The 233,460-nt window shown below is 45.9% G+C and overlaps 1 protein-coding gene across 14 annotated transcripts; it reads left to right on the plus strand.

Annotated features, from left to right (window-relative positions):
* The first annotated feature begins 18,694 nt into the window (after positions 1–18,694).
* On the plus strand, positions 18,695–189,141 carry EHMT1 (euchromatic histone lysine methyltransferase 1). 14 transcript variants are annotated; one of them, XM_073313920.2, is made up of 29 exons: positions 18,695–18,779; positions 26,307–26,468; positions 90,080–90,167; positions 111,996–112,552; positions 130,045–130,222; positions 133,198–133,334; positions 134,306–134,494; positions 135,295–135,375; positions 137,336–137,456; positions 139,863–139,994; positions 142,032–142,177; positions 145,262–145,405; positions 147,061–147,287; positions 148,197–148,361; positions 149,218–149,300; positions 150,820–150,926; positions 152,645–152,767; positions 153,939–154,094; positions 155,916–156,017; positions 156,972–157,076; positions 159,292–159,446; positions 160,502–160,669; positions 161,040–161,184; positions 162,784–162,861; positions 164,012–164,127; positions 166,563–166,649; positions 171,892–171,970; positions 180,359–180,534; positions 187,353–189,141. In XM_073313920.2, the coding sequence occupies exons 3-29, from the start codon at positions 90,122–90,124 to the stop codon at positions 187,534–187,536; spliced, it is 3,987 nt and encodes a 1,328-aa protein (XP_073170021.1). In that variant the 5' UTR covers positions 18,695–18,779; positions 26,307–26,468; positions 90,080–90,121; the 3' UTR covers positions 187,537–189,141. The 14 variants fall into 14 exon arrangements, 13 of the variants coding, with proteins under 13 accessions (XP_073170021.1, XP_073170020.1, XP_073170022.1 ...); XM_073313919.1 differs by lacking the exon at positions 18,695–18,779 and adding an exon at positions 19,452–19,552; XM_073313921.1 differs by lacking the exons at positions 18,695–18,779; positions 26,307–26,468 and adding an exon at positions 43,932–44,040.
* Positions 189,142–233,460: the final 44,319 nt, after the last annotated feature.

The following is a 233,460-nucleotide window of genomic DNA, read 5'->3' on the forward strand; positions in this document are numbered from 1 at the left end:
CGCCTAATCAGTTTGTACCCACTTCTTGGCACAACGCTCCTAGAAAGTACATTTTAAAAACAAACAAATCCACGAACCATTGGTTGTAGACATGCTGCAGCTCTCCACCTGCATCATCTCCGAGAAAAGCAGAACTAAAGAAAAGCTAGAGCCAGGAAATTCTTTATTATCCACACACACAAGGCAGTGATGCCTGGGCTGTGGACGTGAGCATGTAAGTGGCATGGCCCTTTTAAGAAGGTTTTGATGACACTAGTAATATCACCAAGGCACGGGAGGGAAATTAAAAGCCACTTACTGCTGCTTTCCCAGTTTTGAAGGATGGCTCAGACTCATGAACCAGATACAACCTCTCCAGTCATGCCTGTCTGTTTCCATGCTGAAGGGGCTGGTGCTGCTCCCTGTAACTATTCATGGGATGCCCCAGGACCAAGCTCACTTATAAAGAGAGGAAAGTTCATCTCTCTCCCACCCCACTTTCTTGTCAGTCTTGTATGTTCTCACCTGAATCTGACTGCTGGCCAGGGCCTGGCCCCACCTGCTCCCTGCAATGAGATGCTACCTCCTCCCTAAAAGCAGTTTTCTCCTGAAACATGCCACAGTTCTAGCTCTGTTTATTCAGTGAATATTGGCAGCTGCCAGGAGCCTCACATTTCATCCACCTAAGCCGCTATTGCTTTCCCGCACCCACTTTGCTGTTGCTCATGTTCCTCCTTTAAAGCCTAATCCAAATCCCATTGGAGTCAATTATCTAGATCATGGTAGCATCTTGGAGTCCCTGCTGTGGAGCAGGTTTTGTGCTAGGTGCTGTACAAACCACAAAAGGACCTGGAAAGAAATCTATAGGCTTGAATGGGTTTTGGATTAACCTGTGTTTTGGGCATGACCCAGGTCTCTACCTAGCTGTGGGTTTGGAAGAAGGTGGTATGAGCTGCCTCCACCCAGGGATTTGCTTCTGAGCCCAAATCCCTGTGCAGCAGGACTGTGTTTTCTGAACAGAAGAACCCAGTGTGAGTCCCAGGGGACTGTCCTTATTCAGAGGAGGGGGGAATATGCCAAGCTAAAGGGCTGCTGTGACCCAAGATAGTAGGAAACAGCGTGCTGCATAGACATGGGGGCGCTGCTTCGCTCACCAGGCTCGCGTCTACGTTGGCAGAGCTGTTTGCGGCGGGTGAGCCACGTGCCATGCTGTGGAACTCCCATGCAGCCCCTTTGCGCTCAGTGGTGTTGAAATCTCATGGGGCTGACCGAGCAGAGTCTGACGGGGTGCCTTGGGAGAGGAAAAGTGGGCTGGGGCTGAGGGAGGATAGCCATTGCCCTACACAGAGGGGTGGAGTCACTGTGCCTTCTTCTGGCCACAGAGGGAAAGGGAGGTGTTCTCTGCTTATGAAGCTCCTTTGCTGGTGCTCAGGGGGCTCTTCCAGCCTCCTGCTTCTAGCTGAGCCATGAGATTGAACTGTGGTGCCAGGTGGGCCCTCCTGCTTACTCAGCCAGCACTTGTCCTCCTAGTTTTCCCTTTTAAATAATGCACGCGCCTCCTGCCTGTGAGCATCTGGCATAGGCTTCCAGCCCGTGCAGGTGCCAGAGGCCTGCTTGGCCCTAGACAGCATGTCTTGCTTGGGCCTTCGTCTCACCTGGCTTCTCCCATGCTCCAGCGTGCTGGAGCTTGCTCGCCACAACTAGTTCCCCTAGAACGTTATGTTGGTTTAAAAGCCCCATTGCCTGAAATGTGTCTCCACTTTCCCAGTCAGGAGCAGACTGGTGTGCTGCAGGCCATGGGCCCTGGCTGAGCCGTGTCTCCATCCGCAAGCTGGGCTGTGGGGGTGCTGCGGAATCTGATCTGCTGCCAAGAAAATCCGACACCTCTCGATGCGTCATGATGGAAGCCTTTGCTCGGCAGGGTGCCCCGGTTGAGCAGCAGCAAGCTGACTGTCAAAGAATTGGCAGGTAGCCTGGGTGATACTCCCCATGAGTGCTTGCTCCAGTTTATAACTGCTTAGGGCTTAGTCCTGGTCCACTGGAGCTAGGGTTGCCAACTTTGGTTGGCTGAATTCCTGGAGGTTTCATCACATGACATTCTCTTTAATTAAAGGTTAATCTTTAATTCCTGGAGACTGCAGGATAATCCTGGAGGGTTGGCAACCCTAACTGGAGCCCGCTAGCAAAGCTGCCATTGAAGTCACTGGGAGCCCGTTCGGATCATAAGTTTCCACTGGATGACACCCTAACCTAGCTTAGCATTTTCTAAAGTAGCATCAAGGTTCATAGGAATTGCCAGACTGGATCATGGTCCATCCAGTCCAATATTTTGTCTCCAAGAGATGCTCGAGAAGAAGGTGAAAGATATCCCACACATGTGGACTGCAGGGTAACCCTGACCCTAGGGAAAGCATTCTCCTGACTCACAATAGGGTTGGCTCATGCCAAGAAGCAGGATGACTTGTATCCCTTTCAAGATTCTTGTTTGTTTAATCTTTACCGTTAGAACTCTGGGCATTTATGTGGATAACGAGAATATCCAATCTCCAATCCCTTTTTGAATCCTACCAAAGTCATAGCCACAATATCCCTTGGCAGTGAGTTCCACAGGGTAAATGAGCATTTGTGTGGAAAACGTATATTTCCTTTTATCCATTTTGAATTCATTCTTCAATTTGTTCTATTGTGGAAAGAGTGAACGGAAGATCTACCACCTCTATCCCATTCCTTAGTTACTTTTATCTTGTACCCTTTTATTTGTCTCCTTTCTAATTAGTCCCAATCCTTTCAATCGCTTTCCATTCTGACAGCTTTATCCAGGCCCTTGGTCATCTTCCGCTCTGGTCTCTGAACTCCATAACTGAGCCAGGGAAGGATTGTTCCTTGCCCATTGCTGTTTCTAGGCAGAGAATGGCACCCTCGTGCATTGTGATTCATTTAAATTCCTAGAGCAAACTTCTTAAGTAACTCTTCTATTTTAAATAGAGAGGGTAGGGGTGTTAGTGGGGGTTTTTGTTTTTTTGCAAGCTAATCGTTTCTATATTATGCATTTATTGGAGAATACCAAAAATAGCTCCTCTCTGTCCTTTTTATTTGCTGCCTCCTTTGTCTTTTTTTGTTTGTTCTCGTCCTGCCGTCCCATTGTGGAGCCTTCATCTTTCTGGCTCTTTCAATGTTGTGTGTGTTCTGCTAAACACTGTTTTGGCACCTGTCACTTTACTCTGTGTGTGAGGGAAAAATTTCGGGGGTGGGGGGGAGGGTGTCCTTGTCTCGCAGATCAGTTTTCTCCTCCTTGATTGAGCAATTGATTCACCATGTGCGTGCTTCCAAATGCATTTAGAACTGCCCTGCTTTCCGCCTCTCCCCTTTGTCTGTTCAAACTGTAATCTTGCTTGCTTGACGGCTGGCTGTCGCCAGTTGGATTTTTAACTTTATCTCTTGGTCTTAAACTATTAGGGAAATCGTGCACGCAAATAATCTGATCTTTTCCCCTTTAATTTGGGGGTGTGTGGATTTTGCTTCTCCTGCTCCCCCTGCCCTGTACCCTTTATTCCTTGGCACTGCATTTTAAAAAAGCTTTTTATTGTGCTGAACTTTCAGTAGTTTTGTACATTTAAATATATTCTGTTAGTGACTGGGGAGGGGGGAAGCTCCCTGAACCTCCAGAATAACCTAGAATATATGGGGTGTTTTTAAGGGGCTGTATTTTAAAATACCTCTCTCTGTTAGGATGGAGAAAATGTTGGAATCACCCTCTCCATATCCCCCCAAAAATCTAGTAGAAACACTCCTGTGTCCTTTGTTACAGCAATTCTCATGGTTTTAATGCTTCATTGAACTTTTTATCCTTTTTAGGATTCTATAAGACAGAATTTCTGATGGTTGTGTACTGCTTTGCACTTTGGCACATTTATTATGTAGTTTAAAAAAAATTAAAATAAATGAATGACGTTTCACACGCCCACCACAGCGTTTTTGTCCCGGGGTTTTTTTTCATAGATACTTTGAAACATAGATAGTTTTTAAACTAGCAAATGTAACGATCATTCCAATTCTAGGTGTAAATATAATTCTTGGGTTTTGTAAGACTGTGTGTTGGCTCAAGGTCAATGTGCCCATTGAGTTTCCCACCTGCCTTCTGCCAGTGTGGGTTGTGCACCATATGTAAAATGCTATAGAACAGTGGTGCAAATTCCAATACGCTCCATTAGAATCCCTCAACTGGGGTCTGCTGCTTCCTACAGAAGACCCACTAGCATCAATAACGGATTGACCTGCTCGACCTTCTATCTTACAACTCGAGCTAGTTGGAATGGGAAAATCTGGAGTGGTGGGGAGATGGGAGATTGAGCTGCCCTGAAACACCATGGGTTGATTTTTATTATTATTATTTATTTATTTTATTTTATTTTTCCATTTTTTTTTATTTGACAGAAAATTGGTGGGGGGGGAATTTGGTTTCAGTTTCTCTCAAAGCAGATTTTGCCCAAAGGTACAACCAATGGACTGGATATTAAATGCCCAGCACCAGTGTTGTTCTAGTTACTGATCTTACTTTGCCTGTCACTCGAAATATTCGAGAGTTACCAGCCTAGCCTTGGGCCTGATTGCCAGGGCCTGGCACAGCTGCTTCACCTTCAGCTTCCTCAACAGTCAAAAATGCGTTCTTCTATGTGAGCGGTACACAGGGCTCCAGTGCACAGGGCTCCAAACTAGGGCTTGGATCATGACTGGGGCATGGGCTGTCATGCCTAGTGGTCAGAACAGCGGGCAGTTAGAGACCAGGATCAGTGCTGAAGGTCAGAGCCAGAATCAGGAGTCTGAGCCAAAGGATGGAGCTGAAGACAAAGGTCAGAGCCAGGAACTGAGCAGGGCTGGGAATAAGGCAGGCACAGGACCAATCACAGTTGTGAGCATAAGCATTGAGCGGCCGATGACCTACTGGTGCTGCTGGGCTTAAGAGTATGACCAATCAAGTGGGTCAGCCCATCAAGGCGGTTCTACTGTGGTCTCTCTGGGCTCATTCGTCTGCCTAGAGATCGAAGGAGCTAGTCTGAGGCTCACCTGCAGGCCCTCGGCCCTGATAGCAGGAGACCAATGATCCTTATTTGCGGCCCTGCCAGAGACTCACTGGGTGACTTGCATGGGCCACTGCAGCCCATGCTTCCAGTCCTGACGTCTGTTTCTGGGTGGCCAGCTTCGAAGAACCAGGCCCATGCTCACAGCTCCTACTGCCTTGGGAGTAACAGGTATGTCTTCATCCAAACAAGGCAAAGATATCAGTCTGCAAAACCAGTGACTGGGATTGTTCAAAGAAACCTATGTTTAAATTTAAAAACAAGCCAGTGGGAACTGAACTAACTCTCTCAGGCTCCTAGGCAATTCCCAGCCATAAATGTTTTACTTCATGGCTTGTGCATTTAGCAGGGGAGGGGGAAAGAAGCAGCTATAAATTGTAATATGTGGAAAACATCTGCAACACTGTACAGTGCAACTTTTAAGGGTACAGCATCTTTCATGAACATCATCCTTCACAAGCATAATCATACTTTGCCCTTCCATAACCTTTTCAGCCAAGGATTATTAAACTTCCCAAAGCCACGGTATGATAGGCAGGTATCTGTGACGGAGGTGGACCTGTAATAATGTTCTGAACATTGAGATGTATCATTTTTATGAACACAGTATGTGACTGGAAAATTATTGGTCTATTTTAATTTTGTGTATGACTATATTGAGCTAATGCGTATTGGATAGTAGTGGAAGGTTCATTGTATGCCTATAATGCTCAAATTTAATGGGGGTCTGTGCCTGAAGGCAACAGCCAGGCATACACAACAGGGCAAGCTGTTAGCTTCATATAGGGTTGTCACCCATCCGGTTTTCACCCAGATGGTTTGGTTTTCGGCTATTGTGTCCAGGTGCCATTTGACAATCCTGGATGTCTGTGTCTTCTCTTTTTTTAATTGGGGGGAGGGGGGTGAAGAGGTGGAGCAGAAACAGGGCCTTGGGAGAAGAGGTGGGTCCTGGAGGGAAGAGGTGGGGAAGGGGCGGGGCCTGGAGGGAAGAAGTGGGGAAGGGGGCAGGACCTAGGGGTCTGGTTACCAGCCATTAGAAAGGTGGCAACCCAAGCTTGATGGGTCCTGTCGCCTGTCTCCAATAAGTTGCAAACCTTGTTTTACCAGAGCTGGGAGTTGCAAGATCAAAGGGCAGTTGTAGAGAAGCTTGATTCATGACCAGGGGAGTGAGCTGCGGTAGGGTGCCCAGGGGACTGTGCATGACCTCTAGCAGGGAGACAAGCTGACAGAGAGAGAGAGGCTCTGCAGAAGTGTCCTCAGGGATTTAGGCCCACATCCTCAAAGTTATTTAGGTGCCATTGATTTCAAGGGGAGTTAGGTGCCCACATACTTTTTGAGGGTCTGGGCCTTAGTCCTACCAGCATCACACTGTGGAAGATGGTTAGCAACCAGCGATGCTACACATGCCTATAGTGTCCTTTATTGTTTTTAAAGTGTCTTTTCGTGAATTGCTTTTGTTCTAAATAAATGAGTCATTGCTTTAAAGAGGCTGTTTGCTCACTGATTAGCACTATCTGTGCCCCGGAGGGAACAGAGGTGCAGGTCTGGACATAAGTCAGACCTGCTGAGGTAAATCATGGTTGATACACATGCAACTGAAACCCAGGGCCTGGGTCAAAAGTGGGAGAATCTCAAGTCCAACCTGAGAGACAGGCAGTGGCCTGAGATCTAGAGGGTGTGCGCTTGGCTATACCAGGAGGAGTTGGAGGGGCAGTTAAGATGGTGGTTATTCCTACATTACAGACAGAGAAACGGGTACGGAGCAGTTACAGGCCTGATCCTGCAACACTGCAGTTGATGGAAGTTTTACTGTTTTATTCCAATAGAAGCAGGATCAGCCCTTTAAGAGCCAGATTTTCCAAAAGGCAAAGCACCCACAATCGGGGCATGTTGGGTGCTGATCTCTCTTGGAAATCTGGCCTTTATTTCAGTGCCTGAGCAGGAGCCAAGCTCCTCTGAAAATCAGACCCCAGTTGTGGACGCCGAGCACTTGCAAATCTGGCCCAGACCTCTCTGGAAAACCTGACCCTTAGTGACTTGGCCATGCCTACCCAGTAGGTCAGTGGCAGATCAGGGAATAGAACCCACAGGTTCTCACATTAAGTCCCCTATCCTAACCTCTAGCTCTCCCTCCTTCCCTCTGTAACAATTATAAAAAGCAGCAGCAGGAAAGAAAAACTCAAGGAAGAAAATGTATTTCAGAAGAGATTTGAAAAGACAGGGCAAGGTGTGGGGTTACCTTGGAAATAAGTATTAAGGGGGCTGTCGGAAGCATAAAGGAACACCCCAGATGTTTATGAAGTGTGAAGGGGACACAGTAGGAAAAAGAAGCCTCTGTCTTCTAATGTTTGAAAATGAAGAGAAATGTGGGTTAATAGATTCCAAGACCAGAAGGGACCATTGTGATCATCTAGTGTGACCTCCTCTCTCTCACAGGCCAGAGAACTGGCCCCAAAATAATTCATAGAGCAGATCTCTTGGAAAAACAGCCTGTCTTGATTTAAAAATTGTCAGTGATGGAGAATCCACCAGAACCCTTGGTAAATTGTTCCAATGGTTAATTACTCTCGCCTTTAAAAATGTGCACCTTAGATCCAGTCTGAATTTGTGTAGCTTCAACTTCCAGCCATTAGATTGTTATACCTTTCTCTGCTGGACTGAAGAGCCCGTTATTAAATATTTGTTCCCCCTATAGGTACTTAGAGGCTGTAATCAAGTCGCCCCTTATTCTTCTCTTTGTTAAGCTAAATAGATTGAGCTCCTGGAGTTTATCACTAAGGCTTGTTTTGTAATTCTTTTAATCATTCTCGTGACTCTTCTCTGAACCCTCTCCAATTTATTAATTGTGGACATCAGAACTGGACACAGTATTCCAGCAGCAGTCGCAGCAGTGCCAAATACAGAGGTAAAGTAACCTCTCTCCTTCTATTTGAGATTTACCCATTTATGCATCCCAGGATCACATTAGCGCTGTTGGCCACAGAGTCGCCCTGGGAGTTCATGTTCAGCTGATTATCCACCACAACCTCCAGATCTTTTTCAGAGTCACTGCTTCCCAGGATAGAGTCCCCCATCCTGCAAGTTTGGTCTACATTCTTTGTTCCTAGATGGATACATTTACATTTAGCCATATTAAAACACCCATTGTTTTCTTGCGCCCAGTTTACCAAGTGATTCCAATTGCTCTGAAACTGTGACCCGTCCTCTTCATTATTTACTACTCCCTCAATTTTTGTCATCTGCACACTTTATCAGTGATCTTTTGTGTTTCCTTCCAGGTCATTGATAAAAATGTTAAATAGCAGTGGGCCAAGAACTGATCCCTGTTGGACCCTACTGGAAACATACCTGCTCGATGATAATTCCCCATTTACAATTACATTTTGAACCTAAAAGTTAGCCAGTTTTTAATCTGTGTAATGTGTGCTGTGTTAATGTTATAGCATTCTAGTTTTTAATCAAAATGTCACATGGTACCAAGTCAAACACCTTCCAGAAGTTTATTACATCAACACTATTACCTTTATCAACCAAACTTGTAATCTCATAAAAAAAAAAAATCAAGTTAGTTTGACAGGATCTATTTTCCATAAACCCATGTTGGTTTGCATTAATTACATTACTCTAATTTAATTCTTTATTAATCAAGTCCTGTACCAGCTGCCCCATTATTTTGCCCGGGATTGATGTCAGGCTGTCAGACCTATAATTACTCAGGTCATCCTGTGAGGGGATCCCCTGGGGTGCAGCCTGGGACTGTGGGGCTGCTGTACCCCCTGAACTCTCTCCAGCCTGGGCTGTCTCTCACAATGTCTTGCTAGTGACTAGCAGCAAACCCCTCCAGGCAGTGTGATCACTCAGCACAACAGCATGTGGAGTCCCACACGCAGCTAGATAGCAGGAATGCTCTCAGAGCTACTCATGAATCACACAGAGAAAGGCACCAGCCAAATACCCCCAGCTCCCAGTCTTGTACCTCAGGAATATACTGTCTAGCACTGCTCAAGACGAGCAATGCAGATTTATTAATTGGTTAACCACTTCATCAACGGAAAGTGGAGATACACCAGCCTTTGTCACACCTGAGCAGATTTGCCCCACACTTCATACAAACTCATAAATTTCTCAACAAAAAAGGTAGGTTTTATGTGATATTAAGTGATAGGCAAAAAGTCAGAGTTAGTTACCAAAATAAATAAAATATAACCACAGAGTCTAAACTCTCAACCCGATTAGACTGGGCAACAACTAGATTAAGCAGTTTTTCTCACCCCACTGGATATTGCAGTCCTTAGTACATAGATTTCACCCTTGAAATCTGTGCCAATCTCCTCTGTTGGAGTCTTATATAAAAATGAGGAATATGGGGTTGCAGGACACTCCCCCAAGGTATAGAATGTCACACATCCCATTTACCCTTTTTAAAGCGGACGCAAAATTAGCATTCTTCTTGTCTTTTAGAATTTCCCCAGTGCTCCAAGACTTATTGAAAATCAACTTTAAGGGTCCAGAAATCTCCCCAGTCAGCTCTTTTAAAACTCTTGGATACAAGTTCTCTGGATCTGTTGATTTAAAAATTTCTAGCTTTAGGAGTTTCTGTTTCACATCCTGCTGAGAATACTAATGAAATGAAAATACTATCTCATCTGTTTTGATTCTGAAATACAGACCAGAAATATTTATTGAACTCTTCTGCCTTTCCTGAATTATTATTGATAATTCTACCATTTCCATCTAGTAATGGACCAATACCATTGTCAGGATTAATTATGTTCCTAATATATTTAAAAAACTCTTTATTGTCCTTAACTCTGGCCATAGATTTCTCCTTGTCCCTTTGCTTTCCTACAATTCCTAACTTCTGATTTATATTCATTACTATCAACTTCTCTCTTCTTCCATTTATTATATAGTTCCTTTCACTGTCCCTCTAAACCAGGTCAGTTCTCTTAACCACTATGGTCTTCTTTTTGATTGTATTTTGTGGGCACCATATGTAGGGGGGTAGTCAATTATTTTTTGTCCAGGTCCAAATTTCTTAGTCAAGGTATAGTCAAGAGTCAGACTCCAGAGGAACATTTTTCACACTGCAATAACAATAATAAGTGACTAAAAAATGTCCATATTTGGCCCACAGTTTGCCTATTGACTACCATATAGTAACATATTCTTAAATGATTCCCAATTATCATTCACATTTTTCTGATTAAATTCTTTCTCCCAGCAGATTTGGTTCATAATTGTTTTCAGCTTCGTGAAACTGTCCCTATTAAAACATCAAATAAATATTACTGGTCTGGGCTTTATTTTGCTTGCATATTATAAATGTGATCTTCATGATCACTTGTAACTAAGCTACCATTAATTTTTAGCTCAGTGATCAGTTCCTCTTAATCTGTGAGGACAAGAATTCCTTGTATTGGCTGCAACACTTCTGGAGTTAAGATAGTGTTTAGAAATTCTGAGGATGTCTTCATACTGGCAGCATGAGATCTCCAGCATATGTCACTCAAATAGAAGTGATCACACAGCTTTTTTCCCCTACACATGTTAGATAGGTCATCCTGTTCCCTAGCATGATTTGGTCTGTAGCAAACACCAACTGAGACCCCCCCACCTCACCCCGCTTGTGCTTTATCTGTTAGGACACTGATTCATAAGCCTTCAAGATCACTATCTTTTGAGTTATCAGTGACTAAGAAACAGGGAATGCCTTTTTTTGATGTAGAGTGCCATTCCCCCTTTTCCCACTCTATCCTTCCTAAATAGGTTACAAACATTGATTTTTAACACTTCAATAGTGCGATTCATTACACCAGGTTTCAATAATACCAACTAGATCGAATTTAGACTCATAAATGAGCAAGTCCATTTCCTCTTGTTTGACTCCCAGGCTTGTAACATTGGTGTAGAGGCCATTCAAGAATGTCTTTGCTGTGTATCCTTTGGTTCCTTGATTAATTTTGACATAAACATGTCCCTCTGGACGAGGCTGGACAGACCCCTGTTGCATGCTTCTTTCACAGAGAATTGTCTTTGGAAGATGCTCTGCTTTGGGGAGTGGCAGAAGAGTCTGGTACCTGCAAGATCCTATTGGGCCTACATAATGAGATGAGAACCAAAGGTGACCAGGTGCCTTGCAAGCCACAGGGCACCCGAATAAGACAAGTCCCTGTGTTAAATACCTACAAGCTCTGAGAGTTGTGGGGGCGGGGGAGGAGAGAGAGTTCTATAGAGCCAATAACATGATGAAGGAGCTCTATCTGGTAATAAGACCGGAAGCAGACAAATGGTTATTGGATCCCAGACCGGCTAGGGATGACATCTGGCCCTGGCTCACAATGATATTTCTGCAGGTCAATTATATTGCTTTTAGAATGCACTGGATCATACCAAACAGGCAGGTATGGGGAAAACAGCCCAGGGCCCTTTCCACAGGTTTGGTCGCTTACCCCCGCCACAAATCAGCAGCTCTGAGCACCATCGCTCTGGCCATGAGCTGATCATATGAGTCACATCCAGCCTCTGATGGCAGGTTTGGGGTTCTGCTGCCCCTCCTTGACAGCGTTCATGTCCTTTTCCCCCAGGATCCGCCATTTCAAAGATCTGAATGGTGCAGAATATATGCAGAAATACATGTTTCTGTTGAAGTTAATGGAAAAACTCCTATGGACTTTGAAGGGAGTAGGATTGGGCTCATTCTGAGTACTCAGGTCTTTGGAAGAAGAAATAGCAAAGATCAATGTCTGTAATCTGGAGAGACTGTCTCCCCTGCTCCCGGGCCCCAGCAGCTCAATCGATTTTACTGTAGCCTCCCTTGAAGCTTTCATACAGGTCCATAAACACTGTTCAGAAGGAGGAAGCATAAACAATCCCACCATGATTGTAACCAGATGACCCCTGTGCTCTTGGAAATCAGACACATACAGTATCCGGCAGGTTCCACTTTTAGCCTCAATTTGCATTGATTCTCAGCTGGCTTCCCTTCTCCTCCCTCTCCCCTTGCACAGCAAAGGCGGAACTGACAGCTGTCAGGTAATTAAGGCTCCATGTCCCTCTCTTAGAGAACAAAAGACAATGGGTGTGCTGAAGCGTGTTAGGAAGCTCATGGTTCTCTAGGGGCTGAGCAAAGAGTGAGCCCTCCGGATCCATGCGCCCAGTCCACTTGCACTGCAAGGAGGTATTAAAATCCCTGTAAACCAAGCATCCTTTGCAAGAGAGTATTTCTACACATGCACAAAGCCCCACTTCCTGGTGCACTACAGCTCCTGGTCTACACTGGGTTCTTAGGCCAGGGAAGAAGCAGAGCCCTGGGGATTGCCTTCCCTTTAAAGACAGCAGCAACTGCCCTCCAGCCGCTCCTTTCTCTTAGGCTCCCACCCTTTTTTGCGCCACTCCTTGGGTCCCTGCTCTGGAGGGATTGCTGGCAACGCTCAGGCCTGTTCTCCAGCCAGTTGCAATAAGGTGTGGGGAGGGAAGGACTTTTATTTTGACTGCAGCCTTCCCTGCTCGTTCTGCTGTGCTGCCATGGGGTGGCAGCAGCCTGCCTCTCATCTCTGCTTCCCCTCCTGCATGGGGCTGCGTGGCCTAGTTAGGCTGGGGCGCTCCGGCCTGTGGCCTTCTGCTTTTGTGCATCTTGTGTTCCGCAAAGGATCCGTGGCTTGCTTTTTCCTCTCTCCTTCAGCCCGTTTGCTTCGGATTCTTCAGTGTGCCAGCAAGGCGGTGGAGGGGAAAGCAGAAGCCAAGGGATGATGCACCGCTGTGTGGTATATGACAGGCCTACTTACACGTCCGTTCAATGCAAAAACCCAGAGTCTACCCAGTGGGAGTTGCAAAGCCTTCTGAGTTTGCCTTTTATGTCTCTTTGAAATGGCGGATCCTGGGGGAAAAGGACATGAGCGCTGTCAAGGAGGGGCAGCAGAACCCCAAACCTGCCATCAGAGGCTGGATGTGACTCATATGATCAGCTCATGGCCAGAGCGATGGTGCTCAGAGCTGCTGATTTGTGGCGGGGATAAGCAAGTAAACTTGTGGAAAGGGCCCTGGGCTGTTTTCCCCATACCTGCCTTTTTGATATGATCCAGTGCATTCTAAAAGCAATATAACTGACCTACAGAAATATCACTGTGAGCCAGGGCCCGATGTCATCCCTAGTCCTCTGGCACAGCGGTATTCAGACAAAGAGAAACTCCTCCAGAGGCTGGGAAATAGCCCCGCATTGGGCTTCAAGCTAGACCCTGTATGGAGACCTACCCTGGGAAGACTGATGCCTGGAGTGTGGCCCCCCTGCCAGTCTTGGATTAGGGAGGGGATTTTGGAGGGCTTGTGTTTCCCAAACACATAGGACCCTCCCACCCACATGGAATAGAGAGAACATTCGGATCTGCCTCGAGCTATAAATAGTAGAAGGCAGACTGGTCTAGTGATTAGAGCAGGGAGCCTTGGAGTTAAGACTCCTGGCTCTATCCTTGTCTCTATTTCTGACTCATTGTGTGACCTTGGGCAAATCACTTAACCTGTCTGTGCCTCAATTGCTCCATCTAAAAAATAGGATACGATATCTCCTTGTCTAGGGGGCTGTGACTCTTTACCCCTTAATGTGGTGAAGCAGTTCAGCACATTTTATCAAAGGATCCCAGAGAAGCACAGGATATGGTTCTATTGAACACTCCCATCTGATTTTTGTTTTCAGCTGTTCCCTTTGGGTGGCACATTTGAAACACATGAAACAAGCAGCCTGATAAGTTTCCTTCCTGGCTGAGCCATTTCTACTTTGGACTCAGTGGAAGCAGACCCAGCTGTAGACTATTGAGGGGTGATCACTTAGTATTCCATACCAGTTCTGCTTTTGCTGAGCCCGCCCCCCCATGGAAATGACAAGGTGAGAAGGAGAATATATCCCTTTTCTCCCCTTTTCCTGGCTTTGTTTGAGCTGCTCCTGGAAGGCACGGGGGTTGCTCTGGGGGTTTTAGAAAGACTGTTAGGGGATTTACCACCACACACCAAAATCAGAGGGGGAAATCCTGCAGCAGTATTCAGGCAGGTGCAGAGCTAGGAGTCATCTTCATTTCCAGCCTGCTCCTTTCTTTACCTCCTGTTTCTGGAAGCACAGATGCCCTTCTCTCTGATGATCTATGTCATGGTGTCTATCCCTGCCTATGGGCACCGTCTGCATCTCCCAGACCCAAAGAATAAAGAGCCTCTTGCTACCAGAAAAGGCAAGGGCCCCATCAAAACACACCCAGTGCTTTGGCAATTCAGGAACCTCTGCTTCCTGCAATACCAAGTTCACATTAAAAAGGTGGAAGAAGCAACTGAGTAAACTGCTGCAGTTTTGGGACAGGAATTGCACGAACCTGCCCCTGAAAACGCAGTTATTCATTTCAGGACAAAATGTTTACAGATTTCAGGTGTCTCCAGTTTTGAGTGCTCTACTTAAGACACCTTAGGCCATGCTTACACTGGGAGCACTTCACTGGTATAGTTACATCCACAAAGTGCTCCCAGTATTTAGCTTATACGTACAAAGCTGTGCTTTGTACAAGTTTAGTAAAACCACCCCCAGGAGTAAAACTGGCTCTACCGGTAAAAGTGCAGCTCTGCCAAGACAACTGCACCTACACTAGGGACTTCTGCCAGCAAAGCTGTGTCAGTCAGGATCAGACCTCTTCTCACCCTTGACTATTCTCGCTATGCCAGCAGAAGTCTGTAAGGTACAACTGGCCTAGGGACCAATTTTCAGAGGTGCATTTTAGGGAATTAAGGAGTCCTCTGCACCACAGAAAATCAAGCAGAAGACATCTCAGTGTGGAAACCCCAAAATTGCAGCACCCCAAATTGGGAAAAACTGAAAATCTGCCTGTATCTTTCAACACTTGAGTTCAACCTGGGATTTCACTCAAACAAGCAACGGGCCAGAGGACTCAGGTTTGAACAATTCTTTCTTGAATCAAAAGCTTTGGAACTCTGTGCACCCAACACAGACAAGAAGAGCATATTGTTGGCTGTTGAGTTAAATTCCAACAGGTGCATCATTTTTCTGGTCTTCTTAAGTTTCATCAGACAAATTCACAAACAAACGTATCCCTTACTTTGTTACCAAGACATATCTAAATTCTACAGAAATGTTTTCATTATCATGGTGGAAAACGTGGACCCAATCATGCTCTTAGCAACCCTGGGATAAATCTGGAGTGTGCCCTTTTAACACAATTGTAGACACACACATAGGAAAGAATTTGTCCCTATAATGCCAAGTCCTGGTCTACACACCCAGTTGCATCAGTTTCACTCAATCACTTGACCTTTAATGAAACTGGTGCAATTTCTGTGCAAGCCCTACCCAACCAATGCTCTACAGCAGTGGTTTTCAACCTTTTTTCACTTGTGGATCCCTAAAAAATTTCAAATGGAGGCGAAGACGCCTTTGGAAATCTTAGACATAGTCTGTGGACCTCTGGTTGAAAACCACTCCTCTAGAGCTACTTATTTTGGATAGGGCAACCCTGTTGTGTAAACACCTACTACATTAAGAAGATGCCAGTTTCTCTTGTGCAGGGTAAAAAGGGAACTGTGAAATTTGTTAGTCTCTAAGGTGCCACAAGTACTTCTGTTCTTTCTGCTACTCTGAAACCTGTCAAGATTCATGGGGAGTTTCTTAAGGGAAAGGGAGAAAGCCAGACACACAAAGAGCTGCTTGCCTTTAATGCCCTCTCCTCTCCCAGTGAATTCTTGGTGAGATCAGATGGCCAGATAAGTTCAAACTGAGATGTTTAGGAGAGGATACAAGAAAAAGAAAATGGGATTCTCCTGAGTCTGTTGTTGGCTTATATGTTTGTTTCACATCATAACTCAGTGACAGAATGGCAGCAGTCACAGGGACAGGTACCTGCTCATTCTTCATCCCTGAAAGAGCATAGAGGTAGTGTGAAGAGATGGAACAGGGGGACAAAGATGACTAATAGAGAGGGGCCCATTCCGCATTCTAACACTCCTGAACTTTGCGGTGGGGAAGCGAGAGGAGGTTTCAAGTGGGAGTCAGAGTTCAGAATGTTGCAAAGGGCCCTTACCTTGGACCATAAGCCCTGACTCTGCATCACCCCACAAGTGAGTCACAATTTGCATGTTATTGGTTACACCCCGCTCTAGTGAGCAACCTGTACTGGAGATCAACAGCTCCCGGAAAAGTGGAGGTGGTAGGTCTGGGTTTTTGTGTTTTTAAATTAATTTAGTTCTATACTGTACAAATCAAACCATTCACTCAGCACTGCCGGTTACAGTTCAGAGGCCCATGATAAGCTTCTAATTTGATGCATAACCTGATAAGTGGCCAAAGCACAAGCTATGCAAAGGTGTAAAGAGAATAAACACACAGGGCAGTGACTATCTTTTTGTTCTGGGTTTGTACAGCACCTAAGCACAATGAGGTCCTGGTTGGTAACTAGGGCTCAGATGCTACCATGAAACAAATATATAATAATAGCAATACACAGAGAACCTCACCATCTGCCAAAGACAAACAGAAGCATCAACGCAATATTGCCACTCCTTCGCTTTGGCTGCACAATGGAGCAAACCTCCCAGCCCCCAATGGGTTGCAGGCTCTAAGAAATCAATTAATTTTTGGGGCAAGGGAGGGGAATATTGTTTCCTGAGGCAGCTGATGTATGTGTAAATTCAAATCAATGCGCTTTGATATTTCTGACTTCATAAAATTGGAGTGCCCTCAGAAAAAGAGACTTCTTCATACAACAGGGGAACTCAAGGGGCTGAATCTGCTATCCCCTCTCATAGTTTGTCACTGGTGTTACTTTGTTGATTTCTATTGTTAGGAAGATCAGAATCAGGCCCAATGAGCTAATTCAGCTGTTAAATTTATAGTATTTATTCCCCTATTTACAGAGCCTGAAGTGTCCTTGTCCAATACTTGTAAAAGAATTAATTGTTTCACATTAGTGGATTTACAATTCTGTGGATTAGGGGATTCCTTTCAGGTATTCCCAGCAGGAGGGCTGCTAACTCTGGGACTTTCACACCACCATTGTGGAGAATGTGACAAATGCAGGTGAAAATCTTATTCAACACCCCTCTGGTCCTGAAATGGTGTGTGGATTTTTTTGAGCAATTCTATATCTTTCTTCAGAAAAAGCTATTAATATATTTCACCCACTCTTTAAAAAGAAAAAAAAAATTGTGGGGGAGGGAGAAGGCTGGAGGGGATTTTGCAAAGGTTCAATCTTCTCAGGCTTTGACAAAAGGATAGGGGAACCGTCCTGAAGGGCAGAAAAGAATTTTCTGATTTTAATAGGTGGTAGCTTTTGTTTAGCTCTTAGCACCCCGCTGCTGGACACCATCAGCTAAAAGAACAGCTAATACTAGCAAAAACAACGAGGAGTCCTTGTGGCACCTTAGAGACGAACAAATTTATTTGGGCATAAGCTTTCGTGGGCTAGAACCCACTTCATCAAATGCATGCCACGAAAGCTTATGCCCAAATAAATTTGTTAGTCTCTAAAGGTGCCACAAAAACCCCTCCTTGTTTTTGCTGATACAGACTAACACGGCTACCACTCTGTAATCTGTCACCGTGCAAAGCTAATGAAGTGAGCTGTAGCTCACGAAAGCTCATGCTCAAATAAATTGGTTAGTCTCTAAGGTGCCACAAGTACTCCTTTTCTTTTTGCGAATACAGACTAACACGGCTGTTACTCTGAAAGATAATTCTAAAATATTTTTGAATTGGAGAGACTTTTATTAGCCAGAGACATTAACACATCTGTACTGGGTTAAAAATTAATGGATTTTCCCACTCTCACCCACACAGAAACACACCACCAGACTTTGCTTTTACAGGGAATGTTGGTAATTTTCCATCCTAAGACACTTTATTATATGCAGCAGGCATGAGATAGGATTGATTTTTCTTCTAGAAAAATCAAAACCCAGCTCCGTACAGAAAAGAATTCTGAGCGTCTAGTGTCCTAGGAAAGCCCTGCTGTGAAATCATAAACATTAACATTTATGATTTGAAAAAATAATGATCCTGAAGGCACCAAGATTCTCCAGTTACTGTTTGTTTCTTTTAGCTGCTTTATACCAGACGTCTTTCCCTTATTGACTTCAACGGAAACTGCTCCTTACTTTTGAAAATCTGTCCACTTATTTGAGCACCTAAATACAGATTTAGGAGCCCAAAGGGAAAATCTTGGCCTGGGCCATTTTGTGGTGCTCACAGGGAAAGCAACAGCACCCAGTATTGCTCAGCACTTGGATCTGGGCCCTACTCGCTTTATGATTAAATAACAGAGCACCTTTGTCTGAAAAGCGAAGCGAATGCCATGTACCTGGAGACTTGTCAGAAAGCATCACAAGAGACATGATGGCGGAAGGCACTTGACTGGGGTGGTCGCCCGTTCCTCATAAATGCCCTCAGCAGCCAATGAAATATACATTCCTGTGCTCTTTTGATTATGCTCAGCGTGGCCCATTAACAGTCCCTTGGCCGGAGTGGAGGACCTGGCTGTCAGGCGGCATGCTGGGTGGTTTCCTCCCTTCCCCCCGAGAAGTGGCTGGTTGTCCGGGGGCCCGGCTGCCCAGTCCGCTACCTCGTTTAACGCCCTTCAGCCTGGCGGGGGCAATGCAGCCCCCGAGCGCGCGCGCGGGCATTTGCAGCGCCGTGGAGGGTTCGATACGAGCCTAGGGCAAGGCGGAGGGAAATCCGGGGTAAGGTTTTGAATGTCTCGTGGAAACACATGCAGCAAATTCCCTTCACCTGAGGAAGTTTTTTTTTTTTTTTTTTAAACTGCCCCAAATTGTCTTTCCCGGTGCAGAGTTCCTTCTGCTGGAGTCGCAGCCGCAGCCGCAGCCCCCCCTCCCCCCCAGACTTCCTCGCCACTTGCACCCCCCGGTTTCTCGGGGACAGAGGGCGGCCGGGCCCCCCCGGCACCCGGGCGAGGCTTGGGCGGGAAGCGGAGGCGGGCGGGGGCACGTCCAGCCCCGGGGGCACGGGCGGGGGAGGCCGCGGCTGCGGGCCCCGCTGGAGAGCGGAGCCGGGGCGGGCGGGCAGGCGGGCGGGGCTCCGGGAACGGCAGCCCGGCCGCGGTAAGACGGGCGGGGCAAAAGGGGCACAGACACGGGCTGAATCGCCGGGTCAGGTGAAAGGGGCTGGATTCCGCTCCCCCCGGCCGCTGCTCGGACCCGCCTCTGGGTCCCGGCGCCCGAGCGCGCCGCGGCCGCCCGTGTGCCCGGAGCTGTACGGAACCAGCACGCCTGGGAGCCGCCATGACGCTACGCGGTACCGGGGGGGGAGGGGAGGGGAGGATAGGGTATGGGTGCCGCCATGATGTTCGGCGCATGCGTGGTGGCTCACGGAGGTGCTCCATTGAGAAGAATCTGGGGAGGGGGAGGAGCCGAGGCGTGAGGCGCCGCCGAAGGGGCGGGGCTAGGCTCCGGGGCGCCGCTCCCTCCCTCCGGCCATGGCCACTGTGGATACCGAGGTGAGTGAGAGCGGCAGCGTCCATCTACCCCGGGCGGGGGAGAAGGCGGGGAGGGGGGTTAAGTGGTATCACCCAGGGCCAAACAGGCTCTGTGGGAGGAGAGGAGGGGCCCTGTCCCCCGCCCGCCCCATGGTTCAGTCCAACTTCGCGCTGAGGGGAAGAATGTGGGAGCTGCTGCCATTGTGGGGGGGGGGGGGGGCACGGGACTCCGTATAACTCACACCCCTCCCCGGCGAGCGAGTGGTATGGGCCATGCAGGTGCCGGGGCCCCTGATGGGCAGCCGCCAGGCAGGTTCCGGGGCCCACGTGGCCGTGAGCCGGGCAGAGGTGGCACTGAGCCCGGCAGCGTCCGGGGCCCGCGCTGGCCGTGGGGGGGGGGGGGTGAGCGCCGCGGGGGCCGTGTGGCTCCCTCAGGGTCCCGGGCCCGAGGCTCCTCTGGGCCGCTCAGGGGGCAGGGCCCCGTGCGGGGTGTTATGAGCCATTCAGTGCCCCGGGCCCCCGGGGCGGGGATGAGCCGGGCAGGGGGCGGGGCGCGCGAGGGGCCGGTCCCCCTCCGAGCCGGCCTGGGGGTCCGCGGGGCTCGGCGGCCCCATGGGGATCAGGGGCCCCATGAGCATCATTGGCCCCATGGGGATCAGGGGCCCCATGGGGCCGTTACTGGCCCCATGGGGGTCTCTGGGTGCCGGGGTCACTGGCCCCGGAGACCCGTTTGCCAGGTGGTCCCCCCCCCCCGAAAGCCGAGGTGCAAAGCCTTCCACGGGGGACAAGCCATGCGCGGCTCCTGGGGGTGGGGCGTGAACCATGGAAGCTGGGGAGGGCTGTAACTGGAGGGATGGGGGGAGCCTCCGCCTTTTAGGGTGACTGTGTGTCCCTGACCCCTGTGCTGAGCCCTGTCCCACCCTGGCCAGCTTTGTAAGAAGCGGCTCCTCGCCCTGGTTTTCGTAAAACCCGCGGGCGCCGCGCTGAAGGGTGCTGAACCGGTGACTTTGACAGCGGGCTGCTTAATCACATGTGGGCCTCAAGCACCATCCCCCCCACACCCATCACCTACTGACACGGGGGGGGCAGCTTCTGAGGGCCCTGTCCTGGCAAGAGGAATGAGTCCTGGGGATGCATTAACCCCAGAGATCACTAGGGAGCTGCATGGTGTGGGCCCCAGTGGGTAGTTATGAAAGGAAGATTGATTGTCTGTTTCTTATTCACTGTTGGGATTTTAAGCACTCGCTAGAGGGGGAGATGATTCCCCCACTCCAGTGGTGACAGCTGATAGGCACTTACCCTCCTCATATGCACACATTCAGGGCTTCTCTCAAGACCAGCTCCCTCTCCCCCCAAAATAACCTTGTGACTAATGTATCAGTTTCACCGCAGTCCCAAGTAACTGGGAGGGTACTGTGTCAATACTCTTTTGCTCTGCCCTCCCCTGCACATTGAAATCAATATAAAATTTTCTTCTTCTTCCAACTTAACCAATGAGTACAACATAACCCCCCGCACATGCACAACCAATTAATCAAGGGGGTGGTGTTTCATTACCATCCACTCACCTCAGTTATAGGATGTGTGGAGATTTTGGAGGGATGCATTTAGAATCAATACAACCTCTTAAACAAGTGAAGTTGGAGGTGGTGAAAAGGAAATACATTTTTATTAAACAGGCTCATTCCAGATTACAGTGAGGAAAATGAGCCTTCAAAAAGAGCAGAAGTTGGCATCTTGAGCTGGAGTGGGGGTGATGGGACTGTGGGGAGTTGGGTCGGCAAATTTTCCATTGGGGAAAACTACTTTTTGGGCCTAGGAACTTTTAAGGGTTCCATGAAAATGAAGGAGATTCCAGGCTGCTCTTTGGTTGCTGAGTGTGTATCATCTGGCATCCTTTTCCTTTTCCTTTGCCTGCTTGGCAGTAGTTTAGATGAGGAGGGCTCCTGGTTACTACAGAGAATTCTTTCCCCGGTGTCTGGCTGTAGGGTCTTGCCCAGATGCTCAGGGCCTAACGGATCACCATATTTGGGGTCGGGAAGGAATTTTCCCCTGGGTTAAGATTGGCAGAGATCCTGTTTTTTAAATTTTTTCCTTCCTCTGCAGGGTGGGGCATGGGTCACTTGCCGGTTTAAACTAGTGTAAATGGTGGATTCTCTGTAACTTGAAGTCTTTAAATCATGATTTGAGGACTGTCAGTAACTCAGCTAGAGGGTATGGATCTATTACAGGAGTGGGTGGGTGAGGTTCTGTGACCTGCAATGTGCAGGAGGTGGGACTAGATGTTCACGATGGTCCCTTCTGGCCTTAAAGTCTGAGTTGGTGCAGCAGCCTCGACAGTCAAGGTTATGTTGATCAGAAAAAGGTGATGCTGAAGGACCGGAGAGCCCCCTAGGTCATAAATGGGGTTGGAGGTTGTGACACACTTTGGAAGATGAAATGTACTGGGACTTTGTCAGAGATAGTGAATTCAGAACATAAAGGTTCCATCCATGAAGATTTTGTTTTGACTCAACACTCACGTTCAGTAGTTTGAAATGCACCGAGTCTGAAATGCTAGGGAATTTATCAAATTCGGATCCAAAATCCCTGAAGGAAGTGGTGTTTGCCAGCTACCCTCACCACATGATGGCAATTAGTCATCAGATTCATAGCTCTAAATATCCCCAAAGATTACACAGATTCATAACTCTAAATGTCCCAGTAAAGAAATACAGGCATCACATTGAGCGAAGATGCCTTTTGCTTGCTTTGCTACCAAATGCAAGACTAAGACTTTCTCCCAAGCTTTCTTTTTGAACATAGTTTCAGAATATACAAGTTGCACTGAAGTAAGGAATAAACAGTTGCAGCAGTGAACAAGAGGACATGCACAGGAGAACAGACAGGATAATAATACTATTGTATATTTTATATATCAACTGGATACAAATAGCTGCTGCACAGTTAATGATCAGTATCCTCCCACAGCCTGGCTGCACCTGACGTTACAGGTATGCAGTAGTATATGCTATAACATTTCACAGCTTTCTGGTTTAATCCTATATTCAAAATACTGCAGTGTGGCAGAAGGAATTTCAGCCCCATGTGGGATGACGTTTGTGGCAGCGTTACGCAGATGGTAACATTAGCAGTTCTTTGTAAAATAGTTCGAAGGTGGAACGCTCAATCTAAACGCTTGTCAGGTGAGATCTTGAATTTCTTACTCAGGGAAAGCCTTCTTAACTTCAATAGGCATTTTGCTCAAGTAAGGACCATATACATCATATTCAGTCACAATTGCAGTCTAGAGGCCTGATCCTGCTGCTCTTATTCATGTGAGTAATAACCGTAGGGCTTTTAAAGGGGATCAGGTATTAATCTTGCTGTGTGATTTAAGAGTTAGTATCCAGGCAATTCCATATTTTAATACACCAAATTCTGCCTTCAGCTACAGTGGTTGATTGATGTGGCACTGCATGGTTGTAACCAAGGGCTCTTTCCCCATGAACTCTTTATATATAGTTTAGTCTTGCAAATAAAAATGTACACATACTGTGGGAAAAATCTCCAAGGATCTTGGCTGAGGGGTTATTTCATATACAATTATCTGGAGAAACTATTGAGTATTATTCCTCTGAAGGCATTGGCTTAATATCTACAGACACATCAGTGGGACATGGAGGGTGGAGGGGAAATGATGAGTTATTTAGATCACTCTCATAGTTTAGTCTTTCCTCCCCCTTTGTCCCTCCCAGCTCCAAGAAGTTTAGGGACCAGATTCTCCCCTGATTTATACCATATGTAACCCCACTGACATCAATGGGGATGGAGTGCATATAAATCAGGGCAGAATATTGGAAACTGATGTAGATTTTTAGACTAGAGGCTAGCAGTTTGGTTTGTAAAGGCTAGCCCGTAGGAGGAGTAGCCCTTACATCCTGCAACTGGAATGGTAAAGCCAGGACTGTCAGATCCTTCTCCGTCATCCCATGATCAGTTTGTATTGCCAGATAATAACAATAACACTTAGCTCTTATATAGCGCTTGTCCTTAGTAGATCTCCCAGCACTTTACACGGGAGGTAAGCACCTTAGCGAAGAAACTGAGTGGGATTGGGGAATTGTGTTGTGGCCAAGAGACGTGGTTTGTTCTTTCCTGTGTGAGCTTTGTGCTCAGAAAACAGGACATGTCTGATCTACCCTACGTAAAGAATAAGCATTTGTAATCTACACCAAACACGTGAGCAGTGTCCACACCAGACTTTACAAACATGTTAAGTACCTCAAGTTAAATGGCAATCCATTAACTCTAGGGAAAAATGTCTAGAGTAATGAAGCCTGTGCTGAGGCTGGGGGCAGAAATCAGTATTTAGCACCAACCTAAGCACTGAAAGGCAGGCTTGTTCTGCAGTGACTTATACCTTGTGGCAAGCCATACAGGTTGGGATTCATAGATTCTGAGGCTGGACGGGACCATTGTGATCATCTAGTGTGACCTACTGTATAACACAGGCCAGAGAATGTCTCCAAAATAATTCAGAGAACAGATCTTCTAGAAAAACAACCAATCTTGATTTAAAAATTGTCGGTGATGGAGAATCCACCACAACCCTTGGGAAATTGTTCCAATGGTTAATTACCCTCACTGTTAAAAATTTACACCTTACTTCCAGTCTGAATTTGTCTAGCTTCATCTTCCAGCCATTGGATTGTATTATACCTTTCTCGACTAGACTGAAGAGCTCATTATTAAATATTTGTTCCCTGTGTAGGTACTTATCGACTGTAATCAAGTCACCCCTTAATCTTCTGTTTGTTAAGCTAAATAGATTGAGCTCCTTAAGTCTGTCACCTCAAGGCAGGGTTTCCAATCCTTTAATCATTCTTGTGGCTCTTCTCTGAACCCTCTTTAATTTATCAACATTCTTCTTGAATTGTGGGCACTAGAACTGGATGCGGAATTTTAGCAGGGGTCGCCCCAGTGCCATGTACAAAGGTAAAATAACCTCTCCACTCCTACCTGAGATTTCCCTGTTTACGCATTCCAGGATCACATTAGCTTTTTGGCCACAACAGCACAGTGGGAGGTCATGTGCAGCTGATTATCCACCACACCACAACCCCCAAATCTTTTTCAGAGTCACCACTCCCTAGGATAGAATCCCCCATCCTGTAAGTATGGCCTACCTTCTTTGTTCCTTGATGGATACATTTACATTTAGCCATATTTAAACGCATATTGTTTTCTTGCACCCAGTTTACCAAGCACTCTAGATCACTCGGAATCAATGACCTGTCCTCTCCATTATTTACCACTCATCCAATTTTTGTACCATCTGCAAAGTTGATCAGTGATGATTTTATGTTTTCTTCCAGATCATTAATAAAAATGATAAATAGTGTAGGGCCAAGAACTGATCCCTGCAGGAACCCATTGGAAACACACACACTCAATAATGACTCCCTGTTTACAGCTGCATTTTGAGACCTATCTGTAGAACCGTATCTGTGCCCCTGTAGTGTCTGGAGTGTAGACATACCCTCAGTTTTTATACGTAGAGTAGTTCATCTATATGGTAGCTAATGGTTGAGAGTCTAGTTAATTAACTGTGCTGCAAGTATGATACAGACAGGACCCACACAGGAGATACCTGCCTTCTTTACTGCTCCTGCAGATGATTTTTGTTCATTACAGGTTTTAATATAAGGTTAGTTTGATTCTTTAGGTCTTAGACCTTAGAGTCAACAGCATGCTGAAGATTAAAGCTTGGGGACCTGACTCACTTCTTGCTCTCACCAATTTTACCCCAGCGCAGCTGCAGGTTCATTGAGTTTGGTGGAGATACTCTGGATTTGTGCCAGCATGAGTGAGAAGAACCTCAAGCCCTGGGTCTTTTGGAAATGTCCCTTTCTAAACTGATAACTTGGGATAAAGCTCCCCCACAGTACATGGGGCCCAGGCAAAGCCCCAAAGGGGTGCATTTTATCTGTGATGAATAAGAAGTGGGGTATGTCCGTCCCCCCCCCGACATCTGTGTCAGGGTTGTGTCAGTTTGCTAATCAAGGCATGTCTTCCCAAGGTCTGTTGATGAACAAAGTTGCTGGCCCATCTGTTGTGTGATACAGTCACCAACAGGTTCTGCAGTTTTCACCTTGGAGGAGTAGCCCTTAAGTAAGCTTGAAATCAAGTAGATTCCAAACAATGATGCAGTTTCTCCTGGGTCTAGAGAAATTTCTGTGAAAATTGGTGTCTGGTTTCTGTGCTTTCAATAAACCAGCTCTAGTTAGAAATGATTTTTTCTTCTTTTATCTGTTCATCAGTAAGATCTTTTTTCTGGAGATGCTTTTATCTTTACAGATGATGGATGACAAGCCAACCCCATAGGGCCAGATTCTCAAGTGCTCAGCATCCACCATTGGGACCAGACTGTCCGAGGAACTCGATACCCATGGCTCCTGTTGTGACATCCTGGCTAGCTTTTCAACAGAGCACCAACATGCTGAGCACATTTGAAAACGTGGCTCAGTGATAAGACTCTGCTGGGCTTTGAGCCTTGCTCTTAACCCCTGAGCCAGCAAGAGTTGGGTGTGCTCTCTCATCAGCCCCTGGAAATACTTTGTGTTGTGGATTAAGGGACAGCATTTACTGGCTCCAGTAGGGTTTCTGTTCCCTGGCTCCTGGCTGGAAGGACAATACTGTAATAGGCTATTGAGTGTAGGGATGCAGGAAGAGCTCTGGGCAGAATGAGAAACCACTCCACGTAAGTGACTTCCTCAGAGTTTCCCACTTTCAGTTTTGCAGGTGACGTCGTTCTTTAAGTCCTGCCCTGCTCTGCCTCCTCTTCTCAGTTACTCCTGATGGCTGATTTCCTCTCAGGATCCCTGGCTCATAAGTGAGGAGAGTTCTCTGCTGTGCTTGCCTGGGCCCATTACTTTTAACACATAAGCTGCTTCAGGTAAGTTAAAATAAGAAAACCTCTTGCATTTTAAATTCCTCTCTCTCTTTTTCACATGAGTGATCCAGAAGGCCATGACTTGATGGGCAAAAAAAAAAAATGTTTTCTTCAATTGTGTTAACTCAGTAGAGTTAGCTTAACAGTAAGCCAGTGTGAGCTCCTCTACACAGGAAAAAATGGGTGTGTTTGCAGCCACGTTAGCCCCGCTCCAGGCTAAAATGTGGCCAGTTAATCCAGCTTCAGAGGTTTTAGTCTTCACTAGGGGAAAAAAAGGTGTTCTGTCTTTTTGTGTGTTTGTTTACCACATGTTAGCTAACGTGGTAAACAAACCTAATGTGGACAAAGCAGTTGGTAGTTTTCGCACATGTTAGCATGTCACGGTAAACTCTGTGGGGATGCCTTGGGTTTGCTTATCCGCTAACACGCATGAAAACTACCAACTGCCTTGTCTATGTTAGGTGCTACACCTTTTTTCCTAGTGTGGATGCTCCCAATGAGCCTTTAATCATGTTAAGCTAGCACCCTTTTCTGCCCATGTAGACAACCCCAAAGCTACAATAAATTCAGCTAATATGAGTTCAGATGTGTTAGCTTGTGTATTAAGGAGCATTAAAAGAGGGCTTTTTAATTACTTTAAGCTAATTCAATTGAGCAAACAAGATTGAAGAAAGCCCCCTTTATGCCCATCAAGACAGAGCCTAGGAGGTCTGATAAACCCTCCAACAAGTGAGAAATATTCTTCTGGGAGGACTGCTTGCATTCTTAAGGCTATATTTTGGGCCCCTCCTTACCATCCTGCAGTTTGCTTCTATATTACATGATTTTGTCTGAGTCTAAATTTGAATATAGTTTGGTTCCATGGGATGAGACATTGCAGAGGATTCCTTGCTGCTCTGATATAACGCACAGATAACTACTGAACAAGATGAGCATGTATGATACTGGGAGTGGATAAGAATCTACTTGTGTGGATAAGGAACTGGATGGAGGGTAAAGACAGGCCATTCAATACTAAATTCACCCCTTTCAGTGTCTTTGCCAGGGGGATTTCTCAAGGGCAGTGATGAGCGGTAAGCGGGACGGCAAGTGGATTGGAATGGTAAATCAGTGCATTCAGGCCTAGTTCTGTTTGCATATCAATAGTCTGGAAGAAGCAGCACGCAATAAAGGGAGGAAAGTTGCAGACGGACAGCTAGGGAGGAAATCAGTGCAGAGGCAGTAGGCAACCAGATTCAGATTGACTTGGATAGACTAGGATTATAGGCAGGTAAATGGCTATTGCTACGCCATGTTGAGAAATGTCAAGTAACCTGAGCAAGGGCAAAAATTCAAAAAAGGGTTATTGCTTCTCAGGGCAGACAGCACAACACACACAGATCAGGAAAAGGATTTGGGGCTTATAGTGGATAGAGCACCCAAAACCATCAACACAAAATTTGGGGCTGAATTAATAGATAGAGGTAACATTGATGCCCAAAGGCTATAATGACAGGCACTTTAGAGACAGACAGCTGGGTTTTGAAATAAGGCATTTTAGCACAGTGCAGGAAATCAGTGATTCTGCATGTGGTGTGATGTGCTCATTGGTGGTCGTGCTTTGATTAAAAAAGGAAGGGGACACAGGGATTCTTCCACGTGTGGAGAATGAATAGTACAGAGCAGCCAGAATTAATCTGTTGACCATGGCTATACAGAGAGCCATGGGAACTCAAGACTGAAATGAGGGGATCTCAGTGAGGAGCTAATGATGACCTTTGTATGACTTGAAGGGAACAGAAATGCTGTGTGCTTCAGCCCTGTTTAGATTACGATGAAAGGTGTATTTGTAAAACCTGTTAGCTTAGATGTTTTAACTAACACATTTTAAACCTCTAGTATAGAGAGGGCAAGTTGTATTTTAATGCATATTAGTTGGTCTAGATTAATCCTAAATTTCCCTTTACGGTTCACCTTGAACTGCTAATTTGTTAAAATACAAATTGCAGTGTCGCCAACTCTTACGATATTTGGTGTTTTTCTTCAAGCCCCAGCTCCTGGAGTCATGTGATTATGTGAGAATTTTCTTTCTTTCGTTCTTTCTTTCAGAGGTTTTTCTGCATGGATGGTAGGGGAGTTGAGTTAGAATCCAGGTTAATTGTGCAGCGTAGACATATCCTATCTGGGTGCTTAACTCTCTTGGATTTTCAAAGGGGCGTGAAGAAGTACTGGGTCTGGGAATTTTGAGGGGTCTGTTAGGTGCAAGGGGTAGTTACAAACTGCGTACCATCAAAAATGGTTAGTGTAAACCAGTGGTGTGCACTGCACCGCAGGCTGCACGTGGCCTGTCAGGGTAATTCGCTGGCGGGCTGGGGGCCGCCCACCACTGGTGTAAATGGTCTGTAAAAGGTGTTAAAGAAGTATATAGAGTGTAAAATATTGACGGGCATTCGCACTGACTAGTTTATCTAGTTCCATCTGGTGTCCTATTGCTCTATAACTTTTTATGTAAAGATGTCAAGATTGCTAGAGCATAGAGCCTGAGTCTAAATAATGTATTCATTGAGGGGCATTATTAATATTTGATAAACTAAATCAACATCTCAAATGCTTTGCACCCACAGACAGGCTGCTGAACTGGTGACCAAGATACTAGGAGTTTTTAATCGAATGCATGTAAATAATAGTCAGTGTCAATTAGTCTGAGTTCTAAATGCTAACGGAGTGTGATTTTCTTGCACGTGGAATTCACCTTGTGGTCCTTGGAATGGGAGAGGTGACAGCAAGCCAGGTTGAAGTGTTACAATTTGGTGCTTATACAATTCTTTAAAAAGAAAATCTTTTTAATTAAAGTCCAAACCTTTGTTGTTCATAAGCAAATGTCTTATAGGATTTAGAAGCTTCACCTAGAATATTTCAACTTCCCTCCAAAACATTGAGGATAAACAACTAACACATCTTTAAAAAGTAGACCTCACCTATACAAAGCTAGGTACAATATTTACTTTTCTTGCTGTCCCTTCATGTGCAGATGGCAATTAATACTGAGATGTGCTACCAGTATTCTAACAAGAAGCTCTCAGAAAGCCTTTCACTCTTGGTGACAAGCACTGTGTCCTAGGGGTGCACGTGCTAGGACAGAGGAGAGGTCATGCTGTCTATTTGTTTGTTTTACTCTTTGAACTAAAACTCAAGGAAGCAGCACCCCTAGCCCAGCAAATCTATATTCAGTGCATTTGCTGGAAATGTTTATGCTTTGGTCCATGAAGAATGTACAGCGTATAGAGAGAGTCCAGCTTACATCATTTGAAATGGTGGAGAAAGTGTAAGTTTGTTCCCTCACTGTTTTGATTTTTCCAGCCACTGTCTTTAGTTCTGTGTCCGTCTTATGAGCTGGAGAATGTCACATTCGTAGCCCCAGCAGGTCTGCTTTCTCTCAACACAAATATGGGGCACTCTGCTTCATTCTGAACTTTTGAAATCAGCCTGTTGTGTATTCGATAGCATCCTCTCCCAAACAGATCCTGGTGATATGGCTGCCCTGCTGGTTTCCTAACAGTCCCAGCCTCCTCCCTGATGCAGTGTGATGTTTGTAGCAAAGTGTTTTTAATCATTCATGACTCATTGATTTTATTTCTTTCCAAAGTCTTTGCTACTAGACTGAGAATGCTGGAAAGATGTCTAAAGACACGTTTGTCCTGCTCCGACCCCCATGTGGTATTAGACCAGACTTCCAATCAATGCTTTAGGATGAAAATACCCCTTGGTTTTGCATCTGTATTCACATAGAATCATAGAATCATAGAATCATAGAATCATAGAATATCAGGGTTGGAAGGGACCCCAGAAGGTCATCTAGTCCAACCCCCTGCTCAAAGCAGGACCAATTCCCAGTTAAATCATCCCAGCCAGGGCTTTGTCAAGCCTGACCTTAAAAACCTCTAAGGAAGGAGATTCTACCACCTCCCTAGGTAACGCATTCCAGTGTTTCACCACCCTCTTAGTGAAAAAGTTTTTCCTAATATCCAATCTAAACCTCCCCCACTGCAACTTGAGACCATTACTCCTCGTTCTGTCATCTGCTACCATTGAGAACAGTCTAGAGCCATCCTCTTTGGAACCCCCTTTCAGGTAGTTGAAAGCAGCTATCAAATCCCCCCTCATTCTTCTCTTCTGCAGGCTAAACAATCCCAGCTCCCTCAGCCTCTCCTCATAACTCATGTGTTCCAGTCCCCTAATCATTTTTGTTGCCCTTCGCTGGACTCTCTCCAATTTATCCACATCCTTCTTGAACTGTGGGGCCCAAAACTGGACACAGTACTCCAGATGAGGCCTCACCAATGTCGAATAGAGGGGGACGATCACGTCCCTCGATCTGCTCGCTATGCCCCTACTTATACATCCCAAAATGCCATTGGCCTTCTTGGCAACAAGGGCACACTGCTGACTCATATCCAGCTTCTCGTCCACTGTCACCCCTAGGTCCTTTTCCGCAGAACTGCTGCCTAGCCATTCGGTCCCTAGTCTGTAGCTGTGCATTGGGTTCTTCCGTCCTAAGTGCAGGACCCTGCACTTATCCTTATTGAACCTCATCAGATTCCTTTTGGCCCAATCTTCCAATTGGTCTAGGTCCTTCTGTATCCTATCCCTCCCCTCCAGCGTATCTACCACTCCTCCCAGTTTAGTATCATCCGCAAATTTGCTGAGAGTGCAATCCACACCATCCTCCAGATCATTTATGAAGATATTGAATAAAACCGGCCCCAGGACCGACCCTTGGGGCACTCCACTTGATACCGGCTGCCAACTAGACATGGAGCCATTGATCACTACCCGTTGAGCCCGACAATCTAGCCAGCTTTCTACCCACCTTATAGTGCATTCATCCAGCCCATACTTCCTTAACTTGGTGACAAGAATACTATGGGAGACCGTGTCAAAAGCTTTGCTAAAGTCAAGAAACAATACATCCACTGCTTTCCCTTCATCCACAGAACCAGTAATCTCATCATAAAAGGTGATTAGATTAGTCAGGCATGACCTTCCCTTGGTGAATCCATGCTGGCTGTTCCTGATCACTTTCCTCTCATGCAAGTGCTTCAGGATTGATTCTTTGAGGACCTGCTCCATGATTTTTCCAGGAACTGAGGTGAGGCTGACTGGCCTGTAGTTCCCAGGATCTTCCTTCTTCCCTTTTTTAAAGATTGGCACTACATTAGCCTTTTTCCAGTCATCCGGGACTTCCCCGGTTCGCCACGAGTTTTCAAAGATAATGGCCAGTGGCTCTGCAATCACAGCCGCCAATTCCTTTAGCACTCTCGGATGCAACTCGTCCGGCCCCATGGACTTGTGCATGTCCAGCTTTTCTAAATAGTCCCTAACCGCCTCTATCTCCACAGAGGGCTGGCCATCTCTTCCGCATTTTGTGATGCCCAGCGCAGCAGTCTGAGAGCTGACCTTGTTAGTGAAAACAGAGGCAAAAAAAGCATTGAGTAGGGTATACTTCCTGTTATTCTGGTTTATTATTTGTATTGTGGTAGTGGCTAGAGGCCCCGGTTAGGAATCAGGGACCCCTTGTGGTAGGTGCTGTACACAAATATAACACAAAGTTGCCCCTGCCCCAAAGAGCATGCAGTTTAAGGGTCTGTATCTATACTGCAGAAAAAGGTGTGTTCTTAACCCAGGTTCACTAGCCCACATTAGGTAACTCAGCTTAAAATAGCAGCGAAGCTGCGCAACTCAGCTTTTAACTCCGGTTAGCAATTCAAGTTAAAGCCTGTGGGTTGAACTTGAGCTGGTAACTCGAGTTAAAATCCGAGTTGTGTGTCCTCACTGCTATTTTACCCTGAGTTTGCTAACCTGAGTAAAGGATACAGCTTTTTTTGCCATGTAGATACACCCAATGTTTATGACCCTGTCTCACTGTAGTATTGTCACAGATTCTGTGCAGTCTGGTTAGAAAGGAAAAGATCGCCAGGAGGTGGTGGGCAAGTTTGCTTCACCTAACCTACAAGCCATAGAATCATAGAATATCAGGGTTGGAAGGGACCTCAGGAGGTCATCTAGTCCAACCCCCTGCTTAAAGCAGGACCAATCCCCAATTTTTGCCCCAGATCCCAAATGGCCCCCTCAAGGATTGAACTCACAACCCTGGGTTTAGCAGGCCAGTGCTCAAACCACTGAGCTAACAAACCTCCCCCCCCCCCCCCCCCGGTACAAGCGGCCCCATTGTGTGCACCTATTTAGATATTAAGCACCCACAGAGACCTGAACAGTTTTTCCAAGTGACAGAAGCTCCCTCATCACCAGTGAGAATGGAGCAATCCATAATTACTGCTTAATGCAGCCATATATATTTTTTTAAAGGGTGGCAGTCAGTGACAGGGCAGCCTGTGGTTCCCCTCTCATTTCTGTGGGGAGGTAGGTGTCTGAGCTTGCACTGAGACCCCCCCCCCCCCCCCCGTGCTACTGCTGCCACTGATCATTGCCAAAGCAGGGAGTCCGTGTCGGGGCACTGGAGAACATTCCTCCACTCCCTTTCCTGGGAATTCATTAACATTTTCTTGCTACTATGTTATTAATGCAGCTAATTTCTATAGCCCTGTAATTGGTGCTTTGCAAACGCAGAGTAGGAACTGTTTGCTTCCTCAAGAACTTCTGGTCTGTGTTTTGTACAGGAAGTAAAATATTGAGAAGCTGACTATGCTTCTGAGTACTGAAAGAAAAACCACATTTGTCTTCTCTGTAGAGGAAGGTGCCCAGCTTCCAGGCTGGTCAGTAGAGGTGAATGTAGAGATGCATGAGTAGAGAGCTAAGGGCCAAATCCTGCAAACTTGCTCTGTGCGGAGCTGTCAGGGTGAGTCAGTGGGAGTTCTGTGCAGGCAGAGTCCCTAAGACAGAGGGCTGCACTTCCTGGGTTTTCAACAAAGGCAGAACAGGGAACTAAAAATGTTCCTGGGATCTGATCCTGCACCCTAGACGCTTTGCGAATGACTTCATTGGGATTCGGATTGGCCCCTAGTACGTTTAAGCATTCAGCAGTTTCTAACAAAATTTCATCTTTTTCTCTTTTCAAGTTTTAATACGGAGGCCTTGGAAACTTCCAAGGAAGATCTGTTTGGCTGAGCCTGATTGTGAGCTTTAGAATGTCTCTCAACTGAAAAGCAGCTGTGTCCGAAATGTATTAGTTGACTTGTTAAATCCAACATATCCACAATTCTGCTAATTGCCCTTGTATCATCAGTTTATTGCTTTAGTCTATTGCGAACACACACTGCCCTTGCAATCCATAGTGCAGTGTCTCAACGTCCAGCAATGCACAAAAGCAGCCGGCACATCTATAGGAGAGGTGGTGATGCACTGCTCTCTGTGAATTTTTTATTTTATGTCAATAAGTTGGATTTATTTATTACTGCATAAAGTCCAAATCTGTGTATTTTGCACTTGGCATAGTCAGCTGAGGACAAGCATGCTTCTATACCAGTTGTTTTCTAGTTCGGTGAGCACGAGCAGGCTTTTTCTCTTTCTTTGACCGTAAGCAAGTCACTTAAACCCTTCTTTATAGACGTGGACAGGTGGCATGGGCAGAGAACTGGGAGTCAGATGTCTAAAGTTCTAATCTAATGGAGAGAAAGTATGGTCATGTGGCTATGGCCTGGGACTGGCCACTGGCCGAGCTGTGTTCTGTTCTCTGATCTGCCACAGCCTTCCTCTGTGATCAGGGGCAAGTGATTTAATCTCTGTCTCTGCCTCCATTCTGTATCTGTAAAATGGAGACAATGCTACTAACTGCCCACAGAGGGGCTTAATTCATTTATATATCTAAATTGCTTTGAGATCCGTAGATGGAATGTGCTATAGAAGTGCAAATTATTTTTCTTGTTAGGTATTAGTCTGCCTTTCTCTGCAACTGACTGCAAGTCACTTAGCTGAAATTTTCACAAAGGATCACAGGTTTTTTGTGCTTCAGTTTTTGGCTGAGACACCTTGGGCCTGATTTCCAGAAGCGCTCAACATCCACAGCTCTGACCAGGGTTAGCAGGAGCTGCAATTGCTCAACACCTCTGCATGCAGGCTCTCAGTGTCTGAATTGGGTTACTCAAAATCTGAACTGTCCAATTTAGAGCCCCCTTTTGAAAATGCTGGCCTTAATCTCTCTGTGTTTCTGTAAAATGAGGGTAATAATATATCCCTGCCTGAGAGGGGTGCTGAGAGTATTAGGTAGTTTATGTTTTCAAAGCACTTTGAAGGAGAAAAGAGCTGCATAAGTGATAAGAATTCTCATTGGCTTCTTAAGTTACATATTTTAAAAAAAAACAACTTACAGATATGGTAGCTTTACCATTCCAGTTTCAAATGCTTCTTTCAAAGAGTATGAGACAATTGCACCCAAAGACCATAACCATTGTAAAAAGCTGTGTACCATTGGTCAATGTAACCTCTTTCTGCATAGAATAGGGGCCCTAATATTTTTAGCATGAGTTCACAGTACTTCCTTTTATTCTAAGGATGGCAAAATTGTGCATTACTCAACTTCACGTTCAGTTTGGTTGCAATTCAGAGCAGAGCACCATTGTAAGACCAATGCACAACTTAAATTATAATGGACCACCACATCTACTGTAGTTAAGGTCTGAACCAGCTTTCTCTTTAAAGCTGGTCTCTTCTAAGTGTTCTAACATCTGCACAGTTACCTGAATTGCCTTGAGATCGGTTGTGATTCCTGGGGGTGCAGGATAGGGTTAGTGATCCAAATCTTACTTGTGTCTTATTCTCAGTTAGAAAGGTTTTGCCGTGGCCCGCTCTGCAGGGGGTCTTTTTCACCTTTTGTGAAGTAATACTGTGTAATGCAAGTACAAGTTAAATTGCATGTAAGGAACACTAACCAGGATTGGGTTTTTTGCAAGATAGCATTTGAGTTTTTGAAGAAATTGGACATATTTGACCCAAGTAAAGGAACTCTTGGATCTGAAAAGCAACGTTAGGTTACCCATTACTTAGTTCCTTGGGTTGGGAGACACACACAGGTAAACGGGTCTGTTCATAGCATAGTAATCCAAGGAATGTCAGAAGCAGGCCACCTTTGGGAGTCTGTGTTCATTCTGTAAACAGATTTCGAGGAGACGCAGTCATTTCCCCAGCTTTCTACAACTGTGTTTGAATCATTGTTTATATTTTTTGCCCCAGGAACCTCAGGATGATGATGTCCACAGTCTGATCTCAGAGCTAACTGTTTATTCACCCACATGCTGTCATTTTCTAAGTTACATTTCCCCTCCCCATACAGTCACAGCTGCATTGTGGAACGAACTTTGCAAGCTGTGATGACTGTCTTCCTTGAAACTAGATGCTATCTCTTGACTGGGTACCTGGGGTGGATAGGGGGTTGGAGAAGCAATTATAATCTCTCCAATGAATACTCTGGGTCACCTCTGTGACAATTGTAGCCTCTTCTAGGACAAGGGACCCAATGTCACTTGTAAACTATCTCCGATGCTATCAGCACAGCATGGTACTTGTAACTGAGCCATGTGACCTACACATGGCCAAAGATTTCCCATGGAAACACAGCTCAAAGTGTGAATAAAAAACAGGGTATCTCTTATAATGCTACAGTGTAGGTCTAAACTTGGTGGGGGTGGGGACTGCACACGACTGAGTTTTGCACTCTATAAATACATGACAGTGACAGGCAGGTAGGGTCTGATCTCGCAGGCACTTAGGCACTTGAGCAGCAGTTATGATTGTGCCTTGAGGCTTGTCTACGCTGCAGCCGATATAGCGGCACAGGTATGGCACAGGTTTGCCACTGTAGTGTAGATGCTTCCTATGTCGACAGAAGGGATTTTTCTGTCAGTGTAGGTAATCCACCTCTCGGAGAGTCCTTCCGTCGACCTAGCCACGTCGGCACTGGGAATCAAGTCAATCTAGCCGCAGTGCTCAGGATGTGAAATTTTTCACAGTGATGTTACTAGGTTGCTCTAAGTTTTAGATGGAGACCAGGCCTTAATGTTCACTGGATCAGGCCTATAGAGAACCCTAAAACCCAGTGGCCTAATGGCTAAAATACCAGCTTCCTAAATTAGGGATTGAGAGTTTGAATGCCAGCTGGCCTAATAAGGGAGTATTTTCAGCTACAAGTTGTTGGCTTTCAATCACATGCTATTGGGTTTAATGCAGGGACCACTGGATGAAATGTGAGACTAGGATCACAATGGTTCTTCTGGACCTTAAAATCCATGAGCATAAGGTACATGGCAAGGGTAAGAGTGAACAATACAGAGTGAAGGCTTGTGTATGCATAGCTTTTGTACTGCCCTAAATACGTCCGTTTCAAAACTGCTGGAGTTATACTGATACAACCCCTGGTGTGGATGCAGTTTTACCAGTTAAAGATGATTGTTCTAGTATAACTTATTTCTGTAAATGTACAGGAATAGGCCATATTGATACAAGCACCTTTATGCCAATATACCTGCATTCCCACTAAGGGTTGTCCCAGTATAAATATCTCATTGTAAAATCCCCCGCTAACCAAAATAGTATCGATACAAAAACTGTGTGTAGACCAGCATGAAATCTGATCAGACCCTTGGGTTAATTTTCTTTCTCACACCCTTTCAGGACAGTCCTTGTCTTTGCCTGCGTTTTCACTCATTCCAATGAAAAGGTGAGAAATGTTTGTATAATCTGTAGAAGAGCTAGTGCTTAGCTCCCAGAGCTGGAGACCAATCCTGAGCCTGCTTGTTTTGTATACTAGATAAAAGGTGCATTGTTAAACAAAAGAGAGATGTTCCCAGAACATGGTGTAAGAGAGGCCCCGCAGGAGGTGCCTTTAGGTTGTGAGCCTTTTGGAGCATTGGACCTGCTCTGTGTTTGGCCCTGATCTCCTACTATATGACACCTTGCACATTTACAGCATTGTACATTGGAATACTAAAAGATACTAGGGAGGGCCTAGGCATTGTTAGTAAATTGTTTAAAGGGGCTCGATTCAAAGCCCACTGAAGTCAATGGCAGGTGTTCCACTGATTTCTATGGGCTTTGGATCAACCCAAGGTCAGGAGATGTTAAAAGCTTAGGGCCAAATCCTGCAGTCCTTACTCAGGTCTGAATTCCCATTGGCTGCATTGGGAGATATGGTTGTTAAAGACTGTAGAGTTTGACCCTTTTTGTCTTATTTCCAGTGCTAAGCAATTGGTCAGTTTCTAATTCCATGACTGTGAGCCACTTACTTAACCTTTCTGCCTCTGTTTCTTCCGCTGTAAGATTGGGATAATAACGCTTGTCTATGTCACTGGCAGGGCTGTTAGTGTTAGCTTGGTAACATGCATATAGTGCTTTGAAATGTAAAGGGCTGTTTAATGGCTAAATAGTATTATTAACTTGAGCAATGGATAGCTCTGTATGCAGTAAGACTGCAGATTCATTTTTACAATCCTGTGCAAGAGTATTTGCCTTTCCTACACTCTGCTAAACCACTTGTGACCTTGGGGTTTTTTGCCTTCCTCTGCAGCGTGTGTGTGCGGGTCGCTTGTCAGAATTATCTGGGTCTATCTCACTCAGTCATTTCCCTGCCATGGCAGGGGCCTCATGCATTGGTGCATCTTGGTCCCTCCTGTTCTCTGCCTGTGGCACATCACAGTCTAGTCTCCTGTGGGCTGTGATATGGTCTCATTTGGGTGGTTGGGTTTAGTGGGCAGACGCTGAGTGTGGTTGGTGGCTGTGATATACAGGAGGTTGGACGAGATGATCTGGTCACCCCTTCGGGCCTCAAACTCTATCACTTGTCTAGAATGAGAGGGTGCTATTCTCTGTTCACAGTTGCACCATGGTAACCCCGTGGACTTCACTGGACCTCCTCCTGCTTTACATTCAGGTAAATGTGGGGAGAATCAGGTCCTGAGATTTACTTTTCAGTCCTCAGAAGCACCATTACCTTGAGCAACAATTGTTTCTCTTCAGAGACAGAAAGCAAAGCGAGACTTGGAACAATAAGTCCCAAATGAGTGTATGACATCCATGGATTCTGAGGATCATCCCCCTATTCCAAATTTTTCCAGAATCAAAACTTTTGTCACAGATAACATGCCACAATGAACCACAACTACAATGGGCTGATTTTGGCAATAGGCTGTAGCCTGATCATGTAATTGCATAGAACACCCCAATAGGTAGTAGTCCTTGCAGTTAGAACCATCTAAATCTATCTTGGGTCCAGCCTTTCTGGAGATGATGGTGGCAGCAGTACACAGGCCCGGAGCCAGCCTGCATGATTAATGTTCTACAAAATGCCTATATTCATGCAAGCAATTGGGACACCCTGATAATGGAAGAGCCCTGGTAGATAGTTGGGATCTAGTCATATCCTGCTGGGTGGTTAGTATTAACTCGCCTGCCTAATGCACTTCCTGGATTTAGGCCTAACCACAAGTGTCCTATCAGGGATACTTCCATGAAGCCTCCCTCTGCAAGGATTACTCACTACAAAACCCAAGTAGCAGTTTGCTTAGCTGCAGCTCCAACTCCCTCACCCAATGCACCGATGCACACACTGCCAGCTATAAACATCTCAACCCAAAATGGTATGTCCAGGCTGAGCATATCGGAGTGGATCACGGAGCGCTGCAACACATCAGGACAGAACAGCCTGGAGCAATGGTAAGGAATGCCCACCTGATGCTGAGCATTGTTGCCATGATGTCACATCTCACAGGTGGTGTGTTTCTCAACTTGATCGGCTGCATCAGGATTGACGTCACCCCCACCAAATCCATTGTGGTTGGCGGTTGGACCCCTGCTAACATCACATTGAGAAGATAAACAGGGCCTGGCCTTGTACCTGGGCAGAGTGGATGCAAATTTGGGGGTTGGACTAGATGACCTTCTGGGGTCCCTTCCAACCCTGATATTCTATGATTCAAATCACTGCCAAGTCAGAGTTGTCTGCTCACTTATGCCAGTGTGGGTGTTTCACACCCACTACACAGTATTCAAGGCTGTGGGAATCAGGTCCACTAAAGCCTACCCAGCGCCTTCCACCAAGTAATGTTCCCTGCAGTGCACAGTGACTGTATCTTGCTCTAAGGGAAGGAACTTTTTCCCATTTTTTGTCCCTGATCTCCTCCCCAGAGAGCATCCATTGTGGTACCCAGCCAGGAGCCTTGTTTCATTTTGCTTCCGTTGCTAGAATTCATTGCTGTGACCACACATCCAAACTCAAAGAGGAACGGTTCCCAGTGGCAATGGAGCTGATCGGAAATAAAGGAAGCACACCACAGGGGGCCAAGAACCCACTCTCATGAAAGTGCCACAAACACATCAGATGTATGACTGGAGGGTCTTTATAGCCTGCAATTCTTCAGCCCAAAAGCTCCCAGAAAAACCAATGTTGCTGCCCCAGCTGTGAATGGGTGGGGTCCAAATTTCCCTTGGGGTAAACCCTGGAAAACTGAGGCCTTGCGGCTGACAGACTCATGCCATCAGGAAGAGAACTCCTGAAATTGCCAGCATTATTAATCATTTTGCAAGCTGTACATCCAGCTAATGCACTTACCCAAAGAGGCTGGATATACCTGTCATGCTCTTGGTTGTCATTCCCTTATCTTCCATAGGAAAAAGGCAGCAAGTTTTACCTCGCAAAAGCAGCAGCGATTCTATGGAAAATTATTTTGATTGATCATGTAACCGAGGAAGCTGCGACTGTTCTGCAGTGTGGTTTGTGGGATTTTATCAGCGGGGTTGGCATTTTGTGGGTTTGCTATGAAACAATGATAGATAGCAGCATTGTAAGCTAACACTTTTCTTTTCTTTTTTTTGCATGTCCCTCTATGCTTTGCCATGGTACAGAGTAGTAAACTAAAAAGGCAAGGCTAGATGCGGTAGCTGTCGTCTGCAACAATTCTGTGGGTAAGAGGAGGAAGAGAGATCCTTGCAGACTTTGGCATGCCTTCCCACAGCTTCCTGTTGTCCCAGGCAATGATGAAACAAAGAACCAAAAGCATTTCACGTAGTAAATAGATGAAGGCTCAATAGGCCCAGCTCTGCAGTGATTGGTTACAGCAGCTCACAGTGTAATACCCACCCCATCAAGGGTCTTCACTAAGAATGATACAATTAAAGCAATTCATCTTCTGTTCTTCTGCACCTGTTTGCAGTGTTGTGGTAGCCCAATTGGTCCCTGGACATTAGAGAGGCCAGGTGGGTGAGGTAATAGCTTGTATTGGGCCAGCTTCTGTTGGTGAAAGACACAAGCTTTCGAGCTTATGCAGAGCTCTGTGTAAGCTCAAAAGCTTGTCTTTTTCACCAACAGAAGTTGGCCCAATAAAAGATACTACCTCACCCACCTTGTCTCTCCGTCTTCACCTGCACGTTCTTCCCAAAGTTATGAAAGTCACTTAAAATTGAGGCCACAAGGTATAACCATCAATGCCTGCATTTTATTGGGTGAGTGATTTTGGTGTCCCATTCAGTGAAGATGCTGCAGTAAATCGTCTTATAGTTAGGACGAACGGGTTGATCCTGCTTCCATTGGATTTAGTGGTAACCTTCCTATTAATTCTAATGGGAGTAGTATTAAATCCCAAATCCCTGCTCGTCTTTATCACCCAAGCAGTCCACTGAAGTCAGTGGGGCTACTCATGTGGTTCAGATTTGGTCCTAATCATTATAAAAATGATGAAGCTCACGTGAAGCAAGGTGGGGGCAGTGGGGGCCCCAGATTCCATGCCTGCTCTGCAACTTGCAGGCTTCCCCACTTCCTCTCCTGCAGTAAGACTTGGCACAGAGGAAACTGTCTAACCGCCTCCAGTAACAGGAGCAGAAGGAAAGTAACTATTATGATTTGTATTGTGGGAGCATCCATGGGCCTTAATAATGGAGTGTGCTAGGTGCTGTACAAATGCATGCTTTTTATACCTCTGCAGCATCAAGAGATCCTGATCAGGGATTGTGCTAGGCTCTCTTTGTAGTGGCTTAGTGCCCAGCAAATCATACAAACTATCCCTGTTCATTGTCCTGTGAGGAGACCTTTTAAAAGTCATCTGCACCTGATAGCATCACAAGCTGTCTTGAATCTTCAGAGTGGGGCTGGTGCTCCTCTCACTGGCACTTTGTTGGCACCAGTGTTAAACTCTGCGTTGACTTGGAAGAACAGAGAAGTGAGTTTTCATAAGATGAACAGAAATATTGATTTTATTGGATTTAAATCCACTGCTGAATTTAAAGAGGAGAAAAGTACCTGAGTTTTGCTGGCATGGTGCTATTAAACACACCCTTATTAGTAAGCTCTGGGGTTCCGCTAAAGAGTTAAATGGGTCATAGTGATTAAGGCTTGAATGGTAAACATTTCACAAGGGCCACTCCATTCTGCTCTTGCCCTGCAACTAATTAGACTTAGCAGATTCCTCCCCCGTGTGGCCCATTCCACACCCAACTAATGATGCCAGTGAAAAATGAGGAGTTTCCTGGGCTGGTTTCACAGTATTACCCATAACCAGCCCATTTGGTCGCTTCGTAAGGCTCAATTTGCTCCTTTGCCAGAACCCCGCTGGATTGGTTGCTCTTTTCATTCAGGTTGCAGGTCAGGCAGTTTTGTAAACTCTGATTTTTTAAAATGGAGAAGGGCTTTGATTTATTGACCCATTGCCTCTGCAAATCGAGTTGTCTGGGCTGACATCTGCAGATAAGAGGCTGTCAAGTAATGGCTTATTATTGATGGATTGCCAGCGTGGGCAGTTTGCTTGAAGAAGAATCAATGGCAATCAATCTTCAAAGTATAAACTTTCAAGGAGGAGACTCGTTTCCAAATTGGGTGCAGCGGGTCAGGACGACACCATATCTGACATCCTGACTGTGTTCGGCTTTAATCCTGCAACGATGTATGAAGCACAGAACAAAATCGTTTTCACATCTGCCTGCTTTCAAGTCTTGGATTTTCCTTCTCTGCATTTTAGGGCCATTATTCTAAACTCTTCCTGCAGCGTACAGAGCACTCTCAACTCCCGTGGATATTGATGGGAGTTGAGAGAGCTCAGCACCTTTCAGGATGGATGTGGCCTTAAATTCACTGAAGCCCAAAATCATGGAACAGGGAGGGGTGGTTGAACAGTCTGTGCTATGACACATCAAAACCTACCAGTTTGAACACTATATAAATAAAACAAAACATCTATTTTAATGCCTGGTAACAGAGGTTTCCTTCCTGTGGGTGACTGAATTTAGGTGATAGCAGAGCAAAATATCCACTGTCACCAAATGTTTATTGTTCCTTATGGATGCTGTCACTCTGGTTTGAGTTCATTTTGAAAAGTAGACCTAACCTTTATTTAACACTCCCATGACATTTTGGATTTTTAGTGCAGTTTCAAACGAATAGTTTAAAAAACAAAATGGGATTTGTGATATTTTAAGGATGTAACACTCTTTAAAATGTTTAGAGCTTTAGCATCAAGTGGGGAAGATTGAGGGCTGGATTCTGATCTCATGCTACTGGCTTCAACTGAGATAATCCAGATTTACACTGATATTCATGTGATCAGACCTGTCCCCTAAATCTTCTAGATTGAAGCAGCAATCATAGCCCTAAAATATGAGTATTTATGGGGGTAGGGTGGGAGGGGGAGCTTGGATTCCTACTGGCTATGAAGAGTAATTAAGTAACAGGACATAAAATAGATGAGACAGCAAAGGAGGAAATGTTGCTGTGATGATAATACAAGAAGGTAAAAATGGAAGCGTATAAGAGAATCTATTTCTAAGGGATAAGTCTTTGTCTTTCAGTTGCAATGTTGTCATTTTAACCAAGAAAGCTCGGATTGAGAAGCACAGTTATGGGGTGAGGGAGAGGGAATTAAATTGCTCCAATTAAGATATAATGTAGGGTGGCCGGAGGATGAGTGGACAAGATTACTTCCAACTGTCTTGTTTAGCTTTTGGATCTGTTGCCAGTAAGCAAATCCTCATTTGCATAGGCCTTTAATCTGTAGAGTAAAAGGTGTTTGTCGGGAGCTATAACTGTGCTGCACTATTGAAAACGATATTTTTAAAACTGTTCCTTTTGACTAAAAACACTTCCCCCCTCAAATCTTTTCTGCCATTTTTAAAGCAGAGATGAGCCAAGACATGGTAAGAAGGAAAAAACTGTCAGGGAGAAGGAGCTGTTTTGACTAAAGCTTCATTAGAGGGACCCTCCACCAGTTTGTTGGGAGAAAGTCAAGAGCAGACATTTAAACTATGTGTCTTATAGAGAAACCACTGTAAAAAAATGTGGGAAAGTGCATGTTAGTCTCAGGGTTTTTAAAATCATTGGAGGTAGGGAGTTTGACATAGACTCTTGCTAGAACTTCAGAAAGGGATTAGCACTTGTTTATGGAGCTATTCAACTTTGCATGTAGTCCTGAAATGGCATTTCCTCATGTCTGCAGCAGCCCTCATTTCATGAAATGGATGCAACTGCTGAAAAAAGATCTCGCGTGAGCATGCTCACTGGAAGATTAATCCTTTAGAGGGAGTTGGAGAGTTAAGCTACTGTAATTTCTCTGCAGTTGGCTGCAGTAAACAACTGCTCTAAAGACACGAGGAAAAAAAATTGACAGAGGTACATGGGACTAATGTACATATCTTTTTGTGTTTCTATATAACATAGAGGGGTTGATAAAGGTTTTCTCTATAGAGAATTGGGAAAGAAGGATCTTTGTTATGATTTTATGGGTAACCTTCATGTTGTGGGTTTATTTTATTTTCCAGGCCACTGTAATCCTATTTCAGTGCAAGGCCATACTGAGAAGCTGGTTTACTTTCTAGAAGTGGGTAGAGCCCTGTTTCTGCCTTCATGTTGGGCTAAATGAATATACCAGTTGAGGCCTGCTGCACACTCGTGCTGTGTTGGCAGGAAGGAGCTGATAACACTCAATACTTTTCGCTTGTGAGCATAGCCCAATGTTATTTTTTTTTTTAAATATGCTTCTGTTGAAAGTAAATTTGTAAAGGGATTAGCTTTGATTGCTTGCAGAAGAATAGTCTTTTTATTACATTTTTAAAAGAAAATGCATAAAGAACTGCCAACTTGTTATATTGGTGAGATATCTTAGCTTTGGTCTAAAGGGCGATCACTTTTGAAGGCTGAGAGAAGCCTGCCTTGGTGGCAAGGGAATTGTTGTGTGCACAAGGACTGTGTCAAGGTGAAACTGGGCCATTTTGTTTTTCAGTCGCTCTTTTGTGAGTGCAGCCTGAAAGAGTGAAATCATCTGCCAGTTATTAGTGAAAGGACAGCATGGTATCAGCTCTTGCCCTGAAAGCATGGACGGAGGAAAACATTGTTTACCATCCTTAATACTTTAATTAACAACAACATCAGCAACAAGAAGATTAAGACACTTCAGATCAAGGGCCAGCCTGGTCCCTGCTGTAACTCCATTGAAGTCCAGCCCAGTTTAGTTTCTTTCTTGGGCTGAGTCAGCACTGTGTGAGAGCTGGGAAGGGCAGAGCTCAGTAACCCACAGCTTGGGTGTTTGCCACTGAAAACTTCTAACTAATCCTTTGGAGGGGATGATGGAATCAAGGTGAACTGAATGTCAGTAAAGCACGCTGGGGATTTTTTTGGAGTGGGGTGGCATTGATTATTACATCACTAGCTTTAGTAATTCACCCCTCTTCAGTAGCAAGAGTGCTTATGGACTGCTTCCTACCTTGTTCGTTCCAGGACTGCATTACTGGAGCAAAAGGGGGAAAGGGTGCACTTCTCCTAGTTCTGAGGAAGCTAAAGTATCTTGCAATATGATGAGAAAGAGTGAACAATAGGCAGCCGTTCTTTCTGTACAGTCTATGCCATTGAGAAACTGTGCTGGATGGCTGTGATGCTAGTCCTGGCCTTGGCCGCTGTTAATGAATTTCCAGCAGCAGCAGGAGTATGTCTTTGCAGTGCTGCATGTTGGAAAATGGCTACTTATGTCCTTGGTGGTGGTGTGAAGAAGGGGATTGTGTTTTAACAGGTAGGCAAATGCTGATGGCTCCCACTGGATTCTTCCTGCAATAGCCGTGGGCTTAAACACAATACGCAGGTGAAAGTTAATGCAGTCAAATGAGTTCAAAAGGGCATTTCTGTGACAGAATTTGCTGAGCTAGATACACTGTGTTTTTCAGGAAGATTTTGCCAGACCGTCGTTGAGTTTCTTAGGTTTATTTTTCACTCGGAACCATCTTCTTTCACTCCTTTCCGAAAGCTTTGGCTAGCACAGATTGTCAATGTTCTGTGGACATTTTTAGGGAATACTGATGGGTGTGTACGTAGGGGAAATAATTAGCTACTAAATGCAAATGGATTGCATTTTACTGTTTTAAATACCATTGTAGTCTCTCTGAGGGAGGGTTAATTATGTCTTCCTTTTGTTGGGTGCGAGGAAAGGGTTTTTTATATATATGGGGAGGAGCATTGTTTTCAGAGTATGTTTTCAAATGTGATGGAACAAAGCTGTGTTTGTCATCTCGGAAAAGCTACAGTTCTGCTGGGATCCAGCAATGCTGCCTGGTTTCTCAATGTGTGTGTGTTTCCTAACAAGGGTTTTTTATCTATTGTCTGATGCCAGTGAAGGATTTTCATGATGAGAAAAACCACTCAAACGGGCAAATTACAACTGGCTGAAGCAAAGGGGGCTGTTTTCAATTTTTAAAGATAAAATACAAGGAAAAATTGAAGAAAAAAGACTAAAACAGGACTTCAAATCTGATTATTTTGTTTGTGGTGGGCATAGCAATCATCTCTCATTAACCCACCAAGCGTAAGTGCTGGCGTATCTTGCAAGTATAGAATCCAGAGGTCTCATAACACCAGGGCTGTGGGCATACAGTGAGGGAACCTCCTGTTGAGTAGGATCCATATATCATGGTGTCTCTCCCAAAGTGCAAACAGTTCTTGTTTCCTTCCTCTTTTTGTAGAAAAGTGACTATAGCGCCTGAATCAGAGCTTTTCGCCCTCCTCATTCATCTCAACCTCATCCAGGGGATGGACAAGAATTAACCTAGTCACTAACACAATGCCAAATGCTCATCTCAAAAATCTCTTCCAGCCTCTGGCCTTGCCTCCTCTCACTTGTCCTGTTGGAAGGTGGTCTAGGGCTGTAGTGTCTGGCACCAGAAATTAAAGGGAAGACTCAACAAGGAGAAATACGACACTTCAGTGCACATGCCTTTTGGCTCAGAACCTCTCTGCTCTGGTCAGCTTACCCTGGGGTAGGACTGAGGCTTTGCTTAGCTTGGTTCAGACTAAAAAGAGGAAACAGTTTCAGCATATTTAGCCAGAAGTCCAGTCCTTTGGTGTCACCAAACCTGCAGCTTCTCAGGGTGTTCATGTGTCCCGGTCAAAGCTTGGTCTCGCTTGGTAGGACACTAGGACTTCCTTCTGACAGATCCCCCAAGCTACCTCTCTTTCCTGTTGATGTAGAACACCTTTCTCTTTCCAGTTAGGATGCTGGGCAGCTTCTCCATGACAGGCAAGGCCTTCCCACTGGTTCATTTGAAGGGAATTAGCCACATCCCTGTCTGACCTACGTTTAATCTGGACTGAGTTTCAACGGTGAGCTCTTAAAGGTGTTAGGTAATGTCCTAACTAACACATTCTGACAGTCAAGTGTAGATAAGGCCGTGTAGATTTTAACAGGTGCTAATCTGGTTGAGCCAGAGGCCGGGCTTCCACCAGTGTAGCTCTTGCTGCTAGGAGTGCTGGGATAGACTGACTGCTAGAGGCAGGTTAGCCACCTGGTTGTCTGGACCCCATATGAGCAAGGTAGGAGAACATAGTGATGTAATCGCCAGCAGCTTGTCGATATTAGTGCTCCCATTATTGCTCTTGTAGCTGGGGCCGCACCATTGCTGGTGTGGTGTTGGGAACTTGGAAGAAAAATGCCAGTGCAGAGCAGGCCTTGATGTCTTTTACTAGACTCCTAGACTTCATTGTAAACCCCACCTAAGGAAGTTAGGTGCCCAAATCCCATTGGATTTTCAGTGGGATTGGGTACCTAACTTCCTTAGACTTCTTTGCAACTCCCAGCTTTAGGGCCAGTTTCTGCTTTTTGTTCCTCTAGTGCAACTCTGCTTAATTCAGTGGAGGAACTGAAAGCCAAATAGAGTCTTGTTGACTAGTAGATGCCTAGCTCTTTGGCAGACGACAGTCCCTGAGTTTGTTAAAAGCAGTTCATAAGAAATAAAAGCAAGTGGAACTGACCAGCCTTTCAGACACCTGAGACCAGTTCTCAGAAATGTTACAGGGCTGCAGCAGTGATCCGAAGGCAAAAGCAACTCACCAGATAGGCTATATGATACATATTCCTCAGTCATTACTAGCCAAATAATGACCATTAGAGCTCATTGCCTTTGCTTCAGTATCTTTACTCCTTCAGCCGGTCGTTATCAGGTGGGTAATGACCTGAAAGCCAGACATATGGCTTAAGCATTGTAATTGTCCACTATGCTGAATCCTCTTTTTGCTGGAAAACTGTGCAAGGGTTTCCTTTAAAGCACGGTGTTTGTCTCCGCTTGTGCCTTGTTGTGTCTTGCACTAGAAGTGGAATCATATCACCCCTCTCCTCAAACACTTGTCCTGGCCTCCTGGCCCTTTTGGAATCCAATTCAAAGATTGCATTTCAGCTTTTCAGAACCCTCAGAGGGCTCCTAACTGCTGCACTCTCTCTGCTCTGGCAACATTGTTCACTGCCAGTCCCTCCAGCACTGGGGGGGGAAGGGATCAGAGTCCTACCTACACATTCAGTATGGCTGTCCATCTGCCTGAGTCAGGTCTCCACCTTCCCTCAGCATATACGAGCTCTGTGGAGTGTTCTGCAATGCCTTGTGGTGGATGGGCAAGAAGAATTGGACTGTATCATAATCAGCCATGGGAGTTCTGCCCTAGGAAGATCGCTCAGCCTCCTGGTGTGATGCCACTAGGAGGAGACAGAGCAGGGTGTAGGTTACACTGGCTGGAAAGAGGATTCTCACCTGGGCCTATCAAGGCAGGTATATAAAGAGAAAGTGGGAAGTAGTTTGGAGGCTCTCTCTCAGGGAAAGAGAGTCTTTTACACATCTGCAAAACAAGGTTAATAACTATGCTACCAGCAGGAGGACAAGGCTTAATTAATTAATGAGCATAGGTAAAGTACCTTGGGATTCTTGGATGAAAGGTGCTACAGGGGAACAAAATGTTGTTATTGTACATAAAGTTTCTTTGAAAAACGATATACAGTGAAAGGAGAGAGTGATGGTGTGCAACTTGCAGGGGAAGAACAATAAATGAAACAGCGAAGGGAAAGATCTGAAATGTAAATTATACATATGCAACGATGCTAGTTACAAGGAGGGGAGAATGGAAAGACCCGGGAAAGGACAGGTGGGTGGGGAACAGGCAGGTTTTTAAGGTAGTCTTTGAAGAGAGGAAGTGACATAGTTGCTTGCGAAGAGAAGGAAGTGCACAACAGATCATTCTTAGAGCGTCCTCTACTCCCTGACCTACTTGCTGTCAGTAATTCGCTGTTAGAAAGGAAAACAAAAGAAACTGAAGTTCTCCTTAGAAAAGATATAGATCCATTTTTCCACTCTGCCTTTTCCAGGAACTCTGCATCAGCTTTACGGAAAAGGGGAGAGGCAGATGTCTGGAGTTTACAGTGAACCCTCTGGAGAAAGCAGAAGGGTAAACCCAGGGCCACATATTTCACTCTGGTGTTATGAATCATGATACTGAAGGGGGACAGTATTGGAATCCTGAAACCAGACTCAGATGTATCTACCAACTTTAATGTGCAAGCCCCTTAATGCAAGAGCAGCTATTTCTTCAAGAACGATACAGGTGTGACTTAATTGGCTTGCCTGGGGATACATCTCACCATAACACATTGTGAGCGTTAGAAATTATCTGTCCCTAACCTCCTTCCTAATCCATTGCAAACTAAAAGTCTGCTTTCCCTGCCTCTGCGCCTGGAGGAGCCCCCACTAGCTTGGTATATCTTAATCTCATTTTATTTTCCAGATCATTTGATTTCTCAGTGCTTCTGCAATCCTTAGTGTTCTTGGGAATCTTTGGGTCCATCAATCTTTATCTCAGAGTCTTTGGTTTCCTTGTCAGGCCCGTAGCAACCTTGAAACAAAGTTCCCAAACTGTCTCTCATATGTAACCCAAACTGCTTATGATCTGGAATCTTTCAGTAGTGTGTGTACAACTCTTGGTAAATCAAATTCTGCTCTCTTTGTAGTATGACACTGGTGCTCTCCTTTCCCCTCTCCCTCCTCTACTGTTGGAGATTGGGAATTAAATGCCAAATATTTAGTAGATCCACCTGTGTGTTTAAATGTCGTGGGGTATTTCAGACATCCCAGTAACTGGATTAATCACAAAACAGAGAACCAAATATCTCAAATAGTTAAAAAAAAAAAAAAAAAGTGAATAAGCAAATAAAACTGAAAGCAGCACACTTCTACTCTGCATTCAGCACCAAACCTTGTCCAAGTAACCTTCCTCCTGCACATAATTTAGGTACAGATTCTAGCCTTCTCTAAACTGATGGAAATCCATTTGAACTGCAGTGACTTCAGTGGAGTTACTCTAGATTTACACCAGAGTGAGGAGGTCAGTCTAGCCCTTCATTTCTGTATTGTTTTTTACTTTCTAAATAGCAGTTAAAATTAGTAATAATAGTGTCTGAAATGACAATAATCTCTTAAGTATTCCTTACATCCTTTACATCCAGGGAGTTAGCTCTCCCACGCGATTTACCTCCAGAAGTTCTGCAGGTGCCTTGAGGGTTTGTCCAAGAACACCTTGAATGGGTAGGAAAAATGAGAAAGTCCCCTGGTTTTCGAAGTTGTCATTTGTGCTCTTGGCTAAGCTGATTATTTTATTTATTCCAATAATCCTCTCTTCCAGAATAAAAGAAAATTAATTGTCTGCCTATTTCTGGAGTGATTTGCCCTTCAGACAGAGTTGCTTGGCAAAGTGCTTAAAATCTGGGCTGAAAAGATGGCTGAGTGTTTAAAATCGGAGTTGCTATAAGAGAGGGTTTGGATTTTAATAGGCTAGTATTCAAGTTGCCACAAAGAGTACCATTTGCTCAGTGTTCTGTAGGATTATGAAGTCCTTTCTCTACATATTAAAAATGGGGTCAAACCTGTTGTGATAGATAGTGTGTCTTAGCTAGGATTTTGTTGGCAATATGAACTGGCTGGAATTGAAGCCCTAAAAATGATACAGCATTAAACACAAACTTTTTTTTTTTTTAAATGTGGAGCATTGTCATTGTTTTTCACTGTGTTTACTTGTTTGCCTGCTAGTCAGTTTCAGCTGCATTAAACTGCTTGAAAACAGTTAAAGATCTATTTCAGTGAGCTGTGATGGAACAATGAGACTTTTAGTGCGTATCATACCTGGCTCTTCGGACTGTTAAATATCACGTGATTTCTTGTCTGCACAGGGTCAAGCTAAATTTACTACAGCAAAAAGCTGTATGGCTTCTTGGCAAAGATCAAAAGCAATGTCATAATATTTAGTGATGAGAGTAGCTACTGCAGAGAGATATAGGTCAGAGTCTGTGTGTGGTGAAGAGGAGAATTTCATCTGTATCTCGGGTCTTATTGTCTTTGATCCTGCTGCTAAATTTTGTTCTCCTTGTTTAAGAATGCTTTTACCCTGGAATTTACACCAGTGTATCTCCATTAACATCTATGAAGTGACTTGAGATTCAGGCACATGCAACTGAGAGGAGATTCAGCCCCTCCATTTTGCCATTTAGATTAATTCCCAGTCCAAATGGCCACATCCAGATTTCCTCCTGCCTCCGCCACGAGATTAGGTTCAACACATGGCGGAATGATACATGGGCTGAACAAACAGCTTGGCTACTAAATGGCAAACTAGGCTTCTTGTGGCTGATACAATCAGCTTCCTGCTCACCATGAATGCTAAGTGCTCGGACCTGTGTCATCCATTGCATTTGCCAGGTGTGCGTCAGTTTGTGTTCCAGTGAATGTTAATCCTAATACACACTGGTGGTTCTGGCACAGTTTGGACTGTGCCGAGCTGTGGGAAATACAGAAAAGTTTAAAACTGTGAATACTGTCAGACCGAAGACATGCCTGGTATCAGGGCAGGAGAGACGAAGGGAATGAACAGGGGGTTGTTTGTCCAAACCATTCACTTTCCCCACCAGCATTATACACAAAGGGCCAAATTCAGACTGGTATATGTGGGTGCATCACCCTCGAATTCAGTGGGGATACTCACTTATACCAGCACTGAGTTTGGTCTGAAACCTCCCTCCTCACCTCACTGCATGATCAGAAGGCAGCAAGGACAGACCCTTGGCAGCTCCAATGCTGTTTCAACACAGAAGGGTACCAAGAAGGCGCATGGCAGTAAATGCCTCGTATCTGTCATGTGTTTCCACCTCCTGTTGTCGTGAGGCTGTCCGAAAAGAGCTGGAAGGTAATCCATCATTGTAAGGATCAGGGTAGGAGTTAATTAATTTCCACAATCTTTCTGTAGCATTTAGTCCAGCTAGTAGTAACTGTTTTACTAGGCTGCTGCAATAATCCCATAAGGGACCCACTGGGAGCAGGCTCAGCATGAAGGATCAAGAGCTCAGGGATATTTCCATCAGTCCAACCGCACAGGTGAGAATCCCTTGTATTTACATCCACAGTTTGGCTGTGCCACCATGTACGGGAGAACAAATCTCTACCCTCCTCATTCAGCATAGATCTTGGGATGGTCTTTTTATTTTTATTTAAATACCATCAAACTAGCGCGACAGTTAATTAGTGAGACTCCTAATAGCTTTCTGTTTTGCCAAAGAGTGATTTAGAATTGATCTGTATAGCATGTTACAATAGAACTCTCTCTCCTTCCCATTCTGAAGTCCTCAAGGGATATGCTGCAGCATAAAGCTGTCCAATTCTGTTCCTCTTTTTGCTGCTTAATATGATGATGACGACATGTTGAGCACGGTTGATGTGCTTGGCAGTTAACAAACATTGAGGAAGATGTTGTCCCAGCCCTGAGGAGCTTACAATTGCATAGTCTGCTCCCCTTGAATTCAACAGGAAAGCTCTCGTTGACTTCAGTGTTTCAGGATCAGTCCCTTTGTTAAACACAGGGCCAGTAAACCAACATCATTCCACTGAAGTAAACGGAGCTATGCTGGTTTATATCAGCTGAGGATCTGACCCACAGACAGTGTATTTCAGATGTTACTGATACATAAGTTGAAAGCTGAATCTATAAGCCATGCAGAGTTTTGTTGTAAAGGTATGATTCGTACTTGGTGGGTTATTGTCAAAAATGCTTTTGTGTAACTGTAGAACCCTAATAGCCAAGATGGAGTCCGCTCTGCAGGGCAGGTTGGCCAAGGAAATGCATGCACAGGAATGCAGCAGGGAAACTCCCTACACCCCAGGGACACCTGTTCCATACCCTGTGGAGTAAACATCCCCCTCTCCCCCGGAATGGCACAATGAATATAGGAAAGGGAAATATTTGTTTACAGAAGGATGAATGGAAAAAAATAACAAAGATAGTTAGAGCAGTAAAACAGGGTAACATCCAACACAAGGACCCAAGGGTCCAGGGGTACCACAATATAAAAGTATAGACGCTGAGCAATGCATCTAGACTCAGAGGTTAGGAATCCTAGGCAGAGTTCCAGTCCAGCAGCAAGTCTTGGGTGCTCCTGGTCATCTTCAGCGCCAGTAAATTTTCCCCAACAAAACCCTCTGGTGCCTTCTTCTGCCCCTCTCTGCAAATCCACACAGAGTAACAACCTCCCTCATTCCCAGTGTACAGTCACAAGCCCAACTACTCCTGGCCCCATACAATTCTGGGTGATGATGGCGATGCTGGGTCCAGCTCCGGTTTGTCCTTCTCAGGTGATTCCTTCCTGGCACGGTGCTCCCCATGGATCCCATCCTGGTTGGCTGCTCTGTCCCTCCTGGGCTCCAGGCTGGTTCTCGACTGCTTTGGTACGTGAGGGCCTGCTCGATGTAGGCACTCTTGTCTGGAGCTACAGACACCACACGGTCCTGTTGCTTCTCCCCTTGGAACAACCAGCATTTCCTCTCCCTCAGGATGAGGTTTTAAAGGTGCCATGCCCTCTCAACCCCAAGGGGTTACAGTTGGAAGGTAGGTGTATTACAGGAGGATCATGTCATGGTGAAATATCAAAGTTTATGAAGTTCACAGCAAAGCTCCTGAAAGACCAGAGACTTGTTTTAACCAAAATGAATCGGTACAGTTTGACATCTGCAAAACAAAGAGTAGAGAGGATGGATGGTAGAGGTCAACATTTGCAGGGCATTGTAGACCTTCTCAGGACCCTAGCTTGTGTCCCCTTCAACTTTCAATAGTCTTTTCAAAAGACCAGTTTTTTACAGGTACCTCTCTCTTTCCTCCAAGTTCTTTGTGGTGCTTCACTGCTGCACCGGCTTTGGCTAACTGGGTCAGTGTCTGTGTGTGGTCCACCCCAGTGTGACACTCCTGTCTTGTTCTGTTGACTTAATGTTGCTGCCACTCTCCTACTCTGTTTTCCACACAGCCCTGTGTGATGACACCAGCACTCTCTGAGCCTGACTCTGATCTCTGTTCCACCAGTGTCAATCTGGAGTAACCCACTCAAGTCAAGGGGCTGATTGTCCGTTGCACTGCCTCGTGTGTGATTGTTTACACCTGGGCAAAGCAGATGTAAAACTGTACCAGATTAGAATGGCAGTGTGTTATACACACAGTGCAGGGCAAAAGAGAATCAGGCCCAGAGTGCTTACTGTAGATTTACACTTGTTTAACAGAGGTCAGAATCTGGCCCTCAGAGTTTAACTCTTCATCCATATTTTAAGATGTTGAGATTGCTTAAGAGACCATGCTGGCCAGGATCTGTAGGATTTGGCCTGTTAGTTGCAGCTTTGGTGCAACTGATGAAGCAGGTTACTTGTGAGGTATATAACAGGAATGTAGCTGCATTACACCCCTTGATATCTTAACATCATGCTGAAAGCTGGACCATGACCCAAAGCCTGTGTATCTGGGTGTTACACTGGGCTCTACTTTGACTTGCAAGGAACACCTTACCAAAACCTTGCTGAAAATATAGACAAGAAACAACCTGACCAGCAAACTAGCTGCTCTTACCTTGGGAGTGAGTGCGGGGACACTAAGGCATTCTGGGCTTGCTTTCTACTATGCTGTAGCAGAATATTGCTCCACGGTGTGGCTCAGCTCTTTTCACACAGGACTAGAAGACAGTCAGTTGAACGCAACCATTCATATAATAACAGGTACCAGGAGACTGACCAACCTAGCTTGGCTACCAGTTCTGTCCAATATTGCCTCTCTTGACATTAGGCAGCAAGTCACCTTGCAGAATTTGCTCCATAGGGTGCAAGACTTGCCACAGCTATCTCTGTGTAAAAATGAGTTTCATTTACTGAGCCACTGTCTCAGCTCAAGGCAGGCCACTTGGAGAGTCCCCCCAAGGCAGGGGATCTCAACCTTTTTCTTTCTGAGGCCCCTCAGCATGGCCCACCTGTGTTACAACGACTGATTTTCTTCATATAAAACGTAGCGTCGGTTTTAGGGGGTAGCAAACAGGGCAGTTGCTTGGGGCCCAATGCCACAGAGCCCGCCGTGAAGCTAAGTTGCTCAGGCTTTGGCTTCAGCCCCAGTTGACGAGGCTTAGGGCCCTGGACTTCAGCCCCATCTTTGGGTACTCCATCTTTGGGTAGAAATCAATCCCTTCGGAGATGGAATGATCATGACTCCCCCTTTTGCCACCATGGCCTATTAGAAGATGTAGGTCGCATATTTGCAGGTTGCACCTATCAAAAAGGTTCCACCCTAGACGTGTACAATGCTCTTCCCTCATCTGTTGACTGGTTAAGACACTCAGACTAACACACTTGACTTGACTATCTGTGCAGATGTATATATCTCCACACGTTCACTTTCTCCTTTGCCCACTCACAAATTCATCCCCGAAGCTGTGTGGCTTTGCAGGTGTTATGTTTAAACCCAAATACTGCAGGATCAGTAACACAGATGCACACTCTTCATCCTGAGGGAGACCAGGCTGAGCTCTTAATCTGGGGCATTGCTCATTTTTCTGGGGTGACAGGTGCGTACCCCTAAAAGAAATAAACTTGTATTTCAAGCAGGTTTCTTGCATCAGCATAGGAAGGAACAAAAAACCGTGGGGCTGGCACACAATGAAGTGGTAGTGATAAAAATTAGCAGACTGCATAGGCATACAGCTCTACAAAGCCAATAGGGTCCTACACATATGTGATACTCAAATACTATAGTTTATCCCATAGTCAGCCAACGCTCTCTCATTGTTTCTAGCTCCCCTGCCATCCAAATTTCGAGGGGCCTGTCCTGAATGCTTTGTGCACCCAAAACTCCAGTTGAAGTCAGTGGGAGGAGTTCACCCAGGAGTACTTCCTCTTGGTCTCATGGCTCGGATTGATCATAGCAGCAGTTTACAGTCTGACACCTCCTGTGTTAGGGGACTATACTCTGCTGATGCAGAGGGGATGGATTTGAGGATCCAATAGATCTTTTCCATCCCTAACTACTGTGATCCCTGAAATGGATCACCAAACACTGCCTTCTGCTCTTTCTCCCCCCAGACCTGAAAGATGAGAAAATGGTCAGGCATCCCTGTAGACAGAAAAACCTGCCAGTGCTGTCCATGCAGCTTCTCTTCTTAGTGACAGGTTTCAGAGTGGTAGCCGTGTTAGTCTGTATCAGCAAAAACAACAAGGAGTCCTTGTGGCACCTTAGAGACTAACAAATTTATTTGGGCATAAGCTTCACACCTTCTTGTCAACTGTCTGTAATGGGCCACTCTCTTACCACTTCAAAAGTTATTTTTCCTCCCTTGGTATCCTGCTGTTAATTGATTTATCTCGTTAGACTGACCTCACACTTGGTAAAGCAACACCCCATCTTTTCATGTATTTATACCTGCTCCTGTATTTTCACTCCCTGCAACTGATGAAGTGGGTTCTAGCCCACGAAGGCTTATGCCCAAATAAATTTGTTAGTCTCTAAGGTGCCACAAGGACTCCTCATTGTTTTTTCTCTTCTTAGTGAGCAACAAGAGATTCCTTGTTAAGAAACAGCCATGTCAATTCTGCATATCCATGGGAAAGGCCCATTTCAACTCTCCTTCAGGCTTAGCCATCTAGCCTGTGTATTTTCCAGTGGGTAACTTCTTAATGAGCTCTTGGCATCTCGGTGTTATAAGAATAGATTCAAAGGCATTGCCACATACTATGCATGAACTTTAGGTGAAACAGAAAACCACAGTGATAGTGCATTCAGAAAGGTCCCCCCCCCCAAGTGTGGTGATACATATCCCTATGATTTTCTTAAGCTGTTTTTTCTCCTGGTTGCGGCTTTCTTTGACTCCATGGCAGCTGCACCTTTAACTTTACAGTTCTGCATAGTTCTGAGCACGAGTGCAGGCTATAAAATTAGAAGAGTTTGCAGGGTGTGGCGGGGTTGTTGCTTATGGCTGGTTAAAAAAAACAAACTACTGTGTTTCCCAGTAATATTTCAACAGCTGTGGTTTGCCTCTCAGTACTTTTACTTTGAGTTTGAGAACATGCATAGGCCCCAATTCTGCAGTCTGATCCCGGCAGAGGGACCTTTGTAGGCAAACAGAGTTCCAGTGAAATCAGTGCGATGGTACTGAGGTGTACCCATGTGCTTCAAATTGCAGGATTGTGGCCACGGTCATTCCTAACCCAGAACTATCTCATCAGGATTCACTGGTGTACAGTTTTTTGCTGTTCCAAAATCCTGGATGGAGAGCTGGAATAATAATTTTTTGAAAAACCCAGACTGACTGAATAAACTTTCGTGTCCTCTTTCTGAGTTGCCACTGCACATTAAAGCAGGTGGAAATGTTCAAATGGCTAAGATCATGGCTTCATGGCCTTTTTTAGGCTACCGTGGCTCAGAGAAAATGGGAATGGATGCCTTGGACAGGAAAAAAACAACCCTTTAACATGTTTCAGGCTCTTTTTTCCCCTCCCAAATGCTCTTTTTAAAGAATTACAAATGCATGTTGGCATAGAAACTACAGAATCTGATTGAAGCATGCAAATGTAAAAGAAGCTTTTTCTGTGTGAACAACATAGACTGAGTCTCAGAAAAAGCTGGCTAAAATCTTTTACAAGGCAGAGAAAATTGTCCAGATGTTGCTGGAATTATCATGGCACTAAATATTTAGGGTTTTTAATTTGCATTTAAAATTCAAAAAGGCTCTGATGTAGGGAATGCAGATATGTTACCATTGGGTTTTCTTCCCCTTCTTCCTTCTTTTGAAAGAATTTATGGCCTACAAATATTGCTAAAATCTGTTTGGCTTTGAATAGTGCCAAATCCTCATTAAAACATGTGGATATTTCTGTGGTTTAATCTGTTGGAAATGTATCCGCAATCCAGTTATGTTAAATTAAGGAATAATATTGGCGTGGATGTTTGAAATATTAAATGTGGCAGTCGGAACACCAAGCAAAATGTTTGCACATTTTAATCGCTTAATGATTAATCTCTTAGTTTAGTCCGAGACCTGATCTGGAGTGCTTAGAACTGTCCCAGTTTCTCCGTTTTGCAAGGGAAATATTTGCTTCCTTTCCCCCTGAAACATCCAAAGAGCAACACAGTATCTCCTGCACCTTGCTTCCACTCACTTCCTCTTCAGCTGGCTAGCACAACTGCAGTGCCATGAGCTGAAGGAAGCTGTGGAGCATTGTAAGAAAGCTCTCACTGAGCATGCTCCTCAGCACCTACCGTGGGGTTGGAACTCATGGACAGACCAGTGTAGGCCTCTGAAATCCTTGATGAAAATCCTAAAAGCCAGCACAGCCAAACAGAGGTATGGATCACGTCGAGCTTTATTTAAGAGGTTTTTACTGCTGATTCTTCAATCCTTTGGGGTTTTCTAAAGACTGTCTTAGAGGAAATGCTTCTCTAAACTTAAATGGCTTAGCAGCACATATCAGTAGTTTGTGTCTCTGATATTTTATCTGCTCTGCTGAAGGCCAGGCTAGTTCTGGTAGCATGGAACCTTTGCACTTTTCATTTGTGCTGTGTGAGGTGCCATTTCTAAGGTGCTGCCTTTTGCTTGCATGCTGCTGCTGTTGGAAATACTCCCTTTTCATGAGTTACTTCAGAAGCAGGTAAGGCCACGAATTGCAAAGTCAATTGATTTTTATTTTTTTTTAAATTGCCTGTGGTGAGTCCCACCAAGTCTTTCTCTCTTTAATGAAGCAGAATTAAGGCAACACTTCGCCGTTTTGAGTGTCGAAGTAGGTAGGTAAAGAGAGCCATGAAATGCAGCTTACAAACCACAGTGCCTTGGGGTACATTCATAAGATTAAAAGAACAGGAGGACTTGTGGCACTTTAGAGACTAACAAATTTATTTGAGCATAAGCTTTCATGAGCTACAGCTTCATCCGATGAAGTGAGCTGTAGCTCACGAAAGCCTATGCTCAAATAAATGTGTTAGTCTCTAAGGTGCCACAAGTCCTCTTTTTCTTTTTGCGGATACAGACTAACATGGCTGCTACTCTGAAACCATTCATAAGATTAGAGCTGGGTGGATTTGTTGCATAGCATTTTGGGGACAGTTTACTTTGGATGTACGTTTTCCAGAGTTCAATAATAGTTTTTATTATTTTCTTTTTTAAAGGTAGAAATGAGGGGAACCGTGGTAAATAGGCTCATTTTTAAAAAAAGTTGTGTCCTTATTTTGGATTTTTGCCTTGGTTTTCAGATGACCTTGTATTAAAATGGGCATCTAGATGAAAAGTCGGTGCAGTTTCTTAAATAGCATAATTCCAGAAGAATGTTACTAAACAGCATTGTGTTGTCGCTGCCCCATCGGTGAGTGGGTAGCATTCGCACCCCGTCAGTTGAATATGTGATCACTCCGACTTAAAAGGGGCACTGTTTAAGGTCAAGAGGCCCATAACTCGATCAATTTTTTTTTTTGTCCTGTCTTAAAACTCCATGTAATTCTTTCTATTTGAGGGTTTGGATTAAAATAAATAAATAACTAGTCAGTGCAATTTCCTTTTTTTTTTTAAAAAAATTTAAAAATTGGCCTAGCTCTCATGAGCAACCCTACAATAACAAATCAGGTTGCTAAGGCATAATGCTGAAAAATCAATTAGTGGAATTTTCTTTTTTTGATGAATATAAGGCACCTGGCGATGGCATCACTCTAAATTTTTCAATAAAAGATACAGTAATAAACCAGCATGCGATGGAGGGTGGGGAGGAAAGCCAGCCAGCTGCAGGAGGGAAATAGGTTTCAAAGGATTCTTCTTGGTGGCTGTGAAATGCACCAGAACTGTGGGCTTTGGAGCACTGATGCTTTCCTATGATTGATATATAGGTTCTTCAGGGGTGCTGGCTGAAATTCATCCCTCCCATCTCCCCTCTTTCTCCTGCATACCACACGAACCACAATTAATTGGGTTTTGTGCTGGGAATGCCGCTGCGGATGGGGGAGGGACAAAATCTACCCCAGAGACATGAGTACAGGCATAATTGGTTTTCCATTCTGCGGACTGGTAAGTGGTCACAGCCTATCTGTGTCCCTATGTGGGAGTTCTGGTTACTGTATCCAAGTGCCAGTCCAGTAGTCCCTCTGTGCCAGCCTAATCAGGTTTGATGGAGAGTACCCAGACATGGAGCTGGCTCCTGCAAACTGCTGGCTTACTTTGCTCCAGCCCAGCAAACCGCTGTAAGCATGTGAACAATCCTCCTTAAAGTGCTTTGTTTGACTGGGGCCAGAGGGCTCTGCACCTGGGCTCAATTTTGCCATGGTGCACGGAGGATAAGGATGCAGACACATGGCCATTCTGCCTCCTCCTCCCACAGTAACAATGTGAGGATTAGATGCTGTCTTGCACAGACCTTTTGCACCTGGGTGCTCTTCACCTTTTCAGATTTCAGAGTAACAGCCGTGTTAGTCTGTATTCGCAAAAAGAAAAGGAGTACTTGTGGCACCTTAGAGACTAACCAATTTATTTGAGCATGAGCTTTCGAAAGCTCATGCTCAAATAAATTGGTTAGTCTCTAAGGTGCCACAAGTACTCCTCACCTTTTCAGAGTAAATCTGGATGCTGGAGTGTTTAATTCGATGGTTTAGGCACTGTCTTCTGGAATCTTTAGTCTGTAGTGGGATACTTACAGTGCCTGTGCCCAAGAGTAAAAACATCTGATGTAAGAGGTAGGGACTGTGACCTAGCAGAGAATCCAGACAAATAGAAATGAACAGGAACCCTGTATTTCCAAGGGTCCTAGTTTACAAAGGCTTTTTTGAGGGGAGATTTTAATTCCAAAATTCATTTCCTCCACCAATTTTTAGGGAAATTTCCCAGCATAGTTACAGCAAGATAATTATTCTGCTACAGTTATATTGGGTTAAATCCAGGCTTTTTAAGTGGAGTAATTATACTGGAATAAAGTCACTTTAATTCCAGAATAGTGTGTCCACATGGGGACATACACCGATATATATATAATGGGATAATTATTCTGGTATAACTAGCCCTTTCTAGTGGCTGTTCCGTCACTCCAAGGGTAAGAGGTTGGAAGAGCTTCCAAAAAGCCAGGAGCCCTTCCCCCTATTCCCTGGCCAGACACACACATTCTGCTGGTTGGGCGCTTAACAAGGAAGAAGATCTGTGTCTATCCTTAGGTTAAATTAAAGAAAGAAATGTTCATTGGAATCCTGTACATACAGTCAGAGTGGGAAAATGGGTCCTAGTAAGCTGGGCTTCCTCTTCACTGGTTGGCTCAGAGGAGTGTGTATATGTGTTTTGTGGTTTGAATTTTACAGTTTCTGAGACCAGGACAGGGGATTTGGCAGAGTTTTCAAGCAAGCTCACCTGTTTTTGGAGGACAGCAGCTGCCAGTTAACTCTGCTGCCTAGACACCATCATCCCCTGCATTCTGAGGACCAGCAGGATCTGTGCTCCAACTACCATCTGAAGGGGTCTATAGGAAGAGGATTAGAAATGGAGGGTGGGGGGGGAGGAGAAAGAAAACACTGAAGGTAAAAATAAGGGAAGAGAGACCAGATCAGAAGAAGAAAAACTTGGCATAGAGCGATGAGGAAGAAGAGAAATGCACCCAAACATTTAAGGGGATGAACAATTATAGACAAACTAGTGGAAGAGAAAGCACAGATGTTAAAAAAAGACTGAAGAAAAGACACCTAAAGATACAGACTGAAAGGTGGAGAATGGATGAAAAGGGAAAAGGATGTAGGAGGGGAAGAAGCAAGACCTAGTAACTTACCCCTGTATTATGTAACAAGATGTTTGCTTTATCCATCATTCGAACCCATGATTAAATGGTGATTTGGCTGTTGAAAAAATAAATCTGAAAATTGTGCTGGCATTGGCCTGGGAGGGATGACCCTGCCCTTCCCCCAACCTACCCCCCTGTGGAGGCAGAAGATTCCCCTCATTTAAGACACTACAGCTGGCTGAGTAATGTCTTGATGCTTAGAGGCCCTGATAAAGCATGTGAATGGCCATGTGGAAAGAGAGTTTAGGAGGATTATACTCTGTGCTAGTGAATACATATTCTGTGTAACTCATGCTTCCTAAGGCATGGCAATAGCCTGTCTACCTTGTTGTTCTTTAACACTATAAAATGACTATCACAATCTTAGGCTCCATCTTGACTTCTAAAAGAGATGTGTTTTTACATCAAGATAGCTGTGGTGAAATAGCTATCTTAATATGAGACCCCAGTGGAGACAAGATATAGGTAGGTTTGACCTCAGTGTAGCTAGTGTAGGTCAACACTATACATCCGACCTGGGGTTCACCTCGACTAGCAACATCAAGATAAAAACTACAGTGTCTTCTCTCTATTAGGATTTTCTGTCAAGCTGGCTATCATAAGTGAGCCATCTCAGTGTCAAAGATGCACCTCTTTTTTTGCAGTGAAGACACAGACACAATTTAAAAACTTTTCCCCTCTCCGGAGGTGCCCGTTTTCAATGAATGTAACATTTACAGGGGAGTTTGGGAACCAGGCAGTGTGAGAGTTGGATTTGGAAATAAGCGTGCCATTGATAAGCACTACGAGGTAGGTTGCAATGTAATGGCACACTGAAAATGGCTGTCTGGGTAGGGTACCTCATGGAACAGACTCCTTAGCCAGAGCTTTAGCTATCACTCTTCTCAGTGCATTCTGTAAATCCGACAAAGAACCTGGTTCAATATTTTGCATGGCAAGATGAGGACTATCAGTGCATGGGCTGACATCGAATCAGAAATGTGGGACTGGAGACTCAAGAGGCCATCAAGTCCAGCTCCCTGGGCTGAGGCAGGACCAAGTAAACCTAGACCATCCCAGACAGCTGTTTGTCTAACCTGCTCTTAAAAACCACCAATGACCAGGATTCAGCAACTTTAAATCCATTATGATCCTGATGGAGTACTGTTTGGATGTAGTTTTTATAAGCGAAGTGACAGTAGCTATTTCCCCTTCCTTTTCCTCAAATAGAGTGAGAGATGCCTAGATTTAAGCATAACTGCACAGTAGCATTACGAGGGACAAAAGAAATGACTGCAACAGAAATAAAAATGTGCTAGAAATGACGGAGTGAAAAATCCACTCGACTCTCTCATTTGTTTAGCATGCTTGCGAGTGTCCACTTTCCACAATTTAGATCTGAACAGAATGTCTGATTTAGTAGCATCCCTCACTGCAGAGAGAGTTCTGCTTTATGAAGATGTGGGATTAGCATTTCGCTACTGACTGGGGCATTGGAATTGTACTGAAGCAGGAATAAATAAAGGTTTTTATATACTTTTATTATTTATGACTGTGAACCATGTTTCTTTTGTTTGTGTGTTGGGATGGATGAAGGCTGCTTGTTTGATTCATGACATCCATTCCAGTCCTCTGGAATGAGGCATATTTAGATTTAGATATGTAATGTACAGCACTGAATCGGAATTCCAGCAAAGCTTTATTCACTCCAGAATGGATGAAGAGCATTGAATGTTTTCTGAAATGACAGGCGTTTTAGATTGCCTTAAAACTGATCTTTCAGACTATTCCTTCTAAAGGAAGTTTTAAAATAAGGTCTGGAGCTCCAGGCATGTCAGTTTACTGACCTGTAAATATTCACCCTTGTAGGTTTCACACCAACATCTGAGGCACGTCAGGAAGGGGGAATATCAAAAATCCTAGCACAGTACTGGCAATGCCAAAGGGATTTTGCCATTATAACCATCTGAGTTTATATAGTTGTTATCATGAAGTGCCCGAATGGGCCTCTCCCCACCCCCTTTAAGTGGAGAGAAAGGGAAAATGCTACTCAGCAATCCTTCCCACAACCACACGATGATTCCCTACAAGCAGTCAAGGTTTAAGATACATTTGCATTTAGATCATACGTTTGCTTATTGCTTAAACCCCAACCCTGCAGAGAGATGGATGTAGGCAGACATCTCTGAGGAGCCCTGTTGACTTTAATTAAGGCTCCAGGTGGGCCCTGGGATCTGCTGCCATGATTTTCTTTTGCAGGGTCAGGGCCTTATTTAAGGTCTGTAATGTTTGGGCTTTTCACTCATGAAGTGGAATGGTACAAAGTATACACAAAGAATGAAAAAGATTATTTTACTTCCTAGAAAGGTGTTTCACTATGTACCACATTTTGCCAACCCTATACTGAGTGGTGTCTTACTTTGCAAGTTGTCCCATAGGTTTCAGTGGGACCGTTGTGGAGGAAAGTACTACGTAATGTGAGTAAGTGAGGGTGGCAGGATCGACCCTTGTTTTCTTGTGTAGTTGAGGCTGTGAGGTGCTTTGCCAGCCCAGTTCCCTTGTTGCTGTTGCTGTTGCTCTCTAGTGACAGCTAAAGACACCAGGGGCTCAATAAAGGAGCTAAATAATATTTGCAAGGTGATCTACCAGTATTTAGCTTGACATTAACCTGTTTGGGGAAAGATCACCACACAGACTGTGCTGAAGCCTAATGAATGTGCCGTGGTAACGCTGTATAAAACACACACCTCACTGCAGTGAAAAGGTTTCTGGTTTGCATGTTTTCTACTGCTGACTGTAGGAATAGGATGGCTGGTCCTGGGAATCTTTCTGATTGGCTAAATCCTACCCTCATGGGGTAAGTGAAAACAAGATTTAACTCCCGAAGTACAACAGGAGTGATTAGATCAAAGGCCTACAGGGATAAATTGAGCAAAGCCATTCAGTCAACTGAGTCTGAAGTATCCTCACTAAGGCTAATTCTGGTTTTCTGGATGAGATCAAGTGAGCACGTACTAGGAATGATCCAGCTACTAATAAGCCTCACGTGAAACTGCAGAGCTTTCACTTACCAAGTGGGAAATGTTACCCAGCTGCTGGAGGAAAGCAAGCTGACTTGAGTTTATTTAATTGAGGCCTGAGTGATCAGATTGTTGATGACACCTGTGAGTAGGTTTCCTGCCTTAAAAGATCTTGAGCCTGATTCTCCATTACCCATGCACACTGTGCGGTCACACTTATGCAAAGTGGGGTGTAAAATGCTACCAAGTTAGAATAGTACTGCACTGGTGTCAATGACCGCACAAGGTACAGGAAAACAGAGGATCCGGCCCCTTGTTCCAAAGATCAGCCGTACCCTCGATGCAGGATTGTACTTCAGGGCCAGAACCCAATACACAGTTGTAAAGCTCAGCACCTGGAGAGCTAGTCTGAGCCTAGTACAAAACATCAACATGTTGAGCCCTGGGCCTTTGCATTTTTCTTGCCCAATGAGAGTTGGGGAAAGAGTAGTTTTTGTCGGTAGACAAAGTTCACCCCAGTGTAACTCCTTTGACTTCGCTGGATTTACACCAAGGACAGATATGAGCTACTGTGTCTGCGAGAAAGCAAAGAATAGCAGAGAGGCTGGATTGCTGAATTGAAAACATTTCAAAAGCAAGTGGCCACTTTGCCTAGCACAGCACTCTGAAAACTCAGAATAATACCACTAATGTTTTGCATTTATCTGGCACCTTCTCTCTGAAGGTCTCAAAGCCACTCCAGATGTTAACAAATAAAGCCTCGCATCTTCCTGGCCAAGATCAGTCAGCTAGCCTATGGCAGACTGAGGCCGTGTCTACACTACAGGGGGAGATCGATCTAAGTTATGCAACTTCAGCTTCATGAATAACATATCAGAGGGTAGCCGTGTAGTTGAATGTAGCTGAAGTCGACGTACTTGAATCTACTTACTGCAGGGTCCACACTATGCGATGTCAGCTGGAGACGCTCTCCCGTTGACTGCGCTTCTCGTTCAGGTGGAGTACAGGAGTCGACGGGAGAGTGATCTAGACCCACTAAATGGACTGTCGATGCATTGATCGCCGCATGTCGAACCCCCTGGTAAGTGTAGACAAGCCCTCAGGAACAGCAACTACTTCCTATACTCCCCATTTTCTGCCATGACAAAGGCTTATTCTTATAGAAGATGAATGTTGGGCCTTTGTCATGGCAAATTATGAAACATATTTAAATAGGATGGTTAAATAGGCCAGTACACCAAATTCCATGGCTACCTTTCCTCTTTTAAATTAGTGTTCACACATCTCCAGGAACACGAGTGGCCCCAAGCATTCATTCTTTGTTACTTGGGTATTTGCAAGCAGCATGTGCTGGGGCACTAACAAGGGTGCAGAAGAAAGGGAGAACGGGAGGCAATATTTAAACTTGTTAACAAGCAAGTGGTCTGACCCGATATTTTTACATATCCTGTTGTTGCCATATTACATTGTTACCTAAAAAACTGGCAAATGTTTATTGGTACAAACCATGTGATGTAGCAATTCCTGCTGTCAGCTGCCTGACCCTATTAGGCTGTCCCTGCCACTCCAGCAAAGAAATAATTTTCACAACAAGTGGTTTTTCTGAGCTTGCTGCTGGCAGTGACTAACTTCTTGAAGGGTGACCTCTTGTGACACTGACCGGTTAGTGTCCAAGTGTCACAAACTCTAAAACAGCAGGATGCAGTCAGGTTTAAATACTGGTTGAGCAGTTATCATAAAAAGAAGTGCCTTGATTAAAAGTGTAACTTTTTGTTTAAATACATTTTGTGTACAAATTTTCCCCATCAACTAAAAGTTATTTTTGGAGAGGGGAATATATAAAGAAAAATAACATCACTGCTCCTTCTGTTTGGTAATATTTACTCTTGTTTTAAAATAATTAATGCTGGGATTTTTAAAGGAGTTAGATGCCCGAATCCCATTGAATTTTGAAGTCAGACCCAAAGTATCTCAAATTGGGAAACCAAAAGCAGAGGCCTAAATGTTGGCTAAAGTGGCATGCCCGAGGTGACACAGTGAATCAGTGGCAGGGCCTGGAGTAGAATCTAGGTCCCTGAAGACCCATCCTCATGCTCAGTACACTAAACGAAGAGCTTGTCTATGCCACCCTTCAGTCTGGACCCTGCAGTGGTGTGAATAGCAGAGTGTCCCCAGAGTGCTGAACTGTAACACCCCCATGTGGATGCTGGGGGAGCATGAACTAAAAGGTTCCTAGGTCACATTAACATAATCCTGTTCTGAAGAGGTTTTTGTTCGTGTGACGAGGAACCTTTTAGTTTGTGCTCCCAGCATCCACATGGGGGTGTTACAGATCAGCACTCTGGGGCGCTCTGCTATTCACACCCCCGCAGTCCAAACTGCAGGGTAGTATAGACATAGCCTAAGGCCACTTTTCAAACTTTTGGCCTTTGCCTCCCTGTGCCTCAGTTTTTCTATCTATAAAATGGGCAAGTTTCATTATCGCCACCTTTTATACAGCACTTTGGGATTTAGAGATGAAAAGTGCTAAGTATTTTTATTATTTGTAGTAATAAAATTAAGAAGATTATAATCTTTCCTTATATCCACTTTTAGGTGATTTTAAATGCTCTTTTGGGTATTTAATGTGTCTTTGTATTTGAGACACATAGATAATTAGGGCTTGGAAATTGTCAAAGCCTCCAAGAACATCTACATTGGTTTGGACAAATCTAGTATTATAAGAATAAGCTGCAGGAGGTGAAGAGGTACATTTGTGGGGGGATGGCTAGAGAATTTGCCTTTGGTATTACAGTATTTCAGACTGGGCTATGATTGGAAAATTGCGTTAAACCAGTTAAATGCCATTCCCTGTCAACTGAAAAGTCAATGTACTGACAATGGATTTGCTTTTAAGATAGAGCTTCATGCTCTAAGGCAATGGCTCTCAACCAAGGGTACGCGTACCCCTGGGGGTATGCAGAGAATTTCCAGGGGTACATCAGCTCATCTAGATATTTTCCTAATTTTATAACAGGCTACATAAAGAGCACTAGCAAGGTCAGTACAAACTAAAATTTCATACAGACAATGACTTGTTTATACTGCTCTATCTATAATCCTATGATTTTGGCATGGGTTTTTTTTTACTAAAAGTCATGGACAGGACATGGGCAATGCACAATAACATCATGGAAACGTACACAGGGCTGGCATTAGGGGGTAGCAAGCAGGGCAGTTGTCCAGGGCCCCACGCCACAGGGGCCCTCCCGAAGCTAAGTTACAGGTGGTGGTACTTGGGTTTCGGCTTCACAAGTGAAAAATAAGCTCAAGTATCATTTTGAAAGGTAAGTACAATATTTATATTCCAATCACTTTGTTTTATAATGATATGGTAAAAATGAGAAAGTCAGCAATTTTTCAGCAATAGTGAGCTGTGACACTTCGGTGCTTTTTATGTCTGATTTTGTAAGCAAGTAGTTTTTAAGTGAGGTGAACCTTGGGGTATGCAAGTCAAGTCAGACTCCTGAAAGGGGCACGGTAGTCTGGAAAGGTTGAGAACCACTGATCTAGGGCAGTTTCCCTTGACACATGCATGTTTTTAATGTCAAATTTTACCCTTCAGGCTACTGCCTGGGTTCTACTGTAAGCATGTTCCAGTGGGTCACAAGGTCGTTCCATCAGTAAATTGGCATTTTCAAGCAGAAAGCCTCTTCTAAAACCCTCTGATGGATAAGAGCTGAAGGCCTGATTTTTAAACATTTCCAAGCATACTCGTTGCAGATTAACCTTGCTGAAGCTTTGGACAGAGTACTGTTGAAAATTAGGTGATTGATGGCACGGAGGTCTCAATGCCTTGCTCTCCATTTGCAAGAAAGAAATGCAGTTTTACTAGATATTGGTGATGTGGCTGTATTCTGGGGATCTATAATCTACTATAACAATAAGTCATCAATTACGAGGACTTGAAGGTGGTTTGCTTTGTTTTTGTAGATCAAGTAAAGGTAAACACTTAGCTTTTACCATTAAAAGACAATTTAAATAGGACAGAGGTTTGTAGGTTGCATCCCTTTCCCCTTCTCTGTAGCTTGCCTGATTTCCTGGGCATCAACCACACTGCGGGTTGCATTCAGAATAACAATATGAGGTATGCTGGGGCCAGTTCTCCTCTCACATCAGCTTCTCACATCAGTTTCTCCATTGATTTCATTGCTGTTACTTGTGATTTAAACACATATAAGGGAGAGCAGAATCAGGCCCACATCAACTCAAGCAGAGATTGCAAGCTGGCCTTGAGTTCCAGCTTGTTTTAAGATGAACTCTGTGCTGAGTCAGTCTTCAGAAGAATATGCATTAGGAGCCATCACTTTATTTGCTCTTTTATATGTATTCATTCGACTTTCTGAGTCCTGATTTTCAGAGGTGCCAAGTCCCAGCATCTCCAGATGAAGTCAATGGGAGTTGCAGGTGCTCAGCACCTTGGCAGATCAGGCTCTAGCTCAGTGATTCTCAAAGCCGGTCCGCTGCTTGTTCAGGGAAAGCCCCTGGCGGGCCGGACCAGCACGTCCCTTGGCCTGTGCCACTTCCTGCAGCCCCCATTGGCCTTCAGCTCGAGGACCTTTCCGTATGAACAGCCCTACGAGAAGAGTTATGACTGTGTAGTAAGGCTGCCTTTGCCCATAAACCCTAATGCATGCCCTTGGCCTGAAGTTTTGGAGATAAAACTAACAAAACAAATCTGGGAAAGGTTACTGTTTCTGCTGGAGCTGCGTTGATGGCAGGTGTATTTTGAACTGTGCTAACATACCTTGTGGAACTGTGTTAAGGGTTTCCCACTTAGTCTGCTCATCCACTGGAAACAGAATACCTAGTCTAGGGTATGGGATTGAATCTTGATTTCCTTTCTTTCTTTCTCTACCACTTCCCAGGGAAACAAAGCAAATGCCTTGGGCAGATAGCTACTGAAAAGGGGGTTTTATATAGTTGCAAGCCAGTCTGTCCCCTTAATGAACAATTGGCTTGCTGCACTGTCTGACTATTGATAGTTCTGTAAGAACCTTGATGGTATGTGAAGCAGCTTTAATTCCTTTTTATCAACAAGAGTTGCAGGTGCATCTTCCTTATATTTTTTTTTAAAAAGGCAATGCTTACAAATTGGTCTTTGTTTCCAAGGAAACAAACCTGACATGCTTGAGCTGCACGAGTTGCAAATGCTTACATTTAGCAGACATGCCGCAGGATTATATGGTCTGCATATTATTTTTAAATTACCTTCAATTTAAAGGTAAAGAGAGGAGGAGGGGATGGAATTCGTCAGCAGGCTATGCCAATTTGTGTGTAATTAAAACCTAAATAATATCTTAGATTTGCCTATTATGATGTAAGGAGAACACTGACCTGCACTGAAAATGACGGACCTACAACACATCCCCATAAAGAAAGTGTCATGGGGCCAAATTGCTACTTCAGTTTGTGAGTATGGGTGATATGATGAAATGTTTTGGGAGAACTAAAGGCTTGCGTGGATATAAACACACACTTTTTACATAGTAAATTTATCATGGTCACTTTACTAACTGTCTTGCATAATGACAGGTTTCAGAGTAGCAGTCGTGTTAGTCTGTATCCGTAAAAAGACAAGGAGTACTTGTGGCACCTTAGAGACTAACAAATTTATTAGAGCATAATCGGATATGAAGTGAGCTGTAGCTCACGAAAGCTTATGCTCTAATAAATTTGTTAGTCTCTAAGGTGCCACAAGTACTCCGTTTCTTTTTACCAACTGCGTTGTACTCCAAAATATACTATGGTGAAATGCATCTCACTGATGCTCTGCTCGAAAGGATGTGTGAATAGTGAATGTCAATACTTTGAAAGTGAACGGGAAGCCATCATCAACACTTTACTACCCCCAAAATAATTTGGTTAAAGCTAAAAACTACTAATTGGCTGTGGAGTGCTATATTGAATTTGTGTGCGTGTGTGTATATATAAATTGTCAATTCATTGCATACCAAATGTAAGCTACATGCGAGAAATGTCCACCTGGCATGTGAGTATGCTGTAGATAGATGAAAACGGTACCTTTAACTTGGTTTATTTCATTAAATATATTTGAATCCCCTTTTTGTCATTCGGGTGGCTCTAATTTGCCTCCTTGGAAATTTAGCTTAGAAAAAGAGGCACTCTCCTGACCCAGTTACCCGCTAAGCTAGTCCAGGGATTCTGTGAAATGCTGTGTTGTGAATATCAGGTTGTTCTTCGAAGGCCCAAAACAGTTGCATTGAAGTAGACACTGTACATGAACTAAAGAAGTGTTAGTTATGGGATGCATAGAAAACCCCAGTGTCAAGTAGTGGTGCGCATGGACGGTTAACTGATTTCAGTGTCCAGAGGTTTTTTGGCTAAGACCCAAGATAAGGAGTAGGGTGTAAAATAAAACTTTGTCAGGGCCAATGGCTAGTTTTGTGCCCATTCCTGCAAACCGTTACTCATACAACTAGTTTTTCCTTATGTAAGTAGCCCTGTTGAACTAATGGGACTACTCACGTCAGTAAGGAGTAAAGGTTTACAGAAGAAAGTTCATCGTTTTCACAAGAAGAGTAGTTCACAAGATTTGCACTGTGCCAGTGAAAAATGCCCGATGGACTTCAATATTCAGTGACTTTGTGTATTTTGTAATTTGTAAAGAAGTTTGGAGGGAAAAAATGTATTTTGCTGAACTAGTGTTGAAAAATGAATTGAGGGTTGACTGGACAACAACAAATATCCTTGTTTGTTTGGTTTCTTAAAAAGTAATTTGATGTATGTTGCAATTTTCTTTTCCCATCATGCGTTGTAACTTTCCTTTGGAATAGTTTTCCAGGTAATATAGACTAAATTAATGTAGATTTAGTTTTAAGATGAAAAGCACTATTTGCATAGTGCACTCAAAGCATCAGTTTAAGTCTGCTGTAAATGCATTTTTTAATGACTTCTTATGAAAATGTTCTCATCTGTGAAAGGCCTAAGGTGAAAATATGCTAGTTTCAGTGTCACTGTTAAATGCTACTTTTTGCATAAAGCTTGCCAGAGACAAGATGTTCTCCTTGCTTTTGTTCTAAAATAATGCTTGACAACTGAAAATGCAGCCTGCATTCCACATATTGAAAGATTAACCTTGATGACACAGTGGATGGAAACAGTGAGGTTGACTGGATCATGATGAATCCTGCACCTTTTTTGCTAATGACACTTCCTTATGCTTACATTTCATTAAAGCTCTGAAATGGCTGAAGATGCCTTTACTGAGCATGCTCCAGGGTGGAAGCTGCACCCATAGAGTGAGATGGATTTGTGGCTGAAGGAGTTATAGGCCTGAAGTCAGGATCTGGAAGGAAACAGCAGCTCTCTTCAGACAGAACCACAGAGGTAGGGGAATTCTGGAAATTTAATTCACGTGCCATGGGGCTTCCGTAGGGATTCTGATTTGGGAGTAAATAGACCAGATGGAATGGTTCTTGAGGAAAGTGTTGGAATTGATTCAAAAACAGCATAGTTAACCACTCACATAAGATGGCTTCAAACTGCTTCCTGCTGATCAGCGTGGAGGATTTTAAAATAATGACCTTTACTGACTTGCAAACCTATATAAAGAAAGAACCTGTCTAATGTTAGGGTTATGACATAAAGCAACAACAGGCAGGCCACTCGGAGACAGGGCTGGCAGCGAAGGCTTTGGATTTGTCTGATTGTGCCTTCATGTTGGAGAACATGTGATCACGCTCAGTGTAGGATTGTGGTAACCTCAGTTGTTAATTATTATTATTTGTAACACTGAAAAGGAGCAGATCTACATTTCAGTTTGAATCCAAAGCTGTTTGGGGTTATGGGAGTGCAAAGGAATGTAAAACTAACTCCCTTTTTTATTTTGCATTCAAATGATTATAAACAAATTAAACTCCATGAAATCAATTGTCTTTCTAATTTTGCAAGAAGTGGGGAAATATATATATTCTGCTCCTTGGCCGACATGGTGATTTATGCTAGTTGTCAGGCTGGAGTCAACAGGGTTTAGTGTTGGCAAGTAAGTTTGAGGAGAAGAACAGCAATCTGTTATCTGTGTTGGGTTGGGTTTTTGCATTGGGTGTGCAGTTGCTAGCTTTTTCCATGGGATTTTTAATCACCCAGCTGACTGGTGCAGTAGAAGGAGGTGATTGACTTCAGTTGGTGTACTAGCAAGCCACATGGTATAGTGTTAATAAAACATTTAAATTGGCTGTCAGTGTTTGTTGTAGGGAGGTGTAGTGACAGTCTTACTTAGTGTAGAGAAAGGGGGAAGTTTGGTGATTATAGAAACATCTAGTCAGTGCTGAGATACTGTATATACTCTATGGGGAACATGGTATTGGCTGTCCAAATTCATATCAGCCTGGTTCTAAAAAAAGATACAAATGAGGGTATTGGATTTAGAACAGTATGAAGAATGGAGTTTTGGAATTATAAAGTTAGTGCATTTTGCATTTTTCATTAACAGAAATCTCTGTGATTATGGTCCATCTTTAGACTACATCCGGTAAAGGAGTTTGACTCGTTAGGACAACTCTGGTTATTCCTTATAATGTACTTTAATGTGTGACTGTTTAAGAGTGAAACCTGCAGGTTTTGATTTTATTGCTCAGTTCCAGATGACTGCCTTACATGGTTAGATCAATCTGTTGAGTGATGAGTCAGTTTATTACCTAAATTAACGTGCATATTTATTGCCCAAACCTGCATTTCTTGCACATCCAATTCTCCCATTGCCTTTGCTGAGAATTGTTAGAGCACAAGGAAAGCATGACGCAATCATTAAATAGCTTGTTTGATTTATCAACTTTGTAGTAAGTTTGGTGTCAGTTTTAAAGTGCCTTTCAGAAGGTCTGTCCTGCGCCTCAGACCTCTATGGTACATGTCTGGATATATAGCATTTCTCATTAGTAATAGGTGATGGTGGGCTAATAGTGGAGAAGTGTATGAGGAAAAAATAAGTGTGTGTATATGAAATACATGGATTGTGACAATGCAGTTTATAAGCAAAGCTTTCATTTTCATTGGCTCATATGTGGAATATATTTATAGCTTTTCATGATTGATCTCATTGGCTTCTTCTCCCTCCCCCACTGAGTCTCTGATGTTGAGAAAATTGGGGCTGAAATGATCATGTATGGTCAAGTCTCCTGGAAGAGGAAGTTTGACTTAATAGTTTCAGAGGCTAAGGCTCATGTGACACTTTCCTACTGTGTTTGTGTGAAAGGTAAGATAGCCTTAAAGGTCCACTGCCATCTCATGGCAATTGCTGAAAAGCAGTCCCTTTTAGAGACAATTGAGTGTATACATCATGCTTTGTGTGTTTCTCTCCCTTTATTGCTAGTGATATTTGCATGAAGACAGGATCTTTGCTTTTAAGAGTTCATTTCCTCCTGCTCTCCCTCACACAAATTCATTATGTCAACCGAATCACTTACAGAGCCATCACCTGTGATATTGCAACCAGAGGTTGATGATTTGGGGGAATTAATAAAAGCAACATGAACAGATGAATCCCAAAGATAATATTTTCATGTGGCTGTCTGTCCGTAATGCCACAAAATTAGGTGGGAGGTCAGTAGAGGGAAATACAAGAACATATGAAATTTAGAAGCAGAATTGTCTCTAAAATGATCTTCAGCATTTCAATGGAGCTGCAGCAAAAGTGAGAGTGAATGGAAGCAGCCATCTTTACTGCCTGCTTCACTGACATAAGGCTATGATCATGACTAGTATGACTTTGCTCTGTGGATCCACTGAAATGTCTTTGATCCCTGCCACGTCTCCCCTCCCAAAGAAAAATAACAATACTTCTCTTTGCTGAGCAAATGGTTACTGTGGTTAAAGCAATAAGCTGGATCTCTGTTCTTGAAGGTGAAATATGCATGATGCATTTGGTACCCTGGCAAAGCTTTATTTGTACAGTACAAGCTTCCTGTGTGCAGAAGCTAAATGAAGGGGAAAAGTGGAAGTTTTGCATTTCCAAAATAGAAATGTTGATTGCCAAGTAACTGCATGTTAAAGCTGAAGGAATTTGTAAATTAGGATTGTTAGGAATACAGTATGTTCTGAATTACATACACCCTGTCTGCCCATTATAAATTTAACCTTTTCGTTCTAGGGCTGCTATATTAATGAGATATTCTGCACAGTCTTATAAAAACGCAGGAGCATCTTCCAAAGAGCTCATATCTCACCAGCATCACCACAGCGTAGGGTTTCACAGCATTCTCAATAGACAGTCACGGGGCATTTTTACACTTCAGAATGGCTAACAACAGCATCAGACTTGTTGAGTTTTTGGCTTTAAAACCTTTAAAGACACCCAGCTTTCAGAATGTGGGGTGGAATGTGATTGCAGCAGCATAATTCACAAGCTGACCTCTCAGAATATTATCGAATTATGATTCCTGTGAGGTGCTGAGCGAGCATTCAGCACCTTCCACGCCCATTCGAATCAATGGGAGCTCAGGGATCCAGCCTTCTGTTTAAGTAGGGTGACCAGACAGCAAGTGTGAAAAATCGGGACAGGGTAGGGGGTAATAGAAGTCTATATAAGAAAAAGACCCAAAAACCGGGACTGTCCCTATAAAATCAGGACATCTGGTCATCCTATGTTTAGGACATAATTCCCCTAAATAGTCATTGAGGGAGCAAGGAGGTGTTCTAAGAGATTGTGGTGGCACCGATGAGCAGTTTTTTTAACAATGGAAAAGTAAACAAGGGTTCCAAGAGAAGCACCCTCATTTTTAGGGAAAGTTACTCTCTCTCTTAAGATCACCTCTTTGCCGTACTTTTAAGGTAGCTTCAGAGAAGACAGAAAAGCAACTTCATTTCTGGGTAGATGTGAAGTATGAATTGGAGAGGGAGGCAAAATATTGCTCTTCTCACAGAAGGAAAAACCTCCCTTTTCCTCCCACTTTTATTTCTGTTGTGAAAAGGACATATATAATGGTGTGAATTAAGCAAAAGCTTCTTAGGAACCATGAGTCCTTTGTGAAGGAAGATGGTTGTTCTGCTGTCTTTCTCTTTAAATGTGAGGTCCTAAAAGGATATTCAAACTCTGAATCACAGAAATTAGGCCAGAGAACCAGGAGTTTAAAAATAAGATTCCTGTTGTTTTATGGTCCCCTGTAGAACACATTTAAAAAAAACAAAACAAGTGATAAGCTGTCCCTGGGAAAGGCAGTCCACACTAGAGAGAGTTTGAGGGTGAAATTTCTCGGGTATACTTAGGTTAATTCAAGGGGAGGGGGAAGGAAAACCTTACTTGGAAACAAATGACTGTTTTGTTTAATTTGTGTGTGAATTCATTCAACTAACATCCATTTTAGAGAAAGATTTGATTTTCCTGAGGGGTGGATGGAAAGGAAAGATCAATTCAACTTGATTTTACATGTGTAAAGTCACTGAATAGTTAAATTGTTCAACCATCTTCTCATCTGAAATGTCAGTAGTTTTCTGCTTCAATCTGTGTGTGTGAGAGAGCATGCGAGGGGGAGAGAGAGAGGCAAAAGATGGCTCCTCTTAATGTCTTGCAAGATCTGTCTAGAAAGAGGTTGTGTCTGTGCACTGCCTGGCTTCCATGAAATGGCTGCAGTTTCCACAACACTGAGAGAGGCTGAAAGGAAATGGTCTCCTATCTGAGCATGCTTACTGTGGCATAGGAACCTGTAGAGGGAGCTAGGTCATGTGGCCTAAGCAGGAGTGTTGTTCATGTGGACCAAGAAAGAAACAGCAAGAAGCACTGTCTATAGCTTCCATCAAATACCAAGCACCTTAAAACAACAGTGCAGCTTTGCCCTGGGCATCAAACAATAACATGATAGCGTTTGGGTCTGACGGGACACAGTTAAACTCCAGAGCTGCGAACAAGACTGTTGTTTAACTTCACTCGTAGGTATTGTAACTGATTATCTCAATGTGACTTGCAGCATTCCATTGAACGTTAGTTCCAATTTCTCTCCTGAGACATGATGCACACAACAGAGTTACTTTAGGATATTGGCTTTTCGATGCCAGTGTGATGCAGCTTATGGTATGTGCAGTATTTTAAGGGCCGTTTAGAAGCTATTGTTTTCTCTTTTGCCTTCATAAATGTAAAGAACTTGACCATTACCTCACCAACCAACACACAAATAATCTTGATCCTTTTATATAGTGTCATTGTGACTTTGTGAAATGTTCCTGGTAAGATGCTAATTGATTGCTTTGCTTGAGTTTTTAGTATAATTGCTGAAACCGTCCCACTATGTTGTCTGAGGATCATCAGTGCTTAGTGCTTTGGAGGAGGTGCTTTCAAAATGGAGGGGAGATTTGAAAAGCAAATTGGAGTTTGCATTAACTTCTGTTTTCAGTGTCTCTTTAACCTTAGCAGCGAAAACATTTCTCGCACTGAGATGCAATAAGACGTACTGTATTAGTGAGCCGACTGAAAGAACGAATACTGTAGCATGCTTTTGTATCATTTTTTTTAGCTTTCTCTGAAAATGTGTTTTGACTAAGTTAGCTCATTGACTTTGCATTTGTAATGAGTTTCTCTGTATCCATTCCCACATTTTTAATGTTAGTTTTGTAAGATCATGCCATAAAGAAGTATAGAGGAAACATTAGACCTCTTTTAAAGCCATCTTTGGTTAGAACTACAGTAAACTTTTGTAACATTTCTGTCTGAATTGTCAGGGTTTTTTTGTTTTGTTTTGTCTTAAATAGGTTACCGTTACAACTTCCAGTGATTGATAGAAAGGCCAGAAAAAAATCCTATTATAGATGTATTATAACTGAATCAGACAAAAACCCAGTGGGGGAAAGTGATATCCTTGCTTTATTCTGTCATCTCAAGTTTTCTTTCTTTATCAATTTCATCCCCTCAGCTTAGACTGGTGTACTTTAACCATTTGGTAGTGAAACTTGTCTGAAGTGCTTGGACAGAGGAAAAGAATGTCGTTTTAGTTGATGCAGCATTAGGGAAGATCCCTGCTGTTGTTTAACCATTACAACTTAACATGTACTGTATATGGGGAATGGTGCAATAAATACTTGGTTTAGAGCAAATTGAGACTGTTTACGTTTTCAGCTTGCTACAATAAAAGATCATTAAAGTCCCATGCATTGCTATGGACACTAAGAGAGGAAAGAAGGGGAATCTTGTCAGATATGGGTTCGTAGCTCAATGTTAAAACTAGAAATGTAGTATACTTGATTCTTATGCAGTGTCTGAGGAAAATAAAATCATTGGACATTTCAGTATCGCGCTATGGATTTTTAAGGTCTGACACAGGCTAGGTTTTCCTCTTCATCTCAGTCCATTGTGATGCAATAAGTTGAATGAGTGTTTGTTTTAATCTTGAGAGAAACGTCTTCAGTCCTAGTTGATGGGAAAGTTGTATTTTCCATATTCAAGAACTAACAGGAGACATTATATTCTATATGAGCATTTCCATTCCTTCTCTTGTCTCCTCTGTTCTTCCCTATCCCTCCCTTCTCTGTGGGAGGTTTTCCTGAGAAGTATTAAGCACAGAAAACCCCTCATTTTGTATTATGATAAATATGTCACTTCTTGCATTTGAATCCAGTCCAGTTGATCTTTGCTTACAGATGTTCCTGTAAGTTGCTCAGGCAGTTTGACTGGGAGCTTTAGCAGATATGGGGGTTGCCAAGAGTTTGTGCTTAATTGTTAAATGGAATGGAGACAAACTGCTTGTGATTTTGAAGCTAAAACTTCTTATTTGACCTTGCTAGCTGAGCTAGTCGTATCATATGGTTTGACATGATCTCAGCTCAGAACTGCAGCACCTAATACTGTGCTATCCATTCATTGACTTTTCTTTTCAGTGACTCTGTTTTGTGATATGTTTTTAAGGCTGGTTATGTAAGGTCATATTGTACTATGAATCCCTGAAGTGAAAAACTGCAGTCCTTCAACTTAGCATATCAGATCTCAAGTTCACTTTCAATTGGATACTGTAAATTTACCGATTAACCCATGTGCATTTAGCTCAGCATTCAGAGGGTGCACAGTTTATTACACAGAATATAATTAGCATGAGTGTCTTCAGTTTTAAATGCTAATATGCAGCATCTCCTTTTGTAGGCAAGAGCTACTCTTGAAGGCCACTGAAACAGAACACATTATTGCATGGCTTTAAAAGGTTTTTTCAGGCTAGTGATCAGTCATAGGTGTGGCATTATGTCAGAATGCTGACAGATTATCTTTATTAACTGTGTATTGTACCAGGACAGAGGCAGTATCCCTGTGATGCCTGAGATAATAGTTGTTCCAATGGAAGCCCTGAAGTGTGCAGGTTCTCTGTGAAATGGCTGCAGCTTGAACAGTGAAATGGTCTCCACTGGGCATGCTCACTCTGTAGAGGGAGCTTTTATCACATGAGCAGAAACTGAATCACTGTTCATGAGGATCTGGAATATGCAACTCTTTGAGTCTTCATCAAAAGAAGACAACAGATGTCTGCAGGTACAGTAATGTCTAGTGTCCATCCTCCATGTGTCATAAATAGCAGATTCCCTCAGGTTGTGTCCGCAGACAGACTGTTGTCAGGTAGTAAAGGACAAAACCTTTGAGAGGAGGAAGACAGTTAAGATAATAATGGCTGGATTTTTTTATTTATTTTTTGCCCTACGAAAGGAAGAACAGCACGGCAGAAATATATTACATATGGATGCAGCATGCAGGGTGATGTGTAGGGCTTCATTCAAAGGAGGAGATTTAGAGAGTAACCTGCTCAGGAGCTTGCTTTGCCTACTTTCTGCCTGTTTTCTGATGAATGTTTTGTTCAATAGACTGTTGTACACAATTCTGGGTCTTAAGTTATGTGCAGTGAAGGACGCTTGCACTCAGATTCTACAAATTCAGTGAGTCTTTCACTTATCTAATTTGTTGGGGAGTTCTTTGGGTTGTTTTTTTTAGCATGGAGTCTCTCTTTCAAATGTGTGGTTCTGTATTGAACTCTCCCCCCATTTCATATAAGTGAGAGGAGAAAATTCTGGAATCTTTAAACCATTTGAAGGCTGATCTTTCAAAGACAAAGGAGAGGCCTGCAGCCACATTTCATTTGCTTGCTAGAAACATTTTGACAGTCTTGCCTTATGTCAAGGAAGCCTACAGTTTTGCTTTTGGGGTGGTAGGAGGATGAAGATTGTATTTTATTGTGGGGGAAAGAATCCTTTTCCAATAACCTGCAGTCCAGATTCGGGAATGATTGAACCATTGATATTTCATTTTATTTTATGGCAAAATAATCATGCTGGCAGATTATTGAAAGTGTTGACTAAAATCCTCACACCTAGTTCTGCCATGTACCTTTTTTGTTTACATTATGTGTAAAGAGCCTTGTGGTCTAGTTTACCATGGACAAAAATGACGACTTTCAGTATAAGGGGATATATATTCCATCCTTGACCTTCAGTGTTGTCCCTTGATTGTTGCAGAGCTTCCAGAATTGATGATATTACCAACCCCTGCTGGTATGTAAAATCTAGGCCTGTAAAATCTGCTTAATGTTACTGCCCACACACACACGCACGTGTGTACATACACACACACTCTTACTAAGAAGAAAGGTGAAAATACCATCCTAAAGAAACCTGTCCTACAAATGTAGGGGAAATGATGGACAGTCTGTAACACCCTGCTCCAAATGCCTGTTGTTTATGCGATAGTCTGAAAATGTTCTTAAGAATGTCATTTTTCCTCTTTTGAATGCATATTAAGAGCCTGTGTATTAAAGCTGTTGGGGAAGAGACAAGCAAGGTTTCTTTTCCAAAGATAGTACTAAGAAAAAACAAATTCCCTGCCTGAAAGCGAGTGATCATTTGCAGTCCAGAAAGAATGTGTTTTGGGTTGCAAGTAGGCTTGTGATAGAAATGCTGAGATAACGTGGACTGACTGTGGTACTAAGAGTGCTCCTATGTTATCATGGCCATGATGATATCGGTGTGATGGAATATTCCTAAGCATTTTAGGCAGTCTGGCATTGCAGACTGAAACCTTGCAAATGCTTTCAAAAGGTGATGCTGAAATGCCCACCCTGTAACCTTCTGTTCTGTTTTAAAATTTGGGTCAGTTTTCAGCGGTGTTAGGGTTAATAGCCATACACCTGTTTGTTTTTAGGTCTTCTTTTTTTCCCCTGTCATATGAAACTGAGCATTATGCTCGTTTTTATAGTTACAGTACACCTGGCTTAACCAGCCTTCCAAAAACTTCATGAAAATTTACTAGCCCGGGCACACTATTTTTTTGCCTGCCTTTACCATAGTTATTCTGGAGAGAAAAATGATATTGGACTTGTCCTCAAAATTATTTTTCATTCGTCCCAAGCAAATGGGCGAGTCCAATTTTTGCTAGTCCAATCTATATAAATCTATGTAGCTTCCTGTGGATGAGACAGAAATGTAGCTGATGTTTAGTTACATATGGAAAGTCAGGACTTGCTGTAGGATTCAGGCGCTCTTACTCACTTCCACTGGAGTTGGGAACGCTCAGCACCTCTGCAGATCAGGCCCTTGGTGGTCAAAATGAGACTTCCAGCTTACCATGGGCCTGATACCTAAGGGCACTCGGCACCCTTCAGTTGTTTTGAATTGAGGGTGCTCAGTATCTTGAAGGATTGGGCTTGTGGTGCGGAGGTGCTGTTTGGATCTGGGCATTGCATGGAACATGAACATCCGGGCTGGTTGTATGGCAGGTTTTGTCTTTTTCCTCTTCTCCTAGCATTTGAAAACCTATCTAGTTATACTGGTATGCTGCAAGAGTCCCAATGCCAGTGTGACCTCTCTTGTACGGTACCATCTCCTAATGAAAAAGGATTGCATGCTTCTTTGAACCATGGAAGGGAAATATTTCATTCAGATAAACAAGGTGTTTAAGACCCTCTGCCATTGTGACTAGCAGGTTTGTAAGAGGAGGAGGGAGATATGGTTTGACATCAGGTGCCTTTTATTGTTTGTTTTATCTTAAACAATTCTTCCCTTCCATCTCTTTTCCTGATACTTGCAAGGGTCAAGGAACTAGTGTGGAGACTTCTGTTCAACCAGGAATCAGAGAATAATGTTGCCTTTCCGTTGAAGACTTGAAGCACTTAAAAACATGTAGTAACTGCTGTAGGGCCTTGAAGGAGCTTGTGTTCTTCCTATGCAATCTACTGTCAATACCCTTAGCGTCAAATCTCGAACTTACGGCTCAATATCATTTTCAGAGGTCCTTTCTATTACTGCACATTTTAAAGAGGCTTGAAATCAATTCCCTTCACAAAGGAGAACCTGGAAGTTGTAATGTGATCTTCCCTAAGTCCCATTTCCTTCTTCCCTCTGTAATGAACCTCCTCCCCCCTTTTTACTTGAAGTTCACTTCTTGTTCTAGCACTTTGGATCTTCTTGTGGTGTGCAAGACAGCCTGATTTGTCTCTGGCTATGCTGAGGTGGTGTTGGGGTGGGAGGCAGAGGGGAGTGAGGCGGAATGGGAAGGTACACTCAGTATGTAATAATGCATGCCAGAACATACAGTAGTCAGTAAAGCAGCAGGAGTGAGACACATACACAGTATAAGCTAACAGGAATGTGTAAAAAAACAAACAAACAAAAAAAACCCACGTTGATAGCAGGATAGCTTTTGAATGCTCTAGGAGCCAGAATAAGAGCTGTTTAGACAGTTCCTTCCCTCTCCTCTCATCCAAGGCAATTCATTTTCCCTTTAAATTCCATCATAGAGGTGGAAGATGGTGGGGGGAAGGTGTAAGGGAAGTCTCACATGCACCGTTCCCTGAGTCACTGCCATTCTGAGCAGTAGAATGCCTCGTGCAAAGGAAGCATTTAACAAATTGTCCTTCTTCCAAGGATGAGGAAACTTAGGGCTCTTCTGGCATTTGCTCTTCTTCCCAACTCGAAGCTGCTTTCACTTGTAAAGTATGGGGTTAGGCATAAAAGGAGAGAGAGAGAACTGGAACACAGAGTAGCTTTAATAGCCTTGCAAGGCTTTTCATGGAGCTCTTGGTGTTAAATGAGGAACTTTTCCCCCTCCTCCTTCGTTTTCCTGTGTGCCTGTGAAAATATTCTGCTTTGCATTTAAAGGGAAAAACTGTATTTGCTGGGATGAAGCCAACTTATTTATTCAAGGGAAATACCGTTTTCCCAACTCTTTCTTTTTCAGGGGAAGGTTTGTCAGAGGATGGCACAGTGGGTAGAATATTAGATTTCTAGGTGACATCGAGGTATGGTTGTGATTTGAAGAAGCTAAAATCATGGCTGGCATTTTCCCTTGAAGCCCTCGATGTCTATCTCCCCCTCCACCCCCCCCCCCCGGCCCCCCAAAGGGTTAACTCTTGCCTGCTAGATTGAATTCTTACAGCAGGTGGATTTTGACCTACAACAAACAAACACCCCCCCCCCCCAAGCATTAGAATTTGTAGTTTCCAGTGTTTATAATTCTCTTCCCCAGATTGGATTTTTATTGCATGACATGAACTTGACTGCATCCGGGTTGTAACAAGAGACTTGGATCTGAACAGGGCTGTGAATTAGCTGTTGCTAGTAGAAGCAAATAGTAGCTTCTATTTTACTGTAAAAAAAAAAAAAAATGGCAGGTCACTGTGTGTCTGTAAACAATGCAGTTATGAAATGGCAGTGCAAGGCCGAGCTGAGCATGCTCAGGAACAGCCTGTAGGGGGAGGTGATCAGAGAAAGATGATCTAATTCAGTGCAATTCTGGGGATTGAAGGAAAAGACCAGGCTCCATCCTAATGACAGAGCAGAAAAAATACTTCTGGGACGAAGCCTTTAGGCCATAGCTGATAGATTCTGAGGATCTCGTACCTTTAGGACTTCGAGTACTGACCTGTGCTGTTTCGCTTTGTCATTTTCAAGAAGAGTAAAGTCTTGGTGAGGTTTTTCTGTAGTTATTAGAAGAACTGGCCCTAGATTGCTCTCTTTTTTTTGTTTTTGTTTCTCTCTCCCTCCCCCTTTCTCCCTGTCTGTTTCTCAGCTTGCAGGAGTCAATGTAGTGCTACTTGGTCAAGACAACTAACAGATGACACAAAGTGTTGTTTGAAGAGGCTGTGATCCTGAGCAAGGGCCTCTCCGCTCCAAGAAATCACACTCATTTGGGCTGGGGGAGTGAACTTTATTTTGTGTGTCTTTTTCTCGCCTTCCACCCCAGGATGGCTTCTGAAGTTGGAAATGCAAAGTGAACCCTTTCTGCGACTTCCTCCTGGAGGGAAAGGGAGAGCGAACTGTTCTGCTGGATATGACAGTTTGGTAGCGGGTGGGCCTTATGGCTCAAACTGGTGGTTGAGTAATTTCAATGAGAGAAGCACGCCAATCTTGGTGTTCTAAAAGATCTGTGTTTGCACCCATTGGGCTTTCATGTTGGGCTTTGCTTCGGGTACCCATTCATATTACATTTTATTCTTCTTAGACTTCTGGGGTCCTGAAGTTTCTAAAATGGATGTTTGCAGCCAGTGGGAGAGTTTTTAGCTTTTGCTACAGATAATGATGGGTTGCCAGGTAGGATCTGACTCTCCATTCTTAAGTTTTTTTTTCCAGCGGTAGGGCAAGGAAAACCGCAGCTGTGAATAATGCTCCGGAACTTCTGTCAACTGCAGCCTGTGGAAGGAGGAGATGCCTTTGTCTGCACTGATTTGAGGGCTTGTCTATACGCATATATTGTACTGGCGTAACTATCCTGGTATATGGTCAAAAAACTATCCTGGTATATAGAACCCTCCTCGTGTGGATGCTGCTATAATGGTACTTACACCAGCTTATTCCTGTACAGGAAGGGAAGTAAGTTGTACCAGTATAAGGTACCTTTTGCACTGGTGTAACTGTAGCTACACTAGGGATTTTACTCAGATAACTATTCTGGTTAAAAAAAATGCCTCCACCCCCCCAACTGCCATAGTTATATCGGTACAAAACCTGCAGGTTGAGCAGGCCTGAGTGGGAGGCCCTGCAAAACCCCTGTTTGCACAAAAGCCCAAAGACCATTATGAAGTTTGTGTTGTAAAAAGTCAATTTGACATAAATCCTGTTACGTTTCATGCATGTGTTTGGCTGTTTCTGGCTTTTGCAGACAGAGACTTTTACCTTGTTCCAACCCCTCCTCTCCCACCCATGCTGCTTTGGAAGATGTTTTTTTTTATAGCAAGAATAAGAGAATCTCATTGATAGAAGAAAATATTCATCTTTAGGGAGGAAAGGAAAAGTCTGTGTGATGAATCTGTCCTCTGAATTGCTTGGTAAAACAAAAGAATCATAAGACTAATTTGACTTGAAGGCCAACTTCAGAACGAGAGCAGTGCTTGTTTTGAATATGGTTTGTTAGACACAGTTCACATGATTGCTAGCAGCTTGTAAGGAAGTGGCCTCAACTTAAAAGGGGCTTTGAGAATGGTGACTGCTCTGTAGGCCAGGTACATTGTTGGTTGCTTTTCTTCCCCTTACTGAATGAAGTTATTCTGCTTGTTCTGTTAAGAAATGGTCAGTGTGACACCAGCAAGCCTTATCCTAGCCTTAGCAACTGGACAGCAGGACATGATCAGTACAGACTCCTGAAATTAACACTCTTCACATGCCAACCAAGAACCCCCCCCCTTTTTTTCCCCTGCAGTTGTTTTCTTAATAATTATTTCCTAAATAATTAGCTGCTAAATGTTTATCTTCTTAAGCCAGAGGATATTATTAGAAAGTTGATTTTAGAGAGAAAATTGGGGGGAGGGGGGAAAAGAGAATGGTGAATGGGAATCTGCTGCTGCTGGAGTTGCATCATTTATTAAGGGCTTTGCCTCTCTTTCTTGCTACAGTACATATTGCATACCTCGCTGCCGCCTTGCACAGTAGGTGAAATTCTGCGTTGTTGAAGTGCTTGCTGGAGATTTGCCTAGGAGTAGAATTTGATCTGTTGGGAGACCGGGTGTTGTAACAGGGGGGTGGGTGGATTGTGGGGAGTGGAATAGCAGCAGTGTCCTGGAAAGACGGGCTACATATCCATTGAGGCTTTGAACCTTCTGGTTGTAGGCTTTATAGGCCATTCAAGATCATTCCTATGTCATTCTTTCCTGGTCTGCAAACAGATGTGTTGATGCAGATAGTGCCCTGAATGCTAAAGAACATAATTTTCAGTATGCTCTGCCTAGTTTGAGAGGAGAAGGGTTAGTCTTCCTTGAATTATTTCCCACCCCTGCTCTTCTTCGCATTGACCTCTTCTAGCTGAGTATCTAAATGAGGATAATGTTTCTTCTAAGTCTCAGTTTACTGGACAGTTAATTTTAAGACAAAAAGAGAAAGCTGGTGAAGGTTTACACCTGAGCATATTAAACTCTGATCCCTTTTCTTATCCGCCTTTAGAGAACTCTGGTTCATGATGTAACTCGCTGGTCTCTTGGGGGCTACTGGGGGGAGGAAAGCTACAAGTTGTGATATGCATGTGTTGTCTTTTATATGTAAACCTTATTGGAACCAACTGGCTATGGAGCGAACCTGGATGGCTAAGGACATTTCCAAAGAGAAGGCTGAGAAGGTTTCTTTCTGGTTTTCAGCTTTTTTTTTTTTTTTTTTTTAAAGGCACCAGTTTAGTTTCTAGCTCTGTGTTTGGAAATGCTGCAAAGCCTTTTCTTGGATTCTCTAAACCGTCTTCCATTTAAAGCAACAAAGAGAGCCTGATTTCTTGTACGCAGAAGTGGAAGGGGGAAAAAAATAATCAACCCTATTATGACTCCTTGGATTCTCATGGCTTTTAAAGACCTAATCAGTGTGCCTTTTAAGATGCAATATATTTTATTCCCTTGAAAGCAAAAAAATTTAAAAAATGCTTCATTGGTTGTGGTGCATAGTCTTTGTGGAGGCTCTCCAGTGATTGAAGATTAATAATCACTCTGTTGTAGGCAGGGGAATGGAGACAGACGGCTGCAGGAAAGGAGGGGTGGGGAAAAGAGAGCGTGAGACTTTTATTCTGAAGCAGACTGTGCTTGGCAGTTGGCTTTTGTTGGGACTGCTGTTAAAGCAGACATTTCTCTGCTAGGAGGGTGGGTATAAGATTTCTCTGCCAATCAGGAGCCGACAGATTGGGGCATGGTGGAGTGTGAGCAAAAAGGGAAGTTTGCTTTGAATTTAAGGGGAAAAAATGGAGGTATTGACACTTACAACAAAGTTGTTGCTAACAAGTTTGGGTGAAATTGTGTGCTGGATGGAAATGGATGGGCAACTGGAATCCTGCTGATTTTGGAGGAGTGTGTGTGTGTGTGTGGTGTTGGTTGTGTGGATTCTGCAGGGCTCTGTTTGTGTGAATACTGTCTTCAGGCTGAAAATGTTTGTCATAAAGTTGATGCAACTGTCTTTTGATAGAGCTAGAAGGAGGAAAGCTGCCTCCTCCCCAGGCTTTATGGGAGGCAGGCTTCGAATGCTTTGCAGCAATTGTCTGGTGTAGCCTCCTTTTGATAAGTATGCTTCACGACTTCCAGTAGTCTTTCCCTCCCACTGGGCAAAGATGCATTGTGCTGCTTCAGACATTGATGTTGGGGTTTTGTCTTGGGTTTTTAACGAAAAATGGAAGTGGTGGAACTGATGTTGTTAATGAGGACTGTTTGGATGTGGTTCTGGAATATGGACCATGCGAGCCTGTCAAAAGCAACCTAGAGTAACTCTGTCTGGCGGGGCACAGGTGTATTGGCTGTGAACTGGGAAAATGGAGAGTGCTGCTAAGTTTCTTTTATGATGATGGGAATTCTCTTAGAAAGCTGGTTTTGTTTGCAAGAATTCTGGGCAGCAGGGCACTCTTGTTAATTACAGTAGCTGAGACATGTTGCTATGATCAGTTCATTCTTCAGAGTTCTAGCAGTGACTTTCCTTTAGGCCTCTTCTCTTGCGTGGCAATAACATATCCCTTGAAAAGGATATGGGGGGGGGTATGTGAGATTTTTTTTTGTGGGGGTGGGTAAGGTGTCAAATTTTGAAGTAAAGAGATTGTAAATCAGTTGAGCAAAAATGGCTTATCTTAAATCCTGAGGCTTTTAGTTGGAATCATTTTAAAGATGGGAACATAAAAGGGCTTTATTTGAATGACATAAACCTCTGAAAACAAACTGGTCCCTGTTAAAGATACTGAGACTCTTTATTTTATTCCAGTTGCTGTAGCAAGGACGAGTATTCATTCTTCATGAGCAAAAACCCCTGGTCTGTGTCGTTGTGTAGATACCATGGGACTGATTCTGCTCATGCTTGCGCTAGTCTTATACCTGTATAATACCATTGGCTTGCTCCTGGTTTACACCAGAGCAAGGGGGAGATGAGAATTGGGACCTAAGTATACATGTGTGCATCAAGAATAATGTTTTAACTCTTGGCTTACCAAAAATGAAGTTGGCCTCCATTCAAACTTCAGGCTGCATTGGTGCTCATTTCACTGTGGAAAATGCACGTGTCCCTTTGGCAAAAGCTTGTCTTGTTCAGGCAGGTTGATCATATGGCTAAACTAGAGTTTACATCACTCTTTAAAAAAAAAAAACAAAAACCCCCCCCCACCTTTGCATTTTTAAAAAAAATCTGAAAATAGTGTGTCCAATGTTTGTGTTTCCTCTCAAATGGGATCTCCTGGAAATGTGCCTGTGTGGAGTGAGGCCTGCACACGACACGTATTACTCATGTGGGGAACGATCCTGCAAGATGCAGAGCGCCCTCAACTCCCCAGGCAGGACTTGGGCCCTTGACGCGTAGCTGCTACATTTTTCTAGATAAAAAGGGAGGTTTTCCTGGAAACGTTTACAAGTGGCGATTTCCTTGCCATTAAAGACTTTCTCTTCTGATTAGCTTAGTTATCCATTGCTTTTCAGATGATGCCAGCATTTTTGTTTAACCCTCTGTGCTGTGGCATTGGTGTCCTTCCCTGCTCTTTCCTGAACAGCCTCTAGCCAGTGACATTAGCATGGGCCCTACGGGATGGTTACTAAATGGACCAGGTGGGCTTTTGCAATACACAATGGGAGAGCCTCTCTGCTGTAACACCTAGAGGAACTTGGCAGTGCCCCTGAGCTCATACGGAAACAAAAGTTGCCTGGTGGCTGATTATAGTAACACCAAGATCAGCTGTGTTGCTAGCCTTGGAAGGTTCAGACTTAAATGACAATGGAAAGGGCAATACTGTATGTGTTCATATCTTATCTCCTTTGTTTGCTTTATGGGAGATGGGCAGGGTTTTTTTTTTCCTTATCGCCCAATGTGCTTTAAACCTTTTGATTTGCATGGCTGCAGGCACCATCTGTGCTCTGTGGAGGCCTACAACAGTTGGCTTGACCTAGGCTTATTCTTCTTCTGTGATGCACACAGCATGAAATGGACCCTTCACCCTTGCCATTCCCCAACCCTTAAGACAGACAGTTCTGTTTGTGTTAACCAGATGCAGCTTTGCCAGGCAGTTGCCATGTGTACTCTTTAAGCTAGCTTGTCACTTTAGCCAGAGAATTGTGTCAAAAGACTCCTCTCCTATGTTTTTTTTTAAATATACCCTTTTCCTTTCTGTTGCTGCTGCGCTTTTCTTTATGGCCAGGCATTTATAAGATAAGCAGTGTAGCTACCAAGCCCATATAGCAGCGGGATGCCAAGTGCCTCAGTGGCTGAATAATATAGCAGGTGTTCATTAAAAAAAGCAAAAACTGTAGAAGTTAGATTAGGGTGAGAAATGGATACCATTAAACTCAATAAACTTAAATTATGTATTAACTGTTGCTTTCCTAGATTGAAGGCTTAACTCTTGCAAATTGTGTCTCTTCAACCTGGGAAAAACACCTATGTTTATCATCTTTGCTTGGCTAAGTTCTTGGCACAGTGGCCAATAGTTTCAAAAGTGACAAGTGAGTCTGATTGTCTTGTTTTTGTGAGATACCCATCTTGACACCTTCATTCAGGTTCCTTTAGGGTGTGTCAAGGTGGGCACCCAAAACCACTAGTGAAAAATCTTGGTCCACATTTTTTCCCCATGTGATCTTAGATCTCAGCTATACAAGAAAATCTACACGAATTAGATGTGCTGCCAGCTCTAGCAAGCCTTTGAATTTTTGATCTTTGACCTGAACCTTGCAGACAGTTTCCTGGAGTTGTTAATTTTCACTCTGCGGTTTGCCCATGACTTTTTTGCCCTGGCATGGGAATGTAAACAGGATATTTTCACCATTATTTCTTGTTAAAATGTATAGTGCATGGATACTGGGCTAAACAGTAATTGTTTCTGTCCTTCCTCCCGCACCCCAGCGAACAGTGCAGAGTAAGGCAGAGACTAGGAAAGACGTCTGCATGAAGACTGAGCTGCTGAAAGATATTACCAACAGTAAAGAGGAAGGTAAGTGCATGCTTTGATCTGGGACCAAACCTCATCAGTGGGGACACTGCATATGGCATGGTTAAAATGAACCAATAGATTAGTGACAGTTGAGCTGTGTGTATTAACGACCCTCGTCCTGCTCCCGTTAAAGGTAATGGCAGAACTCTGCATGGGCTTCTGCAGCAGCAGGATTGCACCCCAAAGGATGCAGATGTGGATCTCAGTCTTTGTTCCCACCCATCACGAGAATTGCGCTTCTCACTTCTGCTTCTGATGTGCCTCTGAAACTGAAAGGAGACTAGGTTACTTTGATCTCCTGATCCATAACTAGTTTGAACTGAAGTCTGTCTTTTACTTCTCTAATGTTAATACTGGTAACGAATAGTTCCTTAGATACTAGAGAATCCAGCAAGTTGCTTTAAGGAATTGTTTTCACTCAGGGGACAATGAGTGGCTCTTGCCCTATGGAGTTGGTTGCTAATTGCTTCATGATCAAATTTGATTTTTTTTTTTAATGTCTTGAAGCTTGTTTTGTGCTTTCCTGTGAGCTTGCTGTTTGCTTCAGGAAGCAATGGTGGCACTGGGGAATGACTGGGACATGGCCTGTCATTATGGGGATCTCCTTTACCTTGAACGATGCAGTGCACATCCTGCTTTTCATCACATAAGGTATTTCCAGCCAGAGTCTGTGTGTGTGTGTGTGTGTGTTGCACGCATGCACATGCGATCTGAGGATTTAATATTGATCTCCATATTTAAATCTATATCTCTTATTGTTTGTTTTTTGCCTTCATGGGGTCATTACTGAAGTCATTGCTTCTGCATGGATGGGCATAATTTTGTTCTAATCCCTAGTCCAGGACTGGGGTTTAGAAAAGAACTGAACTGGCCCCTCCAAAATATTTCTAGTCCTGGTTGAACATGAGATATCAGACCTTAAAATTCATATCAATATGAGCACCATTTTACTTTCCCTTTCTCTTCAATCCAGCATGGAATCGCAGAATGATAGAAATGTAGGAGGGACCTCAGGAGGTCATCAGATCCAGCCCCCGGCACTATCAAGTAAACCTAGACCAGCCCTGACAGGTGTTTGTCCAACCTCTTCTTAAAAACCTCCAGTGATGGAGATTCCACAATCTCCCTTCAAAGTCTGTTACAGAATTTTAACTACTCATATCATCAGAAAGTTTTTCCTAATATCTAACCTAAATTTCCTTTGCTGCAGAATAAACCTATTGCTACTTGTCCTACCTTCAGTGGACATGGAGAACAATTGTTCACCACCCTCATTATAACAAACAGGCTTTAACGTATTGGAAGCCTTATCTGGTCTCCCCTCAGTTTTCTCTTCTTTTCTGAAGACTGAACATGCCCAATATCTTTAACCTTTCCTCATGGATCAGGTTTTCTAAAACTTTTATCATTTTTGTTGCTCTCCTCTGGGCTGTTTCCAGTTTGTCCACATCTTTCTTAAAATGTGGCGCCTGGAGTTGGACACAGTACTCCGGCTGAGATCTCACCAGCACTGAGCAGAGCAGGACAGTTACCTCCCATGTCTTACATACGACGCCCCTCTTAATATATCCCAGAATGACATTAGCCCCTTTTTTTTTTTTTTTTTTTGCAACTGCATCACATTGTTGACTTGTATTCAATTTGTGTGTGATCCACTATAATCCCCAGATCCTTTTCCACAGTATGACCACTTCGCCAGTTACTCCTCATTTAGTAATTGTGCATTTGATTTTTCCTTCCTAAATGTACATGTCTCTATTGAATTTCATCTTGTTGATTTCAGATCAATTCTCTAATTTGTCAAGGACATCTTGAATTCTAATTCTGTCCTTCAAAGTGCTTGCAGCCCACCCAGCTTGGTGTTATCCACAAATTTTAGAGGCATACTTTTCACTCCATTATTCAAGTCATTTATGAAAATATTATATAGTACTGGACCCAGGACTGACCCCTGTAGGACCCCACTAGATACACCCTCCCAATTTGACAGTGAACCATTGAGAACTACTCTTTGAGTCCTGTCTTTCAGCCAGTTGTGTACCCACAGTATAGTAATTTCATCTAAACCACATTTCCCTAGTTTGCTTATGAGCATGTCATGTGGGACTGCATCAGAAACCTTACTTAAATCAAGATATATCACATCTGCTGTTTTCCCCCCTTTTCCACTTGGCCGGTTACCCTGTTAAAATAAATTAGGTTGGTTTGGCATGATTTGTTCTTGACAAATCCATGCTGGTTATTCCTTATAACCCTCTTATCCTCTCTAGGTGCTTACAAATTGATGGTTTAAATATTTGTTCCAGTATCTCTCCGGGTATCAAAGTTATGGTGACTGTCTATAATTCCTCGGGTTGTCTTTGTTCCCCTTTTTAAAGATAGGTACTATGTTTGGCTGTCACCAGTCCTCTACGACTTCACCCATCCTCCGTGAGTTCTTGAAGATAATTGCTAGCAGTTCTGAGATTGCTTCAATTAGTTCCTTAAGTCCCATGGGCCTAGGATGACTTTTGTGAGGCCCTATTGACTTGAATGTATGTAACTTACCTAAATATTCTTTAACCTGTTCTTTCCCTGTTTTCTCTTGCATTCCTTCCCCCTTGTTAATATTAATTGGGTTGAGTATCTGATCACTGTTAACCTTTTCAGAGAAGATTGAAGCAAAACAGCCATTAGACACCTTAGCCTTCCTGATATCATCAGTTATTAGTTCTCTTTCCCCACTAAGTAGAGAACCTACACTTTCCTACATCATTTTCTTGCTGGCAATATATTTGAAGAACCTCTTCTTACTAAGTTTTATGGCCTATGCTTGGTGTAACTCATTTTGTGCCTTAGTCTTTCTGATTTTGTCCCTCCATGCTTGTGCTGTTCCTTGGTACCCTCCGTAGCACGTTGTCCATGTCTCCACCTTTTGTAGGATTCCTCGTTGATTTTCAGGCATTCAAGAGCTCCTGATGCAGCATTTTGGCCTCTTACTATTGTTCCTAAATTTTCTTCACGGCTGGATAGTTGGCACTTGTGCCTTTAATCTTGTCTCCTTCCAGAGAGCTGGCAGTTCCTGAGCTCCTTTATCTCCTAGATTTTCTTCCCATGGAATCTTACCTATCAGGTCTCTGATTATGTTAAAAGTCTACTTTTTGGAAGTTCATTGTCCTTATTCTGCTGAACTTTTTCCTTAGTATCCTCAAATCTGTCACTTCATGATCACTGTTGCCCAAATTGCCTTCAACTTTCTGATTCACTACCAATTCCTCCCTGTTGGTCAGAATCAAGTCTAAAATCACTGCCCCTTTGGTTACTCCTTCCACCTTCTAAAACACAGTTGTCCCCAACACATTCCAAGAACTTCCTGATGTTCTACTGACAGATTTGATGTTTGACATATTGCTGTTCCAACAGATATAGGGGTAATACAAGTCCCTCTCTATTACCAGGCCTTGTGTTTTGGATATTTCTGTTCTAGAAATGCCTCATCCACCTCCTTTTCCTGATTTGGTGGTCTAATATCACCCTTCCCCCCCGCCCCCTTTTATCTTTATCCTGAGACTTTCAACTGGTCTGCCTCCCACCTCCTTCTGGCCCTTGGCATAAATGTATATATTCTGGATGCATAATTCAATGCCACGCCACCTCCCTCTTTTCCCTGTCTGTCCTTTCTGAAAAAGCCGTACCCCTCTATACCAGTATTTTAGTCATGAGATTTATCCTACCAATTCTCAATGATGCCAATTTAATCCTAGTTTAGCTTATGTACTAATACTGCCAGGCTTTCCTGTGTATTCCCCATTTTTCTTGGATTTTGTATATAGACATCTAAGATGTTGAGCAGATTGCCTCATTGATTGCCCTCTTGTTGCTCCTGTGTAGAGTTCTGTGACCCTAGTGTACATTTCCATGTCTGCCCTCACCTGTGTTAAGGTCACCTTTTTATGCTTACCTGTGGGCTTTTGTCTCCTGCCCACTTTGAACCTACTTTAAAGCCTCCTTCACTGGGTTGGTGAGCCAGTGCTTGCAGATGCTCTTCCCCTTGTTGGTCAGGTGGACCCCTCTCTTCCCAGCAGTCTTCCTTCCCAGAACAGAGTTCCGTGGCTGATGTTTGTTTTTTAGAAACCGCTCAAGTTAGAGACTGATGACCATATCCTGAAAGCACTTGCACCCATGCTTGTCTTTACGCATGTGAGTAATCTCATGGAAGTCAAAGTTATATGTGTGCGTAAATCTTTGCACCAGTGTAACTGAGAGGAGAATCTGGCTGTGGTGCCTTCTATCACTTGGATGTGGGATATGAAGCTGCTTTTGCAAGATACAAACCATTGCTTTCTAGCTCTAGCTGGTCTCAGATAGCAACCTCTAGATTCTGATGGGTTAAAAAACCAAGATGATAATCAGAATGGAGTGATACTTGAAAGCCTTGATACCTCTTGACTGGTTTTTGGCTAAAAGGAAATACTGTGTATCATAGGAAAGTGGAGAATTTTTATACCATATGTGCAATGGTATAAAACGTGCATTTCCAGTCTTGGTGCTTCCCGAGGTATTGGACTTTAAAACCATCTTTCCTCCTTCAGTCTACCAGCTTTTTTTACAGAATATTTCAAGTATGGAGGCCCAGACATGTCATTCCCATTCCCTATTGTGTTTTTTGTATTAGCCCATTATTTTAACATGTCTGACTATGGCTTGCATGATTATTTGGCTGTGTGGCTGGTATGTATAGTTCTAACCTGACCTTCACAAACCTACACTGGTGCCAAATGAGTTTAATTAGGTAATGTTCCTCGATTCCATTACCAATAATGCATATCATTTATATAATGATTTACATTTTTAAGTGCTTCCCAAACATTAAATAATTATTAGTGCCTGACCATTTGTCAGGAAATGTTTTCTCTGGAAGTAGCATATGATGCAGTGATGGAAGGGCACCTCCCCAGATTGGGAGGTTTGGTTTGGTGAAATACCCTGAAGTCTGGATGCTTTTTTGGAACATCTCTCAACTACCTGAATCTCTTGGATCTGTGAAATAGGGCAAAACTAGCTCAAGAATAAGATTCAGTGAGAAGCTTCTGGTTCATATGATCAGGTCTGAAAGAGCATGAGACTGCTGGCCGTCTCGTGTTGGATGAGAACTGTTGCCTATTAGAAAAGGAGCTGATCTGGATTCTGTTCCCTTTGTAAGAACATCCCTGGCTGGGTTGTCTGCAGAGTTTGAACCCAGGACCGCTGGAGCTAAAAGCTGAAGCCTTTACTGCTTGAGCTAACGGATGAGAGCATGGATTATACACGTACAATTTGGAAATGCTCGTCCTGAGCTTCAGAGGTCCACATCAATTCAGATCCACATAGGGGCAGTTATTTGTAACAACGCTACTTTGTGTTAGTGTGGGTTGTGCCAGCTCTGTCACTGACTCACTGCATGGCCCTTGGCAAGTCATACAACTTCTCTGTGCCTCAGTTGTCTCCATCTGTAGGACGGCAAGACAGCTACCTACCTCAGAGGCATTTTGGGAAGCGTAATGCATGAAGTGCTTTGAGATCCTCGAAGGAAAGGTTCTGCAGACCTGCAGTGTTGTTTGCGGGGCTCTTCTGGCTTTAGCCTAGCAGCACAAAAATGAGAAATAATTAAACTTTAAACTTCACACATCTGTCAGTTGTCTGGGATTTGCTCCCAGAACAAGTAAAACCCAGTATTTGCTGCATGTGTAGACTAAAAGCTTCTTTCTATCTAAGGCCACACAATAGAGATAGAAAAAAGCTACAAGAGAATAGCAAACTGGTGACTAGAACCTTCATTATGAAAGGGTCAGTTCAGTTCTTCTATGGGTAAAAGTTCAGGTCAGGCCTTTCCTTGGGGGGGAAAAGGGGTGAATGGAAAAAAAAGTTGCTCTTGTGTTATATTAAGGTTGGGCGTATCTAGTTTGTCTCAGTGCATAACAAACTAATGAATCATCTCTTACATCAGCATGACTTCAATTCTTCTCCTAATGCCCACAATGCAGAGTAACCGGCTACATCTCGCTCGGTCTTTCAAAGCAGACTGCACCTGTTTTGCTCAGCCCGGCAGATGGAAAGCTCCCAGTGAGAGACCAGTTGAAGTCTGGGAACTGCGAAGGCTTGCGCCCGCTGAGGACCAGGCCTGATGTTTTCAGTTCTGTTTCACCAAGAGGAAAAGAATCACCCATAGCATCAAAGCTTTCCTAATTCTGGGCTGAACAAAATGGGTGGAGTTTTCCTCTTAATTCTAATACAAAATCTTGATCCAGAGTTTAATACTAACTGATGCTCGTTCACTTAGCATCCCCATTTCAATTTCCTTTTTCTTTCAACTGTGCTTTTCTCTGCTTTACTATTTCCTTTAATTGTTTTATTTTTTCTGAGAAGGAAAGAGTTCTCTTTCTTACCAGCAAACCGTAAGACCCACAAACCCTTGAACGACCTCTTGTTAAAAGTGAATTCAGCAAGGCAATCTGATCTTGAGGAAATGGCTCTTGTATCTTGATTAACTATACAGGTGCGCTGCAAAGCTTTGGTTATAATATAATACACACAAGGGAGTAGAACTACTGCACCTTCTCGACTATCTGAGGATGACCTAGAAGTCGGGTGTTGTAACAGGGTGGTCTCCCCCTTTATGGGCCAAGGGGGCCTGCTGCCAGCCACCCCTGTTCAGTTGTCAGACCCATGATGCCTATAGGAAGCTGCAGTCAGGAGGTTGGTGTCCATTGCTGTACCTGGAGCCGGTCTGAGAGACGGAGGGGGAGAGAGCTCTGGGCCCCTTAGCCAGTTTAGGTCAGGCAAATAGCTTGGTTTTGGTGTTTGTTGGTGTGTGTTTGTGTTCAAATTAATTGTGCTTTGCAGTAAGGGCCTGAAAAGGGTGTTAGCCCTTCCTGGGCTAGGGAGATGGGCCAGCAGTTTCTGGGTGACCTGTCTCCAGTAGAAGTCAATGCCTTATGGTTCAGGGGAATGTACAAAACCCCCATAATGGACAACTGTGCATTCACTTGCAAGAAGAGTTTTCCTCAGCCCAGTCATAGTGGTTGGCTTATGCCCTGAAGCACGAGTGTTCATGACCCCTAGCTAAAACAATGAGGAATCCTTGTGGCACTTTAGAGACTAACAACTTTAACAGACTAACACAGCTGCCACTTTGAAACCTATCCCCTAGCTGTTTTTCCTGGCTAGTGTAATTGAGGATAGAAGTCTATGGTTTTCAACAGGACCTAAGGGAGTTAGGTGCCCATCTGAAAGCCACAAACGAACTGAAGGGGAGAAGGTCATGTTGACCTAGTCATCCTTGGCTGTCTCTGTAGAGGCAGTACTGTTCCCCTCAGGCTGTAGTCAGAGCAGCTGGCATGAGCCATAGCTCCTTTGTCCTAGAATCATAGAAATGTGGAGCTGGAAGAGATCTTGAGAAGTCAAGTCCAACCCCCTGCACTGTGGCAGGACCAAGTAGACCTAGTCCTACACCGTTTGCCTGGGGACAGTTACTGGCAGGCTGACCAGGAGCACAGACCATTTCTATCGCAGCGCCAGAGCCAAATGTGACTTCTTCTGAAAGACAGCTATCCAACACAAGCAAAGCCGACAGAAAGGAGCACAAACTATGCTGGGATATGAGGTGGCATGGCATATTGGCTCCTCTCTCAGGGGTCCCTTGTTCAGAATCTCAGCTTTTGTTTAAAAAAACCCAACTCCTCTCTTGTTGTTATGCTTGAAAAGAAAACGTTAGACAGGGAGTGTAAATGATGAGGAGATGTCTGCAGAGATGCAGGCGCAATAGCTGGGAGAGGTGGGAACTGCCCCATTCATCTCAATGAGGTGTTGACCCAGAGGCCCAGTGGTGATCATTTAAATGTCAACACGAACTGTTTCATTCCTTGTGTCTGAAAGGATAGTGGGGGAGTCACAACCATGCACAGTGAAAGAATGATTGGCAGCATGGGTAAGCCTACCAGCGAGCTACTAACCTCAAGCCTGCCAGGGACCCTGGGTATGTCCTTTGGTTGCTAGCCCGTGCTGAAGCCTGTGTGCCCAGTCTTCATGACTGCTGTTACTTGGGATATTTAGATTAAAGCCAGCATCTGTACTCTTAACTGTGCTACCAGTCCTTTGATTGCTTGGCAGTGTGGCTTTACCCTTACTGTGAGTGACATGTGGTGCCACAAGTGGATGATGTCTGGGAGAGATATCATTGAGGTTGGCTAAAACATGGCAAGTCAATAAGAACTTCAGAAGGACCTAGCAAAAGTGAAGAGATGAAATTCTTTGCTGATTATATGTATCCACTCAGACACATTTCTGGTTTCTAAATTAACTGTAACCACTCAGGAAACAGATCTGGCCATCACTGCACACAGTTCAATGACATCCTCTGTGCAGTGGGGTAAAAATCAACACTTGCACGCACACACACAACCAACCCCCAAAATTCTCAAATGCATAAAGAAAGGAATAGAAAATAATGCTGAAAATATTACAATGCCACTATAAATTGAGGGTATGCCCTCTCATGAAATAATGTGCTCTGTTCTGTTTTCCATATTTAAAAAACAACAACCACACAGATGCAGCAAAACCAGAAGGGGGTCTGAGATGGGTGAGGAAAATGAGTGGAGGCCTGGAGCAACTCCATATGAGGAAATATTGAAGACAGACTCTTCAGAGAAGAGATAAATAGAATGAGACATAGTAAAAATATACAGATAGATCAGACATTTCTGTTCACCCTCTCTCATAATATGTGAGCGAAGAGATGTTCAATGAAACGGAAAAGCAACGCTTTTTAAAAGAAAATACTTTGTGCTCTGCTTAAGTGACCTGTGGAACTCATTGCCACAAGATATCAGCGAGACCAGCATCTTAACAGGAGTCTAAAAAGGATGAGACATATTATATGGCTAGTGAGATCACTCACAGTATTACTAGAGAAGATGAAAAATGTATAAAGACTGTAAAGCCTCAGGCTTCAGGGCATAAGCCAGCAGTTCTCAAAATTTGGATTACATCCCCATTTGGGGCTGTGCAATCGGCACACATGGGGTCATGGGTCCAATGAGCCAGGTTCAGCCCACGAGACAATGCCATCTGACCCTTAACATGTCCGGACCTGCTCCACACATGCTGTGCCAGGAGGCTGATGTACAAAATGGCAGCCTCCACACAGTGTGCACCACATGTGCGAAGTCACACTGTGCGTAGGCCACTATTTTGTAAAATGGTGGCCTCCTGGCATGGCGTTTGTGAAGCAGGTCTCGACACATTGGCTGTGTGGATGCCATTTTTCCATTTGCACCCTCCGACTGTGCAAGCATCCAGCTGAGAGACTTGAATCCAGAAGTTCGTTATCTGTAAGCAGCAGCTTTATCAACAGAGCATCTTCTCTGTTTGAACTCGTAGGAGCCTATGCTAGCCTTTTCTGAACTGGCTTGTAAGCTCCTTAAGGCAGGGCTCATATCTTCTTTTATGCTGCCCTGAATACCCTGTTGGCACTTGATAAAGAATCATTGTAAGTCACTGTCTCTGCTTCCCTAGTATCACCACATGGGGCCTTCGTAAGTCCTGCCTCATTTGCCTAGCAGCAAATTCGTCTTTCTGATTTGTGATAAGAGGCGCAGTGGAGTCATTTCTATGCAGAATCTCTGCTGCACCCTCCAGCAGTGAGTTTGGTGATGCAATTATGAATGAAAAAGGAGAGTGCAAGAAACGTGCTCTCAAATATTATGAAGCTTTCTTTGAGTATGTCTTCATCGGTGGGTTTGGCAAGAATGAAGAAAGGCCAAAATGCCGGCTATGTCACGTGGTGTTATCTAGCAAAAGCAAGAAGCTTAACTAACTTAAACACTTGGAAACCCTTCGGAAGGAACACTCAGGCAAACCAAGTCATTTTTCCAGCACTGGAAAGAAGAACTTTCACATCAGCAAGTGCCATTCAAGAAAGCCATGTCTGTCTGTCTGACTGCGCTCAATTTGAGGTGTTTTACCACATCACACAGATCAAGAGGCCTCACACAACTGGAGAGACTTTGATTTTGCCAGTGGCAATCGATATGGTGAAGAAAAACTGAGGCAAACAAACTCAAAGCCATATCACTCTCTAACAATACAGTGAAGCAAAAGCTTGAGGTGTTAGCAGCAGATCATGAAAACACACTGGTGGAGCATCTGGAAAACACGGATGCTTTTGTGCTTCACGTTTATATGAGCCCTGAAGGTCGTGATGCACATTTATTGACTTTTGTGAAATACACATGGGAGGGTGCAATTCTTCCAAACATTCTGTTCTAGCTTCATCTTCCTGGACACAAGACGGCACAAGGAATGTTCCATGTGCTACATGCAAGACAAAAGTATCTCGTGTGATCACTTGGTGGGCTTCTGTATAGTTGGAGTTCTGTCTGTGGCAGGCCACAAAGCAGGTCTGTGTGCTTTGATGAAGAAAGTTGTTCTGTCTGCTGTATAGACTCACTGCATGATTCAGAGAACAGCTGGCATCTAAAGCTCTGAGTCCAGAGCTAGATGAAGTTTTGCAGCTGGTCTTATCTATTGTGAACTACATCAAGACTCAGCCCCTTTGCATGCGTGTGTTTGCACAATTATGCGAAGGCCTGGGGTCCAATCACGACATGGTGGTGTTCCACACTGAAGCTCATTAGCTCTTGTGAGGAAAAATACTGGAATGATTTTTTTGAATTGAGAGATGAGCTGCATGCTTATGCAATGGATTGCAAAAAGAGTGAATTGATTTTCTGTGTGACCAAAGGAAGATGTGCCTATGTCCCAGACATATTTGGGAAACTTAATGAATTGAATAAAGGTCTGCAAGGAAAGAACACCCACATCCTTCAGTAGAGTGATCAAATAACAGGATTCATGAAAAAAGTTGTTTTCTGGAAGAATAATCTATTGAAGACAAACTATGACTCCTTCCCACGGCTTTGCAAGTTCCTGGCTGACAATGAAATTGATCAGCCACCCACATAGGTGATTGCTGAGCATCTCAGGCAGATGGAGGAACAATTTACGTCCTTTTTCCCTGACTTGGACATGACAAAGTCCAGTTGGGTGCGAAACCTCTTTCAGTGCAAGCCCAAGATGCCATGGATTTGCCAGCATCTGAAATCAAACAGTTCATTGAAATTTCCTGCGATCAGTTCTTGCAAGGAACCTATGCCCAACTCTCTCTCCCGGTGTTCTGGTTCACTATCAAGAATGAATATCCTGCACTCTCAACGTGCGCCTTGAAACTTCTGGTGCCATTCGCGAGCATATATTTGTGTGACACTGGATTCAGCACACTTGTGTACATCAAGCCTCGGTATGGATCTACTGTTGATGTCACATCGGAGATCAGAGGTTCAATTTCTGCCACTCCACTGGACTTCGAGAAGCTGTGTCATTACACGCAAGCCCATGTGTCACATTAGAGAGCATTCAATAACATACTTCATGTGTAAATTCCTTAGCTGCTATGTTCCTTTGCTGCTGTCTGCGGTCACAGGAAACAGCAAGTCTCAAAATGGGCAAAAAGTTTGGGAACCCCTGACATAAGCCCTTTATATAGTGCCTGGGGTTAGGGAGGATCTTCTGCTATGGGCTACATAACAACTATCCACGAGGAGGTTTCTTGTACCTTCCTCTGAAGCATCCGGTACTGGCCACTGTCAGAGGCCCCAGTTCTGTAATGTACTTAGTGTGCTGAAGTCCATCTCTGTTCAGCAAAGCAGGTGCTTTACTTTTTAAACCTGTGGCAATGTCTTATTGACTTGAATGAGACTTAAGCCAGTGCTTTGTTGGGATGGACTGCTGAACTGGGGCCAGAGGCAGGATGCTAGGCTAGGTCTAGCTGTTCTGAGCTGACATGACAATGTTTTTAGCACCAGATCAAGGTATTTCTACTATAAAAAGAGGCTAAATTATGTTACCATGTCTTATTAAGCAGTTTAGAGCTTGACACAAACTGGAGCTTAGTGGGAGGTCTTTCTAATTAGAGGCTTGGGCAGGGAGCTGAGATAATCCTTAGCAGCTCCTGAATGAGCTCATGCAGGCCAGCGGGCCTTGTCCCGGGAGCTCTCACAGGGGGTTTGGGCAGTGCAAAACATGTTCGCAGCAAGCAGCCAACCTTTTTTTTTTTTTTTCCCCACACCATTGAATTTATTATTATTTTCTTCAATTTAGTGCTGGGGAAAAATAGTAGGTTGACAGCTCTGAAGACTGATTATCTTTTTCCCCCCCGGAGCAGGTACTTCATGGGCAGCTGCAGTACAAGCCTCCTCCCCAATATGCCTCAAACCTGACCTGAGATGAGAGGGACATATAGTCTCTGGTCATCTTAAATCCTTGGCCTCTCTGCTGGCATCGCCAACAAGGGGGCCCAGAGATGATCATTGTGACCCCAATTTCTGCTATTGACAAGTGTCCACTAGAAACTAGATTGTCAGACCCTATAATACATTTCACTCATTCCACTGAGCAGCTAATAAGTGGGTTGTAGATGGAAGCTCAGAGGGGCAGATTTTGCGTTGTTCTGCACCATGTACATTCGCTTACACGGTATTAAATTGTTTTGGGGAAGCTCTATAGCCTGAGTCACACAGGAGATCAGATTAGATGATCACAGTGGTCCCTTCTGACCTTGAAATCTATGAAATCAGAAACATTCACTTTGCCTTGCCGTACTTGATTGCACAAGGGGCAGCACAGAGGCCCATAGGTCTACTGTCAAGTTCTAAAGTTCCATACTACTCTACAGAAGATGGACTATTTTCCTTCGTCACTTTGTACAATTTCCAGTTATCAAGGTTTGGAAACGTGTGTCTGTTTGTTTAGATTAATGGCATTTGTTCAGCCCATCAGATTGGACTTTTCACACAACGCACATTCAACCTGTGGAACTCTTTGCCAGAGGATGTTGTGAAGGCCAAGACTATAACAGGGTTCAAAAAAGAACTAGATACATTCATGGCGGATAGGTCCATCAATGGCTATTAGCTAGGCTGGGGAGGGATGGTGTCCTTAGCCTCTGCTTGCCAGAAGCTGGGAATGGGCGACAGGGGATGGATCATTTGAGGATTCCCTGTTCTGTTCATTCCCTCTGGGACACCTGGCACTGACCACCGTCAGAAGACAGGATACTGGGCTAGATGGACCTTTGTTTTGACCCAGGAAGGACCTTTCTTATGTTCAACATTTATTAAAAGTAGAAAATTGTAGAGTTTTGTTTCCCTTTTTAAACTTCAGTCAAGTGGCTTTTTTCACAAAGTCTCTGCGTCCTTTATGGAGAAATACAATGATTCTTTCCCCGAGTGTAGTGCTCTAATCCGAGGTTCTCCACCTTTTTCTTTTTGAGGCCCCCCCACCAACATGCTATAAAAATTCCACGGCCCGTCTGTGCCACAAAAACTGTTTTTCTGCATATAAAAGCCAGGGCCAGCACTAGGGGGTGCCAAGCAGGGCAATTGCCCGGGGCCCCATGCCACAGGGGGCCCTGTGAAGCTAAGTTACTCAGGCTTTGGCTTCAGCCCCAGGCAGTAGGGCTTCGGCTTTCTGCCCTGGGCCCCAGCAAGTCTAATGCTGGCCCTGCTTGGCGGACCCCCTGAAACCTGCTTGTGGCCCCCGAACCACTGCTCTAATCTGTCTTGAATTGGTCACTTTTATGGCAGCTAAACTGAATGAGCAGAGAGTGCAACAATTGCCAGTTGCAGAAGCTATCTGATTGCTTCAGTGGGAATGCTCAGCAGTGTAAATCTGTCCTGTATTTAGGGCCTTATCTTGCCAGGTGCTGAGTGCCTCCTGCAAAACGCTGAGAACCCTCCACTCCCAGAGCCGTGCAAATCTCGACCCATAATTTTGTGTTTCTCCCAGTGCCAACAGTGCTGAAATGAAAATTGAAATGACTACACCAAGACCAATTTAAAAATGCAAACTATGGGGAACATAAAGGGCTGTTGGCTTTCTTCTTCTCTTTAGCTTAATGTTTCTCCTCGGTGATTGTGGACAGTAACAGAAAAATCCATTCTTTGTCTTTCCTCCTTTTAAATCACAGCTGGCAAAAGCACATGCCTTCTGCATCTTACTGCTTTCTTAATCTGTGAATGCTACAGTAAATTGAAGCTATCCCGAGTGGTAAGAGTTGGTGTTGCTCTGGCTTTGAAGCCTGCTTGCACATCCATGAAGCTGCATGGCTGGGACATATTTTTACCCCTGCTCTCCTGCATAGTCTCTAGGGAATACTAGTGAGTTATTTCTAAAAGTTACTCAGCTGTCTGTAGTCTAGACTGGCAGTATCCACCTGGAGAGCTCTAACATGCCTAACCTTCTCTGTGCGGGAATAGAAAGCATTCCTAATGGAGGTTTCTAGCCAGGCCGCAGCCTCGGAGCTGTATCCCATGGGAAAGCCATGTACATGAAGATACTTTCCTGCACCATATTCAGTGCCAAACATCCATTGATTTCAACGTGAAATAAGCGAGAGCTTTAGAAGGCACAGTTATCATCAGTGTTAGGACTAATGGCAAATGGCTCTGATGGGGAAACATTTTAAATCTCAGCTGATGACTAGAGAAAGTGGATGTGCTAGGAAATGTTCTGAGTGTTTCAAGTGCTAGAGCTGATATGGTGTGTGTGTAAGTGAAACAGTCCGATGCCACTGTGACTCTCCAGGTAAAACCCTTTTGCAGACATGTGTTAAAGATGAGTTGAATACTTTAAAAAATAAATATATAATTCAAAACCTAAGATCTCCTAATTTGGGGGATAATCAGTCTCCTATTCCCTTAGACAGTAGGCAAACTTTTTGACCCGAGGGCCACATCTGGGTATGGAAATTGTATGGTGGGCCATGAAGGCTCACGAAATTTGGGGTTGGGTGTGGGAGGGGGTGAGGGCTCCAGCTGGGCGTGTGGGCTCTGGGGTGGGGCTGGGGATGTGGGGTTGGGGGTGCAGGAGGGTTCTCTGGGCTGGCACCAAGGGGTTGGAGGGCAAGAGGGAGATCAGGGCAGGGGGTTGGGGCCAGGGGTGCAGGCTCTGGGCGGCGCTTACCTCAGGCAGCTCCCAGAAGCAGTGGCATGGCCCCCATCCAGCTCCTACGCGGATGCGCTGCCAGGCAGTTGTGCGTGCTGCCCCATCCACAGGCTCCACATCTGGAGCCCCCATTGGCCATGGTTTCCAGCCAATGGGAGCTGCGGGTGCAGCGCTTGGGGCAGGGGCAGCGTGCAGAGCCCCCTGGCTGCCCCTATGCATAGGAGCTGGAGGAGGGACATGCCACTGTTTTTAGGAGCCGCACGGAGCGGGGCAACCCCTGACCCCGCTCCCTAGCTGGTGCACCAGAGCAGGGTAAGCCTAGGACCCTGCTCTCCGGAGGGAGTTCGAGGGCCAGATTAAAATGTCTGGAGGGCCGGGTGCAGCCCCTGGGCCGTAGTTTATCCACCCCTGCCTTCGACGCTAGGTCCCACTCCAGGAGAGAACGCTCCATTGCTGCCATCTTTGTGGCAGCGGAGGTTGTTCTCCAGTCTCTCTTGCAGTCTTGGAGCTATTGCTCTGTTCCTTAGATTCACCAGCCCCTGCCGTGCGTCCAGTGCCATCTTTGCACTGGGACTCAGCAAACCCTGGTAGAGCTGAACTTGGAGCCAGCGCTCCAGGTATGTGAATCCCTCTGTGCAGTTCAAAATCTGTCCCCATACTATAGAACCACACCTCTGCTTCCCCAAGCAGAAGAGAGGGGCAGGATTCCCCTAAGAGACTATTTGGATGGATCTAAAGGGCCAGATTCTCAAAGCAGCTCCATATCCAATGTGCTGAGTTGTTTTGAAAATCTGGTTTCTGCTGAAGGTTTTGAGCCCTTCTAAAAATTCCAGCCTAAAATTACCAATACATAATTCGAACCGAACAAGTTGTAAATTAGTCCCACCTGCCCTGAGAGCCCAGTTAAACAGATAGCTCAAAGCTTCAGCTGGTATTTTATCCTTATGCTTCTTAATCTGTCTGGCCTCGGGAAGGAAAACAATAGAAGGAATCCTGATATTATGTCAACCTAATCATTCCACAGAACAGGCCACTGAATTGTTATCGCTTCCGGTTGTCCAGGGAGCTGCTAGTTTTCCTGGCTGGTAACTTTTCTGCTTCACATGTAGTTCATATTTGGATCCTTTTTACTTGGATCTGCAACTCGTATGGGACAATTTGTGTGTGTGTGTGTGTGGTGTGGGGGGAGGGTGCATTTGCAAGGGAGAAAAGAACTTTTAACACACCCCTTCCTGTTCTGGTTGTGAATGAGCTTTTCGTTCAGTTTGTTAGCACAGATCTCACTCTAATTTGAATTTGATGAATGTGGTTAGCCTAGAACTGTGTTAAAAGTGGTTTGGCACTGTGTTTACTCTACCTTATGCCTCTGCTAGGAAACCATGTGTCCCGATCCTGTGCTTTGTAGGGAAGCTAAACACTCTTTGAGCAAGTCTGCACTAGAAACGTTTGCTGGTATAGCAGTGTCAGTCAGAGTGTGATTAGGGTGGATAAAAATCCATTAAAAAAATCTGATTTTTATTTAAATTGGATTTTTTTTATTTAAATCAGATTTTTTTGTTAAAATGCTTTTTGAGGGAAAAAACCTATCTAAAGATAGTTCTAATTAAGATACATTATAGCTCAAAGATATCTCATAATGGAATAGAGATTATAAATTCTAATTCTATAGTATGAGACAATATATTCATGTAATGTTTAAGAAAAGTTTTGTAAATGAGTTTCAATAGTTCACGGATTAGGGACCCAATCTTATGGGGTTCCAGAGGCTTCTGTATAGATTATTTAGGTTAATCTTTCTATCTACCCAATGGGACACAGTGCTCAGTCTAGAAGATACCATCAGAGATGCTTAGTTTTGCAGTTCTTAAACTGGGGATTTGTGTTTCCAGAGATAACATGCTTGTTTACAGCAAAAATGTTTTTAAATAAATTAAATTATATATAGAGGTGAGAAATAACAGACCTCAACCATGTTGTCCCTCTGCAAATTTGTGTACACAGAGTCAGTCTCTTACCTCTCTCAAAAAGTTCAATGACTAGAAGATTGTTGGGGGCGCAATAGATCTAGACAAGGAGAAGTCTGGCGAGAAATGTGAGAAAGGAGGGACAGGCAGTAGAAACAAAAGTGAAACTGTTTGAGCAGCATATTCCAGAAGTCTTGAGGTCTTTCTGAGTGTAGCCTTCATTGATTTGAAATCTACCATACCATTCTCTTACTAGAAGGGAAAACCTATAATGGCAGCAGGCCGTAAAAGAGACCCAGTTTGGGAATATTTTAATGAAGTTCCTCTACCTGTGGGTAAGACAGGTATGCTTGCAAAATGCAAACAGTGCAACAAAGAAATGCAAGGCCTGGTTGCCCGAATGAGACAACATCATGAGAAGTGTTCCTTCTCAGGAGGAAGCTGCATTGAAGATGATGAATGGAACATGTCTGAACACGCAGGATCTTCAGGTTGGTAAACTTTTTTATTTCATACTTCTTTCTTAAGGACTGCCTGTCTTCCTTCTGGACTATTCTTGAATTCTCATGTTTGAGCAAAAAATACAGTTGTTACTCTATGGTACAGTAACTCCTCTCTTAACATTGTAGTTATGTTCCTGAAAAATGCTACTTTAAGGCAAACGATGTAAAGCTAATCCAATTTCCCCATAAGAATTAATGTAAGTAGTGGGGGTTAGGTTCCAGGGAAATTTTTTTTGCCAGACTAAAGACTATACTTCTATACACACACATACATAGTATACGTTTTAACAATTTAATACTGTACACAGCAATGATGATTGTGAAGCTTGGTTAAGGTGATGATGTCAGAGGGGGGGATATTTCCCAGGGAATGCCTTGCTGCCAAATGATGAACTAGCACTTGGCTGAGCCCTCAAGGGTTAATACATTGTTAATGTAGCCTCACACTCTACAAGGCAGCACGAATGGAGGGAGGGGAGACAGCATGGCAGACAGAGACACACACCCTGTGTGTGTGTGAGAGAGAGAGACGCGCATTGCCCCTTTAAGTACACTGACCCCACTCTAAGTACAGTGCCTTTTTAAGTAGATCAGCAAGTTGAGACAGCAGCTGCTTCCAGCAAGCTCCCTCCTTCCTGAGCCCTGTCAGTGTCCACCCCCCGTCCCCACGCTCTGTGGAGATGGCCCGATGGGGTAAAGGAGCCTAGGGGAGAGGGATACCCTGACATTAGTCATCGTCGTCGTCTGTCGTCGTCGTCGTCGTCCCCCCCCCCCCCCCCCCCCGGCACAGCAAACAAGAGGCTCCCAGGGCAGGAGCAGCACATGGCAGTGGGGGGAGGGACAGCTGAACTGCCCAGCAATTGTTAGCCTGCTGGGTGGCTGTCGCACAGGGAACTTAGGGGAGTGGGGAGCTGATGTGGGGCTGCCGGTCTACCTGCTGGTTCCAAGTCCCGACCAGCTCGCTCCAAAGGACTGCTCTTCCTGCAAGCAGTGGACAAAGCAGGTGGCTGCCAAATGACATTAGAAGGGAGCATTGCACAACTTTAAACAAGCATGTTCCCTAATTGATCAGCAACGTAACAACGTTAACCGGGACGACTTTAAGTGAGGCGTTACTGTACTATCATTTTAGATGCAGTTGTGATAAAAAATAAATAGCTGAAATAGGCAGATCTTCCTTTTACAATTTCACCTTTAAAGTAGTACTGAGTGTCAGTGAATGCAATGAGTAATACTAAATGAGCAGTGTGGTAATAATTAAATAACTGCATTGATTTATTTTGTTTAGGAGAATCCATCCTCAACATACAGGCTAAAGACTATCCACCTTCAAGATCACCATCCTTTTCTATAGTTTCAGAGTTATCTGCCAATGATAATGTTTCAGTCACATCATGTTTGTCACATAGCCACAGTATACCACCTGTAGCAAAAAGAAAAAAAAATCTCCATCATCCAGAAACAGTCAGAGATAAGTTTGTGATAAGAACCAGCAGATTACAAAAATAGGTAATTGATGAAAAAATTGCCTGGTTTGTTTATGCAACAAACTCTCCTTTCCATATGATTGAGAACCCACACTTCATTAACATGGTTCAGTCATTAAGACCAGGATCTGTCCACCCAACAGAGCAGATGTCGCAGGCAAATTGCTGGATAAAGTGTATGAAAGAGAAATTGAGCAGTGTGCAAAATGTCTAGAGGGTGAAATTGTTAACCTGAGTATTGATGGGTGGAGCAATGTCCACAATGATCCTGTTGTATGTTCTTGTGTGACAACAGAAGGGAATGTCTTCCTCACAGAAACAATTGATACAACAGGAAATGCTCACACAGCAGAATACTTACAAGAAGTAGCAGTAAAAGCTATAACAAACTGTGAAAAAAAATTCAAATGTCTAGTACGCAGCTTGGTCACAGACAATGCTGCAAATGTATCCAAGATGAGAAGAAATTTAGAAGAGTGAAGAGCGTCCCAAGCTAATAACATGCGGTTGCAGTGCTCATTTGATGCACCTCCTAGCCAAGGACTTCAATGTTCCAGAAATAAAGGCTGATGTTGTTGAAATTGCAAAATACTTCCCTTAACAACCACTTTGCAGCAGCTGCTCTGAAAAAAGTGGGAGGAACCAAACGAACTCTCGCACAAGAGGTGTGCTGGAACTCCGTAGTGGACTGTTTTGAGCACTAGATCAAGAGCTGGCCTAATTTGATGACAGTTTGTGAACAAAATCATGAAAAAGTAGATGGCCCCATCACAGCCAAAGTGCTCACCATTGGGCTTAAGAGACATGCTAAACGCAGGCTGAGGACCCTGAAGCCTATTGCTGTCACCTTGGAACACAATGCAGGGAAATCGCTATTTTATGGCTGACGCTGTTGAAATTTGGAAGGAACTGAGTGAGATTTTAAAAAGAGAAATATGCAATGACTGAGTTAAATTACAAGCATTAAAAAAACAAATGGACAAGCACTATCTCCAGCTTATTTTCTTGCAGATATTCTCAGTACTCGGTACCAGGGTCAAACCTTAACTGCTGAAGAAGAGGAGTTCGCTGTGACGTGGACATCCAGCAATCAGCCCTCCTTAATGCCAACTGTAATAAACTTCAGAGCTCAGGGTGAACCGTTCAAGAAATATATGTTTGCTGATGATGTTTTAAAGAAAGTCACACCAGTGAACTGGTGGACGTCACTTAAGCACTTGGATTCAGAGATTGTTGAAGTGATTATCTCACTTTTAACAGCAGTAGTGTCTTCTGCCCTTTTAGAAAGAATATTTTCTTCCTTTGGACTAATTCATTCCAAATTGAGAAATCGTTTGGGTCCTGACAAAGCAGGAAAGCTGGTTTTTCTTTTCCAGATTATGAACAAACAGGAGAATGAAGGTGAAGACGACTGAGTTGGCTGCAGAAGCCAATATTTTAAGTTTCTCATGTTGACCTGGCTGACGTCGTCGAGTTAATTTTTGTGTTTTTATATTTCATTTAACTATTTTAGTTAAAAACAGTTTTAACAAAAACAAACCTGATTTTAAAAAACTTGAATGTTTAGCTAAATTCAAAAATTCATATGCTTGTTTTGTTAAAATATTATATGTTTGCTGTTGAAGAAAAATATCCAGAATACATGATGTTGTTGGTTTTAGTTCAATAAAACAATTGAAATGTCTGTCTGGTGATGTTCTCCTCCTAATACAGCATGGCAAGAAGATCCTCCGAATATTAATGATTAACCTGTTGAACTGGAGATAGTTCACCTCCCAATGACTTCATAATTATCTGCTTCACTTATCTTTGGTAAATGAAATCACCAAACAATCATAGATTTTCTGAATAGCTGTAAAACTAATCTGAAAAGTTTTCAAAATAAATCACTTTAAAAATGTAAGTGTGAACCTTCTAAAAATGAAGTTACATCTATCTCTGAGGAGTGAAGAATATGTATTAAGGTTATAACAACCAACAAGAATGCACTTCTGTGTAGAAATCCATGATTAAATCGAGTCTTCCTGATTGGTGATTTAAATCATGATTTAAATCAATTTGATTTAAATCAGATCCACCCTGAGTGTGATGGTTTTGATGATGTTTCTGTACCAGCAAAAGCCCTAGTGTAGACACAGTTACACCAGCAAAAAACTGTGATTTTGCCGGTGTAGCTTATTTCACTCACCGAACCAGTATAAGCGATATTAGCAAGTATAAGCTGCGCCTGCCCTGGGAGAGTTTGCTGGTGTAACCGTACTGGCAAAACTTTTCTGGTGTAACTCTGGCCTTTGTAACGAGAGCTTTGCCTTAGGTAGGCATGCAGGATTGCGTAGTGTTTTTTTTTTGACATGCTAGGTGTTGAAGGATGATCAAATAAATGTAGTTACTGGGAAAAATACTGCTAAAGAGTATTTTTACTTTGAAAATCTATAGTTAGAAGTGGGAGACCAAATCCCCAGCTGATGTGAGTCATGGCTCCATTGACTTCAGAAGAGTGACACTGAAGGGATAGCTCAGTGGTTTGAGCATTGGCCTGATAAACCCAAGGTTGTGCGTTCAATCCTTGAGGGGGCCATTTAGGGATCTGGGGCAAAAATTGGGGATTGGTCCTGCTTTGAGCAGGGGGTTGGACTAGATGATCTCCTGAGGTCCCTTCCAACCCTGATATTCTATGACTGACTGACAGTAGCTGAGGAGCCAGCGCCAAAATAACCAACTGGGTAAAAATGGCTTCCAGTTTTTTTGTGGGAGGAGGATTTGCTGTGACATATATACTATGGCAGTTATCCATATCTTCCTTTTGAGGCTCACTAACCTGTAACCCCTCTTTCTCTCGCCCTCTGTCTCCAGGATTTAATGCCATGGCTGCAGATGAAAGTGCTACAGAAAAGCAAGTAGGGGAACCAAAAATGACAGCAGATGGTGAAACCAATGGCTCCTGTGAGCGCAACGAAGCTGGTAGCCACCCAAACCCAACTAAAAACACTCAGGACAATACAAAAGTGAGCCAGCAGGACTCCAGTACTAAATTAAATAGGATAGCGGAGAATGGCATTTCGGAGAGAGACAGTGAGACTGGGAAGCAGAACCACATGAAAGCTAATGACTTCACGCAGACTTCGGTAACGGGGAGCAATGGATATATTTTAACTAAGCAGATGGTGCAGGAGCAACCCCTAAGGACTACAGGCACCTTTGCTTCTCTCACTGGCCATGCTGCGAAAACCCTCCCAGGCGGAGCAAGCAAAGGGAGAACTCTGAGCGCCTTTTCTCAGATGCAAGCCACCATGCCAGCCAAGCTCGGGGAGGGGAGTAAGGACATGGATGCTAAAAAAGCCACGGCCACGAACGCTGAAGTCAAGGTCCACAGAGCACGGAAGACAATGCCTAAACCCACACCTAGCCTGGTAACGTATATGCACTGCAGTGAGTTGCTCTGTTGCTAAATGGTCTTGGGGGTTTTTGGTTTTTTGTTGGGTTTTTTTTGGTGTGCGGTATGGTAGCCCTGATCTGAGTCAACAGGTATAATTTGGAAGTGTCCAGCTAGATCTCTGGTCTCTTTCTCCTACAAAGAGGCAGGGGTGATAATATGGTTTATAACTTGCTGCTGCTATTAGCTTCACACCTCCCGCTCCCAGTTTGTGTTTCTAAATGTGCAACAGATCGTTTACTTCCCCCAGCATATTTGTGTTAGCTCCGTGATTGCCTTTCAGCCTCAGCTGTGTTGCACCTTCAGCCCTTTCACTAAATCCACAGGGTCGCTTTGGAAACAATTCCGTATAAGGCCAACTCAAAGGAACATCAGGCACAAACGTGATGGAAAACTCTCTGGGAACTTCCCGCTGTCGATGTCTGGGTTTTATTCTGTCACACATCACTGAGTATTCTAGTACCTCTCCAGATCAGTATCCCTTTTTATACAGTTCTTATTTGGTAATTAAACTTATTCATTCATAAAATGTGCCCTTCTGAGTGACTCAAAAAGGGTACATGCCCATCACTTAATAAAGCACACAGTTCTGCCTTCTCTCAGGGGCACCATGGATTTGGGGCATGGGGAGCACCCGCTTCCAAACAATCCTTTCCTTTCCCCTTTGTGCAGATGCTTGAGAACTGAGGTGAGCTTTGCTCTGTGCACTAAACATTAGCAAACTTTGGCTCTATCGGGTCAGCTGCGTGGGGAATGGTTTCCAGAACCAAGGGCTTTCCACTGAGAATGCTCTGCCACCAGGTCTTTGCCACTTCATAGATTCATAGATATTTAGGTCAGAAGGGACCATTATGATAATCTAGTCTGACCTCCTGCACAACGCAGGCCACAGAATGTCTAGGGTCTCATAGCTAAAGCATCCCAGCTGCCCTCCAGTACTGTAGCTCCCCACGGAGAGAGAGGCAGACTCTTCGATAGCAAGCACCCGAGTTAGAGAGGGCTTTATAAGCCAGGCTTAACGCTTCGAATTGTACCCAGAAGCAAATAGGAAGCCAGTGCAGTTGTTGAAGGACTGGAGTAATGTGTTCCCTTTCGCTACCAACATCTTATGCCCCAGATGCAGCTTCCAAATAATCCTCAAGCAGAGCCACAAACACTGTAACAGGGCAGCCATCCAATCTAGAGGTCACAAAATTGTGGATCCCTGTGGCCAGGTCTGGATCAGAAAGAAAAGGTCCCAGGCACCTAGCCAGAGGTAGATGGGAAAAGGTCCTGTTAGTTGCCAACACCACCTGTGACTCCGGAAGCAAGAGCACTTCAAGATAGTGCACTCTTGGACACACAACCTCACTAGGCGGGCAGAAACCACCCCTGCCATACCTTACCCTAATTGCCTTCTGTCTTCTCTTGAGTGCATTTCAGTGAGCTCCCTCCCGCTCCTGTTCCCATTTCGGCTAGTGCCTGGGGAATCCCAGCTGCTGCACATCCAGGTCTGATGAAAGCACAACTCTGAACTGCGTCTTATCCAAATAAGGCACTACAGCCAACACTGCTTTGCACTCTCCCAGGGTGGCCTCTCGTACACTTGGATTAAGCAGGTCAACAACACAAACCCTTGTGGAACCTCACATGGAGAGAGTGATCCCTTGGGGCCGAGGAACCAGGAGGAGGCAATTTTTCTGTAAGAGATAAACATCAGGTGAGGTGAGATTGCCTCACTGCTCTTGCCTCACTTTTATTTTACTGTAAATCAGAACAATTTGTACCTGAACCCACAAGATGGTGGGTTTGTTTGAGAAAGCTGGGTGTTTTAACATTTGTAAACAATTGCTTGGCTGAATTTATGTGCACAGTTACTATGATTGCTTGTGCAAATGGCTATTTATGGTCATTTGCAGTCGTAGTAACTGCACAAAAGTTAGTGCACACAGGTTTTTTAAAATCGCATCCTCAGGAACTCTCCCCATTTAGTTTGGTCGAGAGAGAAGCAAAATACACAATAATACCAAGTCAACGGGTGTTGAATAATTGTCTGTACATGCGTAAGCCGTTGCATCTGAGTTTGAGCACAGGGTTTTCAGTTTTTATTTGATCTAGTTTTCGTAGACCATGAAACATCTGCTCAGTTCAGCATGCAGGGTAGTTATTGACTTTTCCCCCCAATGGCTTTTGGCTACATCCAGTTCTCTTTCGAGTAGCACAAAGTCCTGACTAGTTCCCATTTTTCAGTTTCCTGGTTCTCTCTCTCTCTCTGTCTGTCTATATGACCTGCATCACCATAGTAGCTCAGCCCTGGTCTACACTGGGGGATGGGGGTCGGCCTAAGATACGCAACTTCAGCTACGCAAATAGTGTAGCTGAAGTCGGCTTATCTTAGGTCGACTTACATGGCCGTGACGATGGCGGCGAGTCGACCGCTGCTGCTCCCCCATCGACTCCGCTTCCGCCTCTCGCGAACTGGAGTTCTGGAGTCGACAGGGAGCACGTTCAGGGATCGATTTATCGCGTCTAGATGAGACGCGATAAATCGATCCCCGATAGATCAATCTCTACCCGCTGATTTGGCGGGCAGTAAAGACCTGCCCTCAGTGTCTTTTAAAGTATCAGACTCCACCATCACACCTGCCTTTCCCACTTGATAAGTAAAGCACCTAAGTTGCAGGTGGCACAGCCTCAGCAATAAGTCTTTACCCTTTGGAGATCATGCAGCAGATGAGGGGATAGAAGACTGCACTTCTATGTTTTCATGTTTAGAGTGTTGTTTTATTCCTGCTAGATCCTTGTGTTGCGTGACCCAAGGATAGGAGAAAATTAGGATTTCTTAGTCCTCAAACTGTAGAATCTTTTTCCCTAGCCTTTGCAAAAATCTGTTGGGAAGAGAGAGTTGCTTCTTGGACTTCAGTCCCCCTCAAGCAAACTTGGCATCCCCTTTCTGTGTGAATTGGGAGGTTGTTGGTAGAAACAAAACAGGTGGAGATTGGGTGTTTCTCTACCAGGGAGTCACTTTCAGAACCAAAAAAGCAGCTAGGGACCAAAAAACAGCTGTAGATTTCATTGCTATAGTTATGGTGATTTTGTTTTAAAATACTGATATTTGTAAAAACTCAGACCAGCCACTGTGTTGCACCCACGTCCTTGCATCTTTTACCCCACGTGAGAGGTTTTTTTTTTCTGCTTAGTCTGCCTACATCTTCATCAGGTACATGAAAGACTTTGGAAGAGGAGGAAATGGGCCAAAAGGAAGCTGGTTGTATGTTTTAGGCTCAAATGCTTTCAGAATGCTTCTGCTGATCATATATTTTCCGCGTAAAGAACCCCATACTCTGCCCCACTGGCATGAAAATTTAAACCCCTTATCAAACTTAACTTCATTTTCACAGCTCTAGACGAGCCTAAGAACTTGGATAGTAAAACCCTCCTCGTATTTTATCTATTGAAATACAAAAAGCAGTGTTGTCTTGTGGTTAGATCAGGGATGGAGTCGGGAGACCTAGGTTCTGTTCCTAACACTGGGGTCGGGTCTAAACTAAAAATTAAGTTGACCCAGGTACTTACCTCAGGTGTGAAAAATCCACATCTGTGAGTGATGTACTTAAGCCAACCTATCTCCAAGTGTAGACAGTACAAGGTCGATGGAAGAGTTAGTACATGACCTCAGGCAAATCACTTTTCTTCCCCGTGCCTCAGTTTCCCTTTCCATAAAACGGGGATAATGGTGATGCAAATCCCTTGAAGGGCCCCGGGCAAAAGATGCTGTCATTACAAAGTGTTGTTTGTTATATCAGTGGTAAGTAATATTACAGCCTGGTACCAAACCCCTTCCATGCTCTCCTATAAAGTCCACATGTTCAGAGAGTCCTAGGGAGTTCTCGCAGTTGACTAACTAAGAATAGACAATTACAAATCACCAGCCAGTGAGCATCTAGGATGCATTTATATTTTTGAATGCTCTAGTTTTGCAGAGAATAGAACTGTCAGAACATGGGGGAATCCTGATTGAAGTGATTGTCTTTCAAGAGGAACATCCCATGAGAGCAGAAAGGATAGTGTTTCCTGAAGGAAAATGAACTGTACGTAACCAAAAAATGTAGATTAAGCCAAACAGCTGTGAAGAAAAGAATGAGATCTAATTATAAATGCTCCTAAGGATTTGTCTAAAGACTGAATTGCACTGGTTTAACGTAAATTAAGGGCTTGTCTACACTTGAAATTTAATGCGAATTAAGGTAGAGTGTGAATTTAAAGTGCAATAGCTGTTCTTGAATAACTCCATTTCTGGGCACTCTTATTCTGGAACAAGAATGTCCACACTTGGAGTTATTCCAAATAGCTATTATACTTTAAATTCACACCCTAAATGAATTCCCATTACCTTTCAAGTGTAGACAACCCGAAGTTAACAATGCTATGTAGACAAGCTCTAAATCAGTTTTTAAACTGACGTTAAAATGGAGCAATTTTGTGTGTGGATGCTATTTTACTGGTTTAAACATGACTTGTATCTCTTTAACTTGTATGGCAAGCTAAACCAATATAAGCCAAGTTTAAACTGATATAAGGGTGTCCACACACACGGTTCAGCTTTAATGAAATCAGTCTAAAATCACATCTTTGGGCTATGTCTACACTCCAGACCTTACAGCGGAACAGCTGTACCGATGCAGCTGCGCTGCAGTAAGATCTCCCATGTAGCTGCTCTGTGCCAGTGGGAGAGAGGTCTCCCACCAACATGGCTCTGTACACACTACAACTTATGCCAGCGAAACTTGTCACTCAGGGAGGTGTGTTTTCGCATCTCTGAGCGACATAAGTTTTGCTGACGTAAGTGGTAGTGTAGACGTAGCCTTAGTTTGGTAGGTGCAACTTTACATGTAGACCCGGTCTAAGAGTGCCATTAGGAGTCTAAGTACTGTGGCTTGTTTGCTATGGATAGTTAGCTTTGCAGTGTCCTCATCTGTACGGTTCCAGGTTAACGTTCATATGCTGGGCCACCACCAAACTCTCCACACATGTTTGAATTTCGATAAAGAAAATGGTAATTCTCTGCTAACCCTAATGTAAATGCGTAGCTTCAGTGTTACGGTCCTTCAGCGTTGGTGAAGCAGCTTTTTAGTGTAGTTCATGTTAAATTTTACTGGCTTGATAATCTGGGCTTGAATCTCATTTACACTAACGCCAATTATCAGAGGTTGATCTGCAAGATGGGGCCCTGACTATAAGGTCCGGAGGCAGCATGTTGGTTGGAATCTTGTGGCCCAAGCATCTGGAGAAGGAAAGGAAAGGAGATGGGCTTCTTACTGAGTGCTGCCCCGGACCTGGCTGCTCTGGCTAATGGGGTTAGTCCCCTGGCTAGTTGGTTAGGTATTCAAGCCCCTGGCTGATAGAGTGTTGGAGACGGAAGTCCCTGAAGCCTTATGTTTTACTGATAAATGTGGCATGCAGCCCAGCCTGAAAGAGAGCTTATATGTGTAAACCAGAGATGGGTATATTGGATGTCGAGGATGAATGGCAAGATCCTGCTTATGTGCGCTCTGAAGCTGCCCTCTTGTTAAATGATTTGTGCTGGAGGATATTTACCAGTGTATTGTCACTGACACAGTGATACATTTTTGGTTTTGTTTTCTTTCCTTGCTAGTAACTTGGTTGGTAACGAAGGGCCTCTAAATTGTCTGGTTCTGGGCAGAAAGCTGTGTGCCCTGCTGGCACAGGGCTTAATTAATCGCTTTGCTTCTGGAAGAATTGAGGGTACTCGGTCTTTGCCATTTTTAATAACTTCCCCATCTGTTCTAAGGGAGCTGCATGCTAATAACACACACCTAATCAATCCCATTAAAGTATAGAGAGCACTCGCATTCAGCTATACAATGAATCTTTCATCTCAAGTGCCATAAGTGTGCTCCTGTTCTGACATCTTTCTCATCAGCTTTCTCATCTGCTCTCCTGAGGCACAGAGAGAAGATCCCGTTCAATCCTGCCTCCTCTGTGTTTAGATCTGGGCATCTTCTGAAACCAATGCTAGAATTCAGTGTGTCTTCCCTTGGCTCCCTGACTGCCTCCACAATGCCTTACATGGGAGAATAAATCTGTGGCCTCTCATGTGAAGTGTAACTGACGCTCAATGGGAAAATGCATTATTTAGAACAGTGGTTCTCAACCTGTGATTGGGTCCATGGACTATGTCTAAGGGGTCTGTGAAAGACTTAGACTGAAAACTGACTGAACAGAATTCAACTATATATACAGACAACAGATTTCCTAAGGGGTCCGCACCTCACCTCCATTCGAGATTTTTTTAGGGGTCCGCAAATGAAAAAAGGTTGAGAACCACTGATTTAGAACGTGTTCCTCCACATCGATTTTTTCCTCTGCCTGGTGTAACTCTGTTAACTTCAATGGATCTTGATGCTACTCTGTACACTGCTTTCTCTTTATGTGGTGTTAGGATAGCCTGGGGGCTGCCCTAAGTTACGCCAGACAGTAATGGCCCCAAGAGACTGAATATCTGACACAGTGTAGGGATATTCTGACCACTTTTCTCTCTCTCTCTGTGAGATATAAATGAGAGTAGAACCAGTCTTAGATTTTTTTTAACTCCTTTGTAAAAATAACAAACAAAAAAAGAACCCCATGGCCAAAACTCTTTCAGGAGAACAATAAATAAAATTGCTGTGGATTCAACAAACCTACATCATTATTGACCTACTCCAGCTCTGTATGTACTTGTCCTCTTATCCTGTGTAGTCAGGGGACAGAGTTCAAGGCTTCAGCTATAGTGCGGGACTGGATGGATTAGTGCACTGGAAATGAGATAGAGCTTTTAACCTCTAGGCTGCCAGTTTAAATCCCATCAGACTAGGTGTCAGCTGAATGTTGTTATGCTCTCTGATGAACCTACATGAAAGAAGATGATTTCAGTCCAGGTTCCAGGGCTAAGGGTCTGTAGCATTAAATGTACACACAATTAGCATTCATCCCCTTATTGGCGTTCTCCGCAAATAAACCTACCACTGCCCGGGCTATGGAAGTTGCATAGCCATTTCACTTCTTAGGAGGTGGCCACTCAAGGTCAGGGTCAGGGCAAATTAGCTTATCCTATCCTGTGGATAAAAGAAGCACCTCAGACTCCAGGTTTGTTTATCCTGAATCTTTCACCAGTGCTAAAGTCTCTCACTGAGGCCAGGTCTGCATTAGAGGCTTCTGTGGGCATAGTTGTGTTGGTCTGGGTTGTGATGAGTTGTGCTCGCTGACCAGCATAGCTGTGCAGGCAGTAGCCCCTAGTGTATATGCACTTTTCTCTATAGCCAGTTTCCCTTGAGTATGGTTTTACTATAAGGGTACAAAGCCCAGCTCTGCTGATGTGGCTGGGATAGTATACTAGTTCCTGTACTAGTAAAGTGACGTGGTCTTACTTTCACCTGCTCTCAGAATTCCAAAGGGGAAATCCAATACATCAGCCACACGAAGGGGAGGAATTTGGACTTTCAGGAAATGAGTCAGACTCGTGTTAGGACTTGACGATGGCAAACTGGATGAAGGAATATTGGCTGGTAAATTACTCACCATCAGCTTTGTCCTTGCTCCCAGGCTAATATTCGAGAATCCCTCTCTTCGTACTTTCCCAGCTTTGGATAGTATTAAACTGGATGTAACCTCTCAAGTCCTCTGCCTGGGAGAGAAGGTAGTGGGGCATTAGGCCACGCAGCAGGCGTTACTAATGATCTCTCTGCATCCTGTTATCAATCACTGTAGAGCATTTCACCTCTAGGTCACCAGTTCATATGCTGCCCCAGGTCAGCAGTCGGCAGAAAATCCAGGCCAGCTATAATAACTGCTGCTTGATGACTTCAGTGAAATGAGCTGGTTTTTGGTGGATGGGTGAGCACATCAGAGTTAGGACGCTTGTCATTGTGAAGCCAAAGACTGAATGAAGACTGAGGCCTAGTCTACACTACAGGGTTAGGTCGACGTAAGGCATCTTATGTTGACCATATTATGTCCGTATCTACAGTCCAGCCTTGCTCCTGCTGATATAAGTACCCTACTACACCGACATAACTCCACCTCCACGAGAGGTTTAGGGCTTTTGGCAGGGTAGTTAGGACAACGCCGTGTCTGTGTAGACACTGCCTCCCTTACCCGGGCTATTGGCTATCAATTTCACAGCTCTGCTCTGCACCTGGGCCTCATAATTGGAGCTGTGAAATTGCCAAGAAAGGCTGGTGCGCTCCCTACTATGAAATTGAGCCTGGCTGGCCACCAGGCTCTCAGCTGGAACTCTTGCCCTCCAGCTCAGGGTGACAGCCCCAGTGTAGCCTGGGGCTGGGCTCAGTTTCACAGCATGGAGCCTATCAGCCTTTCTTGTCAATTTCACAGCTTCTGCTGTGAGACCCACTGCTGCTCTCAGCTTGAGGCAGTCGTGAAATTGACAAGAAAAGCTGTTAGGCTCTGTGCTGTAGATCGCGCGTCAGGCTCACAGGTCAGGCTGTCACCAAGGGGTGGGTGGGTGGCTCCAGATGCAAGCCTGGCTGCCGCCCGGGTTCTCAGCACCTCACTCCCTGTGGAGCTAGCCAGCTGGAGCCTGGCTGCCAGGAGCTGAGAGCCTGGGTGGGAGCTGGGCTTCCAGTGGGGAGCTCCACGTTGAGCTGAGAGCCTGGGTGGCAGCCGCCCACGCTGCCCCTGTTAAGCCAGTGCAAGCACTCCTGGTGAGGACGCGCACCACCGATAGAAGGAGGGTCGTGTGGACTTGAAAAACCGCAGTAATTACTGCGGTGGCTGTATGTCAACTTAACTCAACTTACATTTGTAGTGTAGACATGCCCTGAGATGCATTAGAGGATGTGGGCCCTTCCAGAACAGGGGTCAGGCCCATAGGCTATCATACTATCTGTAACATGCTCTTTGTACCTGCTCTGCCTCTTCTGCAATAGAAGCCCTCCCTTTCTATGCTGATGTTTTTCTCCCCAGTCGTAAATTCACTTTAGCTAAGTGTGTGGGGTTTATTTTAAAATTTTCCCGACAATGTCCCTGCTCCTAGCTATAGCACTGAGCTGTATTCTCTATTTCTTTGTGTTAAAAAGCAAGGAAGGGAACTTTACCTGGCTCAAAGCCTTAGGTAGTGACTTCTACAATTACAGCTGACAACACTGTATTGTGTGTGACACAGTTCTGCTGCAGCACCACAGAGCCTACAAGGAAGAAGCAAAGCATGTGTCAGAAGAAACAGGAGAACCTTTCTCCCACAAGATTCCCAACTGAGAGATGCATGTGGGCAAGAGAGAAGATCTGAATAGTGCAGACACTTGCAACTCATCTGTTTTGGCAGAGCAATTCTGGTCAAGTGCAGAGTGGCAGTTGCATGCTAGAGCATTTGCATGGCAGTGAAGGGTGCAATTGAATAGTGTTGCTTGAGCCAGCTCTGGGACTGCTAGATAAGACTAAGGACATTTTAGTTTGACTGTCAGGAGAAACTCCATGGCAAGATGAGTTGGGCTGTGAAAGTCTCCTCTGGAAACATTTATGATTGGACAGGACAGAGCACAAGAAACTACTGTAGGGTACAATTCCACACTGGTTTCCAGGGATTGCACCAGAGGAACGAATAGAATTTATAGCAATTAGAAATGGAAAAGTTCCAAGTGGAATTATCCATAGAACATGTATAATGATCTTGCAGAAAGCACGAGTTTCATAGCAGGAACAAGGAAGGGCAATGCCTTATTTCTTCTGCCTTTCTCTTCTCCCATCGTCTGGCCGAGTTTGGGGAAGGGAGAGAAAATTGTTCATGCTTTCATTTCTTTGCTGATCCTTGTTAACCTAATGTTTTATATCCAGGATTGTCCTCACTGAGGCTGCTAAAATCTTCTATCTAGTCAGGCTTCCCAAGAGAGAACCAGTAGCATTGCTCCAGTTAAATGCTTTCTGTCTGTTTAGTATTGAGGTATGTGTCTCCAGATAGTAGGTTCAGGGAGTTCCTTACCCACTGGAGTTACAGTAATTCAAATCTTACAAGACCTAATTCAGTTTTCACATTATTCTGTGGGATTGACATTAAAAGTCACTATTTGCCAACAGCTACCATGCAGCAGTAACTGAGATGCCTTAGTTACTTCTCTATTGTAATTACAGGAAAACAAAGCTAATAGCGTATTTCTTTTTAATTAATTCTTTGTGTTGGTCCTGGCAAACTCTTGCCTCCATTCTTCTGTGATCTAGTTGACAATTCTCAATGTTTTCAGTCCATCCATCCATCCAGATGAGGATACGTTTGACTGTAGCCCAGTGCAAGGTCATACATTTAGGGACAAAGAATATAGGACATATTTACCAGATGGGAGACTGTATTCTGGAAAACAATGATTCTTCAAAGGATTTAGGAGCCAAGGTAGATAACCAACTGATACAAGCTTTCAGTGTGATGCTGTGGCTAATAGGGTTTACATGATCCTTGGATGTATAAATGGGGAATATTGAGCAGACATATATGGCATTGCTGAGACTAATATTGGAGGACTTATATTCTGGTATTCACAATTTAGAAAGGATGTAGAAAAATTGGAAAGGGCCACCCACAAGAATGATTTGAGGTTTTGAAAACTTGAGCTTCTTACATTTAATTTAATTTATCCATGTAACAGAGATAACATGAAGAGGTGACTTGATCATGCGCTGTGCGTATCTACACCAGGAAAAAATTTCTGGTGCTGGAGGGTTGTTTAATCGAACAGAGAAAGACACAACCTCTAATTCTTCTTCGAATGCTTGTTCACGTCCATTCCACATTAGGTGTGCGCGCGTTGCGTGCACGAGCGTTGGAAACTTTTTCCCTTAGCGGCTCCCTGTGGTGCCCCCCGAGTGGCACCATTGCGCCGTTCGTATATACCCCTGCCGCCCAACCCCCTCCAGTTCCTTCTTATCGTCTGTGCGGTGTTGGAACAACCTCTCTCTCTTGTGCGAGAGCAGTCCCTTAGCCTTTCTCTTATAGATAGCTGTTATCAGTTAGTTCACATACACTTTGTTGTGGGCACTTAAGTGATTAGGTGCTTGGAGGCTTCCAGCACCCACCCCGGGCTGCAGGGCATGCCCCAGGCCCACAGGTTTAAGGCTTGTGCCACGTGCCACAAGCCTATGCCAATTAGTGACCCCCACGGCTCATGTCTACGTTTTGCCTGGGGGAAGAACATCAGACTGAGCTGTGCAAGATTTGCAAGGCGTTCAAGCCAAGAACAAAGAAAGAAAGAGACTTTCATTTAAAGCCGTTGATGGAAGCCACATTACAGCCACCGGGCCCGAAGCGCCCAACACCGGCTCCGGCTTCCTCGGTGCATAGTGCTCCGGAGCCGTCGGGAGACCCGGGACCGGCTAAACACTGAAAATTGTCGGCCCTACAGCGCCAGACTAGGCCCTGGCTCCGCTCGTCCTCCCCGGTGCGGCCCACGGCGCAGCCAAAAGGAATGCGTGGACGTTCCCCGCATAGGAGGCCGGCGCCTTCCAAGGCCCCGAGCGCTGATAAGAGTGGAAAGGCCGCTGTACCGGCACCAGCGGTTCCAGCACCCCAAGTCCCACCGAGCCCAGGCCTAAGTGAGCTCAGTGCGGACAATGGGGTCGGGGACTTAATGGATCAGCCCTCCACGCCTGGCACCTTTGAGGTGGCAAAGGACCTCATTGAGCTGTCGGCGACGAGCCCCCTCCTGTACAGGGAGAATCCTCCGGCACCCATGCCACGGGTGTCATAGAGGGGTAAGCTGGAAAGGGTGTGCCGTTCGAGAACACTGTCCTGGCACCGGAGTTGGTCCCGGTCAAGCTCCGCGTCTGCGGACTCCCAGTTACCCGCAGCTCAGAAGGAAGTCTCGGTGGTTCCGGGAGTGGATTGGAGCAAGGAAGTTACGGATGAGGCACGATCCCCGGCACCAATTAAAGACCGGCACCGGGAGAAGTCGAGACAGCCCTCACCGGAGGACTCCCGCAGGCGCCGGTCCCAGTCCCGAGAATGCCAGCGCCGGTCCAGATCCCGGTCCCATGGATATCGCTACTGGTCTTGCTCCCGTTCCGTTAGGAGCCGCTTGTCGACCTCACGCTGGCACAGATCGTTGGCACCGCCGTGGCCTTCGCGATCGGCGTCGCCGCAGTCTGGTGCCAACTCTGGCCATTACAGTCACACACGCCGTGCTCCGGACAGCAAGGACCCTCAGACGAGGTGGCACCCCCAATGGGGGGCACCAGGTCATTGGCCCTTCTGGACTCCTTCGGCCTATCAACAGTGCCAAGGGTCCCCGTCCAGGGCGAGTTATTCGGTGCAGTGGTCCTGGTCCCCGCACCGACGCCCGATGGCGCAGGAAGCCACAGTATCCAGGCCTCCAGCATCCCCCCAGAGTAACCGGAGAGACAAGCACCGAGTCCCATGTCATCCCGAGGTCTCCCACCCCAGCCTGAGCCAGAGGCCCCTTCCGTGGGAGAAGGGGAGCAGGAGGACCAGCCAGAGGGGATTGAGCAGCTGCTAACCTCCTCGTCATGCCCAGATGAGGCGGTGGCGGGAACAGCGGTGTCCGGCCCTCCACCCATAGACCACAGAGCCCACCAGGAGCTACTGCATAGGGTTGCCCGAAACTTGGGGCTGCAGGCTGAGGAGACGGTTGAGCAGGAGGACCCCATGGTGGACATTTTGAGCCCCGAAGGTCCATCTAGAATAGCGCTCCCGCTCATTAAGACCATCCAATCGAATTATAGGACTGTACGGCAGACCCCGGCCTCCAGTGCTCCAACGGCCAAGGGTGTGGAGTGCAAGTACTTCGCCCCGTCAAAGGGCTACGAATTCCTATTTTGCACCCAAGTCCGTGCTCCTTGGTGGTCTCGGCGGTGAATGAAAGGGAGTGCCATGGTCAGCAGGCCCTGGCACCTAAGGCCAAGGAGGCAAAACCCCTGGACCTTTTTGGCAGAAAGGTGTACTCGTCGGGGGGCCTTCAGTTGAGGATTGCGAACCAGCAGGCCATCCTCAACAGGCATAATTTTAACTCCTGGGCAGCGGTGCGGAAGTTTCACTCCCAACAGGAGTTTACGGCCCTGGTGGACGAGGGCAAGACAGTGGCTAAGACCTCTCTCCAGGCCTCCCTGGATTCAGCAGACGCGGTGGCCAGAACAATTGTGTCGGGGGTGGTCATGAGGCTCTCGGCGTGGCTGCAGGAGTCAGGCCTGCCACCTGAGGTCCAGAGCACACTCCAGGACCTTCCCTTTGAAGGGTCCGGGCTCTTTTCGGACCAGACAGACGCAAGGCTGCATTGCCTCAAGGACTCGAGGGCTACGCTTAAGTCGCTGGGTATGCACACCCCGGTGACGCAGAGGAAGCCCTTTAAGCCGCAGCCTCCCCCTCAGCGACAGTACCAGCCTTGTCATAGGCATGAGCCTTCCCGTAGGCGAGGCAGGGATAACAGGCGACGGCGCAATAATAACAATAATAATGTACCGGGCCAGAACCAAGGTCCGCACAAATCCCAGCCGGGCACTAAACCAGGCTTTTGAAGGTGCGCTCGAGGACAGCGTACCAGACCAGTCACCGGATCCGTCCCCCTGAACCGCCTGGCCCGTTTCTCCCGTGCGTGGTCCAGCATTACGTCGGACCGTTGGGTCTTATGCACGGTACAGAACAGGTACTTGCTGCAATTCTCTTCGCTCCCTCCCTCCCACCCCCCTTCCCCATCCCTCTTCAGGGACCCCTCTCACGAGCATCTCCTAGAGAAGGCGGTTCGCTCGCTGCTGGGGGCGGGGGCAGTAGAGGTGGTGCCGCATGGCCTAAGGGGGAAAGGTTTCTACTCCCGGTACTTCCTCATCCCCAAGGCCAAAGGGGGACCTCAGGACTCAGGGTTTGTGGTCCGGAGCAGAGCAGTTGCTCCATGTCAACGTGAGGGAGCTCAGGGCGGTTCGTCCAGCCTGCCAGACCTTTCACGCCACTCTGAGTGGTCACAGTGTGACAGTTCTGACAGACAACACTACTGCCATGTTTTATATAAACAAGCAGGGCGGGGCCCGTTCCTCACCGCTCTGTTGTGAGGCTCTCCTCCTCTGGGACTTTTGTATAGCCCACGCCGTTCTCCTCGAGGCGTCATATCTCCCAGGGGTGCGAAATGAACTGGTGGACTACCTCAGCAGGTTCTATCGCATGCACGAGTGGATGCTCAGAGCGGACGTCGTGCTTTCACTCTTCCGCAGGTGGGGGTTTCCCCGGGTAGACTTGTTTGCCACCAGGGACAACGCCCAGTGCCCGTGGTTCTGCTCATTCCAGGGCCACAGCCCGGGCTCACTCGCAGACGTGTTTGCAGTCCTGTGGGGAGGGGGCTTGATGTATGCGTTTCCCCCGCTCCCCTTGGTACACAAGGTCCTGCTCAAGGTACGCAGGGACAGGGCGGTGGTGATCCTCATCGCCCCGGCATGGCCCCGCCAGCACTGGTACACAAAGCTCCTAGAGCTGTCAGTGGAGGCCCCGGTAGTCCTGCCCCTACACCGGGACTCATCACACAGGACGGTGGGTGGATTCTCCACCCCGACCTGCAGTCACTACACCTGACGGCGTGGAAGCTCTGTGGCTAAACGCCTTGGAGAGCCAGTGCTCCCTTCCTGTGCAGCAGATTCTGCTTTTCAGTAGGAAACCCTCCACCAGGGCTACCTATATGGCCAAGTGGAAAATGTTCTCCTATTGGTGCGAGCCCCGAAAGGTGCAGCCGTACCAGGCCCCGGTGCAAGCCATTCTCGAGTGTCTTCTGCACCTCAAGCGGTAGGGGCTGGCCCTGTCCTCACTCATAGTGCACCTGGCGGCCATCTCCGCCTTCCATCCGGGGTTTTCGGAGGGCTCGGTGTTTTCCCACCCAATGGTGGGACGGTTCCTTAAAGGATTGGAGAGGATGTTTCTGTACTCATGCTCCCCAGTCCCTCCTTGGAACCTTAACTTGGTCCTCTCTAAACTCATGGGACCCCCTTTCAAGCCCCTTGCTACCTGCTCCCTCCTCCACCTTTCCTGGAAGGTGGCATTTCTGGTGGCCATTACCTCAGCCAGAAGGGTGTCTGAGCTGAGGGCTCTCACCTCTGAGCCACCATATACAGTGTTTCACAAGGATAAGGTGCAGCTCCGACCGCACCCCAAGTTCCTCCCTAAAGTGGTCTCGCAATTCCATTTGGGCCAGGACATTTGTCTGCCGGTGTTTTTTCCAAAACCCCATATGGACCCGAGTCATCGCAGCCTACACACCCTGGATGTCCGTCGAGCGCTGGCGTTCTATTTGGAGCGCACCAAACCCTTTCGTAAATCTGCGCAGCTGTTCGTGGCCGTAGCATAGAGGATGAAAGGCCTCCCGATGTCGGCACAGCAGATCTCGTCTTTGGATAACAACCTACATCCGGGCATGCTATTAGCTCACAGGTGTTCCGGCCCCGGCGGTCATGGCCCACTCAACCAGGGCGCAAGCGACTTCCACTGCTTTCCTGGCACAGGTCCTGATCCAGGAGGTCTGCAGAGCAGCCACCTGGTCCTCGGTGCACACCTGGTCCTCCAATCAGTTGTTCTGTGACTCCTACCCTCCTCCAGAGGTAGGCTTGTGATTCACCTAATGTTGTATGGATGTGAACAAGCACTCAAAGAAGAAAAAACGGTTACTTACCTTCTCGTAACTGTTGTTCTTCGATATGTGTTGTTCACGTCCATTCCACCACCCACCCTCCCACCACCCACCCTCCTATCTCTCTGTTGGAGTTGCCAGCAAATAGGAACCGGAGGGTGTCGGGCAGCAGGGGTATACACGCACGGCGCAGTGGCGCCCCTCGGAGGGTCCCACTGGCCCACTGGGAGCCGCTGAGGGGAAAAGTTTCCGACGCTCGGGCATGCAACGTGCGCACACCTAATGTGGAATGGACGTGAACAGCACATCTCAAAGAACAACAGTTACGAGAAGGTAAGTAACTGGTTTTTTTCTTAACAGTGAAGGTCATGAACCACTGGAACAACTTACCAAGGAATGTGGAGGTTTCTCCATCGCTTGGAGTCTCTAAATCAAGACTCGCTAGTTTTCGAAAAGATGTGTTGAGCTCAACCAGCAGTTTTGGGCTTGATGCTGGAAATTAGGGGGAATTCGGTGGCCTGTTTCATGCAGGTCAGACTTGATCTTAATGACCCCTTTTGGCCTTGAAATCTGTGACCAGTTTCTCATTTCCTGCCAGCAGTGCTCCCTTGGCAGAGCTGTGATTAGAGGAATCCGTCATTTCTCCCTTTTTTCTCAAGGTCATGTTACTTGAAAGCAGCATCTGAGAATGGATCCCTGATCCTAGGCTGATGGGGGCTTAAAAAAGTCTTCCTTGTCTGGCTTCCTTTTTCTGTTTTGGCGTTTTAGCTCTTGATCCAGAGCTCCTGTACCAGAAGCCTCCCTCTCCCAAATGGAGCAGCATCAAAACATTGTCATCCCAAAGCTTGTGATCTTATAACAGTGCTTTAGGATTTCTGTAGAACCGTTCGCCAAAGAACCTTGGGCTTCACAATCTACTTCCCCCCTGAGGCCCATTTGGTATCTAACCCCCTTGTCGGCTGGGTTAGCAGGGGCACAGAGAAGTTTGAATGGGCCAATATTGAGCAGACCAAGGCCAGTGTAAAATGCTACCGCATCAAAATGGTCACATTCTACGCCCACTCTGTGCTGGTGTAAATGAGGGCCCAAGGAGCAAGGCAACAGGGAATTACGCCCTAGGAATCCTGGAGCTCAGTCTCTGCTGTAGTTACTAGACAAGCTTTATCCAAGCCTTTGGTTTGCATCTCCATGTCATGAAAAACAATGAAACTCCTTCTTTTCCCCCTCCGTGTTGTTGTTTACTGCCTTTATTAGATAGCACCGAGGGGCCTCAATTGTGGACCGGAACCTCATCGTGCTAGACGCTGTAAAACCACAGAACAATCTTCTTCCAGTGTTGCACGCAGTGCTGTAAACCATAGTAGACTGCTTCTCTGGAAGACTGTGTTGCCTCTGCCCATCCACCCTCCCACATGCGGACCTCGTTACAGATGTGTGTCAGGGAGCAGGCAGAGCTGTTGCATTAACTCCTCTCTTCCAGGGGTGACCAAAGGCCTGTGTAAATAGCATCTGCTGCTTTCCATTATTTACACATGCTTTGGATCAGTCTTTCCCCGCTAGATGCCTTCAAAGGGAGCCGTACTCAATGAGTGGAGGCGCAGTGGGCTGTTAGAGTGCTGCAGGGATTAGGCAAAGAAATGTTCTGTGGAGGAAATTGGTGAGGGAGGGGAAAGCAGTCGGATAAATGACTGGGTCTGTTTGCTTCTGCTTTGAATGTAGACATCCCTCTTCAAACGGGAGGCGGGGAGAGAGAGAGAGAGAGAGAGTGTGTGTGTGTGGGCGCGCGCACGCCCGTGCGCTTTTTCCTTTTGAACGTAACTCGCAACCTTTGACCCGGATGCAGAGGCTCATTTTAATCTCTGTTTTCCAGCATGCAAGTAAAGACCCCAAAGAAGCGAGAGACACCAGAGATCAAAAAGAATCCAAGGAGGAAGGCAACAAAAACGTCTTGGAGTTTGGCAAACCCCCACCGTTGCCCCCTTTCCCAGGCTTTCATCAGTCACTACCTCAGAACCAGAGCTATGTGGCCACCACAAAATCACAGACAGGTAAAAAGGACAGAGCCAAATAATAATAATAAAAAAATCCCCTTTTATTGTGTTTGGGTCGAGACACTGTCAGGCCGCGGGGGGCTAAAAGTTGCTCTGCTGTGGCCTTGTCTCCACTGTCTTTTGCCCCTAGAGTTCCCCTCTGTTGCTCGCCCCAGCGGAAGTGCCAATGTGGATCAGACCCGGGCAGTTGCCGTTGTATTAACCACTGTGTTGCCGTGACCTGCTGTGAGGTGTGTTTGTTAAAACGCCAGCAGCTTGCCTTTGCTAGCACGAGTGGAACAACAGTGATGGGGAATTTTTGGTGTGGGGGGGAGAGGGAGGCTAGCATAGACACCTCCTGTACCTTTGGGCCCTACCTACATTACAAATACGTATTTAATCAAGAATATGAGCAAATATCACTTATTCTGGGCAATGTAGGCAGAAAAAACTATTGTGTGTTAAAATCATGTTAGAGAACCATGGTTTTTCCCTAGTTCGCTATGGAGTGGGAGATCCATGCCCCTTTATGTGCCAGCCCCTTTAAGAGAAACACAAGAGCTTGAGCAGACTAAATGAGGTCCTACGAGCAGTGTATCCTGTTGGAGGTGATTTTCCTCCAGTGCAAGCATTGCAGAAGCCAGCAGTAGAGCTTTCGTCCCAGGACCCGTTTGGAACCCCGGCGTAAGGAGCGCGTTGGGGGCAGGAATGTACAACACAAGAGATTCTGGGCAGGGCTGCAGCCCATAAGGTGTCTGAGTTATTCTGGAGGCCTCCCCGGTCACCGGGGGAATCCCAGTATCGGGAGAACATAAAGGTTCCTTAAAGGTGCTTCGGCGCCTCTTCCCAGAGCTACAAGTTCTGTGCTGTGCTCCTTAGAGGTACAGCACTGAATCTTACCACCTAGGCTGAGACATGGGTCTTACGTAGTTGCACCATATGTTTTTATGTCTGCACTTGGGAGAATAAACCATGTTGTAACATGACTTGGCCACAGTCAGTTGATTTTGAGGGGGAAGGTGGGGCCTAAAAAGACTAAATTAAACCAAGCTGGAAAAAAATATTTGATAGTAGCCTGCTTAGAGCCAGAATATGCTCTGTTACTCCCAGTATTAAACTCGGTTGACTCGGTTGATTTCAGTGGGGTTACTCCCCATTTACACCATTGTTTGAGAGCAGGATCTGGCCCAGAGTGTTTATCTAGTTGCCTTATCAGTTTTACATTTAGGGTGAAGATTTTCGGGTGCTCCCAAGTCACTTTTGGTGCACACGTCCCATTGACTTTTTGCAACGACTTGTGCTTCTACATCACTTTGATGCTTTTGAAAATCCCATCCTCCTTCTTTTACAGCTGTCGGTTTGTACTACTTGTGGATTTGCGGAACTTACAGTAGTTATAGGGATATGTCACAGCACAAGTCAGCTTGAAATTTCAAGGCCTAATCCCAACGAACCAAAGCTCCTTGAGCATCTAAGATCGATAATTAGAAAGCACTCCTTTCACACCCCAAATTCCCATCGACTCCTCTTGGAGTTTGAACTGAGGAAGACTGGCAGGACTTGTAAGGCTGTCTGCCTCCCACAGACCATGTGCTAGGCTGCAGCCTTTGGATAGCTCAGGGCCTAGGCCTGCAGTCTTTGTTGAAGCTGTCTCCCCATCCATGGGAGTTCTCTGTAACTAACACAGTTTCTGAGTCCTCACTGGGAGGACATCAGCTCTGCTGTCTGTAGTGTTTATGGAGGGATGCAATAGAAGCCAGGTGGAGTTTTAGAAGGGTCGAGAGATCAAGAGTTTGAGAATGGAGTGGGTGAGTGAAAATCCCAGTGTAAACTAGTTTCTTGAGCCTCGGTGTTCAGATATTGGCCGTTTGTTGTAGCTTTGGTGTTCTGCTTCACTAAGTATGTAGAGGGCATGGCACCTGTGCCTTCCATCACAATCCCCCACCTTCCCTTGGGTGCTGAAGACAGTCATGGGCAGACATTTCATTTACTCACACTCTTGGGTGAAGCTGTTTACAATAGACAAATTTGTAGCCCTTCAGTTGTCACAAGGGATATTGCTACACCGAAGGCTTTGTTTGGGATTGCTATAGCTGTTAATATACAATTTCATAGGATTCTGATGGTAGTTTACTACTGGTTTCTGCTTATTATGAAGTGTAGCTTTGTAGTAACAATAACTTGTATTAACACATCTCTTTTAAAGAGAAGCCTCTTTAACATCCTTTAAGTGAAACTTTTAAAGTAAGATCAGAAGCAAGGGAATGTTCTAAAGGAACTGAGACTTCACAACAAGAGAGCAATAAGGTTGACTCCTGGGATAGTCCTTCCCTGGGCTTACATTATTCTTCAAGAGCCGGAACCAAATATGCATGTGACATGTATTCTCCCAAGACAACATCAGGCATTGAGGTGTGATCTATGATTTGTCTGGAGGGCTAGAGGGAGGCTAACAAAATTAAGGGTTGAATAGAGGAGTTTAAGGAAGAGAACTGAAACTTTGGCGCAAGGTTTAAAGTAAAGTTAAATAACCACCATCTCCGTATTCAATATCTCTGTTCCCTATGTGTTCTTAAGTTATTCTTCATCACTTTGCTGGTTAAAACATGTTATTACTCCTGTAGGCTCTGTGAGCAAGCTGGATGCTATTCTGCCTCCTGCATCATCAGCAAAACTGCCTGCTAAGTTCTGTGAGGGAGAATCTGTATTGCAGGTGGTGATGTAAGGAGCAGAAAGAATTGGGGGTGGGGCAGGGGAATTTCAGAACGTAGGCTGAGCTTGTGGCTTTGACAGAAACACATGTGTGCTGCACACAGACTTTTTTGGTTGACGTGCAAGTGGAGCAGTGGGTTCCAGAAGCCTTTATGTTTGTGCTCTGTGTTGCTTCTCTGCCCGTAACCTCATTTTTTAAGCACTTGAATGACATCTCTTCTGCTTTCCACTCTTTCTCCTTCCCATCCTGAATCTGCTTTGTGTTTTATTCCCCCCTCCAGCTGCTGCAGTATCTCGGAAGAAAAAGCGGAGAATGGGAACCTATAGCCTGGTTCCCAAGAAAAAGACCAAAGTGTTAAAACAGAGAACGATGATTGAGATGTTTAAGAGCATAACTCATTCCACTGCTGGTGCCAAGGTAAGGGCTGAGCCAGACCTACTACGTACATGCTTGGTGGGGGAATAAAGTGCTTGACGCTTTCATCCATGTGTATTTTGCACTGGGAGACCAACCCCACGTGCAGGCTTGCAAATACGGCAGCTCATTGTAGATCTGTAATTCATTCCCTAAAACTGTATTCTCACTGTAACAATTTCCTGCCCTTCTAAGGCTGGTGGTTGGGAAGGTTCTGCAAATGGGCAGTTACAGGGAGTCTTCTCAGGTGCCATGAGGCAAGAGACCTTGAACAAATGAAAACAATCCCTTTCTGATTTTTTTTGCTTCCCATTTCTCTGTGATTTTCTTGGAACTGGGGATTTCTCAAGGTGACCCTGACAAATGTTTCTGCCTTGGAGCCCTCAGGAGAGTCATCCCTCGTGTTAGTGCTTGAGATTGCAAGGTGAAAAAGGCAGGTGATTTTGAAAGGTGGGATTCAGAGCTGGCCTAACTGTGCTCCCACTGCAGTTCATGCAAGGGAAGTTTTACCATTAAATTCAGTGAGAGCTGAAAATCCCAGCCTGGGTGTCAGAACTTCTTTTCCTTGTAGGGGAACTCTCCCATGATCCTTGAGATGACACAGCAGAACTGTCCCTTTGTGAAATAAATTAGATGTTTTCAGTTAACTGGTCAGTCTTTACTCATGAGTGCTACTAGTAAGGAACGGGGCTGGCCAGCGACCCTGCCATTAACGCTCTGTACTGCCACGAGAGCCCACTTTACTCCCATTGGCGTCTCGTCCTCCAGGTTGATAGAGCTGGTTGCTTGTGGCAAAGTCTCTGTCCAGGTGCATTAGCAGCCTTACTGGGTTCGGAGGGAGAACTCGTCCTATGCTCAATCCATAGCAGGTGGCCTGGCACAAAGAAGATGATGTGAATCTGTGGTTAGATGCAGTGGGCCAGTAGCATGGGTTGCTGCGGCCTTCCTGGTTTACGTACTTGGGTATGTGTCAGGGTGAAAAGGACCTAATTGGCATCAGCCCGCACATGAATGGGGAGAGCACAGAGGTGGACTCTGGAGAGGAAGACTCTGACGACCTGGAAGAGGAAGATGAACGAGGAGCTGAACAGCCCGCTGCATCTCCCTCCCAGGACAACAGGATCCCTAAGGAGGGCTCGTCTGATGCCGACAGTGCCAGACAGGTATTTGGGTGCTGTTCGAGTGACTGTGAAAGAGCAGAAGGGGGATTTTTGTGCATGGGAACAGGACAGAGAAAGAGCGGAACCAACGTTCACAGCATGAAGTGAGGAGGTTTCTAGGACTTAGCACTTGAGGTGGCAGAGAACAGGGCTTTGGGAGCAGAGGCCTCTGGTGATCTGCTACTTCTCCTCCTTGCCTGCTGTAGGAATTTTGGAATTGGGGCTTTGCCATACAGTATCGTTTCGTCTCATAGCCTCGGGACAGGGACCAGAACCAGAGGCTTGAGGAACAGAAGCAGAAACCCCATTGCAGACAGTCATAAAATTTACTTACCAAAGAGCAAGTTTCTTCCTAATCCTCTTCAGTTATAGGCTGTTTTATATCCTGAAGCATGAGGGTTTATATCTGAAGCAGTAAAAATCAGATGCACCAAACATCACCCTATCCTTTCTTGTCACCCCTCCTGAGTGGCTGGATCTTTCTGTAATAGATGGCAAAGACATGAAGCTGGCCCTGCTTCTGGGAAGCCGTGAAGGTTATGACCCTCATGCTGGGTAGCAAAGCTTTTCTTTGTGGTGGAAGTGGAGCTTCCAATCCTGCCCCAGTACACGTGCCCGTGCTGTGAGTTAACAGACGAGGGGGTCTTGCTTTGGGAAGTGAGTTCTGTTAGTTCACACTCTGGCTAGAGCATGGATGGGGCTTGGTGACAGAAGCCCTATGGTTGCATGATGAGGAAGGTGCTTTGGTTTGAAATAGCTGACATGGCCGACTCTTTCTCTTCTTGGGGGAATGCTGACTACAGATGGAAGACGGTGAATCTGAGGAGGAACAAGAGTCTGGAGAATCTGGGGAGGAGGAGGAAGATGGAGATGAATCCGACTTGGTAAGCTAGGCTGCGAGATGTTTCTTTTCGATCTTTGCCCTGTCGCAATATCTTTCTCTCAGGCAGAGCGTAGAAAGGGAGAAACACCGTGGTTCCCTGCCAGTGTGACAGAGTCACTGTCTGAAACCCAATGGAACCACCCACACGGGTGCCATATTTTCCATCATGTCCATGATCTGTGATAGAACCAGTTGCCTTCTGATGCTCACTAAAGGGCTTTTGCTTGTTCGCTGTTTTCAACAAGGTGCTGACTAGTTTCTTCTTACATTTAATGTTAATGGAAATAGTTGATTGGTTCCTCTTAAGTTCTTCCTTAGATACAGACCCGGCAGTTGTAAGGAGTCTATAACAATTTTTTTTTAAATGAGCTGAAATTGAACCCACCTTTTCAGAACACTGTTGAGTTCATCCATTAATCCATGGCCCCAGCACTCACTGGGCCCTTTGAGCCATAGAACAGCTCAGAGAATAGAGATTTAGGCTTATAAACAACACACACAGTCACCTGACTCAAGCAAAATGGGGAGACAATTGCACCTTTTTACAGTGTCCAAATGTTCGCGCTTTTTGGGTGCCCATTGTGAGGTGTCTCAGGGGAACTTGGTTTTCACACAGTGCTGACCTGCCTCCACCCCCTCTGAAAATCAGGCCCCCTTTTAAGGCATTCAGATTCACTAGTCACTTATGAAAATCTTTAGCCTCAGTTATTTGCATAATCAGTTTATCTGGCTGAGCAGAAGGTTGAAGGTGGAAGAAATTGCAACAAGCATAGTTTCTGTTAAGTTGGAGCAGGGAAGGGAAGGGAAGGTCAGATCCTGGTCAGTAGTAATGCGCCCTGGCATTGGTTTGGTTCTGGCTTCCTGAATAACTTTTCCTGTGCAGTTCCTTGATGTATCTCATTATCCCTTCTAGGACAATTCACAGTGTTGGATTTCGATCTGTAAAGCCCTTTACGGTTTGGATCCTGGCTGTCTGAGTGACCACTGGTCTCCCAATGAGCCATCAGGGAAGAATGAGTGGCAGAAGCATTTGACTAAGAGTCCCTATAGTTAAACATCTGGAGCACAGTATAGTCAGCAGAGAGTGCTTGGCTCTGTACCTTACTCCTCTCATTGGTCAATATGAGTCTGCACCTGCCTTGGAGAGCAAGGGCTCAGTACCAGATATTTTCTGAGTGGTTCCAGTGCGAGGGTAGAGCATGATACAGAGTATTTTGAGGAGGAAGACAATGTAGATCTGAAACTTCTTCATTGACTGAAGTGGAAGTTGGGTTGGGCCATTAATGGGATGTCAATTTAAATTTTAACATGGACTTAGAGGCTTAGATTTTCAAGGCTGCCTAAGAGATTTGGATGCCCAACTCCCAATTTTAATGACTGTTTTGAACACCCACCCTGGAGTATATTGTATAAACATATTACGTACATTAAGCAATAAATCAGCCGGGATTTGTCACTGATGAGACTGGCCTCCAGAGTACTGGGTGATCTCTCTCTGTAGTGACTATGTTCAGTCTGTGTGTATACCCAGTACCTTGCCCTAGAAAAGTATGTTGAAAGCGAAGCATGCACTGTCCTTAGCCTCTGTTTGTCAGAGGGTGGAGATGGATGCAGGAGAGAGATCACTAGATCATTATCTGTTAGGTTCACTCCCTCTGGGGCACCTGGCACTGGCCACTGTCAGTAGACCGGATACTGGGCTGGATGGCCCTTTGGTCTGACTCAGTATGGCCATTCTTAAGTTCTTATGTTTTAATGACGGAAAACATGCCCGTGTGTGTCTAGTAAGCTCTAGAAACTTCTTAGCACCAAATGGATGATTTCAAACCCTGATTCTCAGTTACACTACTGGAGTGATGTAAGGGTGGTTAGTGTAAGTGGGCCTTACAATGGATGGAAATTAGTATTGGGTCACTAGTACGGGCGTGCTTTGTGTGCAAATGGCCTTTCTGGTTATTCAGAGCTCCGAGTCCAGCATCAAGAAGAAACTGCTAAAGAGGAAAGGAAAGACAGACAGCCCGTGGCTGAAACCCACCCGGAAGAGGAGGAGGAGGAATAAAAAGAAACAAGCCAGTATGTTAGGTAATCGGTTGAATTTGTCTGCTAAATATACAGAAACAGGCCTTCCAGGTGAAGACAAAGGAATGGTGGCCTCTACTCCCAGTGATTTGTTGCCTTGTCTTTGTAGATGTTAAGGATGATAAGTGGGAGGAGGGAAGTGCTTGAGTGGAAAACGATTACAGGGTTAGAGGTTGCCTTTGTTACCTTAAAATGCATCTCAGGATTTGCCATAGGAACTTACGCCAGAATCCCCATCTTTACCAGCTTTGAAGAAGACACTTAGGGCAAGTTTACACTTGAACTTCAGCTACATTAGGGGCCCCAGGAACAAAAAAGCTGTCTCCAACGCACGTTACTGTGCTGTTTGGTTTTACACCACCAGTCGGACATGGACTCTGCCCCCAAACCACCCACAAAACCTGAACTGTTTGAGAGTTTGAAAAGGTTCAGGGGTACAATGGAGCCATATAGAACCATGGTGTAACCAGGGTCATTGACACAGCTACTGTTGCAGATAGACATTATTATTTATTGTTTGTCTTTTTGTAGTGCCTAGGTGCCTTGGTCATAGGCCAGGACCCCAGCATGCTAGGCGCTGTACAAACATAGGACAAAACAGTATCTGCTCCCGTGAATTTCCCGAACATGAATCCTCTATATTTCAGAACACCGATGCCCTACAGCCAGTGATTGTGTGTGAAGCACTTATGAGCACTTCTCCCTTCACAAAGGAATCAGTAGGTTTTTCAGGTGACATGGCAGATTTGGGAATAACCCCCAGTCTTTGTTCTTCCTCCAAGACAGCAGAAGAGCCAACAAGCAGAAGGGCTGCATGGGTTTGGGTAGGGGGCAGTGGGGGCAGGTTGGCTGCTGCTCCTTAGGTGAACATTTTCCAGTTAGTCATGGGATTGTTCTCTTGCCTGCCTCGCCCAACCAGAGGAAAGAGTACCATGATCAGAGCCTGTGGAAGAGAAGGAGCAAATCTGGTGGCTCCTGTGTAGTAAGAATTAAGATCCAAGCAAATCTCACAAACTCATCCACGTATGCTCAGAAGGGACACAGAGAAACCACCATGTAGACTGGGGCATGAGATTTTATTGCTCTTGTGCAGTTGCCTATGCCTAGTTTTGGGTATCCCCATCATATGGAAGCAATGCAAAGTGTGTGATGATTGGTCTGTTGGCACCTCCACAATGAGGGTAAAGTTCAGAGTGTCGAATTTATTTGACCCAAAATGTGCAACATACCGTATAGCTTACACTGCCCTTTCTGTCGTGAGCCGCTGTGTAGAGAGATTGAAGGGAGGGTGAGTCTGATCAATTCTCCGGCTGCAGGGTAAAAGAGGTTGAGTCTCTAGGAATACAGTGGTGAAGCCTTTCAGTCAGCGCCGTTATTAAAGGGTCGCACTTCTCCTTCACCATTTAATGGTTTATCCAATGAGAGAAGCGGTCTTTCTGCTTGCAAACTTTCTGCAGACAGACTGACTTTTACCAACTTCTGTCATAACTGGCTGAGTAAACACGTTTCTGCCCGTGGGTTGGTTCGTAGTGTGAAAGTGATCACATCAGTCGTGCCCGGTGTTTCTTTTCCCTGATTGGATGATGGAAACTTTATTAATAGGAAGTGGGGGTGCCAATCACTTCTGGGCAAATAGCTAATACTAAAATTCAGGCGTGGGTCCTGTTGCTGACCTGCAAATACAGGTGTTGGCATGAAAACCAGCTGTTCCCCAGTCATCCAGCCTGTTGGCACCAATTAGACTAAGTGATAGGAGCAAGCAAGAAACAAGCGTGAAGATGGGTGAATCTAAAGGGGCTTGAATGCATGAAAATACTCCCAAATATCTCTTCCCTCCCTCCCACCAAAATCTCGATTCAGTAGCAGCATTGCTTATTTAATGGTAGGATGGGCACTTACGCTCCCCCCTCCCATTAATCTGAATGTCAGCTGTCCCATTCCCTTTCAGTGTTTTTATGTATACATTATTGGTTAGTTTGCACTGCCTGGCTAGGGCAGTGGCCCAGGGCCCTTTGCAGCAGGTTGGAGAGAGAGATTGTGGGGTAAGTCAGGGTGAGCTAGGCTTCCATCCCTTTCTCTTGCCATTTAAGCTTCTGCTGCTGATGCAGTACGGCAGCAGACAGATGTGTGTTTGGAAGGCAGGACTTGTTTGTCTCATTTTATTCTTTTATCGTTACCTAAGTGGAAGTGAAAAATCGACCCGATCATACAGAGAAGGAAATAAGAGATAAGAGATCAATTTTAACATATGTGCCCAGATGTTACGTTTTCATTATTCTGTGCGTATCTGTATTTATAGACTCTCTTAGGAGTGTAGCCTGCATACTGCTTTCTTGTGATGAATGTGGCCTTTATACATACACACACTCTCTTTTTTTGCTATATAAATATATGTATATTTTAATTTAGGTACTGAAGCGTATAAACCACCTTTGGGAGGCAGAGAGGGAGCTGGGCAGGAGAATAGTATGGAATACATGGAAGTGTCTCTTGATTCTTTGGATCTCCGAGTAAAGGGAATTCTATCTTCACAATCAGAAGGTGAGTGTCAGCTTTCTAAATATGGCCATGTACCATTTTGGTTCTTTGTTTCCTTGGTCTTATCCTCTGTATTAAGATGATGCCCCCTGGTGGCTGCTAATAGGAGAATTTGAAGAGATGCATCATTAAAAAGGCAGCTAGCTAATCTCACTGAGCTCAGGGACATAGGTGGCACCGTTACTCTCTGGGCTCAGCGGTGTGCAGAATGGGGTTCAAGGGCGGGAACCCGGCTTAAATTAGGTTACTGGGTTTTGTTGGTGGATTTTAAGATTGCAAACATTTCTCAGGGGGATGCAAGCCTTCATGGTTTTGGCTGACTTTTTCTCCCTCGATTTTTGTCTGCCCAGTTTTGCAGCTTCCCCCCCCCCCCACCACCACCGCTTGAATAACCCTTATTTACCCAAAAAGTACCACGCTGCAGCCCTGCAGTATTCTACAGTCCTAGCCCCCAGCACCTCAGTGTGACTATTGCAAAGTGGGGTGCGTTGGATCATTCCTGTAAGTACGTTCTGAGACGGGCAGGTAGACTCCCTGAGGATGGAATGCTTCTCCTACGCAGGAGGGCAGTACCCAGGGATCCAAGTGCAGGGCTATCTGCCTGTTGGCTCCAGAGAGGCCTCTTCTAATGAGAAGGCTGCTGTTCCCAGTGCTGAATTTGTCTTGAGTCCAGTGCTTCATCATAAAACTGACTCTCCCCCACATTCTGCTGCCTTTGGACGTCTGCCTCATTCTTTCAATCATGGGACATCACAGAAGTCGTGGGAGTGTCCACCATGAACGGAAAGTCAATTTCTCTCCCTCCCCGAAGCCTTCGTGAGCTGGTGGTGGGTGTTTTGACTAGATCTGCTGAATGTCAGAAGGGCTGTTGAAATGGCAGCTTGGAAGGAGAAATAAACTGCTCCCCACCTTGTGATCCTGGCAGAGGCTTCGTTTTCTTAAGGCTCTATATCGCTTTTACACAAAAATGTAGAGGGGCCTTCACCGCACTGTCAAGACCCTGGCTTGTTCAGCTAGTTGGCTGCAGTTGAGACAGACTTTATCCATGGACTGTGGTGGTTCTTGGAAGCATGATATTTACAGCTTGGGGACATTCCTTACAAGATGAAAATGGATTGGTTTTTAACCCTTAAAATGGTGTTCTCAGAGGAAAAAAGAGAATGTTGTTTTCACAGTGGCACCAGAGAGGAATCTCTCCTGTGACCTGAATGATTAGTACTGGTGTTTCAACCTTTGCCCAGAGTAAAATAACTCCCCTTTTCAAGCTTTTTTATTTTTTTTAAATCAAAAAGCAATGATTACTTCACTTGAAGACCTAATAGCTTCCCAGGCTTGGCTCTGAAAAACAAGATAGTTTTGAATTAGCCAAGGGAAAATGTCTAGGAAGTTTTTTTTAAAAAAGTGCGTGTTTCTGTAACTCAAAAATGTGTGAAGAACACTGTTCAGATAGGATTCAGATATTCCGTCCCTGGCTCAGATGAAATATGCCAAGGAATATTTTTCAACCATGTCATAAGCCTTTGCAAATAGAAGACAGTGATAAAATACTTTGCTGACATTCTGCCATGCTGCTATAATGTAGCTTCAGACTTTGAACGGCAGTTGGTCCCCTGCAAGTTATCTGATACTTAGAGTATTGGGAGTCAGGACTCCTGGGTTCTCTATTCTCTGCCACAGATGCACTGTGTGACTTTGGGCACGTCACTCTTTTTGGGTGGGGTTTTCAGTTGTCATAAGTGCCCGCTTCCGTTGAAGTCGGTGGTAAAGTTCCCAGAGGGAGCAGAGCTAGACCAACCCTGAACATATCTGAAAACTCCACACTGAGTACCTTGGTTCCCCCCCATCTATAGGATCGGGATAAGAACAATTGCGTACCTATGTTACAAGGTTTAACTAATGCTTGTAAAGTGCTTTGAGAACCTTGTGTGGAGGGTGCTCTAGAAGGGTAAAGCTAACATTGACCAACTGTGTCCTTTTCTTCCCTCTGGGTGTTCTCAGGAAGTAATTACAGAGCTGACTGACTTGCCTTTTGCACCTTAGGTCTTTCTAATGGCCCTGAAGCAATGGAAATGGACGGTCTTCAGGAAGTGCCTCTCTGTAGCTGTCGAATGGAAACCCCCAAAAGCCGAGAGATTACCACACTAGCCAACAACCAGTGCATGGCAACGGAGAGTGTGGACAATGAGGTAGGAGCCCTTCCTTCAGCTTCCTCCCATGGAAGAGTGAGTCCCCTTTGCTTCACGTGCTGAGGACTCTGCCTGCTCTCTTTGGGAAGAGAAATTGGATGTGCTGAGTTGGTTTGCCAAGGTCTTGACTTTGTCAGCAGGAGTCTGAAGAGGTCTGTGCTGAGAACATAAGTGCGCTCGGTTTACAGGCTAGTTTCCCAGCCTGGGGCAGGTCCCCAGACTAGTCCATGCAGAGGGGGTTTGGGAGCAAATAGGACAAAGAACTCTCCTTGCCGCACATGTGTAGTAGCAGGTAACGTGGCTGTCAGCTGCTTGAAAGCCAGCTGCCTTCCCTCCTGCTCCTGCCCTGTGACTAGGCTCTCGAGGGATGTAGCTCAGCTTCAGGAGCCTGTGTTGCAGCTGCACAGAGGCGCCAGTAGACTCTTCCCACCGATAGTGTGTGCACTTCTGGTGAGAGGGGCGTAGGGAGGGGAGAGAGCCAGGAAAAATACCCCCCCCCCCACCCCACCCCACACACACACAAGGAAAGGAGTAAAAAATTAGTGGGGAGGATACAAAATGAGAAGGAAAATAAGAAAGAGGCAGAAGAGAGGGGACAAAGGAGACATAGCAGCTGAATGGGGTATAGTGCAGGGAGCATCTACCAGGCCACGCAGAGGTGCTAGAGCATGGTAAGATCGGGACCCTCTGCTTTGTCTGAATAGTGAGACCGTGCCCTTTTATTGGGCTGGGAACACAAGTTCCAGCACTCCGTACATCACAGCCACCCACTGAAAACGGGGACGTACCTCTGTTGCACCAAGCCAGTCCAGCTGTAGGGGATGGCGCCCTTGGAGAGCGAATGGAGCAGGGGCAGCAGGTGGTTCTGTGCTGCATGTCTCGGGCTGTACAGCTGGGCTGGCTTGTTAAAATAAAGGCACTCCAAACCAAGTGGAATAAAATACATTTGCATGCATCAAACTGAGAACATTCAAACAGAGGAAACATGGGAGGCCATTTCTCTTGATTACCCAGGAGCCAATACAGACTTTTCCTAGCGCTTGGAAAGTGTTTCTGGAGCAGTTGCCCGCCCACTAACTCCCACCTATACTTCCCCTCTCCTGCATTACTCCTTTGCTGCAAGGCTTTCTATATCCCAGAAGCCCTGTGCTGCCTTCAGGTTCTCCTGGCTGAAAAGTGCTGCACTTGTGTCTTTCAATTAACCACAGTGGGACCAGCCCGGTTCCAGTGGTTGCCAGCAGCACTGAAGTAAGCCCCCGATTCATTCTCTCTGCGGAGTTTGGGAGGTACCACTTCAGGCAAGAAAACAAACTGTTAAACTTCCTTTTTACTGGGAGACGCTTTCCTTCCCCGCAGAACACAGTATCACTTGCTGAGCCGCTTGCACAGAGCAGGGAGTCAGAATTGTTCAGGTTCTTTTTCTGGGTTCTGGAAAGAATTGGGAGTGGGGGAATACTTAACACCCTTTCGCAGGCCACTTGTATTCCAGTCACTTACGCACACGACTACCCCATGGCAAAGGAATCCCCAATGCAAGACAGGGGCTAGTCATTGAAGGGAAAACATCCCTAGAGCCTTGGGGAGGAAAAGACTTGGAGTCTCACTCTCAGGGGTCTCTAGACAAGGTAGAGGATATGTTAAGAAGCTGTACAGTTCTCTGAGAGCTCCCTTTCTCAGACAGATTGGGGGTGAGCTGGCCGAAGGAATAATGGCCGCCCTTTATATTAAGTTTGTATGTTATAAAGCATTAATAAGTGGCTAATAGATGTTTTAAGCATGTTACAGGACTAGTACATAGCTGGATGGTTGTAAGCACAGTATTGGAAGGGGTTATCCAAGGTTATAAGCCACCTGTTGGCCTCTACAGCAATTGATTGTCAGTTTGATAAAAGAGCCACTAATCATTTATGTACTCTTTTTAAAAACTACCTGGAAATGGAACCTTAATAGAAAATGTGACCAAGGTAACATCAGAACTGCTTAACACAGACAGGCCAACCTGCCGTATGTCTGATCAAATTTGCTTAGTTTATAGGTAAAACAAGGGAATTTGTTCGCTAACTTTCAGCTCACTCTGAGTGAGAGGGTGCCACTTTTATTAGTGGCTCTTCTGACCCACGCAGTGGTGTTGACAGTCACATCAGTGAGCTTTGGGGCCAGTGTTTTGATTTGGTAGGGATGTTTATCACAGTAGGTTGTCATGGCATTTAAGGGTGGGGGGAAGGAGGTTTTTTGGAGGTGGTGCTGGAGGGGTAGAATTTAAGGAGTTGGTGAAAGTTTTGGAAACCCCAACATAACGCCATGCTGCCTCGTGCTTGGCACTCAGGAAGTGAAAATGACAAGATGTATAAGTGTGAATGCAGCAGGGGGAAGCACTGATCTAGCAAAGCAAGCAGCATACGTGTTTAAAGGTGAACCCTGATATAGGTGATCCTGAAAACAGGTTAATAACCTAAGGTAGTGGGAGAGAACATAAGGATTCTTTGAATCAGACATTGATGGTAACTCTGTCCCTAGAAGGCCAGATTTTTTCAATTTTTTTAAAGGTTTCAGCACACACTGCTTGCACAGTGTGTTGTGCTCTTATGAAAATCTGGGCCTTAATGTGCCTGGGCGTGTTCCAGCTCGGGACCTCAACAAGCACAAGCCATAATTTAATTGTACAGTGATTCTCCCTCTGTCTCATGATGTGTTCACTTTCGAACAGTAATGAGCTTTGGTGCATTAGGTCTTGTTCCCTCAGTCAATGACACCCTGTGTTTCTGGCAAAATGAGAGTGAGTGTTTGGTGACTCAAACCCAGGGGGCTGCCCATTCTGCTGCTGCTTGGCTCTTGCGTATTTCCAGTTATGAATTTCCTTATGAGGATTGAATGACTCTCTGGTCCATATGCATGTTAGTTAGTAAATGATGCATTTCTTCCTGTGAGAGCAGCTTTCCCTGCTCCCTATTGGACCGCTAATGCTGTCTGGCATGCATCTGAATGGCTGTGAAAAGGCTAGGTTTCATCACAGCAATGTGCACAGAGGATTGTCTGTGTTTTGGTCTCTAGTAATTGCCTTTCCTTTCATTATTCCTATTCCAGCTGGGCCGGTGCACAAACAGTGTGGTGAAATATGAGCTGATGCGCCCTTCTAACAAGGTCCAGCTCTTGGTGCTGTGCGAGGACCACAGAGGGAGAATGGTGAAACACCAGTGCTGCCCTGGCTGTGGATACTTCTGCACTGCAGTAAGTCTCTCATTTTAGCCTGGGGGTACCCAGAGGTGCTGCAGGTGCCTAATGTAGAGGCTTGCCATGCTGCCTTTCAGTGATCACACATATCTTTTCTCCTTCTCACTGCTGGGAAATGCTGCTTTAAATGCTGTGGAATAGGTACAGCAGCAGCTAGGTAACATACCCTGGGCTATCTTTAGCCTCCAGAGGAACCTCAGAGAATATTATTGACTGATCCAGCTTGACAGCTGTACCATGTTGGAGGCCTTGCCTGAAGAGTTTCAGGGCTGTGGGTTTCTTCTCCCCCACACTGATCTTTCCCATAATGGCCTTTCACAGTTTACCATCGTAGATTCCAAATCCAGAAGGGACCGTTGTGACCATCTAGTCTGACCTCCTGTGTAATGCAGGCCAGAGAACTTCCCCAAAATAATTCCTAGAGCAGATCTCTTAGAGTAACATCCGTTCTGGATTTAAAAATGACCAGTGATGGAGAATCTACATGACCCTTGGAAAGTTGTTCCAAAGGTTAATTTCTCTCTCTGTTAAAAGTTTACGTCTTATTTCTTTGTAAATCGGTCTCTGCACGTGTGATCTGTTGTATCCCGTGTGCAGTGCTTTGTTTGCCATGGATTATATATAGTGAATTTGAGTGGTGTGGTTAGAGCAAGACAATATATTCTAGTCCCAGCTCTGCCACTGAGGCTCTGTAGGTTTGGTCTAGTCACTTAACTCAGCTGTGCCTCAGTTTGCCTATTTGTAAACATGGGATAATATTTACCTGATTCACATGGGGATTCAACTAACCTGTCCACGTGATTGGCATGTCTTGGTTCATAAATGCTATCCCAGAGTGCATCCGTCTGTTCCATCACAATAGATGGGCTTCAGGTAACACTGGTGCCACAGAATGATGGATTCTGGGATGACTTCAAGTCATCAGGAAGTGTTGGAGGATTTTGGAGCGAGGAGAAGAAAGCCATTAGAGCCAGTTTAGTGGTGTTCTACAGCACACACTTCTAGGGCTTTGTGTAAACACAAAAGTCATCCTGATTTAGCTAAGTTGGTTTAGAAACTGAAGTCGCTACATCGGTGTAACCCCTTGCATGGATTCTCTTAAATTGGTTTAGGAGTGTAGGTCTGTGTAGGTAAGGCCAGGCATTAACTCCATTGTCAGTGTAGCTTTACAGCACACCTGTAAGTGAAGTCCTGCAATAGAGGTCAGTTGTCAGATTTTCTTAGTGTGCAGACCTGTCATCTTTACATGTGCCCTTTTTGCTTTTGGGAGCATCATGTGCACAGAGAGCGCATCCGCTGGGAAAGGGGAAGTGTTACTCCAATGTATAAGCCATTACAACATGCCGCATATTAGAGCTTGTGTTTCTAGAAACACAGCAAGAGTTTTGATGTTGGGAGATGTTAGAGCAGAGAATGAGGAACCAAGAGTCCTGGGTTCTGTTGCCAGATCTGTTAGTGGCTTGGTTTGTAATCATAGCCAATCAGTTGTTCCTCATTGCTGCTGTTTTGTTCATCTGTAGAATGGTGATAATTCTGGCCTTCCTTCCCGGCATGTGCTGATGATACTAAAGGTCATACTAAAGAGAAGGGTGAAGAACATTATTATTTATGACTGAACATGTGAACTACTTCTGTGTGTTCTCTCCCCCCAGGGTACCTTCATGGAGTGTCAGCCTGAAAGCAGCATTTCTCACCGTTTCCACAAGAACTGTGCCTCCCAGGTCAATGACAAGAGCTACTGCCCGCACTGCGGGGAAGAGGCCTCTAAGGCGAAGGAGGTGACGATAGCAAAAGCAGACACGACCTCCACAGTGTTGCTGACCTACGAGCAGGAGAAGCCAATGGCTCTAGAGGGAAGGGCAGACACCACCACAGGGAGGTGAGTCGCTGCTCAGTAGAAGCATTGGGCTCTCCGGGGTGCCTTGATTTATGTCTGAAACCCCCCACCTCTGCTTCATGGATCAAACAGGTTCCTGGTTCTTGTCTTATGTGCCAAATCCAGCAGCTGGAAGCTGAAGGCTGTTCCAGGATGATGCACTGGACTTCCATCTCTGAAGACCTGGCCTCCCATGTCACAAGTTAAATGAGTTCTTGGTGTCAGTCCAGTCCCCAGAGACATTTGTCCCCCTCATAAAACCACTGTGTAATTCAGCATATCTTGCATTCTGCTCGAGAGGGGCCCAAAATTATCAGGGCGAGATGCAGGGACTGAGGTGGATTGGCAGAGCTGTGCGGGGAGCCTAGGACTGGATTAGTAGTGGGTGTCTGCGGGTCAGGATTGGGGTTAGCAGATATCATCTCAGGGAGCAAGCTTACATAGCACCAGACCATAATACATGTGGCTCTAACCAAGCAGCATGTGTGCATAGAGAAAATCAAAGCAAATCATCACCTGTTCTGGAAGTCTTCAGTATTGAGCAGTGCTTAAGAGAGATGCTAAATCTTGAGGTTTATCTGAGCATGTGCTAATGATCTTTGTCACTTACCGCCTTGTCCCAGCAGTCTGCTGAGAAAGTACAGTGCTCTTTGCCCCATGATGCAGTAGTAGCTGTATCCCCAGATATGTTTCTTAGAGCACATCTACTCTAATGAGAGGGTAACGCTGCTTCTGGTCCGAGGAGAATTCTGGCCAAGAGGCCACTTTTCAAAATTGTTTAAGCCATTTGCATTTAAAACTCGTTTTCTTTCCTTATTTGGCATAAGACATATGTGCTCTTGTCTGGGTTCAGTGCTTATGTTTGGCTATCTCTCTCTCTCTCTCTCTCTCTCTCTCTCTCTCTCACTTCAGTGGCATTGGAACACAGTTGTCTGAGGAAGACAAGCCAGAGAGTTCGGCTGCTGAGGGGTTTGATTTGGCTGGGTCTTCTGTTTTTGTGAAGCCTGCCACTGGCCTACCTCAGGGACCAGTTAAAGAAACCTTGGAAAGTGCTTTGATTGCCCTGGATTCAGAAAAGTAAGAACTGGCCTCCAAGGCTCTCCAGTGCCCCCCAGGTTCATTGGGCTGGAACAAACCAGGATTTAGTCTGTTTGGGCTTTGAGGCCCACTTGAACAGGGAGTGTTTCTATTCAGATGGGTCATTCTCCACTGAGGATTGTGGGTTCTGCAGCACAGCTTCTGCTGCATCCATCATGCTGATGGATTTGCTAGTGGGGATTAGTCTGCCTTCCCACAGACCGTACTACCAAGATTGACCTACCAGGGATCCCCATTCACACTCTTAGCACACCGACAAGAGTGAACCCCAAAATCAGGAGCTCCCTCTGTCTGGCTCCTTGAAGCCTTCTGCCTACTTGACATTCCGGGAAACCTGGAGTCCTCCAAGAACAAGGTAACGGCTGCTGTTTAGCAGCCCTGGTAGAGGTCTGTTGAGTAGCTGAACCCAGTGGAACGTTTACACGAAAGGTATTACTGAAGGAGTCGAGGGGAGGAAATGCTGCTTCCTGCCTCTAACGCCTCGTTCTGTGCACACAGCCATGTGATGCTGGTCACACGGTGCTCGAGTGGGTGTGGTAAAAAGCCGAGCGCTTGCCGTAGCTGCATTCTCTTGCCTTCAGTGAGGCACATCCACTGGGTGAACCCAAAGGCTCTGTCTAGTGGGCTCGGGGATAGGGCTGTCCGTGGTATGTCTGAAGCGGGTTGGTAGAGAGTGGTAGAAAGGTGCCCTTCAAGGAGAGCAGATGCACCTGGTACTTCCTGATATTCCTTAGGAACAGACTTCTGGCATGAACCGATGGCAGTGAGGAGAGGACAGAGCTCTTGGGACTTTTCTTTAAGAGTATATAATAAGCCTATTTCCTCTCTGCTACAGACCGAAGAAGTTACGGTTCCATCCGAAGCAGCTGTACTTTTCTGCCAGGCAAGGGGAACTGCAGAAAGTCCTGCTTATGTTGGGTAAGTGGATCCTGCCCAGAAGGTTGCTAGTTTGGCAGTACTCCAGCTCCTGCAAGTCAATTGCCACAGTCCAGTTCCCTACTTCGCATTCCCTGTTGGCCCACGTGGGAGGGTGTTGGAAGCTAAAATCAGTTTTGCCAATAAGTTATCATTGACAGTTGTTTCTCCTCTCTCTCTCTCATATGTGGACCCACTGCCAACTTGCATCTGAATATGGACACAGTTTTATACAGATTCCCACCCTTAACTTCCCTCAAACATCCTCCATGTAATTTTCCAAACTGGCAAAATTTGCCTAACCTCAAAATGAGTGTGTGGGGGGTGTTTACAAGTGGTATGAAAGGTGTTTTAAATTTAGGACCCTCAGTGAGTTTGCAGAGAATGAAAGATTCTCAGTGTACAAAGCTTTATTAAGTGCTTAATAAACTTCAACTGGAGGATAATTTTGAGATTCTGATGTTGCTTTTATCACTGCTCTTTTTGTTTTGGTTGCAGAACACTGTTGAGTAATTTTTTCTGTTGATCATTTTAGCTCCTCTCCAGTGTTTTGCAATACATGTTTGCAAATACTTTCAGTCTTTTCTTTTCACAAACACCTTTGTCCTTTTGGCAAATGTCGACTGTGTTGCCTGAGTCCTCGGTAGTAGTGAAGATCGATTCTGGTATTTTGTTTAACTACGACTTCATCCTACATACCATATTGTCGTGTCCAGCCATCATTGCCTGGCCATCATCATCATCTGTCAGTTTCTGCACAGCTGGGCCAGATCTTCAGCTGGTGTTAATTGGAGTAGCTTTATTGACTTCAGTGGAGCCCAGTGTTTACAGAGACAGAAGAGGAGTGCTAGTGATCCATCAAGGACTTGCTGGTGGTCCAAAGAGAGCAAGCTGGGTCACAGGGCTTCTCCCAGTCTGCAGTGGTTAAAGTACTATCCTGGTACTTGGGAAACCTGGGCTCAATTCTCTGCTCTGCCACAGACTTCTTTTGTGACCTTGGGCAAGGCACTTGGTTGCTCTGTGCCTCAGTTTCCCATCTGTAAAGTGGGGATAATAGCACTGCCCTACCTCACAGAAGATAAATATGTTAGAGACCATGAAGCGCTTTGAGATCTACTGATGAAAAGCACTATAAAGAGTTAGGTGATGGTGGTATTATTATTATTATGATTGTAAGAGAAGCTACAGATAGATTAAATTATTTCCCTGTTACTTCTCCATTCAACAATTGCTGTTGCAGCCATCGGGATGTTAGAGAATTGTGAATGAGAGGGGAGGTGGCATGCAGGATAGCAAATGGGAAGAGAGGCGTCCATGAGACCGTCTCTGTGTTAAAAGGTAGTTCACATCACATCTGAGAACTGCCTGGTCTACAAAAATAGTCACTCTTGGGTTTCATTGGTTTCGCACTTGGTGGTAGCAATGATGTAACAATAATTTAATTTAAGATCCCAAATGAGATGGTGGCAGTTCGCTGCTGATTTCTGTATCCCAGCTGGAAGAGTCTCTGTTTGTTTTTCAGTGGACGGGATTGACCCCAACTTCAAAATGGAGCACCAGAATAAGAGAACCCCTCTCCACGCTGCTGCAGAGTCTGGGCATGTGGACATCTGCCACATGCTGATTCAGGTTCATCTCCATTTATATTCTTCAAATCAAGAGGTTCCTCTCCATGCCATGTCCTCCTACCCCCCATGGCTGAAAAATATTTGGGAATAAACCTACTGAGCCTTTCCCTTCCACTATAACCCCTTAAATCTCAGGATTTCCTGTCTGTCCGCCTCTCCCCTCACCTGAATGTAGGCTCAGTGCTTCCATTGCAAATCAAAGGCACTGTAAATAATAGTGCATTCTTCTTCTGGTCTGTTGAGTGTGAGCTGGTGAGATTTGGACACTACTAAGTTTGTATAAAGGGAGACACCTGGTTAACGCGAAGAACTAGAGTACAAAAAATGTTTTGTATTGGACCCCTCTTAAATTAATGGTTTTAAAAGAATGGGCTTTTTAAACTTGCACGACGGTAAAGCACAAGGAACAGGCCCATGTTTTCAAAGTGACTGGTGGTTTTGGGTGCCCACTTTGAGAGACTTCGAAGGGGCTTGCTTTGCAGAAAGTGCTGAGCCTCCTGTGCTCTGAAAATGAAGCTCCTGGAAGGTGTCTCAAGTTGAGCACCCAAAAATAGAAGCATGTAAAATCAGTGATGACTGTTGAAAATATGCACCTTAACCCTGCTCCTTTTGTCCAGGCGAGTTGTCCTGTTTGAAGTCAGTGGAAGTACTTGTGTGAGTAAGGCCTTGCAATGAATCACAGGAATAAAATCTGTTAGAAGAATAATTCTGTCAAAGGGATGACCATGTCAGGAGGATGGAGCCTGGGGACAAGTCCAGCATCTCATGCGTTTCCTATTGCAAGGCTGTTGTGACAACACAATACTGGGGCAATAATATCCCCTGTTCCCCTAACCTGAAACACCCCTTCCACAGTGTGAATTGGGCGTTTTAGATCTTTAAAAGCAATAAAATCAAAGGGGTCTGTTGAAGGGCAGCTGGAAGCAATCGGCCCCCTTTACGTGCATAGGTGAATCTGAGTCAGCCTGTTACTGCTGTAGATAGGCCTTCTCTTAACAACAACAACAACAACATCGCAGGATTGTGCCTGCCTCTGAATGGTAGAATTTGGGTTTGTTTGTTTTTTGCTTGTTTTGAAGCAGTTTGTGTGTTATTGGGCAAAACATAGGGAATAAATTGGCCAAATGTATTGCACAGTAGCATTCTGATAACAAATAAAGGTAGGATTTTCCCAAGCAACTCCGCATTGGCCTAACTCCGCTATCATGGAAGTCAATGGAAATTTTACTGTTGACTTAAGTGGGAGCGGGCATCCCAATGGTGAGTGCTTTGGAAAACCCTATCCTTGCTATTGGTGACTAGGTCGTTCCAGAACAGCTTGTGATGATAGGGAGGGGACAACTGTTTGTTTCCTCATCCTCATGGAGTTGGTGGGCCCTTGGGAATAGAGAACTGCTCTTTGGATTTAGAGGATATAGAGATTTTTGAGGCATCGTACAGATGATCAGAGACCCGCTATGAATTCTACAGCGGCACAGAATGAGTTAATAACAGTGACCATCTAACTCCAGATGTGCGTTCCTTTGTGCTCCCAGTTACTGAATATGGAAGAAAGCAAATAATGTGATTCTCGGAAAGAGATCAGTTTTGACTCCCCCTCTTCCCCATCACTTTTCTTTATGTGGATGAATCGTTCTCTCAATCTGTATTCCCACACCCTTCTGTTGTTAAACAGTAGCTGTTTTAATGGCTCTTGTGTTTGCCTTGGCCATTTAACAGGCTGGTGCGAACATAGACACCTGCTCGGAGGACCAGAGGACCCCGCTGATGGAGGCAGCAGAGAATAACCATCTGGATGCTGTGAAGTACCTTATCAAGGCTGGAGCATTGGTAGATCCCAAGGTAGCCATTGATTCCTTGTTTCCTCTTGAATGGATTGTCAGGCTTTCCTTCCCTTTCTTGAAGGGTTTGAGTCTGGATGCAAGTTCCCAGCTAGAGGGGAATTGGGCCTGTATCGTTTGGGTCAGGGCTGGCTGGTGGTAATAATTTTTTAAAATTATTTAACACCTAGATTGCAAGCTCTTTGGGGCAAGGACTGTCTCTTACTACCTAAGTGTGTGATGGGGATCTGCTCCATATTTGGGGCCTCTGGATGGTACTGTAATAAAAATAATGAGTAACAGTAATAGTTGGTTCTGAATTCCATGGGCACAAAGAGAGTTCTGATCTTTAACCTCTGGTTTTGTGCTCCATTAACTCAGCACTAGGCTTTTGGGGGCAATTTTTTAAACAGGCCTCTAATTAGGTGCCTACAAATCAATTAAAGGGGAAAGAGAGAGAATTTAACTGTCCAAGTACCTGATTATGTAGCAGTTTGCAAGCACAAAACTGCAGTGGCAAAATCAGAGGCTGTCTTTAAAATACAGCCCTTTAATTTAAACAAATACAATAAAAGCATGGCTGGCTAGTTGCCCGTAACATGCTCTGCTTGTTTCAACCCTCTTGTAAAACACATGGATGGATTATTAGTGTCGTAAATCAGATGCCATTTGGAGGGCAGGAGCCCTGCTTGCCACAAACTTCGTATAGTTACCACCTGCTCACTTCAGCTCGCTGCCTGGGATATTGCTAAGGAACGGAGCAGTATGGTGATGATGCTTTGCCCACTGAGGAGCTGGCCTGTGTCTGTGGGATTATCCTGCTTGCAGGCTACAAGAGGCCAAATGCAGTCTGTCGTTGGGCCTTTGACAATTTCCCTGGCAACTTTCTCCAACGTGTGGGGGCATGTGCAGGTTCAAACTAGCTGGAGCCAGGGGCATCCCCAAGCAATTGCCAAATGCCTGTCGTGTGATTTTAATAATGGCACAGTGCAAAGAGATTTTTTTAATAAAGGTAAAGGGGGGAAAAAAAGCCCTTATCCTAACCAGCAAAAGTAAATTAGAACTGTTACAACCTGGGATCGTTATTGAAATTCAATAATTCCTGAAGTTTATTGCCTTAATTAGTTTCCTGTACAATATTAGTCATGTTTGAAAATAGCAGCCTTGCTACATCAACTGGGGTTCTTTTGCAGAGAGACAGAAATGCTAGCTGCTGCTTCTCTGCCCTCCCCTCGCTGAGAGAGAGGGATTGTCAAGCAAGAAAGGGGCAACTAATGACCAAGGGCATTCCTGGGTCCCCCTGCGAACTGCTGCTGTTCCTGTCAGAGGGACATCCTGGTCCCATTGAAGTCAGTGGGAGTTTAATATTAACTGTGCCTGCTCTCACACAGGTGTATTGAGAGACTACAGTTACCTCTTGTTAATCTTAGCAGGAAGGTGCCGCTGTTAGCCAGTGTCATACATAGCTACAAGCCTTTTGTGCCTATGCTGACTGTGAACCAGATTCCCAGCATGCTTTTCACTTATGTCAAGGTTGCTGTGAACTTTGTGCAATCCCTGTTCTTTGTATGTGCGGAACCTGTCAAAAGTAAGATGCACCAATGATTATTAACACTGTGCTCATGGACACTTGTGTATAGGGGCTTGTGGGACACTTTAGAGAGAGTAAAAACATCCTCTTTGCCCTGAGGAGTTTCACAATGTAAACTGTCTGAAACCTCACCTCCCCCATAAGAATGGCCATACTGGGTCAGACCAAAGGTCCATCTAGCCCAGTATCCTGTCTTCCGACAGTGGTCAGTGCCAGGTGTCCCAGAGGGAATGAACAGGGAATCCTCAAGTGATCCATCCCCTGTCGCCCATTTCCAGTTTCTGACAAACAGAGGCTAGGGATGCCATCCCTGCCCATCCTGGCTAATAGCCCTTGATGGACCTCTCCTCCATGAATGTATCTAGTTCTTTTTTGAACCCTGTTATAGTCTTGGCCTTCACAACATCCTATCCAGCTAAACATCCCCATCCAATTAAATCGCTCCCCCTCCAGGCATTGTCTGTGAGGCACCTGTGCTCTCTGAATTGGATACCTATTTGGGAGGGTGTCCTCACTCTTGTGGGCCAAAGAGGTGCTCCTATGTTGAAGTGTGTTGCTTTTTGTGGGTTTAATGTGGAAGGGATGATGTGGTTCAAATTGGGGGAGGGGTGGTTGCTTTTGGTTTTTCATTTATTTTCAGCCCCTTGGGGCTTGCTCTGGATTAAGTTTGTGTGAGGTAAAAGTTTGGGTTCTCCAGAGCATATCTGGTTTCTGATTTTATGCTGTGGGCCTCTCCTCTCCCACCATCACTTACACCCCAGCCCTTCAGCCTTTCCATCCTATAGAAGACCCTGTACTCAAAAGACCCCAAAGGGGGTTTTGCTTTCAAAACTTTATCTGAGTTTCTCCTCAGCATTTCCAGACCATCTTTCAGGCCTTGTCTCTGGTGGGGGGGCCCTGTGGTGTGGTTCCAGTGTAGAGGTGCCGGGGCAAGCCCCCTGTGTGGACATACTGCACTGGTGGGAGAAGTGGCTTGTACAGAGCAGCTGCATTGGGCTAGCAACTGGGGATACAAAAACCCAAGTGTCGGCAAAGCCTTAAGTTTCTGGTTAAGATTGTCTCTCCCGGGGGGATGCCCTGCTTTCGCAGCCTGTGCTGAAGCTCTGCCTATGTAATGGAGAGAATTCTCCCCCACACTTCCTGCCCCTCTGGCTCCAGTGGGGGAGCAATAGGGGACAGCTCTATGGGAGAGGGTGGGGGGAAGAAAGCCACCGTCAGCAGAGGGAGGGGGGAGCTGCAGATAGCCAGCTCTGCAATCTCTGCAAAGCTCTCAGGGGAGCCTTTTCATCCAAGGCCCTTCTCTTCCTCCCAGCCCCTACCTGTGCTCCCTAGTGCTGGCTTGTCAGGGCTTCGTTTAACACCCTACTGGGGGGGTGGGAGGGCTGGCTGTGGCTGCCATTCCTCTCTCCTGACATCCACAGCAGGAGGGGCAAGGGGGCTCTCCCAGGTCTGTGCTCTGACCACTAGCCTATCTCTTTCTGACATACCACAGTGCGGCTGTTGTGACACCAACAGTGTCCGACGCTGGGGAGGGTGGGAGATGATTTTCCTTGAGTTGTTCTATGATTCTGTTGCTCAGGATGCTGAGGGCTCCACGTGTCTGCACTTGGCTGCCAAGAAAGGGCATTACGAAGTAGTTCAGTACCTTCTCTCCAACGGGCAGATGGACGTCAACTGCCAGGTAAGGCCCTTCTGTGAGGTGCTTTCCGCAGCTCAGGAACCGCAGTCTGTCTCTGCAATCTCAGCAGCGCTCCACATGGTTACTCAGACACTTCTGGGCCGGTCTGGAGAAGCAAATGTGCTTAGCTAATGGGGCCATGATCCATGAATAATCCGATCCTCCCTTTCCAGCCTTCAGGGCCACCACAGAGAGACCCTCCTTCTCTGCCTCCCTTCCACACACATCGGGCAGCCCAGCCCATTTGCCAGCAGTCAGCTGTGCTGTGTTCTGCCTGCAACTCTGCTTTCGATTCCCTGCTTCCTCCAGACCTCTGCTGATCCTGGGGCCTTTATCTCAAGGGTCCATTAGTAGAGCCTCAATCTGCCCCTGCAGGCACATCCCACAACCCCACCTCCCAGCAATGGGACCAGAGAGGAAACTGAGCTGGGACCCGTTTGAGCTCTCCTGGAAAGGTTGGGGGGCAGCCGGCAGCTAAGCCATTTTCAATAGGACATCCAGCTATAAGGAGTGCGGCAACGCTGCCTTCCCCTAACCTTCTTCCAGGCCCATTCTGGGCTGCTCATTGGGCCTTATATAAATGACTGGCAGCTCCCCTGGGGTCTTGGCAGTCAACCCAATTCAGATGAAGGTTTGGGCTCTGATGCTACAATCTTACCTGCACAGATGGGCCCTTTCTCCCCCAGCCCCAGAGCCCCATTTGCAGTCTGTGGTGCGACGCCTGGATGCAGAAGTGGTGCGGATGGGTTTGAACCACACTATGCTGTGCGGGAATGACAACAGGGTTTTCTCCACAACCATTTAAATTCACGTGGTGGCGTGAGACAAAGTGGGTCAGTAGCTTCCTTTGAGAGGTGCCGCCTGACGTGGTTGCAGCCCACGGATCCAGTGGAAATCAAGGCAGGCGCTGCTTTGTCCACACTGTGCGTGTCTCATGCTCTCCTCTCCCCTCCCCAGGACGATGGAGGCTGGACGCCTATGATCTGGGCCACCGAATACAAGCACGTTGAGCTGGTGAAGCTATTGCTCTCCAAGGGGTCGGACATTAATATTCGAGACAACGTAAGACTTACCGGAGTTGGGGTTTTTAGTACATAAATGACTATCTTTATTTAAGAGCTCCCCAAACCAGAAACGCCAAGCCCCTCGGAAAGCACGGTAGGGAGCAGTGGGTTTGATAGCCAGTCTGACATGGGAGGAAGTAGCTGGTGAGAATTTGCGGCGTGAGCAGCCGCATTACTTGCAGTTTAGGTAGGTCCTTGCAGGACAGTCTGCTAACCTTCAACTCCCAAGTATTTCCCACGAAAGTATTTAAAAATCACGTCCATTGTGTCTGTGCCCAGTCATGTCCGCAGGGTAGGGCCCGCACAGAGTACCACAGGTTGTGTGCCCCAGAGATCTTCCACTCTGGAGACTTGACTTGCAGAAGTGCTGAGCAGCTCTCGCTCCAAGTGAAGGTAATCGGAGCTGCAGGTGCTAAGCACCTCTGAGGATCAGGCCTTCAGAGCCTAATTCTGCAAACACCTCCTGATGTGAGAAGTTGCAGATGGGACTGCTTGCCTGAGGGAGGGCCGGTCACCCGAAACCACGTTCTCTGATGGGAAAGATAAAACATGGTGCAGTGATTAGGGAGCATGGGCGGGGATGATTGGGGAGGAGGGAGAAGGCAGTGTCCAGTGCTCCATCTAGGAGATGGGTCAGATCTGCCACCGCTCCTTTTATTGATTGATTGATTGATTGCAACATCTTTCCCATTTTCCCACTCTGCCTCTGAGAAAGTCCTGTGAGTCCAGTGGACGTAAGAAGCTGATTCCTCTTGGTCTCACCCAGTGCTTCTCTCTGTGTCTTCCAGATGCTGTCAGGGATAGATAGAAGTGCATGTAACTCACTGCGCTCAGAATGGCTCAGACTGTTCACTAGTAGCTGTCTTCCCTGGCCCAAAAGCCCTTCCTCTTTAGGAGCCTCTATTTCTTGGGTAACTGAGTACTTTCCAGGCAGGTCCTGCTCTGACAAAGAATAAGAGCAAGAGTCAGAAGTGGGTGGGGGCTTTCCAGATTGTTGCAGTTGACTCCGTGGCCATAATACTGGTTCTGAACAAAACGGTTTCTTGTCTGATCCATCACAAAAGCTGCCAGCTACCAATCCCTTGGATCGCACATTAATCTGACAGTACAAATCCAATCATGCCATCCATCACACATGTATGAGATCCCCATTAATTTGTCCAGAGTTCCAGCATCTACTCATTGTAGGTCATTAAGGGCCAGCTCCTGCCATCGTTCCTCACACTGAGTAGCACCTTACTCCTCGAATAGCCCCATTGATTTTAATCAGCGTGAATAAGAATGGTAGGAGCTGTAAATTGCGCTGTTCTCTCTGTCGCCTGATTCGCAGTATGTGGAGTGGTATCCTCGCTGGATTAAATTAATCTTCAGAATGATACTTGGGATTGGCTGCTGGGGAGCAGAAGCCATGTCAAAAATGTTCCCCTCCCGCCCTCAGGCATCTGTTCGTAACTCAGATCTTCCCTTTAATAGAGATTAAGTTGCAGAGACTTATGTATGCATTTTTTTGCCATCTGTGAAAGACCCCGTTACAGTCATCATCACCATTATGTCGTCACAATCAGCCTTTCTTGTGCTTGTCATGCTGAAGGATTCCAAGGTGTGCTACAAATTACACAGTAATAGGATCATCACTTAAAACATCTAAATCAGCAAGATTCTGGTTCCCTTCTTTCTAGTGCTCTAGTGAGAGACTGGTACATGGTGCATTTAAGAGATGCCTGAAATCAGTTTGCTCTCCCTGTGCCTGGCGTCTTGCTTTTCAGACCTTTGTACCCTACAGCTTGTGCTCTGCTTGTTCCCCCTGGGCTCGCTGTCTTTGATATTGTAGAGTCAGGAGATGGTCTAGTTTTGTTACAGGTCTGGTTTGGATGGTTCGGCTCCTAGCCCTTCCCTGGGGCTCGTTTGCATCTGTCATATCTCCCTGTGGATCGTTCTGTGGTTTAGAGACAAATGACTCGTCTGTACAGACGAAGAGAGCAATGCAGGAGTTTCGCTGTAGCCTCGCCATCTCCAGTGAGCGTGGAGGCGGCTGTGCTGAGAACTCCCTGCCTGCCTGTTGCAGGGTTGTGTTCTCTGAGTAAGAGACAATCCAATAAAGGAGAAGGCCGGCCATGTGTTAAATGCCATAGCTACAGAGCTAAAGACAGTGGAGTCCCAAAGTGGTGGGATCTTAGTGCACTAAACAGCCTCTCCTATGTTTTCCCCTCCAGGAGGAGAATATTTGTTTGCACTGGGCAGCTTTTTCTGGCTGTGTTGACATAGCGGAGATATTGCTGGCTGCTAAGTGCGATTTACATGCAGTAAATATTCATGGAGACTCGCCACTGCACATCGCAGCCAGAGAGAACCGCTATGAGTGTGTTGTGTAAGTACGGCTCCTGCCACCCCCGCTTTCCTTTGTTACTTTGTTCACTTCTCATTTGGACACTGGCTTGCAAGTGAAGGAGTGCTATGAAATACCTTTGCCTTTGAACACGAAACAAAATAGGATGAAGAGCCTGATTCTACATTGCTTTGCACCCGAGCAAAGTGGGGGAGAAATACATGGGGCTGATCCTCATTAACACCAAGACCCCTTTGCACCACTCTGGCAGTGGAAGGGGGCCGTAAATGACACAAATTAAAATTGCATCCACTGTAAGGCTCCTTTTCACTGCCAGAGTGGTGTAAAGGGGCCTTTGAGTAAATGAGAACCGGGCCCTAGTGACCTGATTCAGTAGCACATGCACGGCTGTAAATGACTACGCAAAGCACAAGGCAGTGGAGAAGCAGGCTGAGTTTTTGTAAGCATACGAGTGGAGCTTGTGATGGTTCCTAGCACCATTTATAGGGACATGGGATGCAGGGCCACTCCATTTGCAGAGCAGTCAGTTGGAGGTCCTGAATGCTTTCCCTGTGTTACAATGCATGCAGCAATCCCAGTTAGTGAGCGAGAGCTCCGTCTAGAGGGTGAAATTCACCCCTGTACAAAGAACTAGCTCAAGGCCTCTGCCCCTTTTTAAAGTTCCATTTATGTCCTCAAAATATGGCTTCAATTGGACTTCAGTGGTGCCGAGGCCCCTAGTTTCGTGTCCATTTGTAACTAGGCTGGTTATGAGCAAACTCCTTTTTGTGCCTGATGTAAGGCGGGATTTGGACCCAGCACTCTAGAATTGGCCTGCTGATGTGCCAATCTGTTGCTCTACCCAGCTTCCAAATTAACCCCCACCTTTAGAAAGTGTTGTTCAATGAACCAGCTTTGTAAAAAGGGAATTGAGGTGGTTGCTTTTTATACTGGTGGAACCTGTTTTGATTCATCATTCTCGAGAGAGTGGTCCTACTAATGCGACCTTAAGCAGTGGCTGCAGAATGCCATTTGACTCTTCCGCCTCTGGTAAGTTCTTTCTGGGTGGGTTATCTATTGTTGTTGCTGTTTTGCAGCCTCTTTCTCTCCCATGGCTCGGATGTCAGCTTGAAGAACAAGGAAGGTGAGACTCCACTCCAGTGCTCGAGTCTCAACTCTCAGGTCTGGGTGGCTCTGCAGATGAACAAGACAATCCGAGAATCATCTACTGACAAACCTGCCCAGATAGAGAAGACGGTGAGCAGGTGAGAGTCCAGCTAGCCTCTGTAGTGACTGTCAAGTGCAGGCTCTCTAGGTTGAGGATGAGGCCCTGATTTGGGAAGGCACTTAGCTTTTAAGCTTGTGCTGAATCAGGGCTGGTATTTATGAATGTATCATCCATATGGAATGATCCAACAGGAAGTAATAATTTATACATCCAGTTGGAAAAACAGATTCAGAATGAAACCGAGTTCCTTTCAACCTTAAATATTCAGAGATCAAATTCTGCTCGGGATGCCGCTCAAGCTGCATTTGTTGATTTTGTAATCACCAGATTGTTTTGGGGAGTGGAGGATGGTATCTTTGTTGCATAAAGCAATTGTTTTCTTCCCTATCTTTCCCCTGCTGTGACAGAGACATTGCCCGGGGTTACGAGAGGATCCCAATTCCATGCATCAATTCAGTGGACAGTGAACCTTGCCCCACCAACTACAAATACGTTTCTCAGAACTGTGTGACCTCCCCAATGAACATTGATAGAAACATCACACATTTGCAGGTTAGATGGGCCAGGTACATACGTGGGTGGGTGGCTGGGTGGGCCTCTCCTGTCGTGGTATGGAATATTGTTAGAGAGGTTGCTGTGTGCTGATCAGAGAGCCAGCTGGAGTGTGCACTGCAGAGATGTGTTCCTATAGGAAGAGGTGTTTGTGCGTGTGTCCGTCCGTCTCTCTAGGGGGACGCAGTGATAAGAGCAAGCGTGGTTGAGCAGCTTGATTGTGTGCTTGTATTCCAGTTACACACTTGCCTCCTCCACCTTGTTGGTATAGATCTTTTTGCAATAGAAGAACGGAAATTCCTCCCACTGCTCCTTGGAACTGAGAAAACATTTTGTTCCATGGAAATTTTAAAGTCAAGCCTCAGAGGCGCTGTGATGATGTATGTGTGAGTTTTAAGATGAGAGAGAAAACCCACGATCCTTTCCATTTTGTCAGAATTGAAAACCCTATGGCATTTTCAGTAAGAACTGGGGTGTTTAACCCCAGTGTGCTGGCAAAATTCCAGCTTAGGCATTTGGACTCTGCCTCCCTGAATTCCCCCAGCTGTTTCTCTTGAATGTAGGATTCTTCATCCCTTCCTTTCTTAAACTGCTGCTAACTGCACATGACATCCCACCCTGGAGATAGCTGCATTTCGTGGTTCTGATATAGCCCTTACACTCCTCTGAGGTGTAGTGAGGCTTTAATTAGTCAATGTTTGTAGATCCTCCGATGACAGCAACTGTAGATGAGCAAAGTAATATTTTGCAATAGTAATAATCCATGCTATTGATTGTGTTGTTCTATGTAATATCCATGAAGGCTGTGTGTTCTGGTGCCATAGTTATGAGCCCTGTAGAATATCCGAGAGAGACAGTCAGGCATTCATGGCTTCCCAGGCTTGATTCTTGCAACTCATTGTATCCAGGGATGAAGCCACATGCTCTGAAAAACCTCCAATTGTGTACAGAATTCAGCAGCCCGTCTACTTAGCAGTACAAGCTGCCAGGAACACATTGCCCCAGTGCTCCACTCGCTATACTGTCTCCCCAGTGAACTCGCATCCAGTTCAAGGCTTGTGTCTCTGATATTCAGAGCCCTCCAATCGACTGGCCCTACCTACTTGAGAAATCACCGTGCCCTCTGTGACCCTGACTCCCCATGACAGCTGCTTTCCACTGGAACAGTGACCCTGCCAGCTGGTGGGTTGGGTCATGAGCACCGGAGAGAGAACTTTCACAGGAACTGGAGCTACACTGGAATTCACTCCTGCACGAGAGAAGAATGGACACAGGATCACCCCCTGTCAGAACTAACTGCAAAATTCCTTTCTGTGATCTAGCTTCCCCTCAGTAATGTCACCCACAAAAATGAGCAAACAAAAAGTCCTGTGAAAGCAGTGAAGCTGATCATGCTATTGTCTGATGAGAGAGGGAGGGAGGGAATTGTGCCTATTTTTTAAATACTTGGGAGGCCCCCATATACTTGGTGTTTTAGGAGAGGATGGGGTATATCAATAGTGAAGTTGATAGCGGTTTCCTTTACAGCCCATTTAACCAATTTGGTCTTTCTGTTGCACCTGTGTGAGAATTGGATCTGCTCTTGTTTCTCCCTTCCAGTACTGTGTGTGCATCGATGACTGCTCCTCCAGCAACTGCATGTGTGGCCAACTCAGTATGCGCTGCTGGTATGACAAGGTGAGGACTTGGAACTTCATGTTTGGCTTGGCTGATATTCACGTATTATAACCGTTCATTTTAAAAACTTCTTAAAATTTTCTAAATTCCAGTATATAAAATACTGAAGACTGTAATCTTGGCTTCAGTGCGTACATGGCAAGAGACGCAATAAATCTGAAACTTGCGTTACTTCTATACCAGTGGAGCCATTAATTATACCCACGTGATACACAGTGTTTTACAATCCGTGCCCAGGATGCAAGCCCCATGGAAGACTATAGTGTGAGCTGTTTGGTCTTTAAGTGTTTCTGTAATTTATAAATGAGGGGAAGGGACTAGGGATGTTTTATTTTTCCTTTATTTACTGTGATCCACCTTCTGTGAAGGCTGAGTGGAGGCAGTTTAATTACAGGGTTGTTAGGTGGCTTCTCTAGTGTTTTGTGTATATATGCTTAAATCCTCCAGGGAGGCTTGGAGGTTAATCCTTGGGCAGGTTCCACTAAGATCACACGTACCCTGAATCTCTGCAGGCTTCTCCCTTGGGAATTTTGGTATCTCCTGGCTTTTGCCAGGTATCCATTTTAATTGAGCTTTAACAGGCTTCACAATCCGAGGTGACTTCACTGCTTGTATCCTTTGAGCATTTATGTCCAAATTTCTTAAATGTGGTGCACTATCTGCCACCGTCTCATCTCCATGTAACTGGAGGGTACTTAGAGGGGCTTCTTATGGGAAGAAAGGGGGTCCAGTGACACGAGTGCTGGCCTCAGAGTCCAGAGACCTGGGTTCTAGTCCAGGCTGTACCACAGACTCTCTCTTCCCCAGTTGCAAAATGTGGCTAAAGATGCATGCACACTTCTGTAAAGCACTTTAAGATCTGCAGCTGAATAGCACTGCATGCAAAGTACTGTTTTTTGTTTATTGCCTGTCCTCTGTTTCTGATAATGGTGCAGAGCTCCCTCAGACTTTGGGGAAGTTTGGATAGGGATCTATGTTGTCATCTGAGTCAACTCTAGAAGATGGATGGGAACCAGTGTATGAGCTCTAGATTGGTTTAAACTTTGGGGAAATTCAGCTCTGGATTGGAACTTTCCAGCTTTATTTCCAGTTGCAAAAGAATACAGGAATACACAATTAATCCAGTCCTGATCTCATGTCTCTTCTCCAGGATGGCCGACTCCTGCCTGAATTCAACATGTCTGAGCCACCTCTGATCTTTGAGTGTAACCACGCTTGCTCATGTTGGCGAAACTGCCGGAATCGGGTAGTGCAGAATGGGCTCAGGTGAGAGAGAAGGCTCCTGATTTGGATCATTATTTTAAAAGGAATAAAGCTCCCTGCCTATCTACTCTAGTCTGTCTGTAAAAGGAAAGATTCCCAAAGATGAGGGAGAAATGGGGCAGCTATATCATCATCGAAAGAGGTAAACCAGAGCCAAGCCTCTGGTTCCTGCTAGTGAGCATGAAACAACAGCAGGGTTGTGAGATCAGCTGGGAACACCACCTTGACACTGGCCTAGACACTTGGACCCTCTGTGTTCTTTAGTCAACCCAAACGTACAATTTATTAGTTGCTTCTGTTGTTGGTTTTTTTTTATTTTTTTTTTAAGTAAGTGGTCGCTTCACTGGCAGTTCAGATGCGGCTTTCAGGGTAAGGTCTTTGGGGAAAATAGAATAATAATAAGGAAAGAAACATAGCCATTTATATCAAAATTATAGGTTAGCTGTTTATATCAGAAGTGTAGGCCAAAGCTTATGGACCTGGGTTCCTAAAGTTCCTGTGTAACTGGTCTGATCTATTTGTTTCCGAGATGCTCAGCACCCATTGACTTCAGTGCTGTCAATCACACTATTTGTATTGTGTTGCTGAAGTATGGAAGTAAGCCTTTAACTTTATGGACTCCATTTGGTAACGTTGGTGGTCTCCTTTAAAACGGGGGAAGGGATGTTATAGAGAACTGACTCTAGGTTAAACTGATGTTGTCGGTGATTTGGTTTGGTTTTATTTTGTAAGGAACTGATTGCGGGTGTTTTAACTTTGAAATTTTGATGAAAATTTGAAATTTATTAAAGAAAAAAAAACACTCAGGAGACTTTCCTGATGAAATTCTTGGCCGCGCTTTCTCGTTTTTTTTCCTGGTCGGCACAACGTGTTTGTTTGTTTAGGAGTTGTGCAAATAGGTTTGTTACTATTGTGCCCTGTTTGTTAAAGTCTTGCTAAGGGAGGCAGGGTGGCTCTGTAAGCTGATGCTGAAGTTGAGTGATAAGACCCTGAGGAGCCTGTGATAAGGTCAGATATTTCCCAGAGCTCTGTGGGCCTCGTCCCTTGAGGAATCAGGGATAACTCCTAGCTTTTGATCTGCAAAGAGGCTGCTTAGTAATGATGCCTGGGTGCTCCCTCTTCATTCTCAGTGTTTCCCTTATCAAATTTGCTCCAAATGAATGTTACATGTCAGAGCGCATGTTTCCCTCTGGCAGGCCTACCAGCTCTGCCTGGTGTCTGAAAAGCAAGTGATATTCCCTGCGCTTCCTGCATCATCCCAGCGTCCGGAATCCAAAACTCAGCTGCCTGTTTTACTGGTGATGAATGAGGCAAAACAGAATGCAGCTTCCTCAGGCCTGAGGCACGGTGTGACCACATTTTCTGAAGCTGCTAGTGCCAAGGAAAGCCTATCTGCCTTGGGTTGTGCTCCTGGTACTGTCTGCCAAGGGTATGAAGTGCCATGGAGGGAGAGGGATTATTTAATATAATGCAATGTAAAGGGGATATCAAAAGAAGCAATGGGGTGAATTTAAGAAAAGGAAAAAATAGGGGAGCATCAGGATTTCCCCCCCCAATAATGGAGTCTGTGCAAGTGGCCTTAGGCTCCCGCAGAGGATCAGCATTCCTGGAGAATGTTAAGTATAAGATGGTCCTATGAAATATTCCAGCAGTGGCTGGGCAATGCAGTAGAGGACCTAACAGGTCTTTTCTGAGTCTAGTTGTATAGGCTGTATATAGGGGCCAGGAAACCCAGCAAGTTTCAAGTTACAGAGTTTACTTCCTAGCTTTCAGCTAGTGGCTTAGGTAGGAATGAGTGGGACCTGCCAAATTTCCAGCTCTCGGCAGAGGGAAGGAATATCTGTGTAGTGATCCAGGGCGTTCTTGGTACTGCTCCAGCTCCATCCCCTCCTTTGCAGCACACTTCCCACAGTCACGCTACCATGGGCTCCGGCCGACTTCTCCTGAAACTTCTCCTCTTCCATTGTGCGGATGGGGAACGTGCAGGAGGGAAGAGAAGCTGGTAGCTGACGTTTATATCCCATGTGTAAATCCCCAGAGGTTTAAGGGGGGATAGTACTGTGGAGAGCACCGAGTCCCATAGTGCCCCCCATCCCCAGGCATCAAGCCCACTCCCCATGGAGTGTGATAAAGGGGGTTCTGCAGGATGAGGATAAAGGAGAGCTGCCACATAGTCGCTGCTTCCCCCTCTTGCTGTGCCACCAGCCAGTTTGCACCTGGTTTTCCTTCCTTCCTCTCACATTAACAGAGGGAGCAGATCCTGGGGTGCAAGGAACTGGGGTCACATGGTGACAAAATTAGAAATTGTCTCTTGCAATTAATGTTTTCTGATTAAATTTGCAATTTCTGTGTGACGCTCCCCTCCCCAAAGAGCGGATGCCTTTCTGCAGAGCACCTCATCTGATGCCATTAATGGGACCCCTTTTCTTGTCTTTCAGGGTTCGATTGCAGCTTTATCGAACGCAAAAGATGGGCTGGGGCGTGCGGTCGATGCAGGACATCCCCTTGGGAACGTTCGTGTGCGAGTAAGTTCGTCGGCTTAGAGTAGCTCACAAAGAAAGCATCAGCTCATGAATTCTGATGGTGTGTTGGGCAATTGGTGTCATGCACCCAAATTAGAATGCTCCTTATTGAAGGGAGAGGTGCATGCAGAAAGAAATTGCTTCATACAGAGCCATCTAGCCTAAGTATATAAGAACGGCCATACTGGATCAGACCAAAGGTCCATCTAGCCCAGTATCCTGTCTTCCGACAGTGGCCAATGCAGGTGCTTCAGAGGGAATGGACAGAACAGGTAATCATCAAGTGATCCATCCCCGAAGTGGACATTCCGTAAGCAGTTAGAGCGTATCTTCAAGCTTTCCCCCATGCTGCTGGAGTTTACGGTTCAATAAGCCACCCTGTCTTAGTCACCCTCCATGCGTCACCTTGGAATGAGAGTAGTCTCATAAATTCCACATTATGGCCCTAATTCATCAAAGCACACAAGCATGTGCTTAAATCCATTTGACAGCAGTGAGATTTAAACATGTGCTTAAGTGCTGTCCAGAACAGGAATGCTTTCCTGAATCGGGGCTTTTGCCTTTGTCACAGTGACTGCTGTATTGATAGATATGCCTGAGAGACGTTGGTTTAAGCTCTGAAAGCTTTGATTGTGTAGCCCAAACGAGCAGTGATATGGGAAATGCAAGGCGGTGGTAGAATTAATCCATTTAATTTGTATTGGAGATGGGCTCAAACTGCAAAATTCACGTCTGGAACATCCCAAAGTCTGAGGGGGTCAGAGGTGCATCGATATCTCTGGAGCTCGTGCTTTGGGGTAGGCCAGTCTCTAGTCAGTGTGATACAATTAAGGGTTTTCTCCAGTACCGAAGTTCTGGTTTGGACCCTGACTCCGCAGGGCACTTAAGTGGATGTTTAAAGTTAAACACGTGACGTGCTTGGCTGAATCAGGGCCTAAGAAAGAAAATGATTGCTATAATTTATGTATGGTTACCAAAAATACATTCCTGTTTGAACCAGTGATTTATTAGGCTTTAGCGTGGTGGTGATTCTTCATAGTGATTTTTGGAAAATGACCCATTCAGCTTTGTTCTGAGCAAGGCCAGGCTCCTGTTCTTCCCATGAAAGGAGGATCTCTGTTTCTTAACAGTATGTCATGGATGCCTTTTTGGGATGGGGCAGGGAATTAATTTTAAAGGTATTACCTCTGAGAAATCTGAGCCTGCAAAGTCTGAATAGTAGCAGAAATGTAAATAAATAAATTCAGCAGTAGTTTGGTAAAGTTGTCCTGCACCTGCATTGCTGCAAAAGCTCATTAGAAGCTATAATGGCCTTGAGGGTGTTTTCATGTTTCAAACCCTGCCTGGGTTGTTCCTGAGATCCATCTTCCAGCTGGGCTGGAGAACAGGGCTTTCTGCCCAGATGGAACATTCAAAGTCCAGAGCTAAACTTGTGCCAGGAGATCAACTGGTTCCAGTAAGAAGGAGGGGAAAGCATCAACTCTTCACAAATATACAAATATAGGGTTCCTTCCTGTCATGGTCAGGGTGCTCCCTCCAGGCGGCATCAGGGTGTCGGTAGATGGGCCAAAAGTTCATCAGCGTGTCCTGACTTCTGGCTGCACACAGCCGGTCGGCAGGGATCCCCAGTCTCTGTTTGGGGTGCACACTACTAGTCTATGATGCTGGCATCTCATGGTCTGGCGGCTGAGCAATGAAACAGTCTATGGCCTCATCCTCCTGGCTGGGGCAAATAGCCAAAGTCTAGGGCTTAGGCCTTCTGCCTCTGGGCTGAGCAACTACACAGTCTTTGACCCGCAGGCTCCTGGCTGGTGCAGGCAACCACAGTCTGGGGCTCTGGCCCTTTGGGCAGGACAAGCAAGCTGTCTATAGCCCGCAACCTCCTGGCTGGGGCAGGCAACAACCGCATAGTCTTGGGGTCAGGCCCCTTTGGGGGTATGGGCTGAGCGACCCACAGTCACTGGCTCAGGTGTCTTGGCCTAAAGTTTTGTATTTGGCCATTTGCAGAGTATAACGTGGGATGGGGGACCCAGGCACAGCCTGCTCCACTGCGTCCCAGCCCAGAGCCCTGACAGTGGCAGGTGATCCCACTACAGGCTGAGCAGGGAAACGGGGTTGCTACCTCGCATCCCGGAAGCACAACGAGACCAAAGTCTTGTTTTCCTTCCAGTTTCCTACCAGTTTCTGCTGGTGCCGCTCCATCACTGCTGGGCTCTGGTTCGCGGTTGGGCGACCCTCCCTCCAGTCTCTCCCCGGGGTCTTCCGGGCAGTGTGTTGATTGGTCCTGGACCTTGCTGAGGGCTCGGCTCTCTGCTTGGGACATCTGCCTCCTTCCATGGTCTGGCACAATTGAGCTCAGGGCCCTACTTTTATACTTCCTAACCCGCCCCTACACTTCCTGTGAGGGGGCTGTGAGGGGATTAGCTGTGCCACCCAAGGGAAGTTAATCCCTCTGCACTGGAGGGAAGCCACTCTGCCTCACTACACTAGAGTAAATGCACAAGTTATTTGAGGAATAGCTGATTAGAGAAGTATAATTTTAAACAGGAGAAGGCATGAATGCCAGGAAATTTAAAATTAAGGTAAAGGTGTAATAAAAATGATCACACATGTAACATTTCTGGGACTGCAGAGTTGAGTGAAGATACCACAAGCCACTTTAGGTCATCTTATCCCTATCCACGACTCATGGCACCCTTTCACCTGTCACACTGTAACTCTTTTCCATTACAAAAAAGAACCACATACTAACCAACTCTGAATGAATACGTAACATGCCTGCACTACGTGCCACCAATATAACCATAGGTCAGTCTTCAGCTCACCCTCCTTTGGTGAGCCAGCCACACTAAGCTTATTACCTTTAACCGTCTATATGCAGTGCATGGAATTGCGCCTCCCTCACCTTGTTTCCATAAGGAAAGAAACCCCAGTGTTCACACACCTTAAGGTTTGTCTACAGGGGGAAATTGACTGGAGTAGCTGTTGCAGAATAACCTATTCCACAATAGCTACTTCAGAATAGCTCTCCTTGTGGACATACTGTTCCAGGGTAAAAATCACTATTCCAGCATAGTTAGTGTGCTTTCAGAGCAGAGTAATTATTCTGGAATAGAAATTACTTTTATTCCAGAATAGAGTGGACACACAGGGAGCTCTCTCATCTGGAATAGCTGTTGTGGAATCGGTTAGTCTTCGATAGCTATTTCAGTCTGTTCCCCATGCAGACAAGTCCTTGCTGTGCAAAATGCCCTTCTTATACACCTAGAATTCACAGATCCCCTCTCCTCAATAGTCTGGACCAGATTTTAACTCATGGTCTTCCACCTCCCGTTTACGATCACTCAAGCTACCTTGATTGCAAAACATCCTCCTGGCAAAACACAGCAATGGTTTGCATGGGAAGCATTTAGCTGTCTTCAAATGCAGTTTGGCAGCTGGAAACAAGAAGAGCTGGACAAGCCAGCTCTTCCCCAGTTACCAGCAATTGCACCATAGACCACAGGCTGAGAACGGTTGCTACATACGTCTCCACTACAGAAACCTCCGGTCCCTGCTGCCATGTCTACGTTATATGTTGGTCCTTGGAACTATATTCTGCCTAGTGGAATGTAGGTCATAGGCCCCTCCACATACATACAGTCAGTTAACCCATGCCCACTCTTCAAAGATGGCTCCACAATGCCAGAATCACTCTTTCTCTGAAACAGGTGCTCATGTTACCAGCTCCATGTGCAACTAGCTCTCCAGGGAGAATTGATTTGAATCTGCAGCGTATTGTTTCCTTGCCAATAATGTCTCTGTTAATTTCAGAATGTTCACATGTGGTTATAATAGCTTTTAGAGAGGTTGTTCAGGTTGGTGGGACACAGGGACAGAGCTAAAGGGGCTGGTGATTCCATTTCCATACCTCATATGTTTTGTGATTTGACCCCCATCCCTCCATAGAAACAACCTGTGCCAAGCAGAATTTTTACCCCAAAAAGGGAGAAGAGCCAGAGACTCCATCAGGTCTTGACTTTGCTGTTGATTTTTATATGGAATGTGCTCAGATACCTAAGTGACTGACACCATATAAGCCCTTAAGATATAGATAGATAGGTAAGTGCTACTGAATAACAGAGTTAACTCATGCGAGTCTTTCCACTGACTTCTGATCTGGGAAATCAGTTGGACTATTTGCATGAGTAAGTACTGCTGAAAGCGAAGAGGGGTTGCAGAATTGGGCCCTAAAGGAACATAAAAGCTACATCTCAACTTCCGTTTTAACTAATGTTTTGGTCTCAGAATTGCTTATCAAAAGGAGTGTCACAAAATAAAATGCTTTTCCATGTGCCATTTTTCAGCTGCTTTTGAGCTGCCTTCCGTTTTGGCTACTGTGTGACACTAAAGCAGTTTTGCTCCATCCATAATCCCCTATTGCTCTAGGTTACTAATGATTTTGTGGTTTCCAGTAATGCTGCAGCCACACAGGAGTGGTTAATAGATACCAAGATGCACTGAAGGCAAGATGATAGGATTCCACATGCAGTCGGCATCCTAGCCTGATATAGCAATTCTGTGCTAGACTGCTCGAGGTCAGGAACTGCATCTGAACGCCCTTTCTATTATGGAATGTTTGGCTGTTCTCAGGGTTAATGTTTCAAGCTTTCATCTCCAAGGCCCTCGGGTCAGATACTAACATCACAAGGGTAGATGCACATAGTTAATGTTGGGAAAGTGCGTGGAAGCTGAAAGTGCTGTTACGAGTGTTAGGACTCAGATAAAGTCATACTCCTGATTTGCACATTCCAAAGCAAACAGTTTTGCATTGGTATGTAAACATCCTCTTACAGTGTGTGCAACCCAAGTGTTGCAATATTGGACATGAGAACCAGAAAGTCAGTGGATGCTAAACAAAAGCGAAACTAACTAGTCTGTTGTTACTGGACAGCTGAGAGAACTGCAAAAGGAAACAGCTTGGATGGGGAAAAGTATATCCTTTTTTAAAATTCACATTTAATGTTCAAAAGTATTAGCAGTAACTTGAGTAAAGGAATTTTGTTTTTTATTTTAAAGATGTGAGGTCAAATTCTCAGCTAGTGTCAATCAGCATCCCTCCACTGGCTTTGATGAACCTATGCTGATTGACACTAGCTGATTTGTCACTTTCACTCTTTACTTTGTACACGAGAGGCAAGGTGTTAAAATCCAAGCTAGCATCTGCACAAGCATCTCATTGCTGCATTTCCCATTCATCCATCAGGTACGTCGGAGAGCTGATTTCCGATTCAGAGGCAGACGTACGTGAAGAGGACTCCTACCTCTTTGACCTTGACAACAAGGTAGGATGTTCAAGGAACTCCCTGGCAAAACAAAAGCCAGCGTTTGCTACTCTAAAGAGCTATAAGAAAATGTGTCCCCATCTTGATGGGCAGAGCAGTGAGAGAGCTTGGGAGAGGAAAAGCACTTCTCACGGTAACCGAAATCTATTCACAGCTAAGTAAAGTGTGGACTGCATGGCTCAGGGGATTGGTAATAGGGTACAAAGCCTGACTGAGTTAGGTCAGCAGTTTGAATGCAGCTCAGGTCAATAGTCATTGCAAGTTAGTCCCATCTGATGGCTGTGTGAATTAAATTGGTTGTCTCAGTCTGATTTCTAATGTCCAAGTACCTCTGTAGCAAAGCCCACCCTCCCAGCTCGTACTAACCAGCACCCATGTTGGCAGCCTTATTAAAGAGATCACCAATTAATGAGCTGATAGACTGAAATACCAGTTCACCAGTAAAGGACCTTTCAGGTTCGACTTCTGGTACCCTGGCAGGGCAGTACGGGGAAGCTTGCGCTGCTGGGTGTGCTGCTTCTGGTCCGAGAAGGACTGGTGTCCCTCGAGCCATTAGCTCGTTGCTTTCTCAGGGGCTTTAAACTCACTTTTAAAAGTCTGAGTGAAAGCTTTATGTGAAACTCTCCTTGGCAAGAGCAAACGTGCAGCAAGGTGATGCTGGTGACTGCAGGAGAATGGGGGGAACTTTCTGTGGGGAGCTGCAAACCTGCTTCCATATTGGTTTGGTGGTTAGAGATGTGAAAAGAGGCTTTGTCTTTAAGAAGGGGAGGGGCCTCTCCAACCACTAAAGAAGGATCCAGTGAGGAGTCTTGTAGCCGATGCTCTGAAATCAGAAAAGTAGAAGGACCAACCTCTCTGGTAAACGTCACTAAATGCCCAGGGTCAATCTGTTCATCCAAGGGTTAGCTAGTAGGCAGCATCCTGCATCCTCCTCCTCCTCCAAAGACTCCATCATCTCCACATTGCGCCTGCTCTCCATCAGCCTAGATTGAGGCATTTCAACATGGCTGCCAACCCACATCTGTCCTGTGTTTCTTCAGCATGCTCTGCTAATGAGGCTGACTGGGCCTAGGATTGAAAATACACTGTAGGCAATAGGCAGATTGGTAAGCGATAGATCAGAAACCCATCATTCATCCTGGCTTCCCTTTTGGGTAAATAACTAAGAAACTATGCTGGCACCAGGGAATTGCCGGGAGTTCCGTAAAGGGAAATTATGCTAATTTCTCATGGTATTATGGGAGTCTGACCTCTTCTCCCACTGTTCTCCTGGGCTCCCAGTTGGCCTTTCAGAATCTCCCAGGAGCCATTGCTTCAGGAAGCTGTGTTAGGAACTCTGGAATAAAGGTGCTCAGTGGCCAGTATAACTGCACTAACACTGAACAGTGCAGAGATGCACTTGAAACATCATAGCTAGTGTGGGCATGCCATGCCATTGGCACTCAGGCCAGACCTGCGCTACAGACTGCTGCCGTCAAAGCTGTGCAGAGGTGTGATTCCTGACCGACATCGCTGTGCAAGCAGAAGCCCAGTGGAGATGTAGTTCTACTGGCAAGCCTGCTTTTACCGGCACAGCTTGTTTTGCTTGTGGGACAAAGCACGGCTTTGCCGGTCTAGCTGCATCTGTGCCAGGAGTCCTTTGCTGGTATAGCATACTGGTATCCCCTATGCTGATAAAGCCCTCCTAGTGTCCATAGCTTTACACCAGTGCTGCCCAATTTAATTCTCTCGTAGAGAAGGCCTGAAAGATTTATGCATAAACTTGGGAGCATCCCAAATATTTGCCTTGGCAGAGCTCTTACATACAGACGTGACTGTAAGGTCACTGAAGCTAGCAGGCCAAGACCATGTAACCGCTTATATCGGAAGATTTTGTCTCTGGAGTGATCACAGTATTTATCCAGCTGCTAGTACAGACCATTCCTAATGTAGCGTGTGCCAATCGTCCCCTTCCCATGAGGAACCAGCTCTGGCATGTTCTGCCCTTGCTGGAATCTGGGCACAGCTTCGTTGGGCTGACTAGCCAGTGGGGAATGGTGAAAGCACTGCTCAGCATTTCTGGCTCTGCCTGAGGCTGGAATGCAGAAAACCCTGCAGTAGAGGGGATCTTCTCTTTGGGGTGCTCCTCTTGCCTCCCCCTTACTGCTTCCCAGGGACTGGGAAAGCTGCTCAGGAGTCCATCCAGAGCCCCTTGAGGCTACTTCTGTGTCGTGCAGTACTTGTAGAGCAATGCAAAGCCCTCGATAACACCAGGGGCAGGGGCCGAGCAGGCTCCCCCCAAAGTAATTCTAGCCTCTGCCAGCTCTTGGAATGAGAGATCGTACCTGGGAATCAAATCTGGGTCTTTCTGGAGAAGTGCAGAGTGCTGAGCACACAGCTCTGGAGTGGCCCACTTGCACTCCCAACCATGGCTGTTCAGCAAATGGAGTATCAAAGATGAATAAAGGTTGAAGGCTTGTTACCGTAGGTTCTTATTACCATGGTATCTGAGCACCTCGCAGTCTTTAACACCTTTATCCTCACAACAACCCTGAGAGGTAGGGAAGTGCTGTTATCCTCTCTGTGCCTCAGTTCCCCAGCTGTAAAATGGGGACAAGCGACTTGCCCAGGATCACGCAGGAAGTCTGTGGCGTTTCTGGGATTTGAACCAAACCAATTTGTGGGCTAGATCACTAACGACAGGACCACCTTCCTTTCCGTTCAGGTAGCCATTGGGAGCTTTGATGGAGAATCTGTGGATTAATCGTAGATTGAGCCTTTTGGCAGCCACATGTAGTCCCGTTTTCGGAAAGCTAGTGTTGAGTTACTAACTGGGAGGAGCAGGGTGGAGCTGTCTCTTCAGGAGTGTCAGTGGAGTGGAATTGTATGGGATTTCACCTTATGATCTGTGGAATAACAGCCCCCAAATGGGAATAATCAATCAGAGAAAGAAACCTGTCAGCCAAAACCAGACAGAGGAGAGCAGAATGCAGTCATGTGAAGGCAGGAAACAGAAGGCAAGGCCCTGCTATATGCTGAGTGATTGGAAAATATGTAAAAAACGGCATTACCTGTTTTCAATCACTGATAACTCAGAAGAAAATGATCTGGAATGCTTGTGGATCAGTGTCCTAACAGGTAAAGCACAAGATGGGGCATTAGTTGGTGTCTGCTACAGACTGAATCACACTCGGGAACAGGAAGACCAGCTCCTTATGCACCTATCTATAATTTATAGGAAAGGAAAAGCTGTGTGATCATCGGGGAACTTCAACTTGAGTGACAGATGCTGGAGGGTTCATGCTGGCAGTTCTAAAACATCCTTGGAATTTCTAAATATTGTAGGTGACAATGTCCTAACTCAAAAATTGTTGAAACTAACGCAAGGGAATTCTATATTAGACCTTGTCTTGACAGATGGAGAGGAACTGATCGCTGAACGAAAAATTAATGCTAGCTTAGGTACGAGTGATCATGACTTGATCACATTCATAACGTGCAACCAGAATAAAATCCAGACCAGTGATATATATTTATGCTTGGTACTTTAAAAGGGCCAGTTTCACAAAATTGAAACCAGTTTATGAGCCAAATTAGCTGTGAGGAAGAATTTAATCAGAAAAATGTTGAATGGTCATTGAGAATTGTATAAGAACACTTCACTGTATGCCCAAAAAGCCACAATTGAGGAAGAAGGCTGTATTGGTTAAAGAAAAGACCTGGTTTAGAGAGAAAGTGAAGGCAGCTATAAAAATATATATTTTTAAATATAACAAATGGAAGATAAAGGAAGTTGATAGTGATGAATATAAATCGGAACTAGGAATTGTAGAAAATCAATAAAGGAAGCAAAGGAGACACAAGGAGAAATCTATGGCAAGCAGAGTTAAGGACAATAAGGAGTTTTTTAAGTACATTAGGAACAAAAAGAATCCTGACAATGGTATTGGCCCATTACTAGATGGAAATAATAGAATTAGCAATAATAATGCAGAAAAGGCAAAAGTGCTCCATAAATATTTCTCTTCTGTGTTTGGGGGGAAAACAGATGATGTAGTCCTACGATAACACATTTTTCATTACACTAGTATCTCAGGAGGATGTTAAACAGCAATTACTAAAGTTAGACACTTCTAAGTCAGAAGGTCCAGAAAACATGCAACCAAGAGTTTTAAAAGACTTGGTGGAGGAGCTTGCTGGACTGTTAATGTTGATTTTCTATAAGTCTTGAACGCTGGGGAAGTCCCAGAAGACTGGAAGAAAGCTAATATTGTGCCAATATTTAAAAAGGGGAAATGGGATGGCCCAGGTAATTATAAGTAGGGCTAAGATTATGTCCCAGAAGTCATGGATTCTGTGAGTTCAAGAGACATCCATGACGTTTTTTTGCTTCACCCCATGGCAGCGGGGCTGGAGCTGTTCACTGGCGGGGGCTGTGGCGTTCTGGGCCATGGCAGGCGGTGGGGGGCCCCCACAGCTCTCAGCTGGACCCCGCCCCCTTCCCCTCCTGCAGCCATGCTTGGGATCTCCTCCCCTCCTCAGGCCCATTTTATCACCTCTCTTTTTAGTAAAAGTCAGGGACAGGTCACAGGCTTCTGTGAATTTTTGTTCATTGCCTGTGACCTGCCCCTGACTTTTACTAAAAATAACCTTGATAAAATCTTAACCTTCATTATTAGCCTGACATTGAGCCTGGGCTAGATAATGGAGAGTCTGATATGAGACTCAATTAATAAAGAATGAAAAGAGAGTACTGTAATACCACTAAACACGGGTTTATGGAAATAGATGCTGTCAGACTAACTTGATTTCTTTTTTTTTTATGAGATCACAAGTTCAGTTGATAAAGGTAATAGTGTTGATGTAGTATACTTAGACTCCTATAAAGCGTTTGACTTGGTACTGCATGATATTTTGATCTAAAAATCTAGAACAATATATAATTAACATGGCACCTGTTAAATGGATTAAAAGCTGGCTAATGGTTGTAATTGTAAATAGGGAATCATCATGGAGCAGGTGTGTTTCTAGGGGGGGTCCTGTGGGGTTTGGTTCTTGGCTATTTAACATTTTTATCAATGACCTGGAAGAAAACACACAATGATGATGGATAAAGTTTGCAGATGCCACACAAATTGAGGGAGTGCTAAATAATGAAAAGCACAGGCCACTAATGCAGAGCAATCTGGATTGCTTGGTAAGCTGGGTGCAAGCAAAAAATATAGCAGTTTAATATGGCTAAATTTAAATGTATCCATCTCGGAACAAAGAACGTCGGCCATTCTTACAGGATGGGGGACTCTATCTTGGGAAGCAGTGACTCTGAAAAAGATTTGGGGGTTGTGGTGGATACTCAGCTGAACATGAGCTCCTAGTGTGATGCTGTGGCCAAAAACACCGATGCAATCCTGGGATGCATAAACAGGAGACCTCGTGAGTAGGAACAGAGAGGTTATTTTACCTCTGTATTTGGCACTGCTGTGACTGCTGCTGAAATACCATGTCCAGTTCTGGGGTCTACAATTCAGGAAGGATGTTGATAAATTGGAGAGGGTCCAGAGGAGAGCCAGGAGAATGATTAAAGGATTAGAAACCATAGTAATAGCTCAAGGAGCTCAATGTACTTAGCTTAACAAAGAGAACGTTCAGGGGTGACTTGATTACAGTCGGTAAGTATGTGGATGGGGAACAAATACTTAATGATAACAATCTAACAGAGAACGATATAACATGATCCAATGGCTGGAAGTTGAAGCTAGACAAATTCAAACAGGAAATAAAGTGGAAATTTTTACCAGTGAGAGTAATTACTCATTGGAACAATTTGCCAAGGGTCATGGTGGATTCTCCCACACTGACAGTTTTTAAATCAAGATTGGATTTTTTTCTAAAACACATGCGCTAGGAATTATTCTTGGGGAAGTTCTATGGCCCGTGTTGTACAGGGGTCAGACAAGATGATTGCAGTGGATGCTTCTGGCCTTGAAATCTATGAAAGAAGAGGCCGCTAAGCCCCACCCAGCCAGGCAACAGCCTCGCAAAACTCAGCATCACTGGAGAATGGCTGAGTTTGAGTTTGCGCTGTAGCACAAAGGAGCGATAGGGGGATTATTTTAGTTATCTTTATTTGTCACTCCAGGCTGTGTGAGCTGTGATTTATTTAGCATGCTGGGTCCTACATACAGATCCTGTTCACTGTTTGAAAAAAGACAAACATTTGTTTAATTGCCCAAACTCTCTGCCAATTCACTGCTCTTATCATAGAATCATAGAATATCAGGGTTGGAAGGGACCTCAGGAGGTCATCTAGTCTAACCCCCTGCTCAAAGCAGGACCAATCCTCTTGGGTAGGATATACTATAGTGGATGTTGTCTGGTCTTCCCCTTTTAAAAGGACCGTCATCTTCTTTTTGTATTAGCAAAATGCAGAGAAACACACATTCTCTCGGGATCTTTGGGAAAGATGAGATTGGGTTTTATCAGTTGCAGCCTCTTGCTAATGAGAGTTGCCTGCTTTAACTGTAACACTTGACTCTCCTTTAGAACCTTTCATGTGAAGATCTCAAGCACATCGCAAACATTAATGAATTACGCCCCCCTTTGACCTAGGTGGTATCACCCCATTTAATATACGGGGGAAATGAAGGCTATTGCATGTACATTCGAAGGCTCCATTGTGTTTTACATGGGGTTAGTTAATGTGTTTAAGACAATGATTTCCCAGCGCATCCCAGCCCAGAATGATTAAGGGACTTGCCAAAAGACACCCAGCTGGTCTGTGGCAGAGCTGAGACTAGAACCCTGGTCTTGTGACTCCCAGTGATGCATCTCCCCACAAGGCCATCCTTCACCCCGTTACTGAACGACATTTTAGTTCAATTCATGGTGGTATTGGAAATGACTTCGCATGTCACAAACACAGGACCAGCTCCCGCAGCCCTTCCTTATGCAGTTAGGTCCCACTGCAGTCAACAATGACCATGTCCATGAGGAAAAACTTGCATAAGAGTGGCAGGGTCAGGCCCACATCTCAAGTCTCACTGTGTGATCCATTCCCTCAACCTCCCCCTTTCTATGTTGCTTTCTCTTTGTTAAAAGAGGGAGGGCAAACAACCCCCATGCCTCTTTACCGTTCACATTGGTTCTCCCCGGCTCCTGACATGAATCCTTAACTAGAGCCTCATTTTGTCAACACACGGTGATGTTGGCAGGCTCGATGCACCTGCAGAGCGCCAGGCACGTACCCTGCTCCTGCTTATCATGCAAAACCAGGGAAGAGACTCGTGCACAGAATCACAGCTGAAGAAGCTGAACCTTTCCACCCCAGTGACCAGCTTTCAGGGTTAAACCCTCTTTGAAATCCTAATGTGGTGGGTTTTATTGCCCTTCTAGTGTAAACAGCTCAGGCACCTTCTCTAAAGCCCTCTGATCAAGTTCTCATTGCTCTCCGTTCACTGTGGAATGAGCGACATGTTGCTCACCATACCCTAAGGTGGACATTCTGAACCCTTTGTATCCAACAGACTCTTCCCCTGACCTGACTCTCCGCACCCCAAACTGAAGTAGATACGATTAAAATTGCAAAGCCTGCTAAATTTTAAAACCTGTAGCAGGCTGCTCAGTGTAGACCAAGTGTGTATCTTTTTCATATCTTCAGATGTCTTCTCCTGGGGCTCCTGTATCAGTTGGCTGGTAGAATTCTGGCACAGCTGATCCATTAAAGATTGTGAGGTGCTTGCCCAGAAGGGGATGTGAGCTCCACTAATGGATCCTTTTGCTTTTGGCTTCTGTGTGACTGAAATTAGCTTCTGTAATTAAAGCTTGCAGTTTGCACAGTCATTCTGCGCTGGAATAAAAAGCCCTGAGGGAGTCTCTTATTTTCAAGGAAAACAAAATATTACGATAACTGCTGCGAGGGCATTAGGGAAAGAGAGGGTTTCTGTGTTCTCTCTTTCGCTGTAGTCTTCAGGAAGTAGCGTGTTTGCTGTGAGCTCTGGCTTTGTGCTTCTCAGCTGTCACGTTCAATTAGCAGGACCGAAGAGATGCTGTTTCCTGAGTCCGCTGGCCGTTTACCCACCAGGTGTGTGTTTGCATGGAGCAGGAGTGCCACTGGAACAGATTAGTGCCTTAGCAGAGCAGGTTTGTGGAGAGCCGAGCTGCTCGCTCAGCTTCTTAGGTCAGGAGTGTTTCGAACAGCCTCCAGGCATGCAGGCTAAGTGCTTTGTGAAGAGATGTATATTTTGTAATGCCTAATGGTTTGGCCTTTTAATCCTTCAAGCAGGAGAGTCCGAGACTCCAATATTTTGAAAGATCTTGAAATTCCTTTGTGTGTTAACTGTGAAGTGACCTGTATCTCAGCTGCTTTTAAATAACTCCACCTAACGAAACATTCACTGTTCCTCCCTCTAGGATGGAGAGGTGTACTGCATAGATGCTCGTTTCTATGGCAACATCAGCCGCTTTATAAACCATCTCTGTGAGCCAAACCTCACTCCTGTGCGAGTGTTCATGTCACACCAGGACCTGCGCTTTCCCAGGATCGCCTTCTTCAGCACCAGGCAGATCGAAGCTGGCGAGGAAATCGGGTATGTGCTACCCACAGGGTCTGCCTTTCCCCTGGGAATTGTCCTTGTGTCATCTCTAGCCTAGCTCGTAGATTCAGAATGACCCAGAAACCCCACAACATTTGGAACCAGTGAATCAGAGTCTGCTATTTCAAACCCAGCTCCCAGCTGGGGAACAGTAGAAGGGCAAATCAGTTCCAAATTTTGTGGGGTTTCTGGGTCATTCTGAATCTAGGAGCTAGGCTAGAGATGACTCTTTCCAAAGCGACACATCTGCCCAACCTGCAGCTGTGAAAAAGCTAACACTTGGTGTGCTGCTTAGGTTTCTCAGGGAGTGGGAAATTCCATGGTTGGGGAAGGGATAGTGGCCTACAGGTTAGCACGATGGTCTGGTACTCGGGAGACCTAGGTCCTATTCCTGGCTCTGCCAGTGGCCTGCTGGGTGACCCTGGGCAAGTCACTGTGCCTCAGTTTCCCCATTGTTAAATAGAACAGAAACTATGCTCACCTCCTTTGTAAAGTCCTGTGAGCTCCACTGATGAAACACACTTACATAAGAGCTATGTATTCTTATTGTTGTCAGTCAATTTCAGGCTCTGGTAAGGGTAGGCAAGCCTCATGACTTATGGGATAAGGGGATAACAGGAGCTGGGAAGGAATTTTCCCTTCTATGCATGTCCTTGCCCCACTGATGAGGTGCATTCTGGGTTTGTCTTTCCCTTAATGCTTCCAGGGATCTCAAAGCAGTTTGCAAACATGTATTTCATCTCCTGCACACCCCGCCTTGTGAAGTCAGGAACTGTCTCTATTTACCGCTGGGCAGATTGAAATGCAGCAGTATAGGGCTTCTGCTGCCTTGTAGAATGCAGAGTGGGTGTGCCGCTCCACTAGATCAGAAACGTGGAGTCTCACGCTTGCTTTGCCCAGGTGTAAATGACAACAAAAGGTGCCAGGCAGTGAAGAATCAGCCCCAGAGAGCACAGCGCTCCCCTTTCTCTCACTCTGTGTAACCCTATCAAGTTAGAGGAAGTTCCATGGGATGTAAGGGTTTTGATGCTGTCTCACATGACTCTCTCATAAACAAACTGGGGAAATATGACCTAGATGGAGCTACTATAAGGTGGGTGCATAACTGGTTGGAAAACGGTTCCCAGAGGGTAATCAGTGGTTCACAATCAAGTTGGAAGGGCGTATTGAGTGGGGTCCCACAGAGATCTGTTCTGGGTCTGATTCTGTTCAATGTCTTCATCAATGATTTAGATAATGGCATAAAGTTTGCAGATGATACCAAGCTAAGGGGTTGCAAGTGCTTTGGAGAATAGGATTAAAATTCAAAATGATCTGGACAAACTGGAGAAATGGTCTGAAGTAAATAGGATGAAATTCCATAAGAAGAAATGCAAAGTACTCCACTTAGGAAGGAACAATCAGTTGCACACATGCAAAATGGGAAATGACTGCTGAGGAAGGAGTACTGCGGAAAGGAATCTGGGGTCATAGTTGATCACAAGCTAAATATGAGTCAACAGTGTAACGCTGTTGCAAAAAAAAACAGACGTCATTCTGGGATGTATTAGCAGGAGTGTTGTAAGCAAGACACAAGAAGTAATTCTTCTGCTGTACTCCGCGCTGATTAGGCCTCAACTGGAGTATTGTGTTCAGTTTTGGGCGCCACATTTCAGGAAAGATGTGGACAAATTGGAGAAAGTCCAAAGAAGAGCAACAAAAATGATTAAAAGTCTAAAAAACCTGATCTATGAAGGAAGATTGAAAATATTGGATTTTTGTAGTCTGGAGAAGAGAAGACTGAGAGAGGACATGATAACAGTTTTGAAGTACATAAAAGGTTGTTACAAGGAGGAGGGAGGTAAATTGTTCTCCTTAACCTCTGAAGATAGAACAAGAAGGAATAGGCTTAAATTGCAGCAAGGGCGGTTTAGGTTGGACATTAGGAAAAACTTCCTAACTGTCAGAGTGGTTAAGCACTGGAATAAATTGCTTAGGGAGGTTGTGGAATCTCTGTCATTGGAGGTTTATAAGAGTTAGACAAACACCTCTCAGGGAAGGTCTAGATAATACTTAGTCCTGCCATGAGTGCAGGGGAATGTACTTGATGACCTCTTGAAGTCCCTTCCAGTCCTACAGTTCTATGATTCTATGTGAATCAAGGCCAGATCCTGTGCTCAAGTGACCCTGACAACATCACAGTGAGCCAGTGATAGAATCTGGCTACTCAGATTTCCTGTCTTTTGCTGTAACCATTAGACCACCCTTCCTCTGTGGCATCCAGTGTTAGCATTTGCTGGGGTAGCCTGTGAGACCTTATTTGCTTGGTTCCCAAGAACTCAGCTCTACTCTAAACTTGTCACTGAGGTTTGCTTGTTGGCATACACTCCAACAACCCTTGAGCTGATCAGACTCCAGCGTGAGGGGCACGTGCTGGGTGTACAATACATCCAAAGTTACACAGCAAACCTCTTCCTTCTATACAGGTACACATTTCATTGCAGTTACTATACATAGCATCGCACGTTTTGGGATTGGCTTGGTTACTTTCCAGGACCCAATTCCTGTGCAGCATGCTCTGTCCACGGTCGACTTTACTCCTTACCTCATCTTTATGCTCCCGACTTCTCTTGTGCGTTGTTAACTTGTTCTTAGTAAATGGTTCCCTAGGTGTTCCCTCTCTTATCGTAGCTCACTCAGATATTGTCTTTTAGCTTACTGACCTATTATTTATCTTAGAATCATAAAATAGAATCATAGATGATTAGGGTTGGAAGAGACCTCAGGAGGTCATCTAGTCCAATCCCCTGCTCAAAGCAGGACCAACACCAACTAAATCATAGCACAGACATTTCATTTTCAGCCTGCTCATTACCTGCCCAATTCTCTCTTGCAAGAATTGAGGCCTCCTGCATGTTTAATTGCTCACGTCCAGTCTGGCCTGCAGCCATTACCCAAGGCAGGAATGGAGGACTTGGTGGCCCAATGACAGCTGCTCCATTCTTGTCCTTACTGTTAAGAGTCACAAAATGTTAAACCCTGCTATTGAATCTCCCTCTTTCTCCTCTTCTCATTTAGTTTTGTAACCTAGGAGGCCAGGACACAGGTTAACTGTAACTTCCAACATGCGCACCCCAATGATGCTGGGATTGCAGAGAGTAGTAACTATTGCTAAGCAAATACCAATAGGTCCAGTGGGTTCGCCATGTCAACAGTGCTCTAAATTTGATTAACTGGACAGTTCAGAGGCCATCCACTTTGGGAACGGCCAGGAATGTGTTCTGGGTGCCTGGCCATAGAAACGTGGGAAATCCCCAAAGATCTGACGTTTACTTTAAAGTGAGATTTAGAAGCGAAGCTGGATGAAAAGGTTGTCTTGGCTCCGAGGGAGGGACTGAATTCAGAGGTGAGGCAAAAATGATAGCGTACGCAGCACATCCGGGATGAATTGATCCAAAAATGGACAGGACAAAGTAAATAACTATGTTAAAGAAAATCCGTGTAAATCACATCAGTTTTGTATTCTGAAGGGATCAGATTGAGTACCTGGCGGCGCAAGTGCAGTTCCTATTGAAGTGAGTGGCCTGGATCTGGACTCACACTGGTTTTGTGTCACTGTTACACCATTGACCTCAGTGGAGTTACTTATGCTGGTGATAATCAGGAGTGACATTGGAATGGGGCCCCGTGGAAGCTGCCCCTGTTCACACTGTGGCCCCAGAAGTGCTGGGAATTGTGCAGGCGTAAGTTAAGGGGGGGAGGGGCTGCTTTCTTTTGTGTTCTCCTGTTACTTGTTGTTCTTGCTTCACCCCTGCTCAGTCCCTTCAGTGTGTAAGCTGCCCTTGTTTTGCACACCCAGCGAAGGGCGGAGCCACGCCAGTTACAATGCTTTGCCACGCCTGTATGGTTTCTGACCAGTGCCCAGCACTGTTTGCATCACTCCTGACCGTGGCTCCCGCTAACTCCAGGCTTGCCCCTCTAGTCTCTGTACTGAAAGGATGAGGAAGTGCAAGTAACTTCCATAAAAGAGAGGCGATTTTTCCTGTCTGACGCAGAGCACCCACCTCATCTAGGAGCCAGGGCCTAGGGCTGGTGCCAAACTGATGCTATCTGTGCTGGCAGTTTTTGCCACGGCTGCTGTTGCGCTTGCAGTAGATCCCAGACCAGGAAGCTCACTGGACCAAAAGGCATGTTGTCTGCTTTCAGCCTGATGTGGGCAGCGTTTTGATTCCCCAGCTGGGAGCTGGGTTTGAAATAGCAGACTCTGATTCATCAGTTCAATCCTGCAGGTGTCTTATTTTACTTACAAATCCCATCTCTCAGTGACTAACATTAATACATCTTACCAGTGTACGGACATCTCTGCTTTCCTGAGTAAGTGCCTAAAGAGAATGAGCCAGATTCCAGCCCCCACATGGACCCTTTACCGCTCTCCGGCAGTGTAAAGGAGCTGCAGTGGTCACCAGGGGAATTCCCAGGGTGCAGGGGCAGCATACAGCCCTGTGCCAAACTCCAGCATTGCATCTGCTCCCATTACAAACGAGCTTCGTTACCGGGTTTTTGGGAGCTGTTCTCAGCTGTGGGAAGGTGAATGTGTAGTGATTAACAACAGGAAACTACAGCCTCTGTGTCTGAGGCTTTATCGCTGCGCAGATGGATAGGCAAGACTGCAGTTGTGTATCTTGTGGTGTTTGGCTCTACGGACGGCTTCTAGCCATCACTTCTTTGCCTGTGGGAGCTGGGTGGCTCAGGGCCACGGTTGCAGCGTAGGGAGCCTTCCACACTGAAGTGTCCCCGTTCACACCCATCCCAGGGTAGCAGTGACAGCAGTCCGTTCTCGTCCGATGCCTGCCTGGTAGGGCTCAGTAAGCTCCCAGTGATCAGGGAACTATGTCACAAGCGCTTCTTCACAATTTGCGGAATGTTCTTGCCCTGCTGCTTTAGTTTCTCTGTGTGACGGCTCCTAGTAACTATACAGTAAGGGGTCGGAGGAGCTGCAGAGAGATGGGTTTCCCCGAGGCGCCTCCAGTTCTGTTGTACCATCTTCATGACTACCGAGGAGGTGTCTTTCGAGGCAGCAGTGAGGAAGAAATTTAGGAAGCACTAAAGCCAGAGAGGGCTCCAGTGCCAGAGGAGGGAGGACATGGCAAAGGAAAAGAGAAATGTTGTTCCCCACCTAACCGTGACCCTAGTAAGTTTATAGCTACACCGTGGATAGTATCAGTGCTGGTTTCTTTAGAGGGTCCCGCCCCTGCTCTGCAGGGACCAGCCCTGGGAGAGGGAAGGGAAATCACAGTTCTGTGCTCACCCCCCAGCCGGATACAATAACCCACAGGCCATGTGGAGCACAAGGGTTGAATTCCCCATCCTGGTGTCCCCTGGGCCATCTAGTCCTCCCAGCTTGTCACGTTTGTGGCTGGGGAGGGTTTTTATGTGCCAGAACTGTTGCAGTCCGTTCCCCTCTTGAGGCTTGCATAGAACTGCCGGCCTCTGTGGGAGAGGGGGCTGGGTGGTTTGGCAGTGGGACACGGAGCCCTTCCGCCTGTCCCCGCCAGGCACTCCTGGAGAGGCGTTGCCATCGCAGTGCTGTTCGCCGGCTGGGTGAACGTCATTGGTAGGGCTCTGTCCAGCTCGAGCGCTCCCATCGCTGGTAGCACCGAATGGTCCCCTCTTGGCTTCAGCAGTGATGCTAATGACAGAGACTGAATCAACCCCTCACTAGGAGAAGTGGTTCTGCCAAGTCCAGATTGAGGCATATTGACCAAGGCTGGTGTGGGAGGGGAATCTCCACCTGCTGCTGGTACGGTACCTTTTCTGGGATGTCACAAAGGGTTTCAGCCTCTAGGGGGCACCTTTCCCCTGAGCCAAAGGGGCTCTGCCCCTGCTTGGGGTGGAAAAGGCCCTCACCCTCTTGACCCATTTCATCCTTTGCCTCCAAGTGCCAGGCAGCACCCCCTGTTAGAAGGGATCTCCTGGGAAGGGTTCGGCTCTGTACACACAGATTCCATCAGAGCCCCTGGTGTGGCATGGAGTGTGTGTGTGTGTCGGGGAGGGAGAATTGGGGTGCACAGAACTCCAAGCAGGGGGAGATAGACTCTGCAGTGGGGAAGGGGAGGGAAATGCAGGCACGCAGAGCCCCTGCCATGCGGCAGGAGAGTGGAGGGACACCCTGGAATGGGGGATGACGACACACAACTGGTGGAAAGGAGATTGGGGGAACCTGGTATGGGGAAAGGGGGTACACAGAGCCCCTGCCATGTAGTCCTCTCCATGGAGGGCATGGGGGAAGTGGGAATGGGGTGCACACAGCTGCTGGTGTGTGGGACAGACTGGGAGACCATGGTATGGAGAGCACACAGACCCCTGGCAAGGGTGAGCCTGGGGGCAGTTGGTGTCCCTACAACAGAAGATGGGAGAGTGGCACCCAGGGAATTTGATGGGGGAGGGATGGAAGGATACAGGGAGCCCCCAGGGTGGGCAGTGCATTCAGGCTGCACAAGCTATGAAGATTTCAGAGTAACAGCCGTGTTAGTCTGTATCCGCAAAAAGAACAGGAGTACTTGTGGCACCTTAGAGACTAACAGATTTATTTGAGCATAAGCTTTCGTGAGCTCCAGCTCACTTCACTGAATGCATCTGATGCAGTGAGCTGTAGCTCACGAAAGCTTATGCTCAAATACATTTGTTCATCTCTAAGCTATGAAGGGTGTGACCCCCTGCTTTACAAACTTTTCTGGTTTAGGTCTTCTCTGCTACCCTAAAGTAATTGTTTGAATATGCGCACATCCCTCCTGTTGTGTTCCAATGACCAAATGTTCCCCCCTCTCTTCCAGCTTTGACTACGGAGACCGATTCTGGGACATCAAAGGCAAATACTTCAGCTGTCAGTGCGGTTCACCCAAGTGCAAACACTCGAGCACAGCCCTGGCCCAACGGCAAGCTAGCACATCCTCCCAGGACACACAGGAGACCGGACTTCCCGACACCAGCTCTGCCATGGCAGCCGGCCCCTTTTGAGGACTTGCTCCTGGGAGACCGAACTGTTTTAACTCGATAGATTCAGATACTGTTTGAAATTTCCATTGAAAGAGAAAACACATTCAAGGAAAGCCAAGGGGTTCATGACATCTAGGGATGTGCCACCGACTGTTACTTGAGGAATAAGTGAAAGCAAATCCGGACTCCATGTTGTAGGTTTCCTCCCTCTTCACCCCTGGAAAGCTGCTGGTTTTACAGTGAGTGCAAAGGGATGGCTGTTGCAGTTTTTCCATGCAAGATGTCCTAGCATCCATCTCTTCATGTGTTGTCAGAGCCAAGGGAAGCGTTTACCCCTCCTCTTCAGAACGCCGTTATTGATTGAATGGAACCTTCATGCCAAGTCATCTCCAGTTCTCTTACAATAAACTTTGAATACTTGATGGAACTTAGTTTTTAAAGGGGCGGGGGGACGGTTCTGACATTGGTTTACTTGACGCAGCTTTGTGGGGCAGGTCCTTTAATTTCTCCCTCACCTGGCAGGACATTACAGCGTGGTCTTCCCTGGTCCCGTCGCTGGGAGCTAGAGGGCGTTTGCTTCTAACAGACGCCCATCGGTTACCAAATCCGCTGATCTGTTATTTTTTTTCCTAAAGAAAAATGGAAAAGAATCCTTTTTCCTTCCTGTCCCCCCAATCCCTGTCTCTGTTCCAAGCCTGCCAGAGATTCTCTCCCCACCGCTCCTGCTCTATACAAAGCTTTCTCCGTTAAAAACCAGCTCTCACCTCTGCCCCTTGGGCATGTTACTGTCTCAGTGTTGATTTCACCAGTGGAAGGATTTGCCTCTCCTGCCACGTGAGCAATCTTAGAGAGGGACGGGGATTGTACAAGACACTAACTTCTGAAAGCATCAGTTTGCTTTTTAAAAACAAAACAAAGTGATACATGTACTATAAAGAACCTTTGGCATTGCTCAAGAGAATGCTTAAGGCCGGGCAAGCATCAGATAGGACACACCCCAGCGAGAGGAGATACCATGGCCACCAGCTCATCCCTCCCTTTTCCCAACTCGGGGCACCTCTGATTTAATTTTTAAGCCACACACTATGAAGTTTAAATGAACTGATTTATTTTTTACCATTATTAAAACATTCGGGACAAAGCATTAAAAAAAAAAAAAAAAACCACACACACACACACAACAAAAAGAAACCACAAAACAAAAACGGTGCTGATTCTGGTGTGATTTTTACTCACCACGTGAATATAAACTATCAATTGTATAAAAAGAACAAAGTGATTTTAGTATAAAATGCAGGAAAAAAACACAAAACCTTTTTTAAATTGTTAGTATTGTAGTGTGAATAAATTTGCCATCACCTTTTGTGTGATGGCTGGGCAGGTCATTACCTTAATTTTTTTTTTTTTTTTTGCATATATCTTTAAATACTGTAATTAGTGCAGTAACAGGGGTTTTTTTCTTTTGTGCATCTCTTCTAAAACATTCATAATGCCGTCATGTTTATTATTATTATTATTATTTTCTGTTAATGTTTTTGACAATTTTAAAGGAGCAGTCTTTTGGCTCTGGTCATTTTCTTGTTCTGTTTTCAATGAAATCAATAAAAAAAAGTGCTTTAAAATGAATTTGGCTCTTTCATTCATCAGTGTTGCCAGCTCTCATGATTGCATGACAAGTATTGTGAGATTTTGTTTTTTTTTAATTTAAATCCCAGCTCCAGGAGTCATGTGATAACATAGAAATCTGTTTTTGGGGGAGGGGGGTTTGTTGTGGGGGTTTTTTAAGCAAATTTCTGGCCCTCATGGTTGCACAGAAAAGCTGGAAAATGCATATTCTAAAAGCTCAGAAAGCAAAATGAAAACCCCCCACATTTAGTAGAATCATAAATCTTGTGCTTTTAAGTCACTCAGAATATTTTTGGGCAGCCGCCCTTATGATTTCTCAGTGTTTGAGGTGGCAATGCTGTTCTGAGGTGATCTTCCCCCAACGGCCTCCCCAGAATAGGTCAGCAGCAAGGCAGCCTTCCAAAAAGAAGCCTCCGTCATGGGCTGATTCCTGTGCCCCCTGAAGAGCCCCATAGACATTCATGGGTCTCTGTTCAGGACCAGTAGTCCGCCTGTAGAGATTGTAATGCAGGACTGCGGGCCCTGGCCATGCAAACCCACTATCCCGGGGATGCAATCTATTTGCCTGCCCTGCAAGGAAAACAACTAATGAGACTGTCCACCGCCACCCACCCACAAAAAAATCTCACCCAGCAGAAGGGACAAGTGGAATTTTGCAAGACTGAAAGGGTACGGAGATGCCACTTTCTTACCAGCTTTGGGACACCTGTGAATCCCCCTTGAGCATTGTCATGTGGGGCGAGAGAATTGCGTGAATGTGTTTCCACTGCTGGCAGGAGCTGAGTGATCTGTAGATGCAGGGTTCCCAAGGGCTGGTTAAGGTGATAATGGGTTCTTTCTTACAGTGCAGTTAAAAGGGACCTGCGGATGGAAATAAAAAATGGACTTCTGCCCATGTTAGCTTATTTATGTATGGAGAAGGCCTGCAAGGTTTTCTTCCCCTCCCGCACCTTTGGAAGGGGCAGGGGAGGTGTGGTTCTGCCTCTGGGGCTGGGGATAGTTTAAGTTTAGAATGATTGGGAATGTGATGTCCGGGCTTCCCTGTTTTTGCTCGAGGACTCCGAGACGTGGACCAGTCCTGCACTAACAGGCTTGGTGAGGGTGGGGAAGCCCTAGGCAAGGGAGCTTTGCGCCCCATGGCTTGAGTTCAACTGGGGCTGACAAAAATTAGGGTTTTTAAAACAGTCTGAACAATAATTACCCCTGGTTCAAACACAGTTCTCTTGTCTCCACTCCGACTCCTGCTCGTTCCCCCAGTGGCCCATTGAGGCTGAATTTTGAATTTCTAGTACAAGAAATCAAAATTGGGGGGGTGGGGGACACACACCCTTCTTGGCCACAAACCTAAATGACAGGTTTCAGAGTAGCAGCCATGTTAGTCTGTATTCGCAAAAAGAAAAGGAGGACTTGTGGCACCTTAGAGACTAACCAATTTATTTGAGCATAAGCTTTCATGAGCTACACCGATCAAGTGAGCTATAGCTCACGAAAGCTCATGCTCAAATAAATTGGTTAGTCTCTAAGGTGCCACAAGTCCTCCTGTTCTTTACGCCTAAATGAGTTTCTCTTTCGAAGATTCCCTTTCAGAGATGGCCTCTGAAGCTCCCTGGGTGGCATCCACAGCAGTGCCTGGTCCAAAGCCCGCTCACATCATTGCCAGGCTGTCCAGTGACTTCAACAGGCTCTGAATCAGGTCCAGAGAATGGAGCAGCGGTAGCTATGGTCAAACCACAGGCTTGGTTTTGGGCCTGCTTGCTCTGTATTAAACACGGCTTGAGCCAGCTGCAGCTTGGGGGAGAGGGGCGAGCGGTTAAGGGCTGGTTAAGGTGATAATGGGTTCTTCCTGCCAAATCTCCGAGGCTGAGGTCAGGCTACAGAAGTTGCTCCTGAGCTCTGGAGGGAACGGGTGGTGGGGTCCTTCCCCACGTCTGCTTAGGCTTTGACTCCGCCGATGCGTGAGGACAAGAAACATGTCATAATCTACACCGTGATGAAGCATGATCATGGGGATCTGTCACCCTAAATCTGCCTTTTAAGAAAAAATAATAAACCCACGGAGTCATTTACAGGCTCATAAAAATAGTTGTGAACAGTAGTAAAAGTTGGGCTCGACTCCAGCAGAGGAGATATGGGGAGGCCAGGGTTTCAGTGGCATTCTGCCTTAGCTACGCAGCTTGAACGTCAGTTCACCGTGTCTCGCCCTTCGAGGGAAGCGTCGTTTGAATCCCACCTCTGGCCTCCACCCCCCCTTAGTTCAAGGCTCGCTTTGTCTCATAGCCACCAATCTTCTGGATGGGGATTGGACTGGCCTCCCTTCAAAGCCCCCTCCTGCCACAATCATATTGTTCACAACATTTAGCACTTATTTAGCCCTGTTCATTTTCGAGGTGCTGTCCTCTTGTCAGGGAGGTATGGAAAGATGGGCCAGCAGAAGTACTCCAGGGGAAGTGACGTTCCCAGGGGTACGCAGTAAATCAGTAGCAGAGCGAGGCTTAGAGGCTCGTAGTCCTATGTACAGACCACTTGGCCACACTGCCACAAAGCCATTTGCTCTTTCTTCTTTGCCTGGAGCTGACCATCTTCCCTCCAACAGGCTCTCAGCTTCTGCTGGCCCAAGAGACCCAAATGCATTTGACCTAGTCTTACCTCAAGGCCTTTCACATTAAAGAAAAGGAGGACTTGTGGCACCTTAGAGACTAACCAATTTATTTGAGCATAAGCTTTCGTGAGCTACAGCTCACTTCATCGGATGCATGACTAACATGGCTGCTACTCTGAAACCTCACATTAAAGAGGCAACCCAAGTGCATGAGAGGAAACTGGTTCTACAGGCCTCCCTGCCCCAGCGGGTACCTAGTGCTCTCTCCCCCCGAGCACTGCGGGGGCAGGAAAAGCATGTGCACGTGAGTAGCCGTAGCTGCTTGTCACACTGATTTATGCTTCCACCACTGGACAAAGGACTGAGGCCTGGTCTACACACTGCAAACTTAGGTCGACACAAGTCACCTCGCATCAACTTGTGCGCGTTGTAGTGAGGTGGAGTGGCCTCCCTCCAGACATGCGAGCAAGGGATGGCTACACTCCTCTTGGTGGGCGGAGCCAAACCTGCCCCGCCTCCTGCCGGAAGTACTGGGGCGGGATAGGAAGTATAAAGGGAGGGCCCTGCAGCTCAGTTGAGTGGGAGCTAGGGAAGGGGATTGATGTCTCTAGCCTGCTGCAGAACTCCGGTGGAGACCGACCCTGGAGGGGCGTTGCCCAGATGGACCTCCACGGTAGAGCCCAAGGTGACAGAGGACCCTTGGCCTACGGAACCCCCCTGCCCAGCCCGGGGTAGGAAGTAGCCTGGGGAACCAGACGTTAGTCTGGTTTTGTTGCCAGAACAGGGGTCCGTGTGTTTTGGTCGGATCCTTGCTGACCTGGTGGTGGAACCATTTGCCACTGTTAGGGCCCTGGGCTGGACCTGGTGGAGCAGGGTGGGGCTGGATCCCCCTGCTGCCCACCCTGCCCCTGGAGTGGCAGCCTCATCACCCCTGGGCCAGAAGCCTGCACATCACTTGTGTCTTGCCCCAGCCAGGAGCCGGTGGGCCCAGATTGTGTGTTTGCAGGCTGCCTTAGCCAGGAGGCTTGGGCAGAAGCCCAGCTCTGCATTGCCTGGAGGACCAGAGCTTTCTCCCCTTCTATAGCATGGGTGGCGGGTGATGCCCCCCTTTTGGGGAGGCTAGCCCTGGGCTCTGCCCTTTCTTCCCATGCCCCCTGCTGGGCTGGAGTCTCTCTGCCCCCACTGCACGTGCCGGGAGGAGCCCCAACCCCCTCCCCCCCAACTTGCCCGGAAGAGCCCTGGTCCAGCCTCAGCCGCGCCTCCCCTACCCTCCCCAGACCCCAAGCCGCCCGGAAGAGCCCTGGGCCAGTCTCAGCTGCACCTCCCCTACCTTCCCCAGACCCCCAAGCCGCCTGGGAAAAGCCGCAGCATTCTTCTCGAAGAAGAATCTGGGCTTTGCTGTGCCCCATGCAGGTTCCGGGGTGGCTGAAGAGGTGGTATGTGCTACTCAGCTTCCTGGGTTCATCAGTCATCTCTCTGGAGCCCTTGTCAGCGAGTGATATATTCAGTGTGAATGGGCTCTCTTGGCCACCCTCTGTCCTGGAAGGTTCTCATGGTTGGGGGCTTAGCCAGTTTCGTTAGCCCTGGGAGTTCCTCTCTCTACATCGCTTGATTTTGGAGTGTTCAGTTGATTAACTCTGTCAGTGTGTGTTTTCTGGGTCTTTCTCTGTTGGGAGGCGTAGGGGGGCAGTCTCTCTGTTGCATGAATTCTCTTTGGCCACCTCCCGACTTCTTTTCCTTGGGCTTGGCGCTAACTCTAGTTGTGTGCAGGAGGGCTGGTAATTAAGTTTTGCATGGAGCTGCAGGTTGTGCTTAGATACACAGCAACTGGGCGCCTATTCTCACCTCCTGAACAGGGACTTCGGGGCACCATGAATTCGCAGGGAAGCCCGTGATGATAAACACGCTGCATATCAAACGGGGCCTGGGGCCAGTGTCTGCTCCTATTAATGGGAACGGGGCTGGGGGAGGGGGAGATATGGAAACAGAGCAGAACCAAGGCACCACTTGGAGCTTTAAAGATGAAGGAAAAGAATTGACTTATTAAGAGCTTCCAGACAGAGGGCCTGATCCTGATGCTACACAAACACACAGTGCCAGCTCTCCATTGCTTTGTGCGGAGTTCCTCCTAGTTAAGTCAAGAAACACTCCCACCCCCCCACACACTTCACTTTAGTCTCTTCTAGATCCTGGTATGATTTGGGGGTGACTATTTCAGATAGTTGTAAAAAACCGTTAACCTTCTTTATGGCACCAGGTAGTTGAAACAATAGCAGCCTCTACCCCAAACAAAGGCAGATCAAGGCACGTGTGGATGAGTGATTTGGCTGGGTATTGTTTTGTGAAGGTTTGCTTGTCTGTGAAAGAGGGGCTGAAAAGCAGAGAGAGACAGAAGCTCCACACGCAGCCTGAGCAGTTACAGGGAACATAACTCAGAGAAGTCAAGAGAGAGCTTTTGGGCTGAGTGCTGGCTGAAGGGGGCTTGGAGCTGTGAGCAAATAAACTCCCCAGCTCTTTGAGTCCTGCTGGGTTCAGGGAAACAGGTCTTTAGTCATTCTTTGTAAATAAACAGAATTACACCAAAGGAACCTGACTCCATCACCAGGTGCTCCTCTTAACTGGAACAACCTGTTAGCCAAACATTTTGGGTCTCACTACTTGGATCTAAAAGGGGTAACAAAGAGCATCAGAGCACAGAGGACATGCAAAGAGCAGCCCACCAGAGATGGGTGGTGGGGCACTGTGTATGCCCTCAGTGATGTCAGATGGCACAAGATGGATTCAGATTCAGATGCATAAGGATCTTGCCCTAGTTTCTTCCCTTATCCCCGTGGATGGTCTGTGCTGGAATGAAACTTTCATGGCCCTGGATACAGAACAAGATCGGTCAGGGGAGGTTGAAGAAGGTCAAGAGAAACAGACCCCCTGCTTCACAGCCATCATCTCTCCACTTGAAGAGGACTAGATAGGGGGCAGCATTTGGGCCCATTAGTGTGGGAGCAGTAGGTGATGTAAGTGACACACGTCACTCTCCCCAGTGCTCCCAGCCAGCTGAGAGGAGGGCCAGGGCTGGAAACTGCCTTTCCCATGCGGGTCAGGCTCCATATTCAGCACAGCACCAGCTTGCAGGGTCAGCTCAGTAACACCATTGCAATCAAACCCAAAGTGATTAGCGGAGCCTTTTCCGAGGGAAATCTCACTCCATTCCTGGAGTCTATTCTCCCTCCTCCCCCAGGTACCCACCTCCCAGCATCTCTCCACTAACGAGTAGAATAAGATTCTGAGCTTCTTCCCGAACCTCTGCAGAGGCCAGTGATGAGACAGAGCTAGCGGGGGATGAAGGCGCAGCCAGAATGGCCCATAGCAGTGTGAGTCTGTGAATGATGGACACGGTTGAATTCACTATCTCTGCTAGGTTACTGCTTTGCAGCCTGGTTGAGCTTGCTAACATGCTGGCCCAGAATTTCTTTTCCACCATCCCCTCTCTAAGTATTTCGGAGGCACTCGAATAACTTGGGTTAGGTGTCCCAGTGAGGAACAGGGCTCAGATTGCTTTGAAAATGTTTGCTGCTTTGCAGACATTCACACACTAAGTGTTTGGTCTTTTCCTCCATGCTGGAACAAGCCTAGTGGAGTCTCAGCTTCTCCTGCTGCCTCCCAGGGCGTGCCATGCAACACAGCCTCTTGTCTTTGGCAGAGCTGCTGGAGTGAGTCTCATTGGGCACAGCCCCTATTTCGGGCAGTGGCTCTCAACCTTTCCAGATGACTGTCCCCCTTTCCGGAGTCTGCTTTGCCTTGTGTACCCCCAAGTTCCACCTCACTTTAAAACGACCTGCTTCCAAATCAGACCTAGAAATACAAAAGTGTCACAGCGCCCTACTACTAACAAATTGCCGACTTTCTCATTTTTACCACGTAATTCTAAAATAAATCAACGGGAATATAAATATCGTACTTGCATTTCAGGGTATAGTATACAGAGCAGTATAAGCAAGTCATCGTCTGTATGAAATTTTAGTTTGTAATGACTTTGCTAGGGCTTTTATGTAGCCTGGTGTAAGACTAGGCAAATATCTCGATGAGTTGATGTACCCTCTGGAAGACCTCTGCATACCCTGTGCTTATTTTCAGTCACTTCCTTCCTTCCTAATTTTGCCTTGCACCAAACCACTAAAAACCAACCCTTCGAGCCAGGAGACTGTGTCCCCTAAGGGACGGTACAGGTTGCTATGACAGGGACATACCCAGAGCTGGGTTTTGGTAACCAGAAAACCCATGGTTGAGTGGGGGCCCAATTTGCAAGCCTTAATGAGGGAGTGTGGGGTGGAAAGAGAGATGGAGAATGCGTATTTTCTCCCCCCTGCCCCAAGGATAACGCTGCCAAGGTCCTGCAAATTTCTAAGCCTGAGCAAACCTGCAGAGAGGAAGAGATGAGATGGTCAGCAATCCGCACCCGGAGACTGCACTAAAAAGCAGCCCTAGCAAGATGGGAGCTAGAATGCAGAGGGGCAGAAGAGGAAAGATTTCTCATCCTCCCCCATCGCACTCTCAGCTGAGTTTGCTCCCTCATTGGTGACAGGCATGAGATAGAAGCCGGCCCTGAAAAGCAAGGCCTGATTCTCCTCTCACACTGGTGTAAAGCAGGAGTAACTCCACGTAAGCAAACGCTGCAAAACCAGCCTAGGTGAATGGTGATGCAGCCCCACAGGGACAGGGGCTCTTCAAACTCCTCGGGCACAGAATGGCTCCCCCTTGCATCTCCCTGTGCTACTCCAGCCTGGCTCTCTCTTGAGCAGGCATTTCGGCTGGGGGCAGATTGCGCACTGGTTTTGACGGGATTTTGGCATTTAGACGGGAAGTTGGCTTGCGAGCTAAATGGGATTTAAAGCAGAATCTCCCCGGAACCAAAAAGCACTGACCGTCCTGCTAAGGTCCCTGTAGCACATCCCTTCTGTCCCAGCCCCAGTCACCTTTCACACGCGCCACGATCCCCCTGCAAGGCCTCGGCAGTGGGACTAGCAAGCCAGATGGCACCGTGTCCTGCTATGAACGCTGAGGCGGGGGCTGCCCTTAAAACTCTCTTGTGGCACAGCTGCGGCTGTCGCGCTTCAGTGTCGACGTCCCCTCGGGCAACCGGGGGGGGCGGGGGTTTCTGCTGCGGCTGTCGTCAGTCCACCTCCCGGAGAGGCGGTAGCTAGATCAACATACGAATTCGTCCTTCAGCCGCCCGCTGCCTGCACCGGGCTTCGGTCGATGTAGCTACAGCTCTCTGCGGTGGGATTTTCCACACCCCGGGCAGAGGTAGCTATACCAATGTCGGCTCCTAGTTGAGACCAGGCCGAAGTCCCGTGAGTCTGGTCAGCTGGGTCACCTGCTCAGGTACCGCCTGGAGTTCACCGCCACTACACGATCGCTATCCGTCCTCGGCCTCAAAGGAGGCCTCTGCACAATACGGTCAAAAGATGAGCCTCAGAGCTGGAACTCATAACTTTGGTCGACACTAAGAAGCGTGGTCTTAATAAAGACCCTGGATTTACAGCTTATTACAACAGTCTGTTACCCACTAACCCCCACTGTTTGTCCTATGATTGCAGGGGTGTTAATGGGCCACTTCACCTTGAATAGTCCCTTGGAATATGTGCTAACTACTTCTGCTGGACAATCTGTTCCATCCTGCATTTAGCTGCCACGCTGGGAGTACCTTTCCCAGACTTAAAGACGAGCGCTGTATAGCTCGAAAGCCTGTCTCTCGCTCACCAACAGAAGCTGATCCAATGAAAGATATGACCTCACCTACCTTGTTAGTCAGGGGCTTAGAGTAATTTCTATGGAAACTTATTATTTTTCGTCCCTATTAAATTCTTTAAAAAGAAAAGGAGGACTTGTGGCACCTTAGAGACTAACCAATTTATTTGAGCATGAGCTTTCGTGAGCTTCGGTGAAGTGAGCTGTAGCTCACGAAAGCTCATGCTCAAATAAATTGGTTAGTCTCTAAGGTGCCACAAGTCCTCCTTTTCTTTTTGCGAATACAGACTAACACGGCTGTTACTCTGAAACCCATTAAATTCTTTAGAACTTTGGGTAATATCTGCTTTTACACGCACAAGGACAGATCCTCAGCTGGTATAAATCACTCCAGCTACACCCGCTGATGATTTGGCCCATTAACTGTAATCTTACCCTCCAGGATTCATTGCTCTAGTACAAAGCATCTTTCTCCCTGATTTTTATTTTAAACCACTGCATGCATCCGATGAAGTGGGCTGTAGCTCACGAAGGCTTATGCTCAGATAAATTTGTTAGTCTCTAAGGTGCCACAAGTACTTCTGTTCTTCTCTCATTTCTAGGGTCTCTAGCTCTCCTCCTCCACTCTCTGGAGGCTGCCCAGGCTTCATCTCGACCAGCTAACGTGTTTTAAAACTTGAGCTAGCCCCGCCTACACTGGGGTTTAAAAGGCACTCGCTGTCCCACTGGAAAACCAAACCGATTTCTTTCCTTGTCTGGAGAGCCTCAAGCGAGCTAAATAAGGGCCAGACTTCCAGACATGCTCAGCAGCCCATGTAAAAATCTGAACCCAAACCTGGCTGCGTATTTTAGCGGTGAAGTGGGAACTGAGTTCTCCTGGAAGCCTGCCCCTGATTGTGGGCGCTGCTCTTCAGTTCTGAAAATCTGGCCCTTCGTGTCTCTGTCCCCAGAGCCTCAAAGGTATTTAGGCTCCTAACTTCCACTGGTTTCAATGGGAGTTAGGTGTCTAAGTACCTGGAGGATCTGGGCCTCTGTGTCCTGATCTGGATCCAGCTACACCCTTTGTGTATTGGACTCACCCTACTACTACAAGTGAGAAACCCTGGAGTAAAGAAGCACCTCTCTCCTAGTCTCTTCCTCTCCACTCCCACCCCCGTTTGCTCATTGTCAGGAGGAGGCTCCTCAGCACACTCTAGGTGCAGAGCTCGGAGGGTTAATTGATGCAAACCTGCTTCCCGTGATTATGAGAAAAGGGTTTACTGGCTGGATGTCTGCGGTTGCTGATAAATCTGGAAGTGCATGAGTATCCCTCTTGGTGGTTTCCTTGTTATCATACCGGCATTGGGCTTCCCTGTTGTGAGCATCTCAATATGTGTCGTCTTAATGGATTTTCTAAGAGCCTCTTGTAGACTCCAGGCTCTGTGCCCTCCAGCTCTTTAATTCTCTTGCAGTGGTGTCTGGGAGTTTGCAGTGGGGACTCCCAGGGTGTTAGCGAGCAGGCTATCTTGGGATGCTGCTGCTTTCTTAGGCCCCAGGACTGTGATGGCTGTAACAGTTTCTGCTCAGCTGTTCCCCTTAGAGTGGGAAGACTAGGCTGTGTTGGATGATTAGGATAAGGGCAGTTTGGGCTCCTGGCTGTTTTCGGCTCCTGCTTATTATCTGCAGCGTGATAGCTGTGCATGCCCCCAGGCTGATGGACTGTTCTGCTCCGGGGCTTTGGAAATGCTCCCTGACCTCTGTGCAATGTTCACGGTTTGTTAGAGATGCGGGGAGAGTCCGGTAACAGGAAGGTTGGATTGTAAGCTGGGGTCTAACAGCACGTCCTCTTTCCTTCCTTTCCCCCAACCAGTTTCATAGCCATGTTCCGTACAGGGTCTGAGCCTAGTCCTGCCTGGTAACATTAATTGGAAATGCTGTCCAATGTCTTCAATAGCACAAAACCAGGGGGCAGATTCTGCCCCCTTTATGCTGTTGTGTTGGGATCATGAAGCAGCTGCCTAAGGAATTCCAGCAGAGGAGAATCAACATGAAGGGAAAGCAGCTGGAGGGTCCTCGGCATTGGCCATCCTAGCCTGCCAAAGGGCACTGGGATTGCTCTGACATTTGGGGCTGCATCAGCACCCAGACAAGCCCAGAATCCAGGAGGCTTAAAGCACCTCCTCTTGAGAGGCCTCTCTGGGCAATGCTGTTTTACGCTGGCCGCAGACTTGACAGAGGCAAGTGCCTTGTGCTACCAGGTTTTCAGACAAACCCAGCAAGGGGACAATACTTCCAATGCAGCGAGTGCGTGAGGGGAGGTTCTGTAAAGAATGGGGAGCTGAGAGGACTTGAGGGAGGGTGTTGAATGTCCCAGGTGTGGATGGAGTCCTTGAAGCACAAGCACAAGGAGATGCTGAGAAAGGGAGGAGGGGCCGAAGGGGCCAGATGCTGATCTTAGTTATGTTGAGCCTCTGGCCTAACGAGAGCAGTTAGGTGAGCTGGTACTGGGGAGTGCCTAGGAAGAGAGGACATGAGTCTGTCAGCTGCTGATATTATTGAGTCCCCTGAGAAACTACTAATCAAGGCAAAATAGCATAAGGTTCTCTCTTGGCAACATTTGGTCAATGCTACCTTTGCGCTATGCACCGTGTGTAAACAGGGGATGGAAGACCAGAGACCCACTGCCCTACACCAGACCATGTCAAAACCATTCATGCCTGCCAGGCTTGACTCAACCACCCGTCAGCTCTGGTGCCTTGGTAACTCATTGGAGATACACAGGGAGCTTAGAGCCAATGTTTCAAATAGGCACCCACATAGATCCAAATTTTGCAGTTTCTTGCTTTATAAGCGGTGGAGCTAAAACCATATATCTGAACATCCCCCAGCTACGGGGTCGTTCAGAGCCAAATCAGAATGGTACAGCTTGAGCCCCTCTAATAAACCAACTTGAACTCAGCAGATCTCAGTTAATACATCACTTCCCCACTCTCTGCCTCACTTTCCTCATCTGTAAAATAAGGTTAATGCCAGGGGGCACCAAGGACTGACTGAGTAGTGCCTGTAAACCGTCTCTTCAGAGGGAAGAGGTTAGCCAAAGGGAAAACCTTATTATTTTTAGTTTTAAACCTCTAATCTAAAAGCCCCCATCTTTCATAGCTATAGAGTCAGTCCCTGCCTGCCATCCAGCCAATCCAGTTCTCTGCTTTACTGCGCCCTGAAGCTTGGCATCCTGAGGTTAACTCTATAACAGAAGTTTTCCTCATGAGCGGTTTGAATTAGGTCCTTAGGTTGGCAAACAAATGGGACACCTTATAAAACGGAAGCAACCTTCAGCCAACAGCCAGACTGCACAGCATGCATTTAAAAAAAAAAAGTCAAAGTTTTGTCATTTCTTTCTCGATTCCTGCCTCCGTTCCAGCACCTGTGTGCAGTCCTGCTAAGCTTGTATTCCAAAAACTACTCTCCAACATATAGACCCTCCCCCAACTCCCAAACACACACTCACCAATACTCTAGGCCAGAGGTTTGGAACAAGTGTGTTTGTCCAGCCCCTAGCACAATGGGGCCCCATTCTTGGCTGGTCCTTAGGCACTATGGTAATAAACACGATACATAATAATTAATGGAAGCAATCCCCAGAGGTCATCTTGGGTTTTATCCCAGACCCAGTTCATGCTGAATGAGTAGGATTTTGGGGAGAGTTTAGCTGGACAGGAGGCTGGGATCGACATGTGTCATATGTACCATCACTCATAGGCTCCGACTGCTAGTTTTCCCTGGGGGTGCTCCACCCCCGCTCTGCCCTGAGGCTCCGGCCCCGCTTGGCCCCTTCCCCGAGGCCCTGCCCTCCCCCCGCCTCTTTCTGCCCCTTCTCCACCCGCTCCCTGAGGTCTCCACCCACCGCTCTCTGCCCTCCCCCAAGCTCCTCCCCGAGCTGCCAAACAGCTGTTTGGTGGCTACCGCTGATCAACTGTTTGGAGGCACCCCCAATTAGCTCATCAGGGCTGATGCTGAGCACCCACAATTTTTTTTCCCTGGGTGCTGCAGCCCTGGAGCTCCCACAGAGTCGGCGCCTATGCCAGCACTAAACATGGTAATATCCCTTGTTTTCTGTGCAAGAGTTTACAACACACAAGGTTGAAGTTGTACAAGGATACAGCTGTAGGAGAGTGCAACACAAAATCAAGTACTTTGGAGTGTTAAAGGACACGGGCTTATTGCTGGTTCCAGAGGGCTTTTGTGTGTGTCCTTCTACTAATAAACTTTATAAAGTAGCTTGAATAGTGTATATTATGTCCAATATTAGCAGGGACACACAGCTGATGAGGATGTGTACTGTGTCTTTAAATCTGTGGCTTAGCGCCTTGAAAAACCCAGCTCCACACTAGCTAGAGCGGGAGGTCTCGCGGTTAAGTCAAAGGGCTGTTGCTAAAGAGATGTGGGTTCAGTTTCTAACTGTCCCCCCAGGCTCCATGTGACCTCATGACATGTAATCTCTGTACCTCCGCCCCATGTGAAAACCCCCTGTGGTAATAACATTTCCATTGTCGGTCTGTCATGTCCGTTTGGATTCTCGGACCTCCTGAGCAGGTACCGGCTCGGCCTACGTGTAGAATGCAGGCACTGCTTCTAGCCACGCACCTCCGTGAAGGGCAGGCTGTCCCCACACGTGTCACTGCAGCGTGTAGCTACGTGCCGCAGGGAAAGACTCCCTGCTGCAGGATCCTTTCAGTGCAGCCAGGAAAGCTTCTGGCCAGGGGGAGGCGGTGGAGAATGGCTCCTGCAGCGGGGAGGTGCTGGAGCATTTCCTTGCCGCTCTCCCACTGCCGGAGCCTTTCCCCGTGGTGCAGAAAGGCCCTGGCGGTAGGGAGGCAGCAGGACACGACCCTGCTAAAAATAGCAGTGCGGGTGTCGGAGGCCCTGCTTCAGTGTAAAGAGAGCCTGCGTACGGCAGATAACCGGGGGGCTCAGGGGAGTAGGGCACTCTCCTTGCCTCGCCATCGACACTGCGATTTATACCCCTGCAAGCAGCGGACAAATGCAATGTCTGGACTCTGCATGTCGCCATTTAAGAGCAGACTTACCCTGTGTGTATCCATTGTGCCTAGCATTGGGAAGCCCAGATATTAGCTGAGGCCTTTGGATGCTACTGGAATGCAAGTAGTAATGATCGGTGTCTCCGGACAGGCAAATAAAATTAGCTGTGTCTTTTAAAAAAACTCAGCTTTAACGTACCAGTGCCTCAGTTTCCCCATTTGCAAAACTCTTGCAGAAAATGTGATGGCAAACAGAGAATGGGCCCATTTGGAACCCTGCGAAACAAAACCAATGTTGACATGTCTCAAGAAGTCATCTTCCCATTTTCCAACCTGCTCTAATTAAGAGCTCACAGTAGGAGAAGCTGTTTCCCTGATTGCATATAAAGTGCATTCTGCCCTCTGCATATTTACCGTCCTCAAAACAAGGTGTTTTTTTCAGTCTCTGGATTGTTCTCTAAGGTTCACTGGTCTGATCCTACAAGTGAAGGAAAGGGTTATTAGCTTGCTGGACGGGGTTACTGTATTACACTCGGCACCAAATTCAGCGTGGGAGAGGCCGGAGAGTTCAAAGCGTCACCTGTCACAGGGCAGGGCAGGGCTCTGCGAATGCTGATCAGAACTGTTACAGCATGAAATGTTGGGGTTGGGGGTTTCACCCACACCCCGCAGTGTGCTGCTCTGCCCCCTCCAGTGGTGGGTGGGTTGCCGATAAAAGTTGGTGGGCTCGCTAGCTGAACTGGCTGTGTTAGCTGAGGCAGGGGTGGCTTTAACATCATAGTGCTGGGTTCGGGCCCCACTGCTGACAACCACCCAGGGGCACAGCGTCCCAGGAGCTTTCAGGGGGCTGGGAAGTTAAAGAGAAGAACTTTAATGCAAGCTCCCTTTGTGTTCACAGGAAGTTCAGCCCGGAAGATGAGCCACATTCTGGATCTGCTTTAGCTGTTAAAATGGCTTTCTAGTGGCACTTGAAATTATCCATGGATAACCGAGTAGGATCTCGCTAATTTCTTGGCACTGACATAGCTACAATTACACTGCATACCTACGACATGGTTCTACAGTTCTGATGGGACTTTCTCTGCCCTGTGCTCACTGGCTGGTTGCCCCCAACACTTCCCTCCCATTTCCTCACAGTCCTTTTGCCTCCTCTTTACTCCTCACCTGCCCCTCTTACCCTCTTCTTCCCCCGGCCCTGTCCTCCTCACCCCCCTTCCCTTCCCGTTTTGCGGATCCCATCCTAACAAAACCCGCCCAATGGAACTAACTGACACTTGCTGCCATTGCATTGTTCACTCTGCTTGTGTGTCCTACCCCTTCCCTGACCCTGCGTCTGTCCTGTCCATGTAGCTTGTGAGCTCTTCTGGGCAGGGACTGGCTGCTCTTCTGGATTTGTTCAGGGCTGAGCACAATAGGGCCCCATTCGCAGTCGGCCTTAGCTGCTACTGTAATAAACCTGTTTAATAATAAGTTTCACCTTGGTGGCTTGGAACCATTGTGCCATGGTGGCTGGAAAGAGCCTTGAACCCATGACACCTGTCTGGCCCTGGTCTCCCCTGGGGATGTTGGTTTATTGAAACACTATATTTGAAAGGAAAGGAGTACTCACGAAAGCTCATGCTCAAATAAATTGGTTAGTCTCTAAGGTGCCACAAGTACTCCTTTTCTTTTTGCGAATACAGACTAACACGGCTGTTACTCTGAAACCTATATTTGAAAGGATGCCCCAATTTTAATTGTAATGTTTTGACTCACCATCTGGAGCGTAGTTCCTATGCAGCCACTTGATGTTTATTTATGAAATCTGGAGCTAAATCCTTAGCTGTAAATGCCTTGTGATGGCTGGGAGCAGAGGAAATGTTTGTGGTCTCACTTTTCTTGTTGTTGTCGAAAAGATATATTAAAAAAAAAAATCTATCAAGAGTGTCTGTTTGGGGCTTTGGTCTGAAGCTGCTGGCTCTGATCCTTCTCTGTTAATTACTGGGGGATTTTTTTTTTGGTCTTCGGCACAAAGTAATATGCACCTTTTTCAACTGCAAGGCACTCGGAATGGCTTCTAAGCAGCTCTGTGTTAGGAGATACCAGTTAAGCAGCCCCTGTCCCTCAATTTCCCCTCCACATCAGCCTAAGAAACAAACGTATTTTCAATCATTCATTTTCCTTTTGGCGAGGGTTTTAGCACCTGCCGTGTAAGGTTTGGGGTCATCTATACCCTCCATTGAGCTCCAAGGGCAGAGCTAAGGGGAATCCTGCCTTTGGGGCTGTGTGAGCAGGGTGGTTCCTCTGCACGTCACCTGGTTTTAAACTGGTTTTCATTCAGATAAAAAGGGGGTTAACCCCCACCCTTGGGGGCCCCAAGCCGTCATCGATGCCTGTCTGTCCCACAGAACAGCTGCGGCAGGAGGAGGCGGTGTCTGGGCGTTCGTGAAGAACCAGCCCCCCTGGATATTGTGCAGCTTGCTTGGCCCGGTCTCAGTCCTGCAGCCTCTCTGTCATTTCAGCTGGGTTTTCATTGAGCCTTGTCTTCCCCTACGTGGCTGGGAAAAAGCTAATGAGGCCCATCCAGTGTTTATAAAGGACGAGACCTGATTACATACAACTGACAGGGAAGCATCATTTTCCTTCCATGCTCAGGAAGTCTCTCCTCTCCCCCCCACTCCTTCCCCAGCCCCAATAAATATTTATCCTGGCAGGCCTCATTACGACTGCAACTGCTGAGTCTGGGTCCTGCGCCCGGACTTGGGAATAATAACAATAATCCTAATATCACTTGATAACTGGACATCAAAAATTAAACAGCCTTCAACAAGCCAGAAAAATGGCTCCGTGCAAAGAGAGCCCAGGAGTGCCCCCGACAGGCTGAAGAGAAATGTTCTGTGGTCCATCGCTGCTCCCTGCGAGCCTGTGCTGACAGCAGTGGCTAGTGCCGTTGGGGTGAGTAGTTACGGGTGCATTTGCAGTGGGTCCTCTCTTGTTTGGGTAGAGGTGCCCTAAAAGTAAAGCCTCTTTAAGAGAGACAGCGGGATAGAATACCATTTGATTGGGAGGTGCGGGGCGGGAGAGGGGGTGTAACTTGTTTCCTCCGAGGTGTAGTACGTGCCTGGGGAGGAGGGTTAACTTGTTTTGATGTTAGAGAGAAATTGAGTGCTGGTGAAAGGTAGTGGCTGGACAGCTTTGGTGAGTGGAGTCTTTGGGCTTCTCTACACTTAAAACCCCACAGCAGCACAGCTGCAGTGTAGACACTTCCTACGCCGACGGGAGGGGGTCTCCTGTCAGCGTAAGTAATCCACCTCCCCGAGAGCTGTCAGCTAGGCTGACGGAAGAATTCTTCCATTGGCCCAGCACTGTCTATGTGGGGGCTTAACTATGTCACGCGGGGGGTGGGGTGGATTTTTCACAGCCCTGAGTGACATCGATCCATCTAACTTTTTAGTGTAGACCAGGCTGTAGCCCCAGTCCTTAAAGACGTAAAGACCAGTCGAACTTTAAACATGTGTGATCCCCTTTCATTGGGCCTAGTGACGTGCTTAGAGACAAACAAAAGGGCACTAAGCCTCTGACTTGGGAGGCTTGAGATTAGTTGCCCTCTTCTCCACATATTTCCTTTGTGACCCTCAACAAGTTGCTTCTTCCTCCTGTTCCACAGTCCCGCCCCCCCTCATAAACTGGGGCTAATAGCATGTCCCTACTCCACAGGGCTGTAGTGAGAGGATAACAGAAAGTCTGAGGTGCTCAGATACGGCAGTAACGGGAGCCATACAAGTACCTCAGATGGCTACATGGCATTCAGCAAGGGCCTAATCTTTACAGGACTGGGGCAGCAGCAAACCTCGCCTGCCAAGGGATCTGCCGCGCCTTGACTTGGACAGCCGGGGTGGAGAAGAGATTTCAGACTCCATCATACATTTAGGGCCGGGCTCTCCTGCTGAAACTGCCCCAGCGGCCAGCTTTGCTGGCGATGCAGGTGAGATGTTGTGGCGGTTGGGACATCTTTCTTCTGGGTACTGATGTGAGACACCCCCAGTTCATTCCACATAGGCTGCGGAACAGCAGTCAGCTGTGGGGCATTTTTGGTTGCTGCTAAGGCTGTCTTGAGCCTGCTTCCATGTCTGTGACTGCTGTGACCGTGCCTGCAAGGCCGCTCATCCGCCTGGATGGGCGGGAGGCAGGCAGGTCCCCAGAGATGACGGTTTGCCTGCAAAGAACATCAGTCTAAAAGGAGCTGTCGACTATTGGAAGGTCTCCACTCACCCAGCGCAGAGAGGTGGCAATTGTTAGAGCTAGTCAGGAATTTTTCAACCAAATGGTTTTTTGTTTTTTTTTGCCAGAAAATGCCAATTCCAAAATTATTTTAGTAGAAATGTGTCAGTTTCAACAACATAGTTTCTCAACCCGGGGAGAATTTCTGGTCAAAACAAGCAAGAAACAGAGACCAGAATAGCCAATAGCCTGAGCATTAGAGCACTCACTGGGGATCCAGCGACCTGGATTCAAGAGCCTGATTTGAGCAGGGATTTGAACACGGGTCTCCTATAACTCAGGTAAGTGCTCTAACCATTGGGCTGTGGAGTCAATCTCGCGCTGAGGCCTAATGTATATTTAATACGAAGTGGAACAGCTCCTACAGGAGAGACAGAGAGAAACCCACCCCAGAATAGCCAACAGCCCAGTGGTTAGGGCGCTCATCTGGGCAGGGGGAGATCAGCATTCCAGTCCCTGCTCTGCCTGGTTGAAGCAGGGACTTCAGTCTGGGCCTTCAACACCGTAGATGAGTACCCTAACCACCAGGCTACTGGGAAGGGTACTCTGGTTTGGTGAAAAGTTTTGAAAGTCTCAGTTTTGCCCTGATCTGAAACCTCAGTTTCTCCTCAAATGGAATTTTTGTTTTCTGGCCAGCCCTGCCCATTGTGTCAAATTAATACGTTTTGTTTAAAAACATCGGTTTTTAAAATGCAGGGGGCCAGCCCCTCAGCTGCTGTGAGTTGGCTTTAACAACAGTGGAGCCAGGCTAACTTGTATCAGCTGGTGTAAATTGGCATAACTCCACTGATCTGCTGCAGCTGAGGATCTGGCCCATCATTAAAAACTGACCCTCCCTTTCTGAGCCAGCACTGAAATCCCATATGGTTATCTCGCAGCCTTGGAAAATATGAGAAGCCGGGGAGCAGAGAGGGCTGCATGACTGTTGTGCAGGTGAGAGTTGTTTTATAAATATACACACACATGATTTTGACCCATCTCCTTATTCCTGAGGTTCTGCGAGTTCCAGGAGAAATATTACTTTATCTTACGGATAGTACAGCACATTCCATCCTCTGCTGAAAGAGACAAGCTATTGCCTTTTTAATTTCCTTTCCAGTGGCGCTGTATGTGTATGTCTGTATTGTTTGGGTGGGCCCTGGATGCTATCTCTGCCAGCAAGGGGAAGACTCAAATGTCCTGAAACAGTTATGAAAGCTTTACACATATCAGACTGAAATTCACAGGCCCCTGAACCTTATTATGGTTTGAGTCTAAGCAATGTATTTTATTAGATGTGAGTGCGTGTTAACCAGACGGCATCAGGGAGCATCTTTCTTGGTATAGCTCTCTCCCTGCTGGGCCAAATTCTGCCCATTATTTCAACAGAACTGCAGCAGCTTAAGTGAAATCAGAATTTGTGCCCTTGGGCCTTATCATGAGACCATTCTCTAGCACCTTTTGCATCTGCAGAGCTCAGGGCCTTGTACAAAAATAAATGAATGAAACCTCCAATAGGTCAAACACTTCATGGTTCTGCCTTGTTTGGATCCTGGCTTTTGATTCATCCCATTAAATAGACAGGAGCCAGCTGGACGATTTGGCTCCAGTGTTCCATGCCTCATCTTGGAAAGCAGGACGTTCAGCAACACAGAGCCCTCTACCACCATGGTTGATGCCCTCACAGAAGGAACAATATTGCCTACTGGGTAGAGTTCCACTTCCTACAGTACCATCCCAGCATTTCCTTGGAGCTGTGCCGGGTTGGCTTAAGCCTCCTTTGTGAGATTGGCTGGGGGATAACGGGCTGTGAGTCTTAAAATGGAACGGGAGTGACACTCACACAAGTCAAGGGGGGAATTAGTCCTCTAAGCCGGGCAGTAGCCGCAGCGCTGGCAATCTCTCCCCTCACTTTCACAAGCAATAACAGAATGAATGAGTACACAGAGGAATCAAATATTGCTTAACACAGGCTGTAAGCGGAGGTGAAATGTTAGTTTTAATTGGGGGAAAGAGGTTGAACAATGTCACCCCAGCTACTGGCTTTCATTACTCAGGTGCCTTTAATTTGTATTTACCAATACAGAGAGCTGGGAATGTGAAAGAGCAAAATAGCAACTCCATTAAGCAACCGCAGCAATTGCTCTGACAGGCGGGAGGAGTTGAGCAAGCAAGCCCGCTTGAAAGAGGCTACGCAAACAACAATAAAGCCACTCTGCTGGCAGTCCTATGTTCCTCTTTGTTGAAGATACAATTTAACACCGTTTTACTGCATTTATATTATCTGTGTTTGCAGTAGGAGCTGGAGTGGTGGACTGGAACCCCATTGTGCTAGGTGCTGTACAAACACAGAATAAAAAGGTAGCCCCTGTCCCAATGAGCTTGCAATTTAATCTACTGCATGTGTGTCAAACATGATTTGCTTTGCTTCATGGGGCTCTGCTGCCCTCCCCCCGCCCCCACCCGTCTGTCCCCTCTGGATCTACCAAGTCTCACATGACCCTTTCAAAACTAACCATTCTGTAAAACCTGCCAGCACTAGCCTCCAGGATGGGAAGCTGAAGCCAGCCTGTAGAGCTGATCTACCACTGCTTTCCCTGGGAGGGTTGAGAAGGAGGCCAGCAGCCCTACAATAATGGCATGTTTATGTCCCCACCCCTCCACCCCCGCTTATGCAAGGATCTCAAAAAAGCACACATACATTAATGAACGCTTCACATCCTCTCTGGTGAGGTTGGTCCTGTTATCCCCATTTTAGAGGGTGGAACTGAGGCAAAGAACAGTGACTGGTATGACTGCCCGAGATCCCAAGCCACACTCAGGCTGAGATAGGGGAAGGACTGGAGCAGTCCTGGCCAGGAAAACTGCACCTCAGGCAGGGTGGAGGAGGAGTTGGGCAAGCAAGCCCCCTTGAAAGAGGCAAGGACCAGACTAAATGGAGCCCCAGCAACCCGGGCAAGGCGGGAGAGAAGCTATTTCCTGGAGGAGTACCACTCGGCAATGGGAAAAGAAACAGCCCCCGCACTGCTGAGGGCTTGCTGTGAGTTGCCCCCTACCCCTGTGACATTACCCAAGAGGGAGGGAGAACCATAAATAGGGACACTAGAGGCTGCCTGCACTGACCCCTAGATTGTGGGGTTTGAAGTGAAGGACTTTAACTCAATGGCAGCCAGGAGTTATCAGGCGTGGGAGGAAGTGACCCAGGGGAGGATGAGCAGCAGGTGGACTGGGCCCTGGCCATCCCACACTGTTACACGTTTGGGGCCCAATGGAGGGGGAAGATCTAGGTACCCCTGCCCACTCCAGACTCCCCTACTCTGAGCCATGGGGTGGGATTACCATCAAGGAAGCTGACTGAGTTGGAACCCCATCCAGGACACAGTGGGCTGGAAGGGAGACAGGAATCGGAGGCCCAGATCACTAGGCCTGCTGACCACACAAATGACCCCACAATAAGTTTCCACAGAGGGTGCTCAACACCTCTGAAAATCTGGTCACAGTGCTCCAGGTTTTTCCAAAGAACGGAGCATTAGCTTTCCACATTCTCAGCACCCACAGGCAGGCCCATGTTTTCTAAAGGGCTCCACACCTAATGTACTGCACTTGAAAATCTGACCCCCAAAATGACTTGCTTCAGGTAAAGCAGATCTGTGGCAGAGCTAAGAATAGAATCCTCCCTTTTGTCTGCCAGGCCTGGGCAATATTAGGATAATAATAGGATACAGAAAGACCTAGACAAATTGGAGGATTGGGCCAAAAGAAATCTGATGAGGTTCAATAAGGATAAGTGCAGGTCCTGCACTTAGGACGGAAGAACCCAATGCACAGCTACAGACTAGGGACCGAATGGCTAGGCAGCAGTTCTGCGGAAAAGGACGTAGGGGTGACAGTGGACGAGAAGCTGGATATGAGTCAGCAGTGTGCCCTTGTTGCCAAGAAGGCCAATGGCATTTTGGGATGTATAAGTAGGGGCATTACGAGCAGATCGAGGGACGTGATCGTTCCCCTCTATTCGACATTGGTGAGGCCTCATCTGGAGTACTGTGTCCAGTTTTGGGCCCCACACTTCAAGAAGGATGTGGATAAATTGGAGAGAGTCCAGCGAAGGGCAACAAAAATGATTAGGGGACTGGAACACATGAGTTATGAGGAGAGGCTGAGGGAGCTGGGCTTGTTTAGCCTGCAGAAGAGAAGAATGAGGGGGGATTTGATAGCTGCTTTCAACTACCTGAAAGGGGGTTCCAAAGAGGATGGCTCTAGACTGTTCTCAATGGTAGCAGATGACAGAACGAGGAGTAATGGTCTCAAGTTGCAGTGGGGGAGGTTTAGATTGGATATTAGGAAAAACTTTTTCACTAAGAGGGTGGTGAAACACTGGAATGCGTTACCTAGGGAGGTGGTAGAATCTCGTTCCTTAGAGGTTTTTAAGGTCAGGCTTGACAAAGCCCTGGCTGGGATGATTTAACTGGGAATTGGTCCTGCTTTGAGCAGGGGGTTGGACTAGATGACCTTCTGGGGTCCCTTCCAACCCTGATATTCTATGATTCTATGATTCTATGATTCTAATAGCCATTAATGCATCCTCTTTGAAAGCCACTACTAATCCGAAGGGGTTGGGTGCCCCTTGGGAATTCCAGATGAATGGGGCTCATCTGTATCTGGAGTTGGAGAAGGGCATTCACTCTTCCAGGCCTCAGCTTCTCCTGTGTGCTGCAGCACTGCCGTACCCCTGCGTTGAGGACAGGATCTGTTGTCTGGCTGGGGCCGGGAGGTGACAAACTCAACCCTAGGAATGAACGTCCCTAGATGACCCAATAGGAGCCAGGGACTGGACTAACAGCAAGCTTAGCCTTTGTTTAAACACCCATTGCCCTGGTAACTACCAAATACGGTAAGAGATTCTGGTTTAAAAGCAAAAAGAAAAGGAGTACTTGTGGCACCTTAGAGACTAACCAATTTATTTGAGCATAAGCTTTCGTGAGCTACAGCTCACTTCATCGGATGCATAAAGTGGAAAGTACAGTGAGCAGATTTTATATATACACACAGACCATGAAAAAATATACATTGTAAGGAGAGTGATCACTTAAGATGAGCTATTACCAGCAGGAGAGTGGGGTGGGGGGAGAGAAAACCTTTTGAAGTGATAATCAAGGTGGGCCGTTTCCAGGAGTTAACAAGAACGTCTGAGGAATGGAGGGGGGGGGAGGAATAAACAAGGGGAAATAGTTTCACTTAGTATAATGACTCAACCCCTCCCAGTCTCTATTCAAGCCTACGTTAATTGTATCCAATTTGCAAATTAATTCCAATTCAGCAGTCTCTCGTTGGAGTCTGTTTTCGAAGTTTTTTTGTTGAAGGATACTCACTTTGAGATCAGAAATCGAGTGACCAGAGAGATTGAAGTGTTCTCTGACTGGTTTATGAATGTTATAATTCTTGACATCTGATTTGTGTCCATTTATTCTTTTATGTAGAGACTGTCCAGTTCGCCCAATGTACATGGCAGAGGGGCATCGCCGGCACATGATGGCATATATCACATTGGTGGATGTGCAGGTGAACGAGCCTCTGATAGTGTGGCTGATGTTATTAGGCCCTGTGATGGTGTCCCCTGAATAGATAGGTGGACACAGTTGGCAATGGGCTTTGTTGCAAGGATAGGTTCCTGGGTTAGTGGTTCTGTTGTGTGGTTGCTGGTGAGTATTTGCTTCAGGTTGGGGGGCTGTCTTTAGGCAAGGACTGGCCTGTCTCCCAAGATTTGTGAGAGTGATGGGTCATCCTTCAGGATAGGTTGTAGATCCTTGATAATGCGTTGGAGAGGTTTTAGTTGGGGGCTGAAGGTGACGGCTAGTGGTGTTCTGTTATTTTCTTTGTTGGGCCTGTCCTGTAGTAGGTGACTTCTGGGTACTCTTCTGGCTCTATCAATCTGTTTCTTCACTTCCACAGGTGGGTATTGTAGTTGTAAGAATGCTTGATAGAGATCTTGTAGGTGTTTGTCTCTGTCTGAGGGGTTGGAGCAAATGTGGTTGTATTGTAGAGCTTGGCTGTAGACAATGGATCGTTTGGTGTGGTCTGGGTGAAAGCTGGAGGCATGTAGGTAGGAATAGCGGTCAGTAGGTTTCTGGTATAGGGTAGTGTTTATGTGACCATCGCTTATTAGCACCATAGTGTCCAGGAAGTGGATCTCTTGTGTGGACTGGTCCAGGCTGAGGTTGATGGTGGGATGGAAATTGTTGAAATCATGGTGGAATTCCTCAAGGGCTTCTTTTCCATGGGTCCAGATGATGAAGATGTCATCAATATAGCGCAAGTAGAGTAAGGGCGTTAGGGGACGAGAGCTGAGGAAGCGTTGTTCTAAGTCAGCCATAAAAATGTTGGCATACTGTGGGGCCATGCGGGTACCCATAGCAGTGCCGCTGATTTGAAGGTATACATTGTCCCCAAATGTGTAATAGTTATGGGTGAGGACAAAGTCACAAAGTTCAGCCACCAGGTTTGCCGTGACATTATCAGGGATACTGTTCCTGACAGCTTGTAGTCCATCTTTGTGAGGAATGTTGGTGTAGAGGGCTTCTACATCCATAGTGGCCAGGATGGTGTTTTCAGGAAGATCACCGATGGATTGTAGTTTCCTCAGGAAGTCAGTGGTGTCTCGAAGGTAGCTGGGAGTGTTGGTAGCATAGGGCCTGAGGAGGGAGTCTACATAGCCAGACAATCCTGCTGTCAAGGTGCCAATGCCTGAGATGATGGGAAGTCCAAGATTTCCAGGTTTATGGATCTTGGGTAGCAGATAGAATACCCCAGGTCGGGGCTCCAGGGGTGTGTCTGTGCGGATTTGTTCTTGTGCTTTTTCAGGGAGTTTCTTGAGCAAATGCTGTAGTTTCTTTTGGTAACTCTCAGTGGGATCAGAGGGTAATGGCCTGTAGAAAGTGGTGCTGGAGAGCTGCCGAGCAGCCTCTTGTTCATATTCCGACCTATTCATGATGACAACAGCACCTCCTTTGTCAGCCTTTTTGATTCACGGCTGTTACTCTGAAAGATGTCAGAGTTGTTTCTGAGGCTGTGGATGGCATTGTGTTCTGCACGGCTGAGGTTATGGGGCAAGTGATGCTGCTTTTCCACAATTTCAGCCTGTGCACGTCGGTGGAAGCACTCTATGTCGAAGACCAGTCTGCTGTTTCGACCTTCAGGAGGAGTCCACCTAGAATCCTTCTTTTTGTAGTGTTGGTAGGAAGGTCTCTGTGGATTAGTATGTTGGTCAGAGGTGTGTTGGAAATATTCCTTGAGTCGGAGATGTCGAAAATAGGATTCAAGGTCACCACAGAACTGTATCATGTTTGTGGGGGTGGAGGGGCAGAAGGAGAGGCCCCAAGATAGGACAGATTCTTCTGCTGGGTTAAGAATATAGTTGGATAGATTAACAATATTGCTGGGTGGGTTAAGGGAACCATTGCTGTGGCCCCTTGTGGCATGTAGTAGTTTAGATAATTTAGTGTCCTTTTTCTTTTGTAGAGAAGCAAAGTGTGTGTTGTAAATGGCTTGTCTAGTTTTAGTAGAGTCCAGCCACGAGGAAGTTTGTGTCGAAGGGGCTTTCTATTTTTAAGAGGGATCCATCTGAAAGCTTTCCCTGTGGAAAAAATTCCTCCTTTATGTTTGGTGCCAAAATCAAAAGTATTTGATACCTACGTACCCTGTGTCCAAAGACTGGTTTTAGGAAATGCACAGGATGTCTCTGTGCACAGACAAAGGTGGTTGGGTATCTTTCTTTTTGGGGGGTGAACGGAAGTGTTGGGGCAGGAAGGTGGTCACTGAACGGAGGGGCCTTTGATGTACACAGACCATGCCCAGGGCAGGTGGAAGGTCAGCACGGTCTCCCAGAGTGGAGGAAAGGTCACAGCTCTCTGCTGTAATTGCAGGACTTGGCAGAATTGTGGTGAATTTGAGTAGGAAGGGCTCTGAGGAGGTGGGACTGACAGGCAGTGAAAGCACAGAGAGATGCTTGGGGGAAGGGGACCACTAAGAGCTGGAAAATCCCTCAGATCTTGGTTGCACTGAACCCGTCTGTTGGTTAAGTTCATTTGCAGATCAGGCTGCAGAAAGCCCTTTCAGATTATACCTCAAATCTCTGCTAGGGGAAGGTCTTTGTTAGTATCGGTAACTACTTGTATCATGGTACTGCCTAGAGGTCCCAAGCAAGATGGGGGCCCTGTTGTATAAACAGTAAAAAGACAGTCCTTACAATCTAAACAGACAAAGGGTGGGAGGGGAAACCAGTGGGGAAGTGACTTGTCTAGTGGCATGCAGGAAGTCGGTGGCAAAGTCAGACTTAGAGCCTCATCTCCTGAGTGCCAGCCCAGTGTCCTTTTCCCTGGACCCTCAGCCCTTGAGTGTCTCATTCAGTTGGACTTGTAGAGTACCCAAGCACAGCTCTCCGTGTCTCTTAGCGAGTCTCTGTCTAAATATTCACATGATGCATAATAATATAATTGTCAGTTTCAGGGCAGCTGCATCTGTATTCACCTTCCAGCCACCTTCGTTAAGCACATTAGGCTTCCTGCTCCTAGGCATTATCTCTCTTGGGCAGAGACCCACGTCTTACTTCCTCCTGACCAGCGATTTTAAGGCTACACAGCTCCCTGCCTCACTGTGACTTCCCCAGCAAGCCAGACTGTCCCAAAAGCCAGCACCTTCACTTTCCTTTCTTTCTATAGGCTATGACCTGCAGTTACAAGTTAGCCCACTGCTCTTTCTAAGCAAGCACATTTATTCTTAAGGTGAAAGCATTACAGAGAAAACACATTAAAACAATAAAAGAACGTACACAGATGCTTGAAAGTTTAGCAAAAGTTACCCCAATTCTAGCCCAGGTAGGTTTTTGTCCTTCAAAACCCACAATTGGGTTTTCCCCATGGTTACAAGTTCATCCATCTTAGATCCAGAACAGAGCCTGAGCAGATCAGCTGATTCTTTAAACAGGTTGGGTCTTTGATCTTAGCCTTCTGTAACAGGCAATCATCAGACAATGACTCCTCAGGGTCGTACCTTTGAAAAGCTGGGTTTTACATAACCAGAGTTGGGGAATTTGTATTAACCCTAGGGATTGCCCATGAAATCTACTTAACAGTTATTGTTCCAAAAGTCCATACTTGTCTGGCACATTTTCAGTATGATCTTTTGAACTACCACATCTCACATCTGCCCCCTGAGAGAGGTAACATACCATCTTGGCCCAGAATAATAAGGTCTTCTAAGGATTTTGCAGGAAATTGCCATCTCTGTCACAATAATTTTAAGATAACGTAGTTGTCTGTAATGGGGCTTACTTTAAAAAAAAAAAAAAAAAAAGAAGCAAACCTAGTTTTAAAATCAAAACAATGTACAAGGGAATTGTTGACTTTCTTCAGAAAACATAGCACTGCCGAAGTAACGGGGGATGTGAAAATAATATCATACCACTGCTCAGTCAGCACCGAGCTATGATGTGTCATACTAAATTGATAGGCTTGGAAGAATTAGATTTTTATCAATAGATGTTGGTAAACATAGGTTTCACTGTGCGTATCATTTTGAATCTGTGTTTACTATCCTTAAATAATTATTGTCTGACTCCCCCATAATTTCCCACAAATGTCAAAATGTAAATGAATAAAAATCAGGGGGAAAAAATCCTTAAACGCATAATTTTGTGCAACAGTGAACATTTAAATAAATTAAAATTAAAACAATGCTTTAAAATAAACACATCTGCTGAAATTATATGAAAAAAGTGTATTCTGCCAAACCTATAAATAAAGTATAAACTCCAGTCACTGCAATGCCTGGGCTGTATGGAAAACATTCCACCTGAAAGCAGCAGAAATTACCTCACTTCACTTTATACTGGCTACACTCCATTATATGTAAGTATGATTCAGAACAACCAATAAGTGGATAAGCCTTCCCCAAAGTTAATGATACAAATATCCTTCTCTTTTGGCTCTGCTGGGAAGAAAGTTTCTCTCTAGGTGTGCAGCTGTCAAAGGAAAATGGCTGGAATAAATTGCCTAGGAATTTGTGAATAGTGAAGGGACTTGTGTTGGGGCAAACTTGAAGCAAAAACTCTTAGGGCATGAATGCATTTCGCTTTGCCAAGGACTCGCTGTAGCTTGAATTCTGTTACCACAGAAAGAGGTTTTTTTTCGTTGGACTGAAGGCTTCTTGTCTGAATATTGTGCTGTAATCCTATCAGCTCTTCTAAACTAAGCAGGCGCAGACTAGATCACTAACTGGCTGGGAGACAGGGTTCTTTTTGTGCCCAGGTGGTGCAGGAAGGGAGTGTGTGGTGGTGATTCAGTAGGTAGATGCTTGTTCCTTCTTTGAATTAGTAGCACACCAGCATTAGTGCCAGGGCCCTGGTTTTTAACAAGGAGACAAAAGCAAGGGCCCAACTGCTTGTGGCTATTAGGGTCCTACATTGCTAAGGCCACATTCTGCCTATGTAAGCTACCTTTGTAGTGTAATTGGATGTAGCATTCTTCTTAAGTTCCTGCTCTGAAACCATTGCATTGTTTTGCCATGAGTTGTTAAGAGATCTGCGGTGCCCCACCCTAGAGATGGATGCATTCAGTGATGGATGAATGATTCGTACAGTATGTGCTTTATAGGAGGCTGTAAATTTTAACTAGTTAATATTTCCATGGTGCTCTTAGATCCTCATATGAAAAAAAACCCAAAAACCTTACAGGAGGGCAAAGCATGAATTCTCCCTATACTAACTGTGTAATTTCTCTGTGCCTCCGTCCCCCTTCAGTAAAATGGGGATAATACTTCCTTGTCTGTTTAGGCTGCAGACTTTTCAGCTGCTTTCTATTTGTATGTACAGCACATGTTGTATGTATAGCTTGGTTGGGGCCTCTAGACACCACAATCATTTTGTGTGGCATTCGCGATTGAGTCAGCAGCGCAAATCCCACTCTTAATGCACATTTCAAAAGGACTGCAACTCGGCTGAGGGTGAAGGGACACTTAGAAAAAAATTTGGAATATATACCAGATTGTCAAAGGCATTGAGGAGCTTAAAGAGGCTGTAATGGGATGTATACCCCCCCCCCCGCAAGCTCTGAAAGGGTTAATGTGGGCTCAAGGGGCCTGTTAGGGTACTTGGCTGCACCTGGAGGATAGGAAGAAGCCCAGAGAAACAGCAGCAAGGGATAGGACTGCGCAGACCTTGGCTGCTTTTTATGGGGTCTCTGGGCTGGAAGAAAGTGTAGAGGGCAGGCCTGGGTTCCCCTACCAGGCACTGGGAGGTGGCACAGGAGTTGGAGATGCCACTGAATGGCTGGTACAGAGACACTTCGTTACCCTGGAAGGGGAGGACTATAGTGACCAGGTTGGAGAGCTGAGTCACAAAGAAGGAGCACCCTGGGTCGTGGGGAGAAGGGGGGGTGGGTCATAGCTTGAGTACCTGATGGAAGAGGGTGCCAGACCAGGCGAGAACTGATCCCCCAGAGCAGTCACAAGGAGACATCCCCTGCAGTGAGCAATTCTTGTCACAGATGTAGGCATGTGCTTGTAGGGATTTTCAAACACACATATCTGCATCTTTAAGGGCCAAAATGCCTCTGAATAACTGGCCCTGAGAATACACTAGACTGTTTTTTCTTTTACATGGAATTATAAGGATACAAAGTTGCCATGACAAATCTTATTAATCTACAGAAGGAAGATAGTAGTGAATGGTCTGTTTATTTTTCAAGTGACCGCTTGTCTTCACACTTCTCTGCGATCTCTAAAATATGCAATTTATTTCAGTGAGAAAAATTGTTTTGTTAAAGAAATCCACATAGTGTCTGTAGGTTTGATTTCAATTGTCCAGTTATACATTTCTTTGTGATAACTACCAGAGTATATACTACCATGTTGTTATCCCATTTCTTCCCTAAGAGTGACACCTTTCTATCCAGAGAGAAATCCCCTACTATGGTTCATATCTTTGTCTAGTTAGTAGAAGTGGGTCTTGTAACACAGATTGCTGATGATTTGCCAAAGCTGTAAAGAGAAACTCTAAAAAGTAAATGGATTTCTGCTTTAAGTGTAAAATAGTTTAAACATTCCCCATACATGTGTGGAAACTGCAGTTTTCAGAAGACTAAAACCCACTATTCTTGTCTCAATTACTTTTTCAAGTGCATGGCAGATGACCACAGCTGTTATGAATCAGCTGGCTGCATGCTTTGGATTGTTGTCTCTGAACTATGAACGAATCCTTGGCAAGATGCTTGTGACTCCAAAAGCATGTTACTGACACTCCATTTGCCATTGTTATGCATGATAGCCTCCCCTTCAGGTAAAATGCACATTGTGCAGAACAAAAACTCATTGCTGATTTGTTAAGAAAGTTCTCAAATCAAACTCTGAAGAGTAGTAAAATGAAAACCAAGGCTTGGATTTTCAAAGGGAACCTGAGTGTCCAAGTTCTTTAGGCAACTTTGCAAATCCTAGCCTAAGTCTTTTGTGAGTTAGTTAAATAAGATTTGCATAGCCAATAAACCAGTTTTTTTTTTTTTTTTTTTTTGCTGCGTCCACATCTCCAGCGCTCAACGCTCTATTAAGTGCAACAGCTGGAGTATCTAGCTTGCAGCGTGAATACCATGGCTCCTTGTCTAATGGAGTGGATGAAAATGTCCTTTAAAATACAGTAATGGAAGAGTTGGCCAATGAAAGAGAAGGGGGCAGAAGGAGCAGTGTCACCCCAGAGGGGAGAAGCTGTGTGATACCAAGCCCAGAGCTGATCTATCGTTCAGCTCTGGAATGACAGGGAAGGAGATAAAATTCATCTCTGGGGAACCTGGCCTGACTGACTGACTGGCTACTCAGCAGCAAGCTCTGGTGCAGTTGTTAGAACGGGGGAGATGCCAGGGTTGTAATTGAAGTTGTCACTTGTGTCTGAGCAGAGAAAAGACCTGACCTGCCCATAGGAAGGGGTGGGAACAAGTTAATTCTGAGGGGGTGGGATTCTCTTTAGGGTTGCTAACTGTCTAATCGCACAAACCCAAACACCCTTGCCCCACCCCTGCCCGGCCCCTTCTTTGAGGCCCTGCCCACCTCTCACTCCATCCCCCCTCCATCCGTCACTCGCTCTCACCCACCCTCACTCACTTTCACTGGGCTGGGGCAGGGGTTGAGGTGCGGGCTCTGGGAGGGAGTTTGAGTGCAGGAGGGGGCTCAGGGCTGGGGCAGGGGTTGGGGTGCGAGCTCTGGGTGGTGCTTACCTCAGCAGCTCCTGGAAGTGGCCAGCATGTCTGGCTCCTAGGCTCAGGGGTGGGAAGGCAGCTCTGCGTGCTACCCCTACCTGCAGGCACCACACCCACAGCTCCCATTGGCTGCGGTTCCCGGCCAATGGGAGCTGCAGAGGTGGTGCTGGCGGTGGGGGTACAGTGCACGGAGCCCCTGTAGCCACCCATCTGCCTCATATTCAGAGGGACATGCTGGTCACTTCAAGGAGCCGCACGGAGCCAGGGCAGGAAGGGAGCCTGCCTTAGCCCCACTGTGCCGCCAACTGGACTTTTAGCAGCCAATTAAAATGTCCCAGATTGGTTTCAGAAGCCACTGGGAGATCAATGCTGATTCAAGGAAACTCGTGGCCAATCCAGGAAGGTTGGCAACTCCAGTTCTCTTCCTGAGAGGAATCACTTCTTGGGCACCCTCTCCGAGATTACACAAACCGAGGGATTGACAACAATCTTGCTCTGCAAGTCTGATTGGAGCTTTCCTGATGGGGACACCTACTTCTCATTCACTTAGATGCTGATGTCAATACAAAGTATCTTCCTCGCTGGAAGAGGAGGAAGCTGTTGTGTAACACTGACAATGCTTCTTTAGGACCGTGTTTCTTTTCTTGTGTGGGTTTAGAATACTCCGTGGGGAGGGCTCCCAAAAGGGAATTGGATGAGCACAATCAGGTTAAAATTGGAGGAGTGGGGAGCATGTGTAAGAATGCAGGAGGCCTGCAGCCACTTCTAGGGGGGCATAGAGTTCAGCAAATAATCCGGAAGGACACGTCCTGTCTCTTCCATGTAGTAGTGCCAAAGGCTCGGAGGTGGGCATGTGCCCATGCAAGCTGCATCTCCTCCCTGTCATCTCCTCTAGTTCACTTCTACCCTGACCTGCATACCCCACCTTAGTCCTACTCTGGGCCCTTACCTGCTGTGTGAATGTACCTCAGTTCTGGCTCGCAGCACCCATTGCTCTTAAAATCCAGAGTCTGTCCAACTAATCACGCTGCATTGTGAAGTGGTTTGTTATGAGCTGGATGTATGTACTCTGAGGACTAGGTTGAGACCACCAAATTCACTTCCCTTCTAGCTTGATCCAGACTTGAACCCTGACTTCCGAAAGTGACAGCCTGGGGCACCGCATGGTCCAACAGCTCGAGCATGACACTGCTTTCGTTACCATTCCTGCTGCTGCCTTGCTGGGGGTCCTTGGACATCTCTATCATCTCTTCTCCTCTCTGAAATGAGGATACTGCTTAGTAATCCACCTCCCTTAAGGAGGTTGTGAGGACTAACCTGGCTAATGTCTAGGCAGTGCTTTGAAGACATAAAGCACTATGAGAGACTTCCTTAGGGCAAGAAACAATGTGGGGAAGTGGCAAGGTAGGAAAGAAAGAGATGGAAGATCAACTGCTAGGTAACATTCTACCATCCTCCAAATCCAGAGAGATAGTAGAAAGCGAAAGGCTAGGAGACTATGGCTGGATGATGGGATGGGAGGGAGGGAGGTGTCCAACCAACTGCTCCGTGTATTCCTGCTTGGCTGTGAGCTGTTTAACAGGACTCCGCCTTTTCTGCTCCTGGAAGCAGCCAGCCAGAGGACAAATCTCAGACAGTTTGCGTTTGTCCTGGTGCTTGCTTTCTCCTTATCGCACATTGGGGCAGCAAGGCCCAAGTGACGAACCCCACTTCCTCTCCCCGGGAGTGACTGCATATCTGAGTTAGAGGCATAGTTGGGTGATGCTGCATGACCAGCATGGAAGCTCAGCTGGGACGTGCACGCAAGTCAGAGTTTTTCCCCAAAGAAGTTACTTGCAATTTAGTCATAGTATTTTTCAGAAACTTTAGACAGAAGAGCCAGACAAGTGACCTATGGTTTGTCTAAGCACCAGTTTCCCCGGCCTTGTAGCATGTGAGGCAATAAACAGCTGCTGAGATTGATTGGGCGCCCCAGGGAAGTTCCTTCGTACTGTGCCTTCTCTCCCCTATGGCTTATAGCTGTCGCCGCTTGCATGATCTCACTGTCTGCCATTGAGCCACGAATCTAGCCTAGAGAAATGCATTTCAGCAGTGCCAGGCTTGTGTTACAGTAGGGTGGGATTGAGGTAGCTCGAGTGCTCTGGGAAGAGGAATAGAATGTAAAATGGGATCATTGAAAACTACTCCTTCCATAAGCCTCTTTAGCGGTTGGCGATTGGCAATTAGCTCGACTTGAAATGTCACCTTACTCTGGAACAACAGTCTTGCTTTAAGAGATCTGAATTGTGTCAAAGGAATTCAATTTAGAAAACCTTATGACTTCTTTGCTTGTGAGAGAGGGAGACATGCATAACACAATGGCTAACTAACTTCAGTTAACCGTTCCAGACCTTTCTCGCTAATTCATAAGAAATCCATCTTGCTTAGATGGAAGTTGCAAAGGGCTAGATCCTGAAAGCTATTTAGGCTCCCGACATCTGTTGAAATCAATGGGAGTTAGTTGCCTAAATACCTTTCATGATCTGGGCCAAAGTCAACATGCTTTTGTTCTATAAGTTAATATGGGTCCATTGGCATCAGCAGAAGTAATACTGATTTACCCCAGCCGGGGATCTGGCCTGACAATCTGAGTCTTCTGTATTTGCAAGTTTTATTATCTAAAATAAAATACCAAGGCATAAAAGAGAATTTCACATAGTAAAATAAGACAGCTATATGATAGGTAATGACAGAAACTGACTGCATAAAATTTAATTTGGCAGGTTCAAAGTTCATCTAACTAGTAATTAAATTCAAGAATTGTAATACAGAGCAATCCAAGGGGTATTTAAAACTGGTCATCTTGTTTAGCTTCATTCCTCTATCCTGAAAAGATAATCTATGTCCAAATATGGATCTTTAATACAGGTACTTTCTAAGGTCACTCATGCTTATGCCAATAAGTAGTTCTCAAAATTAACTCTAGCTAGAAATTTAAAATTATGTGAACAATTGTTTATTTAATTTTGTTTTGAATTGATATTTTAAACAATTTCTCCCAAGGGACACAAACCATAGTTAAGTGTTTTTATTTTCACATCCACTTAGTCAAAGATATAAGACATAAAAATAATATTGTTAAGCTAGAATTAAGGTTGAGAGTACATGTCAAAAGCCAAGCACTGGAATCCTAGGAAAGTTAGGGGAACCCAGATTTTGAAAGCATGAAAATACATAGTTAAGACACCCGACCAACGTTAACTGTCCCCCCCGAACAGCGTGGATCCACCCCCATTCCCTCCTCTGTTCCTTTCATAGCTTCTCCTGCTCCAATGCTTACGCATAGACCATCTTCCCTAAATTTGTCCGTAATACCCCCGTTTACTCCTTCAACTCCCTCCTCAAGATCCACTGCCACTGTGAAACGTATCGGAAACTGCCAGTTGGCAAGGGCTAGTTGGAAAGTTGGTGGAAATAGCTGGCACTCTTCCTGCTTTTAAAATAGAAATAAACAGTTAAATTATTCATTGCCATCACATTAAGGTACCTACATATCCACTTGCATACACATGGGGTGCTCTGGGCCACCTTCCATTTGAGTCTCACTTGTTGTATGATGTCTTAAATTGGATTGTCAGCTCTTTGGGGCAGGGACTGTGGTGCTGTGTGTGTTTGCATGCTGCCTAGCACAATGGGACCCTGAGCTGGATTACTGCCAGGCACGGGATAAGGAAATAACTGATGTAAGCACTAGGCCTTCATCTCTCTTCTTTTCTGAGAATTGTGCAAAGCATGATGCTTTTCTGTTTCCTGTGGCTGGAATCACCTCACCTTTCCAAGGTCTATGTTACTTATTCCTGATCACCTTTCAGTTATTCACACTTGTGAGGCTCTCACTCTTACAGGCTTGTCAAGAAAGGCCAAGCACTGAACGGGCAATGCAGGCTGATCTGCCCCCTCACCCCCAGAGGTGGTAGTTTCCGCTCAGGGCTGTACCATATTATACTACTATAGACCCTCTGCTGGGCCTCAATATTTATTTGAGAGCCAATAGTATGCTCAGTTCTGTACAAAATGGAGAGCAAGCCATGACCCCTGCCCCAAGGATCTTATAGTCCGAAATGCACAATACATTCTGGACACGCAGTTGTGCGACTTGCCACCTCTCCCGCTGATCTAGCATTGAAGAAAGCGACTCCTGTATTTAGAAGACCCCTCTTGCTTTCAAGACCAGTCTTCTGGGGGGATTCTTTGTGATGGTAGGGGACAGGGCTTAGCAGTCTGGGCCTCACTTCCATTTTGTTCCTAAAAGCTCATGTGTCAAGGTTTCTGCCTGCCAGCTTCAGGGGTCAGGAAGGGATTTCCAATCCCCACACCCCATGTATTTTGTTTGTGGGGGGGGTTGTCTCCTTTCTCTGAAGCATTAGGGATGGTCACATGGAGATGGAGCAGGGCTCAGAGATGGCACCAACCATTGTCTTCCTCAGGCTGGCTTCCATTGGCTGGCTGGCTCTTGCTCACATGCTCAGGGTCTAACTAATCACCACATGTGGGGTCAGGAAGCAATTTCCCCCCAGCTCAGATTGACAGTGACCTTGGGGTTTTTTCCTCCTTCCTCTGCAACATGTGGGTGCAGGTCACTTGGCGGGATTATCTGAGTGTATCTCGCGTTATCATTTTGCTGCCATTGCAGGGGCCTCAGGCACTGGTGCACCTCGGTCCCTCCTGTTCTCAGCCTGGGACGCATCATAGTCTACTCTCCTGTTGGCTGGGATATGTTGGTTGTTGGGTTAGCATGCTGGTGCTGGGGGGTGTTGGTAGCCTGGGATGGTCTGATGGTCTCTTCTGGCCTTAAACTCTATGACTGCGCCGGTCAGCCTGGTTCCTCCCTTCTCCTATGTATTTATGAGAGTGCAGTACCAAACGCTCAGGCTACCAATGCCTGCTAGAGGGACAAAGTCCGCTCTTCCCCTTCTCCAACAGCTGGCCCGTATATTCCATGAAATGGCTGGCAGTCTGTTCCCTTCAACTACCAGACCAAGCCCGAGGGAAACCTCCTGTCTGGTTCAGGAGGTAACCCTGAGCAGCTGCTTTCAGTCTCACCCCACAGGCCAAACTGCTCAGTGAGAGTTTATAGAAGGTAACAGTTCTAGCAGCCGCTCTTCCGGTGACGGGGTCTCTTGTACGCCTTTCATCACTTCTCCTTTAATTCTACTTCCCTCCAACCCACTCGCCCACACTGCAAAGCCCAGAGATTCCGCAGTTCTCCCATCAATCCCATGTAACTACTACCAGAACCCATCACTGATGGGCCATGCAAGAATTACACAAGGTGCTGCCAATCTTGGGGGACTTCAGTGCTCTGATTCCAGCCTTCACAGAAGCATTCCTCCCACAACAGGGATCAATGCTCCACCTCTACTCAACACACCCAGCCTGCAGAGTGAGGGACCCAGAGACAGGTTTCTTGTCATCCTAATCATCGGCTCACTGCAGAGTCCACTCTGCAGCCCCTAGGGTGCCTTTCCTCCAGGCTGCCTAAAGTCTGCATGGAGGAAGACTCCAGCACGCGTTAAACAGCAACAGGGGAATTGCCAAAAGTTCAGTGCTAATGTTGGGCAGGAAATGTCCTGAGAACAACCTTATTCCTGAGATTTCTGGTGCATCCCACCTCTAGCTGGGCTGGAACAACGTTGAGAAAAGTCTTATTCCTGGGGCACTTTCAGTTTCTCCCAGTGCAAAGGTGTGAAGATATAATTGGGTGAATGGGGGCATGTAGCAGGGTGCTGGTGCAAAAGCACCTAATTAGCCCCTGCCCAATCAGCTCCAATCAAGGGAAGCTCCAATCAAGGAGCTGATGGAAAAGGCCTGATGTTGGCCTGAGGATTGGCAACACCTGCTGGCCTGACAAGCCAAGGACTATAAAGGCTGGAAGGAAGGCAGGGGGCAGCCAGGGAGGGAACTGGAGGTCTCCTAGCTGAAGGCTGACTCTGCCTGTAAAGGAGGTGACTAATCCTGTCAAGCTTGTATATAGACAGACACTGGTGGTGGGATAACTTTAAGTAAATAAAGACACAGGTGTTGCATGACCCTGAAGCCTCTCTGAGCCTTATTGGGGGCAGCAAGCGGGCCCTGGGAAGAGGGGTGGGTCATGGACCCTGTTACAGGACACAATTAACCAGCTGTTTCAGAACCTTCAGAAAGCTTTCAGTTCCTGAAATAAACACCGTCTGACTTGGAGGCATTCTTGTCTTTCCTGAACCGGTTCACCATTCTCTAGTTTCAAAGAGGTGTCACTTTAGCCTTGGCAGTACTGATGTTGCAAAAATACACTTATTTGCCTTCTGCCTCTTCCCCCCCAGCTCTTCCATGGCCCTCTCATGGCAGGAGAACTCGAGCCTTGCCTACAACAAAGCAGCTAAGAAATCTCTGAGGGCCCCAGCTGTAACTAAGCAGAATGTGGCTTATGTTGGGAGTGACTGTTGGTAACAACAGTGCTACACTTGTCAAGGAGTGGGGGTGTTTGAGCCAGGCTTACAGGCCTGAGCTGGTTGGCTCTTCAGCATTGATCTGGTTTTGTTAGCAGAGGAAAATGCTAGCCATAGATAAATGAATGGGCAGTTTGTAACAAAAGATGTTTGTTTGTTTTGTTTGTATTATGGTAACACCCAGAGGCCAGGGCACCACTATCCAGAACTCTGAGTTGTGCAACTGGAAGCAGAAGATTGGTTTTAAAATGTAAATATCCTTTTGGAGACTTGCATTTTTGCGGTACCTTGTACCCTTTACAAACATCAACTGAAATGCAAAGCATAAGTAGGGTGACCCAGCACTGGACTGCACCTGTCTCATAGGTGTTCAGTGCACAGCACCACTGCACGACTGCTTGGAGGCACAAGGGGAGAAGACTGCATGTGGTGGAAACAGCACGGAGACTGTGGGTACGGTGGGCAGAGTGCAATCAGCTGAGTTTGGATTTCCCCAGGATGCTGGCAGTCTCATGAAACGTGCACAAGTGAACAAAAGCTCAGGTTTTAGAACCCAAAAGGAAGGCTGGGGCACTGAGACTGACTCAGAGGGGAAAAAGCACTGTCTGCTGAATTACCAACAGTCCCAAATATTGGCCGACTCCCAACCCTGGTTAGCTGGCGTGATTGGACAGGCTCACAGCACAAGGTGATCCATCTGCAGCCTAAATATAATTACCCACTGGGTCCAGAGCTCTAGGGAGTGCTGGATATTATACTGATCATTCAGCTTGCTGTCGGTAATGCTCAGGCTTGGTTTCGCCATAAGATGATTAATTTCAGCATTCCAACAGAAAGTATCAAGCAGATACTTAAAGCCCTGTGCCTTGTCCAAGTAAGATATACCTCCCTAGAATGCTTGTGAGTCATAATTACCATGTTTAACTTGCAAATATCTCTCTACCGAAAGAGTTGGCTCTACATTCTCTCTCCTCCTCCTCTCCCCCTATCCCGAAATAATTTGAATAGCAAGCAACATAATTTGACAAGAACATAAAGACGTTTGGGGGAAAAAGGGCAGCAAATTGCTGTGCATATGGAATGCAACTGACCCTGGGAGATAACTGGCTTCTGCTTTCTCTAGCCCAAAGGTCCCAGAATGTTAACTGAGAAGAGGAAATGTTTGATCTGATGATAGGCGCTTAGATGTTAAAGAAAATATCAAATGGCTGGGTATCAAAGGCAGACTACCGGGACTGGATAGCTTTGTTTCTGCCTGACATGAAGAGATGTTGCTGCCTTGAAGTTACCCAGTTTTACCTTATTCATGGCAGGTCTAAATGCACCAAGTCCTGTTTAAAGGGGAAGAGATGGGGTAACCTGAACTGTTTATCAAAGAGGAAACCATGGTGGTTTTTGTTCAGGCCCTACAAGATTTAAACTGTGTCCTTCTTTCTTTTCTTTTTTGTGTCGGCCATTCCCAGTGCCCTGAAAGGTGAAAATCCTTTGCCCTATTTGACATGCTAAGGTGCAAACATTTTAGAAACATTCAAGTTTCCAAGAGCATCTAAGTAACTTAGAAGCCTAAGCCCTGTGGATATTTAAGGAGACTTAGTCTCAGAAGGGTCAGATTTTCAGAGATATTAGTTGACTAGAGTGATTTTTTTTTTTTTCCAAAAATGCCTAAGCAGCCTTGGAATGTAACTCCCTTTGACTTCAATGGGAGTTTCGTGCCTAATGTACTTAGGTACATTTGCAAATCCCACTAGGCAGCTAAATACCTTTTGAATCTAGTCACTTTTGAAAATGGGACTTAGATGCTGTTGACATTTTTAACCTGGGTTTGATTTTCAGAGCTGTTGAGCACCCACATATCCTACTGCAGTCATTGGGAATAGTGCCAAGCAACTCTGAATCAGGCCAGTGCACTCTTGCAAAACACCCGTGTGAGGTAGGAAAGCAGTATTCCCAAGTGCAGATGGATAAACTGAGACACAAAGACTCATAGAAGTGTGTGGCTGGAAGGAACCTTGAGAGATCATCAAATCCAGTCTCCCCTCCCCCTCTCATGCTTAGGCAGGACCAAGTAAACCTAGACCAACCCTGGCAGGTGTTTGTCCAACCTGTTCTTAAAAAGCTCCAGTGATGGGGATTCCACAACCTCCCTTGGAAGCCTATTCCAGAGCTTGATTATCCTTATAGTTAGGAAGTTTTTCCTAACTAGAAAGATGGTTAAGCTTTGAAAGAAGCTAAGTTCCTTGCCCAGAGTCACACAATGAGTTAGGGATGAAGCTGAGATATGAACCTAGGAATCTTAACTTCCAGTCCCCTGCTTTCCCTACCAAACCAGACTATATCCGCAAGCCAGGATAAGAATGCAGGCTTCCTGACCCTGCATCACCTTTTATCACCACCACTCATGAAGGACTAGGCTAGAATCTCATGACGCTTGACCATTGAGTTGCAGAAGGGCTGCAGCTGTCAGCTGCATTTTCATCCATTAACTACTCACCCAAAGTTGAACCACGCGGGCAATGTTGTCCGACTGGTATCGTGCAGCGATACTTTGTCAGCCTCCCTGCTGCTGACTGTTAGATAATATCGCTCACTTCTGGGACAGCAACTCTGGCTCGAACACAAACTGAACTGTAAGCAGCTGGTTTAGAAATGTGAATTCTCCAGACGTCGGACTTCCCCTTGGGATAAATGTTTGGTTCTGACCGTATGCATGGGTTCCTGATGAAATTGTTTTTGACCTAACAGGAAGGCCTCAATATTTCCTCTAATGTAAGGAGAACAAATTAAGCAACCTATGTAATACAAGTATACAGTGCTGTTAAGGAGTTCTGTGCTAATGCTTTAGGGCATGCTCAGAAGTGCCCTGGAGATGTTACATCCTTTTTTTTTATGATGTTGCACTCTAATGGTTGGGGTTTCGTCATGGGTCAGAGAAGAGTGTCATCTGAGTTGCACATGTGATAAACTATTTATGGTGCTTATATGATCCTAATTTGTGAGCGGCTTTGGTTTTTCAAATGCATTTCTAGTCATAAAACTCCTGTGTAGAGGGCAGTGCTATCATGCCCATTTTACAAATGGAGAACTGAGGCTCACAGAGGTTGAGAGACGTGCCCAGGGTCATATAGGAAGTGGCAGAGCAAGGCAGAACCCAGGTGTGCCAAGTCCTAGGCCTGGTCTACACTCAAAAGTTAGGTTGACACCACTATGGCTCTTTCCGTAAACCCTTGGCGTAAATACAGCTAGGCTCATGGAAGAATTCTTCCGTCCATCTAGCTGCCGCCGCTTGGAGACGTGGATTCTCCACAGCAACAGAAAACTCCCTTCCATCACTGTAGGAAGCATCTACGCTACGGCCCTACAGCACCATAGCTGTACTGCTTTGGCACCCATACTGCGGACGTGACCGGAGCTTGGTACCCTTATCACGGACCAGGCTTCCTCTGCGATGCTAGGCATGTCTGTTTTTCTTGGTGCAGCTCTGATACAGCTAATCAAAAAGAGGTAGAAAATTTTCATTAAAAGTTTCTTTTTTTTTTTTTGGAAAATCTTGGATTTGTTCTAACAAATTTCATTCCTAATGAAACTCAAGACCATCAGTTTCTCTCTCACTGGCTGACTGGCACTGGGGTAGCCTAGGGCAAGGCAAACTTTCCACGCTATTCCTTCCAAGTAACTTAGAAGAATGTCTTCTCTTAGTGTAGGATGGAGCAGGGATGACTCTTTTCTTTTCTTTCCCCTTGTGCTGGCTCAGCCCTTGGCTTTTCCTGAATGGATACTATCTACTTTCCTCTGCTGGGGTGAGATAGCATTTGCCTTTATAACTGGCAGTGTTCTTAGGCTTGGTTTACACTACCAACTTATGTCAGTATAACTATGTTGCTCGGGGGCGTGTGTGTGTGGAAAATCCACGCCCCTGAGTGACGCAGTTAAACCAACCTAACTCCCGTGTAGACAGTGCTACATCAAGGGGAGAGCGTCTCCCCTTTACGTAGCTACCATCTCTCGCAGAGCTGGATCAATGACATCAGTGGGAGAAGCTCTCCCGTCAGTGTAGTGAAGATGCTACTAAGTGCTACAGCAGCACTGGGGCAGCTGCAGCGTTGAAAGTGTAGACAAGCCTTCGTATTTCCCTCCGTGTGATCTGTGGAGATGACTGTAAAAGCTTCTTTCAACCCAGAAATGATCTAAGCATTTTGCCACTCACAACTTTAGCTTTAATAAACAAAGGCAGAATTGCTTTCAGTGGGTGAGGAGTTGATGATGTGCTATGGGAATATCTGTCTGCAATAGAGAACAACTTCCAGAATTATCCTAAGCTGTCTCCACATACATTTTACTCCAGTTCTTGATATAAACTTAGCCGAAGGCTCCAAGAAGTGACACTCCAAATCTGAAGGTGATTTACCAAGGTACATCCCTTAATCTAATCGCCTTTTATGATGAGATTACTGGTTCTGTGGATGAAGGGAAAGCAGTGGATGTATTGTTTCTTGACTTTAGCAAAGCTTTTGACACGGTCTCCCACAGTATTCTTGTCAGCAAGTTAAGGAAGTATGGGCTGGATGAATGCACTATAAGGTGGGTAGAAAGCTGGCTAGATTGTCGGGCTCAACGGGTAGTGATCAATGGCTCCATGTCTAGTTGGCAGCCGGTGTCAAGTGGAGTGCCCCAGGGGTTGGTACTAGGGCCGGTTTTGTTCAATATCTTCATAAATGATCTGGAGGATGGTGTGGATTGCACTCTCAGCAAATTTGCGGATGATACTAAACTGGGAGGAGTGGTAGATACGCTGGAGGGGAGGGATAGGATACAGAAGGACCTAGACAAATTGGAGGATTGGGCCAAAAGAAATCTGATGAGGTTCAATAAGAATAAGTGCAGGGTCCTGCACTTAGGACGGAAGAATCCAATGCACAGCTACAGACTAGGGACCGAATGGCTAGGCAGCAGTTCTGCGGAAAAGGACGTAGGGGTGACAGTGGACGAGAAGCTGGATATGAGTCAGCAGTGTGCCCTTGTTGCCAAGAAGGCCAATGGCATTTTGGGATGTATAAGTAGGGGCATTACGAGCAGATCGAGGGACGTGATCGTTCCCCTCTATTCGACATTGGTGAGGCCTCATCTGGAGTACTGTGTCCAGTTTTGGGCCCCATACTACAAGAAGGATGTGGATAAATTGGAAAGAGTCCAGCGAAGGGCAACAAAAATGATTAGGGGTCTAGAACACATGACTTATGAGGAGAGGCTGAGGGAGCTGGGATTGTTTAGTCTGCAGAAGAGAAGAATGAGGGGGGATTTGATAGCTGCTTTCAACTACCTGAAAGGGGGTTCCAAAGAGGATGGCTCTAGACTGTTCTCAATGGTAGCAGATGACAGAACGAGGAGTAATGGTCTCAAGTTGCAGTGGGGGAGGTTTAGATTGGATATTAGGAAAAACTTTTTCACTATGAGGGTGGTGAAACACTGGAATGCGTTACCTAGGGAGGTGGTAGAATCTCCTTCCTTAGAGGTTTTTAAGGTCAGGCTTGACAAAGCCCTGGCTGGGATGATTTAACTGGGAATTGGTCCTGCTTCGAGCAGGGGGTTGGACTAGATGACCTTCTGGGGTCCCTTCCAACCCTGATATTCTATGATTCTATGATCCCAATGGCATTTTCCCACACAAATCCCTCATGTATCAATGGAAAGTTATAGACCCATAAATCTGATTAACCTTTAAAGCCAGCCCTACGCTTTTGTGCTGTAGGCCCTGCAGGATGAAGAGCACCGCGAGAGATGAAGACTAAGGTCAGGACTCTTACCGGTCTATAAACCGGTCAGAAGTCATCCTCTTCCTGCACATACTGACAGCTCTTCTGAGAGGGACGACATCCGCATGTTTTGTCAGTTCAGCTGGAGTTCTGAGGATGTGAGAGGTGAAAAGGAGCTTCAGTACTGTCTGTGCTGAAATAGAGGGCACTAGAGTACAATAAAAATACCAAGGCTGCTGTGAGCTGTTGTCAGATGCTCCAACTTTGCAGAACTCCTCCTCCTCGGTTTCTCTAAGAAACCAGAATGGAGGGATTCAGGAATTGTGGGTGGGGGTGGGGGGGGGGGAGGGGAGGAATGTCTTGGAGGCAGCAGGCCAAAGGGGGTTGTAATGCGATCCAGAGCCTTTTGCCTTCCACTCATCAGTGATGGAGAGTTCAGCTGATGGTCAGCCTGTAGCCTGTGCGGAATTAATTGGCCATTCCAGACTCATGGCTGAGTGGGACAGGGGCCTCCTCACAAAATCCCACCCCTCACAAGTGGCACCTTCTTGGCATCTGAGAACAAGAGGACCGAATGGGCAGGGAGACTTGAGCTCCACTCAGGGCAATGTGAGGGCAGCTTGCAAGGCTGCTGTCTGCGCTGTGTCTGTGTCGTGGATAAATAGAGCACTTCCGTCTCCAGGGCTGCCAGTCTAGCATTACAATTCACATAAGAAACCCAAGTGATCTGCAAAGCTGCAGTGGTTGCTCTGTTTTCCTGCTGGGCTTGTGACAAACTGGGAGGTGTTTCTCTGATGTGCCCTGAGAACCCCCCATAGCAAGCACAAGCTCTGCCCCGTGATGCTGCCAAGGAGCAGCTCTGCCCGTACAGAAGGGGAGAGCCTGGAGGCAGCCTTCAGTGGTACCATCCTTGTGGGCGCTCTGCTTTTCATTCACAAGCTAGTCAGACATACTGGGTATTTGCATTGCCTTTATCAGGGGCCAAATAATTGCAGCCACCTCACATATTTCGAAGGAGCCTCTCACCCTGGTATCTGTATACCAGTGGCGTGGCTAGGAGCGGAAATTTGGGTGGGCCCTAACTTTCGGGTGGACGGGCAAGGACAAACTGTGCTATCCACTGGCCATGCAGGCTGGCAGAGTAGCCTGGCCGGGGCAGGGAGTGCTGATCCCCTTGGCTGCACCCTGACTCTGCAGCGGGGGAAGAGAGGGAGCCCTTGCCTCATTGTGGAGTACGGGCTGCTGCCCTTCAGCTGGGGGCTCACG

Source organism: Lepidochelys kempii, chromosome 16 (genome assembly GCF_965140285.1).
Source record: "Lepidochelys kempii isolate rLepKem1 chromosome 16, rLepKem1.hap1, whole genome shotgun sequence".
Taxonomy (NCBI): domain Eukaryota; kingdom Metazoa; phylum Chordata; order Testudines; family Cheloniidae; genus Lepidochelys; species Lepidochelys kempii.

What these genes read in the sequence shown, in the direction of transcription:
- EHMT1 (XM_073313917.2), top strand. Translation starts at nt 79,239, where the DNA reads ATGAGGATCTGGAATATGCAACTCTTTGAGTCTTCATCAAAAGAAGAC. An exon ending in ATGGAGATGAATCCGACTTG is followed by an intron (nt 135,376 to 137,335) that starts GTAAGCTAGGCT and finishes CTGGTTATTCAG; the next exon opens with AGCTCCGAGTCCAGCATCAA. An exon ending in TCTGCCACATGCTGATTCAG is followed by an intron (nt 150,927 to 152,644) that starts GTTCATCTCCAT and finishes GCCATTTAACAG; the next exon opens with GCTGGTGCGAACATAGACAC.